We start from the raw sequence: 288,358 nt of genomic DNA on the forward strand, positions 1-288,358 counted from the left end.
CCGGGACAGAGATGCCATTCTGCGGGAGGCTCGGGTGAGTGGCAAACTGGCATATAACAACCACACCATTATGATTTTCCCGGATTACACCCGGGAGGTCCAGGAGCAACGCCGCTCATATACGGAGGTGAAGCAAAAGCTGCGCTCCCTGGGCCTTCAGTACCAGCTCCAGTTCCCGGCCCGCCTCCGACTTGTCTTTCAGGGTAAGACGCTGTTCTTCGACACCCCCAGGGCGGCCTGGACATGGCTTAACGAGGAGAGGCCCCTGCGACAGATGGACGGGGGGCAGTCCGTTGCGGGCCCCGGGTGCCCTGTGGTGGCTGGGTCCCAGCGGCCGCGGCGCGGGAAGCGCACACGCTCCCGGCAGCGGCGAGGCGCCGCGGTCGCCAAGGTCCGGTCAGCGAGCGCTTCTGGCAGACCCATGAGAGACTCTTCCGCCTCTTCCGAAGCCTCCTCCCGGGCGGCCGGGGGATCCCGACGCCGAGCATCGCCTGGGCCAGCCGGGTCTCCGACCCCCCTCATCACGCGCATTGACTCATCGGACCTTTCCCGTAGTCCCGCTATATGACTTTCCCCTTGTTTCTCGCAGCTGCGGGGAAGGTGACTGCCTTGCCCGAGGGCGGGGGTGGGGGGCTCCACCATATTATACCTCCCAGTACCAGCCCAGGTCAGAACAATGTCATCCGTACTTCAGGAGGGGTCCACTACGCTCTTTATACCCGAGCACCCGAGCTTGGGGTCTTGTGACTGTTAGTTTGGTTCGGGCGACAGATGCTTCTGGTTTCGAAGTGTAGGGTGGGGGGTGGGGGGTTGGGGTTTGGTGTTTGTTTGGGGTCTCTCTTTATGAGACTGTTTTGTTTAGGTTTGCATTGTTGTTCGCTGAGCCTCTCATACAGCGCTGCGCGGCGCCCGGCGTCGTATCCCTTCATCCCGCTCTTCCTGTGCACTCTACTGCCGCTCACCTTTAACCACCGTCCGACCACTTCCCCTGGTGGAGCCCAACGGCCCCTCCGGGGCGTGCGCGCCCCGCGCCCCATCCCGCTGGCGCCCGGGTCCCCGGGTGTCCCCCCGGCGCTCCCTGCCTGCCCCCTTCCCAGCGCGCTTCTTTCTCCCTGCTGCCATGGCTGAGTTAGCTCCCAAAGCCCAGGTGCGCATCCTGTCCTGGAATGTGAATGGCCTGCTGGACCGCCTTAAGCGCACTGTCGCTCTCCAATACGCCCAGCGCGTGGGCGCTGACGTGATCCTGCTTCAGGAAACCCACCTCCTTGGTGAGAACTGCCCCTTTCTGGCGCGCTTCGGAGACGACCGGGTGTGGCACTCCGGGTTCTCGCGCGGGTCGCGTGGGGTTGCGGTCCTCCTGCGCCGTTCCTTTCCCTTCGTGTTGGCCCGGGTGGTCCACGACTCCCAGGGGAGGGGGGTTGCGGTTACCGGCACGCTTGAAGGCCGACCTCTCAGCCTCTTGTCACTCTATGTGCCGCCCACGGGGCTGTCCTCGGCCTTGGCTCTGGCTGCGTCCTGGCTAGCGACTTTTCCGCCCGGCACTGTTGTCATTGGAGGGGATTTCAATGCCGTTTCGGCCCCACACCTCGACTCTTCGGGCCCGGTCTCGGACTCCCGCACGGCACGGGCGAGGCAGCTGGCCGGGTGGGCGGAAGCTCAGGGACTCTGCGACGCGTGGCGGCTCTGGCACCCACACGCGCGACAATACACACACACCTCAGCCGCCCACCACTCTCAGGCACGTATCGACGCGATCTTTGTCCCCCCGGCCGATTGCCCGGGTATCCAAGACGTCCGTATCCTTCCCCGGGGGATATCCGATCATTCTCCGCTTTTATTGGGCTTGGGCCCCCCGCCTCACGGGGCTCGCCAAATGTGGCGCTTTAATGCATGGTTCCTGCAGGACAAAACGCTCCGTAAGGAGGTGGGATCCGCGCTGGCCCTCTATTTTGGCGATAATGACGGATCGGTCTCCTCGGCGGGCACCCTCTGGGAGGCCTGTAAGGCCACGGTTCGGGGGGTTGCCAAGGCGCAGGTGGTGAAACATCGCCAGACACAGCTGCAGCGGCTCACGGCCTGCGAGGCTCAGGCACTGCGTCTGGAACAATCGGTTTCTGACTCCGGGGATCCGGCCGAGGCCCGGCAGCTGCGGCTCCTACGCGAGGAGATTCGTCAGCGGTCGCTTGACGCGGCTAAACTTCTCTGGCAATCCTCGGTGGCGCGGGTATATGGCTGGGGCGACAAAAATGGGGCGCTCCTGCACCGACTGGTCACTTATCCCAGGGCATCGCGCATCATCCCGGCGGTGACCGACTCGGGGGGCACGCTTCAGTCCTCGTCCGTGGCTATAGCAGACGCTTTCGCTCAGTACTATTTACAACTCTACCGGGCAAGAGCTTCGGATCTGCCTTTGGCGTCATTGCTCACCGCTGGTAATTTACGCCTTCCCCGGCTGCGGCCCAGTGATTGGGAGAGTCTGGAGGTTCCCATCTCTCCTGAAGAGATCGGAGATGCGATAGGGCGCACATCCGCCGGGAAAACCCCGGGTCCGGACGGGTTCCCACAGGAATTTTATGCCACTTACAAGGACCACTTGGTTCCGCGGCTGGGTGCCCTATATGCGGAGGCGATTGAAAGAGGTTCCTTCCCGCCGGAGGCCGACGTCGCCACGATTGTGGTCCTGCCTAAGTCCACTCCACCGCCCAGGGACAGGTCGGCCTACCGGCCGATCTCTCTGATCAATACCGATATCAAACTGTATGCGGCGGTTCTGGCCCAGCGCCTGCGGCCCCTCCTGTCGTGCCTGGTGCACCCGGATCAATGCGGCTTTATGCCGGATCGGGGCACCCGCCACTGCCTCCGCCGCCTCCACGTAGCTCTGGCACACCGCCATCGCATATCTCCCTACCTCACTCTCTTGCTCGCCGACTTCGAGAAAGCCTTCGATTCGGTGGGATGGCCCTACCTGTTCGACGTATTAGCCCATATGGGCTTCGGTCCCAAGTTTGTTGGGATGGTGCGGGTTCTGTACGCGCGCCCTCGCGCTAGAGTGTTGGTTAACGGGGCGCTGTCGAGAGCGTTCCCGATAGGTCGGGGCACGCGGCAGGGGTGCCCACTCTCACCCCTTCTTTTTGCGCTCGCAATGGAGCCCCTTGCTGCCCTAATCAGAGCGGACCCTCTCATTCGGGGATGGGAATGGCCGGGCCTTGAGGCGGACAAGATCGCCCTTTATGCGGACGACGTTCTGCTGTACCTTGGCGACCCAGCGCGTTCGGGCCCTCGAGCTCTCCATATCTTGGGCCGCTTCGCCCGCGCCTCTGGCCTCCGCCTCAATTCGCACAAGTCGGTCCTCGTACCCCTTCACCCCTCCCGGGAATGCTTCGACTGGCAGACCACGATTCCCCTCCGCCGGCTGTCCTTCAAGTATCTGGGCATCGGGGTCTCCCTCCTCCCGGAATTGAGCTGGGCGCTCAACGTGGCCCCTTTGGTCAAGAGAGCCAAGGCGGACCTTACTCGGTGGCATTCTCTCCCGCTGAACCCGCTGGGGAGAGTGGCGCTCTACAAAATGATGATCCTCCCCCGGTTTCTGTATATTTTGCAGAACACTCCGGTGTCCTTTCCGAGGTCGTGGTTTCGTGAGTTGGACGGGATGGCCACCAGGTTCCTCTGGGGTGGGAAGAGGCCACGGTTGGCCTTGCCGATCTGCCGCATCCCCACCTTTGATGGGGGGCTGGGCATGACCAACCTCTACCTTTACTATCTGGCCACCCGGCTTCTGGTCATTCATGACTGGTTTGGGGGGGGATGGTCCGATCCGGCCTACAGGGTGGAACTGGAGGCCTTGGGTCTCCCCAGTGTTCTGGACCGCATGTACGGCGCCCCGATTCCCACCTCCTGCCCCGATATCACCAAGGCGGTCTTCCTGGCTTGGCGGGCAGCACTCCGCCACACCGGATGGACCGGGAAGCTGACGCGCGCCACCCCTCTCTGGCATGGGACATGGTTACGGGAGGTTGCGGGGTTGGAGGGTTTTGACCCGTGGGACTTGCTCGGCATCTCCCAGTTGGGAGATGTATGGCGGGGGGCGCGCATGTGCTCGTACTCGGAACTGCAGGCGCGTTTTTCTCTCCACCCATCCCAATTCTATAGGTACCTTCAATTGAGACACGCCATAAGGGCCCACACCCCGCTTGACATCCGGCTGCCGGACCATAGCCCCCCGGAGGCGCAGGTCCTGATGGGTAACCTAGGAAGGGGAGGCATATCCAGAATATATCGTTCCCTTGTTAACAATACCCCTGTGCCCCAGGAGAATCTGAAGGAGCGCTGGGAGGAATGGGTGGGTCCTCTGGACGAGATCGATTGGCGGGAAGCCCTTATGGCTCCCAGGCTAGTGACGGCCTCCGCCAAACTTCGGCTCATTCAAATCTACTACCTGCACACGGCCTACCTTACACCAGCGCGCCTGCGCCGCGCGGGCCTCTCCACAGACGCAGCTTGCCCTCGCTGTAGCTTTGACCCGGCTGACTTCCTCCATATGGTATGGTCCTGCCCGGAACTGGAGGGGTATTGGCGTGGTATAGAGACTGACTTGACGGAGGTCCTGGGGTGGGAGGTACCGCACGACCCCAAACACATCCTACTGGGTATCACTGATGGCCTGGATGGCACACGCGCCGAAAAAGTGTTTCTCATGACAGCGTTAATGGTGGCAAAAAGGGACATTGCGGCAGCATGGAAACAGCCGCAGCCGCCTAGTCTGACCAGGTGGAGCGCGGGGGTGGACTGGTGTGCGGCGCAGGAGCGGACTCTTTACCAGGCTCGGGGCTGCCACAAAAAGTATCGCAGGGTTTGGGGGAAATGGTTAGGGAATGTATTGTGATTGGTAGGGTGGGGTGGGGCGAAAGGGGGGGGTGGTTCGGGGGTGGGGGGGCGGTGAAGGGGATTGATTCCCATATGGGATTAATGTATAAGGTTGATCTGAAAGGCTCACTGTTTTTTGTTGCACAAGAAAACAATAAAAACTTGTTTATCAAAAAAAAATAGCGAAATTTTAGGGAATCACTATTAAGGACTCGCAAAATGCCATGTAGGTAGGAATCGCAATATTTTTTGTGATTCCTTAATATTCCTTAATTGCAAATTGCGATTCGCAATCAAGGAATACCTTGTACTAAGTGGAGACATGTGAACCCACAGCAGCTATAATGAATAAAGCTCCCATTCACCTCTCTGCACCCAGAAAGGCCCCAAGGGAGGCCCTGTATGCTGAGATGTGCTGCAGCCATTGCCCTGTGAGGCGGGTCTGCAGTTCACCAATATTTGCCAGATAGCTGGAGAGCACTTAACTTGCAAGGCATGGTGGGCCAAAACCCTTTTAATTCTCTGTTGGACATACTGCATATTACTATACTCACCACCCATCAACTTTCCTACAGACTTGCTTCTGCCCTTCACCATATAAATGTTGCCTCATCCGTTGCACCTCACCTGCCTCAACCCCCTGGACCACCACTTTAGATGACATCGCCCACCTCACCAGTTGGCCCCAACTGTGTACACCAACCAAAAGCAAACGCTGGAAGTATAAGTGCCATCCTAACAAAGAGATCATGAAACACTGAAAGTTGCTCTATATGCAGCTCCATAATGCCAACCATATACTCTGTTGCCTTCCCAATGTAACAAACTATGTTAATCACTTTAGGCATTGTGTCTCATGGTTCTATTTTGAGAAGTGTGCATATTGTGCAAGGTGTTCTTTTTTCATAGGTCTTCTGCTCCCATTGTCACTTCTAGATCCTACCTCTCTATGGGCTTCTTTTTTTTTTAGGTTAGTGAGCACTACTTACTTCACTTGTCCCTTGGAGACACAATATTCTCTCTTGTATAAACACCCTCAAGACACCGATCACTAGCTGAGTCTTTCAGTACTCCCAAGAGGAAGGTGGTTGGAGGATCCTTTTGACCAAGTGCCTATCCTATACAATATATCTTTTGCATGAGTCAAATGTGACAGTTTCGACTAACTGGCAACTGCACAACATCTGTAAACTCTTCCTCATCTCCCACTCAGCCATGCACCTTTTAAAGCTCCAATCCTCAGCAAATTAGATAATCGCTACAGCCACCTTCTGGATCTTACAAATTGCTTCTTCCAACCCCGAGAAGAAACTCTTCAAATGTGTGCCTTCTCTGTCTCCACAAATCCACTACATTCCCCTGCTGAGAGACCAAGCAGTCTTTCTTGTGTGTAGAAGTTCCCCTACAAAAATGTTGCCCTTGCCTTTAAATTTTAAATGGATGCTGATTTGTGAGAGCAACCTTTTACCATCTGCCTTATGTTAACATTCTTCCAAGATTCAGGTCAAATTCTTTGAAGCTGTGTACCTGAACTTGATGCCTCCAACTGGACCAACATTTGCCTCCTAGTGTTTTCACATTTTCCGTATATTGGAGAAACCACAAACCGCCCTGTGATGCCCTATGGTGGCAAGATGGCTGCCTCAACTTCTGTACTCTCTTGCCAGACTCTGGTTTAAATCTTGGAACGCGGTTGGGCAGTGGGCGGAGACACTAAGCATACAAGGGGCTTGTAAGAGATCTGCGGGCAGAAAAAGTACGGTCTCTGGTTCAGAATAGATGGCAGATTGCAGCAGTAGGGAAGGGGCAGGGGCGTAACAAAGGCCCCCTACTTGGCCCACAGTGCGGTGGGGCCCGATGTCCTGGGGGCCCTTTCAGCACCGTACCATGGCCTGAGAGCTCTGGAGTAAGTCTGGAAGGGGGCCCCTCCATGCACTTTGCAGGGGGCCCCCCTCAAGTTTTATTACGCCACTGGGAAGGCGAGACAGAGAAAGATGTGGCTTCCACATCTTTCTGAGGCCCTTCTGCTTCCCCATGCACACCAAGCAGCCTCCGAACAAAGATGGCACGTGGAACAAATAGATGGTGATTCTTACTGAGCCGATTCCATACAGAGCAATATTGGAAACAAGTGCCAAGAAGTGCCCACACTCGCTTACCGGGCCACACCTTGCGTTCTGAGGGGATTGTAGGAACTAACCTTTGATCTATGTAGCTGTTGGTCAACTGAGAAGAAACATTGTTCCAATGTTTGAATACAACCTAAAGCTTCAGATGAGGAAACCGAAATGAAGCACAGAAATGTGTGGGCTGTTCGTTATTTGTGACTTACATTGGAAGCAAAAAAGGGACAGGACATAAACCTTATCTCATTCAAACTGCATATGCAATACAGAATAAATACAACAGGGTCATATAATGTCTGGTATGTCAAAACACAGAACAAGTTTGCCTCACCCTAGGCGTTCATTAAAATATTTCCAAGATTGATCCTACAGCACTAATCCAAACAGTCAGCTGTTGAATCATGAACCTTCTGGGGGATATGGGAAACTGACATTCAAAGAAACATTTTTGAGGGTAGGAAGGTCATATGGCTTTGGGGAGGAATGGCTTCTCCTAAAACCAGTTCAGGGTGCTTGCGATGCCTTTTTGGGGCACGAAGACGCATCAGAAAGAGGAATCAAAGTTCTCAAGTTTGTTTTTGAACTGAGCAAACATTTTGAAATTCTTACTAAGGCAGTAATTTAAGCATAATTATTGTACTCATACGCAAAAAGTTTGTTTTTCCCAGAACCGAACTATGAACCCGTTCAGAGAAAGGATGCTTTTTAGGAAGTTAGACATGTGCTCAGTGAATTATTTCTGTAAGACAGCCTGCTAAATTACAGCTTTTTGTAATGTGAAAGTACAGAGGGTTACCGAAATGGCAGACATGCAGGTTTATCTTGGCAAAACAAAACAAGCGTTGGCAATTGCAATCTCTTTGCTTTTGAGACATTCTTAAGCTTTAGCATGACATGCACAGGTCGGGAGAACCTCTATTCAAAATGGATTTTCACCATGTGGAAGGTCCATTGGCAGATGTTACTGATGTAGATGTTTCACAGCAGTAGGATTTTAGAAGTAGTGTTGGAGGTGCCACACTGTAGTTGTATTGTTGTAGTAATATACCTGTAATTCTGTTGTAGTCTTGTAATCGTAGAGTTGGAATTACAATGCAGCAGCCGTGGCCCGTACAGGTAAGAGCGATGGGGCCGGGTTGGGGGGGATTCGACAGACCACCTCGAGGGAAAATTCAATAAATAATCAATTTTCCCTCATCGTCCCCCACCGCTCTTACCTGCACGGGCAGTGGCTGCATTGTAGTGTGCTGTAGTGCTGTAATTGTATTCCTGTTGCAATTGGACTGTCATAGTTCTGTATCTGTCGTATTGTAGCTATACTTGTATTGTTCGACAGTAACATTGTCCTCTGGCAGTTTGGAAAATTCCGCTTCTTCAATGATATTGGCAGTTGCTTTAGTGTCCATCAGGATAGGGCATTGTGACCTTTAGTTGAATGTCCAGAGTTAGTTCTGTGATGATGTCATCTTCTTTCTCTCCTGAGAAGACATATCTGCTTCCCAGGTTGTCATGCCCTGGTGACCAGGACGTGCTTGATGGATATTCTTCTACTTCCAGGTTTCTGGGAAAAGCTTCGAGCTCTTGCAAGACGTAGATGTCCTAAAGTTCTCATTCATGGAAGGAACAGTAGAAAAGCAACACCTGTGTGCCGTCTTGTCCTTATCCGTGTTTGCAAACATTCTGAAACGTCGCAACAATAGCTTCCTCTGCTAGGTGGCTGTTTAGCTGCAGATATCTTTTTGACTCTGCCAATTGGATCACTAGCAAGTTCAATGTTTTCAATTTATCAACAATGACTTCTCGAATATTTGCTGTATATGCTACTTCCTGGACATCCTCCAGCTTTCTCAGCATTCTCAATGTTTGGCGTAAAAACAATGATTTACAACCTGCAAAGAGCTGCGACTTAAGTGTTTTTTCGCTGCTGCGTGAATCATATTTCCAATGTTTCATTTTCCGCCTTGAAGCACGGGACAAAGGTGTCAATGGATTCACCAGGGTGCTGGCTACTAGAATACAACTGTACCTTTCAAATTCCACAGTTTTCTGAAGCACAAAGAAGCAACACATACGGACCTTAAGGTTGTCGTACATAGCAGTCTCATCTTTGGCAAATTCAAATTTAAAGTAAAATTATTTGATCCACCTGTTCCACCTCAGGCTTCGATTCCTCGTTTCTAATGAATCAAAGTTTAGCAGACAGCCAATCACAGGGGCCTTAGTAGATGCTTTGTGATTCCTGGGCTGCCCCAGTGAGATTGTTTACTATTTTAGATGCATCAGCCCTTTCTGATCATTGTCTGTCAACGACATGTAGTATCTGAATTGGGCACTGTCCGCAATGTCACCCTCAAATTCTGTTAACATCTACTTTAGCATTCCAGAGTTGCCAATATAGACTAATTGATAAGACATTGGCTTGCACTGCCTTGGTATAGTACATAATTATTCATAATTATTCATGCAATTTCAGAAGTGTCAGGAATGAATAGGAGCTCCCACTGTTCTCATCATGCTCAAATGTGGGTTAGCCTTGGCCCTGTCTCTGTGCAGCATCTTGGTCCAAGCCACAGAAAGAACATTACATATGCTAAAAGCTGGAAGACCCTAATGCATACATACACCCAGTAACCATTACTGTGGACCCACTGATGCACTAGAATCTTTTAGTGGAAACTCCTAAGTCTCTAACAGCTCCTCAGAGCCCCTACCTGTTTGAAAACTCAGAACCTGCATATGATGATGTGTCCTATAAGGCCAGTGAGACACTGACAATCACACTAAAAGAAAATATGAGACCAATTGACCACAAACTGGTTATTGGAAGCTTGCTAGAGTGGATCTTGTTTTGGAGCCCTCGACATTGGAAATCACCCACAGCCAACATTCTGCATGCTAAGGACCAGAGAAAGAGACACAGGTCAGTGGAGTCGCACACAATCTGACCCCTGTTGGAAAATCCTGACAATGGAAAAACTTGCAAACAGTATACAATGCATTTCACATAAGTTTAAGGCTAACTGCTTATTAATTCTATGCAGCAGTAAGGGAGATTTATGACAAAGTAAAACATTTATATCTGGCAGGTAGTCGCTTGCAGACAAAGAAAGAGCCATTTTCAGCCATTAAAGACTCTGTGAAGCATAGTAGTAGGAGGAGTTTTGTGATGAGTAAAGGAGAGATGGATTAGGGAGATCATAGTAGTAAAATGAGGTGTTGGATGAGGAGGGATAGATGAAGGAAGAATTTAGAAATGGTCGTTTGGGGGATCTTCGTAGTAAAATGAGGTTTGGGGGCATGCAAGGAGGAATGGCAGAGGGAAGAGTCAAGAAAGGTTATTTTGGAGATAATAGTAGCAGAATGAGGTTTGGGTTTATCATCATAATGCATATTTTGTAAAGCACATGGCTACCTAAAGAAGGTTTCCCAGCGCTAAGTTCAATTGAGGTACTGGGTCACTCTAGAGCACAGTGTAGGAAGGGAGCCAAATTAAAAGGCATCCAGAGATAGAAACAACCAGGTTTTTAAAAGTTTCCGAAACCAAGGGAGTGAGTCACATCTCTCAGTGTTGCAGGCAGATCATTCCAGAGTCTAGGCCTGAGATTAGAGAATGCTCGACCTCCTTGGTAGAATTCCCTAACTCTGGGAATTATAGCCAGCCTAAAATGACTACAGCGTAACAGGCATGCGGGGAAATACGGAAACACCGATGATCTAGGATAAAGAGGTCCGGTATTTGATACAAATTCGTGCATATAGCACAATGCCTTAAATTGCAAATACCGCTCAGTGGGTGGCCAGTGAAGAGTTCTTAACAGACTTGCTGTAGAGGAAAACCTGTGGGGGAGGGGGGGGGGGTGAAGCTAGAGACATGCAACAGCATTTTGCACAATCAGGAGACGTTTGAGTAGTGATTTTGCCACCCCCAGGTAGAAGACATTTCCATAGTCCAGCCTAGAAATAACTAACGCCTGGATAACAGTTTTCTGGGCAGAGGTGGGAAGACAGTAAGGATCTTCCTGAGCCATTTCAGTATGCAGAAGCAAGTGGCTGCTACCTTTTTAATCTGCTGACTAATGGTGAGTTTGTAATCCAGCCAGATTTCCAAGTTCCTTACGACGGGCCCTGGATTAGAGGGATCACCCATAGTCACTGGTCTCAAGTGGGAGCCCCAAGGGGTAGGGGGTTACCCACCAACAAGACCTCCGTCTTGCCTCTGTTTAACTTTAGGGAGTTAGCACACATCTATGATGAAACTTGGGTGAGACAAGAATGCAAGTCCATCATATTCTCGTTGTCCTTGGATGCCAGAGATACCACAATTTGTGTATCGTCTTTTTATGAAAAGATTGTGAGGCTACAATTTTCCACTATATCTGTCAATGGTCTGACATATGAGTTAAACAGCAGGGGACTCAAGGTGGATCCCTGAGCCACACCAGAGGCTAAAAGATGAGGTTTTGACCTATGTCAGTGAGCCAGGATAATGCAATATCCTGTATTCCCATCCCCTCTAATCTTTATATGAGCGTGGTGTGATTAACAGTGTGAAATGCTGCTCTGAGATCTAGCAAAATCAGTGCAGCAGCTCCACGCTCGTCCAATTGATGCCTCAAGAATTCCATGAGACCAAGGAGTGCCGTTTCGGTGCTATGACCTGCTTGAATCCTAGATTATGAAGGGTAGAGTAAGTCATTGAGTTCTATGAGTCTTGTAAGTTGTTGATTTACATGTTTCTCTAGCACCTTGGCAAAAGAGGGCAGCAAAGATATAGGCCTATAGTTAGACCATATAAGAGGGTCCAAGTTAAATTTTTTTAGTAGAGGGGTGACCAAAGCAGTTTTCCAGATTTTTGGAACCACATCCTCCACCACTGATTTAATATTTGGGTAATCTGCTCCACAACAGAATGAGAAAGCTTCCCAAGTACAACCGGGGTACAGGGATCCAATAGGGATACTGATTTAATAGACGCAAGGATGGCCCTAAATGATGGTACATCCAAGAGGGTGAGCCCATCAAGCACACTGTACACCTTAGAGAAACTTGTTTAAGTACTAGCCTCATCTGTGTCGGAGAAGGTGGGCTGAATATCTGCTACTTTTTTAATAAAGAATTTGGCAATTTCCTCGCATTGTTTTTGAGAAATAGGGGTAACTGGTGCAATGTTGGTCGGGTCAGAAAGAGCTCTCATTACCTGAAATAGAGGCTTGGGGAAGTTTTGGGTTGCGGTAAGTTTGCTTGCATAAAACGTGGCTCTGGCATCATGACAGGTTTTTCTGTAAGATTTTAAGGCGTTTTTATAGTTTGCCTTATCTTCATAGATATAAGTTTTACGCCACACCCTCTCTAGATGTTTGCATGACTTTTTCCTTTCATATAAAGAGTCATTATACCATGGAGCCGGGGGAAGGGAACTATGGTGCTTTTTAGTGGTAATAGGTATTATAGTGTCCAATGAGGACCTAAGCCAATTATCAGTTGTAGATGTAGCTAGTACCACTGTTGCACAGCAAAGGAGGATTAGTCGCTAGAGTAGCATTCCACAAAGGAACATCCAATTTTGCCCAAATCCTACTAGAGGAGACAGGATACATTTGCCGACTCTGTAACTTTCTAGTCTATTAAAAGTGAGCAGGGAACTGTGAAATGGTTGGACCATATCAGAGGCAGAGGCAGGTATGGCTGTGGATTTCTCAAATTTGTGAATACCAGATCCAGCAGATGTCCAGCTTTGTGATTGGGGGAATTATTGATCAGCTGGATGTCCAAGGCCAGAAATTCATCTATCAATGACATAGCAGTACTACAAGTTTTGTCCTCCAGATGGATATTGAGGCCTCCGAGAATGGTGAAATTCTCATATTTAAGAATTACTGGAGCAAGACATTCAATAATACCAGTACACCAATTACCAACAGTACTAGGAGGATGACAAGTTAGAGCTCCAGACATAGTAAACTTTTTTGACAGAAATATGGATAAAAGCAGTGCCTCACAATCTGGGATGAGTCAGAGAGTGGAGGTAGAGGATATATTGAGAGAGGTATAGGGTGAACTATAGGGTGGTGCATTGAAGAGTCTCAAATGTGTTTTTCTGTTTTTTTATAGTAGGATTAAAGTAATACATATAAAGATATATAAGCATATGGAAGATATACATGTGTATAAGGAAGGTAAAAAATCAATATTTAATTTATATTTAATAAACTCAGACTTTCAAGTGTTGCTGTACTTTGAGCTAATTTATTTGTGTTTTTTTCTTTTCAATAATTCAATAGTGAAGCAATTGTAGGTAAATAGTTATGATAACATTTACATATTGTGATAGATAAATAAACAGACAACCATAAGCATCTAATCAAATAACTTATATGAAAACTATGCAGTAAACTATATACATCTTAAGCATAGATTAATAAAACCATAAGTAATATGTACGTTTGGTAAGCAGACCTAAAGAATATCTATATGTTTTTAAACATCATTATTATACACATATCTAGACACATACATATAACTAAATGAAATGCTTATACACATAGGGATATGCTGAACATTTGTGTTTGAGTATGGTGGTTATGTAGGGAAGAGCCAACTTTTGATTAATCTTCTGAAGATACAATAGTTATCCATGGATCTTATGTTTGTGGTAGTGAGTTCCAAGGTTTTGATGCTATAACAATGAAGGATGTGCCACCTATGTTTTTTTACTTGCATGGTAGGATTTTGCGGCAAGGTGCCAATTTGGAGTGGAGGTGTCTTAGTTGAATGTATTTGTTTTTTTTATTCCTGATGAAAAGTGACCTTGTTCCGTGTATTGCTTTGTGGGTGATATAAAGCAGCTTGAATGGGGATCTTCTGGCAACCGGTAACCAATGTAGGGCCCTCAAGGCAGGGGAGATGTGGGCTTGTGGCTTTACATATAGGAGTAGTCTGGCAATACCATTATGAATCTGTTGTAGTCTTTTCACAGTTGATAAAGATGATCCTTGGTTGAGGCCATTGGTGTAATCAAGTTTAGACAGTACAAGAGGGATAGTAGCCTGGACCTTGTGTGGAAATCTCAGGTGGGGGAAGATGCATTGAAGAGATTTCATAGTAATGAAACTGGATCTTGCTAATTTTTTCATGTGGGCATTCATTGATATCTTGTAGTCCACGATAATTCTAAGGTTTCTTACTTTCTTAGCTACTTTAGGAGGTGGTCCCAGATCCAGGGATGTAACACAGGCCCCCGCAGCCCCCGCATTGCGAGGGGGGGGGCCCGAGCTCCAAGGGCCCCCTCAGCACACAGTCCAGTAATTTACAGAGGGATCCACGCTCCGCTTCATGCTGAGACTTAATTTAAAAGTTATGCTCCAGTCCAGTCTCCTCAAATAAATGAGAGGGTGCATCATGCGCGGCACACGCACAGCTTTGTGCCCTTCAACCTCAGGGTGGGGGCGGGGCAGGGCTGGACTGGAATGTTCGTGCGCAGTGTAAACTGCACATGAGGCGGAAGACCGGTGGGTCCTGTGCACTGAGGCAGTGAGTGAGGCCTTATTTAAAATTGCGGTCCTAGTCCCTTTATGGGGATCGTTTCCTAAATGGCACAGCTGTAATGAGCATCAGACGTGAGTTGATAAAATGTCTCTTGTATTAATCTGTCACACCGGCTTTAAAGATCACTTGCTGTTTATCACTGCCGCTCTTCAGCACAGCGGTGCCGGTGACCCTGATCACTTCCTAGACCCTCTTAAACATTTAGCGCTACTCACTGCAATGTAGGGTATCAAAGCATCACATCACACACGTAATATACAGAAACAATGAATGCCAGAACTGTGGCAAATCACTTCCCTCATCCTCATTATCTTTGCATTAAGGAATGTAAAGGAGGTAATCTACTCACAATGGTATGCACTGAACAGGATAATTACGTATGTACATACATTAAACTGCAATTAAAATCAATGGCCTACACAAGCACTCACACCAGCAATCTCACCAAGAGGCATGCACTCACATACAAGCATACAGTCACACAGAGAGGCAGTGCTTAATTTGAGCCAGTGGTTTCCGGTGCTCAGGATCTTGTCAGCGCTGCCTCTACTGACAGTCTATCTAGACTCTTCCACGATTCTTATAGTCTCGGGGCACATATTACTCAGGAGGATAGCAGCACTGTGAACCCATACTTGCGCAGAGTGCGCAGATTGCTGCCCTGCAGGGAAATGTGGCGGTTCACAGGTGGGCTGGGGAAGAGTTGGAAACAAATAAAGTTGCCAATGGCTGTTAGCCCAGTATTCCCTTAATGTTCATTGTTGCACAACTTCAACGTTCCAAAAGACCAAAATGCACGTCGGGACAACTGTTTTTTTAGTTGCCAATTTGATCTGTGGCATCCTAGACCCCAAGAAGTACCACTGTGTGAATGAGTTGTGCATGTGGATCTGTGCTTAATGTTTCTTAGGCTAATTGGCTCTGCCAGTGCTGTGTTCAGTAAGGCACATTCCAAACACTCGTGCGTTTCACTTGTGCAATCAATGCTACCAGGGGAATATCAAAGGACAGAAGAGATATATACCCATTTGCCTCGCTGGCTCTATTGCCAGTGCTGTGCTCTCTACTAGTGTGAGTCCTGGGTGCCGCGTTCACCTGTGGTCTGAAGCCCAGCTGCCAGGAGATGGTAATTGTAGGCAGCATGGATCTAACCCCTCTGCTTGGAGGAGGTCTGCGCAGGAAGGAGGGAGAGTGAGAGAGATATGAGTAGCACCAAAACACGCATTTCAGGGCATAATTCACAATTAATGTAGCTTGATGGCCGGATGCTAACAAAACAATTTGTGTCCTACTGGATGCCACCTATGACTACATGAGCGCCGTTGTCAGTCTTTGATTACCAGAACTGTCGACGTCATGGAAATGAAAGACAGACAATGGCACTTATTTCAGAAACAGCGCAAATGGCGCCCTCCCAAACTTGGTCCCCGGTGCGGTGGCACCGGTCGCACTGCCCTAAAGCCAGCACTGTTGCTTATTGGGATATTGGTTCACGTTAATAACGTACTTCCTTCCGCAGTAGAAGATAAGCAAAACTGACGTATGCAACAGCGAATAGGCAACTAAGAATGCAAAATGACCAAATGTAAATTCTTCTCAATACAACGTTCTGGTTTGCTTTTAAAGTGTATTGGTTGTTGTCATTGGGCATTATAAGGCCTGAATTCAGAAAGTGCAGCTCACCAAATCTAACAAGACAGTAAAGGCTGGGAGTATTAGACTGTAGAGCGAGTCAACTGTTTTATCCTACATCAGAGACTGGGAGCTTAACCTCTGCGTTGTTGTATTTAGTGCGCTTAAAAAATATGTCCTCCTTATTATTCTTCTTCTTCCGTACTGGTGATTGTTTGTATTTTTTTGACATATCTCCCCTTAGCCTGCGTCTGACCCATTGTCCGGCGTGCTGTCGCCATTATGAGAGTTTGGGGACCAAAAGATTTCTGAGAGTTTTGATCCTCTGGCCGTGCTTTCATTTCCAATGGCGGATGGTGGCTCCATTCTCTCTCCTCGGCGCAGCAAAGCCTTATGTGCCATGCTTTATTGACAGCACTTTCATTGTGACTGCGGGCTTTACAGTAACCTATTATTATCAGTGCTTTAAATGGGCCCGTACTCACAGATACATAGTACCGGCACTTCTTATTTTTACCGATCAGAGTACCGGCACTTCTCCACTGCCAAGGAGAGTATCGGTACTCATTGAAGGTAAGCTCATTGGTGCTATTGCAGCTGAGCTCGAGGCAGTCAGAGTGGAGCAGATCTGTAGGGCACTCTGACAGCCAAGCGCCTCTCTAGTTCTTAGCTGAGCCACAGCTTTACCATTCAGCAGCGGCTCATCACGTTATGCAAGAGATACCCGTGTGTTGGAAATTTCAGGTCCCGCTCTGTTTGAGAGAGTAGGGCCCATTCACGCCCTACTCTGTCAATCCCTTTCACACTGTAGCTTGCTGTGCAGTCACGCAGGAACAATCCCAAATGAATCTTGTTTGGTGTGTTTTTGTCTGCTTGTGTGTATGCGTTTGCCTACTCTGTGTATGTTTGAGTGTGAGAGAGGAAGCGAGCTCAGCGAGGAAGAGAATCGGAACACTCTCAGGAGGTAGTTTTAAAGAAATGCGTGGAATGCTTTTGTGTGTACATGTCTGCTCGTTTCTGTGTATATGTAAATATTGTGCCAAAAGCAACCAACAGTATAACAGTAAGAAGCTGCAAATATTGCTAAACAAGGAAACCATACCATATTGTGTTAGGCCTTTATTTTGTGTAATGAGATAACACGTTTAATTTATATTGACACTTTTCTCACATCTTGTTTTGTCCTGCAACTGGCGTAGTACTCATTATCAATGCGGCTATTCCAAAGTCTCTTTTGTTCTGAGGCACACTGATTATTAGCCTGAATAGTGCTGTTGATGGCTTGACTGTATTCATTTAAAAGCTGTTAATCTGCATATATGGGAAGTACTAGCAGGGGAAATGCAAGGGCAAAATGAATACTCCATAGAAATGTCTTTGCATCATCATGTCTCGGCCACCTCTAACCTTGCCCACTAGCCACGTCCCAGCTAAAATTTAATTTACACTTATTTTTTTCCATTTAAAGGACTTATTATTATTGCTGTTCTCCAACTCGGATGACAGCATTTGGGTGGGGGAATACATTTTTTTGCCCCTGGTGTACTTTCTTGGGTATAAACAACAAATGTTAGAGATATGAAAATGGCTGACCCATTTAAAATGTTTGCTGCTCTAAAGCAGCGTCTTAATCACACACGGTGCTGTAGCCCGACTTGAGCCAGAAAACACATCACGTTTTTAATTTACACTCTAAAGCTTTTTAAAGACGTGACAACGGCCTCTGCAACTGGCCTGTATTTGTTACGATATACCAAGCTTTCGTAGGCAAGACCTTTTCTATGCAATAATTTTACATGCAGCCCAGTCTAGTCTGCATGCAGCCATGCGAGTGCATTGGATTGATTTATGTGTTTTTAATGGCGGGTCCAGTGACTCCGGTCACTGCAAAGGAGGGAGAGGGTAGGTGGCGTACCTATGGGGGTTGTGATGGCACTGCTGCTTTTTTTGGGGTTGCTTGCTGCTACTAGGTACATCGGAGTGGGCCCCCGCCTCAGTATGTCTAGGGGGCATCTTGCTAGGGCCTCCTTTGTTTTCCCCAGGTCACGATTGCTGCCTTTTATTAAGTTGCCATTACTGGATGGGAGATTGTTACAAACCAATAACGGGCCGATGCCAGAGACGTTTTAAGGCATGGGGAAAGTGGGCTCTAGCCCAGGGCCCCAGCATTTCAGGTGGCCCCCTAAAAGAACCAGCTCTGTTCTTTAGAGTCTTGCTTGCTTGATGGCTTTGAATGATTCTTAACCAGATTGTTTTAAATACCATTTTCCTTTGCTTTATATTCACTGTGGGTGAAATGTGTGTCTATTACATTTTGTAGAGAACTGTTGTGTTTATGTTTCATGCAACATCGATAAAACAGTTTCTTTTGGATCAAATAATGACCTCACATATGGGAAATGGGAGTGTGTCACAAAGAATATTTGCAATAATATTATCAAGCACCTGGCGTGTTACAATATTGAAAACACACATCACGGTACCTGAATATTACATGTAAACACATTTAGAATTTTGACAAGTGGGTCTTGGCTCTGTCAATGACTTGGCAAAAGAGGGTATGAAAGAGCTGAAATAGAATCATAAATTCAAAAATGTTCCTTACAGGTGCTCCCAAAATATGCTTGGCCCAGGGCCCCGAAAATCCGTAAGATGTCCCTGGTGCCTATGGAAAATACATTTTGTGTGCAAAGTTCAGCAAAAAAGCAAATTATAGCAAAGCTACAGAATGTTTAAATTTTGCATAAGTGTTTCTGAGGTTATATAAAATGCTACAGGCACTGTACATCAGTTCTCTTTGTAATACTAGTGTGCTCACATCACATTCCCTCAATGTGAATTATTACCGTAGGGAAAGAGCATCATGATGCAGAAACGAACCCTACATCTACAGATGTACTTCATCCACACATCTCTTAGTAAATAAATGTTGATGAATTCTGAATTGCCCAAAATTCACAGAATTCAGAGTTGGTTGAACCCACAAAGCCTTTTTCAAATACGAGCTTGAGGTTTGTGGGTGTGTGACACGGGAAGTAGGCAGTCTGGCATATATTTTTATATTTACTACACTACTCTAACATGTAAGAGTAATTGGTAGTATTCAGAAGTACCACACACTATTGATTGCACTAACTTCCTCTTTCATAGACTGCCTAATGTCAAAATAGCAAATATTCTTACTTCATGTCACCAAGAATGGTACAACCAGATGAGCTCCGTAACAAGGCCTAAATTATAATCAAATGCATGTTTTAAAAAAAAAGTATTTATCATTCACATGGGAGGTAATAATTTCTATCTCCTCTTATGTTGTGTACCAGAAAACGCACGAGAAATCAGTTTAATGAACTTGGGCACTCCTGCAGGGAGTAACAGAGCGTTAATAATGTTAGCCCAGCATAGTGTCTTAGTTTCCAGAGGTCAAGTGGGTGGTAATGATGGAACACAACCCTGCCTGGCTTTCATAAATTTGAAATACACTACAGGTATTTTTCTCAGCAGTTGGCATTAATGATGACAATCGTTTCCGTAGAGCTGCTGTGAAAGTTTCAAATTATTGTCCTTCAATTTAAATTCTAATTCAGACCCTCGATAGTTGTTCTTTGTTGTTCTGCAATAGGCAGTTCCTGAGACAACAGGACCGCTCCTTGGCATTGTTCTGATTGCTGTCTCAGTTAAATAATCTGCTCTTGACAATGTTACAAATGGCGTAGTTTTCTATGTTAAGAGTGTTTACCACTTTCTCATTAGAACTTTGAGCAAGACAATATAGAGGCATTTCATTAAATGTTGGAGGTTTCAAATCAAAATATACCAGATTTTTGGGCAGTGGGGCAAAGTGGTAGGTAGTGAGCCGGGCGGCCCCTCCTTGCACCTCGCAGGGGGCCCCCCTCAAGTTTCGTTACGCCATTGCCCAGATCGTCAGGCCAGGCTGCGAGTGGGTCATAATATTTCCAATCGCCACATGTGAGTATTTCCATTTTTAAATCATTCAATTTGAGATGGCTTCATGTCATCCACTGAGCAACGGCTCTGAGGCAACTGGAAATTTGGGAGTTTCTAATGTATTTAGGGCTTTCCAGTTTAAGGAGTATTTGTGTAGCATCTGCATAGTTATAGTGTGTGAGATGAAATTCATTGATCATTACCAGTAATGACTTCATGTAGATGTTGAAAAGCTTGGGTGAGATGATAGAGCCTTGAGGGATCCCTTCTTTTGTGAAGTACAGTTTGGATGAGAATGTTGGAGAATGGATGACATTTGTTCTGTTTTGAAGGTAGGATGTGATCCAGTCGAGAGTAATAATCCCCTCTATGTCAGCGTCGTAGAGTCTTTGTATTAGAGTGTCATGGTCAACTGTGTCAAAGGCAGCTGAGAGGTCCAAGAGAAGAAGTGCAGCCACCCAGTTCCAGTCTACTGTGTTTTTAACATCATCCCAGATGACAATGAGGTCAGATTATGTGCCTCTTCTTGGAAGTCAGAAAGTATGGAGTTATTTTGAGTGGATTGTGACATCTGGGTAAATGCTGCTTTTTCTATCAGTTTGCTCAGGAAAGGTCCATCCGTCATTGGTTTGTAGTTGTCGGAATCAAGTGGGTCCAAGTTATTTTTCTTTAATAATGGGTGTATGTATGTCTTTTTTATGTCTTCTGGAAAGATTCCTGTAGTTATTGATGATTCTTCTTACTGGTTTGGCAGAAGAGGTAGTTAGAAGAATGTTCTTGAATATTTGTGGTGGGCAAAGGTCAGAAGGGCTGGCGGTAGGTCTGCTTGCTTTGACCAGAAGAATACATTTGCTTTGTGATCATTTTTGGAAAGATTGGATAGGCTGGGTTATCCCACTCTTGGAAGGGATTTTGGGAAATGGGTGGCACTTGTGGGTTTCCTTTGTTTTAAAAGGGAATCCAACGTGTAATGATTTGGCAGTTGATCCATGAATTCTTAAGTAATGGAATGAGTTCCTTCTATGCATTTAGGTTTCTCGAAATTCTGTGAGAATTTTCTAAAATTCTTTATTTACACATTTTGCATTTTGAACTCTGATTATGACCTTTTTTTGCTTTTTTGATTGCTGACTTGTATAATCTGATAAGTTTCTGTAGGTGAAGTTTGTCTTGACTGCTGTTTGTTTTGAGCCAGATGAATTGCAGCTTTCTAATTTGCTGTTTTATCTCTTTTAGTTCTATATTTCACCAAGGTGCCTGTTTTCTTTTGTACTGTTTTGCTGTTCTGAGTGGTATTAGGATATCAAAAACTTCCTCTAGCCACTCATCTAGTTTTTGAACGGAATGTATTGTGTCTAGATCATTGTTGAATGTTAGTTGTGTTTCTAAGTATTAAAAATTGAGTTTGTTCCACAGTCGATATGTGGATGCATGTTAGGTGGTTTTAGGTGTGCTGATTTGTGGTGTTTTATGACGAAAAGCTAGCAAATGGTGGTCTGATCATGTGACTAGAGTAATCGTTTTAAAGGTAACTAGTTCTGGATTTGCAAAAATGACATCTAGGATGTGTCCAGGGATGTGTGTGGGTTTGTTGATGATTGATGTAGGTTCAGCGTGTCAAGGCCAGTGATGATGGTTTTTGGATAGGGCATTATGGGTTTGTGAAACAGAGGTCGGCACAGGATGGCACATGAAAAGCCTACTCTCACCTTTTTGACATGTTCTACAATGCCAGCCAGAATCAGGTCAAAGGAGATGACCATTGGTTGGCAAATGTGGTAAAGGAGAGCAAGAAGTGGAGGCGGTTCCAGTTGGCACTTTCAGGAATTACAATAGCAGGTCCTCAGTGTGTGTCATCACAATGGGTAGTCTAGTAAATGAAGAAGGACAATTAGTTTTGAAAGTACTGTAATCATATCAGGCAATGTATGCATGAGTTAGAGATTGAGATTTTACCCACTATAGTAGTAGTAGGTTCTCCAACTATCCTCCTGGCTACCTGAAGACCACTGGAGAACCAGACAGAAAAGAACAAAATCTTGGAATAAACTCATGTGAAATGGAAACAAAGTGACAGACATGACCGAAGGAGAGGCATTAATATGAAGTTGCAGTAGAGGGAGAGAAGAAAAACAAAGCTATTGTCATGAAAACCAGTCCAGGGCAAAAATAAAAACATACAATGGCGTAAACAAGTGCAAATGGAGTGTAGTGAAAATAATCCACCAACTGCTCTTGCCAAACAGTTATATCCTGAAGGCAGGACTTCATAACATGACTCATCTCCTTCTGCTCCAGAAGTGAACCTGTGTCTACTGTAATGTTCTTACGCTGCCCTAGCATTACCTCTGTCTGGGCTCCTGTGGCTCCACCTAATACCACAGACTAATGCGCACAACCTCTCTTCAGGCCATAACGTCCATTGATGCTTCATGGTTGGCCTCATTTCCCTTGGCTTCTGTATAAGACATTTTCCTAGTTTGACTAATGAGATACTTGACGGTGCTGAATTTTCCCCTCAAATTCTGATACTTTGTTATGAAGATCAAATTCTTGAGTGCATTTACTTTGTCTGGGGCCAATTCACAAACTGCATTTTGTAATATGCTTGGTATTACTACAATAGCACTATTCATGTTTTACAAAATGCTATTCACAACCCAATGTATGGATGTTTACTCCTCCGCTTCTCCTATCTTTACTCTGTGGACATCTCCACCCCGACTGGAGAGATCTCCGCACATGTACGCCTACACTTTAGTAGTAAATGTGGAAGGGACATCAGGAGTGGCTGGCAAATGAGGATACTTACTACTAAATGAGAGATTAATACAGTGGAGTTTAGGGATGGCTGAGGGGGAGGGGTATTAGGGAAGGATATGCACCCACCCACCAAAGTAGCCCATTCCTAGGCACAAAAGCAGTTTCTAAAGTTACAACAGCCAAAAAAGACCCCAGAAAGTCATAAATGTACTTGATATCAGACCCATAGCCACCAAGAGGTAATACAAAACTCTCTCATAGAAAAAAAGGAGCTATAGACTTAACCTAACACCCAATAGGAAAAAATGTAAAAATACTTTAATTTATTATGGCTTTTTGAAAATATAGCTACATTTAATTTAATGAAAAAAATGTGTATGAATAAAAATAATTTCCATTTTAATCTAAAATATTTTAATTATAATTTGTATTTGAAAATAAATGTAACAAATGTAACTTTTTAAAATTAAAATAAATTAAACTAATTCTACATGTAACTTTTTATAATGTTTAATACATATTAAATAAATATAAACATGTTATTTTAGATAGAATTTTTAAATAAATCTTTTTCAAAATAATTTATATTTAATATTTCATAATTAATAATCATAATTAACTCATTAAGGGCCTTATGTAGGTGGGCTGGAATTTACCACTTCATAAATACCGAATCATACCGATTCGGTATTTATGAAGTGGTAAATGCAATGTAGGTAATGAGTCGGTAAATATTACCGAATCGGAAAAATTCGGTAATTACCGATTCGGTATTTACCGATTCGGTAATGAGGCATACCTTCCCATTGATGGGAAGGTATGCCTCATTACCGAATCGGTAAATACCGATTCGGTAATGGGGGAGCACATGCAAGGGTGGCAGGGTGTCACATTGACACCCTGTTGAACCCCTGATTCGGCCGTGTGTGCACATGTGGCGCACATACATGCCCTAAGGGCATGTATGTCTGCCACATTGCACACTTAAACGTGCACGAAAATGCTTTTTTTCACCTATTCGTCATTTACCACCAACCTTTAGTTGGTGGTAAATAACGAATCCCCACACCCACCACACACTCCCCCTACATCTCATTTCATGATTCGGTATTTACCGAATCGGTAAATTTACCGAATCGGTAATATTACCGATTCAGTAATTTTACCGATTCGGTAAATACCGAATCATGAAATTCTCCCCCTACATCTCAAAAGCCAAAATACCGGTCGGTAACGGTATAATTACCGAAAATCGGCCGTTACCGACCGGTATTTGGCTTCCTACATGAGGCCCTAAATATTTAATCTAAATTAAATGAATAGTGATGTAGCAGCTTTTAATTTTGTTATACGTGTAAAATAAACACAAACAATTATCTTCAATGAATATTTAACATAGAAAATAACTTTATTTTTTTCTTTATTTTTACTTAGTAATCTTTACTTTAGTAGACTTTACCATATGGAGATCACCAATTTGATTTTAACGTTTTTTTCAATTCTATTCTTCTGGCAAAACTGCTCAAGTGCATTCAATGATCTCTGCAGCCCCACTCAAGTTTGGTCCAAAAGAATGGAGTCACCAGCAAATTTCAGCGCCTGAATTTTCTGACCGACCAATTTAGGTGGAAAAGTTGAGACTGAAGCCAGGGTGACCGGCAGGTCTGCTAGGTAAAGATTGAAGAATAGTGGCTCCAGGATTCAGCCTTGTTTCAAGCCTCTGTTAGTGGCAATCCTTTTTGAGGTTGCCCATGTTGGTAAAACTCTAACCCTCACCCACGTGTCAGTGTAAAGAGCAATCATCACCCTTAAGAAGTCTGGTGGGATGCCCAATTTTTGTAATTTATTTCACAGGACATTTCTAGCCACGCTGTCGAAGCCAGTGGCAAGGTTGATGAATGCTGCATACAGTCGCTTCTCTTTTTTTCCCACTGAATCTCGAATCAGTGTGGGGAGACAAAAGAGATTATCCTCAATGCTGCAGCCTTTTTGAAACCCCATCTGGAAAAATGGAACTAGTTGCTTCTCCCAGGCCCACCTTTCCAGTTGTCCATTGAGAATTTTAGCAAAACATTTCTCCTGTACATCCAAAAGTGCAATGACCCTCTCCAGCTATCTGGGATAATGTCACTGACGAGGCATTGATTGAATAAGGGAGTTAAAATCACTGCCCATTTGGTATGGTGTAATTTAAAAATCGCTGCTGGCAGGCTGTTAGGGTCAGGGACCCTGGACATTTTTATTGAAAGAATTACCTTTTCCACCCGTTCATTGGTCAGTGACGTTAAACAGTTTGAGGACCCACGGTTAGGATGCTCGCCAATAATTGGATCCCCACCATTGTTTGAGGCCTTGTCTACGTAAAAGCACTTTGCGTGCTTCCCCCATCCTGAAGGTGAAATATTACTTAGGGTAGGGCTTGACTTTCTAGTTAGGGACTCGTTGATTATGCACCAAAACCTGGCTGGGCCCTTCAATTTAATGGCCATGTGAATTTTTACCCATTTTTTCCTGTCATTGTACGACTTCTTTTCCCACAGTATGCATGTATTCGTATTGATATAGCATAAACCTATAGGAAGCAGTAGAGCACTGGATATTACATGGAGGAGTTGGGAGATCGTGTACATCAAGCGTGGAATACATTCCACTATTTTCATTTGAGGGAGATTAAGTGATTTGTCCACAACACCGAGCCTGGGATTCAGACATGAGACCCCAGGTTTTAAGGTCAGCAGCTCTAGCCACTAAGCCACGTCTACTCCCAATTTCCCTGCTGAAGATGTTTTTCGCTAGCTACATTCTGACATGCGACTGTCGCTGACATGCCACATCAACTGACAGAGCTTTTAATACTTTCAAGGATGTGCGGTTGAGATGGACTGCAAATACGATGACAGAGATGCAGGTAACTTTTGCCAGTATCTCCTGAGTCTGAACAGGCACCATGTGCTTAGGTATACTCTTTTTCAAATGACAAAAAAAACAGAAACAGCAATGACAGGTAACTAGATACCCCAAGCTCAAGCAAATTGCAAATGGCTCTGGTTAGGCTTTCAGCTGTGTTGAGTGAACATCCTATGAGGATGCAGATCGCAAGAGAGTATGTGTCCATTTCTCCCTAGAAAACACAGACCCAAACAAAAAAAGCAATATTTTCATGTGTTTAAGGAGTGGTGCAAAAGTTCCATTAAACGAAAATATTTCCAGCAGATTTTGCTAAATTATTTCACAGGTTTACTTATAAGTAATCTTTGATCACACCCAAAAAGGATGTATAAACTATTACACAGACATTTAAAGGGATTTTTAGTTCTTTTAACATGCTATATCTATGCATCATCATATTAATGGGTGCCCAATACCAGACTTGCATGGTTCTCCATTGCCTCATTTTCTACTATGCTTCTTCAATGCTTTTGCTCATTCATCTCCCATTTTAAGTGATGGGTTGATTGCTTAGTGCCCTTGATGATGTGGTGTCTCAACTTTACTTTTTGACACAGAATTTATTGATGGAATTGATGGAACATGGAGAGCTTCATATCTGGTTGGCAGTGTGTGATGGCATTGGAAATAACAGTGCTTCTAATGGATGCCTTAGTGAGGGCTGGGTGGCTTTTTTGTGGCTTTGGCTGTGGTGATGTGGTCTCTGTATGCAGAGATGAGAGGTTTATTTTGGACATGTTATCATGCACTTCTTTATTTGCCTGTGTGTTGCTTGATTTCTTTTTGTGACGCATCAGGTGCTGCAGTGGTTGGATGGTTTTGATTTTGGTGTCTGAAATTTCCAAAGCGATGTTGAGAAAAACAATAGTTCCCTTGGAGGAAGTTTAAGCCCAAACCTTTTCGGTAAAGTTATAGTTACAAAATAAATTGCGGCTATACAGTTATTTTTATTTTCTGTATGAAGAATGTATTAGTGTGCACAGAACACATTTTGTCAAATTGCATCACATTGCCGGTGCTCCAACATAACGGTGAAGTGGGATTGAATAGTGACACTTGTGAAACATTGTGCGCTGCTGCTCTACACAAAATATATACAACATAAACACAATACTAAGGGCTGATAAAAATATAGACTTTCAAGATGACTCAAGATAAGAGTACAATATGTACATCATAATGGTTCAAATCAGTCCCTTGGTCGGGACACTAAAACGAGGGGTCGACTGGAGAAAACAAGGAATTCCGCCAAAAACTGAATCCCAGCACTGTCGAGAGATCAGTGTGAGGGCCCTCAGACATAGGGCCTAATTATGAGTCTGGCAGTCTGAGGACTTCCAGACTCATGGTGGCGCGGCTGTGGCAGTCCAGCCACAGAGGCACCAGCGGTCCAACCGCCCAATTGTGACTTGGGCGGTCAGACTGCCATGGGACCACTGCCAGAGAACCGCCGTTCTCTGGCAGTGGCGCGGCGGTCCTGAGGCCGCAATATGCCACCAAGCATATTACGAGTTTCCTCTTCACCATGGTTTTCATGGCAGTTCCACCACAGAGAGGAAACAACGGGGGCCCTTCAGGCCCCCCTGGGGCCTCATGCCATGTGAATGCACACATGGGAGCACAACATGTCTTTGAAGTTCCCATTGCGGTGCCCATTTTTAGAGGCACTGCCGGGGGAATGCCAAAAAAAGCCCGCCAGACAGGAGGAAACTCCTAATCTGGCAGGTGGAGGGAGTGTGGCAGAGGCATAGCGCCCGCTCCCACTGTGCCATAAGTCATAATCAGGCCCATAGAGGCCTGCGTGGCAGAAGCTGACTGTGGTGAAAGCTGTCTTGCTTGCGCATGCGTGAGTGTTCTATAAATAGACTAGTGAACACTCATACATGCGCGGTCTACTTATGGAAAACTTGTGCATGCAAAGGCAAGACAGCTTTCATTTGCCACTAGGTTTGCCCAAAACCTTTGAGCTGAGGTTGTGCCTTCCCCAGACTCCTCTCCAAAGTAATCTTTAAATTCCATGTGAGTTTAAATGCAATGTTGTACACTTAGAAAACAAATATGTAAATGGAAAATAGTGTTCCCTACCGACCCCCACCCACCCACTGGGTACTTTCCTGCTCCTTAGGAACATATCTTTAAATCAAATCAGACCACTGCACTTTTGAAATCTATTATTTACCCATTGGTCCTAAACTTTCTCTAGCGAAAACTCCACCTAAAACCACTTTACATTTTTTACCAACGTGCTTTAAAATACAAAATCGTTGCTAACTATTCAGAAGTCTTTAACAAAAAACACCACTTCTTATCTTCAGCTACACAATACATTCTCTGTTCTCTCCCCTTGCCTGGAACCTGACTGTTTGACATTTCTGCCTTACTACAATGTCTTATAGCAGCCAGTATCATGTGAAAGGTGGCATGTAAAACACTTAAACAAATGGAAACATAGTACTTTAAGTAGTTTTTGACTCAGGCCCCACAAACAAAAAAGTCTTACTATCCTGGCCATCAACCAGACATTCTCTCCTTTTTCCTGTCCAGTTTCCCCTCGTTTCTAACATATATATTTACTTAATGTTTCGATTTTACTCATTTGAGGAATTGTTCACTTGGATAACCTCTATCTGGTATTGCGTGCTTCTTCTTCAAGGAGACCTTTCTTTTCAGCCAGATGCAAGTATGAAAACAAAGTGGGTTTGCTGAATTGAAGGAGCAGAACTACCCAACATATTCTAAAGGTGCTTGCTAGTGCTCAGTCAAAATGTACTAACTTGAATTAAAGATCATCTAATCCGAGCGATGTACGTTTCCGTAACCACACCCCATCAATCGCAATAGGAATATGTTGGTTAGCAGAAGTCCAGGGGAAAGGGGAATGGGATAAGAGAGAAAACAGAGACCCTGGATATCACAACTCTGACTCATCACTCTGCTGGGTACTGATCTCTTTTCCGCTGTTGCTGACAACTGCTGAGTAGCAGTGGATATCTAAAGAGATTGATATCTTAAGCACCTTAACTCTATGCAGAGCCTTCTAACACTTGCTAGAACATATTATATACTTCTGTGACTTGGACTCTCTGGGATATTGATTGAATTATACCATTCCTGGAACTGAAGCACAACTTACATCTATGTCATTGAGGCTAAGGTTTTATCATGGCCTCCCACCATTTTCTGATAAAGACAAGTACTTTATGTTTGTGAGCATAGGCTGTCTGGCTCGTTCAAAGTTATTGGGAAGGTAGACTGCAACATAAACATTATCGGGATTACACTGATACCAATAAATAACTTTCCTAAGCACAAACTGCTACTATAAATACAATATGTATATTTGTGGCTATATCTGCAGTCTTCTAGGGTAATGAGGATCCTTCATATTCTTCACATAGGTATGCATCCAAAGTACAAGTTGAATATAGTTTTTTACTCCTTCAAGGTGTATCTCTGAAAATGTGTTTTAAACTATTCAATCTAGTTTCCAAATCACGAATATATTTTTTAGAAGGCTTTTCTGAATTCAGCATTCAGTCTTGGCTTCAAATATGCTTCCCAACAAAAACAATCTCCATGGTTTTATAAGGTATGACAACAAGGCCACGACTGTCGCAACACAGCAACTTGACAACCTAGCAAGGATGCTCTTGACCACAATTAAACTTGCACTCAGGCTCTTCAAAATGGCCACCAACATTTCCAAACAGCGTAAGAGTAAGGGGAGAGGAGTTGGCCTAATGGCTAGGGCCGTCGACCTCGAATCTGGGGAACGAGGTTCGAGTCTCAGCAATGACACCGAACATCCTGTGATTCTGGTCAAATCACCTAATCTCCCGTGCCTAACAAAAAAATGAAAGTGTCCTCATGTAATGCAACTGGTGCTATATAAAGCGCTCTGATACGCGATTTGGGTCAAGTTTGTGCTATATAAAACTATATTAAAAAAAAGAGTTCTGTAGCTTCATGGGAAATGTAGTTTCAGGAGACATCTTTGCTTAGCACATCCTTCAAAGTCTTGATCCTTTACCATGCGGATCTAATGTTTCAAGTACAATGCCAACCTTTATGGCCCTGGAATAAATGTAGCACTAACAATTTTGAAGTATTGCCCTCGGTGGGTGTCTGAGCATGGAAAGGTGAGTGTGTGTCACAAATCATCACATGCTCACTTGAGGCTAAAATATGCAACTTCCACAAATGTAAAAATCTAAAACTAACCAAACATTGTTACAGGTCCATTTTTGTGGATTATTTCCACTTCTGACTTTATGTCCCCATTTTACCGTTTTCCTATTTCTCTTTTAAATTGTTACTGTCCTTCTTAAAACCCTTTAAAGTACAAGCATTCTATGAAGCAATAATGTCAAGTATACAAAAGGCAATTATAAAATTATCAGTACTAAACAGCCATATGTTAATACATATCGAAATTGGCATACACATTTACAAATGTTTGCCAATGCACCCCTTATTTTGTTGCTAAAACTGGAAGTGAATACCAAGCAACAGTAGATGACACCTACTTCTGCTGTTTCTTGCTCCCTTCATCAACGAGGCAATGTCTCCACAGTTTTCATGAATTCTACTATTCATTTAAAAACATTGTTGGTGGTACCCAAAACAAAATACATATCTATCTATCCTTCACTGTATTAAAATTCAAATCAGCTAGTCGCTCCCTCAGTTACTTATCACACATAATTTGTACCCCAGACCAGCTCATCAAAATTTGTCTCTACAGGCCCATGTCTAAGCTAACTTAATAACATAACCAGTGCTTATGTAAACAAATATGAGTGCAGAGGGGCATAGTTTTTCTTAGGAGCAAGTCACTGGCACTGCTGAATGTTGCCATTGGTGAATACCAAGCTTCTATAGTCTTGATGCCACTTTATGTCTCTTTCGTCCACTCCCATACACTTTCTAACTTCTTATCTCATTCTTTTAGGTTATTTTACATCCAGGATTTCTCCCTTTGTCAATATGTATATATCTTCCGCTTTCTCCTTCTTTCTCCCTTCTCTGGGGTTCTCTTGCTCAAGGCCAAAGTTTTGTTTCCCAAAATTGAGTACCTGCAGCTATCTGCACAAATTGACTACTGTGAACTCCCAATAAATAAGAAATAGATAATAGCTTAATAAAGCTTTCAATCAGAAATAATCTTCTATTTTCAAACCAGGGAGCTTGCTGCGCCATAGAGGCTCAAGTCTCAACTTACAGAGGCGACAGTGTTCCCCGTCAAGAGGCCGTGGCTTAGCAGCTAAAGAATGTAGGGGCATATTATCAAGAAAACTGCCGCTAAAGCGCCGATAATGGGCTTGATAATATGGCCTTGAGAATACCCATAGAAGCCCATGTTCTGGTGTCAACATGGGCTTCTATGGGAATTCTCTGCGGCATATTATCAAGCCCATTATCGCCGCTTTAGCGGCAGTTTTCTGCCGCTAAAGCGGCGATAATTTTAACGCCGTGCTTAATAATATGCCCCCTGCGGTGTCCTGCCGACATGGAATGGTGCATGCAGGCCGAAAGAGTGGTGTATGAGAGCAGAGGATGCCTGGGTAAATGGACTAAAATATGCGGCCCCTGGAACAAAAGTAGAGGTTTTCTGTGCACCCCTTTTGGTGAGGATTCCCCGTTCAATGTCGACACTGAGACACTCTAAAGATTTTTGGACTACCCTGTGATGTAATATACCATCAATGCTGTCCCTTATCCATCTGATTGACTCTATGTAATTTGTGTTTATACAATGTGACTTGTTCATCTTGACCACTGCTCTTTTCTATATGTATGTTTTCTTTTTGTATTGTTTTTTGTTGTCTCTTTCAATAAAAAAGATTTCCCCCCCCCAAAAAAAGAATGCACTGCGTCTTTGGGGATGCCCAGAAGTGATTTACAAATGGTTGGTTCTTTTCCATACAGGCACAAAGGAAATACAATGGAATGGAATGTACCCGAGTAATTATCAGTGGTTTTGACTTATTTAGATATTTGTATTTATTTTGCTGTAAAATTCATCTTAGAAGGTCATTATCAGTTTTTGCAGAAATCATCTTTGGTACAAACTACAGCATTCAATAAATAGACTCATAACTAATGCTTGAAAAGCTTGCTAAAAGGCTTGCTTTCATAGGCTCAATTCACACTGCTTTTTTTTATTGTGACTGTGCTTTACTCCAGTTGATTTGGGAGTAAGTCACACCTAAGCCAGGAGTACATCACAACTACCTTAAGAAAAAACATTATGAATATGTATGCCTATGAACAGCAGTGCCATTTGGAGATTTGCATAAATTGATCAGTAAATATTAAGAAAATGGGTATTGTATCGACGAGAGCTCCATTAAATACCATGGAGTGGTAATGGGCGAGAAGCACTGGCATAGGCCCACTGCCATCAACATTCTACCTGCCTTCTTCACAGTCTATGCATGTTGTCTTTTCTGCCTCAATTTAGGATCTGCCTTTAGAGGAAGGAATGAGAAATCTGTTTAGGCTTTCCATATACCTTTGTCCTGCCAAACTGCAGGAGCAATCCTGTTCAGTGGAGCACAGGTATATGTAGAGGCTGTGAATGCCACTGCCACTCTTCCAAACCACCTGTATCTCAAAGGACAATTTTCCCATTTAGGGCATTGAACATTCATAGGGTTGAAAGTTATTTTTTTGTGAAATATGTTAATACAGCCTGCCACATCAGGCTTACTGTACATTAAAGTGCTTCCATGTCACCGAGCTTTCTAGTCACCCAAATGACTCCACAGCAAATATGTTATGTTCAGTATGTCTAACCCACCATACGGTCTGCCCTAAACATGTTTTTGCAGGCATTACATGTGCCAATCATGTTATCACCTTCATTAAGGGTGGCCCCATCACATGGGTCAATTTTGAAACATGACAGGCTTGAAATGATGTATGTGACTGAACATCTGATTTTCTACATAATGTGTGAAGTGCTGCAACCATTAAATCACTCAGGTTTGTCTGCATTTCAGTGGGAATCATACTGAAGACTCCCACCCAGTTCTGGAGAAAAGATGACACTATTCCCACAGGGCCTTCGGAGTTTTAGAGTTCACGGCTGCAAAGCTTGGCACTGAACCGCTGTCTCTTTAAAAGGGAAAGTATAAGGGAGGTAGTGAGGAGTTTAAAAGATGCAGCCAACCCACCCAGAATGCACATGATAACAGAAGCACCTCATGATTTGTGCTTGGGACAGTGCTTAATTTGAGCCGGTGCTTTCCGGTGCTCCGCACCGGCACCTTATTGTCAACACCGAGGCTATACCAGTCTGCCACATGGTGGCGCTGTCTTGCTAATTTCGGTATGAACACAACAACAGCGGTTTATTGGTTCAATCTACATTAATAATGACTAATACCTGCCTCCCAAGCCATTCTTCTGGCTTTGGGGGCCTGGAATAGTCTGACTTGTCACACTTGTAGGGGTGTGAAGGTTGGTAGCTATACATGTACTGTCATAGGCAGCGCTGGTATGTCTTATGTAAGGTGCAAGGTGCAGTGGCCTCCCTACGAGAGCCCCGGCACTTATCCTTTTACAAATCAAGCACTGGCTTGGGACCGTGTTTGAATTTGAAACTGACTGCAAAGAAGTCTTCTAAGAAATGTAATTGTACTTTGGAAACAAACTTGAATAGTTTAAAGTACTTTTTTTATTTATTTTTTTAGAAATAAACCTTAAAATAGAAAAATCTATTTTTGTTGCACTTTAAATACTATGTAGCTACTTGAGGAAGAGCAAGGATCCTAATTTCCCTTAATGAATGCGGATATTTCACACAATGTAGATATTGTATTTATGACAGCAGTTTGCTTAGAAAAGAGATATATTGGTGTCAATATGATCCATATATCCTAATGAATGAGGCACATTTCATGTCTCCATAGCTAAAAGCTATGTGGCATGAATGTGGTGTAAGCTACAAGTTCACCACCCCTTTTAACCCCCAGACAAATGGTTAAGTTGAGAGATTCAAGAAAACCATGAAGGGCATGATGATGGCCGTCCCTGATAAACACAGACGGAGATGGGATGTCCTGTTACCTTGCCTCTTGTTTGCATGCAGAGAGGGGCCACAGAAGGCGGTTGGCTTTAGCCCCATTTAAACTTCTGTTTGACCGTCCTGTAAGGGGTCTTCTACGTTTAGTGAGGGAAGACTGGGAGAAAGCTCTCAAAGAGCCCAAACAAGACATAGTGGACTATGTGCTAGGCTTGTGTTCACGCATGACTGAGTACATGAAGAGGGCAAACAAGCATATGGAGGCCAGCCAGGAGCTTATCAAGCACTGTTATGACCAAAAGTCAGCACTGTTTGAGTATTAACCAGGTCAGTTGGTGTGGGTGTTGGAGCCTGACGCTGCCAGGGCCCTCCAGGACAAGTGGACTGGGCCTTATCCCATTTTGAAGAAGAAAGGGGAAGACACTTACTTAAGCACCCTAGAAGTCCTCACAGAGTTCTCCATGTAAATCGCCTAAATCCACACCAGGACAAATCTGACATGATCATGCTCATGGTCACTGATGGAGGCCAGGAGGAGGAAAGTGAAGCCCTCCCTGATCTACTGTCATATAATCCACAAGATGGTTTGGTAGAGGGGGTTGTTTTACTATACTCTCTTACTATGCAACAGTAATCTGACTGCAGGCAAGTCCTAGGCCAGTTTGTTGAGCTATTATTTTTTACCCCTGGTCAGACAACATGGTGTGCCCATGACGTGGACACTGGTGACAGCCTCCCTGTCAAAAACAATATTTATAGACTGTCTGATCAAGTCAAAGTCTGCATCAAGGCTGAGGTCAGCAAGATGCTAGAACTATGGGTGATTGAACCCTCTGACAGTTCCTGGGATAGCCCAGTGGTACTGATCCCAAATCTGACTCAAAGGGTGGAAAACCAGAGATGAAGTGTTGTGTGGATTGCAGGGGTTTAAATGCAGTCACTCAAATGGATGCACACCCCATACCAAGAACAGATGAGCTCATTGATAAGCTGGGTGCAGCCAAATCTTTTAGTACTTGTGATTTAAAATCAGGGTGCTGGCAGAGTGGACTCACCCAGGGCACAAAGTGGAGATCAGCATTTTCAACCCCTGAAGGCCACTTCCAATTTTAGGTGATGCCTTTTCGTCTGAAAAATGCACCTGCCATTTTCCGATAGTTGGTTATTCAAGTTCTTCCAGGTCTAAACAATTTTATTGCAGCATATCTGGATGATATAGCTGTTTATAGTTCCACGTGGGAGGATCACCTTGTCCACCTAAGGAAGGTTTTACAGGCCCTGCAGCAGGTAGACCTAACTATCAAGGTCAGTAAGTGCCAGATAGGGCAGAGTTCCTTTGAGTACTTGTGCCGCTGTGTAGGCAGAGGCCAAGTGCAACTTCTCCTATCCAAAATTCAGACCATTCAGGAGTGGGAGGCTCCCAAGATCCAGACCCAAGTCAGGGCTCTCCTCGGCCTGACTTGTTACTACAGGAGGTTTCTGAAGGTGTACTTAATCATTGTGGCCCCACTCACTGAACTCACCTCCAAAAAACAGCATAAGACGTTCATCTGGACCACAGCATGCCAAAAGGCCTTTGACACCATGAAAGAGGATATGTGCTCAGCACCTGCCCTGAAGGCACCAGACTATGGACAGGAGTTCATTGTCCAAACAGATGCTTCTGAACATGGGATTGGGGCAGCGTTGTCACAAAAAAATGATGAGGGCCAGGATCAACCTGTTGCCTATATCAGCAGGTGACTTCTCCCTAACGAGCAGCGTTTGAGTGTCTTTGAGAGGGAAGCTTTGACTGAGGTTTGGTTCCTGAAGAAGCTGAGACCATACTTGTTTGGGACTCAATTCAAGATTCAAACTGACCTCAGACCTCTGAGGTGACTGATACAGATGAGAGGCGAGATCCCGAAGTTGCTGAGGTGGTCCATTTTCCTGCAGGGTATGGACTTTTCATTGGAACCCAGGCCAGGGAATAACCATGCAGATGCCTTTCAAAGTTTTTCACTTAGATGATGAGAAGTACCAGTCGATAGGTTGGTTGCTCATCACCTTTCGTCTGGGGTGAGTCATGTAGGAAAGTGGCTTTTTTTGTATGGTCACCCTCCCATTTTGTGCCCCAATGCTGATAGATATGACTCTGAAAGTGCACTAGAGTCTGCTGCCCAGTTCTTATTGCCAGTGCTGTCTCCCAAAAACTGATAAAATTGGCAATTGGCAAGGACTTAAAGGGGTCACCACGGCCTACGGCACTGTTTGTGCCACCCTGAGGGACCCAAGTAAACAGATGACAGCAGTTCTGCCGTTGCATACTTCAGGAGCAGTGCAAACTGCTTGAACTCGACTTTGCCCTCACCATGTGTGGCAAGGTCAAAACACTATTTTATATATATGCCAGTCACCCCTAAGGAAGGCCTCCTACGTCCAGGAGGCAGGGTGCATTATATTAAAGGTGTGGACATATAAGTACAAGCCTATATGTCCCTACAGTAGCAACTTTCAATTAGGGGCTACTATAAGTGATCAGCAGTCCATAGGACTGGCACCCCTGAAGTTGCAAGCTCCACAATGGTACTGCTGAAATATGTCATGTTTGGTATCAAACAACTTGCCTCATCATCCCTGACATGATTCCTGTGTCAGAGTTGATATAGCATGCACCCAGGTGGCTACCCTAGAGGTTGCCCACCTGGGTACTCCAGCCTTTCCTGTCCTTTGACTGGCAGCCCACAGCAGCTTTCACCAAGATAAGATGATCCCCTGCCAGGAGATGTGAACTCTCTCAGGTGACAGAAACAAAGGCCTGGACAGGAAGGAGGTGACACCTCCCTCCCTGACAGAATGGTTAGTGAAGTGGCACATCGAGGCGGTGAACTTCAAACCTTACACTGGCTGTGAAATGCATCCAGGCTGCCTCCCAAAGGAGAAAACAGCCCTCCCGTACCCCCAAAACACATTTGGGGGCATGCGGGAAAATTATGTAGTCAGGAGGTGTACATCCCAGAAGGCCAGCCACACCCCTATGGTGGGGCCACCTGACTTGTAAAACTAAGGAGGTTTCTTCCATTTTAAAATTGGCAGGATAGAGGGTTCTTGGTAGTAAAGGTGATACCCCTCCCCCCACTGATGTGGTCACCTCAGGGGAGGGTAGCAGCTGGGAGTAGTAGCTCATTGGCTACAGGCACCCACACCCCTAACACCCTAAATCTAGGATTTTAGGGGCACCCCTGGCACCAGAAACTCAGGTCTGATCAAATCGCAAAAGAGTACAAAGAAGAGACTCGAGTCTGCGACAACAGGACCTGCACAAAACAAAGGTGTTATACTCTGAACCTGTGGCAACCATCCTAATTCTGCACAACTGCGACTTGTCCTGATCAAAGACCAGTTCCCCCAGACAGAGGGAGCCCTTTGAGAGCCAAAGGCAACTCCAGACTCCTGTGGACTAGTAGCACTAGTCCCCTGCAGTTCACAAGTAAAAACAACGCACCAGAACCAAAGAATCACTGGAAATCAGTGCCCGCCAAGGGATCGCCCAAAATGTGATGGACCAGTGCATTGTGGAAACGTAGTCCTAACCTCCCGCAAGTTTCAAGCGGCTACTGTTTTCCCCCCGGACCTCTGGACGTCAAAATAACTTCTCGCTGACCTTACCACTGCCAAGGCTTGTTGGTGGTCAGTCTGGCAACACCTACCTTTACTCGACACTGCAACATGAGGGAATTCTGCAGCACCTTTAACTGACCACAGCAGTGGCCCGCTGTTGAGTTTTTGCACGTTTCCTCACCAGCACCGCCTAAGTGGTGAAACTAGCTACCCCGGGGTTCCCGCTTCAGTATCAAGGACAGCCAGGTCAGCTCTGCACCTGGGGCCTCTCAAGCCAGATAAAATGGAACTGATTGTTCTGGCTTAGTCCTGGGACCTGACTCACCTTAACTCCCAGTGAGTTCCTCCAAAACTTGACCTGCAAGTGACCGATTGTCACTAGTGCTTTTTATCTTTGACCGCAATGCTAAAGTTTTTAAGTATTGATTTCCACTGATTTATTTTTCCTTCTAAAATCCATAACTCTAGTTATAATTATCCAATTTACTTTATTTTGGTGTCCAAATATAAAAAATATGCTTTATTTTTAAAATTGGCATCAGATTTCTTTCAAGTCGTGCCAATTACTTATTGTCCATGTTGGTACTCTGAAATGCTTAACACATGCTCCTCTAGTAAAGCCCGGCTGCTCTTTGCCTCACTACCGGGACTGAGCTAAGGATTTATTATTGTGGATCCAAGGACCATCTTTGGGATATTGTGAGAGAATTACATAATGAAGCCTCACCAGCCTTACTACATAATACTCCCCTTTCCTACAACTGCAATGCAACCTGTTAAAATAACCTTCTTTAACAGGTAAAACCTCCCTTTTAAATATTACAAAGTCACCCCTATGTTAGCCTTGTAGACCACATGGTACGGTGCATGATATTTAAAAGAGGGACATGTAGAAAATTAATGTTACCATGCCCCAAGTCCCTAAAAGCTATTTTCAATATGGCAGGCCTAGCTGTTCTGTGTAGAAACAAGAATACAGATTAAAAGATTAATACAGGAATGGGGCCGGCTAGAAAAATTAGTAAACCACTATTTTAATAGTTATATAAAATACAATTCAATGGTTGTAAGGAATGGGGTTCATTATATGGTGTGGTTCTGTGACTTCACTATGTAATAAACTCACAAACGTGTCTTGAGTCCAGCCAGGTTAGTTTGCAAGCCTTTAGCTCAACTGAAGTTAGCTATGGCATCAAGCAGTCATGCTTTCTCAAAGAAACAAGTGTGAAGCATGTAGAAGTACCAAAACAGTTAAATAAGAAAGAAACCCGACACAAAACAATCTGACACCAATCTTTAAATAGCGCCTACTTTTATGAAGGTTTAGACACCAAAACTAACAAAATCCACCAGAGGGTTCCAGAAATACAAATTATTAAGCAAATAATAAATCACTGTTTTTCATTCAAATTGCAAACAAGCATTAGAACCTACCTTGGTTAGTTGTTACTTTGAAAACTTTTGTAAAGTTGGTGTAGGATCCGAATTTCAGAATATGGTTAGCACAGTGTAGCTAAAAACTAACTAGTTTGACTCTGCCCTGTAATAAGGCCTTTGTGTGCATCCATTGGTTAGTACGGCGGAAAGGGCCGAGAACAGAACCGCGGCCATTTTGGTCCTCGGCTTTCTGTCGTTAAAAGGAGCTACAGTCACGTGATTCCCTGAACCCATATTTTCCCTTGTTCAGCAGACACTAGTTTTAGAAGACAGGCTGAATTGTATTTACGACCGAGAAGCAAGGTCACATCTGCTAAAAGGGAGTACCAGGCAAATTCATTCTGAACCTGGGACGAGAAGGGAGTCACCCGGTCGACCTTCTTCTCTTAAAGATAGTAGTCTTTTTGTATCATCGAAACTAGATATAGGATGAGCTCATTAGGAGCGCCTAGGCTGGCTGGTACTTTTCCACTTATAAGGCTTTGAAGGTTGCACTGTAATGTATAAAAGTGTGGTTTTGACGAGGAGCCAGCAGTCTTCCTCGGCGCACCTCTTGGGTGAGGATCGACGAGGCTCCTCTATGTAGAGTTTCCTGTTTGGCCAATAAACGCTTGAACCTTCTACGTTGCCAACTGCTCGTTATTTGACTTACATTGCGGGCCACTGGTAAGTGTGGCCCTTGAGACGACAACTTGGATACAACAGTTGGCGACCACGAAGGGACCCCGTGATAGGGTCCGGCCTTCCCCGTAATCGGGCGATAGGTCCGAGGGCGTTTCGGTCGGGTGAGCGGAGAACGAGCTCAAGGGTTCTGCTCCGCGCGCTCGGGCGGGAAGCCCTCTGCTGCTAGTCACCCTTCACCGGGGTCCTACGGGCTCAGCTCAGGAAATGGACCGGGTTGGTCGAGAGGAGTTGGCAGCGAAGAACGGACATTCGTACCAGGGTGCACCCGGTGAGTAGAATTTTGATTTGAAGCACTGGCTACATGCAGTGCCCGTTTTGATTTTGAAACATGCGAGGTGGAGCGTGTAGTGGTGTTTGAAGCACAGGCTCTAGGGCGGTGCATTGATTTTGAAGTAGGCACTGAGAAGCGGTGCCACTGTTGGTTTGAAGCCCGATTGATACGGCTGGGCATTTGATTTGAAAGTACATGTACATATGGTATGATTTGAAGGGCCCTTTTTTTCTGACTTGATGAACCGCGCGCGGAATATAGCCTGATTGCACCTGAGAGACTCACGACCCAAGCTGGGTAGCCGCGAGACATATCCTCGGTGAGGCCCAGACCTCCCCGGGACAGGCCTCAGTGGTGAACCGGAAAGGCAGTGAGAGGATCCATGGTGTAGTCAGAGATGTCTATTGTTGGAGATGCTACTGATTAGTGTGGGACTGGCTCACTGACTAGGTGGAAAACGTTGTAACCTCTTGGTTGTGGTTTATGTCATTTGTGTTTGTATTGGACTAAGTTACCATGCCCTGTTTCAGTAAGTTGAATTGTTTCAGCTGTTGCTGTCGGAAGGGTGACTCTCGGCTAGCTGAGAGTCAGCCCGCCCCGCCGGAAGGCAGTCCCAGCCACTATATGTATGTGATGCATGGAATTACCCCTTTGTTGTTTTGTACTCTGTGGCATAAATATACTAAAAGTAACTAAGAATTACAATGGCCAAAAACTGGCTCGTTTGACGAGAAAAAGATTGCTTTCTTGCAGGAGCAACTGTTCTCAAGGCGCAGCCGCCAGGCTATGTTCGATGCCCTGGGTTCGTGGCTGAAAGAATCCAAGCAGCGCCGGATAAGGGAGGAGAAGCGATCTAGGGCTAAGGCAGGACAGAATGTGACTCAGAAGGCCATAGCATATGATAGGTCTCGAGCGGAGAAGGGAATAGACTGTATGAACCGTGAATTTCGATTGAAGGTAGATAAGAGCTATGTGACTCGGCCAAATGCTGAAGATGAGATGGAGGACTTATTGGATATACGGCCACCGCCTCCTTATGTGCCGCAACGGCTGTATCCGGAGGTGGCTGGAATCTCGGCTCCAACCACGGCCGCACCCTTAGGAACCTCGGGAGCCTCAGCCCCTCCGGCTCCCCCCAGTCCCCCTCCTTCGACGGAGCTCTCCCGACTGTCTACATCTATGTCAGAGGTGATTACTATGTTACCAGCCCTGTTAAATGCTGCAGCAGCTGGGACAACACAGCTGCCACCCGAGTCAATGACATCCCCTTCTGCCTTGCCCTCCTCCTCCGCGAGTACTACGCCAGTAGCAGCTGTCACCACTCCGACACGTCCGGTTCCTCTGACTGAGGGTAAGAGGTTGTTTACTCGTTCAGCCTTGGGAACCGAAGAAAAGGACGCTATTGCTGTGCAGGCATCCCAATGGATGCGGCAACCCATTTATTTATTGTCAGATATTTGGAGCACCATGAGGGATTACGAGCCGGTAATGCAGCAGCATGCATTAGAACATATGGCAAACCACCTCATATCCTTGTGGGAGCAAGCACACACGGACGGAAGGGCCCCGGCCATATTATACGATATTGTCACACAAGCCCATAAATCCCACCTTACCCCCGAAGACGTGTATGGGAACGTGCAGACGCTGGTGGCGTATAGAACCCGCCTGCAGTCCACTAATCCTACGGGGCTATCCCAGTACCCTATGCGGGAAGTACACCCCATCTACCATCCCGAAATCACGGAAGTAGTGGATGCCCAGGGGGTAGTTACTCGTCCCAGAGTGGAGGCGCGTTTCCAGGAGCAATGGGTGTACACACCCTGGAAACGTAGTGAGGTGTTGTCACTGAAAAGTCAGTTACCTGATCCTAGGAAGAATCCCACCGCGTATTACAAAGAGCTTACTGAGGCAGCTTCCTCCGCAGTAATGACGTTGGCAGATATTGAGCTATTCTTCGCTCTACTAGTATCGGTGGACATTTGGCGCCAGGTGCATGATCAAGACCATGTAACCGAGTTTGGGGGGACCTGGGAACAGCTACGGGGATGGGATAGAGACCGTAAACCAGGGAATAAGCCCCGGGCGGAAATATTGGCCCTTCCGGATAGGATAATAAATTATATGCATTCGCTGATCCCTCCCCGGAAAGTGGACTGGGATAAGTTAACGGCCTGCAAGCAGAAGAAAGATGAGAGTGTATCCGATTTCTTTACGAGATTTGAGGGGGTTTTCATTGATTTCAGTGGACAGGACCTAGCCACTGAAGGGGGGGTACGGTTGTTCGTGAATCGATTCGTGACCAATCTATTGCCAGAGGTGTCGGCTCGATTACAGGCCGCTGAAAGCACCTGGACGACCACCACCCCGTCGACAATCTTGAGTATGGCTCAATATTATGAACATCGGGAGAATGAAAGTAGGGACAAGACAGAAAAGAAGTCGAAGGACTTGAAGACTCGGGTATTGTTACAGCAAGTAGAGAGAGGACGGGGAAGAGGTAGAGGGTCACAGAATTTTGCTTCGAGAGGGGCGGGTCCGCCGCAGACGATGGGACGGACAGATTTGGGCATAAATCAATGCGCCTTCTGTAAACAGGAGGGACATTGGCGAGCTCAGTGTCCGTTACTATATGAACAGAACAGTGCTCCGAGAGGACGGGGAAGGGGACGTTTCTCTGGGCAGCGAGGGGGATCTACGAGAGCAGAGCATTCGGCGACAGGTGAGATAGGTCAGAACTGTTTCGACCACGGTCAGGGAAGACAGTATTATAATGACGATTATGTGGCAGGCGAAGGATCAGGTTATTCTCAAGCATAGGACAGCCAAAGACAGAGTCAGGGGCAGGTGTCGATTCCAATTGATCAAGCTGGACCTTACGTTCATGCACGACTACTGAATGCATCAGGTAAGTTTCTAGTTGACACTGGGGCCATGAACAGTTCCGTTTCACGTGCCCTAGTCCCGGGGGCTGCTCTGTCTGGCCAGAATAATGTGTCTGTGGGGTTTTCTGGAACTCCGGTGGTAAGCCCCATCTCAGAACCGCTTCCCCTTACCCTGGGGCCGGTATCGATAGACTCACCTTTTCTTTTGACCTCCCAGTGTGGAGAGAACCTTTTAGGCATGGATCTATTAAAAAGATTACATGCTCACATCTATTGTTCCCCAGAAGGGGTCTACCTGACCATAAAAGACCCTTCTCCCCTCTCTGCACAATGCTTCTCTAAGACAGAACCTTTACCACCAGAACTGGCGAACATTCCGGAGACCCTCTGGGCGACCGGAGACACTGATGTGGGCCATTTACGAATAACCCCAGTATCGATTACCTTAAAACAGGACGCCCAGTTGCCAAAGATTCCCCAGTATAAAATTGCCCCTGCTGGGGAACGGGCCCTGCTGGCTATCATTCATGATTTGATAAAGACTGGAGTAGTGGAAGAAATGGCCTCTAATACATTTAATAGCCCTATTCTTCCGATTCTTAAACGAGCCCCGACACAACCGACTCCTGATTATGCTGATACCTATCGATTCGTGATTGACCTTCGAGAAATCAATAAGATCGTGGTACCCCAGTACCCTGTGGTACCTGATATTAACTCCGTCCTGACAATGATTCCTCCAACGGCACGATTTTTCTCAGTTATTGACTTGAAAAACGCTTTCTTTAGCATCCCTATACATCCAGACAGCCGCTATCTTTTCGGCTTCACATTGGGGGTCCGTAGCTTTAGATTCTGTCGCGCCCCCCAGGGGTTTACTGAAAGCCCCAGTATCTATAGTCAGGCATTGAAGAGGATACTGGACACCTTGAGTTTGCCGCCAGGTAATGTATTACTCCAGTATGTCGATGATCTCCTGGTGGCCTCTGACACTGAGGAGGGCTGCCGAACGGCAACAGTGGAATTGCTGCAACATTTGGCAAAACATGGTAATAAAGTATCATTGTCGAAATTCCAATATTGTCGACCGGAGGTGACCTATCTCGGTCATCTCCTGTCGAAGGAGGGAAGGCGATTGACCCCGGAACGTATTGCATCCATTACTAACATGTCTGTTCCTCGCACGCAACGTGATGTCCGTGCTTTGCTTGGCATAACCTCTTACTGTCGCCAATGGATTCCTAACTACTCTCTCATCACTAAACCTTTCTTGTATTTGATCACCAAAGACGTGCATGAACCCCTACCTTGGACTGATGAGTGTCAAATAGCTTTTCTTTCTCTGAAGGCTGCTTTATGTTCTGCTCCTGTGCTTGGCACCCCAGACTACCGGAAGCCTTTTGTGCTCTATGTGCATGAGGTGGACGGTTGTTCGCTTTCAATGTTAACACAGGACTTTGGAGGTAAGCAAAGACCCTGTGCATATTTCTCAGCAGTTTTGGACAACGTCGCCAGAGCACTTCCCAGCTGCCTGAGAGCCACGGCCGCAGTGGCGTTGGCGATCAGGCAATCGGAAGGGCTAGTCCTAAATACGGATCTCACAGTAATGGTACCACACGCTGTGGACGTATTGTTAAACAGAACTCAGACGCAGCACTTAACTAGTGCGCGTCTTACGGGGTACGAATTGACCCTGTTTGCACCTCACATAACCATTAAAAGATGCATGACTCTGAATCCTGCCACGTTGCTACCCCTCCCCAAAGGAGAAAGTGGCCAGGATGTACATGGTTGCATATTCCGGACTGAAGAAGAGACAAAGGGCCGGATAGATCTAACGGACACCCCCTTATCGGAACCCCAAGGAGAATTGTATGTTGATGGCTCATTCTTTAAATTGCCCAACGGTAATACGGTTGCGGCCTATGCAATTACCACCTTGCGAACCGTGGTAGAGGCGGCCAAGGTACCATATCTTTCCGCCCAAGCAGCTGAATTAATCGCACTACTTAGAGCATGTGAGTTGGGAAAGGGACTGAGGTTGAACGTCTACACCGATAGCCAATACGCTTTCGGTGTAGCCCATAGTTTTGGGAGATTATGGGCAGAACGAGGGTTTCTTTCGTCCCATGGTGAAAAGATAAAGAATGGACAATTGGTCGAACGATTGCTGGCCGCATTACCTTTGCCAGAAGCCCTCGCCATTGTGAAATGTAGTGCCCATAAGGCGGTAATTGATGATGTTGGGAGGGGTAACGCTTTTGCAGACAAGATTGCTAAGGAAACTGCCCAGTCAGATACCCCCTCCATGTTTGTAGTTAGTCAATGCAGAAGGATGGTAGAAGCAGACATTTTTCGAAACACTGTAGATAGTGTGAGAGAGTTGCAGAAAGAAGCCACCCCAGAGGAGCTACAGTATTGGCAGGAGCAGGTGGGGCGGTTAGACGAGAATGGGTGTTGGACGGATTTATCAGTAAAATGCAGATGGCTGCTACCGAATGCATTCGTGAATGCGGTAGTGGCCATGGCACATGGTCCCGCTCACGTCGGGGTTCGGGGCATGTGTGCAATGTTGGACCCTGTATGGACAATGTTAATATCCAGAAAACGGCTAGAAATCTGGTCCAGCATTGTATGATTTGCCTCCAGCATAACCCGGGGGGTAGTACCCCTGTGTTGACAGGGAGCTTTGCCCCACCTACCTTGCCTTTCGAGGTACTCCAAATGGACTATATACAACTGGAACGGGTTAACAACCTTAAATATGTTCTGGTGGTAATCTGTACCTTCAGTAAATGGGTGGAAGCATACCCCACTAGAGAAAACACAGCTATAGCAACCGCTAGAGCCCTAATAAAGGAGTTCTTTCCCCGATACGGGTTACCACGAGTAATCTGGAGTGATAATGGGACACATTTTAATGCCAACCTAGTTCAGCATGTATGTAAAGGTTTGGCAATTCGACAGAAGTTTCATGCTGCAAGGCACCCACAATCAGCAGGCCTAGTTGAGAAATATAATGGGATCCTGAAGTTAAAATTAGCTAAACTACAGGACACGACTGGCCTGAAATGGCCCGATCTTCTGCCCTTGGCTCTATTGTCTGTGAGAACCACCCCTCATTCTCGGAGTGGGATCTCCCCTTACGAGGTGGTTTTTGGGAGGCCAGCCAATGTATGGGGGGTGCCCAGGCCTAAGTCGTTTAGGGATATTGAGTATCCTATGCTGACCGATTATCTTTATGCTTTAACTAAAGATCTCCGTTCCATCCACCAACAGATTTCAGCAGTACTGCAGCCTCTGCCGGAGGGTCCCGGACACAGCATCGAACCAGGTCAGTGGGTCCTAATTCGGAACTTCCAGCGAAAGTCGAGCTTGGAACCCCGCTGGACCCAGCCACATCAAGTGCTTCTGGCCACGAGGACGGCGGTAAAGGTCGAAGGGAGGCAGCATTGGATTCATGTTTCCCATCTGAAGCGTGTCCCGCTTCCTTTGCCTGAGGATTGCCAGGTCCAAGAGGAGAACGAACGGCACAGAGGTGAGCACGACGCCGGAGAGCTGTCCTCCCCCGAAGCCCACGAAGAAAAAGAAGGGCAAGGGGAGAGGGCCACAAGTCCAGGGTCAGCTGGGTCAAGTAAGGCCCTGCCTGGGGATGAAACGCGTGACCAGGAGGGCCACACATCTCGTTCCTTCTCTGATCCCACTGTGCCCGTTTTGTTCATAAATCCTGAAACCCCTGGTCACACTCGATACCACCTGCGGCCCCGCAAACGGAATGAGATTCCCCGGCCGGCTTACCATAAAAGGTGAAGTCCGAGTTAAGGGACCTAGGGGATCACATGAACACTGGACTGAACTCGTTGAGGGCGAGGAACTATAAGTGATAGCCCTGTTCAGAAAGAAGTTAGAGACATTGATAGCAAGAGGGGCCCAGGTAATCCTCCTCTTCGACCAGAGTTGTGTCAAGTGCAGCTCCCATGCAAGAAGTTTTTTGCACCCTTGATTTTTACTCTTTTTCCTTTTTTTACTTCTACTGTTTTGGAATGCTAAGAGCCTGCCTGTGAAGCTCTAACTTGGACACAGGAAAGAAGCACCCTCCGGCAGAATGGACTGCGTATAGTTTCCCTTCTTGTTGTCATTGTTTCCCGAGTTTAGAATCGGACTTTTAGTGAGAATGTACCCCTTTGCTCGTTTAGCCATTGAAGAGGAACGTCCCATAGTTCCCCGCCCTAGATATGCACATTTACCAATGTTTTCCACATGGAGTTTGCGTGCTAAAATTGTGTTTATTTCTATAATAGCTGTGTCATTTCTGTTATGTTTAGGGTTGTTCATTTATTTAGAATTCCGCCACCCAGTCCATACCTTGGTGTTAACTACCCCCACTCCTCAAGAACACCATTTTCGGACTTTGGCCCCCCACAAAGAAAGGCATCGTCAGACTTATGTACATAACACCTTCATTGAAATGTTGCATCAGACTCACAGTTCCACGAATGTCACCGATTGCTGGGTATGTGGGCTCCTCCCTTCAGTAATGCATAAACATGATTTGTTTATATCAATGCCATTGTCACATCTAGGGAGCTGTGAGGCTTGGTTTAAATTGCTGTCTATGATATATGAGCATTATACTGTAGATGCACGTAGATTCTCGGAGAAAGATTATGAATTAATATTGGCCTACATAGAGAGGCATCAGGGATTCACTCCCAATGCAGAAGGCACTGATGGCACGTTAGATCCAACAGCCTGCATGAATGTGTACATGGACCATGAGAACGATACTTGGTTAAGGGATGAGGTATTAGATTTTGTATCCTTCAACTTCACCGAGTATTTTAGATATTTTCAGGAACGCAATGTCTCCGAAGACAAGATTATACCTGTCCCGGTATTAAATACGTCATCCTCTTTCTGTGTCCAGGGTTCCGGCCACTTGTTTGTAGGATCTAGTAGATGTAATTACACTTATCGATTACGAACTTTTAGTAGTCCTCCTATTCTGACTCCCCCGAACATATATTTTGTATGTGGAGAGAATGCTTACACCTGGCTTCCCAGGGGATGGTCAGGCAGGTGTTATCTGTCCTTCCTCTATCCTCCTGTTTATATTGCTCCCTCAGATTACCATAAATCTCATTCATTAAATAAAAGAAGCCTGCTATCCCTATCCATGGATAATGATGTCACTGATCAAACAGATACCCCGGCCCAACATTTTGTTGATATTATGAAAGCGGTCCTACCCATATGGGGCCCTATCCTCACTAGTAAGGAAATCAGAAGGTTGTCCAGGGTGGTGGAGGGAGTAGTCAATACCACGGCCGGAATATTGACTAATATCACTGTTGAGCTTCAGGCGACCCGGCTTGTGACCCTTCAAAATCGCCTTGTTTTGGACGTCATACTGGCTGACCGCGTAGGAGCATGCGGGGTGATCGGGAGCTCCTGTTGTGTATATTTCCCTGACTCCGCCCCTTCAGTTCATTTAGCCATTCAGAAGCTCCACCGACTGGCATCAGAAATCCATACCGAGACTGGTACTTGGTCCCTGTCAACTTGGTTTTGGGACCTTCTGACCACCTGGGGGTGGAAACTATTCATGGTTCTATTGGGTATTGTGGGTTTCCTCTTTACCTGCTGCATTTGTATCCAGTGCGGCCCTGCCTGTTGTTCCTATTGTGCCACCCAACTCCGCTCTACACTACCTAAACCCCCACCTACCCCAGCTCGTGCCTAAATGACCCAGAAGGAAATTCATGATCTAATGCAGATAGATGAGGGTATCTTTGAGGATTAGTCATACTTGTTTGTATCTTATTTTAGCTACACTATGCTAAAAGGGCCGTTCTGTAGGATCCGAATTTCAGAATATGGTTAGCACAGTGTAGCTAAAAACTAACTAGTTTGACTCGGCCCTGTAATAAGGCCTTTGTGTGCATCCATTGGTTAGTACGGCGGAAAGGGCCGAGAACAGAACCGCGGCCATTTTGGTCCTCGGCTTTCTGTCGTTAAAAGGAGCTACAGTCACGTGATTCCCTGAACCCATATTTTCCCTTGTTCAGCAGACACTAGTTTTAGAAGACAGGCTGAATTGTATTTACGACCGAGAAGCAAGGTCACATCTGCTAAAAGGGAGTACCAGGCAAATTCCTTCTGAACCTGGGACGAGAAGGGAGTCACCCGGTCGACCTTCTTCTCTTAAAGATAGTAGTCTTTTTGTATCATCGAAACTAGATATAGGATGAGCTCATTAGGAGCGCCTAGGCTGGCTGGTACTTTTCCACTTATAAGGCTTTGAATGTTGCACTGTAATGTATAAAAGTGTGGTTTTGACGAGGAGCCAGCAGTCTTCCTCGGCGCACCCCTTGGGTGAGGATCGACGAGGCTCCTCTATGTAGAGTTTCCTGTTTGGCCAATAAACGCTTGAACCTTCTACGTTGCCAACTGCTCGTTATTTGACTTACATTGCGGGCCACTGGTAAGTGTGGCCCTTGAGACGACAACTTGGATACAACAGTTGGTCACCCAAATCTGGCCAGATTTGGGTGACCAACTCTATCAGGGAGAGAGTCACAGTAGGCAATAAGGCATGGGAGGACAGTTACCTTGCAGTCCAAGCAATCTCCAGTCTAGTTTCAGGTTCTGTGGGTGATCCACCATAAACATCAATGGAGTGGTCCTGAGGGAAGTCATACAGGATGCTGAAGATGCTGAAGGATGCTGTTGATGCTGCTCTGGCTGTCGGATGTCTTCCTGGGGCCACCCCTCGATCCACGAACATGGTGGTTTGACTTTAAGCACAGAAGTCGATTTTCCATGAAGGCTGTTTGAAGTTCAGAAAAAACTAGATGCCACTGGTCCACTGATCTCTAGTTACAGCGAAACAAGCAATTCCTTTGAACTGAGCCTAGTATCTGTGTTGGACAACAAAACTATACTCCAACAACTCTCTCCTGTCCATCAGACTCAGATTCAACTTTTGAGTATCGAGACTCTATTTCCCAGGCTTCGCTTTGGTGGTCAGGGCATTGTGGCTACCAACTCACCAATGGAGGATTCTTCAGCTTTTGTGGCCCTGGAGCTGTTGCAGGAAGTCAGCCAATTGAATTTGGAGTTAATTTCTTCTTTCTGGGGCTCAGGATGACTTTACCTCAAGCAGGTCAGCACAGGCACAATCCTATCTTTGCTAGCCCAAGGATAAGTAGGCACAGCTTAGTCTTTGATGCAGCCTCTCTTTGCTGAGTCCAGGGAACAGCAGGGCAATCCTTCTTCATCCACTCTCCAGTGCAGACATGATCTGAGGCCTGGGTGCCACAGGTGCTACACTAATGCCCACAACTTACCTTTGGGGATGCAGTGATTACTAGCCAATGGATTCCCGCCAACCTGATGACAACTTAATTCCAAGTGTGGCATCTAGCTATCTCAGAGTGCAATATTATGCTCACCCCCAAGAGAGAAGAACCCCTTTCCCAGTGTGTGTGAAGCTTGGTAGCCCACCATAGAGGTGTAGCTAACTGAGGGCTACACTCCCATGGGGAATCTGGTTTGGCAACTGTTTCCACCTCTCTGTCCCCAATGCCAACCTGTCTACCAGAACAAAAGTGGAGCCCTTCTCACGTGTGTCCACCATTTGCCCTTCACAGGCGGATTCCCCTTTGAAACCTGGATTTTAGGCTGGCACCCTGTTTGGCCTTTTTGCCAAGGAGAGGTGATACCTCTTCCAACAATAGGTCCTTTAGTGTTCATTCTTGGGAGTCATTCACACATCTCCTCAGGAGACCAGAAGGCTGTCTCATGGCCAGCAACTGTAAACGGTCACTGGGAAATGTGGGCAACAGAGTGGCAACTTTCTAAAGTTCCTCAAAATAATCACAAAGAGAGAGCCTGCTACCTATATCCTGTAAAAAGCACGTGATCAGATGAAAAATGGACTCCTATCTAGTTTTTAGAAGAACCCTCACCCATTAACATCAGTTATTGGCATGCTTCATCATAAGGTTCCCACCTGAGATGCCTAGTGCATTTGGGTGTGCTTCAATGCCTGATTTACAGAGGAGCAGGTTATTGAAGTTCATGGATCTTCATAGTTAAAATTATCTTAGGGTTTCCCTATCCCAAAGGGGATTTGTTTAATACAGGGAACCGTAGGCAAGGTTAAAATCAAGTGTTAATGTGAGCCAGAGTGTTATGATCTCCCCCATCTATGGTCTTCATGTTTCAGCCAAAGTCTCTTTTGCCCATACATGTGATGTGACTTTCTTCAGAATCGAGTGATCCCTAATCTCATGAGCCTGCAAATGCGCACTACTACTCGTGAAGTTATGCTATATTCGTAACTTGCAATTTCCGCTTATACCTCATTACAGGGGAACAGCCTTTGCAACGCGGTTTTTACCATGCGCTGCCATTACATCGCATGCGTTACAATGCATGCGATGTTAAAACGCGTGGTAAAAACCACGCATACGATTACATCGCATGCGCTTTTACAACGCTTGCGATGTAATGTGTAATGGCGGCGGCTATCCAAGTCGTTGTGAGGAAACTGAGGCTGTTTCCTCACAACGACGTGCACCAAGCAGGTAGGAGGAGGCAGGAACCGGGAGCAGAGCCGGTGATGCCGAAGAGGAGAGATGTAAGGGGGTTTGTGCTTGGGGTGGGGGTTACTTTTGTAGGGTTTAGGGTAGTGTAAAAGCAGTGTTGTAATGTTTGTGTTGCCTGGTTTTTTTTATAATGTTTTAGTGTGTTTTTTGTAGTGTAGTGTAGTTTTGTAGTGTTTGTTTAGTGTAGTGTCTTAGGGTTTAGGGTAGTGTAGTAGTGTTTATGTAGTGTAGTGTTTTAGGGTTTAGGGTAGTGTTGTAGTTTTTGAGTAGTGTGGTATTTTAGGGGTTAGGGTAGTGTAGTGTTTTATGGTTTAGGGAAGTGTAGTAGTGTTTGTGTAGTGTAGTGATTTATGGTTTAGGGTAGTGTTGTAGAGTTTGTTTAGTGTAGTGTTTTAGGGTTTAGGGTAGTGTAGTAGTGTTTGTGTAGTGTAGTGTTTTAGGGTTTAGGGTAGTGTTGTAGTGTTTTTGTAGTGTAGTGTTTTAGGGGTTAGGGTAGTGTAGTGTTTTAGGGTTTAGGGTAGTGAAGTAGTGTTTGAGTAGTGTAGTGTTTTAGGGTTTAGGGTAGTGTTTGTGTAGTGTAGTGTTTTTGAGTTTAGGGTAGTGTAGTGTTTTAGGGTTTAGGGTAGTGTAGTAGTGTTTGTGTAGTGTAGTGTTTTAGGGTCTAGGGTAGTGTAGTAGTGTTTGTGTAGTGTAGTGTTTTAGGGTTTAGGGTAGTGTTGTAGTGTTTTAGGGTTTAGGGTACTGCTGCTGAGTTTGTGTAGTGTAGTGTTTTAGGGTTTAGGGTAGTGTTGTAGTGTTTGAGTATTGTAGTGCATTAGGGTTTAGGGTAGTGTTGTAGTGTGTAGTGTAGTGTTTTAGTGTAGTGTCGTGGGGTTGTGCAGGGTAGTGTAGTGTTATTGTAGGGAGAGGACTGGGGGTGGGGGAGGGTTGTGTAGGGGTAGGGTAGTCACTTACCTTGCAAACTTTCACCACGAGTATAGCTTTATCACGCATGCCTTTGCTTTGTAATGGCATGCGTGGTAAAGGCATAGTCGTGGTAAAAATTTGCACTGTAATGGCATGTCGTTGTCATTGACATCGCGTAGTAATACCCGCGTTGTAATGGCATGCGTGGTATTAGTATGCGATGTAATGACATACATCCCTCATTACAGGAAAGGCTCAATTGAAAGTATATCAGATAAGCAACAAAGTTGTGGAACAATCTTCCACCCAGTCTCAGAGCACTGGAAAATGAAATTTCCTTCTGGAAGAAACTTAAGACATGGCTGCTTCCCTGTTAATGTACCAGAGGCCCTACTCTCAGCACAGTATTCACCAGCGCGGGGAAGCCTTTGGGTAGCCATGTGCTTTCCAAAACATAAACATAAACAAATAAGCATGTCCTTAGCTTCATAGGCACTTAGAGGTAGGCGGACCCTGTAGTAACACATTCATCAAGGTGTCTCGCATACATTTCACCTAGTTGGCATCCTCTAATACCTGGAGATATTAGAGGAGGCACAACTTCACTAGTTTGGTATCTAGAAGCAGTGCAAAATTATTTTACACTAGCATAGGGCTCCCTGGCGACTTTTATGCCAAGGTGAAAGACCTAGTAAAATAGAATACCCATTATTTATTGGCCAATATATGGGCAATGCATGCTTCAGTTAGTATAACACTGTTCAAGACCTTCCTTAACTCTTTTTAATGCTGGTGTAAATCCTGTCAGTCTATTAAACATCTCATATAAGACTGTTTGAATCAGCTTGGAGGACTTCAGGATGTAAGCTCAGTTTCTTTTAACATATATACTACATGGTAAACTGTGTTGCTATTACATTACTACATAAGGACTGTGGCCATCTTGAGCGGGTAAATCCCACTATTACTATCTGGAGTTTTTTTCTGTTTACAGTTAATCTTACATATATTTCTAATGGATGTGTGACTTAACTCTGCATTCATTTTCCACGCATTTCTTTACAACGCAGTTTCTACCCCGACCGTGACGTTACCATGCGTTCCTTTACCACACAAGTCGTTACAACGACTTGCCTTAGGTGGGTCCTGGACTTTGGAATAGTATAATTTACTATTCCAATTCCAGTCCACACAAGAGTAGGGAAGGTGTGGGACTTAAAATCCAACACCAGCCCAACAACCCCACACCAAAGCAAGTTGTTGTAAATACTTGTGTGGTAAATTAACGTGCGGTAACGTCGCAGTTGGGGTAATGACTGCGTGGTAAAGGATATTTTCTATTTCTAATGGCTCACGACAATAACCAATTTTGCTTTTGTTTTCATATCACTATGTGTCCCAAAGTCCTCTTACATTGTACCCCAATTTGGTAGTATTTGTTCTATCTAAATATGATAGTTTGGAATGGATTAGTTATAACAAATAAATTAAAAGGTGTTTTTAATAATCACAAATATTAAGCAACAATGGGAATGGGGAATACATTACATGCACATGTATACGTCAGTGCTCCAAAGTTCTGTTAGATAAGAATATACTTTTTTCCCAGAGATGTCCACCAATTGTAGAAACAGTTCAAACAAGTAACAGTTAATGCTTTATTATTCTCATCTATAATTATAATAATGACATCACAAAACGGGAAAAAGGTAACAGAAAATGTTAGATAACTTTTATTCGTCTTTCACATGGAATGATAGAGCGCATGATTATATACAGCATTTGCTCATGAAGTTTTCATAATCATAAAAATTGCCACATTGTTTCATGTGTTCAAACGATCAGGGCTGGATGAGGTAAATTCATAGTAGTCCCTTTAAAAAAAAGTTGTACAAATTCATATGTCACTTATCTCTGCTCTTTCGGGATATAATGCTGATTTATGTAATCAAATTATATATCTAGCATATCAAGTGCATTGAAGTCATCCACTGTTGCTTTCGGTGATTTACTATTGCGGGGCTCCATGTTGTTCAGTTTCCTTTCAATATCACAGACTCCAGGGTTATTATGTAACATACCAATAACCATACATGTGATTCCATTCGTTGTATTGAATCTCAATGTAATGGTTTACCGAAAGAGAATTTGAGTTAATTGTATTATTCATTTTGTATTTCCTTTGTGGTCATTCAAATATAAGGGAGGTGTTAGCCTAGATGATGGTTTTACTATTGCAATTCATGAATGTCTCTTGCCAGTTTCCTTGCCTGATATTTAATCTCTATAGTATTAGCTGCTAGTTCGCACACTTATCATTGTCCACATTTATAATACCCTCTAATTTTAGGTAATCCTTAAAATCTGTTAATACATTTGATTCCTTAGGTTTGCTGGCTCTGACCAGGGAGTTTATGGGATTTTTTATCTTCTGAAAAGCAAATATTGATGTGATCCAGCGGAAAGGGGGCAAATTTACAGATCCTCCCTGCGTCACAGATCCGTCACCACTCTTATTCATTCACACACGCATTCATTGGTGGGGCCCATAACACCAACACTAACGCATTCGTATCTGCACAGAGGGGGATGAGGTATGCGCTGGACATGTGGGGGGGTACCTTATTACCTATAGGGAAAGAAATTTGTTACAAAATTTTACATATATACATCAACCCCTATAGAATCCCAAACCTTAACATCAAGGCACTCCACCACTTGGTCGAATAGACCAATTAGTTGGACTGGTTGATGGTGATTTAGAACCAGCTAAAACATATTTAAAGCTTCGGAATTCTTATTCTATGCTCTATTTAAAGAAACCACAAACTCATTCTCAGTTAATCAACAAATTTTCATGACATTTATATTTACCTATTCTTGCTATCAGGGTTATTTTCTAATCCAATTGGCTCTATATAACCCAAATTCTTTGCTCAATCGTCTCAATCAAAAGTCCGGGAAAAAATTATTTCCTCGACACGACACAGTCCCAATGATTTCCAACTGGCCATGTAATCGCGCATGCGAATCGATCACGGAACGCACTCTCCTCTGGATATGATCTGCGAGCCCCTCTCTATTCTACTACCCTTTTGTATAATACAATTCTGGGTAACATGAAAAATTTTTTAGACTACGAGAGCATCTGATTGGTCCATTTGACAAAATTTGTAATATGGTCCTGTTTTCCCATCGATTTGGGTTCTCAGATATTTTGCTGGTTCACTTCCTCGGTCTATGTCATACTCCTGGCAACATTGTTGATTCTTCATCATAGGTGACTATTGTTTGTCCGGGTGGTTTTACTGACTGAAATCTGGCAGTCCTCCATGTTCCTATCCTTGACAAGGAACACTGTGCTCTGAATTTGAGGATGCCTGGAGATCTTCTGAGCCATCCGAGTCTGCGCGGTAGACATCGCGCTCACAAGACGGTGGCCACTTCCGAACTCCATTTTGTATGTCATGGCTTGGTAGGCCCGAATGCCAACTTAAGCAAAACAAACACAAAAGAATAATTAATATGCGGAAATGAAGATTCTAATGTTAAACCCACACTAATCCCTTTATATATTAGTATTTTCCTAGCTTATAGCGACATTTAAAGCAATACTACTCACCATTCGGTCCTTACAGGAACGCAAAACGTCACAAAAGCAACATAAATCATGCAATTTTCCATTACCACATCTCCTATTGTTAATATGTGTACCATAATTAATCATTAAGTTATTCTGCCAGGCAAATAGCAATGAGTCCCGCGTAAAATTTGTGTTTACTAAAAATGCATGTTGTTGGTTAGTATCACACTGCACACAGTTAATTCAAATTAAAGTATAAATTGATTACATAATTAGTATTTTCATGCAAAATAGAAAAGGTATACAAAATGTTGCTTTACCTGCTCCATCAATCCCCCCTTTGGTGATTTTTAACATCACCACAAATTCCCTTAAATTTTGATAACATTTCTAATAGAAATTAATTCAGTTCTCTTAAGTTTTGTTAGGACACGATTGTTTCCCCTGTTTCATCCTCTCTTGTCTTTTTATATACATTCTCTTTCCATTCTTCTAATTCTTCTAATTCTAAATCTTCAATTTCTCTTTCCTTTCTTTCTTTCTCTCTTTTCTTAGCAGTTTCTCTTTTTATATTATTTTGTATTTTTCTTCTTTTGCAACATAAACATCCTAGTCTCAAAATTAATACTAAAAATATTACACATGTTACTGGAATTAGAGTTTTACCAATAAATGTACTACCTAATTTTAGTAAAAAGTTTTTAATAGTAGAAAACCATTTTCCAATCTTTTCCCAAACACCTTCAACCTCCATTGGAACAATTTCCTCATGCAAATCAGTTATATTCTTAATGTATGTCTTTAAATCCTGACTTTCGTCAGGAATATAAGTACAACAATGTTGAACCTGCAGCATTCCACAGACTCCTCCCTCTTTGGCCAAAATAATATCAAGGGCAAGTCGATTTTGCATAACCATGGCCCGCATGCCAACCATTTCAGTATTTACTAATAAAAATCCTCCAGCAGTGCTTGTTGATAAGCGATCCACTACTGTAGACAGTTTTCTCATTTTGTTTGCATTCAGAGATATTGCAACGGCTGGTATCAATGCTCCAAAAATATCCCCTACAAATTCTGACCAACTTTCTCTCCTTCTACGTGTTAGTTGTCTACCTATCTCATGTGTACCATCTTTTCCCCTTCCCACATGAAATATCTTTGGGAAGACCAGGCCTAGATAACATGTGCCATACCAATGGTCCGGTAATCGATAATATGCTTTGTTTCCACAGATAAAATATAATCCAGGGAATACCGGTTCATTTCCTCCTTTAAATCCCCATCCACCCATGATTCTATAAGTATCATGGCAGTCACTTGCACCTATGAAGTAATTATCATATACAGTTTAATTTCTTCTAATACACAATTTCCCTTTCTGAGGCCAATCTAAAGCCATAGCTGGACTAGTTTCTCCTTTCAGATGTTTCTCTCTTTCAACGTCCCAGACTGTCTTTTCTTCCTTTCCCTCAGGTATCTTCTTTTGCATTTTTATTCTCCTTTCTTTTACCATATCTAAAAAAGTATTTTCTTCTCTCTTCAGACTATAAGTGAGATTATTTCTAAATACTGATTCTAAAGTTAATTCTCTAGTTTCTAGAAAAAAATCACCTAAAACTTTACCAGGTTTAACTCTATTCAGTTCAGGAACTACAGGTACTTGTGAAAAAATGTTATCTACATCAGAAAAATAATATTATAGTTTCCCTGTTTTATAAAACAATCTTGCTAATACACTACATGTTATTCCATATGTTACTGGAAGGTGGTGATACGTCACTCCCTCAGACACTGATGCAGGTAACTGCATGCAGACATAGCAATCTCTCACATCCATTGTTTTTGCATATTCATACAACAATTTTGAAAAAACATTGTTAGAAAAATCAGTTATGGACCTATCGTTATGTAAGTAAGTTCTATCTATTTATTTAATTGGACAAGTATCATGAATCTGTTCTACATTAGACTTATTCCCATCTATGACCTTCTATCGTTTCAAACATTACTCTAAAGGAAACTATCAAAGCTAACGCACTCCACTGAAGCATTAGTCATCCGGTACAACAGCAACACACCTTGCACCATCTTCGAAGGAACACACATGTAGATTTTCTATTTTCTGTGTTTGCCATTTCGGAAAAATCAATGTCTTTTGACTTGTCTACACACAACTAGTTTTGTCTAAACCCAAGGCTCTATGCGCCTACTTGGTTCTTTTCCAATATGTTTCTTATTTTCTCTTCTGGAACACCTTGGTTCCCTCAATTTGGCATTTGATTGTCTTTTACTTTACTTTCACAGTCATGATTCAGAATTTCCAGAACATCCGTCTCTTCCCGATGTCGGACAAGATAACTCTCAGGATTTCCGAATCTTCGTCTTCTTCAACCACTTCTGGTATAGTCACACCTAGACTCCCTTGGCTGTCAGCTTCCTCTTGTTTTTCAGGAAGTGCCATGTATGTCCATTCTGGTGACTTATACTTCTGGTTGGGGTTCTTAGTCCGTTTCTCCTTCTTCAAGGATGTCTGATCAGTGTCTTTTGATTTCTCTTGGGTAGACACCTCATTCACTTGTTCAGCTCTAGGTGAATTTACTTGTGTCAATCGATATCTCAATCTCTTTATCTTGTTTGGCCAAACTTCCTCCTTTGCTGGTCTTTTCAACTTACTTCCCTTTTCACTTCGCTCAGTTCTCCATGCTCTTTTTCTCAGAACTCGACCTTCCTGTACTTCTTCGTCACTGTCCTCAGATTCAGTTCCACCTTGGCTCTTACTTTCAGTAGTTTTTCTTTCCGCAACTTTCTTTTTCTTATCTACTTCTGTCCCTCCTCATGTTTCTTCCACACAATATTCCTGCTGACTAACTGTCCCTTCATCTACCTGGATGTGTTGTTTCCCTACACCTCCTCGGGGTTCTTCCGCAACAATCTTTCCCTCTCTCTCTGTATCTAGTACCTCACCATCTACCTCTGTGTTTTCAGATGGAATTTTTCTTGCTTTTGCATGTGGAACTTCTTTATCAAGAATTTCTTTGACAGTCTTTTCACCGTTTTCTTCTACACTTTCAGATACTTGTACTTGTTCAGTGTCTGACTCTGAGCTAGTGTCAGAAATCTGTAATCTCCTTCTTAATAGTAGATTCTCTGGTGCTATAACTGGACTTGATTCTAACTCCCCCCTTTCAGGAGTTGTTCTTGTTCTTGTTCCTTCTGAATCTGACTCGGAACTGGTAACAGATCCTTCGAAATATTCCTCTTCCCTGTTATCCACTGGATTGGAATTCTCAAGGTATGACTAGCATGAATCCAATTCTTCACTCCTGCACATTTCACAGCTGTCGTCGTAGTCAAGCTTACCTGACGTGGTTTACCCCACCGTTGGACCAGACAATTTCTTCTTCTATGCACTTTAACTCTCACCCAGTCAACTGGACTTAGATCATGAGCTGGCTTCTTTTCAAGAGTGGTTGCATCCGATCCAACCTGATGAAATACAGAATGAACGGAATCAGCCAATCTCTTGCAATAATCCAACACCAAGTCATCAGATATAGGCAATAGTTTGTTGACAGGAATGAAAACATGTCTCATTGCCCTCCCCATTACTATTTCATGGGGACTCAATCCAGTATTCCTATCAGGGATAGATCTAAAAGTAATGAGCACTAGAGGCAAGACACCAGGCCATTTCAAACCTGTGGCCAAACACATTTTTCCCAATCTATTTTTAATGGTGCCATTTACTTGTTCCACCACACCATAAGTCTCTGGGCGATAAGCACAATGCAGTTTCTGTTGTACATTGAATGCTTCACAAATCAGTTTCATGATTTCATTATGAAAATGCTTTCCTCTATCTGATTTGATCGTGACTGGAAAACCAAATCTGGGAATGAACTCTCTCAATAGTAGTTTTGCTACAGTAATTCCATCACTCCTTCTTGTCGGGTATGCTTCCACCCATCGAGAAAATAGGCAAACTACCACTAGAACATTTATCAGTCTGTTGCAGGGGGGCATTTCAATGAAGTCAATCTGCATTCTTGTGGAAGGCCCTCCTTCTCATCCTATCGTTCCTAGACTCACCACTGTTTTTCTTCCAGGATTGTATTGCTGGCATATAAGGCATCTTTGACATAGGCTCTCAGCTACAAGTCTAAACTTGGCTTTATACCTTGTCTGTTTGAAAAGTCTGATCATAGCATCCCTTCCTACATGTGCTTGTCCATTATACATCCGTGCCATGGTAGAGACCATGCTATCAGGCATAATTAGTATTTTCATGCAAAATAGAGAAGGTATACAACATTTTGCTTTACCTGCTCCATCAGATGCTCACATGTTTTAAGGTCTCAGATAAATACGATTTTGTTTAATTACATTTTTGACCTTATTCGCAAATTAACAGTACGGTCCTCATTATGAGTGAGTCAGAAAATGGCCTGCATTTTTCCCTCTGTCGAAGGAAGTTATTGAAACCAGGGTTATGGGTAACTCTAAGGGTGGTGGAAATCTGGACCATAACAAGTGGTGCCCTCAGGGTCCCCTTAGGAATGAGGAATTACTGGGGTCCTCAGTAATTCCGGGTCTGATTCCCTAGTAATTCCTCATTTTCCCACTGGATTTTCTTTCAGAGATTTTGCCCACTTTCAGTAGCTCAAATATCTGTGTGACAATAAGAAGGTCTGTAGAAACACTGTGGATGTCATCATTGTGATGGGTTCGCCCCATCTGAATTAAGCAGCCACCCATAATGAGGGTCTAAGTTGTTACATATGTGGAACAGTTTCATTTTTAGGTCTCGCCTACGCAGCGCGCAGGCGTTGCTTTGGAGTGACTTCTTGAAATCGCTTCGGACTTTTGTGGAAACTCGTGCATGTTCTGCACTGTTTCCAATGGGCGCTCGTGCATGTGCAGTGTTGGCCTTGTGGGAGCGAGCAGCAGCGCCATCTGTTTGCAATTATCGTGCCCACCGCTGCTCGCTCCCGTAAGGTAAACGCTGTGCGTTGCTTTAACTTTTGCAGCCACGGGCCGTGCTTGTCTTTCAGCGCTTGTGTTTTTTTTTGTAGCTGCCCATACCACTAAAGCTTGTGTGCTGCTCTGTATTACTGAACCGGAGTAGCCAATCTCCTCAAATGCCCTTCAGTTTAAGTTCTCGGAAGGAACACCTGTAGTGGTTTTAAGGTGGACCTGGCGTGAGTGTGCGGATTTTCCCTCTCCTAATGCCATCTTTCCCTGCCTCTTTGTCCTCCCCTCTCCTCCGCCTCCCCCAGCCGCCGCCTACTGCGTGCCCAGACACCTGAAGGCGAGACATAATGATCAACAGAGCACCAGCCAGTCTGGAGCACGGCCAGTTATTTTCTTCTGAACAATCAAAGGTCCGGTGTGTCTCAGCTGACCTGTAACTGTCACTGAAAGTGCTCCCATAAACTATGAAGTGCGGCAGAGCAGGGCCGCCCGTGGCATGCGTGCTGCTTCTGCAGCCAGCTTGGGGCTCCCAGCGGCGTTAAGGCTGCTGCCAGGATCACACTCACTCAATTGCTACAATGTAGCACAATGCATTATTGCGATTCTCCGGGGCACGGCGTCCACAGCCGGTCAACCTCACGTCATCACCAATGACTGAATGTCATTGGACGGCCCCTCTGCCCAGGACTCACAGGAGTCAGGACAGCCTGGATTATCACTGGATGCAGGCTGGGCGGCAAACCCGAATTTCCATGGCTCACGGCCTGAGCCTGCCTGCTCCTGCCAGCCTTGCAGAGCAGAGTCGCTGCCTGCAATTATGGAGCTCCACCTGCCACAGCTTCGAATCCAGACTCGACTGACTGTCATCTGCGGCCATAGTAAGTACTGTGTGTGGTAATTGCAAATGCCGACACCTGTTGACTCTAGGCTCTGTGGTCACTAGTTTAATTCCTAAAGCAGATCTTATTTCTGCGCCAGCCCTCATACTACATGAAGGTAAATGAACTCAACACAGGTACCCAGCAGAACGGAAGCCTCTCCGAGATGCAGACGGCGATTGCAGCCCCTGCCTCATGACCAGAGCCCTCTAGTGCTTCTCTCGCTGGTCGCTGTCTATTTATGTAAAGGCCGGAGTTTTGGACTCCGGGAAGTCCTCACCCTTCGAGGCCACAGGCCCAGAGAGCCCATCGATGCCTGCTGCAGTGCCATCCCTGGGCCTCGGCTGGTCTCTGTTGGCGTCGAGGTGCTGGTAATTAGTGATAAAATCTCAGTGACCCGAAACTTCAGAGGTAGTGGGAGTGCCCAGCCTCTTAATCACGAAGGCCCCGGTGCCTACTTATTGCTGCAGCCAACCGAGTGGGTTAATAATAATTCAAAATAATTGTTTGCTTTTTAGCAGCAGCGCGATCATCTGCCTCAGTGGCGGTCGTGTTGCAGTAAACTGTAGGTCAGAGTTCTTCTGCCCAGGCATGGCTGCAGGCTCGAGGCTTCCGGCAGGCAGTTTGTGACCTAGAGTGTGCCTAAGGCTGCCGTGCCCAAAATGCCCAGGGTGCATGCTGCTGTCTGCCCCTGTTACTGGAAGAGCAGCTATAGGTGGGTTTCAGAAGAGTCCACATGAGGTTCAGCTCATAGGCGAGACCTAAATAGGGTAAAGGATGAGAAATCAACATCTGTGAAAAGAGGAGAGTAGGAGGCAGACCAATAAAACCTGTGCCGGTCAGTCCACCACACATGAGATTCCAGGGATGCTTTCTGTCAGAATAAGTAATGGAGTTGTGAATAGTGTGCACCGTTTCGGTAAAATGGTTTTGTTTTTGCTATTTTTTGTATTGCCATCAGGTCAGGCAACAAAGCCCCGCCTTTCCCGATCATCTCTAGTCTCGTCAATAATAATCCCATGATCACAACCTGTTGCTAAGAGACTGTAGACAAAGCTATGAAATGAAACTGACCTGGCTGTATTTTTGGTTTCCTCCTCTGATGCTTCTGTAAAATGAATCTGTGCATCCAGAGGGTGAAGAGGGAAGGCACGGTTTTACAGAACTATCAGAGCAGGAAACCGAACATACAGCCAGGTCAGTTACAGACCCTGGCTCAGCCCTACTGGCTGTGTGCAGGCGCACAACGCCCATTGGGATGAAAGGGCTTCAGCCCCCCCTCCCCAATCACCCACCCCGGTCGTGTGTGTCAGCCCAGGCTGAGACAGCTACCCGGGACACACATAGCTGCACCCGAGTACTTCCCAGGTCTTTAAAAGACCATTTGATTGATCACCCCTTCTTAGAACCCTGCATCACCACTCTGACTATCGCTAAAAGAATTAGCCCCACCTGAAATTTTTAGTAGCCCCCCCCAAAAAATGTGGCTCTAGTTGCACCTCTGGCTGTGTTGATGCATTACTGAGATCCACAAAGGTAGAACTCGACTGAAGCACTGGGTAGGTCTGCTGTTAACGGTCCTCTGTTAACTTTGGGGTGCCGAGGGCCATAAGCAGAAGAGGAATCGACGCTTGGAGTTAGCTATTAGGCCCCAGATGCTTAAAAACAGCATGGCTTTGGGGTCTTCCGAGACAGTAGGATAGTCAGGCTCGAGTCAAGGGTAGACGCGGTAACCCGCAGCTGTCTGCATGGTTTTATCCTACAGACAAGCTTCCCCTTGCACACTCTGTAGCCCACTCTGTAGCACTATTGATATTCGTTTCTGACTGGTACCATGTGATGCTGGTGCCCTGAACGGATGCCTCATTGGTATACGTATCTTAACTATCCATTTCAGGGATTTTGAGCAGTTCGAAGATATTTTAGTGCTTCCCATTGACAAAAGGCTGTAATGTCTAATAGTTATCTCTTTCCATCATTGCTTATTTTGCTCACAAGAAAGTGTCACTTATAGTCGTTGAATGGCACTCATATTTACACTGAAACATTGGAAATGTCACACATAAGCAACCTGAAACCTTGGCGCACGCAATGCGCTGCCAGCCTTTCTTCTTCCTTCTCGGATGCGTAGGGGTGATGGAAGTCTGCGCGATACGCAAGAAAGGCTCGAGACTGCCGTACCCCTCGCCGTGCGCTGTGCCTGCGATACGTGAGAAAAAGGCCTTCTCAGCGTCTTCACTCACCCAATGTACTCACGTCTAAGTCAGCAAAAAGGAACTGGGGGCTTGCTGTAAATTGTAAATGCGTAACTGTGTGTTACGGTCCTGAAATGCCTTCGATAGTTCTTGGGAGATAAGGGGGGGTGGGGGTGTGGGGGGGGAGCCAACATGAGACCAATTTATTGTGTGTGAAAAAGGCCGATTTATTGAAACAGGTGCATATCACAATTTCATCCCTTGGCCACTGCCTTACAAAACTAAAACCTCACTTTACAAGAATTTCCTGACCCCTTGTTCCTCCCCCCCACCCCTACGATCCCCCCATCAGATCCCCCACCCCACAAAATACAACATAACATTCCATAACCATAATATAACCCAATCCTAGACAATCTAGCCTTTCCAAATCCTAACCTCCCCTGACCGTGATCCCTACCTGCCTTTGTGCTACTGTAACTAACCAACCTCTAATCTAAACTTATCCTACCTGGTTACCCTTTCCCTGCTCCTGCTCACAAACTACCAACATATAACAACAAACTCCAGCCAATCCCGGCCAATTGTCAACCACCCTTCCACCCAGAAAAAGGCAGGAGTGTAGGCGGATACGCCGCCTCCCGCTTTTTCTGCCCCCCCAACAGTCCCCCTTTCCTAACATCGGTAGACACCTAACAACCGAGCCAACACCTCCCGCAATTCCAAAAGATACAGATCCATGCCGAGTCGAGACAAGTGGACCCCATCATCTCTGTAAAAATCCGGCGTGTCGTAACAAATCTCCCTATGGGTAAGCCTGCAAATCCCTGACTGCCGACAAAATCTCACCATCTCAGTGTTCATCTTCCGCCTAGCTTTGTCAACTGCCCCAGGATTGACCGCCCTTCTCCAAACCCTACAGGGGACAAACTCCGTCCATACAATGGAGCACCCTGCCCACCGAGCTTTTATCAGCAACAAGTCCCTTTTCATGGCCCGCATCAGCACCAAGCCCGTCTCCCTGACCATGTTGTTTTCTCCTAGGTGTACAACCAACACATCCGGGCACCTACCCGCCACCAAAAGCCCGTTAAGCACCGATAATAGCTCCTTCCACCGCATACCGCCCCTACCCCGCCAACCAACCGAGAATAAATCTTTATTAAACCCCAAACTTTCCCCAAAGTAGCTCGAGCGGGCCTGGACCTGCACCCGTTTCACAAAATAATGGCCCACAATCCAGATGGACATCTCCCTGGCGAGGGGACCCATAACCGAACCTGCAATGAGAAACAAGAATGAGCAAAAGGAAACACCAAACAAAATATCTATATATATTTTTTTAAACTATCACCCCCCCAGAGACGCTGCGCACATAACGCTGATAGCAATCCAAGGACCACCTGCCCAACCTCATAATGTCCCCTCGTTCCCAGCCCCTAGAGTGGGCCTCTGAAGCTGCCCCAATCCTAAACGAATGCGTCCCAAACTCCATCCAATCAATCCCCAGTCATCCCAGCGCTTTCCGCAGTACCGCCAAGAGCTGTGAAGCCTTCACGCACCGCCGATCCTCATGAGCAAAAACCAACCCTCCCAACACCCCTGAAAGTGACCTCCAGCGCAAACCCCACTGGAAAGGACAAACTGGCGACGTGCCCCCCTTTTTCAAAGATATCCATTTCCCTTTGCCCCTCTGATCCGTTTTCGCCTTCCGGAGCCAGATATGGACCTCCTCTGCACTGAAAGAAACCTCCCCCAAGACAAATCCCGCTCCCCCTTTGACCCCAACAACTCTGAGACCCTAAGTACAGCGGAAGAGGGGTGGGACCCTGCTTCATAATTTCGTCCTCTCATGCCGCATAAATAATTCTAGTAGCCCTGACCATAGTGTATATCATATTTAGCCATCTGGTACATACCATATGTAGTTTGCCGTGTCCCAATGAGGGCAAAAAACCTGTCCTACACTGCGCTCCCAGCCACCAGGTCACCAAACCTAAAATGGTGGCTGGGGAGGCGCGAAAAACCGTTAAGTACCCCTTGGGCTACATCCTGAATATTGGGCTACATTTGGGCTATTCCCAATGTAGCCCAAATCATACAAAATGGCCGCGAGCCGGCCACTCCCCCCCCCTTCCCAATCTGCCCGGGGGGGCAGACCGTGCCGTGCTCGGCTGCCCCCCAAGCCCCCATTGGGACACGGCAAACTACATATGGTATGTACCAGATGGCTAAATATGATATACACTATGGTCAGGGCTACTAGAATTATTTATGCGGCAGGAGAGGACAAAATTATGAAGCAGGGTCCCACCCATCTTCTGCTGTACTTTCGCCTGCAATTTTTCAGAGGGTATCTGCTGCGTTGTCCATCATAGCCCACGGAGAGCCGATCGCAAGCGGGTGGTCCACATGTGCCACGATCTGCTCGGAGGAGGCGCTGATTCTACTGCTCTCACCCTCTCCCCTTGAGTTGCGGCGGCTTGTGAGTTTCACCCACCCCGCGGCACGCCACTGTTTATATTGAAATGGTGAACAGTCAGTGAAAAACATTGGCAAAGCCAAAAGGCGAGACCTATTGGCATTGCCAATGCTTGTTCTTTTTGTTCTAACAGTGTTTCCCTCTGTGTAAACCAGGCTCTCCTGAGAGCTTTGCATGCTAATCGTTCTTTGTTTCTAACCGCACCTAACCAAAGCCAATTTTTAGTTATTGTTTCAGCACTGATCTTGGGGTGTTTATACGTTATTGCACATATACATGATGATAAATGGTTAATATGTCAAAAGGAGAAAAATACAGGCCAGTTGTTGTTGTTTTAAACGACTGCAAATGCCTGGAGGTGATACTAAATAGGAAACAAAATTGTATGTGTTCATTTGTAACATGACTTTTCTGCCTTTGTTTGCTTTAGTTATTAGTCATGGATCTTTACTGCAGCTCTAGAACACATTCAAATGTGCTTTCTATTTGTATTCTCTGTTTGAGCATGAACAGATAAAGCCTAAAAATACAGGTTTTATGTGACTTGGCCTATTTCTGCTCCAGCTGGGACATCAAAATACCGGTGGTGCAAGTGGAAAACCAGTCAGGTGTCAACAGTCTGTCAGCAGGAGAAGGGGAGGCAACACAAGGGCTGGCCGGCTTCAAGGGGAAAGACAACCCAAAATAAGCTCCTTGCAGCAATCCTAGACTGCCTGTTTTTCCCATCCGATACTTCCCCAATGGGCTAGCGACTTTAGTGGCTGGTTAGGTCTCGCGCCTAGCGTTGCAGTGCGCGACCCTGCTTGCGCAGCGAGAGACCTCTTGTAGGGGGTTTGAAAACTGACCTAGGAATCGCACACGCTTGTGCGTGTGCTTTTCCTTTTGGGCCACGCTATTGGCCTTGGCATGTGTCTTTTTATCAAAGACAGCACGCAATTGGCCAAAGGCGGGCGCATGGCTCCGTCCATGGCCTATTGGTGTCAGTTACCAGCACCGCCGCCATGTGGTTTCAATTATCGTGCCCAGACACGGGCGCGATAATTGAAACCACATGTCACACTGTGGCGCGCGCGCACCACTCGCGGGCTTGTTTGCTTGCGATCGCTTTCACTTTCGCGATCGAATTCAATGCCGCTTTTTTTTATTGCTTTGTTTACTGCATTTACGTAAGCCACTTTCACACAGCAAGCAGTGAATCTCAGGAAATGAGGAAGAATCCACTTATGATGAGAATGAACCCTTTCCCCAGCATTACTTCTGAACATCACGCCCACAAGGAAATGAATATTGTGTTTTTGAAACGTCCTGTGCTCAATTGTTTATTTTGTTTAACAAGCCTGTGACGTAGGGATTGGCTAGAGTGAGACGCCAGTTTACTAAACCCCTGAGAATGTAAAGAATATTTGGCTGCTGGGTGAGACTGATCTAAAATGAGTTGGATTCAACGTTCAGCAAATGCAAAAGTGACTCTTGCAGCAAACGGGTATATTATAGTGGCTGTACTCTAAAAGTAGCGAGTACGTCAGGCTTCAGGTGACGTCACTGTGTACAGTGGCGCGCCACCGGGACCAGCTGTCCTGTCAGCTGGCATCAGCTCTGCCTTCATGCACCCGTCACCGCGGCCTGACAGCCCACCACATTCAGTGCTGGGCTCTAAACGTTTCTAAACAATATGTCTTTGGCATACAGGATCAATTTAATACGAGCCCCAAACCACAGAGATCTCTGGAGCCTTCTGATGCCATCAGACGGAATCGGCCACCAGGGGTTCTCAGTGCACTCTTAATAAGGATGTTGATTTGCAGTTTTTAACAAGTATTATATACAAATACAAACAGAAAGCAAGCTCTTTCCCATCGACATTTGTTTTTAAAAACAGAAAAAGTTAGAAATTAGGTCTTCCTTTGCGAGTCTCTCCATACGTGTTCACAATGACGGTATAGAGTGTAATAAAATATGATTTACTAATGAAGTTTTATAGCTACAGATGCACCTGCAGTCCTAATATTTTCAAGTTGTTTTGGTGTTTTATTGATGATTCGTAGTGCACTACAGTCGCACAGACATCAAAGTGTGAGTGTACATCAATACAGCAAAGGGAATATGCCCGATGCAACTTCATTTTTTCTCCCCCACACCTTAAATATCGATAAATACCAAAAGGTGAGAAAATTACATATATAATTGAATACAAAGAGGAGTTAACTCTTGTTTTTCTGACACAGAGCTCGAGAAAACAGGGCAGAGCTTCTTTGTCAGAAAAGCATGCATTAACTGGGAGATATTTTGCGTTAGTGTATGCGCTGAAGACGCCTTCTGCGCGTACGCAGTGCAGAAACCAGCATCGCGATCCACCTGTAGTCCTTCATGAACCGAGCATGTATATTGAAGTGATAAGGGCTGATTTCCTGCTGTGCTGCTTGCCTGTAAATGTTTTTTCTCCAATTATGGTCGCAGAGCGACCTCTGACCCTGTTTACCAGGCAGGTTGCTCCCCTCACCGCCACGCAGCCCCCTGTGTGAACACTGACTGCTGCTGCATTGTGTCTACCTGCGTTAGAGAGACAGTGCCCTCCTTCTCTTCTGTACCCACGAGTGAGTGATTCTCCCCCACTGTACCTGTGTATTTTGCTGCCTTGATTGTCCCCCTCTCCTTTGGTGCCCAGATTGTGTCCCTTTTTTCTTCTGTCATTCCCCGCGTCTCCCCCTCGCGCCTGTTCCCCGCTGCCGCATCCCGTAGCTCCGCCCCCTCAGACCCTATTGGCCGCCGCGTCCCATACCTCCGCCCCCCTCGCACCCTATTGGCCGCCCACCTCCCAGCTGCTCCTCCCTCCCTCTCCCACTCATATGGAGGCCGCGCAGCGGTAGAGAGAGCGACCTCTGACCCTGTTTACCAGGCAGGTCGCTCCCCTCACCGCCACGCAGCCCCCTGTGTGACCACTGACCGCTGCTGCATTGTGTCTGCCTGCGTTAGAGTGACTGTGCCCTCCTTCTCTTCTGTACCCACGAGTGAGTGATTCTCCCCCACTGTACCTGTGTATTTTGCTGCCTTGATTGTCCCCCTCTCCTTTGGTGCCCAGATTGTGTCCCTTTTTTCTTCTGTCATTCCCTGCGTCTCCCCCTCGCTGCCCGTTTCCCGCCATCGCGTCCCGTAGCTCCGCCCCCCTCGCACCCAATTGGCCGCCGCGTCCCATAGCTCCACCCCCTCGCACCCTATTGGCCGCCCCGCTCCCACCTCCCAGCTGCTCCTCCGTCCCTCTCCCACTCATATGGAGGCCGCGCAGCAGACGCGCCCCTGGCGCGCCAAAGGCGCGCCTAAGGCAAGCCCGTCTGCACCCGTCCGCGCCTGGCACGGGCCCAGCGCCAGACCCCCTGGTCCCCGCAGATGCCAGCCCACCCGCAAGACCTACAACGCCGCCACTCTCATCGCACTCATCACCGTCCGGAGCCCCGGCTGCTGCAGAGCCACCCCAAGACGCACCCACGGACCCTTCACCTGCCAATCCTGCAAGTTCTCCTGCATCCGGACCCGTACCGCACCCGCCAAGCCAAGCACCAACAGCAACCACCTGAAGCACCTGAAGTGCATCCTGCTCAACACCCGCTCCGTCCACAGGCACGCAGTGGAACTCTGGAACCTGCTCGACGCCACATGCCCAGATGTCGCCTTCCTCACGGAAACCTGGATGAACGCCTCCTCGGCACCCGACATCGCCATCGCCATCCCGGACGGATACAAGATCACCCGGAGGGACCGCGCCAACCAGAATGGAGGAGGCATCGCCATCGTCCACAAGAACACCATCCGCATCACGACCAACTCCGAAGACACCCTCACAGCCGCCGAACACCTGCACTTCCAGATCCACACCGACCCCAAGACAACCCTCAGAGGCACCCTCATCTACAGACCCCCGGGACCTCGCACGCAATTCAGCGAAGACATCGCCGACTTCATCAGCCCGCTCGCCCTCCCATCCGCTGACTACATCCTCCTCGGGGACCTCAACTTCCACCTGGAGAACAACAACGACCGCAACACCACCACCCTGCTGGACAACCTCGCCAACCTCGGACTCAAGCAACTGGTGACCACCCCCACCCACTACGCCGGCCACACGCTCGACCCCGTCTTCTCCTCCAGCAAGGACATCACCTTCAGCCATGCCACCGGACTCCACTGGACAGACCACAGCTGCGTCCACTTCAGCTTCAGAAGGACCACGACTCACCACCACCCGCAACTGGTCCCCCGCAGAAGCTGGAACAAGATCACTGCCGACCAGCTCACCACATCCCTGAGCCAGAACCCCCCCACCAGATCAGCAAACCCCAACCAAGCCGCCAACAACCTCACGAAATGGATCAGCAACTGCGCAGACGACCTCGTTCCACTGAAGACCCCCCCCGCCAGACCCGGCACCAAGAAAGCATCTTGGTTTACCGACGAACTCAAGAGCTCCAAGAAGAACTGCCGGGCTCTCGAGAAAGCCTGGTGCAGAGACCCAACTACAGACAACATGACCACCCTCAAGCTCGCCACTCGAAGACATCACCAGCTGATCCACGCCACCAAGAAATCAGCATTCAAGGAACGACTGGACAACAACGCCCGCAACAGCAAAGAACTCTTCTACATCGTCAAAGAGCTCTCGAACCCCAGCGCCGGAAACAACGACATCACGCCCTCGCAAGACCTCTGCAACTCGCTCGCCTCGTTCTTCCACAGCAAGATCGCAGACATACACAACAGTTTCAGCACACAGCCAACGCACCCTACGACCGGAACAACGCCCCCCACCACCACCCTCCGCACCTGGACCCCAGTCAACACCGAAGACACCATCCGCACGATGAACTCCATCCACTCAGGATCTCCAACCGACCCCTACCCTCACCACGTCTTCAACAAGGCCGACTCCGTCATCGCACCCCACCTGCGGGACATCATCAACGCCTCCTTCGACACCGCCACCTTCCCAGAGAGCTGGAAGCACGCCGAACTCAGCGCCCTACTGAAGAAACCATCAGCGGACCCCACCGACCTCAAAAACTACCGCCCCATCTCGCTCCTTCCTTTTCCGGCCAAAGTCATCGAGAAAACCGTCAACAGACAACTGGCCGCCTTCCTCGAGACGAACGGATCCCTCGACCACTCGCAGTCTGGCTTCCGGGCCAACCACAGCACCGAGACCGCCCTCATCGCAGCCACCGACGACATCCGAGCTTTGCTCGACAACGGGGAAACAACGGCCCTCATCCTCCTGGACCTCTCCGCGGCGTTCGACACGGCCTGCCACCGCACCCTAGTGCAGCGCCTCAACAACATCGGTATCCAGGAGAAGGCACTGGAATGGATCATCTCCTTCCTCTCCGGAAGAACACAGAGAGTCCGCCTACCCCCGTTCAGATCCGAGGCCACCGAAGTCATCTGCGGCATACCACAAGGATCATCACTCAGCCCCACCCTCTTCAACGTCTACATGAGCCCCCTCGCAGCCATCGCATGCCAACACAACCTCAACATCATCTCCTACGCCGACGACACCCAGCTGATCCTCTCGCTCACCAACGACCCCGCCACCGCCAGAACCAACCTACACGAAGGGATGAAAGACGTAGCCGAGTGGATGACGAACAGCCGCCTGAAATTGAACTCAGATAAGACGGAAGTCCTCATCCTGGGATCATCACCCTCCGCCTGGGATGACTCCTGGTGGCCCCCTGCCATTGGCAGCGCACCCAAACCAACAGACCACGCACGCAACCTGGGCTTTGTCCTGGACTCCTCCCTCTCCATGACCAGACAAGTCAACGCCGTCTCCGCATCATGCTTCAACATCCTACGCATGCTACGTAAGATCTTCCGGTGGATCCCCACCGAAACCAGGAAGACGGTCACCCAGGCCCTCGTCACCAGCCGACTGGACTACGGCAACTCCCTCTACGCCGGAACCACAGCCATACTCCAGAAACGACTCCAGCGCATCCAGAACGCCTCAGCACGCCTCATCCTGGACATTCCCCGACATAGCCACATCTCCGTACACCTGAGAAACCTGCACTGGCTCCCCGTCAGCAAGAGAATCACGTTCCGACTCCTCACCCACGCACACAAAGCTCTCCACAACCAAGGCCCAAGATACCTCAACGACCGCTTGACCTTCTACACTCCCACCCGCCAGCTTCGATCAACCAGCCATGCCCTCGCCGCCGTCCCCCGCATCCGAAGAGCCACAACAGGAGGAAGATCCTTCTCCTACCTGGCTGCCAAGACGTGGAACTCCCTCCCCATCCACCTCCGCCTGACCCAAGACCACCTCTCCTTCAGGAAGCAACTCAAGACCTGGCTGTTCGAGCAGTAGCGGACCCCCCTCCCCCAAGCGCCTTGAGACCCTCCGGGTGAGTAGCGCGCTATACAAATGCTTGATTGATTGATTTATTGATTGATTGATTGATTGACTGGTCGTGTATGGTAACTGTTTTTTTTTTGATTATTGTAAACAGCATTCATTTATTCATTCATCCGCAGGCACAATCTAGCACCTTCTCTTAACTTTATGCTGTGCGCCACGATGGGAGCTACCACTGGACAACGGGGGGATGGGGTGAAAACAAGCACATCTGGTTACTCACAGTTCAAGTTTGTGTGAATGATATTAAAATATGCAGGCCCAGACCCCTGCAGTGCGGGTGCCGCCCCCTCCCCCTTATCGCAGGACAAGTTGCAGCATAAATGGGGGCGTGAGTGTCGCGACACAAGACAGGATTATTTTGTGCATGAATTCCGGCCCCGTTTGTGTATAACAGATGGTCCCATTAAAACCTCTTCACACCATGTGATGCATTGTTTCTTCTTCAGTGAATCCATTCAGTGCACTCCCAGGTTTCCGCCCTTTATGCAAATGAGACAAAGGTAGGAAACATCTGCTGCTCAGGATCACACAGAGTACTGAAGTGGGACTCTGAGAACTTGTATTGAGATGTCTGCACGTGGCAACTACATCACCGCAGCTGACTCAGGGCCGCGCCATCTTGAATTGTCACCATAGTGGTGAAATCACACTGGACACGCAGGGTTTGGGAATATGTGTTCTATTTTATTGTCTCGTTTACGACCTTCTCCTTAAAGGTAGACACTCTGGGACTGCTCACTCCTCAGGACTCATTTTGAGTTAGTAGCACCAGCGCTCATGTGATTTCTTGTGATCATGATTAAAGACCCGCAGCATTTTGCTGAAAGTTAGTGTATTGTATTGCAGCAATTATATAGCGCTTACTACATGTTTGTGGGGCACAGAAGCACTTGGCTACTTTGTCAGCAAGCCACGCTGTGTAAGGTTTGTGGTTGGAAGTGTGCTGTCATTGTTTTGTACTATGTGGGAGCAGTGGTGCTGGAACAATATTGAGAGGGGGGGGGTAAGGGGGACTGCAATCAATGTTCCTTCCCTAAAGTCATATGGATTGTGAAAAATCCAAGCACCGCACAAAGAACGAACATTACAGTTCGCAATCACATACATCGTCCACTACAATACATGCAACTATTTATATTTACATAAATTCACTTCACTGCAAACAACCATAGAGCTGACAAAATATTTACAATGCCAATAACTAAAACTCTAACAAATGCGAGACCTATTGCATTGCAAATGCTTGTTTTTAGGGTTGTTGGCGCCTCTGTCACTTTTTCTGGCTTCCCCAGGAAATTACATTAGACCCCAGAAGGTTCAGGAGGGAGAGACAGAGAGAGGAACGAGTATGAGGGAAGAGAGAAAGAAGTAGATAGAGATCACAGGAGTGTGCGGGCTGGTTAGAACATTTTAGGCAGGGCTGATTTTGGTTCCAGTCTGACCCTGCTTTGCAGTAGGATGTGACAAGAGGTGAAAATCTAACACAAGAAAAGGCTTTCCAATAAAAGGCAAAAGACTGATGGATTCAGATGTGTCTGCCACTTCGCCCTGGGTGATTCAATATTCCTGATTAGTGAGAGGTAAAGAGGGTGGGAAGAAGTCAAAATGTTCACAGCTGCCAGGGCGGGCTTTAGCGCTGGTGGCGCCCGGTGCGCCAATCATTTATGGCACCCTCATGACTTCCTCCTCGTATTTCCTCACTACTACCCCCAAAAGTGCCCCTCATCTCTCCATAGCGACTCCCTCACATATTTCATTTGTTTTACAGCACTATCCACATAAAATACAGACATGTTCTTTGCAGTAGGCATATTAACCCCCTACGCTACTTTATGGCGAGACCAAACTGCCTCTAGACAAAACTCCGATCTCTCTCTCTAGCAGGAACATTAATCACAAGAGTTATCTTGACATTTTTATTGTTGCCTAAAAACTCTGTACACAGATGATTAAAAATCTCAAGTTATTGATAAACACAGTGCTACTCCCCTCACCCCCCAGGTCAGTGCCCAGTGTGGCCAAACCGGTAGCATGGCCGTGACAGCTGCAGATGGGTAGGGAGCCAGCAGGGGCCCAGTATTTGTCTATCCAACTTGCAGAAATACTGATGGCCGGAGCCACAAATGGAATTCTTCTAACATTTGGAAGACACCACTCCTCTCCTGTTATGAAGTGTTTTCCACTGGTGCTGAATTGAAGTGTGCTGAGTGCCTGAATTTGAATCTGTGCTCACCCCTCCATCCGTAAGATTTTCAAAGCCGATGGACTCAAAGGTACAGCACCCTTATGTCCCATAAAGGACTTTTCTACTCTCTCTATGTCAAAACAGATGAGACAATCAATCAATCAATCAATGAAAACTTTATTCGGATCATTCACAATCCATAAAAGTACAGAAGAAAACAATTGTAAAATCATGCAGTAAGATAAAATACTGTTTACACATTGGAAATAAACTATCAAAGCTTTAAGACATTGTAGACCGGGCACGAACCACAGTTTTTAAAAAAGAGCTCACACGAAAGACAAGTTCATCATCGTCCAGGGACAAAATCATAGAAAATGCGAGTTCCAGGCTAATTGGTTTATATTTTTTAAAATACGGAGTTAAAAACCATTTGATGTACTTCATATAGAACTTGCAGAAGAATAAAAAATGTAGAGTTGTTTGTCTGCTTTTGGAATCACAGGGGCATGGCTCAGCACATTGGTCATTAAAATTCCATAAAGGGAAACTAAGTGCGTGTTTAATGGTGCCTGCCCTAAGGCGAAATATAAGGCCTCGCTCCCATTGACTCAACGGGAGGGTTAAATATCTGGGTGTGGGGTAATTTATAAAATTACAGGCTAGGTAACCAGAAACACTAGATTTCAAGGACTCCCTAGCTACACTTTCAGCATCAAAAGACGTATAAAGTACTTTTTTGAGTTCGCATTTAGTGGGGTGCTTGGTAGTAGAGGGTTATAGAAAAATGTCTTCAAAGTTCACGCTACGAAGGACGCTATGCACCCCTGACAGCCAGGGAATGGACATGCCCCTGTCCCAGCGGAGACAATCCTCAATAATGTCCCTAGTCAGTTTGGCGGCGGGATTTTTCCAAATCGACAGCCAAAAAAGGGCGGGACGGGCGCGAATAAAATCCCCTATAAAGTGCAAACCCAATTCCCTGTGGCATATAAAATGTGGGGAAGTAATGGGAACACAGAGAAGTTTCCTACAAAATCTATGTTCCTCGGTAGTTATATCCGAGCAACTGGCGGTACCCCAAACCTCGGCACCATAAGTAGCAACCGGGACGCATTGAGTTTTGTATATTTTTAGGATAGCAGGCAATGCCCCGGTCAGTTTTGGACGGGGGAGGCTCATAATTGAATTGATGGACTTTGAGAACTTACTCCTGGCGTGGGCAATATGCCCACTCCAGGAGTTGTTCGCAGCAAAGACCACTCCCAGATACGGGAAACTGCCAGTTGACCCCAGTCTTTCTGCCCCCACAACTATACTGCCAATATGATGCCTCTTCGGGCCACAGGACATTACAAAAGACTTTTTAAAATTGGTCTTCAAATCTAGGGAATCCATGTATGCAACAAAGCCATTCACCAATATGCGTAATGCGTTTGGGGTGCGTCCCATAAGGACCGCATCATCTGCATATAGTAGTGCGGGAAGATGGTTATCTTTTATGGTCGGGACATCGCCAGTTAAAGAGACCAGATGTTTATGTAGGCCGTTAATGTATATAATAAATAAAAGAGGGGCTAGGATGCACCCCTGTCTGACCCCTCTATTGACAATAACTGGCTCGGAAACCTCACCCCCAGTGCTAATCCTGATACAGGCCTTCAAATCCCTATGCAAATAAGCCAGGAAGTGAACCAGCGATTCATCCAAACCATAGTCCAATAGTGTCTTCCAAAGTAATGACCTATTAACCAGGTCAAAAGCAGTGGATAAATCCATGAAGGCCAGATAAATTGGGCAATAACGTGCTACGATGTATTTGCCCAGAATGAGGTTCAAATTAAGGCATTGCTCCGCGGTTCCCACCTTATTGCGGAAACCCAATTGACAACTGTCTAGGATTTGATTATCCTCGGCCCATAACAGGATTTTATTATACAGTACTCTCCCTAAGATCTTTAAAGTATTGTCAATAAGGGAGATAGGCCTATAGCATGATGGTTGGGAACGATCACCCTTCTTAAAAATAGGCACCATTATACTAGATGACCAGGTTGGGGGCGGTGAAGAGATAAAATGTAAATTCTTAAAAACATTCAATAAAAGAGGGGCCCATAAATCAGGGTGGGTCTTAATAATATCAATTGGGAGGCCGTCTGGGCCAGGGGCTTTATTCCCCGCGCACTGTGCGATGGCCTCCTCTACCTCAAATAGTGATATATCGGCCCGGGGGGGGCAATTAAATATTGGGGTGGCCGCCGCAGAAGGAGGGACCGCATAAATCTTAGAAAAGTGGTCCACCCATGCAGCTTCAGGGATAGTACAATCCATTGGGGTCGCAACCTGACCCGAACAACGCAGGTCTTTGACTGCGGCCCAAAAAATATCTCCCCTACCCCGGGCAGCAGTTTGTGCTAGCACCTCCCAGCGCTCCTCAAGAATCTCCTCCTTCCTTCTCCTAATGGCCAATTTATATCGTGACCTAGCGTTTTTTACATCAGTCAGATTCCTCGGGTTAACAGATGAAACTAATCGCAGCTCGCGGTTGGCCAGAGAGCACTCGTGATCAAACCATCCCTGGTCATCCGTTATAGTGCGTGAAGGAATCATGAGCTGTGCACGAAGGGCAGAACAGATCTTAACAAAATCATCTACTACCCCAGGATTAGGGCTTAAGTCAGACAAACATGAGAGGAAAAGAGGAAAATTATCACTGACCAGGATCTGTACAGTCGTCAACACATTAATGCCCCTCCATTTTAGTCTGAGATTGTTAGAGCTTATGGAAAGATCCCTAGCACCACATTCCTTATTATAGACCGGTCGATGAATTGTCTTTAAACTAATCTTTATAGGATTATGGTCCCCTTGGAACATTGGAATTACCCTGGCCTCACTAACACGATCTGTCAGGCCAGGGGATATAAAAATATAGTCAATTGTTGAAGAACAATCCCTACCTCTGAATGTGGGCACTAGGGAAACAGTGGGAAAACGGTCCATGACATTCTCCAAGTTATGTGTACTCAAAAGAGTAGTTAATTCCACACCTCTTTGGCACCCCAGACCCAAGTTACTATCCTTAAGGATTGTGCAATCTCCATTTAATTTGGCATTAAAATCTCCACCCAATACAAGGCCAGAGGTGTCATTGAAGTCGGCCCTAGCCTCTAGAGTGGTGATAAAGTTAAAAAGATTCCTAAAATGTGTGTTGGGTTGTGAGCTAAAATCATTATTATAAAAATTTACCAGAAAAAACTGGTTTTCTGTTTAAATAGTATAGCCTGGAAGTTTAAATTATTTGTCGGTATGACCCTGGAAGAACCTCCAGCAGAGATATTGATCCAGATGGATAAGCCTCCAGAAGGGCGGCCCATTCTAGATTTAGCGGCAAAAATATTATGGCACTGAAACCCATTAACATGCAAGTTAACCGTAGCCCACGTCTCCTGTAGCATGATTATATCTTGACTCTGAATGAAATTGATCCACCCAGGGTCAAGGAGCCTTTGTTGGAGGCCCGCTATATTCCAGCTTATGACATTTAAGTTGCCTGTCCTAGATGCTATACACTCTAGAGAGTTAGCAGAATTATCAGAGATAATTGGTGCGGGTACCAGCTGCAGGATTGGGTCCTCTATCAACGGTAGGGCAAGGGATCCATTACTCGGACTTGGTTGTCAGTCAGGGACATCTAAATCAGACAAGCCTGAGAAACGATTGGCCAGAGGAAGGGCCGTAGATGTGGGCACACAATTATTAGGGATGGGTTTATAGAAGTAGCCAAGGGAAAACATACATATGTTCGTCGTAAGCCCTGGCAATAACTCACGGGTACGCATCAAAGACTGAACCGTATGGGGTCTGCAAAAATTTATGACAATGCAATCCCCACTGATGTTTTTTGCCGATGTACCCACCCAACCCACTCTCCGCACCATTAAAATTTCGTGCAGTCTGGCTGGTTCGAAGCCCTTATGTTTCCTTAACCAGTCCACACATTTGTTGCGAAGGTCCACCCAAGATTCCTTCTTATTCTCGGGCAAACAGGGGACTCCGGCTAGAATTATAACATAAGGATATGATGCAGGGGGGAGGTTCAGAGTCACGGTGCTGGGCACAGTCTTCAATGGAATTGAAACAGTGGATCTTGGTCTAACATCAATGTCCGCTGGAAAAGGAGAGATCATTGCCGGTGGAGGTTGTGTTAGACCTTCGGATAAGCACCGAGTACTGTTATTGAAATTGGCTGATTCGTTATCCAAATTAACAGCGGCCCCCAACAGGCACGTCGAGATCGGTAGGGAAGTGCAATCATCGGCCGAAACAGCAGAGGCTGACTCCCGAGTTAACAGTTGTTCCATACGTTGGAGTTTCTCATTTAAGGGGGCAAAATGTGCGTCAAAGAGGGCCTTAGCATGGCTAATTATAGCTTTTAAACCCGACTCCAGAGCTGACATAATGTCAGCCTTACTATGAGAAGTGGAAGTGGGCACGTCGGTTTGGGTGCCCACCGACGCAGAATTAGGAACGGCAATTGTCTGTAGTACCGTTTTATTACTTTTGGCAGGGCGGCCAAGGGTATTAGGTTTATTATTGGCCCCCCTTTTCCGTTTGGCCGGGGGGCCGCTAGATTTGGTTACGCCAATTAATTTAGGGGCGTGAGATCTAGTGCGGGTTTGTTGGCCACTGAGACAATTGTCCGAAGATGTAACTGAAACGTGTGACGGGGACAGTTGCTGAGCGGGTGTCACGGGCATCGGGGGCAGAGTTGGTGACACAGAGAGACGGTGCAGATAGTATTCCCCTGTGCCGCGGCTTCAAGAGATGAGCGTCGCTGGGCCGCCATTGAGTCTAAAGATAGACGTCGCTCGGTTAGCTCAATCTCGTGTATCAATAGACTCTCAGCCCTAATCATATAAGCATCCAAAGTCCCTGCCGCGCCCTTGCGTTTACTCATGATAAGCCAATACAGTGCCCCTTCACACCACTATAGCACGTGTAATACGATGGCTTGTGCGATAATGAAAAACAATGTCACCTGGCACTCCGGTTGTTTGCAGATGACGAACCAAGGGGGGGGGTCCCGACCCGGCCTCTTCCGGCCCCGGACAGCCACAGACGGCACGCCCTTTGTCCGGGCTTCGTCCGGCGCGCCCGCTCGCATCCCGCGTAGCTGAGCGCACCACGTATGATATAGCGTTGTGGGCGGCGTCTCCAGGCAGCAGCAAGCAGGTCTGCAAGCCCCTCTGACCTCTGGGGGACTGAGCCCGATAGCCAAATCACCCACCGCGAAGCGGGAAGCGCTAGGTTCTTAAATGGGCAACGTGGGCGGCGTCTCCAGGCAGCAGCAAGCAGGTCAGCAAGCCCCTCTGACCTCTGGGGGACTGAGTCCGATAGCCAAATCAGATGAGACAAATGCCTATAGGTGCCTCTGCTCCAGGTACTTCCCATACAACACCCTCTAACCATGGTGTGACACCAAATCACTCATGTGTCATTGATATGCCCTTAACCAGACAGACAGTGTGATGCTGCAAGAGAACTTCTGTGTGCTGCTAACATGTTTTTATTCGCAATATCTTTATGAGGGCCAGGAGGACCAAGACACCTCAGACTCAGGGATTCGATGCAATGAGTCTAGGAACCCTTTAGGGAGATATTGAGGGAGATAATAAATCGTTGTCAGGGGCAACAAAGTAACGAGAGACTGCACGCCTGGTGAACCGGAAGAGTTTCTGCAAAACTGCAAACATTACAGCACAGTAGGTAGGGGGGTAGAGGGTTTGTGGTATTAAGGGTGTTTTTCATTTGAAGATTACAATGTCTCTTTTGCATGACTTTGCAGAGTGGAGTTTTTAGGGCAGGGTGTAGATTGGAACCTGTGATTCACCTGTTATCAATTGTTCCTATTTATACCCCGGATCGTCATTCGCTGAACTATGAGGAAAGCAAACACAGTATTTGGACTCTGCCCTCAATCGCTTCCAAACCATTACCTTGGAAAACAAATGTAGCTCAGAAATTTGAAGAGAGCCAACCAGAGTCAGACTGTGACAGATATTAGGCCCAGGCACAAAAAAGTGACCCCCATTTGTGAATTAGGCAGCTAGACATGTGTTTGCAGATTGGCGCGGTTTTGAACTTGTAAAGACACGCTGTCTAAGTGTTTTGAAAGGCATGGAAACCTGGGTGAATTTGAGCTTGCTGGCGGCAATGCTTGTTTTAATATCAGGGAAATCAGCAGCAAAAATCGGCCCAGCAGACCAAAAAACCGCCCTCACATTGACCTGTCAGACCAGACCCGCGGGCACTGCCTTATTTCCATATAGCAAACACAAGGCGATAATGGACGGAGCGCTGAAACTTTTCAGACACTCACCCCCAGTCACAGATCTGAGTTGAATCCATCATAGTTCTTTAGCACACCTGCGTATCTTGCAGACATGTCCACGATCTCTGGTGCATCTTGGCACACCCTCAGCCAGGAACACCATCAGACTGCAGACTAAGAAGTGCAAAAAGGAAACCAAGACGGCCGGCATTTTCCATGAATGCACCCAGGATAAGGAACAACATCCCTGTATCCATCGAGACAGCCCCAATGCTGCTCCAATTTAGGGAAGAGTTGAAGATTCACCTATTTAACCCCTTCAGCGCGGCGCGGATTGCCCAGAAGCCCGCGGCAGGCACTATTAGATGTTGGTGCGTCAAAAAGCAAGGCTGGTGTCTGTTCACCACAGGGTCTGTAATCCACTACCAGACACTACCTGCCCCATTATCTCCCTCTTGTGGATTTCCGCTTTCTCCCTCTGTGATGGTTTTAGCGTCTTTCTCTTCCTCCTTCTTTCCGCTTACTGTGTTTTTTCCTTTCTTGCTCTTGGGAAATGTCTGTTGAAGAAAAATAAATTCCTGTCCCCACAAATGAGTGCTGGTGGACCTAACTGACAACCATGGGCTCAAATAAGCACTGGTCTTGGCTAACCTTTGCAAGCAATGTTTTCTACTTAACTCAGTTTAGTCGTCGGCAGCTACAATGTCTTTACTTGTGGAGTCTGCCCAGTATCCCCAGAGTCACTCGACCTATGTATGCAGCAGGGGAGAGCCAATTTTATGCACGGTTGACTAAATAATACGTGAGGAAAGGCAAATTATCAAGCATAATGCAGCACATTTTGTGCTAATATTACGTCATTATTTTGGCATTTTTACAAATGGGAACTGTTAGACCTGACATCCTTGGCATGGACTCCCCCGGACGTTATGCCTTCACACCTCCTGTTTGCTGAATTATTTTTTATTGGCTTTAGGACTCTGCACATTATAACTTCTAACCTGTGTCAATGTCAACATCAAGTTTATTGTATGATTACTTAAAATCGTTACAATTTACATACAACACAAATATCACAGTGCGAAAGAACACAGCAATAAAAACTCATAAAATAACTTTCTAATATGAGAACATGTTTTAAAGCACGGTACGCTTAAAAAAACCTTTAAAAAGGTGCATTAAAACGTACACTTCTGCCCTGTGGTCCAATGGTGGGTTGCCGCAACTGGTCAATTTGGTGGGCTTTCGAGACTGGGATTATATTGGGATCTCTACCCTGGGAGACGAGATGCATGGTGCAGTCCTCAAGTCTTTCCAGGATCTCCAGAGTGAATTCCAGATGCCAAAAACGCAATTTTTCAAATACCTGCAGTTTAGGCACGCTGTCCTCCCTAGTGTTATGGATTTGGAGTCCCTCCCTGACTTTAGTCCCATCGAGGCTAAGTTGTTTATGGGCAATCTCCAAGACCATAACATTTCTAAGACCTACCATACCCTGGTGACGAACTGCCTCACTACACTGGATAAACTCAGGGTGACATGGGAGGAAGACCTTGGTCCTCTGGAAGGAGATGACTGGACGGAGGCGCTGGCTGCCCCTCGGGGTGCGGCAATAGCAATGCGCTTCCGGCTGATCCAATTCAATTATTTGCACCGGGTATATTATACTCGGGTCAGACTGTGGAGGGCGGGTCTGGTAGCATCCCTGCTCTGCCTGCGATCTGTTCAGGAGAATGGCACTTTGTTTCATACGGTCTGGCAGTGCACGGTGCTTACGAAGTTCTGGCGGGGTGTGCTGGCCTGCTTTGCTGAGGTTCTGGGGTGGGAGCTTCCCTCTTCACCTAAATTGGTGCCGCTACATATAATGGAGGGGGTGGGGGAAATATTCATATTGGGTCTCACGCTAGCCATACGAGACATTGCAAGGCAATGGAAGGCAGAGGCCCCCCCACCCCCCTCCATGTCGGCATGGAAAAATGGCCTGGATTTCAATATGGGCCTGGAGGCTCCCATTTTCAAAACTCGGGGGTGTCCGCAAAAGCACTTTAAGATCTGTAAGAGGTGGGCGGACTATAGAGGCCTCTACATTGAGTCAATTTCTACGGGATATGCTGCCATTTTGGGTTAATTGGGCAGGACAGTGGTTCAGGGATTTAGGGATTCAGCCGGATGTGTCATCAGGGCGGTGGGCGGGTACTTGTTGCTTCATGTGTGGTGCAAAGTCAATGCATTGGGGGAAGTTTTGTTTATGTATCTATTTCTTTTTGCACAGTACATATATTATAAGTCAAAGACATTTGTTTTTCTTATTGTATTATAAAATGTAGCAGTCAGCCTCTGGGTCACAGAGCTCTGCATGGTATATGTACTTTGACGCAATAAAAATTGTTTTAAAAAAACAATCTTACAATTCTGATCAAAACAGCTTCCCCTTTTTCCATAAAATCAGTAAAGGATAATAGTGCATGCTAATTACATATATGTGGCGGGTCATGATGGTACAGATGGTAGAAATTAATTCCGAAATGCCACAGGACCCGGATATTAATGTGTTAAGGATACTGAAGATAGTTTACAGCTAAAGTATAAAGCTAAAGAGCGAAATACCGAGCCTAAAGGTGAAGGGAAGATAACATAATGAAGAATCTTATGCAGAAACAGCAGCTGGTCTGTGTTTTATAAGGCACAGATGGCTCAGGGTCTTACTGGGCTTGACACAACCCAAATAGCTAATATGCAAAGTACAATGCCTGAAGTTTTAAGTGCAGAAAACATAATAAACAGTTATATACGGACACGACTCAGGGACTACAATTTTTGAGCCCTTATAAATAAGGTGCCGATGTGCCTAGAAGAGTACGACTCAAAGTTGTACTGGGCATGATGGCCATATAGCCAAAGTGCAAAGTGCTGTGCCTAAAAGGGTTCATTTTCTAAAGTGCAGATGGCATAATGAGGGGTCATTTACAGAGACTACATGTGCCTAGGAGAGTACGGCTCAAGATCATACTGGGCATGGTGACACAACCCATAGAGCAAAAGTGCAAAACGCAGTGCCGGAAAAGTTTTTTTTTAATAAAACGGCAATTAGGTGATGACAGGTTCTATACTGAAGCTACAACAGATCTACACGTTTTGGGCCGAGACAGTAGAATTGATCAAGATTTATTGCGACAACTGGCCTTATGGTTAAGGTGCTAAAGTGCCTAGGAGAGTGCGGCTTGTAAAGTGCAGCCAGCATCATAATAATTCTTGGGGGGGGGCATCACGAGATCAGGCTAGTCATGATGACTGATAAGGGACCACAGTGGATTAAGTGCCAGTTGTATATACCAAATTGAGGTCTATATCGTTCAGATACAAAGTTCCGCAGTTTGTGAAGAGTTTGTTACCTCAATGCAAAGCCCATTTCATGTTACCTACAGTGGGAGATGAATCGCATAGCTGTGAAGGCTGTAGATCACTCATGTCCTTTAACAAGATGCAGGTTTGCATTATGAATGTCCTGAATTGGTAAGGACCTGTAAAAGTTACAGGAGAATTTTGCCCTGCTGCCCGAGTATTGTCCTGCTGCTTGAAGGATTGACTTGCTGTGTGAGAAGGAAGATTGGACCTGCTTGTCTTCATCCCAGACTACCCAGAGAGACTCAAGTGAGTCAGTTGGCTGACCTCCTGTGTGAGCTACAGGGATACAGCAACCTTTAAAGACCTCCCAGCAACTTTCCAGGTGACCTGCTGCAACTGGAACTCCCTGGACGTGCCTGAGCCCTGCTGCTGGCCTCTGCTGGGGTGAATCCTGATTTCAAGAGGTGCCCCGAGGTCCTGGACTCTTGGTTGGCATCAGTGAGAAGGTGAGAATTTTGAAGTTTGTGCTCCTCGTGACCGCGAATGGGCCAGTTTGAGCCAAGAACCTGCTACCCATGACGACCGCCAACGCGAAGTTCCAGTGAAGCCTATTCTTCGTGTCAACAGTGACCGCCAATGAATACCAGCAATGTGAGACACGCACAATACATCACGCACGGAGCTGGGAAACTTGGCAAGTATGCCAATGAATACATAAGCGAGCATTCCTGTAGTCATAAATACTTTTGTATATTGGCCCAATATGTTTAGCTGATATGGCCTCTCCGATTTATCTTTACAATCTGAACGACTTTTTTTTCTATCATGTACAAAAAGATGCTACCATATATGTATTATGTACAGGGGCATAGCTTTAATTGGTGCAGCAGGTGCGGTAGCACCAGGAGCTCACAGACCTGAAAGGCCCACTGAACCCTGATTATTGCTGTATTTTATCATTCAAACATCAGCCTATTCTTTGCTTGCACTTTGACCTATGTCATGCTAGGCTGTTGATGATATAGGGGGTACTAACCATACAATGGTAGCCCGCCCCATTACGTACTGGTGCACAGCTCTGATCAGCTCTATCCCCATCATCCTTACCAGTTCGGATACCTGTGTCCATTCTGGTAGCCGTAGGTGCTATCCTCTTTATAAATCAGTCTGTTTTAATCAATGAAGCAACAGGGCTTGATCGGTTTCACTGCCTGGCTTGAGCCAGAGTGAAATCTCTGTCTTCAATGGAAAATAATCGCATAGTAACTGTCCCGGGCTGTGGGAGTGTCCGAGGGACCCGCAGGTCAGCCAGAGAAAATCCAGATTAGACGTTTTTCATCTGAAACCAATCTCGTCTGAAAGGGGCCTTTTCCTCCTTTTAGTGCCGCTGTATCAATATTTATCTACGCTTCCAAAAATACCTTTTCAAGGAGGTCCGCAAAGCGATTTTTTTCTGGCAAGCGTTTATAGAAATGATCTCATTAATGCGTAAAGGTCTCGGAAAGCTTTGTGAACCATGCAGAACTGTGAAGAGAGCCGCAGTGGACGTGGTTTCACTTAAAACAGGAATCTAAAGTAAACCGAGGTGTGGCCGAGCAGCTGGTGTCGGCAGTCTCACTCGAGGCCACATAGCTGCCAGGAAGGCCCTTCACTGGGTGACACCTTCAGCAAGCACTGGCTTCTGAGCCAACGGCATTGTGCGTGATGCCACATGTAGGCCCGAGCTTACAATGGGAAAGAGAAAAACTACAAGCTCCAGCATGCAATGTGCTGTTGGTCTAAAGAATAATGCCAATAACTGCCAGGTATTTTATTTTAAAAAATGTGTGTGTGTGTGTATTTTTATATATATTCCAAAAAGATATCTGCAAACAGCTGATGCTCAAAGAATGGCTTCTGAATGCCATTTATGAAAAATTATATAATTGCACTCTTGCAAATGCAGTAGTGTCACACTTTTGCTCCTTTTCTGCTCCCGGAGTAGTCGGGACTGGAAAAAAAAACAGTTTATCAGGTTGTGAACTACATAATGTTTTCGTGTCATTTTATGTGTGTAACACTTCTTTGTACAAATAAAAAAGTCGAACCATGTGCAACTTTTGTTTAAAAAATGAATCAATCTGATTTTCCTCTATAAATGTGTGCTGATTTAATTTTCGTATTAAGCAGCTGGGCAAACTGATTTTGTTTACATCTTCTTAATAGAAGGCAATGCAAAAACCTGGACTGAATAAGCTGGTCATGCACGGATCTGAGACACTCGAGAGCTTTGCAGGGGACATAACCACGTTCACACTCACAGCCCTGCCACGTGTGCTAGGTCCACGGGTGATGTGCTGATCCAGTCAGGTTTAAAAAAAAAAAAAATCTGGGGCTTCTGGTCTTGTTTACTCTATTATAACAAGCATTGGCATAGCCAATAGGTCTCGCCTTTGGGACCTTATAAGTGTTTAGCCATGCAACAGTGGATGTTGTTGTACCAAGGCTATTGTGCTGCATAACTAAATACTTACAAGGTCCCAAAAGCGAGACCTATTGGCTATGACAATGCTTGTTTCCATTTGTTACTGTTTTCACATCCTTCTCTTCTTCCGTCTTTTCCCCTTTTCTGTCGTTCTCTAGATTTCTCCAGGTCCTGGTCTAAAGTCACGGTCCCCAAAAAAAGGCATTGTTATTACAACGCCAATAACTTTAACTCGCACAAATTTAAGACCTATTGGCATGGCCAATGCTTGTTAAAACACATTGTTAATCTTTATGCAGGATTTCAAACGCGCTCATGTGTTTGGGGTAAATCGTCACGCAAACTATGGGACTAGTTACAGCTGACACCCGAGCACGTTAAAAATGGAAAGCAACGTGCAAGTAAATATAACGGGCCCTGATAATGCGCAGCTGCTGTCTGAAGTACCTCAACTCCACCCACGAGAAGGTATGCAATTAAGAGTCCCAGCGTTACTCACTGCAGCGTATGTCGTCATTGTCCTCTGGGATGTTACTCTTTCCTTGACCTCCTGTAAACCTCCGTTGAGTACGCGGCGGCCTGCAGGTCAGCCTGGGATGGTATGCGAACCCCAGGCGCGCACTCGGGCAGCACACGGAATGGCACTGTCTGGCAAAACCGGCGGCCGACAGGACACGTGAAACCAGTTCAACAACCCTCCCCCAAACACCCCACCCCCCCAAGAGAGGAACTCCAAAGCAGAAGGAAGCTACACAAAGCTTTGTTTACTACAAAGCGAAGGGGGGGCGCAGGACGAGGGAGGGGAAGGAAAGCCTGGCCAGCAAAGATTGAGATTCTAGACTCTCTCAGACAGAAGCCACGGGTGGATGCCCTGAAGGAGCTTCTAGCAATGGAATGCACATAGAATCATACAGTTTTTCCATTCTGCAAACCACAGAAAACACAAAAAAGCTAATCTATGAAGGTCTTCTAATGACCGTGTATTTTAGTTAATACGTAGTTCTGCCATTGCGGTCTCGCCCGTCACAGCAAAAAACAAGAAATGTTAATAAAGAAAGACAGCTTACCTTAGATGTTCGGAAATCGCTCTGTATATCCCAGCAAGAGACACGAATAAACACGAGAACGTCCCTGTAAAACAAAAAACAAAAAAACCACGCCCACCAGTGTAAAAGGGACGGGGCTTAAAAAAGAGAAAGAAGCGAAACCCCCCCCCCCCCGAATCCGAAAAAGACAGGGCTTGAATTGACAGACAAAGCTCTTCTCCAATGGCTGACCAGCATTTAAGAGGCCAGCCAATGGAGAAGAGGGGCAGGTTCAAGCCCCACTACTGGAAAACATAAAATCTCGCCAGCGAGACTGCGTAAGCGCAGCCTTCGCTAGCCGAGACCTAAAAAAAGACTACAAGCCCCAGAATTCAAAGAACAAAACCTTGAGTTGAGCAGCACATTACTCATGGATCTGGGAAACTTGCATTGTATTGGCATAGGGCACAGTTCTTGGATCTGAAAGGCCAGTAGAGTTTGATCTGAGTCAGTCACATGCAACAAACACCCTGATATGCAAGTGACCTTGTCAATGGACTTTCAGAGACCGAGGATTGTTGGCCATTGTCTAGATTTCTTAAGAGTTCCGTTCTTCTAAAGTGCTCTCAATAATATTTCCAATGTAGTAAATAGACTGAATGTTTTCTCAAAACAACACCATCGGCTCTATTTCAAAAGGGTATGCAGCCAACAGCAGTAAAATCCTGGCGACCTCCCCCTAAATAACGTGTAATGATTAGGGGCCATGTGTACTAGCACCTTCCCATAGACACAGAAAGGAAAAACACCCCTTGTTAGAGCAGGCCCTAAATCCACCCATTAGGTGCAGCCTCAATAGGGAGCGTAAACATAGAATGTTTCTTTAAAGTATGAAAGAAAAGCGATATCAATGGACACCAGAGAGAAACGGAGAGGAGAAGAGAAGGAGAGTCACAGAAAGCAAGAGAGATAGAAAGAGGGAAAGACAAAGAGAGGGAGAGCATGAGAATACCCAGCAGAGCACGAGAGAGAGAGAGAGAGAGAGAGAGACATTACTCATGTTTAATGTGATATATGGCACACACTTTTAAAATATTCTGGAAAATGTGCCAATATGCCATGCAGCAAAACATGCAGTAAAACATTAAGGAACCCACTATACTATCTAATCATGTTAACCCTTTATTATAAAAAAGCAACAGGTTCATTTGGTTGAAAAATGAGTAATGGGCCATGTGTGTAATTTCCTTACCTAGTTCGAAGGCTTTGTGATGATGTTTAGTAATACGCTTCCAGCCTTTAATACCCTATGCTGTAACATGACGAATTGTGTGTCTAAAGCAAACAACTTCAACTAAACAAGGGGGCAGATGCTATTGCCCCATTTAGAGATGTGGAACCGAAGTTTTCTAAAGGTGTAATCTCACCTAACTCTGCAGTCTGAAAACTCTGTTAGTGCAATCCATCTGGGCTTGCCACCACAATGAAGCTATACAAGATGGATGCTAGAGGCAGCTTGCTAGACTAGCAATGGGTAATGCTAGCATTCCTAAGGGTTCTGTGTAGGAGGATGGGGCCAGGGCCCCGTTTATTCGTGCAGAAGTCACCTTTCATTATGTCCTGCCTTTTGTTCCTCCCTGGAGCACTCTTATTAGTTTATTCCAAAATCCATCATCAGTCTTTATTCGATTTAAAAACAATCATAAAAGACACAAACATAGTACATAAAACATGAGTTTATTAGTTTATTAAATGGAGAGTCTGCGGAGTCTGGGGACATCAGTACCTTTACCAGGCGTGCTGCTCCCAAACTTTGTGCTTCTGCTGTGGGTGGGACTCCCATCATCACCTCCTGTTGTCGGCCATCACCAGTAGATAAAACGTTTGTCTATTCTGGAAGAAGGGGCATCACAATGTGAAATGATCACCCTGAACTATTTCCCAAATTATTATGAAATCTGTTTATTGGCATTTCGTTAGTATAGACATAGCACATGTTATAAATGAAATATCACACAGGCAATGAGTCAGTTACTCGGAGCAGTCCCCGCCAATTGTGAGTACAGCGAACAACAGGATCAAACGCCACCCCCATGTGCGAAGCAAGATAAAACTTATAGGTCTCAGGACCACCGCCCGTATTTAAACAGTTCCATAGAACAACAAAAAGAAAGAGGCAAAACAACAGAAGACCCAGCATAACAGCAGCAGCAGGTTCGGTCTTTAACCATATGATCCCCAAGGTACTTCTCCCAGTCCAGCCCCCCCCACCCGGTCCCCACCCCCCGGTACAAACAGTTCCATTAAAGGCAATTTTCAATGTCTGCACACCTTCCCGGTTCGATGAGGGCCTCCACACCAGTCCCCAAATTAGACCCCCTGGGCTCACCTCCGTTCCCCTCCTCCTCAGGGAGTGCCTCCGCAGTACTCGTCCCACAGAGTCCCAGGGCATCCCCATCCAGCTGCATCAGGGCCTGCAAGTGTACGTCCCACTGGTTCACTATAGGTGTGCGCCTAAGGCCCAACGTTTCTTCCCGCAAAAGGGCCGTACCCTCCGCCCCCGCCCACACCAGCAGGGAACTCCGCCACGCTTGCGCTCGGGGGGGCTCAGCTGCCTTCCAGCGCTTGGTGATTAACTGCTTCGCCACTACCAAACCCAGGTCGAGGAAGCGACAGGCAACCTTCGTGGGGGGAGTTCTACGAAACAAGTGTAGCAAGCAGGCCGGCCATTCCCGCGGCGCCAGCGGGCCGGCACATTTACTTAACGCTCCATGCACCGTCCGCCAATACGAGTCTAGTGCTGGACAACTCCATAACATGTGCACCAGTCCAGCATCCAGAGCCTTGCAGCGTGGGCAGTCTGCATCCGCGCGATGGAAATATCGGGTGATAGAGTCAGGAGTGAGATATGCTCTGTGTAGTATAAAGTACTGAATTTGGCGAAACCGCAAGTTCCTGGGAACCCGCGTTGGCCCCCGTAGTGCATCCCTCCATTCCTTGTCAGCCATGGGGCGATCCAAATCCGCTTCCCATTTACCGCGCAAAGGAGACAGGTCGGTCGCCACCTGTGTGCGCAGGGAGGCCGCGAACCAACGAATCATGTGACTGCCCCGTCCTATGACATGGAGGTACTGCATCATGAGGTGTTGTGCCGACTCCTCCTGAAGAGCTCCCCACCGGTTCGTCAATGTCGCGATCAGCGAGCAGTGACGGAGGAACTGACCGGCTGGTAACCCCGTCTCCTCCGCTAGTTGAGCGAACGGGATAAGCGCACCACCGCGGTAGAGGTCCCCCAGTGTGCAGATGTCCGCTGCGTGCCATTCCGTAAGCTCTGTCGAGCGCAGCATCCCCCGACCACTAGGCGAACCCTCAATCGGCATGGCGGGAGCGTAAGGGACATTCGACCGGGTCAAGTAAAGGGCACGCCAATAGCACGTGTAAGCCACTGCCACAAGGAGGGGACCCGGCTTGACCATTCTGGCCGTCGGGTGGAACGACGCTATGATATCCGCCAGGGGGAGCGGCGGCTCCGTGGACGCTGTGTCATCCCTCTCCCTATCGGCCAACCACCTGGCCACCCATTGCAGCTGCGCTGCTAGGTAATAGTTCGCAAAGCACGGCATCACGAGTCCCCCCTGACCCGTGGGGAGGTATAACTTAGAGAGTGCCACTCTGTGGCATGCGTTACCCCATACAAAATCCCGGAGGGAGCGCTCCAGGGTGGCGAAGAAGGACGCCGGGATGTAGATCGGCAAGTTAGCAAAATAGTAGCGGAGTCTGGGTAGAGCTACCATTTTGACCAAGGCAATGCGGCCTGTGACCGCGAGAGGGAGGGTGCCCCAGAAACACATCTGGGCCCTGATCGCCGTTACCGCCCTGCCCAAGTTGCCCTCCACCAGGTCAGCTGGCCGCCTATACACCTGGATGCCCAGGTAACGGAAGGTGTCCAGCTGCCACCTGACAGGCACACCCCCTAGATGAAACCGGGGATCCAGAGCATCAGCACAGAACGGGTAAAGGCACGATTTGGCCGCATTCACCCTCAACCCGGATAGCGCTGCAAATTTCGTGAGAACTCGCTCAAGGTCCCCTGAAATGTTTGCCACGTCCCTTACGAAGACCAGGAGGTCATCCGCATATAAGGAGACCTGGTGTGTTGCATCGCCCATGGGAATGCCGTCCGTCAACACCCTCCGCAGGGTGGCTGCTAAGGGCTCTATGGCAAGCGCATAAAGGAGAGGCGAAAGAGGGCACCCCTGCCTGGTACCTCGGCCGACCGAAATGGCCTCAGAGATGTATGGGCCAGTTCTCACCCCGACCACAGGATTCTTGTAGAGAAGCGCCGCCATTTGTAGGAACCCGAGGCCTAGTCCATAGTGCGACAATGCTGCCACTAGGTACCCCCATTCAAGGCAATCAAAGGCTTTTTCAAGGTCCAATACTAAACAGCCCGCTCGCGGCCAATGCTGTGCGCCATGCGCGGCAACGCGGAAGAACCGGCGGAGATTAAGCAAGGTGCTGCGCTTCGGTACAAACCCATTCTGGTCCCTGTGCACCAGCACAGGTACAGTGGGGGCCAGCCGCTCCGCCAGGACCTTGGCCAGGATTTTATAATCGGTGTTGAGGAGGGCGAGGGGGCGATAGGACCCCAGGTTAGTAGGGTCACGCCCTCGCTTGGGTAAAGAGATCCGGTAGGCCTCTTTCATGGAGGCGGGCAGGGTAGCTTCCTCAAGGGCCGCGAGATATAATGCGTGCAGTCTGGGCACCAGAGACTCCCGATATGCTTTGTAGTACTCCGCCGGGAGACCATCCGGCCCAGATGCCTTGCCAGAAGCCAGTGAGGCCACCGCTTCCCCTATCTCCTCCAGCGTGATGTGACCTTCTAATGTTTCCTGGTGGGCATCCGGAATCGTGGGTAGGCAGGCGGCCCCTAGAAACTGATCGAGATCCTGTGCCTGTCGGCGTCCCACGGAAGTGTACAGGGCCTTGTAATGCGCTGTGAGTATCTGATGGATCTCCCGTTGCGTGTGCACCAGTGTCCCGTCCGAACCACGGATGGAGGCCATTGGCGCGTAGCCCGATTCCTGCCTGATCAACCAGGCCAGCAACCGCCCCGCCCTATCAGATGTGGCGTGGATCCGAGCCGAATGGGCAGCGTAGTTATGGCAACGCAATCTCTCCAGCAGCTCAGCATGGCGTGCCCGGAGCTGCGCCAGCTGGGTCGAGTCTCGACCTCCTCCCTCACCATGGCGTTCTCACGACAATAGCCGCGATTCCAAAGCGGTGAGCAGTAACGTAAGCTGCTTACGAAAATTCCCGGTCGCCCCCAGGCAGTGTCCCCGCATGGTAGATTTGTGCGCGTCCCATTCCGTCAGCGTGCTCCCTGCCGTACCCTCATTGAGATCAAAGAACTGTTCGACCGCTGTGCCGAGCGAAGCTCGAAACTCCGCGTCCTCAAGAGCGGCCGGTTGCAGACGCCATGTGGGAATGGGGGGCCTCTCCAGGTCCCAGCAGAGACGCAGCCTAAGAGGATTGTGGTCCGAGTGGGTCCGGCCCAGGTAGTCCGCCTGGGCTATCAATGGGTCCAGCGAAGGGGAACCCACCACCCTGTCAAGGCGGACGTGAAGGTCATGTACCGCCGAGTAATATGAATAGAGTCGGTCAGTGGGGTGTAAGGTATGCCAGACGTCATGCAGAACCCATCGCGACAGCCAATCAGTAAGGTTCCTCGCGTTCGAGACTGCCTGTGTGCTACGGAGCAGCGGATAGGATCTATCAAGGCTCGTGTCCAACACCGCGTTAAAGTCCCCACCCAGTAACCAGGGAAGACCCACATACGGGGTTAAGGCCACCGAGAGTTGGTCTAGGAACGATGGTTGGTCAACGTTCGGGGCATAGATGGATCCCAGGAGCATAGAGTGCCCGTTAAGCCTCCCCCGAACCAACGTGCATCGGCCAGCAGGATCAATCACTATTTCGGAGCATGTGAAGGGTGTACCTGCCCGTACCCAAATCAACGTACCCCGAGCATGCGCAGAATATGTGGTCCCAAAAAGCTGCCCCCTCCACCGAGCACGTAATTTGTCCAATTCTGGCCGTGTCATGTGTGTCTCCTGGAGAAGGGCCACCGCTATCCTATGCCGCTGCAAGTAGGCAAAAACAGAGTATCGGCGGGCCGGTGTGTGCATGCCTCTAATGTTCAATGTGACTATTGCAGTGTCAGCCATCAGTGTTGAGTGTGGACAACGCGAGGCCCACAGGCCGAAGCGGGCCAGCCGGGGGGAGGAAGGGGACCAAGATCACTGTTGCCCAGACCGCCTGCTGCAAGAACATGATGTACAAGAAAGCTGCAGAACACTGCAGAGTGTAAATAGACAAAGGTAAAAGTAAGATTAACAAGAGGAATTCCATAACCGCAAGGGCAAACCCCAGAACGGGCATTCGTCTAAACATGTAAGACTCAATCGCCTGTGAACTACCAGGCCAAATATGTGCTAGTGGGGGCCAAAGGGCAATACTGCTGGTCCCGGTCTGCAAGAGCCCCATGTTACCCCCGTCAGAGCCTCGTGTGCCTATAGGGCCGCCAGTCGCTCAACCGCTCCCCAGAGGAATGTGTGTGGGCATCGCCGCCACCCCGCTCCCCTGCGACCAAGACATGCGTGGACTCCCAACCCCGTCCCACATGTAAGGGAACCCACACTGTCCCTCCAGCCCCTGTGACCCCCGCGGCACCCTAACCTGCCCAGTCGTGTAAGCATGAAGAGCCACAGAACCACAATCCAGGAGGCAACAGAGGCAGGAAACCCCCCTCCCCTCAAGAGTAGTCCGCAGCACTCAGCCCACCACCTCAGGGTACCTGCATTGAACACAGTGCAATCAGACAAGAGTTCACCCCAGAAGGTCGGCCGTCTGGGGAGTCACCACTGGCAACACCTGGTCTTCCGAAAGTATGATGGACGGGGAGGAGGACTGGTCAGTCTCAGTGTCACTGTGTGCGCGAGCCGCCACGTCCCCCTGGCTGCTCACAGATCCCAGGGTGGCCACCGCCTCAAGAGCCTCCAGCCGCTCCACGCGCATCCTCTCCGGACTCGGGGCCGCAGGAGGACTCGGCCCCGCTCCACCGCGTCGGTCCCTCTGTCTCCGTCGTCTCAGTCGTTTCTCCCGTCGCCCCACAGGGCCCGGGTCCGCGGGCCTGGGGCCACCATGTTGGCCCGTTTCCTCCAGCCAGTCCCAGACATCAGACGGGGCGTCGAAAAAACGTGTCCCATCCTTCGTGACCACCCTGAGGCGCGAGGGGAACAGCAGCGAATATTGGATTTGCAATTCACGGAGTCGGCGTTTCACCTCCAGATAGTTGCTCCTCCGCTTCTGAACGGTCGCAGTGTAGTCCGGGAACAGCATCACTGCGCCACCCCCTACCGCCAGGGCACCCATTTTCCTCGTTTCCCGGAGGATCACGTCCCGGTCACGGTAGTTGAGGAGCCGAAACAGGAAAGGACGCGGCCGGGCCCCAGGGACAGGTCTCCGCATCGGCACTCTGTGTGCCCGCTCCACCACAAACTGCGGGGAGAGCACCCCCGGGGGCAGGATGTCCCGCAACCAGCCTTCAACGAACTGCTCCGGTCGTCGACCTTCCTCACCTTCCACCAGACCCACGACTCGTATGTTCTGGCGCCGAGAGCGGCCCTCTGCATCCTCTGCACGGTCCTCTAGAGTGTTAACGCGGTCCATCAGGTCCTGCAAAGTGGCAGAGTGGTTGCGCACTATCGGCTGAACATCCTGTAGCGCCTGACTGTGACTGGCAATGGTGTCCGCCAGCTTGCGATGGTCGACGTGAAGCAAGGTGAAGTTAACCGTGACTGTCAATCCGGGATTCCAGGGAGGTTCGAGTTTGTTTCAGCGTGTTGCCCAGTCGGTCGACCGCTGCCAGCATGGCATCCATCTTGGCTTCCAGAGTCGACGCAGGCGGTGCCGCAGTCCCAGCAGAGCGTCCCGGCGCCGCGTCAGGACCTTCCGCCCTCAGCCTGGTCTCGGCGTGCTTGTTCCGAAGCCGCCCCATGGCCAGTTGCTGCGCCGACGGCTTTCGGAGAGTCCAGTGGTGTGCGAGATCGACCGGGACTCCAGGCAACTCCAGATGCCGGTAGCAAAGGGCCCAGTCCCACTACCACGAGTCGGGCCAACGCCAGGGGGTCAGGGCGCAGGGCAGCGTCACTGGCGGGGGAAGTGCGTCGCGGTCCGTGGGTCAACCGACAGCCGACGTCGGGATCATGGCCATCCCCCAGCCCGTGCAACGCCTAGTCCACAGTGGCCAGACCACAGCAACGCACCCAGCAGCAGGCAAGCGCCCAGTCCCCCAAGCTCCTCACGCTGGTCCTGTCCATCCGATCACTCCCACGGCGCTGTTCTCAGGGCCACATCACGCTCTCTAGGGTCGCCGCCGCCACCACAGCAGTCCCCCTCGCCCCCGAGGGCAGCAGCCAGGCGCTCACCAGGTTCCCGTCCACAAACTCGTGTCCAGAGGGGGGTCTCTCACCAGGTCACTCACCGGGCTCTCGGGCGCTGCAGGGTCCCATGTCTGCCACCATCGCCCCCGTCAGTAACGGCCACCGCCACCGACCACCACAGCATGCGCCTGCAGGCTCGGCGCTCTTAGTCAGGCAGGCCCACAGTGCAGCCGGTCATCAGCCCCTCCGGGTCCCCTCGTCGCATGGAAGCCCCTCGCGGGTCGCCAGTCAGCCAGCCGCCGATCCGCAACGCGCTGCGCAGCCCAGCCTCCTCGTGGCAAGCCGCGGTGTAGAGTGACTCTCGCGGCCGGGCGCCGCCTCCGGCTCGGCCCGCACCGCTAGCCAGGCAAGTCACCAAGGGGGCGGCACGTAGTCGGAGGCCGCCCCCGCTCTCAAGTCGGGCCCCACAGGGCCGCCGGGACCTCACGGGTAGAAGCAGGCAGCATCGGCAGCCCTGGGGCACATCCCGGGTAGGAGAAGCAAAGGATAATGGCTCTGCAGCTCGGGAGCCTCACTCGAACACGGCCATCTTGGCCGCACGCCCTCTAGCGCCCCCCTGAACTATTTCCCTAATAGCGTATGTGGAATACACAAACCATGTCTGAGAAAGGAGTATAAGATAAGGACTGAAATGCAAGTCAGTGGTCCAGGACTTGTCTCTGACTGGTGTAAGTGACACTCTTCAGGGTGTTGGTAGAGTTCTGAGATTCAGAGCTGGTGTCCTTGAGATCCGTCCTCCCAGAGGCGAGGGGACAGCAGCTGAAGAAGTGAGAAACTTCACTGGAAGAACCTGTGGGCTTGACTTGGTAAAGAGTCTGCCATGCCTGCTGAAAGAGGGGATGCATGAGTATCCATCCAGGATGAGTCTATCCAGAGGAAGAAGCCCAGCTGCAGCTGCCTGGCAGAGGAGTCACCCAGAAGAGCAAATGACTGCTGAAGACATTGCCAACTGACAGAAGAAATATGGCAGGCACTGCCTGGGGCTTTGACAAGCTCCTTGCCGCTGTACCGCATGTTCCCAGTTACCCTCATTGGACCTCGAGAAATTTGTCAGGCCCCTCCCTAGCCTGGGAGCAAGTGGAGTAGTGACCCTCGTGGACCGACTAAGGGACACTACAGGAGCCACAATCTTAGTGTGACTGGGATGCCATTTGTTTGTTTTTGCTGTTAGTTTGATGTCTAGTGTATTTTATCCAAAGAGAACTGTGTAAGGGGGTTGCATGTATGAGGTGAGTCACTCATTGGTGGATGTGGCATCAGGCTGACAGTTTTTAAGATGCTTTTACTTCAGTTGGATGCTTCTTTGAAGATGGTTTTGGTTAACCTCGTGAGCTCGCCTGTGAGGAAGAGGCACTTTTCAGGTTTTTTTTGTTTTGTTTACCGATGGGATATTTCCTGTCACCAAGGTCATCTATGAACCAGGAAGTGGAAGATTTTGGGATTGACAAGTGTGGTTTCAGGCTGGCTTACATTTTGATGTTGGTCTTGAAAGTGATGTTGAGTACACCCATGAATGAGCCAGCATTACCTGTGCCACCAGTTGAGGGTGCTCCTGTTTGGAGATCTTCACTGAGAGTTTTCAAGAGGTACAGCTTGGGAGAACAGTATTGTTGTTTTGTTGGTTTACATTGTCCAGTGCTTGTGTCTGCAGCGTGGTGGATAATGAGTACAATTGCAGCATGGTCAAACCGTTCAGTAGGGAAGTTGGCATATGGTTAATTCTTACCATCAAGACAGAGATGAAGAGGTTGCATTTGGAACAGTGGGTAGTTTTAGTGAGTAATTACTTGATATTTGTGTTATCAGTGCTGCCTTTAGTGGATTCATTGAGGCTTCTCCTTGAATATTTGTGGTGAAACTGGAAGACATTGTAAAGTGATTGATGGGTAAAGTTGCAAAGAGGTTTGACATTTCTTCACTTTAGGTTTTGCTGGTACTTGTCTATGTGTAGATTACATAGTTTTTTTTGTTTGTGTCTTTGCCACTGCAAAGCATTTCAACAGATCTAAAACAACTAATTTCAATTCTTTAAGAGGGATCAGAGAAAGCCTTTATCTCTTCAAAAAATAATGGTCAAGGGCCAGCTTTACTAAACACTGGTCACAAAATATGGATCGCCTTTGTAAGATGTCTTGCTCGTGTCCTTCCAGTTGGCAAGGACCATTTTCACTGCAGATGTTAGTAACAGGTCGAGTAGATCTTTATCAGAGTCCGTTTTCAAGTCTGTGCGCATAAATGCCATGGGCAGGGTGGAGAATTCTTTGGTTAGAGTACATCAAAACAAACCATTTATAAAGTCAAAGATTTTCCCCGTAAATGTTTTTAGTAGTGAGCATTGAAAGATAAGATGGGCTAAGTCCCCCGTTTCTTTGTTACAGTTCCAACATGTTGTGTCATCTCGGTGGCCTAATGAAAATAATCGGGCAGGGGTCCAAAATGCCTTGTGTAGTAGCCAGTTTTTGGTTTGTGAGAGGACCGGGGAGATCTTATTACGCGAGACTGAACTCCATAGTGTGGACCATTCCTGTTCATTATGTGTGGCTGTCGACTGCTGCTCCCAAAAGGCAACTGTCTTAACGTTAAGTTTAGAGGTTTTGGGAGTTTGTAGATCTGCGAGACCTCGTGACACAATTTGTTAATCTTTGTCACAAACAGGGAGATTGATGGTTGTATGGCGGATAATTTGGCTTTTGAGAGGGCCGTTCTGATTTTCAAGAAGTTGTAGAATTCAATGTCGGCTAGGTTATATCTTGACTTGAGGTCTGAGAATGTAATGGGATATGCGGCGTTTTGTAGTTGGTAAGGGTAGAGGATACCTTTTACAATCCATGTGTCAAAGGCTAGCCTTTTGCCTTTATACAATATCTTGACATCTTACAAAGACTGGATCAACTGGATCACCCATCTCAGAGGAGTGGACAACATAGCACTACAGAACTCTCCCTGGAAACCTTCATCCAGAAGGATGTGGAACTCTCTCGACACATACCTAGACTCTTACGAACCTCGATGAAAAATATGATATACCGTTGTTACTTAGCCAGGTACCCTCTACGGACGTACCACCTGAACAATTGTACTTAACTGATTTAACCCTTGTTGCCTTCACTAGGCTGCTGCGGTGGGTGAGGTCTATCAATACCGGTCTGCTCTTGTGCCAACATCTACATAGAATGTCAGAAGTAAATGATGAGAACCGTCATTCTTTCTTCCCTTCTCTTATCTTTCCTTCCCCACTTTCCCTTCTTCTGCCTGACTTTCTTTCTTTTTCTCTTATTATTGATCATGTGGGTTAGCTATATAAGCAGAACACACTGTCTTAGGACTCCTATGCATAAACCTTGCCGTGGATAACTTATGCTAACCCTGTTACAAACTTTCTGTTAGCCCTTGCTAAAAAAAAAATCAATAAAGTATTTTGAAATAAAAAAAAAGAAAATGGGATGCCCCAAGAGGATCAACCTTGTTTTTCTGAAGAGAACTGATGCTGAAAATAAGGAAGAATAATAAAAGATTTAAAAGCAAAAAAAAAATAATATATATATATATATATTCACTGAAAAAACCATGGGTTTCACACACGTTATAGTTAGGAATTAGCATTTAAAAAACCTTAGAAATTCAATGAAAAAACCAAAGGTTTCACACATGTTATAGTTAGCTGGACATTTCACTCGTAAAAAACCAATGAAATTCCCCCGTTATAGTTAGTTCACCTAACTATAACTCGCACGCCCGCAATGCACTACTGATGACGTCACATATTACATCACTCATGACATGGTCACTGACATCACTCATGACATCACTGATGACATCTCAAATGACATCACTGATGACATCACTGATGACATCATCCAGTGAATGTGTGTTTTTCTGAAAATTAAATATGTTTTATATTTATGTATATCTCAAGGTCGATGGAAGAATAAATGGGTATATAAGTGTCTAAATGGATGATTTGTTTTTGAAAAATTGATTGTGTAACTGACTGATTAAGTATATTATAGTGAATACATGGCTTAGTGAGTAATGTTTAAATATGTAAATATCTGTATCAGTCTCTCACTTTGTGTATATGTGGCTGCATGGGTTGGTGAGTAGCTACATGGGTGTCTATATAGGTTAATAGTTGTTTTTTTGAGTATCAGTCTGAGTGTCTGCATGATTCGGTGGGGGGTATTACGTGGTGCATAGGTGCATGAATGAGTGACTCACTGTTTGTATGTGTTAAAGACAGCATGTGTGCAGGACTGTATGGGTGGATGACTGTGTGTATGGGTGTGTTAGTGAGTGAATGACTGTTTCAATAGTGTCTTTATGAGTAACTACATATGTTTTAAACTAGTATATGTGACTATTGGTGTATATAAGTGAGTATATGTGAGAGTGAGAGATTGAAAGAGTTCCTGTATGAATAAATATGTGTTTCTATAAGTGATTGTTTAAAAGACTAAGTATGTGTACGTTTCCGTAGAAGTAAGTGTGGTCGTGTGTTTATAACTGTATATGCAAGTAAATGGATGTTTGATTCTTTATTAGCATGAGTGACTATGTGTGTGAGTAACTCTATGGATGAGTGGCATTGTGTATCAGGATGTATAGGTGTATGAGTACATATGATGAGTGAGTACATGTACGAGTGACTGTATAGGACTGTTGGTGAATGAGTGGAAGTGTATGTGGATCTTAGAATTACTGAATAGGTTGTTGTACCTGGTACTGGTATGTCCATTGTTTTGAAAATTTTAGTCTCTATTATTGAATGTGTGTATCAAAGGTTATATTAGGGTGAGAGGAGGTCTGCCACTCTATCACAAGGATGATGTCATCAGTGATGTCATCAGTGATGTCATTTGAGATGTCATCAGTGATGTCATGAGTGATGTCAGTGACCATGTCATGAGTGATGTAATATGTGACGTCATCAGTAGTGCATTGCGGGCGTGCGAGTTATAGTTAGGTGAACTAACTATAACGGGGGAATTTCATTGGTTTTTTACGAGTGAAATGTCCAGCTAACTATAACATGTGTGAAACCTTTGGTTTTTTCATTGAATTTCTAAGGTTTTTAAATGCTAATTCCTAACTATAACGTGTGTGAAACCCATGGTTTTTTCAGTGAATTTGCAAGGTTTTTTAAATGCTAATTCCTAACTATAACGTGAGTGAAACCCATGGTTTTTTCAGTGAATTTGCAAGGTTTTTTAAATGCTATTTTTTTTTTTTTCTTTCTTTTTTTTTACATATTTTTATTTTAATTTTCTATCCTTTTTTAAAAAACTATGGTTAAAATTTTAAAATTCTACAATATGTTTTTATTTTACATTTTTTTAAAAATAAACAGGTAAAATTTATTAGCAATATTTTTTTTTTTTTTTTTTTTTTTTTTACCGTGCGCGTACCGTAAGAGCACGTCGCGACGTAATTACGCTATTTCCCTACGCTGTTTGCGTTAATTTACGCAATTTGCGCAGTCATACGTCACGCGCGCATAGCGCGTAACGCGTACGCTGCACGCGCACGTTCCGCGGAAGTGGAGGGGCGTGCCTGTTGTGCGCATGGGCGCGTGAGCGTGTCTTTTTTACGCACATGCGTACTTTTGCCGTAAGCGTACTGTAAGCGTACCGTAAGCGTACGGTAGGTCATGTGATCATGAAACACAACTTTTGATTGGTTGAAACTACTTTCAGTTCTAGAACTCTCCTACACCACACCCATTGCCCTCATTTCTGCTTGTGATCCCTTAGGAGAAGGAGCTGGGTTGTCTTTGTGATACGATGGCAGAACAGCAGAGCCCTTCTGAGAGTGAGGCTAGCAGCACTACCTTGAGGCAGAGAGCGAGGAAACAAAAGACCTCTTATGTATGGGATTATTTTACTTTTCCTGAAGGCCATCAAAAGGTAAATGCACCCTTAGTAACTTGTAAGCTGTGTAAGCGTGTACTTTCAAGAGGTAATCCTGACAGGAAGTATTCCTTTGGGAATCATACCATGATGAGACACCTCAAGGATGTACACAGAAGGACACATGCTCGACTTACTGGAGGTAACCCTTCAGTAAGTCAACCAAGCACATCCACAGTAGCTCAGCCTGGACCATCATCTGCAGGGCCGAGTCCTTCTTCTGCAGGTCAGGTGAGCCCTTCATCTGTGGGGGGAGCATCTCCTTTTTCTGGCCCTCTGGAAATTAACCCTCGGTTTCTGAGGGTTGATATACGGTGCGCCAGTTGTCATGATCTAATTTGTCATAGGGAGACCAGTGTTTCCCTAGTGAACAACAAAATAGATCAGCACACTTGTCGCAGAGACTAATATTCCCAATCTTTCTTTCCTCGGTCCCTGCATGAACACAACGGCTCTTTTAAGAGCCAACCTTATCTTTCATCTTTTTTTTATATATGTTTTTAAAAACTTTTTTTTTTTTTTTTTTACCGTACGCGTACGGTGCGCGTAATTTTTGTTTTTTTTAAAAAACACTAAAAATCAATTATCCCATTAGAAGGTCCTTGAGAGACTACAATTAAAAACTGAAAATGTGATTGAAGAGAAGTAGAAAAAAAGGAACCATGATATTATTGACTTACCATACCCACTCAAAAAAATATTTATTCATTTGTTTTTTTTTTAAATTGCTTTAAAAATGGTTCTAGGTTTAGTCACAAAACGAAATTTCTTTGCCAATTTGAAAGCACACTTACTGCTCTTTTTTTTGACAAGTGACAATCACTTTTACAGACTGACACATTATGAATCCACTTTTCAGATTTTTTTAAAAGCCCATGTCCAGACTGCTTTTTCAGACCACCACCATGTGTAACCTGGGTGACTGCCTACATACCAGCAAGGGCAACCAGCCTTAGTGATGCTGAATGTATTTGCATTACAGACTGAAACCTCAAACCCCACTCGCTTGTAAATACTGTGCATGATTCCACATGGAAAGCAGCTGGGTGTGTGCTAAGAGTCTGCTTCTGCACCAAAAAATGGCTCCCCCTTTTTCCTACTAATGCAACTGTGAAATCACTAGAGCAAAACGCAATAAATCTCTGCCTGTAATTCCTATATGCACACAGAGTCATGTTTTCACATTAGTCACAAAACGAAATTTCTTTGCCAATTTGAAAGCACACTTACTGCTCTTTTTTTTTGGCAAGTGATAATCACTTTTACAGACTGACACATTATGAATCCACTTTTCAGATTCTTAAAAAAGCACATGTCCAGACTGCTTTTTCAGACCACCACCATGTGTATCCTGGGTGACTGCCTACATACCAGCAAGGGCAACCAGCCTTAGTGATGCTGAATGTATTTGCATTACAGACTGAAACCTCAAACCCCACTCGCTTGTAAATACTGTGCATGATTCCACATGGAAAGCAGCTGGGTGTGTGCTAAGAGTCTGCTTCTGCACCAAAAAATGGCTCCCCCTTTTTCCTACTAATGCAACTGTGAAATCACCAGAGCAAAACGCAATAAATCTCTGCCTGTAATTCCTATATGCACACAGAGTCATGTTTTCACATTAGTCACAAAACGAAATTTCTTTGCCAATTTGAAAGCACACTTACTGCTCTTTTTTTTGGCAAGTGATAATCACTTTTACAGACTGACACATTATGAATCCACTTTTCAGATTTTTTTAAAAGCCCATGTCCAGACTGCTTTTTCAGACCACCACCATGTGTAACCTGGGTGACTGCCTACATACCAGCAAGGGCAACCAGCCTTAGTGATGCTGAATGTATTTGCATTACAGACTGAAACCTCACACCCCACTCGCTTGTAAATACTGTGCATGATTATACATGGAAAGCAGCTGGGTGTGTGCTAAGAGTCTGCTTCTGCACCAAAAAATGGCACTCCCTTTTTCCTACTAATGCAACTGTGAAATCACCAGAGCAAAACACAATAAATCTCTACCTGTAATTCCTATATGCACACAGAGTCATGTTTTCACATTCGTCACAAAACGAAATTTCTTTGCCAATTTGAAAGCACACTTGCTGCTCTTTTTTTTTGGCAAGTGATAATCACTTTTACAGACTGACACATTATGAATCCACTTTTCAGATTCTTAAAAAAGCACATGTCCAGACTGCTTTTTCAGACCACCACCATGTGTATCCTGGGTGACTGCCTACATACCAGCAAGGGCAACCAGCCTTAGTGATGCTGAATGTATTTGCATTACAGACTGAAACCTCAAACCCCACTCGCTTGTAAATACTGTGCATGATTCCACATGGAAAGCAGCTGGGTGTGTGCTAAGAGTCTGCTTCTGCACCAAAAAATCGCTCCCCCTTTTTCCTACTAATGCAAATATAAAATTACCAGAGTTGTACACAATAAATCTCTGCCTATATTTCCCAACATGTGTAACCTGGGTGACTGCCTACATTCCAGCAAGGGCAACCAGCCTTAGTGATGCTGAATGTATTTGCATTACTGAGTCCAACCTCAAACCCTTAAACTATTCTTTTTTTATACCAATACACCTTAATTTATCGTGAAAACATAGTCCACATTATTTTACATGTTCCTCACATTTAAATTTCTCCCAAAACAGAAAATAATAAACACAACTTCAACAAAAAGAATTACATTTCTATTATTCATTTCTTAATTTACCATATACATCTCCTCTCAAACTCTAAACTCACCTTTAAAATTAGTTAGTTGTGAAAGAAATGTGTCACTCAAACAGCAGATTATCAGAGCCAGGATCCCTGTTCTCTACACCTCTCTCCTCTCAGCAGAACCAGATAATGGCAAAGATTCCCTCTATTTTTCCACACATATACATGTAAGTTTCAAATCTCAGTGCTTCCCCCTTTTTTTCAAATGTAATCACACATTTCTATTGGTTGAAAACCAACCCTTTTCCAAAAGTACCCTTCCCCCAACTTGACTTCTGCCTAGTACCCTTCCCCCAACTTGACTTCTGCCTGCTACCATAGCAACAGCTCATGGAACACTGCTGTGTGGAGTTAGGTCAGAAGTTCGCCAAACAATGTTTCAATTCCACAGAGCAAGAGTGCTTGACTTTTCAAACCTAACAGCAAATCCATAGTACTGTTCTTTGGTAACACATTTTTCTGTACCAATACAAAACATGCTTCTATAAATTTACACATACAGCCTAGTTTTTAGTGTAGAATGGTATGAAACAGCCAATCAGTTCTTTTTTTTTATAAAAAAAATATGTATGCCTCCATTTCCAAACTGTGTTTCATTTCTTTTTACCATTCTACTGAAATACACCTCCTGAGTGCATCCAGATCTCCTTGGAAAATGTTCACAGTGTGGATTGTAGGACACAGCTATGTCTTCTGGAGTGAAAAGTTTGCAGAGAAAACAGGTATGGTGAGAGACCTTGCTTTGCTAAATGTAGACATTAAATGGATTGGTCAGAGAGGGTTAAAGTGGCACCAATTGATGCCATTGGTGAAATCCTTCATGCAAATCCAACACCCTGACCTCATAATAGTGCACTGCGGTGGCAATGACCTAGGCACTTTGACTGGGGTAGGTCTGGAAATGCTTATGAAGGACACCTTTGCACAACTGTTTTCACTTTTCCCTAAAACTGCCTTTGTGTTTTCTAACATATGCCAAAGGCAAAAATGGAACTGGTCCAATCATTTCTGTCCGCAGATTGACAAAGCAAGAAAGCACGTCAACAAATCTGTTTCTGCTTTCCTCCGTGACTATGGTATGGGTTCCATTTACCACAACAACTTGCGTTACGACATGCAAGACATTTATAGAGGAGATGGTGTGCACTTCAATGATGAAGGGAACAGAGTCTTCCTCTTGAACCTTAGACTCTGCATCGGTACTTACTTGTAGGTACCACTAAAAAATCACTTCATAAACACAACGGCTCTTTTTAGAGCCCCCTAATATCTAAACACTTAAATCTGAATTTCATTTATTTTATTTTTTTTTTGTTACCGTACGCTTACCGTACGCGTACCCCGTGATTTTTTTTAAAATCCATAAATGTTTTCTTTGTACTTTTCTGTCCTTCTTTGACCCCCTCACAAATGTTAGGGGGTCTGTAACTCTCCTCCTTGCCCCCTTTTCAAGATATCACTCTTTTTTTTCTGAGTGAAACACACGAAATGGCGGCCGCCGCTTCCTGGTTTCGACCGATTCGAATGTTTACTAAGATCTAAGAGCCAATCAGAATCGCGCTCGCGCACACCACCGTACGCGTACGGTAAGCGTACCGTAAGCGTACCGTAAGCTGGCTCAGATATATATATTGATTTAAAGGCTATTTTCTCAGAATCTACTGAACAGATTTACACCAAACCTACAAAAGGCACTTCCTTGACCTGGGGACTACCTCTCTGCCAAATTTCTAGTAATTCTGTTCAGCCGTTCGGGCTGTAGCCCTGTCTAAAGGTCCTATGGAAAAATGCATGGGAAAAACGCGTTTTGGGACCCCCCTTTTATCTCAGCCCCCGCTTGACGAATCCCCCCGAGACTTTCAGGGAAGGAGCGGAGCATAGCGCCCCACCTATTTTGAAAACTTTGCGAGGATTCGTCGACCGGCGCCAAAGTTATTCCAAATAGAATGTTGCGGATTTCCTATGGAAACGTGGTCCTAACTATAACTACCTACTGGCGACCGCCAGTAGGTAATATATATATATATATATATATATATGGATCGCAATTTCTGAAATGCAATTTGTTTTTGATACATACGAAAAGGTCGTTTTGCAGTTGCAAGCGCTTTGGTTTTGCCAATCGCCTCATATGACTGCAAAAAGCCTTAGGGCCTGATTATGACTTTGGCGGTCTCGCAGCGGGCTGCCACTCCAGCAACCATGCTGCGAGACCGCCAAAGTCATCCGCACACCCCCTGCCTCATTAGGACTTTAATCCTGGTTTGGCGGGCGGTGCTTATGAGGTCCCACGACGGTGCCTTTCTAAGGCTCATATCTGAGCCTTGGAAAAAAGGCACCACAATGGTAGTGCCAAAGCACGTTCCTGCACGGCATGGACTACAAGTCTATGCCGTGGAGGAACAGGGGGGCACATCAAGTGTCCCCCTGCATGCAACCCATGGCCCAGAGGCAACAGGGGGCCATGTAGGGCCCCCTTAGTTTCCTCACCACCACACTTTTCATGATGGGCTCCTCACCATGGAAACTGTGGCAGTGAGGACACTCGTAATATGCTTGGTGGTGCCGTAGTGGCACCGTCAGCATATTGTGGCCTCAGACCGCTGCAAAACCGCAGATGGATCAAAGATCCCTGGTTGTAGCAGCGGTCCTACGATGGTCCAACTGCCAAACTCATAATACAGCGGTCGGACAGCTAGTTTAGTCCTTAGTTACTTTGATTTATTCACATTCCCGGGCAGCATAAGTTTTGGGGGCGGCGGCCAGCACCCCTCCCCCTGCTCTTACAGGCCTTTGCCTCCGCCACTAGCTAGACTGAATGTTTTATTGATAGGAAAAAGGGTTATTTTGTGGGATAGAGTCTCTTTACTGTTTTCGCCACCTTTGAAACTGGTGAAGCAAGCAGAGAGGCAACACTTTCAGATGGTGTTCAAGTGTATGCTCGAATACTTAAATGAAAATGTTAGGGCTAAATTTGATAATAAGTATGAACTTGTGCTACTGTAGAAGTAGGTAGGATAAAATTGTTTTATTATTAACCTAAAATCATGAAAACATTATGAAAATATAGACATTAAAAGTAAACAGTGTAATAATTAAGTACCAACAAACGAATAACACAACAGAACCTTGCAATTGATAGGATGCGTGACAATAGTTTAATCTTGTTTGTGTTTAGTTAAAAAAAAAATCATGAAACCGCTTTTGTCAGTCAGTCAGTCAGAAAAACGTTATTTCGGCTACAAGCCATAAAAGTCATAAAATATCATGGTATAATATTTACAAGTTTAAAACATGATTCATGAGAACAATACAATACAACGATTCACAAATTAAAACAGATTAATAGCAAAAATTGGTGCCAATGTACTTGACTTAGTGAGGTAGTAGTTGTCTTCTGGTTAGCCACATAGAAAAGAGAAATTTAGCTATCACAGTGACGTATAGGGGGGAAGGATCATATTTCAACAACCTGAAGAGATCTCTATGGTTCGTAACCCCTATATTCTTAGCAAGTTGAATTATCCATTTCCTACGGGATATTTTATATGCCGAACATAAGATTACAACATGAACCTCAGTTTCATCAGTAGCACCACACCCAGGACAAGATTGCCTGATTGAGCCAGCCCATTTATTTGTTCTCGAAAAAAGGGGGAGAGACCCATGCCTAAATTGTAGGTATAATTTTTTAGCCAATACCGGTTGGATCAAGTCGATTGCAGGCTCGAAGCTATAGCTAATTTTAGCTTCGAGAAAAGCCGAAGCTTTTGTGTTACTATGAAGAACAAATTTGAATACTAAATTAAGAGGTATAAAAATGAATCTGAGGAGTGCAACTATTAATAAAAAAGGAGAGTCTTTTAGAGGCATCTCTTCTTGCCAGTGAAGGGCTGAATCTTCACTCTAGATCCCCACATAGGGCCCGTTTACGATGTCGGACGGACCTGAATCTGTCCGACATCATTTGGGAACTGAGACCAAACGACCTCCTAGCATCGGTCCCAACCCAGGAATTAGGATGTGACCGAACACTGTTCGTCGCATTCCTATTCTTTACAATGGGAGCATGCATTCCGACTGGAATGCATGCTCTCATTGTGAAGAGCTGTGGTGCAGTTCATCCCTGGACCCGTGGCAAGCACCTCATGGTGCCTGCCACCGGGTGCAGGGATCAACGGGGGGGGGGGAAACAGCGTTTACAACGCTGCTGTTACCACGCAGGTAGGTAACAACTCGGTTGTTATAACGACCGTGTTGTTACCACTCTTGGCTTTACATCTCAAGTCGTTTCAATGACTTGCGCTAGCTGGCGTGCAACACCAGGAAGTGTGTTGGATTTTAAATCCAACACCTTCCCTGCTATTGCGCTAAGTGGAGTATGAATAGTAATTTATTCTCTTCCTAAGTCCATCGTGCCATCTAGCGCAAGTCGTAAAAACGACTTGCGATGTAACGCTACGCGTGGTAACAACGCGGTCGTTGTAACGACCATGTTGTAACCTACTGCGTGGTATTAGCACGCATTGTAAAGTGCTATATTCACAGGGGGCCACCATAGGCGCCCCCTAGGCCGCTATCCAGAGGTCTTGCACCCATGAGGGCCCTGCTGGGGGCCCCCAAAGCCAACTTCCCACAGCCTTTCTGTGTCGGAAAGGCCGACACAGAAAGGCTGTTGGAATGTGCCATCGTAATCCCTCGGGCCGCTCTTTCCACCCGGGGGATTACTGGAGGCTTTTCAAATGGCAGGCGGGCTCTCCGAGTCCGTCGGAGGCCTTCTGAAATCCGGTTCGGATTCCTTTCCGACCATCATCATAGTGGGTCAGTCAGAAAGGAATCCGAACAGCCAATTACGATGCCGTAGGAACGGCTTCGACCAAAGTTCGGAGCCATTTCCTCTGGCATCATAATCAGGCTCATAGAATTGAAAAGCCTCCCTTGATGCTCTGCAAGACGTCAACATTAACTTTAGAATTTAGATGGTTTCTTGTCTGTTGTTCATTGCTCTTGTGGTGTGGTAGGTATTTTTTTTTATTATAAAATTAATTTTATTGCTGCACGAGGAGCCCTCCATACATATGCATTATACCTTAGGCTGTGAGCAGCTGTTGTCAAGGTTACTCACCAGGAACCTGCAAGACTTCGTCTTTGGGCTAGAGTGTTTACCTGCTCTCTTGGCATGTGAGGTGCCATTATGGCGAGATGTGGACAAAAGAGCAGGCAGACACCAATGGCATGGAAGATTCCATTGTGAGCCCACCACTACAGAGAGGATGATGCCAGGAGTATGCTTGGTGCCTGGCTCCAAAATGGAGGCTGCGCAAATTGTTATCATCACTTATTACTAAGGGCAGTTCCTACAGCATCGTAATTGGCCATTCGGATTCCTTTCCGACCTACCCATTTTGATGGGGTCAGACGGAAAGGAATCCAAACCGGATTTCCGAATGGCTTCCGACGGGCTCGGAGAGCCCATCTGCCATTTGGAAAGCCCCCAATAATCCCTCGAGTGACTCTTTCCTCCCGAGGGATTACGATGGCAGATTCCAATAGCCTTTCTGTGCCAGCCTTTCCGACACAGAAAGGTTGTGGGAATCTGACTTTGGTGGCCCCCAGCAGAGCTCCCATTGGTGCAAGGCCTCTGGATGGCAGCCTAGGGGGCACCTATGGTGCCCCCCTGTTGATTGCTTCACCTGGTGGCAGGCAACCTTGCGGTGCCTAGGGATGAACTACACCTCAGCTCTTTACAATGAGAGCATGCATTCTGGTCAGAATGCATGCTCCCTTTGTAAAGAATAGGAATGCGACTGAACAGTGTTCGGTCACATCCTAATTGCTGTGTTGAGACCGACAGCAGGAGGTCGCTCGGTCCCAGTTCCCAAACGATGTCGAACGGACTCAGGTCCGTCTGACATTGTAATCGGGCCCTCTGTATAGTGCAATGACTCACAACAGTAGGAATATCTCGGTGCTTCGCTAACACACGGACCAGCATCGAACTAAAACAACCAGATCTTCAAGAGTTTTTTTTACTTTGCAAAGTCTGGATATATTTGAATTATTAGCTAAACCACTACACCTTGCTGTCTGGAGTCAATCAGTGAATACCTTGCTAATTTCTGGATCTCTCACCTATTCTAGTTTTTGAACCAGTCATCGCTGTTCATCCATAGAGTTATGTCACGGCCATAAACCATGGTAACAAATCTTATTTCTCATTTATCTTCAAAATCATCCTTTCATTGCTATTAAAAGTCATTCCACAGTCAATGTGTTCTTCACAATTAATTCTGATGTCACAGTGATATTTCACCCATCCCCAATACATTTGGGGCAAAATGAATTTATTATCGTTCAAAAATTGTAACAAGAGAGTGACCCATGAGTCAACATGGTTGTGAACTGGAGAGCACAAACTAGGAAAGCTTGGAGGAGCTTATGATTGGTACTGAACTGGTAAACCAGTCCTAGGTTACTTAAGTAATATTACAAATGAGAATACTAACTAAACATGGGATTATTTTCAGAACCTGCATGAAATGTCGAATAAGCGAACACAATACAGCTACGTACAGCATTTTACCCACTGCCCGATTACAATGAGAATGCCTGGCTAAGTGTCACTCAAAAAGGAACACTACTGGGAACACACTCCTTACTAACTGGTAAAGTCTGGGGTTGGGTTCAGCATACAAGAAATGAGTACGAAGTTCCTCAGTGGGTCACAGAACACAGTAAGAAAGTTTATGTGATATCACGTTGATAGGTTGTCCTTGAAGGAGGAGGGAATTCCTCCTTTCAGAACTAGGGACCTTATACAGCCAGCAAGCTAGGTGTCATGCTTCATCATATGGGTCTGCTCCTCGTCAGGTCGGCGCTGCAATACCCGACGGGCACCCATAAAGGGGCTCTTTACCGGAGATCTTTTGTTCCTTGCCGTTTAGGTGCTGTGGGTGTGAGGGGCCTAGTACATGTAGATGTAATGGTGGATGTGCAAGATAAAACAGGGGAGGGCATCCTCTAAATAAACTTTATTCTGGAAGGATCCCAGCCTGGTTAAAATAAGGATTAGGAGAGGCGACTATCTGGCTATAATGTGTCAAGAAAGCGCTCCACTCCTAGATGCTAGACATGTTTCTCGCCTAGTAGTCAAGAATGATCTGTGGTGATTCCTCAGGACCAAATGGAAAGAAAACTATCTACACATAATGGTGAGGGCAAAAACTACCTACCACTCAGTGGTCCTACGGGGACTGTTTGCTGGGTGTGTGAGGGCCCTAGTTCCGAAAGGAGGAATTCCCTCCTCTTTCGAGGACAACCTATCAACGTGATTTCACATAAACTCTCTTACTGTGTTCTGTGACCCACTGAGGAACTTCGTACTCATTTCTTGTAGTATATCAGGACACGGATGTTGGACCTTTCCAAAAGCCCACTGTCCCTAATCATTGATTGGTTGGGTTCAGCATGACATCTCCATACTTGCACATCCTACTGATTTGGACAGTGGGATTTTGAGGTTGTCTTTGTGCCTACTGGTTAATCCCACAGTTCTTATTGCTTTTACAGCAGAGGCACGTTCTGGTAATCAGTGACCACAAGATATGTGCGATAAAATAAAAGCAAGGCGAAGCACTGGCGTAACGAAACTTGAGGGTTCTCCCCTGCAAGGTCTCCCTCAGGACTCAATCAGGAGCTCTCCAGCGAGAGTATTATGCTGAGGGGACCCCCTGGAGCTGCGGGGGCCTGTGTTCCGACACTGAGGCCGAGGAAGTTTATAAGAGGCTGCCTCCGATCGAGGGGAGTCTTACAGCCACTAAACTGGCCTGCAGGTGTTTACAATTTAGGTGCCACGCCTAAGGGTGGCCCACTTATGCCCTATGAGTGGCAACAGGATCCTTCTATAATTATAGGAGGAAGCTGAGTCTTCTAGACGACAGGCAGCCTGCCTGGAACATAGAAGAGTCAGCTGTGCTGACAGAAAGTGTTTTTCTACTTGAAACTCCAATTGTATCCAGAGGTCGAAGTGGGCGGGATCGATGGGGAACTGCATGCCAATACTTTTTTAATTAATCAAAAACAGGATCCCTACTTTTTGTTGAAAAGCAACTGTGCGGGGGCGGTAGTGTATAATCAAGTACTGGGATGAGGAACGATAATCGAAGTGATTAGTGCTGGAAAGTAATGAGCAGGTGTGGTAAATAAATACCTTAATTTCGATACCCCTTGATCACAGTTTAGCTCTAAATAACTGCCCAGTCCCCATGCTTACTACTGCCTCCCTCAACGCCTACTGCTTAATACAAATGAAAAGTGTGTATTAAAGTTTGGTAGGTCTGTGTGATCCCCTGCAGCCTGAGACACGATCCATATTCTTTCTGTGAAGTATTTTCCAGATGCTTTGGGTTTGGGAAGCTCTGACACAATAAATTCACAGCTCATTACATATCTTCAGCTGGTGTGCTCGTGCACTGGAGTGACGCAGCGCTGCTCCCAGTGGAGAGGGCTGCGCACTTCCTGTTACTCTATGACTCATCGATATATCCTGCTCCGTTCCCGATGGAGGTCACTGCGCTAATGCGAGTCCGTGACTCAGTGGCCTGCCACAGGCCTGAGGGAGAGACTTTCACTTGTTGGCTTCCACTTGAAGCCCATTTATGGTTGACTTCTGGACACATCCTGCCACGAATTGTAACTTCCCCGAGGGCACTTAACACGTTGCTTGCTGCCTATCCCTATTTATTGACCCAGACAGACATCACTACTGTGGAAACCAGGGGTGTTTTAAGGCATGGGCAAAGGGGACAATTGCCGAGGGCTCCAACCTTCCAAGGCCCAAAAACAGCCACAAAAAAAGGAAATGACCCACACACTGACCTGTCAGAGCAACCCTTCTGGTACTTCCAGATTACCCTATAGGCCAGTCCTTTCGATATATAAAAGTCTTCTCTTTGGTTAAATATAACGTTCTTGCTATACCACCTAGACTACTAACAATCGAAGGTATCCGAAGAGAATTTAAATCTCCCTTACCAGTAACAACATCCCATGCTCATGATCCTATCGACCCCCACTCTCCATGGCATTAAAAGCGCAGCGTGGCGTGATGGCCCACCTCTGCAGGGCACTAAAGGGTCTCTTTTCATCTTTGCACATACCAATGCTTTTAATGGGCAGGTATCACCTGGTACTGAGCAGTGTTCAGGTGATTAATGGTACTTTTATATTCTCGTTTCAGGCACTGCCTTTTCCTTTCAAAGAAGCCTTTATGTTCCTGCCCCTGCCTGTCAATTAATACATAATTTTCCCAACAAATCCTTGGCATGTTGCCACCAAACACTAACCGGATATTGTTAAAACTTCCATAAGCCACTTCACTTTTCTGGATTTCTAAAACAACTATTCTTTCTTTTTCTAATCAAGGAACAATTAACATTTGTCTCTCAGTTCAAGCAAAGAAAGTTATGGGGGCCTATTCACAAATTACTTTTGAAGTACATAAAATATTTCTCCTGTACTACTCATTTACCTTTCTTACATGCCTTTACAAAGTGGTCTCAAAATATCTAAAAAGAAGACAAAAATGATCATTTTCAGGGAATTTTCAAATACAGTTAGTACGGATAGAAGGACTATGCTCTCTTTGAACTTTTACTAATGGTCAGTTGAAGGTTTTGGGGCTGATTCACAGAGGCATGTGGAAGTAAATAAAAGGGTTTTTCTTTAATACTACTTCCCGTGCTCATAAATGATTTCATAAATCAGCCTTTATATGTTTTCTTAGGAGATGTGTTAATGCTGAAAAGTATTTTAGCAATACAACTGAAAAGCAGACCCTCCGTGAAAGCATAATTGGGCTGAGGAGCTTTTGTCACAAAGCATGTGAATCAAACACAACAAGATGCTGGACAGAGGGCTGACACCTTTCAACCACTCACCCCCAGTCAAGAGCTCTGGGTTTAATCCATGTTCTTGTGCTCAATATGCCACCCCAGTTTGAACCCAGCAATATGCAAATCAGTCTTAACCCTGCTCCTCATGGGAACAGTCCAGCACGAACTGCCAAGCCAGGCCTTCCGTGGACCGGAAACAAGCATCCTAGGACCGGTTTCAGGGTAGCTTGAATCCAGTGGCAAAGTGAGCAAGGGACCCACATCCGAGCATACCCTGCCAACTTAGGGAGAAGAAAGCAAACACAAGGAGATGATGGCCGGAGCACTGAAACTTTTCAGACACTCACCCCCAGTCACAGATCTGGGTTGAATCCATCATAATTTTTTAGCTCAATTCGCCACCTCAGTTCAGACCCAGCTATATACAAATCAGTGTTCACTCTGTGCCTCATGGGAACAGTCCAGCTCGAACTGCCAAGCCAGGTCCTCCCTGGACTGGAAAGAAGCTTCTTGGTACCAGTTTCTGGGCATCATGTCATGGCATGTCTGCCCCGCTGCCTCTTCCTGTCGTCCTCCTCCTCTCAGAGCTCTAATTTATTTCAAAGCACATTCAAGGCAGCTTCCCAGTGACTGCGAGCCATTTTCTATTATATAATGTGAACTCAAGAGACCTAAAGGTGTTGGAGCACTTTACATGAGCACTAGATACATTACACAAGTAGCGCTTTACAAAACTGCCAGTTACATTACACAAGGACAGGTTAATTTTTTTGTTTTCAAGTGCATGGAGAATATGTGATGCAGACGCATCTCTGTTTATTCATTTTTTCCCTCTACCTGATAAATGGGAGCATTTTGTTTTTGTTGCTATGTCCAGTGCTCCTATACTCAGGAGGCTGGGACACAGTCTGGTGCTGGGGGCTTGCTGGTAAATAGATGGTGCGAGCAGTGTTTTCAATTGAAAACTCTGGAGAAGGGTGCGTGGTGAATAGAGGCCTGGGGGAGGAGGGACGTGATGTCTCCGCCACTGGAAAGTACTTCACTGCTTTATTTCATAGGTTGTTCAATACTCCAGTGATGCAGTCACACAAAGAATGTGATAGTGCTGTTGACATGCATCGAGACACTTGTCTTTCTGTCTGTGCATTAAAAAGCCTTGGAATGTGTCCATAAATGTTTCCTGAGGCAAGCATGTATTCCTCAGTCACACTGCATGACCCAGTGTGGATAGAAATTGTATAGCTCTTCAATCCCTGGCAGCACAGCACCCAGGATAATGTGCTGCATGGCTAAACACTTACAAGGTCCCAGAGGCGAGACCTATTGGCTATGCTAATGCTTGTTTACTTTATACTCTTATTGCGTGTTTGATTTTATATTTAGCAAATAATAATCTTCAGTGGTAGATCCAAAGTTATTTACAGTACAGGCCATGGTGTTCTATCAAACCAGGTGCCACATGTTTTGGAGAAGGGCAACTGTTACATTTTTAGGGTTCTGCAGATGGAAAGGGCATCTGTGCTTTCTGCACATAGACTAATAAAGACTTCCACAGATTTGTGGTCTAAACCAAGGAAGATAAACGTCCCGGACAGGATTTGCTCAGTAAAGGGATCTTTATCCTTACTTTTTTCTTTGACATCTATACAGCTTCTGAAGCATGAACAATTACCGAGTTTGCTGGGCAACTGTCAGCTATTGGAACATTTGTGAGACTGGAGAGCACTGGGCCCATGATCAGAGATGTGAACGGAGAGTTGCAGCTGTGTGCTTAAGAATCTTGGATTTGCAAAGAACGAGTTCTGGCACCATGGTACAGCCCATTAACATATTTCAGATAATCAGATACAACGTCTTCCATGACTTAGAGCAGGAAGCCCAGAAAAGGTTCTATCTCTTAGAGAAGTATCGGAGGTGATGAAAAAAAGTGATTACTTAATTTGTTGTACCGAATTGTGATCTGGAGTTGGAATAGTTGGAAGACCGGTATGTGTAGGCTATCAAAGGGTCAATAGGAATACTGATAGATTTCAGGCTTTCAGTCTTACTGTCATCTACTTTCTTGGTGATTCTGTTGTCAACTGTGAGAAGGGAAGTACCAAGCTAGCTTGCATCCAATTATTAGGAGGAGCATGGTGATGGTGACATAGTTGTATGTGTTAAGACCAAAAGGCTGGATCAAGACGAGAGAAGGGCTAAAGTTTATATTGAACAGTAACGCCACAAATGTAGATCCTTGAGTTACCAGAAAAAGAAGGGGGCCAGGGGATGATTTAAAATAAACAAGAGCAGTGGTGTGGAATCTGGCAGAGCTCTTTCATTCCCTATACCCATCCCGGAGAGCCAGTGAAGGTGTCTGAGATCCTATTGTATTGAATACTGCAGGTAGGTCAAGCAGGCAAAGTGCTACTGTACCATTGAAGTTTAGTGGATTGAGATCAAAATGAGAATGAGAGATTACTTTGCCACAGCAAGAAAAAACAACTGACTTGAAAATTGGCAAGAAGGTTGCTGGTATTGATGATTTCATTCAGCTGGAGGTAGGTCATTCCTTCAATTTAAAAACCCTTCATAATAAGTCTGGAATTGCTGGGATTGTTGATGAGGAGTGTGTTTCTTCATCAGAGGGTTTAGTTAACAATCTCTGAGGACCTTGGGAAAAATTCTTGATTCTAACGATGAGTTGGGAAAGGCTTTGGGTAATCCAGCACATCTGCTCAAGAGACAACATTGTGCATCAGCTCTGTTCAAGAGAACACTTTTTAGAACACACTTGCTTATAAGAGAGCCTCTTGCAACAGATGTACTCCTGACATCATGTCTTCCCTCAGCCCCATCCAAACCGGCACCCCTTTGTTTTGTTACTGAGTATGTCATCTGCAGGTTTTGGCCATTGGTGTAGCATTTCTGGCTCTCTCGATGGAGCATTCCTTGATTGTTGGTTCCTGAAAACCGGAGTGTTATGAGTGGGTTGTTGTCACAGTTTTCCAGTGTCATAGTGTTTTTGCTACTGTGTGCCATCTTTGACTGAGTGTGCTCTGGGTTCCTGCAAACCATTTACCCAGTGCCTCCGTTATTTCCCCAAACTGTACCTTTGTTTCCATAATTGGCACACAAGAATGTCCCTTCTTAAAGGTACCAGTGGTACCAAGGGCCTTGTGATCAGAGAGGGTCTCTAAAGGCGACAGCATGTATTGTGCCATGCTAAGAGACCCCTCATCAAACACATGCACACTGCTAATGCCGCCTGCGTGTTTTGGTGCAAATAAAAGTAAAGATTCAACCTGGCAGACATACCTATGTGCTAGGCCTACCAGCACTGCAAGAGGTACAGGCAAGATGCCTCTACAGCAGGCCTTACAGCCCTAAGGCAGGGTGCACTGTACCTCTTGTCAGGGCATAACTGCATGAGCAAATATGCCCCTATAGTGTCTAAGTCCATTCTTAGACATTATAAGTGCAAAGTGAAGCTATGCTGAGTGCATGAGCTGAGAGCTTGTCAATACGAGTTCCACAGCTCCATGATGGCTTCACCAAATTTCCAGATGTCTAGTACCAAACATCTCAGATTAATGAACCCACACTGAAGCCAGTGCTGGATTAATTAATAAATGCACTCAGAGGGCACCTCAGAGGTGCCCCCTGAAAACCTACTGACCTACTAGTGTGTGCCTGACTGGTCTGAACAAGTCTGCCACTTCTAGACATGTTTCTGCCCCCCTGAGTGTGAGCCTTTTCCTCCTGTGGGTCAAAAACAAAGCCAGCTCTGGGTGGATGTGCTCACAGTTACCCCAAGCATGAACAGCATTGAAGGGTGACAAGCCTCAAAGGCATCCCAACCTTTGTTATGCTGACATGAGCCTCTCCAGCTAGAGGAGATGCCCACCCTCCTGACTAAGCCCCCCTTTTGGCTGCAAATTAGAGAGCAGGAGGGGTGTGCCCCTCTCAGCCAGGACCACAACTAAGATCTCCTGAGCTGAAGTTACCCCCTTCTTTGAAAATCTTTTATATTGCTTTGGAGGATTTTAGCCATTAGGATTAGGGGTATGCCCCCTACCCAAATGGATTGGACATACAAAGGGTGTAGACACCCTAAAGGTAAGTAGTCCATTGGCTACTACCTTCCAGCCACTGTAACACCCCTAAATAGAGTATTTAGAGGCACCCCTGAACCTCAATCCTTAGTTCCTGATGACCTACACCCCAGCTCTACTGGCCTGTCTGCAGCCCTCGAAGATCCTGCAAAAACAGATGACTCGTCCTCCACCCCATCAACCTCAGAAACCTCTGAAAGGACTGCTGCCTTCAATAATGACCAGAACAGCAGCCCTGTTCAACAAGAGACTCCAAGAAAGGCCTCTGAGACCTGCGGAACCGCAAAACTCTGTTAATGGATCCACCACTGCACACAGCACCTGTGGCCCGAGTCCAAGTGGCCCACTGGGGCCAGCGAGGTTCTCCAGTGATCTATCACCTGAGCTCATCATTGGCTCACCCCTCCTGGACTCCACAACGGCACCTGCAGCCTCAACTCGAAGGTCCCCTAACCGCAACTGGGTCTGGTAAGGCTTTTTCGACGTCAAAGGACACCCCTGCACCCGCAGCCCCCAGGCTTGGGGAGCCCAACCAACGGTGCCCAGGTGACCCGCAGCATCCAAACTTACCTGCCCAGCCACTTGTTTCCTTTGTCCAACTTCCTGGTTTGAGCCTGCAGCCTTTGTTGAAAACAATCGTCCTCCATTGATTTGCATTGAGCACCCGACGCTGTGTTGGCACCTTGCACACACCGCCGCCGTGCCTCTGTATGTTTGGTGCTGCCTAGTGGCTTTTCTAACCTCCAGAGGTTGACCTCCCATTCCGTTTTACTTACCTGTAATCTCCATTGGATAACATTGGGCACTGACTCCGAATTGGACCTCTGCACCTGTGCCGCTGCCGGTAGTGCAGTCTTGGTGCTCACTTGAACCTTGCTCTGTGTTGACTTAAGTCAAGGTTTGTGAGTAAAGTACTTACCTGTGAAATTCCATTTTGTTTGCCTCCCATAGGATATCATTGCCCATTTGACATATTGCACTAAGTGTATATTTTTCTTGATCTGCAAAGTATTGCTAGTTCTAAAAACTGTATCTATCTTGCTGAACTGAAGACATGCACTAAATATTCATATACTGCATTAAAACGTATTGCCAGAAAACTGCACTTACCTGCAACTAAGTTTCTTTGGTTCTAGTAATAAAAGTAGACAGTAATATTTTTACAAACAATTGCTCTTGGCTTTAGTCATTGAGTGTGTGTAATCATTTCTTGCCTGTGTGTCTACAACAAATGCTTAACAAGCCCTCTGATAAGCCTAACTGCTCGCCCACAATATCACAAAAGAGAGAATTAGTATTATCTACTTTAGCCTCTGTAAATCCTCTGGGGATCCACCGGACTCTGGGAACACCATACCTTACTTTGGTATAGTATATACAAAGCCAGCATCCTACAGGAGAGAATGAACACCACGGAGCAGAAGTGCTCACTGGTTGGTGCTCCACTGCACCCCGTGAAATGATTCGAAATCTTTTTTTGTGTGAGGTCAGAGTGTGAGCATGTGCCGGCTGGGCAAGGGCTAATCCTCGCCCACGAGGCACAAGGGAGGAGAGTGACATCAGACCGATGGGAGTGGCAGGACAAAGCAGCTGTAAATACATTTCTAATGGGGCGCTTATGAAGTGGCCCAGGACGCGGTCAGCAGAGCGTCATTCACGTAAATGGGAAGGGGCAGGGCTGTCCCATAGCAACACAGTGCAGTGGGTTGCAACAATTGCAGCACTCCTTTCACCTCCGCACTATTAGGCTTCTTAATTGTATAATGCAAGCTGGGGGAGTGGGCTATGGATGAGTTTGGCAGCTCATATTTCTGGGAATATCAGCACGCAGCATGTGTGCTGTAGCGCGCGTGTTGGCTGTTTATTGAGCAGGATGAACACCACTGAGCTGCTCCTAAAGTGATGTTGGAAAAAGAAAGGCGCCTGCAGCCGCGGTAACAAAAGAGAGCGCACAGCAGGTTTGATTTTTCAAGTTACCAAATGCTAAATTGAGGGACGAGTCTGCCATTAAATACAGCAAACATGCTGAGACTTCCTGCCTGCCATATTTATAGAGGCACAGCCTGTCTGTGAAAAAGACACCTTGAAAATTGCCTTTTAAACCAATGTGTTTAGTGTTTTCATCAATTTCTTTGTAAAAGATGGAGATAGAATTGGCTAATGATTTAGAATTGAACATGTGAATCCATCCTACTTCGTTCACAGAGAGTGCAATGAACTTTCCACCTTTGTAATAGAGCTCCTTTAGCGCCTGTGTCAAATCAATCTAATTGTCATTTCACAGATAGTCACTGAACACGCACACAAACGTTTGAGCAAACACGTTCTTGCAAACTCACGCTGTGACCCACTTGCTAAAATGTACGCATTCATTCACACGCAGTTACAAGCGCTTATATTTGTGCAACAGTACTGTTCACACACTTGCATACACACACTGCCATGCACACACGCGTCTGATCATATGTACATGCACTTGTTTGTGCACATAGGCTTGCACACAAAGGCGTTTCCTGAACGACAATACACATATACATAAACACAAAACTCCCCACTTTTTTTGCAAACGCTTGCACACCCACTCTTGAAAATGCACACATACTCAAACATATATAGTCCTGAATATTGCACCAAAATAGAGCATTTTTTAAATGTTCTTGAGGGAAACCTCTCCCAAACCTCCCTCAGAACAGTTGGGTTTGCTTGCATGCAAAAAATTATTAATTGGTCTTACGCCTCACCACTTTCAAATTCCACCAGCCGCCACTGGTACAAGTTCCAGTTTTACCAATACACATGTTTTCCCCTTTCCCCATCATTCTTTATATATGAAGTGTCTGTGTCTCCTTGTTTCAATTATGTGTGTCCCACTGACAACATCTTCTCATCCTAATGTCTGTGTCTCCGTGTCAACAGGTGTGATCACAAGACCAACGCATATTTAGAAATGTGTTCATGGTGCTTGCATTGCATAGCTTTGAGAAGACCTACAGACCTACATGGTTCACCAGAAATACTTGTACGCGTACTTTTACACCTGCGTGTTGACTTGCAAGTTTTAGAAATTCACCAACATTCATGAGAAAGATGCATTCGTTGCAGTGATCCAGACAAACTATTGGGGATGCGATGTGACATTGACTATTTCCCCAATGAGGAGTTGCCTGCTAAGCACAATTCAGCATTGGGACATGCAGCCCGCTGTATAATTGTACATTTTTTCATCTCCCACCCCTCCACTACACCACCCCGAAGTGTGGGGTGTTCAAAACCTCTTCCTACAGTAGAACGTGAAGTATTTCCGCCCTTTGCTCTTAAATTTACATGGGGCAAATAGTTGAAGAGAAGTTTAAAAATGTGCACAAACTTATTAGTTTGTGGGTGTTCATAAACTCTCAAGACAAGTTACACCTTAATTGACCCAATCTGCACCCCTTGCAAGGGTATTTAGACAGAATATCAGAAACCGAAATATCGAGGACAAAAATCTTTTGAAGGTAAATTTCTATAGTAAGTAAACTTTTACTATATATCACCCTAGATAAATGTACCTTGACGATATATACGGTGTGTAGTTGTGGAGTTAAAGAAAAGTAAATTTATACTTACCTATTTACACTTACCTTCTTGATATTTTGTTCCTCGATATTTTTGACACGATGTCCTGTCCACACAATATTTGTGTTTTCAATATTCTGTCAGTGATCCCTAGCCCGGCCTTACTACTGCGTAATTGTAAGCCATGCTGGGATACAATAACGGAGTAATCAAACAGTTTACGCCTGCAAGCTATCCTTTTTTGAATCCATGACTGTGTCAATGTGGCTGTTTTTGACCATAAACTTACATTTACTCCCATAAATTGCTTTGTGAATTGGATCCAGAATTTATCATCACAGTCCAGAGGCAACTTGCTTGACGAAGTGCACATTTGGGTGACTGTGGGGAAAGTTAAACTCATCGGATGGAGCATGTTAAACATCTGCATGCAACTTTTTCTGTAAGTTCTTTCGAACACCTCGAAAGGCTTGACATAAATGCATATTTGTGAAGCTCACGTTCACCCAATGGTATCTTGGTGCTGATAAACAGATGTTTATTGTTAGCCGACTCAATGGTACTCATTTTATCGACTTCAGAAGGATGAAAGGCGGAGATTTTAATCTATGACCATGCTATCAAACACGTGCCCTATAGTAGACGCATTAGACCACTAAGCCACCAGACTCTTGAATCTTGATACTGTCTGGTTTAACCATGTCTTTGTGGACTACTGAGAAGAATGTAGGGTGAAATAAGAAAGAAAATGAAATGTAAGAGCAATCTTGTTTTGTTGATGCTGCCAAAGCAGTCTGTTCCACGAGACTGTACCTCTCTGGTATTGTACATTTGTATAGCGCATACCACACAATATCATCTTGGTGCTTCATTGATGGATTTTATTGTCATCCTAAGCAATGAGGCTCATTTTTAGGGCCTCGGAAAGCCTCCTGATCTTCAAATGTGTGCCCTGCAACAGGCACTGAACACACCGAGCTAGCTATTTTGCATTTGAAATGTTCTTTCACCAAAGAACTCCCAGTGAAATGTTGTTTTTGTTGGCTAACATCCCAAAATATAAATTCAAAACTCTCGGGCTGGGAGCAATTGATACACACAAACTTCTGTCATTGCAAATATATTGTTTTGTGGTTTATTCTGACCAAGTGCTAAAATCTTTCCAGGTGTTACAGATGTTGTGGTTTTTATTACACCGTAAAATGGGACCCAAATCTGTCCGTCGTGTGATATGCATTTTTAAGCTCCATGAAAATGTAATACAGTTTGTTTGATCTTCAGCGCTCACACTGTAATGTATTCTGGGCAGGTCTCCTCCAACATTTCTGGCTTTCGACACGCTACTAATTTATGCCTGAGACTTGGCATGTCTGCCTGTGTGGTCTTCTTGCGGCTGCCTGCACCCTGCGCCATGAACCCACGAGTGGGCGGGGCCCTCGCGGCCCTCCTTCACGTCTCTCAAGTGGAGTCCAGGGATGAGTGTTCAGCATGGGAACTAGTGAACAAAACTGTGAGGTCAGTCTTCATCTTTTGGAAGTGGGGGATGGGCTAATTGGCTAAATTAATTAATTAATAAAAGTCCACCCGCAATGGCGCCTAGAGGCAGTGCTGGATTAAACCCTGTGAAGACCCTTAGGCAGTCGAAATTTCGTAAATGATCTCCTAATAAGTTTTTAAATTTACCAACCAACAATTTTTAATAAGCCGGTTTTATCACACAAAACTAAACATTAACAATTATTAATGTTATTAAACAAAATTTGATTGGAAACTATTTTAGAAAGCTTGACTGTAATTTTCTTTCAAGATCAAATCAATATTATTTTGATCCATTGCCAGGGGCCCCTAAAAGGAGTGGAGCCCATAGGCCGGTGCCGACTTTGCCTATTTGGTAATCCAGAACTGCCTAGAGAGGGGCGAGCCACTGCATACTCATGCCAGAGTCGAGTAAAATGCCTGGCCGTGGCTCAGCTCAAGCTTTTAGTCGACCCCCGAATCCAAAACGAGCTGAGCCTTCACATGGCTTCTGTCTGCTACACAGTCTAACCTCATGCACGAAGAAATTAGGCCAAAGCATTAACCTTTGATATAAAGTGATAGAAAAGGATACCCATTTAGTGGCTTCGTTGAACAATGTGAAAGCAGAAAACCTGGGCTCAATCCTAGTTTTCCAAATTAACTGATCCTAAGCAAATATTTCATTTCACCAAGCCTCCTTTCTCCTCATTGTCACATACGAGAGAACTTTCAAGTACATGAGTACAGACGTTGTCGTAGAAAACTACCTTGTATTTAATTTCATAAATTTAAATGTCGATTTATATGTAATCTAGGGTACACATGACAACCTCTCAGTTCACTAATAGCATTGTCATCCAGGTGGGTGGGTGATGTTTCTAAGTTAATGTTAAAAAACTCGTTAAAAAAATACCTCACCATGTAATGATACAACCTGGTGTATTAAAGTGAAACGCTTCTACACATTTTAAAAACTGCACTTTCTTGTATCTTGAAGAGATTATTATGTTTTACATAATATGCTTGCATGTTTTACATGCCAAATATTTCCATGGCTTGGTTTGTGCATGGGCTCTAAGCCAGACCCTTGGCTCGGCTCTCCCTGAATACATTTTTGGATCGCCCACCTCAAATGATGACTCTGACAAACCCACTATACCCCACATAACCCATCAGGAAGCAAAAGCACATGACTGGTTACGGAACCATATGCAGCCCTGGCAAAAATGTTCAAATCGTCCTTTTTTATTAATCCCTTCGATCTCTCTGTCCCTCGTTCCATCCATTCATTCTGTCTCCCTTCTTCTTTCTCTTTTCTCTCTCTCTCTCTCTCTCTCTCTCTCTCTGTCTCTCCCCTACACTCCCGACTATCCCTCTTGCGATTAATCTTGGAGAGATGGAGAAAGTGACAGTGGTGAAAGGAGGGACCCTGAGCCTTCAACAACTGGCCTAAAGTAGCTCTAAGACCCTCCTCCCTCAGGGTATAGCAAGATTTGACTTGACTGGGATAAATGGCAGTCAAGTCCTGGATACAAAACGGGCTCCTCTCTGTAGTGCTTAATTTGTGAAGGCGGTTGTAAGTTGGTCACCATCCTGTCTCTTTTGGACTGATGCTGCTGGTTTTGAGAATCTGTGCACTGATTCTCAGATAACCAGACCCCATTGCATGAGATCTGAACAATGAAACATGTAAAAATTGGTTATACACCTAGTTGGCATATTTGCTTACCTTGTCAGGCATTGAACCTGCCGCGCCTACGTAGCAGGCGGAAACGTCCGCACAACATTTCCCAGAAGGCCTTCTGGGTAGGACCAGACTTATTTAATCACGCACAACGCAAGGAGCGTTGTACGTGATTCTAGCGGAGAATTTGTTTCCTGGTGTGAGAGCGGCTGCTCTGAACCACGTATCTCGAAGCAGCCGTGTGGATTTGACCGCGTCCTCCGTTGAGGCACGGAGAAGCAGCCTTGTGGATTTGACCGCGTCCTCTGTTGAGGCACGGAGAAGCAGCCTTGTGAATTTTTGAGTCCGGGCTCGTTTGGAGCCGCAGTACGTGTTACGCTAGGCTGAGCGTGAACGCATTCAGGGTGGCGTTCCATTTCCCGCTAGCGGCTGCAGTGGGATTACTCGGGGCATCCGCCCCTCATCTACCGCCATCCTTCTGTCTCCCTTGGTCCGGCGGCAACGGGATGAAGAGATCATCCGGCCAGAGGAGACGCGCTGGAAATCTCGGAAGGATCCTGCTCGCTGCTCGAACTCAGTGCTTTGATAGACAGAGTCCGGTAAGCTTCCTGGGCTTCTGGAGCGGAGGCCTTTCTTACCCCTGTTATATTGCTTTTCCCAGAATGACAAAACTATTTAGCTGGGGCAGCTGATCATTTCCTGGAACCTTTTTTTTTGCCTTTATATAGACTTTGAGTGTTTTTTTTTTTTGCATTGCTCATGGAACAGAGACCTCCAGCATTTCCTTTTCCTCTTTGAGTGTCTTGTGCATTCTGTCCTGGTGCTGGAGTTGGCCTTATCATTTGGATTATAGGGTGTGTGACAGAGGGTATGTATGGAGAACAATAGCGCTTACTTACAGGTAGGATTTGATGTTGGCAGTGTGTGTGATATCTCATCGTGCTTGCGTTATAGATGTATATGACTTCCCTACGGAAAGAGAACTGTCTTACCGGAGAGAGAGGAAGGGTCCACCTCAGGGGACAGTCCTGTTTATGGTATGTCTATTACGCTAGTGAGACTTGTATGAGAGTAGCCAGAGAGTTATGCGGTATTAATCCTGTGCTTATGTTGTAACAGGTCTCCCTTTTCCACTGCTGTTCCTACCCTAAACCCATCCCTCGCTTGATTGCCTTAATACTCTGTATATTTATGTAGCCAGAGTGTGGGGACGTCAGGAGGTGGACCCCCCTGAGCATCGTTCTGATCCTGAGGAGCTCGGTAGTCGTGACAGAATCACGTACCCACGAAGATCTTCTCCTCCCGGTCAGGGGCATGCTCAGAGATGGCAACTTTAGATGACGTGTTGCAGGCTCTGGTTCTAGTGCAGCAGGAGTTGGCTACTTCCCGGGCGGAAACAGTGGCCCTGAAAGAGAGGGTGGATAGACACTTCAGGAATCCCTTTGATGTTCCTGCAGGTACCCCTCAGATACAGGTGACCGTTCCGCTGCCCATACCGTTGGCAAGTCCAGAAAGGTACTCAGGGGATCCTCATAAAATCCAAACCTTTCTTACGCAGATCACCCTTCATTTATCATGCAAACCTGCTTCCTTTCCATCTAACCTCTCAAGAGCAGCTTTTGCCATCTCGTATTTAATGGGGGACGCAGCCAATTGGGCGGTTCCCCTGGTTAGGAATGATGACCCGCTACTCACAGATTGGGCGGACTACCGGAAAGAATTCGAGAGAGATTTTGACCGCCGCGCTACCACCCTTAGTGCTGATAGGGAATTGCTTGAGTTACCTCAGGGCAGGAGAAACCTGGTTACCTACATGACAGCCTTTAATAGGTTAGTTGTCGAAACAGCCTGGCCAGAAGAAAAACGAATGTCCTTATATTACCAGGGTCTGAGGGATGATATGAAGGACATATTGGCTCAAATAGATCCACAACCCACAACCTGTACGGACTTAATAAACCTTACACTACGATTAGACCATAGACTGGCGGAGAGAGGAGGTGATCACAAGAGAAGTGAGAGGACTCTGATGGGAACGGAACATGACAGCCATTCCTCTCCCTCGTCTAAAGAGTCAGGTCCAGAACCCATGGAAGTAGGAGCTATCAGACCCCCTTTATCCAAAACAGAGAGGGAGAACAGTCGGGCTTTAGGTCTCTGCATGGACTGTGGGAAAAAAGGACATTATGTGAGGGATTGTACTATGAAACCCAAGAAAAGGAACTCCTATTATTCCAGCAAACAGGTAGCTACCCTCGCTGTAGAGGATCCAGAGAAAAGAGAACCTGTTACCCTGGAATATAGCAGAACAGACTCAGTAGAGAAGGAGTGGAAATTACCGTCCTTGGCGGTTACCAAAATAAAAAACACTGAGACACACATCGTGCTGTCTATGATATTAAGGACAGGACAACAGCAGCATCAGGTGTGGACTATGATTGATTCAGGTGCCACAGGCAATTTCATTGACTACGGTTTGGTACGGCGACTGGGGTTGGTAAGGGTGCCTAGCATCAAGCCTGAGAAAGTGTTAGCTGTAGATGGTACTCCTCTGAAATCAGGCCCTATTACTGAACACACGAGGAGGTAGAGCTGGTGCTTAAGGGACATCCTCAGGATCATGTGGAGGAGCTTACCCTGAACATCATCGAAGCTCCTCAGTACGAGGTTATCTTGGGCATGCCATGGTTATGGCAACATACCCCTACCATGGATTGGAAGCTTAAAACCATTAGCTTTCACTCCCCGGAATGCCTGTCGTCCTGCATGAAAAACAACGAGTCACAAACGCTGGCTTTAGCTCAGATATATCAGGTTGCTACTGCAGCTGAGAAGGAAACTGAACTTCCGTCCATATATGAAGCATATCGGGGGGTGTTCTGTGAAGCCCGGGCTGAGGTTCTACCTCTGCATCGCGACTATGACTGTCGCATTGATTCGGTGGACGGCGCCGTCATTCCCTCATGCAGAGTATATGCGCTGTCTGAACCCGAAACCAAGCATCTAAGGGAATAACCGGACCAGTTCAGGGCCATAGGCTTCATTCGTCCTTCTCGTTCCCCAGCCGCTTCTCCCCTTTTCTTTATGGCGAAAGCCAACGGCGAGCTGAGAACGTGCATCGATTACCGCCTATTGAATAAAAACACGGTGAGGAATCAATACACTCTTCCGCTCATCCCTTTACTGCTGGATCAGGTGAGGGAGGCCAAAATCTACACCCGGCTGGATCTGAGGGGGGCATATCACCTGGTACGGATCCATGAGGGGGATGAGTGGAAAACAGCGTTCAAAACTCGGTATGGGTTGTTTAAATATTTGGTTATGCCGTTCGGGTTGTGTAACGCCCCGGCGGCTTTCCAGTATTTTCTCAACGATGTTTTGAGAGACTATATAGACCAGTTTGTAATTGTATACATCGATGACATCCTGGTCTTTTCTGTCTCTCACGCACAACATGTGAGCCACGTCATCCTGATCCTTAAAAGACTACTAGACAATAGCTTGTTTTGCAAGCTAAACAAGTGCAAATTTAGCGTTACAGAAGTAGAATTCCTGGGGGTCATGTTAAGTCCACAGGGTTTCAGGATGGCTGAGAGGAAAGTAGAGGCGGTTCAGGACTGGCCTGTTCCCAAGAGTGTGAGAGAGGTACAATGCTTTTTGGTTTTCTCCAATTACTATAGGAGATTCATCTCACATTTCTCGCAGTTGGCCTCTCCAGTAACCAGGTTGTTGAAGAAAGGAGCGCCTTTTCTCTGGACCTCCCAAGCCATGGAGGTCTTTGTTCAACTAAAGAAGTCGTTCTGTACCGCTCCCATCTTGAGACATCCCCAACCTGATATACCATTTGTTGTGGTAGCCGATGCTTCAGATGTGGCTATTGGGCCTGTGTTGTCACAGAGAGACAAGAACACAGGACAACTACACCCAGTGGCTTTTCTTTCCAAGAAACTGAACTCGGCAGAAATCAATTACACGGTGGCAGAAAAGGAACTCTTGGCGATAAAAAAGGCTTTCCAGGAGTGGAAACACTATCTTTGGGGGGCTCAGTATCCTACAACGGTGTACTCAGATCACCGAAACCTCCAATTCATGAAGACCGCTCGGCATCTGTCGCAAAGACAGATGCGGTGGATGGCGTTTTTTGCAGAGTATGATTTTCTGATTAACTTCCGCCCAGGTGCAGACAATAGGAAAGCGGACTCTTTGTCTAGACAAGGTGAGGAAGTAACCTCTCGACAGGAAGTCCAGAAAGCTATCATAGGCCCTGAAAAGATCATATTCTCCGTAACCTAGGATCAATTCCTTGAACAGGTCACCAGCAACCGGTCTCCCGCCCAGTGGCAGTCATGGGCGGAACGAAATGCTCACCGAACCCTCAAACATGGGGTTCCTCTGCATGAGAACAAACTGTACTTGCCCACTCACGATCTTCGTCTAAAGGCTTTCAACTGGTGCCATGACGCGGTGCTAGCAGGCCATCCTGGAACCAAGAAAACATTGCATCTGGTGCAGCACCAGTTCTGGTGGAAAGGTATGTCTAAGGATGTTGAACTATGGGTGGGACAATGTGAGACCTGTGCCCGTGCGAAGGGGGAACAGAATAAAAGTAAAGGGAGGCTTATGCCACTGCCCACACCGTCTCAGCCGTGGCAAACGATCAGTCTGGATTTCATACTTGGCCTCCTGATGGATCAGGGATACAACGCTATCTTAGTGGTCGTCGACAGCTTGACGAAAATGGGCCATTTTATCCCTTGTAAAAATCTGCCTACGGCGAGTCAGACCGCTCAATTACTATTAGCTCACGTGGTTCGTTTGCATGGGATACCCAGAGTCATTGTTTCAGACAGAGATCCTCAATTTGTTGCCCGATTCTGGCACCTGTGGTGCAAGGCGCTGCACGTGGAATATGCTCTGTTAACCAGTTTTCATCGACAAACGGATGGACAAACCGAATGGTTGAATCAGACTTTAACGAAATATTTGCGTTGCTATTCTTAGGAAGCGGCAAACTCCTGGGTGTCCCTGTTATGGTTAGCCGAACTATTATATGATAACGCTTGGCATAGCTCGATAGGTGACACACCTTTCCGGGCCAACGCCGGATTCCATGCAAACACCTTGCCTTTGGTCATCCCTAGTGAAGTGCATAACCATCCCACGGTTTTGGCTCAAGTTATGTTATGTTATGTTATGTTATGTTAATAGTATTTATAAGGCGCACAGCTGCCCCAGCCAAGGGGCGTCCCGGCGCCTGATCAGGTACCACAACACAACAAATCGATACTGGTAAGGGAAAAGGAGGGAATCAGTCAGCGATTGGAAACAGAAAAGTTTTTATGGCGCGCCTAAAGGAAGTAAGACTGTTCAGGGCTCGTATATGGACAGGAAGAGAATTCCATAATCCTGCTGCTAATACTCGAAAGGAGCGCCCTCCCATCCTACTCAGTCTAAACCGTGTATTGACCGCCAGATGGAGAGATTCCGATCTAAGAGACCGCGTAGGAACATAGGAGGAAACAAGCTTAGCGAGGGCTGGAGGAGAGGAAAGATTCAAGATTTTAAATGTCAGGCAGAGAGCCTTAAATTAAATTCTCTGTCTGACCGGCAGCCAGTGAAGGGAGGTCAAAACTGCAGAGACAGAACACTGTCTAGGGAGGCCAACAATGGCACGCGCCGCGGCATTCTGCACCCTTTGCAATCTAGTAGCCTCCGCCTGATTCACTCCGAGCAGCAGCGCACTCCCATAGTCCAACCGAGAAAGAATGGAGGCTTGGACCACCAGTTGCCGAGTAGGGGGGTCGAAGAATTTGAGGACCGGTCTCAGTCCTCGCAGAATACCATAACAGGTAGCTGCAACCTTCTTCGTGTGGCTGGTAAAAGAGAGTGTAGGATCCAGCCAAACCCCCAAGTTCTTAACTTCGGCAGCTGGGATGGGAGTCACCCCCAATTCTGGAGGCCACCACTGGTCTCCCCAAAGCTCCGCCTGCTTACCTAAGATCAGGACCTCGTTTTTTTGGGCATTTAACTGCAAACAGTTGGTTCGCATCCAATTTGCCACGGCTATGAGTCCTGCACGAAATCTGGGAGCGTTCACCTCGGGGGCACCGCTGAGTGTCACCGCCAGCTGCGTGTCGTCAGCATACGATGTCATGGTTAGGCCACATTGTCTGACGACAGCAGCCAGCGGCATCACATATAGGTTGAATAAAGTGGGGCTCAATGCAGAGCCCTGCGGAACCCCCAGCCCCAGTGGATGGAAAGAGGACTGACAAGGTGGAATAGCCACTTTAAAAAACCGGTCCGAAAGGAAAGAGCGAAACCATTGGAGAGCAGTCCCCTCAATTCCCACTCCCTCCAAACGCCGGATCAGAATGTCGTGAGACACCGTGTCAAAAGTGAAGGCTCTCCTCAAAATCCACCGGCGAATACGAGCGAATCTGGAAAAAGCCAAGGACTCTTACAAGAGACGGACCGACCGCCATCGCCAAGAGGGACCTAGGTACCAAGTGGGCAACAGGGTCTGGCTTTCAAAAAAGAATATACGCTTCCGATATCGCAGTATCTTTCATCCCCGATTCATCGATCCGTATACCGTTCTTCGCAGCGTAAACCCTGTGGCATACAAACTAAAGTTACCCGCTTCACTGAGGATTCATCCTGTGTTTCATTGTGGCTTGTTGAAACCTGCCAAATGTGCAAGACGAAAGGCAGCGCCACCTGTGATGAGGGATGGGCAATTGGAATACCAGGTGCGCCGTATCTGGGATTCCAGATACCGTAAGGGTCACCTATGGTTCCTGGTTTCATGGAAGGGGTATCAGTCAGAGGACGATTCATGGGAGGCGTGCTCCGGTGTCCACGCCCCTCGTGCGGTGCGTTTGTTCTATTCCCGTAATCCGGGTAAACCTGGTGATTGGAGGCGCTTGGGAGAAGGGCATACTGTCAGGCATTGAACCTGCAGCGCCTACGTAGCAGGCGGAAACGTCCGCACTACATTTCCCAGAAGGCCTTCTGGGTAGGACCAGACTTATTTAATCACGCACAATGCAATGAGCGTTGTACGTGATTCTAGCGGAGTGTTTGTTTCCGGGTGTCAGAGTGGCTGCTCTGAACCGCGTATCTCGAAGCAGCCTTGTGCATTTGACCACGTCCTCTGTTGAGGCGCGGAGAAGCAGCCTTGTGGATTTGACCGGTCCTCCGTTGAGGCGTGGAGAAGCAGCCTTGTGGATTTTTGAGTCCGGGCTCGTTTGGAGCCGCAGTACGCTTTACGCTCGGCTGAGCGTGAACGCATTCAGGGTGGCGTTCCATTTCCCGCTAGAGGCTGCAGTGGGATTACTCGGGGCATCCGCCCCTCATCTACCGCCATCCTTCTGTCTCCCTTGGTCCGGTGGCAAAGGGATGAAGAGATCATCCGGCCAGAGGAGACACGCTGCAAATCTTTGAAGGATCCTGCTCGCTGCTCGAACTCAGTGCTTTGACAGACAGAGTCCGGTAAGCTTCCTGGGCTTCTGGAGCGGAGGCCTTTCTTACCCCTGTTATATTGCTTTTCCTGGGATGACAAAACTATTTAGCTGTGGCAGCTGATAATTTCCTGGAACCTATTTTTTGCCTTTATATAAACTTTGAGTGTTTTTTTTTTGCATTGCTCATGGAACAGAGACCTCCAGCGTTTCCTTTTCCTCTTTGAGTGTCTTGTGCATTCTGTCCTGGTGCTGGAGTTGGCCTTATCATTTGGATTATAGGGTGTGTGACAGAGGGTATGTATGGAGAACAATAGCGCTTACTTGATATCTCATTGTGCTTGCGCTATAGATGAATATGACTTCCCTACGAAAAGAGAACTATCTTACCGGAGACAGGGGAAAAGTCCACCTCAGGGGACAGTCCTCTTTATGGTATGTCTATTACGCTAGTGAGACTTATATGAGTGTAGCCAGAGAATTATGCGGTATTAATCCTGTGCTTACGTTGTTACAGGTCTCCCTTTTCCACCGCTGTTCCTACCCTAAAACCATCCCTCGCTTGATTGGCTTCATACTCTGTATATTTATGTAGCCAGAGTGTGGGGGCGTCAGGAGGTGGACCCCCCTAAGAATCGTTCTGATCCTGAGGAGCTCGGTAGTCGTGACATACCTATAGGTCCCTAGTATATGGTACAAAGTGTACCCACGTCCTGTAAGTTAAATGTCGTTAGTGGACTGCAGCACCTACTGTGCCATTCACTACAGTGTCAGTGTAAACATGGCCCACCATTGTATCCTGACTAAACTCTACCCAACTTGTCAAAATAAACCCTTTTGATATGACTAAACCTACCTTTTGAACATTAAGAAATCACCCCTAAGAAGGCCATATAGCCCGTATGACAAGGTGCATGTTATTAAAAGTACCATGTAGAATGTTATTATTAACATATCCTTACAGTGACTGTCACCTAAAAGCTATATTATCTGTAGCAAGTTTGTCTGTTCCATGGACCAGCACTGGGATGCCAGTCAGTCAAAAAGCTTTATTTCGATAAAAATGATCATAAAAGCATATACAAAAAGATCATTGTGAAAATAGAAGTTCATTAGGGAACGAATTTTACAGGAGATCGTAATAATAGCTTAATGGCCGAAATTTAAAAAAGCGTTATAAAAATATGATTTTATAATACAGTTAAAAAGCAGTTTAAAATGACATATATAAGACAATACAATGGCTCAACTTGTGCAACTGTTAAGTTTATTTCTAATGGTCCAGGACCAGGCTAAAAATTTGGCTACTGCACAGACTAGCACCAAACTTGTGTCGGTACGAAGAATACGTAGAGCGACACGGTAGTTTGAAATGCCCAGAAGACGGCAAGCAGGAGCGAGCCATCTTTTTCTCGGATTACTGTGCGCTGGGCATTCGAACATAATATGGGCTATGCTTTCTACTTTAGCGGGACATGTCAGACAAGTGGCAAGGGTCTGATAGGGAGGCTTCCATTTACTGGTAAATTCACGGGTGGGAAGGATCTCAAGTCTGAATTGAAAATACAGTGATCTGTCTCTGGGTTTTTGGATAAACTCGAGAAACGGCTCAAAATTAACTGTCTGCTTAAAACTGAAAAAATCTTCGGTTAATCTTCCATATCTTGAGCTACCAAGATCCCGATTGTCAATCCAGTCCCAGTATACTTTTTTGAGATCCATCTTACTGATTGAAGCTCCATGCTCCCAAAGATCGGTTAGACCAAGATGGCTAAAGGATTTTTTGATGTTACGAAGCCAACTTATTTTATGGGAGCCGGCTGTGTTCATAATTTCTCTCAAGCCCTCAGTGAATTTAGCTAGCTCCGGGGTGCGCCAGAGGCGAACCCAGAATAGCAGGGGACGTAATCTAACAATATCTTTAAATGAGCGCCTGCCCAAGTCGCTAAAGAGGGGTTTTAAGGGAGTACCTCTTGGCATTGAAACTAATTCTCTTAAAAATTTGTTCTCGGATTGGGTGAGCTCTTCTGTGTTTTCGAAACCCCAGAGTTCGGCACCGTAGGTGGCCGAACCTACTGCTTTAGCCTGATAAATCATAAGTGCGGGGGTAATTGGCTTGCTCGTCGAGGAGCTGTGTTCTTTGGCTATTACCCCCGTGACTCGTTTGTGGTTAAGCAGCATTTTTTGGATGTGGGGCTTCCAAGTCAAAGTGCCGGAGATCCTAATACCTAGGTAGTCAAATAGTTTGACGTATTCTAGGGGAACACCGTCAGACATGATGGGTACACTAGGTGATTTCCGAGATTTGAAGGAGAGGAGCTTGGTTTTTGAAGTATTGATAACCAGTCCTCTCGTTGAGCAGAACAGGTGGAATCTATCTATCAGCTTCTGAAGCCCTGCTGGTGTTTTAGAAATCAGCAGAGTATCGTCCGCAAATAAAAGAGTAGGAACTTTTTCCCCCGCCAAAACAGGGGCGTCCGCCGGTACCTCTAACAAAAATGTTACCACTCCATTAACAAAAAGGGAAAAAAGAGTGGGCGCAAGTACGCAGCCCTGGCGGACTCCTCTGTTGACTGGGATCTTGTCAGTTCTCTGGGCCTGACTGCCCCATCTCACCCTGGCAAAGTTCCCCTCATGGAGGCGTACCAATAGATCAAGGATGTAGGGCGGAAGACCTAGATCATGGAGGACAGACCATAAGCGATCACGAGGGACCAGGTCAAAGGCTGATTTTAGATCGATGAAGGCTAGATGAAGATTGCCCTTACCAATCAATACGGTTTTCCAATGAAGCAATAGAAGCCTAAAGACCTGGTCGATCGTGCTCGTGAATGGCCTGAACCCAGCTTGATAATGTGACAGAATATCATTGTCAGTGACCCAAAGTAGAATACGCTCTAACAGAACCCTGCCAACCACCTTCTGACTAACGTCAATAAGGCTTATGGGTCGGTAGTTAGCAGGGTCCTCCCTATGGCCCTTCTTGAATATTGGTATAACCTCCGCCCCCCTCCATGACTCGGGAATAGGAAGCCCTTTAAGGAAGGCATTGAGTAAGATGGTAAAATACTCTGCCCAGGGTTTGGGGTCATAGCGGAACAGGTCTCCCGGTAGGCCGCCTGGGCCTGCAGCCTTAGCAGGGATCAATCTATTAATAGCTGCTATAACTTCCGTTTCAGTAAAGGGATCAGTGTTAGGCGAGGTGGGATCTATGGAGATGAGAGGAGAAGGAGCACTAGTGCATTGCGTGCTATCATCCGAGTAAAGTTTCGAGAAATGGCTAAACCATTCATGGTTGGTAATATGATTGGGAATTATATCAGGATCTTGACCTTGGGAGTATCTACAAAGGTTCCAAAATGTAGTCCCGTCCCTTGCTAGGCTAGCGGTTTTTAAGGCCAACCAATGGGATTCTTCCCATGTACGTTTGGCGTTAGCTACAGCTCTATTGTAGGCAGACCTAGCGTTTTTGATTAAAGTGCAATCCTTAGATTTAATAGCGGTTGCAAGCATTTTCCTGCTGGACCTGCACTCAGAATTAAACCAGGAACCAGGTGTTTTCTGTTTATGGGGGTTAGTAGCAGGGAAGGATATAAAGAAAGACCCAATTGACTCAACGGTGTCTGCGTGAATAGACACGGCCCTTGGGTTCGCATTAACATCTGCACATGCTTGCCTAAGTTCACCAGTTTTTATTAGCAGTATTTCTTTGATGGAGGACAGTTTTTGTTCGTCTACTGCAATTTTAGGCCATTTGAGATGTCTTTTGCAGTTAGATGGAATGACATCCCTTGTAAGCATTGTCGGGCGATAGTCAGGAGTGGGTTGGTCTGAGGTCCAGATGCTCTTTGTAGTCAGGCACAAGGGGTTGTGATCACTATCGAGAGTTGGAAGAATAACCATATCCTCAGCATAATGCCAGAGTCTACGGTCAATTAGAATATAGTCGATACGTGATGGGCTAGAGATTCTGTTAAAGGTGGATGCTGCGTTGAGGTCAGAGGGAAGTCGACCATTGGCAGCTCGTAGCCCAAATTCCATGACCAGAGCATTAAGTTGGATTATCACTGGAGACCACCTTATTACTGGGGAGACAGTGAGAGATGGTATACCCCATCTATTATCTTCATCTGCAACTTCCAGGATGTCATCAGAAGCAAGGGGTTCGAAGGTGCAATTCAGATCTCCGGCGACCAAGATGGGTGAGTTTGGGGGACAGGAGGAAAGTTCCTCTTCTAGGATGGTAACTGTGGGGGACTTAGAACCTCCTTGGGTACCCCTAACATAGACATTAAAAAGTTCGAGAGTAGGTCCCCTATTTAACCCGCTCAAGGTTAAATGCAGCACGTCCGGAGATGGACTTCGTACATGTCTAACTTTACAGGGAAGGGCGACATTGATCCATATTATAAGGCCCCCCGAGGGGCGGCCGCGGCCAGTAGTGACTGCGGGGATACAATGGCATGTGAAACCAGATTTGAATAAGGGTGTAGTGCTCCAGGTCTCTTGGAATATACAAAGATCGAAGGTTGCAATAAAATTATTCCAATCTGGGAGTGGAAGTTTAGATTTCAGACCCACAATGTTCCATTAAATAATTTTGTGAGTCGTGTTTGGTATTGAGGTGGAGGGAGTAACTGGATCCAGGATATCTGACAACGGGGCAACCCGTAGCGGAACACCATCCCCCCTAGCCCCATGAGAGGTAATGGAGGGCGATGCTTGAGGAGTCAGTGTGCCGTTCGAGAAAAGAGCGGCTTGGGTTCCATCGGAAAAAATTGATGATATGTAAGGGACTGATGTTAGTCAGTCAATGGGATGCATTATTACATTTGTTAATGTTATCTTTGGCTAGTAAACAACAACAAATTGAATTCTTGTACTCTTTGTAATATTTATTAAAAGTCCAATTAACTGGCGAAGCTGTATTTATAATAAATGTTAAGGAAAATTTACTTTTAAACAGTTACCTTTCCCATTGCCTAAAGCCTCTGGAGACTGATTTTCATTAGCCTCCAGCTGCAGCCCTCTGAGTGATCAAGCCCTGAATGAGTTGTGAAAACGAACGCCAAAGTGGAGCCAAAGGTCTGGGTGTGGGTGTGGGTCTGTGTTTTTTTTCTCTGACTGTATGACCATTTGGACAGCGTCCAGGAATTTGGTTAACCTCAAAGAGACTGCCTCTGTAACAGGCAAATCTTAGCTGACACCTGGGAAGGCCCCTTTCTTTTTTGCCCCACTCAGGCCGTTTCCAATCCCAGCTGCCTTCATAACTGGTCTGAAGAGACCACAGAGGAGGGGTTGCTAATTTGCATGGTTATGACTCTGGGTGGGGCACACTGGCTCTGCACAAGTGGAGAATAATTTCGCCTTTTTGGACGAGGGCAGAGAGGGGCATCCAGGATATCGCGCATATGTGATTTGATTTGTAATTTTATATGTCACTCAAATGCCCTGGGGCATCATGGCGCTGCTTCTGGCACAAATCTAGTCTCTTGTCATACAACATGGATAGCTAGTTATTGAAGAGCCACACTTTTACTGACTGGACTGTCAGACTGTCTCTAAGTTTGAGGGGGAGATAGTTCCAAAGTCTGGCTGTTCCTGCAATTAATCTTTTTCCGCCCCACTGAGCAGTCTTTATTCTAGGGATAATCAAACGTTTTGCATTAGATGATGTTAGGTGTCTGGATGGGAGGTACCAAGTAAAGTTAATTTTCAGAAAATCAGGACCAGTATTGTGCATAGTCTTAATTGCTATTCATGGGGAATTAAACGTAATCCTATTGCAGGTTGAGAGCCAATGGAGATCAACCAGTTCTTGTGAGACTGCTTGATTTGGGGATGCCTAAAAGTAGTAGTGCCGCTGCATTTTGGAGCATCTGTAGTTTCTGTAATTGTTTTTTTAATATTAAGAAACAAGGCATTCCCATAGTCCAATTTGGACAGGGCTAATGCTGGGACCTCTGTCTTCTGAAGGTCTGGAGGAATAAAAGGACATATCTTCCTGATCATTTTTAGGAGGAAGAATACTGAAGATAGCACAGTGTTAACGTGATCTTTGAAAGTCAGCCTATCATCAAAGATGACCCCTAGATTCCTCAACTTTTTCACAGGGAGAGGAAGAGTGCTCAGATTAGTTGGCCAACAATTAGGTGACCAGGATGAGGTGTTGTTGCCCTGGAGAAGAATCTTAGTCTTCCCAGAATTAATTCATAAGCAGTTGGCCTTAATCCATTTATCATTCGGGACCAGGCAGCTGTTAAAGCGCTCTGCTGTTTCGCTTGGGTTACTGGATATCGAAACAATTAGCTTGGTGTCATCAGTGTCACATGTAGATTAAAATAGGGTGGGGCTTAAGGACGAGCCCTGCGGTACCCCACATGGCAACCTAAATTGGTCAGAGGAGAAGGATCCCATTGTTAAATGTCGTAATCTGTCTGACAAGAAAGATTTAAGTATTTTCAGTGCTGTACCCTTTACTCCAAGCTCTTGAAGTCAATTGATTAAGATGTTGTGATTGACCGTATCGAATACTGCCGACAGATCAAATAAAATCAGGACAGCCTTCCCTCCTTCATCCAGTATCAGTCATAGCTCTTCAGAGGCTGCAACTAAATCAGTCTCTGTGCTATGTGCAGCTCGGAAACCAAACTGAGTTGGATCCAAAATATTGTTGTTGTTTATAAAAGATGTTAGTTCTGTGTTTAGTGCTCTTTCTAGTCCTTTTATGAGAAAAGGTAACCTGGCAATGTGTCTATAGCTGTTTGGTTCTTGGGGGACCTTGAAAGCAGTTGCGAGAGGAGGCAGGGGAGGAAGGACATACCTTGGGACCCGCTAGCAGCGCTTATTGCCATCCACGCTGTCAGCCTTGCTGCCGCCGTCCTGCCATACACGGCATCGCCGGACTACATTCCCCAGCCTCCTAAGCGCCACTGGGGCACTTCCGCCCGCCGTCGCGCCAGGAGGCGCTGAAAAGCGCGAGCCTCCCTCGGTGGAGTGGGGGACCTTGAAAGCAGTTGCGAGAGGAGGCGGAGGAGGAAGGACATACCTTGGGACCCGCTAGCAGCGCTTATTGCCATCCACGCTGTCAGCCTTGCTGCCGCCATCCTGCCATACACGGCATCGCCGGACTACATTCCCCAGCCTCCTAAGCGCCACTGGGGCACTTCCGCCCGCCGTCGCGCCAGGAGGTGCTGAAAAGCGCGAGCCTCCCTCGGTGGAGCGGGGGGCCTTGAAAGCAGTTGCGAGAGGAGGCGGAGGAGGAAGGACATACCTTGGGACCCGCTAGCAGCGCTTATTGCCATCCACGCTGTCAGCCTTGCTGCCGCCGTCCTGCCATACACGCCATCGCCGGACTACATTCCCCAGCCTCCTAAGCGCCACTGGGGCACTTCCGCCCACCGTCGCGCCAAGAGGCGCTGAAAAGCGCGAGCCTCCCTCGGTGGAGCGGGGGGCCTTGAAAGGAGTTGCGAGAGGAGGCGGAGGTGGAAGGACATACCTTGGGACCCGCTAGCAGCGCTTATTGCCATCCACGCTGTCAGCCTTGCTGCCGCCGTCCTGCCATACACGGCATCGCCGGACTACATTCCCCAGCCTCCTAAGCACCACTGAGGCACTTCCGCCCGCCGTCGCGCCAGGAGGCGCTGAAAAGCGCGAGCCTCCCTCGGTGGAGCGGGGGGCCTTGAAAGCAGTTGCGAGAGGAGGCGGAGGAGGAAAGACATACCTTGGGACCCGCTAGCAGCGCTTATTGCCATCCACGCCGTCAGCCTTGCTGCCGCCGTCCTGCCATACATGGCATCGCCGGACTACATTCCCCAGCCTCCTAAGCGCCACTGGGGCACTTCCGCCCGCCGTCGCGCCAGGAGGCGCTGAAAAGCGCGAGCCTCCTTCCGCGTCGCGGGACGCGCGCGGGCGGCGCCGGGAGAAGCCCGGGACAAGGGCGGGACCGTCTGTGGCCGTCAGGGGCCGACAGAGGCCGGGCAGGGCCCCATCTCTTGGTACAAGTCACCCCAAATTTATTATTACATTGTCTATGTACTGGATTGTGTGCATTGTAAACGTTATCTGTGTAGACGTAGTATTTTTGTCATATATTGTACAAGGTGTCAACTAAGTTTGCTACTGTCGCACCGTGTTTGATTACGGTCATGGGGAAGCGCAAGGACCCACATGCCCATATCGACACGAGGCAAAACAACACATCACTGCCAACCTTGACTGCTATTGATCGTATGCTCCAAAAAACAATTGGGGCGGTCGCATCGGCTATTGAGAGCACTGAAAGGCGTCTTTCGCTTCCCGCTGGCCTGCCCCCCCCTCTACCTGTAATTAATGCATCGATCTATACTACTATGTCACAGGACTCTCTAATAGTACCATCATTCATCGACCTTCCATTATCGAGAGCACGGCAAGAATCAGGGAATTTAGCAACTTCTCAACAGCAGTCAACTGAAGACTTGCTGCCTATTCATTCTAGGCTCTCCTTGTCCCCGGCTATTTTTTCCATTCATGAATCGCCTGAGATTTCATCTATGCACGACGGCCCTTCAGTACAGACGGGTTTAGAACCATCCTTAAGCCCAACCTCTACTATCGGCTCAGAGCAAAGTATTTCTATTGATATGCCGCAAATGACAACCAGAGGCCAGAAGGCGAGGAATAAGCTAAAACATTGCAACAAGGAAGGGCCGCAGTCAATAAATGCTAAACAAAAGAGAACTACCAAACCCTGTAAATCTGTTATTAAAACCAACGTGGAACAAGGACAAAAGGAAAAGAACACATCCTCTGTTGCCCTTCCTAACAACTGTATGAGTGATCTGTCCACAGGAGAGAACTTTTGGAAAAATGGAGGATGTGTTGACTATTTTGATTGCACCCATTTTGACAAAATTAGTAAGTATCGAAGATAGGGTCAATAACATGGAAACTCATGTGGTGGGGGTTTCAAAAGTCTCAAAGGTAAACGTACCTTCTACTTCACAGTCTGTTGCACCCCAATTATCCTTATCTGATGCACATATTAATCTTGCGAAAACTTCAGAGATGACTGGTGGACGTCAGCAGAAGGAGTCTATTGGTATCAGCGTTATTGGTTCAGATGGAATTAATAGCCAAGGACCCTCTAATCCAGTTTCTAATATAGTTTTATCTACTGTTAGATCTGTTGCAGATACCAGGGAAAAAATTACTACATCCACTTTACCCACGTTGAACTTACCTCCCGAGGCTCGACCCTATACTGTGGTGCTAGCAAATGTCCCACCTCTTGCCCCAGACACTCTTGAACATTGGTCAACTCTGAGGAACAAAGCCCTCCACTATTTATCTATTAAATTTGGGTCGAATACTGCTCTCTTTTCTAACTTTAAGATGGTCAGAAGAGTTCATTGGCTTGGTTCCTCAACAAAATCGCTGAGAGGGGACTGTGTGATCGTATCGTTCCGGTCCCCTTTGTTGGTTAACCACATTCTAGAAAAATGTTATACTGGCCATTTAGCCGCTGACTATGTTAATATCGTTCCCCTTGATTTCTTTTATCCCTTTGTACGTCAAGAAAGGTTGTGGGCCCGTGGCTCCCAACTTTATAATCCGGGATTTTCTGAAGGACAAAGATATAACATACCAACTTTTAATCACTTTGATATTTTGAGTGGCTTAGATAATAATGACTGACAGCAAACTTATCCTTCTCAAACTACCCCTACTACTACCACAGAGCTTAGGTGTGACCCCAAGAATAATATTTTGTTTGAATCGGAGGTAGTCCATTGCCTACTAGAGTCTGACGATAATGTAGGATGCTCAGCTGCTCTGGAAATGGGATTAGTGGAAAGGTATGAGAGTGGACCTATATCCCCTGTGGTAGATTCCACCATGGCTCCGACTGTTTGTCCCCCACCTGGATCTCTACCCTGTAGCATTTGTTCTTGGAACATTGCTGGTATTAGATCTAAAATTGGTAATCCATTTTGGCAGGACTTTATTAAATCACAAGATCTTATTTGTCTGCAAGAAACACGGAGCATAGACCCGGTACATCTAAATGGGTTCAAAACGTTCCATACTTCAGCTGTGGATACCCTTCATGGTAGAGCCAAGGGGGGTCTGACGATTTTTTTTTTTTTTTTTATTCTTTATTTCGGTCACACGGACCATAAAAGGGTTACAACATAAAACAACTCATGAAGGCAAAATACATTTGTAATTTACAATCAATTGACCAGAATATAAAACAATCATTCGTTTGATGATGACTTAATGCATTGATTACGGCTGTGCCACATTGATGTTAAGAATTTTGCAACTGCAAATACAATTGGGGCCGACAAATCTCTTTTCAGAATCCTATAAGCAGGAAGATAGCGCCTGAAACCCAGATTTTTAAGTATTGGAACAAGCCAGTAGTTTCTTGCTCTTCTGTATGCTGGACAGAAGAATATTATGTGCAAGTCACACTCCCTCGAGTAGGCGCAGGCTGGACATTGTAGTGAAGTCTCAGAATTTGTCCAGCGAGCAGTGTGCACTTTGAGAGGAAGGGTGCCATACCGTCATTGCATAAAAAGCTTCCTAGTAAGCGGGGGCCAATGTTATCATATACAAGCTCCTGGAGATATGAGTCTTTTGTCCCCAAGAATTTACCCGTTAGGGACCTCTCCTCTGTGTTATTGATGTGAGTGCACAGATAGTATTCATAATAGGATTTTGATAGGGACTGTCGTGAAGTTCTAGGGCAGGTATTTTCTGGATCAGACCATAGATTCTGTCTACCTATTGCCTCACATGTTAGTTTAATATGTCTGAGCCAAGGGAACCGTGCAGGATTACATAGTCGCATGATTTCCTGAAGCTCAGATCTGTAATTAGACAATTCTGGTACCGACCATAGTTTCCGCCAATACAATAGGGGTTTAAGGCCCAATTCTTCTGTGATTGGTCTAAGGCCTAAATCCAGTCTCAGTGGTAAAAGTGGGGTACTAGGCGGAAGGCCCGTTAGTTGCCTGATAAAATTATTCTCAGTGACCTGCATGGTCTGGGTGGCAGAATGCCCCCAAAGTTCAGCTCCATAGGTCACTGCCCCTTTTGCCTGCATTCTATAAATTTGTAAACGAGGGGAAAACGGCTGGTAAGACAGTCCACGGGACATCCTTGCCAATCCTCCTGTCATTTGAGTTAATTTAAGTCTCGCCCTGGTGCGATGCGAATCCTAGGTCATAGACTCATTTAATGTTATCCCTAAGTACTCAAATGTAAAGACCCTCTCCAGCCTAGAGGGCCCAAGAGTAGGATTTGCGCGTGTTTTCGGGGGGGGGGGGTTGAAGATCATGTACTTGGTTTTAGAAGCATTGATCTCCAGCCCCCGAATCGCACAGAAATTTGCGAATCCGTCGAGGATCCGTTGGATGCCCATAGGGGACTTGGAGAGCAACAGGGTGTCATCTGCAAAAAGAATAGCAGGTACCCCCGTGCCTCCAAGCCTAGGAGCATCAATATTTTCCAGTGCATTCAAATGGCTGATCACCCCGTTGACAAAAAGGCAGAAAAGAGTCGGTGCCAGCACACAACCCTGTCTAACCCCTCTGTCAACGGGGAAACGATCAGTAAGGGTGCCCCCCCTTCCGAACCTCACCCTTGCGAAATTACCCAGGTGCAATCTTCTTAAAATGCCTAATATATCATTTGGGACACCAAGATCGTCCAAGACGACCCACAATTTATCCCTGGGCACTAAATCAAACGCGGCGCGTAAATCAACAAAAATCGTATATAGAGTGCCGCCCTCTATTAAAACGGTCTTCCAGTGAATGCAATTTAAACGAAAAATCTGGTCAATGGTAGAGACTTTTTTTCTAAAACCAGCCTGGTATGTGCTCATAATGTTCGATTCCTCGATCCAGTCTTGTAGGTGATTGAGGATGAGTCTGCCAAATAATTTTTGGGAGACATCAATAAGACTGATTGGTCTGTAATTGGCTGGGAGCAGAGGCGAACCCTTTTTAAAAATTGGGACAATCTCTGCGCCCAGCCAAGTGTCGGGCAGCTCCATGCCCTTTAAAATAGAATTAAATAAAAGCAAAAAATAGGGTGCCCAGACTTCGGGTTCCTGTTTGAATAGGTCTCCCGGCAGGCCATCCAAACCCGGTGCCTTTCCTGACGCCAGACCCATGATAGCTATTTTGACTTCTTTGAGTGAAAAAGAGAGAGACAAAGCCGATGGTATGTCTGTTTCTACCTGGAGAGGATCCGCTCCAGTCCCCTCAGGTGACACATATAGGGACTGAAAATGGTCCTGCCAGGTCTTGGCTGAGATGTTAGGTTCGACTGCAGAGACCAACTCCTCTGAACCTGTGTTTACACAACGCCAGAATTTTCGTGAGTCTCTGCATGCCAAGAATTTCGTTAGTTTCTACCATTTTTCATGTTCCCATTCCAGTTTTGCATTCTTGATTAGGGATTTGTATGCCAGTCTTCGTTCGCTAATTTCTATCCGGCCTTGTCCTGTCTTAATTGTAGAGAGAAGATCGCTTTTAGCCTTCCTACATGCAGAATTATACCAGGAGGGACCGGGAGTAAACCTACAGGCCTTTTTGGATTTACTGGTTAAAATTCCTGATATAGATGTAATAAGATCTGCATGCAGCTGGCCCAACTTAGTAAATAATCCCAGCATGTTAGGTTGGGTGTTTAGGACTTGGGCCTTCTCTAGCATGGGAGTAAGTAGGGCGTATAGCTTAGGTAACAGCCCTTGTTTGGCTACTAAGTTCTCCCATTTTATTCTGCGTCTATTATTTGAGAGAGATAGCCCCACAACAGGAGGCTCCCTATTCTTTTCTCTAGGTTCCAGACCGGAGCAGTGTAGCTCGAGCTCCAAAGCATGATGGTCACTATCTTCTCTTGGCAGAATGCGAAAATCACTTAATTGTGACCACAGGGCCAGTGGGACCAAAATATAATCAAGACTTGATGTTTTGCCCTCTCTATGGAAGGTGCATTTTGGAGGAATATCTGATGGTAGCCTTCCATTACAGGCCCTGAGTCCGTGTTTAAGAGTAAGAGATGTGATTTGCACCGCCAGAGGAGACCACACTCTTGGGGCCGGTAGCTGGGACGGTGGTATAGACCAGGCAAGATCCTCCTCCTTGGTCAAATCATCCAATGGACCCATGAGTGGCTCGAAATGACAATTCAGATCTCCACCTATTATATAAGGGGTGCCCTCAGGAATTGTATTAAGGGCAAGATCGAGCTCATCGATAGTACAAGATTCTTTCGAGATACTAACTGGCCTCGAATAGACATTTATTACCAAGAGGCGATGCGAATCTGGCCACTCCAGTAATACAGCCAAAATATCCTCTGAATTTACTAGCAAAGGGGCAGCCCTACAACCTAATTCTGTGGCTATCCAGATTGCAAGACCACCAGAAGGGCGGCCTTTGCCACTCCATTTAGCATTCTTAGAGAAAACGGCAAAGCCAGTGCGGGTAAGATCTTCCCTCATCCAGGTTTCTTGGAACAGACATATATTCTTGTTCTCTATGAAAATGTTCCAAGCCGGGCAGTTTAATTTATTGGACAAGCCCGCCACATTCCAAGATAGAATATTTAGAAGGGGGGCTAAGGTCCTCACAGGGTTAGGAGATGTCTGTACAGTGGCCATAGGATGGACCTTCAAATTAGCAGACGGTTCATCCTGTGCTAGGCTCCCCAATACTGCACCATTAGATAGAATGGGAGCCACCACACAGGATTCCAAGTCGGTTTGTGTCTGCTGGGGTCCGTTGTTCTGTATAGAAGTATCTAACTGTGCATCATATAATGAGGGCCTTTTACGATCCAAAGCCTCACCTGGGCTTTGCCTACCCAGTCAGTCCACCCTATCTAGGTGACTAAACCTGTTATATGTGGGAAAATAATTATCCTCCATGATTCTAGGGTTAGAGTAAATTTTATTTACATTGGATCTCCACCTCCGATCCCTACTGCTAGTAGGCACGAGTTCCCATCCCCCTCCCTCCCCCTCGTGCCCCACCAAGGGGTAGAAAAAAGACAGGGGGAGAGTTTGGATGGGCGACCCGTGCATATTCCGAGGCCAACTACAGATGTACTTGACAGTTGCAGGGTCCCTGAAGTTGATCACAACACAGTCACCCTGGATAGACTTCCTAGTGGTGCCTACCCAGGGGACTCTTCTTACCATAAGGACCTCGCTATGTGTGCCCTCGGGCAGGGGTCTATTGATGGACAGCCAATGAATAATCTTGTTTTTTAGTGCACCCACTGGTTCTCTGGCTGGGGGGATTAATTCAGGAATACCTGCCAGAATCACCACATAAGGGATGGCCTGGGGTGGAAGGTTAATTATCTTGTGCTGAGGATCCATCATTGGCGCCTCTGCAGGAGGTGCGACCGAGGCTTCTTGGCGAGTTATGTTTACACAGGTTGGATTAGGTAATGGTGGATTCTCTAATGCACTTACAGGGGATTCTTGTATTAAAATGGGCTGAGGTGGAAATGGGCCTTTTTTTTGGGGGGGCTCAGATTTATTCTCCCTCTCCTTGCTAGTCTTGGCACTAGATATCTCCTTCCCCTCCGCTGTGCATAGAAGACCCGTGTGAATTTTCAATAGAAGTGATTCTATCTTGGAGATGCGATCCTTCAAGGGATTAAGAATTTCCCTTAGGAGGACTCGAATGTCCAAGAGAGAGGGTGGCTCATTCCCTGCTGGACAATTAAGGCTGGGGGATAGCTCAGACGTAGTTAGAGTGGGTGATAACCTATTTTTCCCGGATTGGCTCGGTGTCTTGGTTTTGGAAGTCTTGTGAATCAACTCATTCTTAGAATTACGTTTGAGAGCATTCACCTTGCGTCCTCCAATTGAGCCAACTTTTTTTTGCAATTTTCCTTTTGGGAATTGCTCCTTCCCTCGTCCTCTGTGATGAGTCTAAATTAGAAATGGGGCACTCGATAATTGTATCACCAATAGGGAGGGTTTGAGTAGCATTCGAGGGAAGTGATGGTGGCCTGGTACAGGGGAGAGGCAGAATGCTTAGCTCCGTGATAGCGGACATCTCGCAATCAGTAGTATTTGAAGTAGGACTGCACAGGTCGGCTAATTCAGGAGTAACATTTGTCCCCCCAGAATCTACCGTTTTAGGGGCACCAGTTTGTTCAGGCGTGGTAGCAAGTGCAAGGGGACCCAGTGAAGATCTTCTAACCCAGTCAATCTCTTGGGATATTCGCCTTTCAAGAATGGATATTTCATCAATTATTAGTGAGCCGGCTTTGGCAAAGTAAGTGTCTAGAGTACCTTTAGCCGCTCCTACAGCCCGGGTGGATCTGCTTCTAGTTTCTCTGGCCGACATTCTCATATAAGTCTTCCGATACTAAGTACTGGAATTTGTGGATCGATAAGGCCTTGGCCGTGCCTCGGCCGTCCTCGAACGTCCTCAAACGGCCCGCTCTTTGCCCGGTCTTCGCCCCGCTCTTCGTTCCGCGCGCGTTCCGCTGGCGCGAATGTTGCTGCGATATACGTAAGCCAAGGTAGCTAAGGGGAGTGGCTGGGAAGAGGACCCAGCTGCGCCGATGGTGCTCCGGGCGCTGGGGAAGCTGGTCCTCGCAGTCCCGCCCTCCTCAGTATGAAGGTCCCAAACAGGCGTGGAGCGAAGCAAACAGGAATCAAAGCACACAAGAGCCAAATGTCAGCAGCAATTTATGACAACAAGCGGCTCCCGCGAAGCGGGGGCCGCGAGTCGCTGCTTTGCTGTGCTGGTCAAGGGGAGTGGCTGGGAAGAGGACCCAGCTGCGCCGATGGTGCTCCGGGCGCTGGGGAAGCTGGTCTTCGCAGTCCCGCCCTCCTCAGTATGCAGGTCCCAAACAGGCGTGGAGCAAAGCAAACAGGAATCAAAGCACACAAGCCAAATGTCAGCAGCAATTTATGACAACGAGCGGCTCCCGCGAAGCGGGGGCCGCGAGTCGCTGCTTTGCTGCGCTGGTCAAGGGAAGTGGCTGGGAAGAGGACCCAGCTGCGCCGATGGTGCTCCGGGCGCTGGGGAAGCTGGTCCTCGCAGTCCCGCCCTCCTCAGTATGCAGGTCCCAAACAGGCGTGGAGCGAAGCAAACAGGAATCAAAGCACACAAGAGCCAAATGTCAGCAGCAATTTATGACAACGAGCGGCTCCCGCGAAGCGGGGGCCGCGAGTCGCTGCTTTGCTGCGCTGGTCAAGGGGAGTGGCTGGGAAGAGGACCCAGCTGCGCCGATGGTGCTCCGGGCGCTGGGGAAGCTGGTCCTCGCAGTCCCGCCCTCCTCAGTATGCAGGTCCCAAACAGGCGTGGAGCGAAGCAAACAGGAATCAAAGCACACAAGAGCCAAATGTCAGCAGCAATTTCTGACAACGAGCGGCCGCCGCGAAGCGGGGGCCGCGAGTCGCTGCTTTGCTGCGCTGGTCAAGGGGAGTGGCTGGGAAGAGGACCCAGCTGCGCCGATGGTGCTCCGGGCGCTGGGGAAGCTGGTCCTCGCAGTCCCGCCCTCCTCAGTATGCAGGTCCCAAACAGGCGTGGAGCGAAGCAAACAGGAATCAAAGCACACAAGAGCCAAATGTCAGCAGCAATTTATGACAACGAGCGGCGCCCGCGAAGCGGGGGCCGCGAGTCGCTGCTTTGCTGCGCTGGTCAAGGGGAGTGGCTGGGAAGAGGACCCAGCTGCGCCGATGGTGCTCCGGGCGCTGGGGAAGCTGGTCCTCGCAATCCCGCCCTCCTCAGTATGCAGGTCCCAAACAGGCGTGGAGCGAAGCAAACAGGAATCAAAGCACTTCCCCAGGAATAATATTATTATAAAAGTTAATTAAAACAATGGGAGTGGCGGAGTCCAAAATCATTGTTAAAACCTGGAAGTGGGGATCTTTAACTGGCTCCGTTATCTTGGTTAGATACAATTTATCTGACGATTTATATATCAAATAAATTGTATCTAACCAAGATAACGGAGCCAGTTAAAGATCCCCACTTCCAGGTTTTAACAATGATTTTGGACTCCGCCACTCCCATTGTTTTAATTAACTTTTATAATAATATTATTCCTGGGGAAGTTTCTAATGTTTGTAAGAAAATGGCTAGAGTAATTCCCTCACAGGAAAAAATCTTTGGATTTAATATGCTTATATTCCTTGTGGGAGATTTTAATTGCTCTTTATGTAATATGACGGCAGATAATAGATGTAGTATTGGTAGAGATGACGGTTTGATTCTGTCTCATTTTAACCATTCTATTCTGGGTGAACAATTGAATGAACTTATTGGTCAATTTGATTTGGGCTTTATAAATGAGGTTTGCCCAATACCATTTCATCTTCCCCCAACTTATAATGGACGAGGCTGTACCTCTACGATTGACTTTGCACTTATTACAAATAGGCATGCTTGTGGCATTGCTACTTTTATCGTATCTGATATTGCATTAAGCAATCATTTTCCACTTTGTATTTCCATCTTGATTCCAAAAAGGTCTGCCCCAGAAAAAGGTTCAGACAAAGACATACTTTGGAAAAATCTTGCCATTGGTTCTTGCAATGGCTTTACGCTTACATGGGACAAGGTGGATCAAACTAATACGCTTAAAAGGGTATTTACTAATTGCGCCCCTGATTTCTTAGCATGCTTAACTGTGGATGCTACTCCAGACAATATATTAGCATCCTTTTTGTCAATTTGTAAAGAGATCAGATTCTCACTAACAAGACAATGTAGACACAATAAAGTTCAGAAGGACGGTTGGTTTAATTCTAGATGCACTAAGGCGTACTCTCTTTTAAAGAAGGCATTGCATAAACAACCTAGGTGTTTAGAAGATGTACGCAAACTTAGGATACAGTACAAACTTGCTATCAAAGATAGGAAAGAGGAGATAAGGAGGGAATCTTGGGAGGCATTGCATGAGGCTTCGACATGCAATGATAGTGCTAGTTTTTGGAAGATCATCAGGAATCCCTTATTCACTGAAGAGTCCTGCCCCTCCCTTGAAATAGCTATCTCTGAGGACGAGTGGATCGATCACTTCTCAAAAGTCTATGAGGGGGATAGAACGTTTTCTTCCTCCTGTAATCCTTCCAACTATCCATCTTTGAGAAGTATGCAGTTCACCCTACCTGAGGTTGAAAAAGCGATCTATGCAAGTAAGGGTGGGAAGGCCCCTGGCCCTGACGGTGTACCCATAGATATATTTAAGGCAGATATGCCTTTGTGGGCTCCCCTTCTGGTGCAGGTGTTAAATGCCTGTTGCGCTTCAAAATTCTTGCCCACTTGGGTGGAGTCCATAATTGTCCCTATTTTTAAAAAAGGGGATCGACATGATCCGGCCTCTTATAGACCGATTTCCCTTTTAGATTCTTTCACAAAAGTAGCTGGACGAATAATTCTGGACCGCCTACTTCTATGGGCTGAGGATAGTTCAATTTTATCTGACCTACAATATGGTTTTCGTACTGGCCTAGGAACAGTGGAACAGGGTTTAAATTTTCTGATGCTGACCGGGAAATACACCAGGGCAAGGAGGGAGAACTTGATTGTGGCTTTTGTTGATCTCTCAGCCGCTTTTGATTGTGTGATTCATTCCAAACTGTGGATATTACTGGAACAAATTGGGGTTGAAGACAATATTATTTATTTTCTTAAATGTTTTTATAGTGAAGCTTCAGCGTCTGTACGCTATGGACAAAACGGGGAATGCACAGGTAAAATACCAATCAGGAGCGGGGTAAGGCAAGGATGTGTCTTGGCCCCCTTCCTTTTTAATTTGTATATAAATGGTTTGGAGAAAGCTTTGTGCAAAAACAATTTTGATCCCCCGCGCATCGCTGGCCGTCCGATTCCGCTATTAATGTACGCGGACGACTCTGTATTGATGTCCCGTACTCAATTGGGACTACAGCGCGTGGTTGCAAGTTTTGCCCTTTTTATGACAGAATTGGGCCTTAAAGTAAACATTGCAAAAACATTTATCATGCACTGTGGTAGAAATGTAAAATCAAAGAAGCCTATATTTATTGAAGGTCAACGGTTGGTTTTCACACAACAATTTTCTTACCTTGGTATTTTATTTACTCAAAAGGACTCTTGGGGCGAGGCATTGGCTGCAAAAAAACAAGCGATGATTCGCTCGACTGCTGCCCTTAGGTCCTTTGCAGGGAAACTAGGTACTGAAGGACTGGGTTATTCTAAGACCCAGCGGTGCCAGGGGACAACACCTGAAACCTTCGTGGGTTACCTGTTCTGGCGTACAAAACACAGAGACACGGGACACTTCCAGCGACGTCAGAGATCAGCGTTTATTTACTGCAGGGATACAGAAATCACAAGAAGTACACAACGTGTAGGTTCTCGGAGACTGCTTCAAATTGCAAAAGTGGATCGCTCCTTTTATACACATTTTTGCCATTGCACAGCATGGCAAACAAAGGTTACAACTCAGTTCCCACAATAAACTTCAAAAGAGTCGTGTTCATGTTTCAGGAGGCCGGAATATAACTACAGCAGCATTGCCGGTTCCCAACTGTAAAAACATATCTTCCCCACAATAAAACACATTCCATTCTGACCGTAAACACATTAAGAGAGGGGACAAAAACAGATGCAAAGAAAGAACAAGGATGCACAACAGTTTAGAAAAGAGTGTTGGGAGTAATAACGGAAACTTGATAACAGGATCAAAGACCTCGTGTCCAATGCATGCATGACTGAAACAATAGACTAGCACGGCAAGATGAGCCTCGAGCGGGGCCATCTGCCTTCGCCGTGTCATTTCCCCTATCGTAAAAGTCACCCTCAAAGAAACACGTGTCCCTCGTGTAAGCTTGAGAGAACCAGGGTCACAGAGCGGACAAAGTCCGTTCGCTGGCTACTTGAGGGCAAGAAACAAAATGGATGCCGTATCTAAAATGGAACCCGAGGGTTCGGATGGACAAACCCAAAAATGAGACGAACCATACGTGGTTGCGTAGCGAAACTGCGTACACCCACTATACTCGTCATTTGCGGTTCGTAGACACCTAACTCATCCATATTCGACACCACTCAAAAAGTGTCGTTCCGTCTCACACGGAACCTCAGACGCTCCTTTTGCCCTCATGTAGGCAAGCACTAGTCAAGCACTAATCAAGATCGGAATCGATTTCAATATTCATCAGATCGTTCAGCTGCTGCTGGAACATCATTCTATTCATCAACGTCTCCTTGGTAACAGATGGCCGTCTTATACAGGTTGTAGCACAAAGGCCACATAAGGCAGGACGACACTGTACACAAAGACAACACGTGAATAGAAATGTTACAACAACCCCTACGATCATCAGAATCTTCCAACCCCAAGTTGACATCAAACCCCAAAACCATCCTAGAAGTGTCCAATTACCTTCGTCCACGTGTATGGACTCAGAAATCTTGTGCAACTTTGAGATGGCTTGGTAGACAGTTGGAGCATTGTCAGGAATGAAAATGCAACAACTCGAATGGATAACTTTACACACACCACCTCTATCTGCGAGAACAACATCTAGAACCATCCGGTTCTGCAACGTCATGAGTCTATCCGCCTGAAGTTCAGCTGTTAAATTACCAAGGGCACTCGCAGTAATATTAGCAGTCGACTCAACTACACGGGTCAACTGTCTTAGGTTCCTACTATTAACCATAGGTCCCCAAAACGGCAAGAAACCCTTAAAGAAATCTCCTGCTTCTTGACCGGCAGTCTCCTCTTTGCTAATAACGCCTCTCACAACTCTAGTCTTGTGATAGTCTGAGGCAACTGTGAAAGTCGGTGGTAAAAGATTCGCAATATAACAGGTACCCGAAAAATCACGGGGTAACCATGTATATGCGCGTTCATAACATACGAAATAAGTGCCCTTAGCAGTCAGAAAAACAGAGGAAGAGAGCATCGGTAGGACATACGTGTCAGTACAAGCACTGTTCCCAAGTTGTGCTCTCGGATTTCGACCCAAACCTTTCAAGCAGAAATTACCGAGGTGTGGTACAATCCATATTGGGGACGAGCTCTTAAGCTGTCTATCACCCTCTGACGTACTATACTCAGCCTCACTCAGATCCTTATAGGCTTGCACCTCTTCATCTGGGATAAGCGATGCATCAAAAACATCTCTATCTAAATCCGCTATCGCCAAAGGCTTGTGGTACGGACCAGGACCAAAATTGACAGAGCGTGGCTCTCGACTGGGGTAGGAATCTAGTGCACTACGAAACATAGTTTGGAATGCTCGAGCTGAACCCTGGGAGCTGTAAGGAAGGACCAAATACGGAATACCCCTATCCATGGTATGTGGCATTAACCCACACACCCAACAGTTGGTAGTATTCATCACCAACTGATGCTGATGTAGGAGTTGAACGAAGGAGTTATTCATAAATTCCGCACGTCTAACCTGTTCGTGTTGAGGCAAGGGATGAAAATAATGTGGGGAAACAGTGGTGATGGAGCTTAGTTTAGGAGAAAGAGTAGGTGAAACAGAAGGTAATAACAACTGTATTCCAAAATACACTCCGCCCACCAATAGCATAGACACAGTCAGAAACAGTAGGAATACCTGAAACAGAAAACATTTTGTTCGTACAACCTTATGCAATTCTGATCTCTGCGCCGACATCCTTTCTACTTCCAACAGCTTAGAGAATGCCATCCTCTACAAACCGTCCGTGACGTACTTGACGCACTTCGTTCTGAGTAGCGATTATCAAGTCCCAGGAGTTCCCAGGAATCGACAAAAGTAACCGACCTAGTGTCAGAAACCTGCTAAACAGAAAGGAGTACCCGCACGGCCCTACGGTAACCCGGATGGTAGGTTTCCTCAAAACGTTCAGTTTTAATACAAATCTCTTAACCGTGAAAAGCACATAAAAACTCAAAAAGAAAGGATGTAATTGTCCATAATGTTCATAGCACCAGAAAAGGGGAATACAAATATAAGACTAATTTTTATTAGTCCTTGAGCGAAGAAAGTATCGACTTCTTCCAGGTCGAGTCTGCTCTACAAACAATTGTTCAGCTGGCGCAACAGTGTTCGATGAAGTGAACGACGATTCAGACCTTGGGTTCTCTGCTACTGATGACTCCACAAGTGGGTTTGACAGCGACAAATCGTCTCTTACAGGTTGAGCATCACTAAACGGCACAAAGTTTAAAGGGGTCTCAGTTTCCGTTGCCGCAATCCCAGTTCTCACCCAACCGTCTGTTGGTGAGGGGATCGGTACCTTTTTCATGTGGCCGGCGTGAACCCAGTTCTTCCTGCCTTCCAATCGAACCGCAGTCCTCGTTGTTAACAAGACTTGAAAGGGTCCCACGAATCTTGGCTCCAAGTTACGTTTTCGACCAAAATTTCGGGTAACGACCCAATCGCCTGGCCGGAGCTGATGTCCAGGACCCTCTGTCTGCGCCGGTAGAGCTTCAAAGACCTGTTGGTGGATTAACCGTAGTTTAGTGGTCAAATCATGAAGGTAATCAATTAGCATTGGATACTCGAGACTATCAAAGGCCTTAGGTCTCGGGACTCCCCAAATGTTCGCAGGGCGGCCGAACACAATCTCATATGGGCTAAGCCCTACTCGAGAGTGTACAGTCGCCCTGGTTGATAGGAGAGCCAGAGGCAAGGCATCAGGCCATGATAGACCAGTCGTAACTTGTATCTTTGCAAGTTTCAGTTTCAGGGTACCATTGTACCCTTCAACTAAACCCGCTGCCTGAGGATGATTAGCGCTATGGAATTTCTGACGAATTCCAAGGCCCTTACACACACTCTGCATCACACTTCCCACAAACTCACTTCCATTATCCGACCACACAATCCGTGGCATTCCATACCGAGGAAAGTATTCCTTCAGTAGGATTTTCGCTGTGGACAGGGCAGTGTTATCCTTAAGAGGATAAGCCTCAATCCATCTGGAGAACGCGCAAACCACAACCAAAACATACTTCAGGTTATTGCATCTCTCCATATGGATAAAGTCCAGTTGGATAACCTCGAAGGGACAAACAGGGGGAGCAAAATGACCAGGTGGAGTGGGGGTGCCCTTGCCAGGATTGTGCATCAAACACACCATGCAATTCTTAACCACTCTCTCAGCACACTTAGTAATACCCTCATTCTTCCATACAGGGGACAAGAACTTGCATATCCCTTTTGCACTAATATGTGACAACCCATGAGCCATCGTCACGACAGCTAATACGTACGCATCTGGTAACATCCACCTCTGACGTTCCGTCAAGTCGACCCAACATCCATGCATATCCAACTTTCCCGTACTTTCTTTCCACTTGGTCTTTTCAGCTTCTGTGGCCTCGTTCTGAATTGCTTTCACACTCTCAACAGTGTTTTCACACATACCAGTTTCCGTCGGCCATCTCGCTGAACTTGTCACATACATTCGGGTTGTAAGATTCTTAGCCGTTTCCTTAGCAATCTCATCCGCAAATGCATTACCACGACCAACATCATCCGTCACTTTCCGATGTGCACTACATTTAACAATCGCCACCTGTTTAGGCAATGTAAGTGCATCCAAAATATCATTCATGAGCTGCCCGTGTTGGATCTTCGTACCATGCGATGTCATAAATCCTCTTTCTCTCCACAGTCTTCCAAAACTGTGCGCAACGCCAAATGCGTACTGACTGTCGGTAAACACATTCACTCGCTTTCCCTTAGACAAAACACATGCCCTTGTCAATGCAATCAACTCTGCCGCTTGTGCTGAATTCTGATTCAATCTCGCAGTTTCCACAACTGTGCTCAACGTCACTACAGCATACGCAGTCGTCACATCGCCATTCGGCAACTTAAAACAAGAACCATCAACATACAACGTACCATCGGGATCTGTCAATGGAGTGTTTTTCAGGTCCACGCGACCCTTTGTTTCTTCCTCAGTTCGTAAATAACAATCATGTGGTGGTACATCATCTGATTCCATATTAATCGGCAACAATGTCGCCGGATTCAGTACATTACAACGCTTGATCTGTATATGACTTGCCAAAAGGGTCAGCTCATACCCAGACAACATTGCACTCGTCAGATGTTGAGTTTTTGTCCGATTCAAGAGAGTATCAACTGCATGCGGAACCATCACTATGAGCATATTATCCATGACAAGACCTGCGGATTGCCGAATAGACGCCGCAGCTGCCGCCGTCGCCCTCAAGCAACTCGGCAACGCTCTAGCTACCGGGTCTAAGGTCGAGGAAAAATATGCACACGGGCGCTGCTTGCCACCAAATTGTTGCGTTAAAACACTCAACGCACAACCTTCCCTCTCGTGGACGTATAGTGTAAATGGCTTGCTGTAAACAGGAGTACCTAACACAGGAGCCGAACACAACGCATCACGAAGGTCAGAAAAACTTTTCTGACATTCCTCCGTCCATGGCAAAGGAGTCGAAACATCCTTGCACGTGAGAGCTATCAATGGCTTCACTAACAGTGAAAAATTTGGAATCCACTGTCTGCAGTATGACGTGATACCTAAAAAGGCACGCACATCTCTCTGAGTCGTCGGCACAGTCATTCGAGCAATTGCTGCGATTCTTTCAGGGGTCAACCTTCTTCCCGCCTTTGACAATAAGTGACCTAAGTAGGTAACTTCTTGACAACAATATTGTAGCTTAGAAGGTGACACTTTGTGATGTAAGTCGCATAGATGCTGTAACAGTGACACAGTAGCAGTCTTGCAAATTTGTTCAGTGTCTGCAGCTACCAACAGATCGTCAACGTACTGAATCAAGGCCGCACCAGTTGGCAGCACAAATGCATCAAGTTGGCTCTTAAGAGCTTGGCTGTAGATCGATGGGCTCTCACAGTAGCCCTGAGGTGCACGTTTGAACCGGAAGCTACGACCACCTAATGAAAAACCGAACAAATCTCGACTTTCCTCAGCAATCGGAATGCTAAAGAACGCATTCTTCAGATCGATTACCGAGAACCATGATGCAGAGGCTGGAATCAGAGTCAGTAAAGCTGTAATGTCGGGCACCACAGGAAACTGCGGGACAACAATTTTATTTACCTCCCGTAAGTCAATAACTAGACGGTACACAGGAGGCTTGGAGGGATCAGTTCGCTTCAAAATAGGCAACACAGGACTATTACACACGTTACCTCGTGTCTCCTCAATAACATCTTTATCGATCAAATCGTAAATGATCGCTAATAGTGCCCGTTCACCATCAAGGGAGATACGATACTGGGGTATGCGCGGTAATCGCGCATTGAATTTCAATTGAACAACATAAGATGGTATATCCAGCAGGCCCACATCATTGGGACCTGTCGCCCACAAAGAAGCCGGAAGAGAACTCAATTCCGGTGGGAGCTTATCGATCGACAGATACATAGGGGAAATCACTTTCTGACCCAATGTAAGCTCCACTCCCGTAGGAGAGCAGTACAAGGTCGCATGTAACCGTTTCAACAAGTCCAAGCCCAAAAGATTCTCACCACAACCAGTAGTCAAAATCAAAGGAGCTTCTAACTCATGAGACCCAATCGTAAGGGGCAAGGGGCTAGAAACTGGATTGCTAATGGGGGCGCCAGAGAATCCAACGGAACATTCGTTAAGCCAGACAAAGGCGCGCCAGGGAGTTTCGAATGCATGATGGAACTTTTTGCTGCACCAGTGTCCAACAGAAAAGGCTCAACGACGCCCAATGTGGCAACTGCGACATAAGGCCCTCTCTGATCAACCGGAACTGATACTTCTCCCTTCCTCTGTCTACGGCTGTCCTAGTAGATACCGTCTGTATCAACATCATGCTCGACATAATAGTCGTCCACATGATACTGTGCAGATCTACCAGACGAGAGATCGCGTCGATCGAAACAATTCTGCGAGTCTGAGGAAGTGGCAAGACGCTCGGCCTGATTCTGAGTAACGCCGCGACCTCTACCACGTGAAGCTTGTTGAGGACCACTACGACCTCCTCGAGCCGACACACCATTGTTCCTGTCACGTAGAACTGGACAATTAAATTTCAAATGGCCCTCCCCTCGACAATATGCACATTGATTATACCCCAACACAAAGCGAGGTGCGGGAGAGTCATTACGCACTTGTGATCTAGAAAACTGCGATTGTGATCGACTTGGCTGTTGCGAGTCATTGTAATTCGAGCGCGGAGTTTACGCTTGCTGCAATAAGACCTTAGTTTTAAGATCCTTCGTTTTCTTATCTGCACGCTCGCTTTCTTCCTTTTCTCTGTTTTCATAGTATTGGCCCGTAGCCAATATTTGAGCAGTGGTAGAAACAGCCCACGAACTCTCAGAATTCTTCAACTTGTTGCTGAGTTCGGGCAACAAGTTCGATACATATTTATCAACGAACAACCGCTGACCACCCTCCGAACTCATGTCCTGACCACTATGATCAACAAACGCCTCCTCAAATCTCGTAAAGAAGTCGGAAACACTCTCATCCCTCTTTTGCTTGCACGCGGACAATTTGTCCCAATTGACGCGTATCGCTGGCATAAGTGTTTTCATAAGAGTAATTATCCTCTGGGGCAAATCCACAATAAGCTGTTCGGGTTTAGCCCCACCAACTTGCTGGGCGTCTGCCGCCGTAAGGGCAGCCCAGTCACCGCCTAACTCAGCCGCGTGATTCTCGTGACGAATTTTCGCCCAAATTGGCTGAGGCACTACATTGCCAAACAACATGTCAATATCAGCAAGATTCATAACAGTAGCATCCACTAGTTGGGACAACTCCTTATAATAACCTGCAAGATTTTTACGGGGATCGGGCAAAGTTTGCTTCACCTGCAAAACTTCCGATCGCTTCCAAGGGAGGTGTATCCAAACTCTCTGAAAACGTCCTGGGACAGCAGAATTAGCATTAGGATCACCTGGCATCCACACTGGGGGAACTTCCCGCATAGGATACTGACCAGGTTTTGCCATCCACTCTTCAGTTTCGTCTTTAAACAATGCTCGAGGTTGCACTGTACATCGAAAGGATAACAGGCGTTCTAGAGCACCTCGAACCTTATCACCTACAATCACACCAGTTGTAAATTGATGCTGGAGCTCAGAAACCTCAGTCGGTACATTACCGACCACATCATGATCCCACTCTTCCCTCAACGATTTACACATTTCCTCAAACACGAATCGTTGCGTGGGCGCATTAAACTGGGAAAATGTTTCAAACACTATACGCGAAGTGTACTTAACAGGATTACGAATCCATTTACGTGCCATTTTTACCAACGACTCACGTTCCCTACCATCAGGAAGCTGACTGCGCCTCTGGGCAACATCAGAAAGAGTCGATCCAAGTATTGGCCCAAAAAGCGGAGAATAAAGAGTAGCAACAGCATTCAGGAGACGGCTACGAACAGAAGGAGAAGAAGAAGGAGGTACAGAAGCAGCAACAGTAGGAGTGGAGACAGTAGAAGTGGACGCGGCACCAGGAGTAGCGGGAACGACAGACTGAGGAGGGACTGGGAAAGGCGCAGTAGGAAGAAAAGCCAGTAAAGGAGGATGAACAATTTGCGGCACAAGAGGATTCGGGAGAGCGGGAGGAACGACGGGCTGACCAGCAGCCGCCAGAACAGCAGGTTGAGGAATAGGAAGAATCATAGGACCCACAGTATCTGGAGCATAGGGAGGTGGTGATTTCAACAGATAAGACAATAGCGAATCTTCTATCACTTCTTCTCCCGTCTTATCGGCATTAGACGGTAACACCGGATAACACTTATCCACCGCCATATGATGAAGTCGAGCACTAACTTCCTGCTCTTTCTCATCTTTGTCTCGCTGATACTGTTCTGCATTTCGCATCACCGTAATGACACCTTCTCTCTTATTTTTCTTACTCTGTTTGATTTCTTTCTGCTTGGCCTCTTTACGCCATAACCGGAAGGAATCAAACATGGCTGGCCTAGCCTTCTTTTTAAACAGTTTAGCTTCCAGATTATCTAAGACGGCAGTTTCGAAACTACCATGTGATGGCCAACTAAGAACACCATCATTTTTAGTGTAACGAACCCAATATTCGTTATATACGATAGGACCCACGCCATGGCGACTATAGAGCTCGTAAATTGGAGTTACAACCGGAGGTATCGGGCATGAATCCTCCAGCCGGGAATCCGTTCTGCAACATTTAAGAAAACCAAACAAAGTACTACGGCCAGGCATCGTGCACACTAACCGAGTTTACAAACTTCAAGGGCTATCGAATTATGATGTCCTCGCACAAAAAATGCAAGACCCTCGGTTTTTGGCAATTGCAATCGTCAAATAAAACCCAACAACTAAGAACCACAAATGCAATGGAACCATGCAAATAACAAAGGAACACTGGGAGCGACCCACAAATACTTAACTGAAAGAGCAATGGCGTCACCAGGAAGGCCCGTCTATCGTCTCGCCGTACAAAGGACTACGCCAGGCGCCAAAACAGGTCGACAGTCAGGGCATCAGTCCGTCGCAGCCGTCAGGAGGCGGGGATCTTCGCGGGAAAAGACGTCGGGCCACTTATTTCGACAACTGGATCGATGAAGCGGGGTGCACCTTCCCTCGGAGATTTCACACGAAGTTCTTCACAATCGTCGGGCTTTGGACCGGTACCGCTGATGTCGCCCCACGTTGGGTGCCAACTGAAGGACTGGGTTATTCTAAGACCCAGCGGTGCCAGGGGACAACACCTGAAACCTTCGTGGGTTACCTGTTCTGGCGTACAAAACACAGAGACACGGGACACTTCCAGCGACGTCAGAGATCAGCGTTTATTTACTGCAGGGATACAGAAATCACAAGAAGTACACAACGTGTAGGTTCTCGGAGACTGCTTCAAATTGCAAAAGTGGATCGCTCCTTTTATACACATTTTTGCCATTGCACAGCATGGCAAACAAAGGTTACAACTCAGTTCCCACAATAAACTTCAAAAGAGTCGTGCTCATGTTTCAGGAGGCCGGAACATAATTACAGCAGCATTGCCGGTTCCCAACTGTAAAAACATATCTTCCCCACAATAAAACACATTCCATTCTGACCGTAAACACATTAAGAGAGGGGACAAAAACAGATGCAAAGAAAGAACAAGGATGCACATCAGTTTAGAAAAGAGTGTTGGGAGTAATAACGGAAACTTGATAACAGGATCAAAGACCTCGTGTCCAATGCATGCATGACTGAAACAATAGACTAGCACGGCAAGATGAGCCTCGAGCGGGGCCATCTGCCTTCGCCGTGTCATTTCCCCTATCGTAAAAGTCACCCTCAAAGAAACATGTGTCCCTCGTGTAAGCTTGAGAGAACCAGGGTCACAGAGCGGACAAAGTCCGTTCGCTGGCTACTTGAGGGCAAGAAACAAAATGGATGCCGTATCTAAAATGGAACCCGAGGGTTCGGATGGACAAACCCAAAAATGAGACGAACCATACGTGGTTGCGTAGCGAAACTGCGTACACCCACTATACTCGTCATTTGCGGTTCGTAGACACCTAACTCATCCATATTCGACACCACTCAAAAAGTGTTGTTCCGTCTCACACGGAACCTCAGTACCCGACCCCCCGCAGAGTTACTTAAAATTTATAAAGCTAAATGCGTATCCGGCGCTATGTATGGCAGTGGGATATGGGGTTTTGTGGATCCTATTCAGCTCCAGGTAGTTGAGAACACTTTCCTGAGGTTTATCCTTGCGGTCCCTAAGAGTTCCTCTAATTTTAACTGTCACACAGAATTGGGGCTCTCTTTTATATCAGATCTCATTAAGCTAGAACCCATATTACTGTGGCACAGGATATGGTCTAAAGAAGAACCTAAGCTTAATCGAGATATTCTCTTAGATGTTTTAAAATTAGATGGCCATATGAGGATACCATGGCTGAGTTACGTTCGAAATTTTTTATCTGATATAGGTAAATTGGACTATTTTGTAAATCCTCTTACTATCTCAGCAATCTCACGGAAGGACCTCAAAAAAGAGGGTTTGTCATTTCTAGAATCAAGAAGATGCGCTGTGGAGGTCTTAAAACCCACTGTTTCTCAACATGAGTTAATTTTAACTTCTTTTAACATTCAACCCTATTTGACATATGTTCCAGGTAATTATGATAGATTTTTACTGTGTCGTTTTAGATTTGGTGTTTTCCACAGATTGGTCAGTTTCCCCGCGATCAATGATTGGTCCCATGATCTGTCTCCCTGCCCTTGTGATGAAATTTCCCCCCAAAGCACTATGCACGTTATATTATTTTGTAAATTTTATAATCATGATAGGCGAATTATATTACTGCCGCTCCTAAGGATGATTGGCCATCGCCAATGCCGCCGTGCATTTTACGAGATTCAACGTCTGGACAATCACCTTTGTGTTGCCACGCTTAATTTGAATTTGAAAAAAGTGATTTTTATTAGGAAAAGGATGATATTATAATGTATTTTTCTGTAAATGCTTCGGAATCATGTATTTTATGCATAGTTTTATGTAATAATGAATGTATTAATTATTTTTATGCACACTTTTATGATTGTTTGACTTCAATAGAATAAAGTTTTTCTGGATCTGAATCAGTTTGGTTCTGCTGGATCCAGGTTGGATTTTTTTATTAAAGGAGAAATTGAAACCATTTTCCAATCATCTGGGAAAAGTCTTGTCATTGTAATTCCATTAAGAATATTAGTGAGTAAATCACTTATCATTTCTGATGCAAGATTAATTATTCGTGGAGGACAGTGGTCAGATGGCGAGACAGACTTAGTTAATTTTATTAGCTTTAAAACTTGTTCTTTGTCCAGCAGAGAGAAGGACTCTGGTGTTTTTGATGAGCGTGAAGTGTCATTGGTTGCATCAACCAATCCGCTATGCGAATGTTTGGTTGTTAAAGTGTTAAAGTTTTCTTCAACTTTACTCTGGAAGAATTTGCCCAGGGAGTTGCAAAGGTCCTGGCTGCAATAATTGTTACTGGGATCTGGTAATTTGTCTTGACTTTTTACTGTGCAGAAGAGTTCTTTGCACAAGTTTTTTTAATGTAAAGTTTTTGTGGAAAAATATTTACTTTTTTCCTCCATGATAAATTTTTTGTAATCAGATGTGGATTGAGCATATATATTTTATCCTGTGGATCTTAATTAGACCTCCATTGTCTTTCTTTCCTATCGCAAAGCTGCTTTTGCAACTTACGTTTTTCCGTAAACCAAGGTTATGACGGTGTTTTTTGCTAACTGGAATAAGTTTTTAGAGGTGCTGATAATTCCACTGCAGCATTGATCCATGAGGAATGGTCCCTCACTGACGGCATGTTATGCAGTTTTTGTATAGCACGGAGTTCGCCAATTCCTCAGCCTCTTTGCACTTTTGAATCTTGGAGATAGGTTGCAGCCTCTGATTTGTGGGTTTTCTCAGTACTTGACCTCTTTGGGGGCCCTCTGTTAATCCAGCCTCATATACCCAACAAATAAGTGTGTGCGGTGTTGTCAGTAAAGTGAGTTTTTTGCTTCTGTGGGATGGCTTGAGGTGGGGGAAGGGGTAGGTCATGCAACTTTCAGCCTAACCCTTGTGAGTGTATACAGTGCCATGGGTTTTACATGAGGGGATTTTCGAGAGGGAACAGTCAGGTTTTGTGGTCCTCCACATAACACTACAGCTTTAAAAACAGTGTTGAGTGTGGTTATGGAAGTCACAGCAGGCAACTTTCTTCAAGAGTTTGCTGCTCGCACTTTCGAATGCAGGGTTGCCGATTACCAAGAATAATGTCCCTATATTTGCAACTCCCTGGCCTGCATTTATCTAGTGCTTACTACCCCTGACGAGGCGTTGAAGTGCTTTATCGGCGAGTAGCACGCTACTCCGGAAACCCTTTAGTGGTGAATTAGTATAGTGAAATATGAAAGTAATTTGAGTGGTGGAAATATTAGTCAGTTATTTGGATTGAGAAGGATAGTGGGAGAATAGAAGAGGAAAAAAGGTTTGCATTTATATAGCTCTTACTACCCCTGATAAGGTGTTGAAGCGCTTTTTTTGGCGAGGAGCATGCTACTGTCAGTTTTAGTATTGCTGATGTCTCAGCATGCCTTGAGCGCTGTTTAACTGACAGCATACTTTTTGATGTATGCTCCTTACGAAATGAACTGGGCTCAAGCTCTCACAAGCTCATCGATCATTTGAACTGTCTCTTTCAATATTCCCCATCAGAGATCAACACTTCTCGGGATTTAGGCCCATGTTGTTTACAAAATGAACATTGACAGTAACAGTGGAGATGTTGGGCCAAGTTCACAAAGGTATTTTCGGCTGCATGAATACTTTTATGGCCAAAAATGAATTCCCTTAGGGCTGTCAAGAACTCACAAATGTATTAGTGACAGGCGTAAATAGCTTTGTTGCTGTGGATTTTTCTTCCAGGAGTACAGAAAACTCTAATCTGCAGTAGTAAATCCCACAAAAGGGGTTGGGGGACTGAAGAAGAAGACACGGTTATCCTTGTAAGTGAACGCCCACTAAAATGTAAGTTGGTGGCCATACATGAACTGAAATCTGACCCCGGAAATGGTCATAGATTTACTACATCGAAAGGTTGAAGGAACTCCTCTTCCACCATACGAAAAGGAACAGATCTCGATGAAGATTGGTGGGTGTGTATGAGTAAAGCTTTCTTCAGTGGGGAAATGTTTTTACTTTGAAGAATAGAAAAGAAAATGTTTTTTTTTTTTAATTGGGCAGCCCTTCCGAATGTTCAGAAATGTACTCTATGCACAACTGCATACAGTAGGACTAGACAACCTAAAAAAAATCATATGCAACAAGTAACCCTGGAAACCGGCACCCACCGTGGCTTTCTGTTCGTACTATTATGCTGTTTTATGAATTGTATGGAAATACGTTCAGACATAGAAGTTCTCCCGTACTTGGCAGTTTGTTCGTGAACCAGGCCCACTCTGATCAGTTTCATTAGGTTTCTACACCAGAGAGTTGGAGGCCTGTCTCGATAGACCTAATAACAATATGCGTCCAGGGGTGAAACTGACTCAGTGAAATTTTCGTCATGATCTCGTGCTCGCCCCCTCCCACATCTGAGGCATTCCGTATTCGTGCGTTTCCACGTATCCACGGCTGGTAGGCGTCCAGCGCACCAGCGCACAGTGACCTCGGGTTCCCAGAAGCTATTCTCACACGCCAGTGGGAAATGACAGCTAATTTCACCGAGAAATAGGACTGGGGATTCTTTGTTCAAACGCAGAACCTCCGTAGCACCCCCGCACGATGACCCAGACAACGCTGTCCATCCGGTCAGGGCAACATGAAAGCGGCCCAGAGATGAAACTGACTCGTAAGAAACTAGACAACAAAAGACATTTTCTGGTTTGGGGGAAGCGGTTCACATGAAGGAGAAACGACGAGAAGTCATGTTTAGGCACTGGCCGGGATGATAAAGAGGTTTCATTTCCAGTGGCGGCTGGTGACTTTTGAAAGTAGTGAGGCGCAAAAGTTGGGGTGAGTGTTGTGCCGCGAGTGAGCCTGACTGTCATAAGGGAAGTTTGGAGGGTTTCTCACCCCAGGAAAAATTTGAAAAAACAGTGGGCAAATCGTGCATTTTAAAGCTAATTTATGAAAGGAAGAAGATTCATAAAGCAATTGTGAAAGTGCAGACTTGAAATATTCAAACACAAAAAATGCTCCATATTTTACAGAATTAAAATTGTTCAGGAGTTACTGTAGTGTGCAAATTGTACAGGTGAACAAGCAAGGTTTTCAATCTTCTGACCTGCACATAGGGCTGTCTCACTCTCCTCACTGCTTTTGGTTGCTAATGCTGAAAATCTTCATGAAAAATCACTATGAGGTTAGTGTACCACGTTATTTTTTTACCCTCGGATTCTGACTTGTGAGACGGAAGTATGCAGGGCTGGCTGCTAGCCAAGTGGGGGGCCCACAGCCAGGCCCTGGAGCTTGTAGTCCGCTGCTAATGTAGCCCACCGAGTAAGCCATGTCCCATAGAAGTAAGAAAGGTGCCTCGCCTGCTATGGGGACACAAAACCAGCACAACACCAAGAGGCCCTTTGACTCCTTGGAGCACACTGCCTGCGCAGCCCCTTTGAAAGCACTACTGTTAAGCAGAGCAGGTGCAATGTGCACCAGCCCTGTCCACACACCTTCGAACCACTTGAAGGATTACAGCTAAAGGAACACCTATTGCCATATATTAAAATATAGACAATGCTGAAACCCCTCACAGTTCAGGAGGCACAGAGAAAGGGCAGAGTGATTGTTCAAGGGGTGTCTGTGCCGTCAGAAATGAGATTTAAGAAACAGCAAGCTGCCAAAGTCACTGACTGATCCAACCAATACCCTGCACTGCCTCATACACATGCCAGGGACCCCAAACAACTACTACTGCACCTTTAGTCGCCTAAACATTTGCCACGTGTGCTTTCCGTTTAACCGACGACAACCACTCCATCGGCAGAGGAGCACAGAGCCAAGGCCCGAGAGCTCTGTTGATCTCGGGCTCATGATAAAGCAAACCACTGGCCAGGCGAACTCAGCCCCAGCCACAGGCCAAGCCCACCCCGGCCAAAGGTATGCATGGCAGACCTTCAGGCGTGCCAAAAAGAAAGCATCCCTTCCTGTAAAAAAAAAAAATGATTAAGTCTGACACACTGTGTGCAGACGTTCCACGGGCCCCAGAAAACGGACCGGCCCAAGAAGTACCAACAACGCACCAGGCCAAGGCCAACAAGCCCACATAGTAACTCAGGAACAGGCCAGACCGGGACAGAACAGGAAACTACCAACTATTGACACGAAAGGATCGACCTGACAACACCGTGCCCTCAGTGGTGGAACACGAACCCTTAATCCGATGACTGCTTAGATTGGGCGCCAAGCACCTGACGCCCTTCATGCCAGCAGCACCCACACGCAGACAAAGAGATTAGCTCGAAATCACCTCGGCGCTAAACGGCTTCAGGTGACATGAGCATTTTCCTTGATTAGTTCCTATTTGCATTCCTCATTCGTATGCCGTCCACTGAGCTCGCTGTTTTCTGTGGCTCTCTTTTTAATACTGCAGAAGAGCAGATAACTGACGGGTGATTGAATGGCTCACTGGCAACAAATACACACCCTACATTTAAATGCATGTATTTCTCGGCGGGTCGGTGCCGGTGAGTTAGAAGACACCTGACCTCCGTTTAAAGTTTCCTGCTATCAATATGTTCAGTGCAGACAATGCCTTAATGAATCTTAGAGTACAGGATATTTAAAAGATAGCCTTGTTAAATCAGACCTTGGGATGCAGTTTAGAAAAATATGCAGTCGCGGCCGGCATTAATGATTACGGGCGGGTGGGGGGGGGGGGGGGGGTGGAAATGGGGTCATCACAGGAGGTATAGGGGGAGGTGGGAGGGGTTTAATCAAATAAAAATATGAAATAAAACTTACTGAGCTTCTTGATAGGTCCGACCGTCTGACGACTCCCGACTTCCGCCGTCCGTTGCTGCGCCAATTCCTTCAACTCCTCGTCATCAGGAAAGGCAGGCAGCCTCCCTCCCCTCCCTCCGCCAATCACAACGTGATTGGTGAGGCGCAGGGGAGAGCGCCCCAGCCGCGCCATTTTCTCCTGCATAGAGAAAAGGGGAGAGTGGGCGGTCGTGCTCGAGGGCAGGGGGGAGTGGCTTACCCACTGTTGTGGGTACTGACTGATTGGTCGGCTCCAGGGGCCGACCAGACAGTCAGTACCCACAACAGTGGGTAAGCCACTCCCCCCCTCCCCTCGAGCACGGCCGCCCACCGTCCCGCCCCCAACCAGGCACTTCTGCTTTCTCGCAGTGCGAGAAGCAGAAACATAAAATGGTAGTTTTTACCATTTTATGTTTCTGCTTCTCGCACTGCGAGAAAGCAGTGGGGCGACGCCCAAACACCCCTATGGAGGAGCCGCCACTGTTCATTTCCAGTGCTTAATTTGCAAAATAATAAGTGCAGGGGCTCTCGTCGGGAGGGCACTGCAGCTTGCACCGCGCATTGCCCCTGCCAGCTGCCAATGAGGGTACAAACACCACTACTAACCATCACACTCTTACAAGTGTGACAATTCATATAGATCCCCAGAGCTATAAGAATGGCTTGGGAGGCAGGCTTTAGTCATTGTAAATTGAACTAATAAACAGATGGTGTTGTGCTCATACCTCAATTAGCCAGACAGCACCACCATGTGGCAGACTGTTATAAGCCCCGGTGCTGGCAAATAGGTGCAGGTGCAGAGCACCAGAAACCACCCATTCAAATTAAGCACTGAAAAACACATAGGCTAATTCAATGAAAACTGAAGTGTTGGAAGTTACCTTCCTTTATAGAACTGGCATGTGAGACATTTGTGTTCCGAGTTTCTCTCTAGGTATATGAAATCTTTGCTGTTTAAGAATGTCATCAAAAGCAATTCAAAGCAATGCCTGAACTTTACAATTCTCATTTGGGTGACAAAACCACAAGGCGGAGGAAGCCAAGGGCATCAACTGAAATAAAATATCTTTGGTTCTATTAGTGCTTGGAAGGGACCAAGGACAAGACCCCTTAACCCTCACATTTCAGGTAAGTTATCACAATATCTCTGTTTCCATGCTTCACTGCATATGGATGATATGCAGCCTTAATCACTGAACAGTGGCTCACTCCCAAAATTCACCCGGCAATGCCTTGTCTCTACAGGCTACTGTACACCGATTGCATGCGCAAAATTGATGGTGTGCTTCAGGACCTACACCCTGCTTTAAGACATTTTGGCCTTTCAGCCTCCTGGAAACCATCAAGCTGAAATCCTTGGAATAGCCAACCAACAGCTTCACAGAAGTAACCTTTCCCTGAATCGATAAGACCTCCAAGTGTCGAAAACATTCATCAAAGAAATTATAGACCTCATCACCATATCATGCATCAACCTCTCCCAATAGTGGCTGCTGCCCAAAAGGGGTGGTGGGGCAGAGGGACCTAGGGAGGAATGTATGACGTTACAACGCATACATTTACAACGCATGGCTTTACAATGCAGTTTTTACATCGCAACATCCTTTACAATGCATTCTTTTACATCGCATGCCATTACATCGCATTTTCAGGAACTACCTTTACAACGCATTCCATTACCTCGCATTATACCTTTACAATGCATACCATTACAATGCATACCATTACATCGCATTTAAGGTAAGTGTTGGATAGTATAGGGGTAATAATTACTATTCTGACTCCAGTGAGTGCAACAGTAGGGTAAGTGTTGGATAGTGTAGGGGTAAAAATTACTATTCTAACTCCAGTGAGTGCAACACTAGGGTAAGTGTTGGATAGTGTGAGGGTACTATGCGTTGTAATGGTATGCATTGTAATGACTTGCGATGTAATGCCTGCGTTGTAATGACATGCGATGTAAAGGATGTTGCGATGTAATGACTGCTATGTAAAGGTAGTGCGATGTAATGACTGCATTGTAAAGGTTGTTTTCCCCTAGGGAGAGGAGGAAATAAAAATAATATGTTAAAAAACAACTCACCTTCATACCGCCGACCACCACCTCTCCTCCATCCTCTTTGGAGCAGCCTGGCACCAGGAAGCGAAGCACAGAGCCTCCCAGAATCCCCCGGCGAATCACAATGCTGCTTTATAAGTGTTGAGATTGGTCTGAGCGCCGTGGTTCAGTGCTCAGACAGGGGCTGGCAGACTGGGCATGTGCTCCACCCAGGGTGTAGTGCAGCCTGGGTGGGGAACATGCACAGTGCGCATGACGCTTTGGCCAGCCCCAGATGGCTGGCCAAAGCATCATGCGCACTTTTGGTGCTGCCACCACTCATCCTCCCTGTGAGGCGTCAGAAGCCCAGTCCCACCTGGCCCCTTCAACTGCAAGCTGAATACCAAAAGCAAAATGATAATAACTGAACGTTATTATCATTTTGTTTTTGGTATTCAGCTTGCAGCTGAAGCAGTGTGCGACGCTCCTCCGCCTTAGTGGAGGAGCCGCCACAGACCACTCCAATCAGTCACTTCAAACTCCCAGCAAATTCTTTCACCAAGACCATAACGAAAGCTTGTTTCAATCTCCTTTACATTGCAACGATCAAGCAGCATGTCACAATACCAAATCTCTCCAAATAGTATTGGCTTAATATTCTTACTACCTTACAGGCCACATGCCAGCACCAGATTGTTTTCTGTGTCCACCATTTGCCAGCCACCCACCACAGGCAGTTTAAACTCACTTAAAAAAGGAGTATTATTCCTTCAAGACTACCCCATTGAAGTTGTGAAAAGGAATCTCTGGACCTAAGCATCAAAAGTAAAGCCCAAAATCATAGTGGACGTTGTCGCCCTCCTGAAAAGCACTCAACACCATGGACACACATGCCCACAGGAAATTCCACTCATCACAACCAAACCTCTGCATCCCCTGATATGTTACAAACAGAAACCAAACAACACATAAGTATGAAAAGAAGAGCATGACAACTTCTCTAACCTGAAACCTCTCTTCTCGCATACAAAACCTACATCACCACAGCCAAAGCAACAGACAACCACCCAGCCCTCACAAAGACATACTTTTATTTTCAATGACATCAATGACATCAAGCACTGCCAACCAAATATAGGGCTCTCTAAGAAGCATTGTCAACAGACTACTGCAATGCCATCAATCAATCCTTTGTTGAAGAAATAGACATGATGAGGCCCCACATCATGGGCACCAAACAAAGAACCAACATTCCTCTCATCCATGTTCGAGAATGGTAGAAGAATGAGAAGAAGCATGAAAGAAGCAAAAATAAAAATTAGGGAATTCAAACTCATGCATATGTGACATTGATTACCACTAAGATGATGAAGCACATTTACAAACCATTAAAAGAACCTGAAATTCATCTGGAGGTGTACTTAAAGACCAGTAGAGGCAAGCCAGGGAAATTATTGGGCAAATCTTTGGCAAAATATATTCTGAGCATGGATTGTTTGCATCACGTCTTCGGTAGCCTAAAACTTCCTAAGCACATTTGTTGGGGCCTGTGCTGGCCAGGGAGAAACTGGCACATATTCTTAATAGATCTGCATCCTCATGGGTTGTCCACTTAGCAGCGCTGATAGTTAAACTGGAGCCCTTTGGTGTCTGTCTGCGTCCAGGGGATCTGTTATCTGCCACTGCTGTTTCACTGCGTGAAGATTAAAGCAGTGCCCAGGAAGATTGACGTTTTCTTTTCTTTCTCTTGCTACACAGTTAGGGTGTTTTTGCAGTGCTTCATTTGAGCAGTGGTTTCCAGGGCTGGGTGCCGGCACCTAATTGGTTTCCGGTGCTCGGCACTTGCACTAGATTGTCATCATTACAGTTATGACACTCTACCACATGGTGGCGCTGCTCGTCTAATTTAGAGATGAGCAGAACAACGGTTGTTTAGCCACCGACAAGACTCAAACCTAGTTCCTAAGCTCTTTCGGCAGCTCTCCCAGCCTGTAGAGCATGAGTACTCACAAACATTTTCCTGGGGGCCGCAAAGTTTGGTCCATAGTGTGACCGAGGGCCGCACTGATGCCAGCGGGGGGTATAAAGTGGGTTTAGGCGAAGCAAAGCCTGTATATCTAGTGGCTGTCTTTAAAAATGAAGGTGTTCCTTAAGTTAAGGGCTTAGTTACTTCCTTTCCCTAACTGCAATTAACCTTTAAATAAGTGCTTGCTGTATATTTAGCTTTTTATTTCATGTTCGTGCTGAGTCGAGTAAATGGCAGCCCAGTGCTGCTGCTGCCCAGGGGGCCGCATGTAAAGGTCAGGAGGGCCGCATGCGCCCCCCAGGCCGTACTTTGAGTATCACTGCTGTAGGGTTTCATGGTTAGTAGTTGGTTCTGTGTTAGGCGGCGCTAACAGGAGAAATGGGCTGGTGTAAGCTGTCTCCTGAGGAGAATTCCGGCACTTCATCTTTTTACAAATTAACCACTGTGTTGTGGTATCGTCATTGAAAGTGATGACGGAGCAATAGGTGGTGCAAGCTGCAGTGGCCTCCTGGTCAGGGTCCTGGAACTTATAATTTTACAAATTAAGCAGTGGTGTTTTGTAATGTGAACGGAACAATGAGGCCATTTTGCTAATTTTCAAAGGAAAGGCTTTGGGGTATTAGTTTTGAATGAACACAAAATTTGAACTATAGAAATATTTGAAGGTGTACAAGCAGTTAGGCAAGCACAACTTAAGCACTTTGGGGCAGATTTACAAGCCCCTTGCGTCATTTTTGCCCTACCATTGCGTCAATTTTTGTGACGCAACGGCAGTGTAAAAATGCGCCCCATTTACAACGTGACGCATCTAGGGAGACGTCACGTTGTAAAGCCCTGCATCACATTATACCTGTGTCAGGTATAATGTATGCAGGGTGGGAGTTCCCACGCAGGAAAGCCTCGTAAAAGTGACACAGTGAAATCTACAAGATTTCACTTCGCCACTTCTAGGACGCCACTGCGTCAAAACCTTACGCCTGCTTGAAGTAGGCGTAAGGAGTGATGCAGCACAATGAGGATAGGCCTCAACATGTAATTCTGTAGTTGCATCGTGCTTGCGACACGACTCCAGCAATGCGTGACTTTTGCACAGACATATGCTTCAGAATTCCTGATGCATCTGTCAATCCTTGCGCCATGGTGCGCCGTATGGTAAATACAGCGCATCCATGGTGGTGCAAGAGTTTCTCAGGGTGGCGCAGGGAAAGTGACGCATCTCTACAGATGCGTCACCTTCTTGTAAATCTGCCCCTCTCTTTCTAATTCTGAAGTGTGAGGGGAACACATATTTTAATAGGAACAAAATGCACCAATACACTTTACTGGCTGATGCCTAAATGACAAATATTCACTAAAACCCGAGCTCCACACATTAACATTTGTGCACTGTTAAGTGTTATTAGTAAAACTAGGTTTGTGCAAATGTAGTGGCCATTTCAATGTAGTTTAATATAAATGACAGTGCACTACCACACCATGCTTTAGTAATATATTTGAGACTTCATTGATGTAGCCGTGATGCAGCTCCCCCACTCTGAAAATTGCTCCTGATCCACGACATGCCCGTTTGTGATGGCCTGTGCAGGTCATTAATGGGCCTAGCAGACTGGACCAGCAGCTGTTGTCCATGTGACATGTTCCACTTAAGAGTATAATTAGGGCTCCCGGTTTTATGGTATTTATTTTTTTAACATTTCCGTCTGTATTTAGCCATATTTATTTTTGGGCCATTTTATTGGTATTTATTCATATTTATTTTATGTTTTCAGAAGAAATGGAGTCATATGTATGTATTTTTCCACATTTATTTAACTGATAAAAAGGCACTCATACTTTGAGGCCTGTCACGTTTTAGTAAATTAAGCAGCCATATATAATAAAACACTACACCGACTATATATTGGCATTTATATATGAACATATGTTAACAAATGCCTGTATTTAAAGGAATCCTGATTTTAAATCACTGTGGTGCCTATCTGCTTAGCGGTTGATCTGGAATCCATGAGGGGCAACAAGGAGAGTCACTTACAAGAAGTACAATTGTCTGTATCTTTCAGCTTTTAAAAATAAATACAGACAAGAAATAGACCGTTTTCTGTCTGTATTTATCTGTAAAAACAGAAAAATGGAAGCCTTAATTATAATTCAACCTAATCTGGCCTGACACGAAATGTTGTGTCAGGCAAAACCATTAGATGTATTTTGTTATTTAAAAAAAGGGGGCAAGATTCAAGACACTGAAGAAATAATGATTCTAAAGCTCATCCTATCTTGCAGGAGCTGACACCTGAGATCTGGTGTTATTCTGCAAACCATCCCATCACAGATCTTGAGTAAAGTAGTCACAGCTGCTCTAGCGGAAGTGATGTAAGTCCCTCGCGGCTGATTCGATTGATGAAAACAACATGAAATTCGATAAAGATCATTTTTTTTTGTAAGCTGGCAGAGAACTGTAAGAGAGAAAATGCCAGGAATGATGAACTGTTTCCTAAGTATGAATGCTGCCAGGCCCAGAAGAAATGCCAATAAAAACTAAGAAAATCAAGTTAAAGCCAGAGCAGGATGGAGGATCTTTGGAGGAATGAGTAACACGAATTCAAATTAAAAACCTACTGTTGCTTCTTTCACACATGAGCAATAAAATAAATGAATGGAATGCGGAAAGCGGAAATGATTACACGCTTGCATCTTACATGCAGAAAAAATGATAGGGGGAATGCTTGGTCTAATTTTAGCCACTAGTAACTATTCATCAATTGTTTAGTACCAGCAGTTGGGGCTGGACTGTTCCTATTGGAGCAGAAAAAGGGCTGATTTCAATTTGGTTAGTCCTTGTCTGAACTGGCATAATGGGCATAAAAATAATGGACTAGAATACATCCTTAGTAATTACCAGGGGCTGAAATTAATCCAGCGAGTGAACCCATTATTTTTTGTTTTTCTAAGAATTTTATACGCAGAGTATCTGCACTCAATCAATTTTATCTTAACGAAGTTTCACAATTCACAGAAACATTCAGCCATGCATGTATCAGACAGAACTCATCGCTCAAACTAGGTCAACTACTCAATGGCAGCCAATCAGAAGACTTCAATGAAGGCTACGGCGAAGGGATGTTGGCCTAATGGGTAATGGGTGGGATCACAGGGACTCTGAATGATGCACTACCGGGGCGTAGTAAAAACCAGTGTAGACACAGGAAGACTTCCAGGGTGGGAGGAGAGTTTTTAGGGTAAGTTGGTATAAGAAGCCTTGACTCCAAAACATCCTTGCTTTGCAATAGCAGTTGGTGGGTTGCTTTTACTATGCTTAGTTTGCACCTGTTTGTGTCCTTTACATGTTTTTGTTTTTGCCATGGGACAGTTTTGCAGTTAGAAATTTGTTTTTCTTCTCTCCCTCTCCTAGTCCTGAAGAGGGGAAAAGGTTTGCATTTATATAGCGCTTTCTTCCCCTGATGAGGTGCTGACGTGCTTTTTCAGTGAGTAGCACGCTACTGTGGAACCCATAAAGGATTAGTGGTGAATTAGTATAGTGAACTATGAAATTAATTTGAGTGGTGGACATGTTAGTCTGTTATTTGGATTGAAAAGGATAGTGGAGGGATGTGTTGGAGCTCATAGCAGTAGAAGGAGGCTTGGGATGTGTAAAAGAAAGGTGGAGGGGGAAGAGTCAGAGGGAAGGGTTTAGAAAGGCTTGTTTTGGGGGATCAGAATAGTAAAAGAGGTCTGAGATGATGCATGGAGGGGTAGGGAAGGAAAGAGTTTAGAAAGGGTTATTTTGGCGATCATAGTAGTAATATGGGGTTTAGGATGAATGAGAGAGTAGAGGTAGAGGATATATTGATAGAGGTATAGGGTGAGAAATAAGGCTGTGCATTTATCCTTCATTGACTAACCTACTTCCATTTTAACCTGCCAATATGTGTGTTTCTTCCATCTCACTGGAAGATAGGGAGTATACAATGCTGATCATCAAACCTAAAGCAAGCCAGTCCTGCAGGAGAAGTTGCTTAGAAACCTGGCCTCAGTTGTGTCTCAGGTATAAATAGTTAATGATTTATCTTCATGCAGGTGGTGACGTACAAACAGTGCACCCTCAAATAGTCAAAGTGATGTGACAGGATAGTCAAAAACACAACTCCAGCACTAGTGAAGTCTGATCAACAATATTGCACCCGCCTCTGAAGGCCAGACCTCCATGGGGAATACTCGTTGGACTAAATAGTGCATGGTCGACAGGAAAAGTCAAATGAAGAGACACAAATAAATTCAATCATGTACGTACTAAAGAAAAGGGATGCTGGAGGATGCATACACAATTAATATCCCTTAAGTTTCTAAACACATTTCAGGAGGTAAGCATTTTTTTGGATAGGACCAGTCCTCGATAAGCATGAGATCTGAAGGGGAGACTCAGTAGAAACATTAGAACTTGGGGAATTTGGGGAGAGGATGTAGCCTTTTGGCTAGAGCGGTCGACGTCAAAGCTGGGGAACCGGGTTCGAGTCTCGGCAACAGCACTCAACATCCTGTGATTCTGAGCAAATCACTCAATCTCCCCGTGCCTAACAAAAATGAATGTGTCCTCATGTAATGAAACTGGTGCTATGTAAAGCGCTCTGATACCCGATATATTCGGGTCTAGTTTGCGCTATATAAAACACATTTTCCATTGTATGGCAGTGTAGGTGAATGTATGAGCCATCTTCCAACAGAAATGGGAGAGGAGATACAGGAATTCCATATAGTCTACCTTGATGCAAGGGAATGCTAAAACAGGCTAAGTAAGAGTAAACATAGAGTCCATGATAAATTTGTTTTTCAAGACTAGGCTAGATTGTGTCTAGTTATAGCATTTCATAGTATATTTTTGAATTATTGTAACATATGTACCTGACTCTCCCCACACTAACAGGTCTTCCAGAGTGAAGCCTGACATGAAATAAATTGCATTGCTTTTAACCACAAATTTCTTTAGATGTTCCAGATTGTGTTACGGATAACTTGTAAAAGGAAGTTGACTCATGTTAAAAGGCGGAAAAAGTGACGAATTTGATGATTCTTTTTTTTGGCTCTAGACTGTTCCTTCCTTTTCTCTGTGTCCTTGTGTGGGAGGTGTAAAACAGCAGTTTATTTCAATAAAGTAATATCAAACCAGGCCTCCCTGACTGGAATTTCTCTGTATAAGTTACTTTTGCTCGTGAAGACAGATAAGAATATATGTTGTGCACACATCTGTTCGAAGCTTCTTTCACATTCAACCCAATAAAGTGACCTTTGAATATAAACACTTGTATGTGAAAGGTGTTGTTTCCAAAATACAGTATCTATTCATCGTTACCTATATCGGTGGCAGTTCCTCTGCTAACGCGGAGGAGTATCGCCCACTGCTTTTCAGCAGTGTAAATGAAGGAAAAATAAAATGATAATAACTTGATGTTATTACCATTTGTTTTCCTGTTGCTGCAGCTTTGTGAGGCAGGGCTGCTCTGCTCGCAGAGCAAGGGGAGAAGTGGTGCGCATGAATGTTTGGCCGGCCAACTTGAGCCGGACAAACAGTCATGCGCACTTTGCATGTTCCGCACCTCAGCTGTATTACAGCCTGGATGGAGAACATGCCACGGCTCCCAGTCCCTGTCTGAGCATCAAACCAAGGTGTTCAGACCAATCCCAGCGCTGCATTGCTGTGTTGTGATTGGCTTAGGGGAGCCAGGGTGCTCCTGTTCCGGCTGGACGCGGAGATACGACAGAAGAGACGCGGCCGGGAGGTACGTTTATTTTTCTTTTTCTTTGCCCCCTCCAACCCTCTGACCTGCCACCCCCGATCTGTGCCAACTGCCACTATACATAATTGCCATTTATGAGTCTAGAGTAAATAGTATGTTTGCATAGTAGGTAGGCCTGGCAATCGTTATCTATTGCAAGTCCCAGAATTCAGACTGCTTGTGATCAAATGGATACAACTGTCTAAATGTACCAATACATGGCATGGGGCTACCTGGCACCTGTGCTTTCTCTCTGTGCCTTCTAGCTGTGCTAGGTGTATCTGACCTTGAACCTCCATCATCATCAGCTTTAAACCTAATTAATGCCTCCAAGTGCACACCAATAAACCTGTAGCCCCCCAACACTGTCTCGTTGCATCAGGCAAGGAGAAGAAAGTACTACTTTGCAGGGTGAAACACCAACCACTGTAGCATACAACCTGTGAACAGGGCCGGACTGGGAATGACAACCAGCCCTGGCAGGTTGCTGCTCGACTGGCCCTGGGTGTGGGGAGGGTGGGTGCTAGCAATAAGCACTGCTCCCGCTTTTGTGACAGGGGGCCGATATTGCAGAATTACTGCAAAATGGACCCCAGTGACAAAACCGGCCCCTGCGGCCACAAAACCGGCCCCCACCCCTCCAGCCCACCGGGGAAATGCCCGGTGCCCGCTACAGCCTGTCCGAACCTGCCTGTGAATGAAGACCCCAACATTTGACCTTATAACAAATGAATTACTGAAAAGCAAAGGTCCACGCTTGGACTCTGGCATTAGAGAACCTAAAATGAAATGACTCAGCTGTTTAAAATCTTTGCGGGAATGTTGACCTTTCGGGGAGCCAAGTATGAGATCACTTCCTTCCAAGACTTTTGTAAGTCTTAGGCAGTCTTTTTGAGCCAAGAATTCAAAACAAATTGCACAGAAAACATGACCATTTACTCCCTGTGGTGAAGAGGCTTTGAGACACTAGTTATTGTACAGCTGAGAAAATTAGAAAAAAACTTAGATGTATCTGGGGCCGGCCTTCCTCATCATTCAAGGATGCCTGCCAGACCTCACTGTAAGTCTGAAAATGGCAAGTCCAGTTAATAATGTATTTACGATGGTTAATAAATTGCTTTGGTAGAGAACCATAACATTTCACCTCATGAAGGGTGCTGGTATGAAAGAGAAAAGATGCTGTCCTAGGCTGTATCACTTCCCTCCCCCACAGTGCTATGATTCTAATCTGTTCTGCATTTGTACAGACTTGTCCTCACTTGTCTTTCTCAATGTACCTGTACATCTATGTAAAAGCACATGGTGGCTACTATGTCTTTTGAGACAAGGTCCATGCTACATAAAGACCCCAATGAATTAAAGAATGCAAATGAAAAAAAAAGATATCATGCAAACATTGAATATCCTTCAATCTATAGGCATATTAAAAGTTTACTGTATGTATGGACACTATTTTATTTAATCTGTGGAATCCTTTTTTGGACAGTGTAGTGATCACCTCCCTCTAGGCTATCAAGGACACTTTTTCCGGTCCTGGTCTTTTGGGTAATAGCGTAATGCATTCTGGGACTGAGTTGTGCTTCCATTGGTCTAATCAGACTAACGCAGCTGATATTAATGATTTATATGTGAAAATTTCAGAACTGAAGACAGTGGGCCCGAATCACAAAGGTAAACGTACACTTTTGTGGAAGTTTACTACTTTTCAGTATTCACAAAGGTAAACTTAGACTGAAAGTCTAACTTTACTACTTTTCGGTATTCAAGAAGTTAACTTAGAGCAAAAGTCTAACTTTACTACTTTTCGATATTCACAAAAGTAAGTTACTAATAGTAAAGTTAGACTTTTGGTCTAAGTTTATCATTGTGAATACCAAAAAGTTGTAAAGTTTGACTTTTTGTCAAAGTTTACCTTTGTGAATACCGAAAAGTAGTAAACTTACAAAAAAGTGTAAGTTTACCTTTGTGAATCGAGCACCGTGTCTGTTATACCCTGAAGTAAGGGGGTCACCCTACTGCAGAGTATGAAGCATCTGCCAATCAAACTTTTGGTCTAATAGCAGCACAAAGGCAACCATTATGGTTATGTGTTAGCAGCGGCGTTCCATTGGTGATAGTGCTCAGCCAATAATCATCTTGCATAATCTATCAGGGAAATTTCCCATTCTTGCCCTTTATTGTATGTAATTAGGGAGTTGTGCACAATATGACAAATGCAAGCTTTGCCCCTTCACAGTGAGGAACATTCCTTCTTTCTCTAAGATTTACATCTATGCAAAGGAGAAATGTAAAAATACACTTTAGAAATGTGTGAATTATTGTTTCATTATTTGTATTAAGTTTCTCTAGTGGTGGAGTAGCCTGTTCGCCAAACTGACTGTCCACCTGCTCTATTTAGAGGCTGGTGAACCATCATGTTTCAGATTTTGGTGCCCCACTGTCTCGGCCAGTGGAGGCCTACACAGAAGGCCCAACAAAGTTGGTGCTGTCAGTGTAAGTACATCAGACCATCCTCCTCATTGAGAGTGCACTGTCTGAAGTATTCTGAATAAAAAAAAATTACCTTCACACCCTTAACCTCCAGGGTGTCAAAGTTATTAGTATTTTCTTTTTCAAAAACAAACTCTGCCTTTGGGGAAGGCATAAAGCTCACAGCAGGGCCTGTGGAGATCTCTAAATATGGAGGGCAGTATTCCGACTAAGGTGGTGGGGTTAATGATCTCTGCCACCCTGAAGAGCCAACAGCCATCTGATAAACTCAGGCCAATAGTGAAAGCTACTGACTGTAACCATGAGGCATCTGCTGCTGACAGTGATCTTAAAATGACACTAAGAGAACAAAAACATAAGGCTGATACATGAAGTGAGTTAACAGGTGAATTCTGAAAGAGAATAGTGTTAACATCTTGCAGTACCTAGCTGGTGAGCAACCGGATATTCAGAATTTACAAAGGGTCTTTAAAAGAAAAAACATCAAGGTCATGGCCTCTCATCTTCCGCAAATCAGGTATAGAAGTTAACCTTTTACTTTATACTAATAATAAATATAATTGTTGGACTTGGCTTTTTTTGCAGGGTTATCCCTGAACTTTTTGCCTTCCTCCTGTATTTTTTCGGACCTGTTGTTGGTGGTTTTATGACTCTGGGCACTTACTACTGCTGATCAGTGCTAAAGTGCATATGCTCTCTATTGTAAACTGTTGTAATGGATTAGTAAATCCATGATTGGCTTATTTGATTTACTTGTCAGACCCTAGTACAGTGCACCATGTGTGCCCAGGGCCTGTAAATAAAATGCTGCTGGTGGGCTTGCAGCACTGGTTGTGCCACCCACAGAAGCAGCTTGTAAAATGTGGCTCAGGGCTGCTATTGCAGAGCCTGGGTGAAGCCTGGGGCTGACATGTCGACTTGGCAAGTGCACCCACTTACCAGTCCCTAAACCTTCCCTTTTCTACCTGTTAGTCACCCCTAAGGTAGGCCCAAGGGCAGGGTGCATTGTATGTAAAAGGTAGAACATGCCCTGATGTGTGTGGCATGTTCTGATAGTGAATTACAGCCAATTTCGTTTTTCACTATTGCAAAGCTTTCTGTTCCCATAGGCCAGAATGGGCAGTTTGATTATAACATCTCATAATCATAACTAACCCTAGGAACACAATAGGAAAATAAAGTTTAGTATGCCTAAACTCAGAATGTTAAAATACATCTTTTAGTGTGGGTGATTTTTACATTCTGTGTTGAAAATACCACTTTTAGAAAGTAGGTATTTTCTTCCCTAACCATCCAGCCTCCTCTGCTAGGTTTGTGTATTCCATGTCTGGTTTGTGACTGACAGGGGGCGGGAGAGGGCTTTGGCTCCAGCAGTCTGATGGGTCAGGGCTGGGCTGAATAGGACCTGCATTGAATAGAGAGTGGGGGCGGAGATTTCCTTTCACTGACCTGAGCCCTCATAGAATAGAGAGTAGGGGGGGGGATTTCCTTTCAGCTACCTGGGCCAGGTCTGCTTTCAACAATGCTGTCTCCACCTCCTGCCAGGAAGCTGCCCAGAACTGGTTTTGGCTGGGCACAGGCACCCTCTGCCTTCAGAAGACAAATGATTTTGCAGTATAAATATTGGGGCCCAGACCCCAGAACTTTAGATCACTTCTGGGAATCAAGACAAACCTTTGCCAAGGAGAAGAACCAAGGAAGCTGAAGGAGGAGACTGCCCCTGTGCTGTTTTGCTATTTCTCGGGTTGGCCTGCAGTGGTTACTTTATTGCCAAGGAAAGGAGAAAAATAACTTTGTGTGTACTTTTACTATCGTGAGGAAGATCACCAAGGGCTTGAAGGAGAGCTTGCCTCCTGTTCTGAAGTCTCAGGGACACAAAGACTTCACCACCAGCTCCCCCTGAATTTCCTTGCTGGGAATTCTACCTGCAGAGAGGTGCCTACTGTTGTTTGGGCCCTCTGAGAAGACTGCATGCCACTGGGAGCTAGAAGTGCGATGCAACGTGGAGAAGCGTGTCGCCGCCGTAGCAGTTGCTGTTGCATCGCCGAAGAAGTGTGCCTCCGCCGCAGCTGTTCGCCATTGCATCATCGACGAAGCGTGTTGCATCCCCGGAGAAGCGTGTCGCCGCTGCAGAGGTCGCCGTCGCATCACCGGAGAAGCGTGTTGCAGGGCCTGTCGCCATTCAGAAGTTACTGAGTTTGCCGCACGGCCGTCGGGCGTGCACGCATGGCATCCAACGTTGTCACATCGCATCAAGGATGCCATTTTGTCGCATCGCACCGGATCGTCGCATCGCATCGAGGCAGCATCTTGTCCCATCGCCACCGGGCCGCAGTAAGTAACAACGCATCAACTCCCCACACAGTAAGGAAGCGAGACTCAACTTCCCTGCGCAGCAGTAAGGAACTGACGCATCCACTCCCCTGAGTGTAAGGAACGGCGCATCAACTTCCCTGCGACCCTTTTGTTTGTTTTGCGTGACGCATCTAAGGTACTTTGAGAGTAAGGTGTCACATTTACCATCTACATTGAACTAAGCTATTTCTACCATTTTAAAAGTCTATTTGTGATTACAGTAGTATGGATTTTTGTCGTTTGGTCTTGTATTAAGTCTAGTAAAGATTACTTATTTTTCTAAACTGGTGTGGTGTCCATTTGTAGTATTTTCACAGTATTACTGTATGTGTTTACAAATGCTTTACACACTGCCTCTGAGATAAGCTCGTGCCAAGCTACCAAGGGGGTGAGCAGGGGTTATTTTAGAAGTGTAGCCCCTTACCCTGACTAGAAGCAAGGGTCCCTATTTGGTCAAAGGTACCTACTTTTGCCAACTAGAGACCCCTAGTTCTAACAATAATTAACCATTTTTACTTTACACTAGTGATTAATCGATTAAGAATTAAAATGTTTGCTACTGAAAACAGTGTAAATCCTTCACAAAACAGCCTCTAGGATGAGGGGTGGCACAGCATATTCAAAATATTTTCCCTCGGAATCACACAAATTTACATAATTCATTATACATAATATAACACTAACTTCCTATTAGCCTGTGCCTTTCTGCCCAACAAACGAACAATGACACATTCAGAATGAATGATTATTGCCCAAAAAACTAACACATTTAAACTCAGGAGCATATTAACAGATTTTGAATAAACCATGCTGCATGGCTGAAACCTACATCTCAAATTCAAGGTTGTCTTTGAATTTTATCTAAGCAATTTGACAGAAAATTAAAGAATAATATCCTGGCTAGACTATGTCACTTACAGTAAATGACATGAAATAAAGACTCGTCTTGGGGGTGGCGGTGCTGGGGCTGGAGATGCTGAAGTAGACAGTAGAGTAATAGGTCCATGTGAATTCTGTAATGTGGCTGTATTTGACGTGGCTGCTGAAGATGAAAATTGGGTCCAGCCTGTGTCCTGCGGTATGTGTAGGGTTGTGGACAATCTGGGTCAATCCGAGGCTGCTCATACTGTCGAGAAGGTGTGCAGTGTTGTTGTCGTTGTGTTCCTCGATGTGGAAATTTAAGTCCCTGAGGAAGATGTAGTCCTTGGAGTCTAAGACTAGAAGCACAATAAAGTCTGTGATGGTGTTGTAGAAGTTTTTGTGCGGGCCTGGGGTCAGTATGCAAGGGGGCCTCTGATGGTTGTCTTGTCGTCCATGTGGAGCTTGAAATTGAGATGTTCCATGGTGGTGTTGGTGGTGGTGATGATCTGTCTGAACTGCCTGAAATTCCACTAACTGTCTAGAAGATTATGCTCCCCTTCCTTTCTCTTACCCATGCTCCTTGCATCTAACAAGTAGAAGTGGAGGACGCTCCTTCTCCCACATTGCAGCAAGCACCTAAAACAGCCACCCCGCGCAACTCCAGATCATCACCTCACATTTGAACAGGTGATTAGCTGCACTTTATACATTTTGATTGATTGATTGTGTGTCCTGCTAATATGGGCCAAAGACTTGTGCAAGTGGACTGGGAGAAAGGAAATATAGATGCCATCTATTTATAAGGGCATAAAGCATTTGGGCATTGGTCCTGCTGGCCACACACTGGACAGTGTGTTACACACTGAAAAACACACTGGGAATTATTGACCCCCAGGGTATGTGCCTTACTAAGAAGGACTGTAACAATAACAAGGTGATGGATGGAATGCTTTAATTAATCTCAATCACTGGCAATCGCCCAGGCCGCAACCCAATCCACAGTTTTTTGCCCACCGTGCAACCTCAGTTTGGACCCAGCCATTTGCTAATCAATCTTGATCCTGCTCCATTGGGAGCTGTCCAGCCCGAAATGCCAGACCAGGTCTTCCTTGAACAGGAACACAAGCAACCCAGGTCCTGTTTTGCTCCGATTATAGCTCATCATCCGGGTTTCGCTTAGTTCAAGTGGTACAATGAGCACCCGGCCCACGTCTAGGCATACCTATCACACTTAGGGCATTAGCTGTAACAACAACAAGGTGATGGATGGAATGCTTTAATTGATCTCAGCCACTGGCAATCGCTCAGGCCGCAACCCAATCCACAATTTTGTGCCCACCATGCAGCCTCAGTTTTGACCCAGCCATGTGCAAATCAATCTAGACTCTGCTCTAGTGGGAGCAGTCCAGCACAAACAACCAAACCAGGTCCTCCCTGAATCGAACACAAGCAACCCAGGACTGGTTTCACCCTGACTGGGGCTCATCAGGCAGTATAGCTTTGTTCCAGTGGCACGGTTACACACATCATACTTGGGATGTCAACTGCAACAACAACAAGATGATGGATGGAATGGCAGAATTAATCGCAGCCACTAGCAATCACTCAGCGATGCATCCCAATTCATTGTTTTTCGGCCACCATGCCACCTGAGTTTGGACGGAGTCATATGCAAATCAGTCTTTTCCCTCCTCCAAACGGAGCAGTCCAAGCCTAACTATCCGGCCAGGTCCCCCCTGACCCGGAGCACAAGCAATCCACTACCGGTTTCGCCCTCATTAGGGCTCATTAGCCAAATATTGCTTGGTTCCAGTAGCACAGTGAGCACGGGACCCATATCTGGGCATACCCTTCTCACTTAGGGCGGCAACTGGGACAACTACAGGGTGACGGATAGAATGCTTGAATTAATCTCAGCCACTTGCAGTCACTAGGCTGCATCCCAATCCATTGTTTTTCACCCACCATGCCACCTCAGTGTGTACCTAGTCATGTGCAAATCAGTCTCGCCCCTGCTCCAATGGCAGCAGCCCAGTCTAAATGGCCAGGCCAGATCCTTCATGAACTGGAACACAAGCAACCCAGTACTGGTTTCACCCTGATTAGGGTTCACCAGCCAGTTATAGCTTGGTTCCAGAGGAACAGTGAGCATGAGCATTAAGGGAATTATTGTTTTTAAGGCTCACTAACTTCTATGAAAGATTGATAGAGAATCAGTCAAGTAAAGTTAAGTTAAGTTGCTTAGTAAAAAACTTAAGGGATATATAGGGAAAGGAACAGCACTGTGAGGATTAGGTAAGAAATTGTTATAACTCCATTTATAAAGCCATTTATAGTTTGAAAAAATGCGTGATTGCAGATGATGCAAGTGGATTAGGTGTGGGTGCCATTTACTACAGAGTATTATGAAGACGAATGGATATAGCATATGGTTCACGTGAATTTTGACTGTTCTAAAAAAAAATAGCTGAAGCTTTACGCCTACAAATGGATTGTGGAGTATTTTAGGATGCATTTATGAGGATGAAATTTCTAATTAGAACAGACTATAAACGCTTGGTAAATGAGGACTTTGTTTCAGACTGGTATTCAGTTTGTATCTGGAAAGATGCAAGATTTTTTAAATCTAGTGGAATAAAACAGTCACGTGCACTACTTAATAATCCCAAAACAAATAGTGAGATGATGGGGCATATGTATCAAATACTGTATTTGCGATTCTCAAATAGCGATTTTTAGGGAATCGCTATTTGAGAATCGTAAACAGGATGTAACAAATAATTCACAAATGTTTTGCGATTTCTTGGAATTCCTTAATTGCGATTAGCAAATTGCTAATCGCAATTAAGGAATACCTTTCCATTCATTCCTATGGGCTAGGAGGCCCATAGGAATGAATGGAAGACATTCTCAATTTGCGATTCGCAATTTGAGAATCGCAAAATGAGAATGCAATTTTAAGGGTGCCAGGGTGTCAAAAGGACACCCTGTTGCACCCCTGAAATATGTATGTGTGCACATGTGGCGCACATACATGCCCTAAGGGCATGTCTGTGCGTCACATGGCACTTTGCAAAATACCAAAAAGTGAATTTTTCAAAGAAATCGCAAATTACCACCAACTTGAAGTTGGTGGTAATTTGCGATTCCTTACGGACAAATTGCACTTTTTCTGTGCTTCATACATTGCATTTTAGGAATCGCAATTTGCGATTCCATTAAATGCAATCGCAAAATAGAGAATCGCAAATTTTGCGATTCTCTAATTTGCGATGCCCTTTTGGGATGATACATCCCAAAAGGCCTTTTCCCGTTCGCAAAGGAGCCGATTCTGAGAATCGGCCTATTTGCGAACGGGAAAAGGGTTTGATACATATGCCCCCAAATGATTTGTAAAAGCTATCAAGGAATCAATACAAGTGGCCTTAAAGAAGCCTAGTATATAGTTGGTCCTGTGAAGGTTACTCTGGCAGCAAGAAAAGAACCATGAGCACAAGGATGATTCTAAAATGAAGGAAAAGGTGAAAATATAGGAAAAGCAGATGAGGAAATGCATGAACAAGAGGACAGGCGGCCAGAGTTTAAAGTTGACTAGTTGTTAAAAGTTAAGAAGCCTAGGGTAGTTGGTAAAAAGTGCATGTGTTGGTTGGAGCCACAGGTAGTAGTACAAGCTATGAGGTCAGTTGTCAGGGTAGGGGAAGGTAGAGTGGTATGGAGTTGAGAAGAGGGGTGATTCTGAGCATAGTAATGTGCTTGAGGCATAAGTGATCAAGAGTGTTGGTGGGTTTGGATATTCAGAAATTGTCCCTAGTCTTAGTGCCTCAGAAGGAAGTAAACCAGTGTCCAGAGCGTGCTAAATGCCTTGGGGCGATTATTGTTGTGCACCTGAGGTGTGTGTGGCATGACCATGGTGTGTTTGGGTTGGTGTTTTAGATGATGCTATGTTGTGTAAGCTTGAGAATGTGAAATGTGATACAGGGAATGTGTGTGCGCGTGTGTGTGTGCGTGTGCCTGTGTATGTGCGTGAGTGATTGAAGTGGAGAGAACCATTGATGGCTTGTGATGGAACTCATCTGAAGCTGTCTGTGCCACTCCTTCACAAGTTTAAACCTCAAATAAGATTCTTCATCATCGCAACATATCTGGTATGTTTGTCGTTTGAATAACTCAACAACTTCCAGCAGCAGTAACTGGCTGTTACTGGATACCTCCCACAACAAAGATCAGCTCATGCAGCACACACAAAACATATGCACACAGGCCCATCACAGCCCACAGCCTCTCATTGACAAAAAGATCAACATGCCAACACTGACTGCAGCTTCACCCGAGTTCCATTAAGTAACCGGAGCTTTTACATTTTATATTCATGACAAATGTGAGGGGCTTCTGTTGCTGAAACAGGAGCTGTTGCATTGAATATATTTCATGTGGTAAGTGAGCATTGAGGGAGTAACGGAGATGTGAAACCAGCTGTTTCAAAAAGAATGGGAGGGGAACTAGGGTTTATTTATGGCTTCATATATTTTAATGGTCCTAATATATTTTAAAGAGACCTCTCCCTCTGTCCAGCATGCTCTTGGCACATGTGCTTTCTCAGACTCTCAATCCTCTCTGTCGTGTAATATCTCTTTCAATTTTTTTTAAAGTAACAGGGACATTTTGGTATGTAGAAGGTTTGGTAATTATGCATTTAAATGCAATTGAGCATGTTTTTGGGGAAGTGTAAGAAGATATTTGCAAGCAGATTTCATATTCAAAATAAACAGGGCATTCTACTGTAGGTAATGATATCCTCCAAATGAGTTGGTATTTGCGATTTTTTTTATTTTTTTTATTCCTCCCCTTCCTTTTGTGAGCAGTTACCCCTCCATGTATGCATGTGCACTGGCTACGAAATATTGGTATGAACTACACACAAGATGACTGAAAACACTTTAAATATATAAATCAAACAAGTGGAAAGGTATATTTTCAGGGACTCCTTTATTTCAGGATCTTGTGGCAGCAGAGGTTAGAAGCAATTTCATTTTCATGTTTTAGCCTTCCACAAAAAACAGCGACTTACTCTGAAGCTGTCATACTCTAGAGAATCGAAGCTTCAAGTGTGGGAGGGGTCCCTTTCACTGACTGGGGTTCCAAAGCTCTGGGAGCGTGTGGGCTGTGAGCATGGACGGACTGGGAACAGCAAGCAGCCCTGGCAGATTGCTGCTCAACCGGCCCTGGGAGCGAGGGGGGGGGGTGGGTGCTAGCAAGAAGCACCGCTCCCGCTTTTGTTACAGGGGACCGATATTGCAGCATTACTGCAAAACTGGCCCCCGTGACAAAACTGGCCCCCAAAGGTACAAAACCAGACCCCACCCCTCCGACTCACCAGGGAAATGCCCGTTGGCCGCTACAACCAGTCCGGCCCTGGCTATGAGGAAGGGAAGGCGGAGTGAGTTGCTTTCAGGGCTGGAAAGGCAGACCCTTCCTGAAAGCAGCCTCCCAGCTACAATTCGAACGGGGTAACCCATTACAATCTACTGGCTCAGCTCCAGGGCTGGACTGGCCGTAGCGGGAATCAGGCATTTTCCCAGTGGGCCGGAAGGGCTGGTGGCTGGTTTTGGACAGGTGTGGGCAGTTCCTGGTACAGGGAGCCAGTTTTGCAGCAGTGCTGCTATATTAGCCCCCTGTACCAAAAGCGGAAGCAGTGTTTCCTACTAGCACCACACGCTCCCTGCAGCCGACCCGACTCATTTGCCAGGGCTGGTTTGTGTTCCCAGTAGGGCCCTGCTCTGCCCCTCTGTACATGTTCACACCATGTGACACATGATTGGGGGAGCGAGCTAAAAACTTGGAGCTGCATTAAATTTTGGAAAACACATGTACTAACTTGGCCTAATAGTTACGTTCAGTGTTATTTCTGTGTTGGTACCTAATTGGATATATAGTTGACCATTTTAGATTCTCGCGCTCTGAGAATGGCCGCAAGTTGCATGTGGAGGCGATAACTATAAAAGACCACATAACACAAAACATAACATATCATCACATAACTGCTCAAGAAAGTATGCTGCGGAATGGTCGAGGCAGGGTTAAAAGGAACTCTCATGTTGAAGAGCTGAGCTCCCTCGCTTCAGCGGCGGCATTGCTTTGTTGGAATGCAACCAACCTTGGTTTTGAACCAACATGGCGCTTTATGTGAACGCTCACAGATGGATGCAGCATGGCATGTCCAGCATTGCCCCTATTGTGCCAGGGATTATCTGCAGCGATGAGAATGCGAGGCATGGAATGCCAACCCTCCGCCAAGCCTTCGGGGTTCCCTCTGGAATGGCCAGTGTTATTTCTGCGTCTGGGCTTAACCAAGTGTCTTTTTGATGAAAGGCAAGCCAGCTTTGATGAAAAGAAAGCCACATCTTGCTCTCAGCTTGCTCTAATACTGCCAACGGGGCACAAAACCATCAGGCAATTTCCATGTCATTTATGCAACGCTTAAGAGCTGCGTTTATCTCTTTGCTTGCCTCATCATCTTGTTTCCGTGACACATTCCTTACATCATGAGATAAAATCTCAGACTCAAAAAGGCTCTTTGTTTGCCCAAAGCCATAAATGTGCAATGTTTTCACTTTATTTAAAAGGCGTCTCTCTGCAATGTTTAAGGAAGGGAATCAAACTTCTTTGCTCCTGTTTTGTCTGTCATGAGACACCCCTTTAATGCTTCCGGAAGTCAGGTGCTTTGAAGCTGATGATGATGAATGGCCTGGGTCATGTGTGCAGGTGGCATGTTGCAGCTCACACTGTTGGTGTGAGAGAATTTTCTGTGGGCCCCTGCCTCTTGCAGGCCTTTTTGTCAGAGCTGTCTTTGTGGATTAACACACAAACTTGGCTTATCACCGGAAATGAATGCTACCGTGCTTCTACTGGGCCCAGGAAATGAGCCATACCCGTGTGCTTTCAGCTGTTAAATAATTATTTTAAAACCTTTTTAGATAGAAGTGAAGCATGTCTGCTGAGTCACGTGGTGTACAGTGGTGGATCCCCCGCCAAGGCGGAGGGGCGTCGCCCCACTGAACAAAAGGAAAAATACAATGATAATAACGTATAATACAATGAAAATAACGTATAGTTATTATCATTTAAGCTTTCCTACTGTAGTCAGTAGCTCCCAGGGTGGGGCGGGGCTGGCCAGAGCAGGGGAGGAGTGGTTTATGCTCCCTAAGTGCGCAGGTCTGCGTGGCCGGCACTCTTGGGCCAGCCATACAGTCCTGCGCACTTTGCATCTTCCTCACCAGGCTGCATTACACAGCCTGGTGGAGAACATGCCCAGCCTCCCACTCCTCGTCTGAGCTCCGAACCACGCACTCAGACCACTCACAACACTGCATTGCAGCGTTGTGATTGGCTATGGGGAGCCTGGGAGACCGCGTCCTTCCTGCTGCCGGCCGGGACTGCCGGAAGAAGGAAGATGACGGAGGAGAGGCGGTGGCCGGCCGGCCATTAAAGGTAAGTGGCCATCGCATGAATCCCCCCCCCCCCCCCGTCCCCGCACCCAGGACCGATAACAGCCGCTACTGGTGGTGCAGACCAATTCCTCTCGAGATTCTATTGTAAACTGAGTTCCATAGTGTCTTGTATGTTGGTATCTTTCTGGTCCTGTCTTCTTGCCCCAGCCTGGAGTGTGGTCAGGTTAATATTACATTGCCTCTGTGCGTGTTTTCATGGTTTCAGCTAGGGTACGTGTTTACGTTTGGTACAAGTAGAGTTTGCAAGTGGGGAGGGAAGTGCCTGTACCTTCTGTTGCTTATATCAAGCTTGCTGTTATTTCCTGGATGTTTGTGCTGTTGGTTGGTACAACTTTGCTGTGCGTCGTTGATGATGCCTATGAAGAGGTGACTCTGTATGTTATTGTTATGTTATGTTATGTTATTTTTATTTGTGCCGCGCACAGCTGCCCCAGCAAAGGGGCGTCCTGGCGCTTTGAGAAGGTGAACACAACACAGCACTAAAAGCGGACAAAAGGACACGAGACACAACAGATAAGCTAAACAAATAAAAAGGTCTTGATAGCCCGTCTAAACTGAAGGAGCTCATCGATGGCCCGGATTTGTGGAGGAAGAGGATTCCACCAAGTCGCTGCCAGGACTCGAAAGGAGCGGCCACCAATTCTGCTCAACTTAAAACGCGGGACCACTGCTAGGTTCTGGCCTAGCATTCTAAGAGTGCGAGAGGGGACATAGGGGATCAGCAATTTCTCCAAGATTTGTGGGGGAGTACCCTTTAGGATTTTAAATGCAAAGCAGAGAACCTTAAATCTAATCCTCTTCTGCACAGGGAGCCAGTGGAGAGAGCGCAGAGTATTGGACACCGAGCATCGCCTAGGCAGACCTGTCACCAGTCGGGCCGCAGCGTTTTGAACCCGCTGGAGCCGTAGAGATTCTGACTGGTTTATCCCCGCCAGTAGGGAGCTGGCATAGTCCAGCCTGGACAGCACTGATGCTTGGACCACCAGCTGTCTTGTGGGTGCATCAAAGAATTTGAGGATGGGTCGAAGTCCTCTGATGATGCCATAGCAAGAAGCCGCCACCTTCTTGGTATGACAGATGAAACTCAGAGAAGGATCAAGCCACACCCCCAAGTTTTTTATCTCTGCCGCTGGGAGGGGAGTCACACCCAACTCCGAAGGCCACCATTTGTCATCCCACAAAGCCACCTGTTTACCAACCACCATAATCTCCGTCTTCTTGGTGTTTAACTGGAGATAGTTGGAATTCATCCAGTTAGCCACTTCCCGCAGACCATCACAGAACCTGGGAGCATCCAGGTCTGAATCCCCACTCAGTGTGACTGCCAGCTGCGTGTCATCTGCGTAAGAGACCATGATCAGGCCCCACCGCTTGACGACCGCAGCCAATGGTCTCACATACAGATTGAAAAGGGTGGGACTCAGTGAAGACCCCTGTGGGACTCCCTGGTCTAGCGGGTAGGATGACGACTTACCGGGCGGGATCGCCACCTGGAATGACCTATCCGTAAGGAAGGAACGAAACCAGTGCAAGGCGGAGCCAGAAACGCCCACCTCCTCAAGACGCCGAATCAGAATCCCGTGCGAGACCGTGTCGAAGGCGGCACTAAGATCTAATAACAGTAGTGCCGCCGTCCGACCGGAATCCAGCACGGAACGCAGATGCTCGACCATCGAGAGAAGGGCCGTCTCCGTGCTGTGACCCGCACGGAACCCGTTCTGGGTAGGGTCGAGAATGTTAAGCCTACCAAGATGGTCTGTAAGAGTGGCATTCACATGGGCCTCAGCTATTTTCGTGGCCCAAGGGAGAAGGGAGATAGGGCGGTAGCTTTCAGGTTTAAGGGGGTTAAGGGTCACCTTCTTCAGAATTGGCGTGACTACTGCCTGCTTCCATCTAACGGGAACCACTCCAGAAGAGTGAGACAGGTTGATCAAGGACAGCACCGGGGTACAGCAAACCGGTGCCAGGGTCTTAAGTTGGGCCGGTTTCAGCGGGACTACCGGAGATCCAGACTTGATTTTGGCGCTGAGAAAGTCAAACACCTCCAGAGATAAGGGGGGTAAGATGGAAAGACATTCCCCCTCACCTAAGGTGCGACCAACCTGCTCTAGCATCAGGGAACCCGTTGGGAAAGTGCAATAGATGGCTTGCACTTTTTCATGGAAGAAAGAGGCCAAACCCTCACAATGTGAGTCCGAGCATATTTCCACTGCAGTTGCTCTCTTCGCCATCAAGTCCTTTAATACTTTAAAAATAAGTTTCGATGGATTGGCAGAGTTCTGAAACTGTTGAGCATAAAAGGAAGCGCGAGTTTGACACACTGCCCTGTGATAAATCTTGACCTTGGCCAGATAACATATTTTCAGATCTGGGTCGTACGACTTCCTCCATAATCTTTCGGCCTGTCTACAGGCCCTCTTAAGAGATGCCAAGGAAGTGTCATACCAAGGGCTCGGCTCCTTCCGGTGACACTTGGACCAACACATAGGAATCAGAGAATCGAGGGCACCAGATATCCACTCACAGAAGGAGTCGTATCCACAATCGACCTCGGTGAGCGGACCTAAAGTAACCTTCTCGAGCTGATGGTAAAAGTCCTCCAGTCTTAATTTGTTCCAGTGTCGTTTAAGAACAAGTCTATCCTGAGATAGAAAAGGAGAGTCAGACAAAGAGCATGCCGTTTTCACCAGCATGTGGTCTGTCCAGACCAACTGGGAGGAACCAAGAACTCTGAGTCCTTCTAGATTTGTGAAGAATGGGTCAAGAATATGACCACCTTTATGTGTGGGGAAAGTAATCATCTGCGAAAGCTGTAAAGCCTCAAGATCCGCCAGAAAGCTCCTAATAGAGGGTAAAGAAGGGCAGTCCAAATGGAGATTAAGATCTCCCACAACATTAAAATTTGCGCATCCTAGTGCCTCTATGCTAATATACTCAGGAAGAGCAGCCCTAAAACCAGAGTCACAGCCCGGAGGCCGATAAATTAATAGCCCAGAGAAGGTAAACTGGTGACTAAACGCTATTTTAAATAGGGCACCCTCACACCCCAAAAGTTCAGCGGCTTTCCACTCGCAGGGATAACACCGTTTGGTGGCCATCGCAATACCTCCACCTCTAGTCGTCCGATTTAAAGTGAAAATAGCATACTCTGGGGGAAAGGCTAGGTTAATTATCGAGGAGTCAGAGTCCTGGAGCCACGTTTCCGTCAGAAAAAGCACATCCGGCGAACCATCAATAAGAAGGTTGTAAACCTCCTGATGGTGCTTTACCACAGATCTGACGTTCAAGCTCCAGATACTTAGGTCCCGTTGACCTATCCTCTTTATAACAGGCCCCAAGGAGCGTATAAGAGAGGGGTGTTCCAATGACCAAGCACCACACCCACAATGATATGGGCCACACAGCGGGACTACAGGTGAAAACTCGCAGCGTGTACATCGGTCCCGAAGGGCCAGTAGATCGGCCCTACTATAAGTTCTCAAAAGTATAGTCATGATAGCCAGGTCCAGAGTTCTGCCGCGAGCCACGCACGGGCGCAGATGGGCAGGACTCTGGCACGACTCAGGCACAGCGAAGGCACGCCCACTGCGCGTAACCGCTGCGCGTTGGAGGGAGCTTTAAATAGGCGTCCCTCCACTCAGCTGGAGCGCTAGACCGCTCATCAGCAACACCCACCCAGAGTGACCACCACTCCAAGATGGCGCCCAAAGTGACCACCACTCCAAGATGGCGCCCAAAGTGACCACCACTCCAAGATGGCGCCCAAAGCCAATCCCACCCCAGAGACCGGACCCGCCAAACAGCGGTAAAGGAACCGATTAGAGTGCAGGTGAGGGGGTTACAATAAATCCTATTAAAATCAGGGCAAAATACAACTAAGAAAAACACAAATAGTTATAAGGGTAGCTTTAAAAAGGATAGCGCGGTATTGAGGCGCATAGCGCGATGCAAAGCGCGAGTACCTTCTCAGGGGAGTCCACAGGGCAGGTCGCCTTAAATAGGCGTCCCTCCACTCAGCCGGAGCGCTAGACCGCTCATCAGCAACACCCACCCAGAGTGACCACCACTCCAAGATGGCGCCCAAAGTGACCACCACTCCAAGATGGCGCCCAAAGCCAATCCCACCCCAGAGACCGGACCCGCCAAAACAGCGGTGAAGGAACCGATTAGAGTGCAGGTGAGGGGGTTACAATAAATCCTATTAAAATCAGGGCAAAATACAACTAAGAAAAACACAAATAGTTATAAGGGTAGCTTTAAAAAAGATAGCGCGGTATTGAGGCGCATAGCGCGATGCAAAGCGCGAGTACCTGATGATTGGCACCTTCCAGTAGATGTTAAATTGTTTTGTCTGTAAGGGGCGAGTGTACAGTGCAGTGTGCTTTAGCACAGTGTTTTAAAGGAGTCATTTAATACCGGCTTGCTCTAAAAACAAAATCTCATTTTACCCTTTATGATTTCAGAGTATTTTCTTTGCCAAATGAGAGAAGCAGTATTGATGTCACAGGAGGAAGTGAAAACAGACAGTTCTTGGCTGATGTGAGCACCGCACCTTGGCCAAATGGCTGGCTGCTGTTGAGTTGTTGCGGCCAGAATCTGCAGCATGAACGAAAGGCTCATCTCGTGAAGGATATTTATCTGAATCCACCTTCTTGGCGACTAGTCCCGCACACCCAGGGAAACAAAAGAAACTGTGGGGCATATTCACAAAAATATGCTGGAGCGTTGTGAAATGCAAAATTTGGCAACACCTCGATCAGTTATTTTTAAAATTCAGGGATGCGCTGCATTTACAAAAATTTGGCACACCCCTGTGTTATCCCTAGCCCTGGCACAAAAAAAGCTGCCCAACCCTGCCACCATGTAGCAAGGGTGCCTGCACTGCATGTGCAATTGGTTTTTTTGGATGGAAGGAACACTTTCCTGCACATGAACAATATATATTGGCAATTTGCTCTTTCTATATGTGCTACCGGAAGCAGCACACAGAGAAACAGCAAAACAAACAATGAGAAATTAAAAATTTCTCCTAGTAACGCCATTCGTTTTACCTGGCCTTACTTTTGGGAGATGCCCCAGCCTTGTAAATCTGGGGCAGCATCAGAAAGCAATGGTTGTTGCGGTGGAACGCACACAGCAACACCCATTGCCAGCCCCTTGGCCATAGCGGACTGCGTCGGAAAAGTGCAAATTAACAAGGTTAGTGCCACCTTGTAAATATGGGGTATGGTGCAAGGCCACCGGAGAGTCAACAAAAAGTGATGCTCCGGCAGCGAAAGGGGCTTGTAAATATGCCCCTGTGTATCGCATTGTAAAATATGGCACTCACTTAGAGCCACTAGTGTGCATACCAAATTCTAAATATATTATTTACTACTATGATGTGCCAGCAGTGGCTAACAAAAGTTGTTACCTGTTGTCACTGAGTCACAAAGGAAGGCTGGGCTGGTCTAGCAGGACTCTCAGTGAGTCTATTAGAGCAGTGCTGGCTCTGTCCTTGTAAAGAAACAGATGACACCATTTTGAGAGGTGACGGGGGGACATAGCACAAAGGGTGGTAGGCTGGCTACCCGAAAGCAAGTTATTAAATGTTTACATTTGGGACAGGGAGGAGAAGTCATGTTACGTATAGTTCCCCCGTTAATACTCTTCCCCTGCATAGCAGTAGAAAGCAGGGGAAGAAGAGTTTGGAGATCACACTTAACACAAAATTGCACACCTTTGTAAAACGGGAAACGGAAACACCTAGACCATTGCATCTTATGAGACTAATTAACCCCTTCCCTGCTCATGATGGAACCACTCCGTCATGAGCCACGGGTGCCGTGTGCTCATGACGGAGTGGTTCCGTCATGCTGCGGCTGTTGGCGGCCGCTCCGCCCACGCGGCGCTAATTCCCCGCCTGTGCGGGCGATTAGCGCCGTGGGCGGAGTCATGACGGAACCACTCCGTCATGAGCACAGCTCAACCGTGACTCATGACGGAGTGGTTCCGTCATGAGTACGGCGCCACCGCAGGGCCCCCAAACCCCCCCCCAGCGCCGTGGCGGAATTCCCGCCGCGGCGAAGGGGTTGAGGAGCTGCAGCCACCGGCACATGGTTCGCTTGAATGTATGGACGTCTTTTGGCAGTGGGGGGGTAACTGCTGTAACTATGATCCACGTATTTAAGATCTCCTTACTCCTCTTGCCCAATTGGTTAATGACTAAATACCCTCTCTGTCTTCAGTTTTTTCTCCCTGTTCACATGAGATACCGTTGGGATCTCTTTGGGGGTTCCCAACCTATACCTTCTCTAAACCTCGCTTATATGATTGGTGGCTTGGTAGATGATTTGTCCACCATAAGGTTGATGTCTGTCATCTCAAATGAAGTTTCCTAAATCTCTGCAGGTGGCGCTATGATGTCAACAATTATTGTCTTCCCTGTCAACCACAAGTCTGTCCAGTTGTGCAGATCCGAGGTTGTAGATGTGGATGTCGCTTCTCCTCCTCCTACTTAGCAGCAAAGACATGGAACAAGCTACTTTTTCTTCTTCGGACCTCTCCATCTCTTCCTGAGTTCTAAAAGTCCCTGAAGACCAGGCTATTCAGCTAATCAACTGGACCCTGCCAGCACCTAGATACCCTCAAGGGTGACAAGAAGAACTCTACAAGTATATTGATTGATAGACTTCTGACGATGACATAGAATTGCTCTTCATAAATACACCAGCTCTCACAAAGATGTTGTCAGCATGACACCAGCACTCAACGAAAACCCAAAGCACAGGTTTGGGAGGGGGATGTAGGAAAGGCCAAGAGTGTCATGGCTGACAGTGGTATTTATTTGCATTTAGGTAGGGGAACGTACTGTGGAAAGAGGCAGGGTATCAGACTTTTTTTGAATTTAGACAGTCGGAAGCATATGGCACTGCTGACTGGCAAGACACCTAAGGGCTTTTTACAAGCCCTTTGTGCTGTTGGTATGCCACTTTTCCCATATTAAAAGTGACACACCTCCAGCACAAGGGGCTTGTAAATAAGCCCCCAAGTATTTTTGTTTGCATTTGGGTGTGGGGAGGGTACTCACAGGATTGTATCGCAACAAACCAGGTATTATTTTGGTTTTTGAAGAGTGAGTACTGTTGAGGGTGTAAATGTGAGTGACTGGAAAACAGGCAAATGTAATTTTTAATGTTCAGCATTGGTGAGGGGACAGGCAGAGGTGAGGCCATATTGGTCATATCCCCATATGACCTTATTATCTCTATGCAGATGATTGCATAAACAGATAGGCAAGGGAAGATAGTTTGAGGGACATATGATTTGATAAGAAGAATAAAACCACAACCACAGCTATCAAAACCAACCTTGAAGGGAGGAGCCTAGCGCGCAACCAAGATGGCCGCGTAGGTGCGAGGCTCCCGAGGACCTCCGCAACCTCCCACGACTATCCTGAATTTATCCTGTCTCGGATGAGGGGAATGTGTTGGTGAGCCTGAGCTGAGGTGGCACCCGTTTCCCGTTGTCAAATCGGACCTCGGACACCGGAGTGAGCACCGATTGAAGTCTGCGGCCTTCTCCTCGCTAGACCCCGGATTTGCGCTGAGGGGTGACCCAGTGACAAAGTGAACAACAGCGACGGGCCGGGCCTGGCGAGTCGCGCACTCCGCGCTTTCGCTTTCGCACCCCCTTGCAATCACTGCAGGGTTGGGTCGAGGGGCTCTTTGCGTTGGTGTGGTCTCGCTGGGAGACTTGGCCTGCCCGCCGGCTGTGACCCACCCCGCCGATCGGGGGTGGCCCCCCCCGGAGCTTGTGGCCCTGATTGCCTGCCCTTCACGACGTGACTGGTGCGACCGGGAGACTAGTGGCCATGGCCACCAAACAAGATGGAGACCGGGCAAAGACCAAGCCGACCCGGCGTGGCACCACCCATCAGGCCAACAGTATGGACCGCTATACCCTCCAGAAGGGATCTCCCGGCGGCCCGCACAAATCCCCTGAGGACCCTCCTGATGCCCTGGACCTGCCCACGGATCTGACTCTGCGGGATGTCATGGGCGCCATTGCCGAGATGAAGGCCTCGGTAGGCCAGCGGTTCGACACACTGGCACAGAAGATCGACTTGGTCCTCGTGGATGTTGGCCTGGTGAGGGCCGATCTTTCCAAGACCAACGACCGAGTTGATTCTTTGGCCCACACCGCATCGGGCCTTACTACTGATGTGGCGGCGCTACAAACAGAGGTGCGCCGGCTTAGTCAGGCGAGCGTGCTTATGGATCGGCGCCTGGAGGACTCCGAGAGTCGGGCCCGGAGAAATAACATCCGCATCATCGGAGTACCCGAGGGACGGGAGGAAGCGGCGGCGGACCTATTTGTGGAGGACCTGATCGCTACCCATCTCCAGCCACGGGGGCTGAGTAAATTCTTCGCGGTGGAGCGGGCCCACAGGGTTCCCGGGGGAAGGCCGAAGGTCGTGGCCCCTCCGCGGCCCCTCATTGCCCGGATTTTCAACTTTCGGGACAGAGACGCTATCCTGCAAGCCTCCAGACTTTTGGGGCCGGTTAAGCTTGACAACATGGAGGTGAACTTTTATCCGGATTTCACCCCAGCGGTCCAGAAGCAGAGACTGAGCTTCCAAGGCGTCAAGCGCCGTCTTCGGGACTTGAACCTTAAATACGCAATGCTCTTCCCAGCCAAGCTGCGAGTGGAGGTAGAGGGTCGCACGCACTTTTTTGATCGCCCCGAAGCGGCCGGAGACTGGCTGGACACTCTGTCTGGGGATCGTGATCTGGGGGGCGGGGGGGGCGGCGGGGGGGGACGGCACACTGGATCGGGACTGAGGGGGTGATGTTGGGCTTCACTCTGGACAAAAATGTTGCCACTCTCGATTAAGCATCTGTCTGTATAATTTCCCCTCCTATGGAGGTTGTATGGGGTCTCTTGGGGGTTCTCCCTCCTCCTCTAGGGGGCTTAGCTAGTTTTTATTATATATATGGGGCGACAGGCACACTGCACGTTGGGGGGGCTGTTCGGGCTCATGCAGGGGTGCAGGGAGGGGGGAGTTTTGTTGGGGTGGGTGGGTAGGGATGGGGGGGTGTTGTTTGTTTTCACCACAAGGCAAAAGTATCATTGTGCTAGCTCTATAGTGCTCTCGGGGGGACGAATGGTGGCTCTTGTCTATGATGGGGGGTAGGGAACTAACTCTGTTGTCCTGGAACGTGAATGGACTGGGGGACAGGATTAAACGTGGGGTGGTCCTGCAGTTCTTGAAGCGCATCTCGCCCGATGTAGTTTTTTTGCAGGAGACACACCTCATTGGCAACTCCTTCTGCGCCATGAATCGGCGTGGCTATCGCCTAGTGGCCCATTCGGGCTTTACGTCTGGCTCAAGGGGTGTGGGCATCATGGTTAAGAACTCGCTTCCGCTGGAGATTGATGAGGTGCTCCATGACGACAGAGGACGTTATGCGGTCTTGGTGGGAAGGATGGAGGGCAAAGTGGTGGTTTTTGTGTCAGTATACGTCCCACCGGGGCTGCAGTCGACTACCTTTGCGGACCTGGGGCGCCTCCTCCTTGGCCTTCCGGGGGGGATTCTGGTGGTGGGGGGGGATTTCAATGCGGTGGTTTCCGGGACTGTGGATCGTCACCCCCCTAGGGACCTCCCCCGGGCCCAAGCGTGGCTCTCTGGTCTATTGGACACTTTGGGATTGGTGGATTGCTGGCGTTTAAAACATCCCACGCAGTTACAGTATACCTTCCATTCGGGGGCCCATGGTAGTCTCTCACGACTAGATTATGTCCTGGTCCCGGCGGCCTATGTTGGGAGAGTGGGAGAGGTGCGCCATTTGGCACGGGGTATCTCGGACCATTCCCCGCTCCTGTTACACCTGGACCTTTTTCCGAGGGGTGAGGGTAGGGTGGTCCCGATCAATCCCTGGTACTTGCGCGACCCCACTATTCGCGCTGAATTGATTAAATCCCTCCAGCGCTACTTTGACGAGAATGTGGGGTCCGTGCCTTCGGCTGTCTCACTGTGGGAGGCATTCAAGACAGTACTACGAGGAGAGGCCCTGTCCCTCATTTCCCACACCCGGAGGCGCGAGCGGGAGGAGGTGACCCGGGTGGAAGCTGAGATAGCCGAGTTGGAGGGTAATCTAGAAAGTGGGGTGACGGATGCCGTATTAGATGTCCTCCAACTCAAGCAAGCGGCCTATAGGGCCCTCGTCACGGAGGCAGCCAGGGGCCTCAGTAGAGAGCAACAGGGGAGATTGTATGATGTGGGTGATAAGGCTGGTAAATTGATTGTGTGGCTGGACAAAAAGGAGAGAGCGAGTCGTGTAGTCCCGCTGATTGAGAAAACAGACGGTGTGTGTGTTACTGAGCCGAAAGAAATTGTCTCCTGCTTCGCGGACTATTTCCGTGGGGTGTATTCCCCGGTGTCTTCCTGCTCTGAAGAGGATTCCCGTACCCTGCTCAGGGATATCGCACTGCCTTCCCTTTCGGAGGAGGACAGAGTGTCGTTGGACGCCGCTCCAACCTCCGACGAAATTGCCCTCGCCATACGTTCGGTCGCTTCCGGCAAGGCCATGGGTCCTAATGGTCTCCCCATCGAGTTGTACAAATTGAGACCGGATACGCTGGCACCACATCTCCGATCGATGTTCCTGGAGGCCCATTCGGTGGGCTCCCTCCCGCTGGACCAGCGTCTGGCTACAATCGTGGTTATCCACAAGGAGGGGAGACCTCAGGACCGGGTTACCTCCTATCGGCCCATTTCGCTACTGAACGCGGAGCCTAAAATTCTCGCCAAGGTCCTGGCCAATCGGCTGGTCGGCGTGGTGGGCGAACTGGTTCACCAGGATCAGTCCGGCTTTATTCCCCATCGTAACACAGCTCTTAACTTGCGGCGTTTGCATGGGGTGCTTGCACGTGTTCAGTACATACGGGAGCCGGCCATTTTGGCATCCCTGGACGCCACCATGGCGTTTGATACGCTTGAATGGCCATACATCTGGGCAATGCTTGCGAAGTTTGGCTTTGGCGCAGGGTTCATCAGTTGGGTCAAATTGCTGTATTCGGGCCCATTGGCGCAGGTGGTGGTGAACGGCAGAGTATCGGCTCCGTTCGAGCTGGGCCGGGGCATGCGGCAGGGCTGCCCCTTATCGCCGCTCCTGTTTGCGCTTGCCTTGGAGCCCCTGGCAGAGTGGCTGCGGTGGGAGCCTTCCATCCGTGGTCTCCGTTGGACCCCCGAGCATGAGGACCGCGTAGCCCTATACGCTGATGACATCCTCTTGTACCTAGCTTCCCCACGTAACTCACTTATAGTACTGGTTGATGTTTTGCATTCATTTGGTCGTAACTCCGGCCTTGTCATCAACTGGGCTAAATCGTGCGTGTATGTTCTCTCTGGGGAGGCGCCCATTCTCCCACGGGGCTGTCCGATCCAGATCGCCCCGCAGGGATTTTGGTACCTGGGTGTCTTCATTACTCTGGACCCGGAGGCCCGGTATGATCGGAACTTGCTTCCCCCCCTCCAGCGCCTGAAGGAAGATGTCACGCGCTGGCGGCGCTTGCCGCTCTCGCCGCTCGGCCGGGCGGCATTGTTTAAGATGATGTCTCTGCCGCGCTTCCTCTACGCTTTGCAGAATACTATGGACCCCGTCCCAGCGCGCTACTTCCGTGAGGTGGAGAGTTTACAGCGCCGCCTGTTCTGGGACGGGAGGTCGCGTATCGCCCTGGCGAAGCTGACGCTCCCATGGTATGACGGCGGGATTGCCCTCCCGGATATCAAACGATACTATTGGGCCTCCCAGCTGGCTGCGATTAATCACGGCCTGTATGGGCCCGCTTTAAACCCGGCATTCGAAATGGATAAGATGCTACTCCCGGGTGGGGACCATAATCGAGCGCTCTACTCCAGCACGCCCGACGCTCGGCTGACCGGCCCCACGCGTGTCATGGTGCGAGTGTGGCACGCGGCTAATGTGGCGATGGGGTGGAAGGATCGTCTGACCCGGGCGTCACCACTATACGCGTCCGAGCAGTTGGGCTGCCTGTGGACCTCGAAGGGCTTCGAGAAGTGGGACATGATAGGCATTAGCAAGGTGGGGGATCTCTGGACGAGGGGAGGATTTAAAATGTTCGAGATGTTGCAGACGGAGTTCCACTTGCATGGCAGGGAGTACTTTCGGTATTTGCAGATCCGTCATGCACTGGGCTCCGTCTTCCCGGACGTTGCAGCCATCCCGGAGTGTTCCCCCCTTGAGGATAGAGTGCTGGATGGACACGTTCCGGACAGCACGATCTCACTGATCTACAAAAAACTGATCAATGACCGCACGGGATTGCTGACTGCCCTTCGTGAGGCTTGGGTTGCCGATGGACTGGAGCTGGACGACGAGGACTGGACCCTTGCGGTGGCCTCCCCGAAAGAGGTGGCCATACCGGCCCGCCTTCGCTTCGTCCAGCTCAAGATACTCCACAGAGTCTACATGACGGGGCCGAGGCTTCTGCGTATGGGCTATGCCGTGGACGGGTTGTGTAAGCGTGGGTGTGGCGCTTTGGGGACCTTTCTGCATATATTGTGGGAATGCCCGGAGGTGGAGCGATTCTGGCGTGGTGTGCATGAGGTCCTGCGTGTGGTTACGCATGTGGTGCTGCTACCCAAAGCGAGGAGATGCCTGTTGAATGTGTGGGAACCTACCGACTACTCGGCGCCACAGACGTGGTGGGTGACTCTGGGATATATGGTGGCCAAGCGTGATATTGCTCAACTGTGGGGATCTCAGAGGTCCCCGACTGTCTCGGCCTGGAAGGAGCATATGGATTGGTGCATGTTTCGGGAAAAGGTGGTGTATGTTGCGAGAGGTAAGCCTGGGACATGGGTGAAAGTCTGGGGCCCCTGGAACGCCTACCGCGGGGGAATCTGTACTCCACCGTTATTGCCCGATCCGTCGCCTGCCCCATCCCCGTAGCCGACCCATCTTCCCTGTTCCGGGCATTGAGTTTTACCCAGCCCTAATCCTGATCTCTTCCCCTTCTTGATACTCCTATGGATTGGTAGGGTCCCCCTCTCAGGGGAGCACATGCTGCTATTTCTGATTGTAGATTGCCTTGTGGTTTTTGTTTTTTTCTGGTTGTTATTTCAGTTTAAAATGAAACCGTACAGTGGGGTCCGGAAGGTGTGGCTATCAACGCTGCTAACTTCTGTGCATCTTCCTCAGCCGCAACGCGCGCTCTACAATGTGTATCATATGCTCCTTTTGTTTACTAGCAGCCGGCCGGAAGGTTGTAGGCCCATCTTTGTATATTTTTTGAGTTTTGTAATAAACGGTTTAAAAAAAAAAAAAAAAAAAAAAAACAACCTTGAAGCCTTCAACCTACAACAAATCATTTCTGGCCCAACCCACTGCGCAGACACATGCTAGATGTCATATGTGTACCCTAAGGATAACCCACAGTTACAGACAACTCCCCCATAGGCTGGGGTGACCACAATATCATCACTTTAAGGATCTACACACCTATCAATAACAACACTTCGAAGACAAGAAAAACCAACAACAACAAACGCTCATATAGACACCAGAATAAAGCTAGACATCCAGCAACTCAACACAAACCTTGAAAGAATCCCAATAAACATGTGGCAGAAAGACATACATCTTCTACAACTGGATCCCCACTGCACAGGATAGATATTAACAAAAACCACATCCAGGTCCCAGGGTACAACCTTATAATTTCATCCTACGCGGACGATACTCTTCTATACAGCCGCGATCCAGCCCAGAATTTGTCCCCGGTACTATGGGAAGTGGTGAAATTTGTAGAATTCTCAGGACTGAAAATGATTTGGGCGAAATCCATTATATTCCCTCTTACCCCTGCAACACTCCCGGAGGACCTAGACTTTCCATTGAAGTGGTCCATGGACCCAGTTCGGTACCTAGGAATCCGGATACATACTAGTTCCGAGTTGGTGTTTAGGGAGAACTATGGCTGAGCCATTGCGAAACTAGAGGACGATGTCAATGGATGGATTCGCCTACCGGCACATTTCTTCAAACAACTTAAAACTTTGCTACTCAAACTGTCCTGGGCTGATAAACAACCTCACGCCTGCTGGGATCTTCTTACTCTCCCATACACAATGAGAGGCCTGGGTGCCCCAGATCTAGATCTTTACTATCGGGCCGCCCAGGCTTCTCACGCCCACTATTGGCTGCACCAGGAGACCTCCCCCTCACCTCCATATAGAGCGTATTGCGACGTCCCCAACCCACTTGGCAACAGCATTGTTTCGGGCTGCGCGCCACAGTACCGGGATTGTAGACTCGATCAATGCAACTACGCATGCTTGGCAAAACCTTCTCAACCACCAAGCACTCTCAATACTCTATTCCCCCCTCACCCCCATTGCCTTGTGCACGTGGCTCCCAGTTCTCACCTCACCTGAAATGGTGGAAGCACTGCATACGCTAGGCATAGATACTATCGGCTCCTTTTTCTGTGATGGGCAGGGGAAGGATTGGAGTGACCTGGTGCCGAACGACTCATCGGCTACCCCCTTAACGTTCTTCCACTACTTTAGAGCTAGAAGCGCATTACGTGTTCTACTAGGGGATGACCTGCTAGAACCTCCAGAGGTACTTCCCTTCTCTACCGTGCTTCGCACCGACTCCCCAACTAGATTAGTTTCACATATTTATTAGAAGACTCAGGAATTACAACGCAATCACTATGTTAAATCTAGATTACAATAGCAGGCCGACTTGGAGCTTACTAAAGACGACGACATGTGGCAATATTGTTGCGAATCGACTAAATGTATTTACCTGCACGGCAGGCACCACCTCATACAATTTAAATTCCTCAACAGCATATACCATACACCCATCAGGCTACATAGATTTGGATTACGTGATACAAAGAACTACGATAGGTGCGGGACAAGTGCGGCAGACTTTATACATTTGGCTTGGCTTTGTCCCTCTGTCGCTAATTTCTGGTCACAAGTCTTTGGTAAATTAAGTGATATCACGAAAAAAGCGATAACTCCTGACCCGCTATTAGCCTTACTGGGCTATTCCAAACAATTGAGAAAGAACCTCAGACGTCTGGTAGATATGGGGCTTTTGGTAGCAAAACGAATTGTAGCGATGCATTGGTCACATGGACCCTCACCCACACTTTCCCAATGGTCTAGAGACATGATATTCTGTAATACACAAACTGAAACATACAGTGAACTGCTCCCCCCTAAAAGCCGGCCGAAAAACTTCTGGAGTCTGTATAATACCTACATTGAAGCTCAGAATTAGAGCTGGTCACCCCAACTGACCATACACACAGGACAATGCAGACAAGCCTGCTATTGCTAGCCTCTGACTGGGATGGAGTGCCGCAGCCTCATATATGTGATACTGTATATGATATCTAATAATCACTGTGATCATAAATAATCCTTATTTCGTTTTGTTAGGATTAATTTGAAATTAGTTTTTATGTTTGATTTTGAGTTCTGAATATTGCAGAAACTCCTAAAAATCTGCTGCATTATGATGTATAATTTATGTTATTTATATTCGTATTGGTTTGTGTCATTGTTTGTATATCCTCATTTAAGCAAAATAAAATAATAATAAAAAAAAACACATCCAGGATTGACCACAAAAAGAACACCACATGGATGAATGACCACATCAATAGAATGAAAACGCAACTCAGCATACTACAACACAAATGGAGAAAATCAGATGAATTAGGCAAAAGCACACTATAGCACAATAACAGAGTCTACATCAGAGCCATCAGAACCAGAAAAAGACACACCTACACCATGCGCCTAACTGAAGCCCTTCTAAAGAACTCCATAAAGTCTAACAGAATTCCACAATCCAGAGTGCCTAAGCACAGAAACACTATGATCACAGACTTTTGTGGCAAAATCTCCAATGAATTGATCTAAAAAATTTAACATATTGAAAATTACCCTAAGAAGAATATCGGAAGTGCCACAACAAACCACACAATTAGGGTAGTCAGATGCCTACTTAACAAATGCCTGTAACCAGTGCCGGCCGCCATAAAAGAAGGGTGGTGGGGTGGGTGGGGTCGCACGGGAGGCATTGCACAGGTATAACACAATAGAAAAAAAATAAAACTTACCTTTTGCCGCCTACCGCTCCAGCGTTGCAACTCGTCAAGTTGCCTCTCCACTTCCTGCCTGCTGGTCCCAGCAGCCCCTGGGACAGACTCCCTGTCCAATCCTCACACTGCAAAGTAGGCAGGAAAGACACCCTGCTCAGACCAGGGAGTCTGTGGGGTTTCTCCAGCCCGGCTGCTCAATGATGCTGGGCTGGAGAAAACCTAAGTGCGCACGTGTGTTTTGGTCGGCCTGAGATGTCCGACTAAACACACATGAGCACTTAAGAAGTGGAGTGCACTAGCACTCCTCCTCCCCCCTCCCATGCCTCGGCCTCACCCCTCCCAACACCACTGGCTAAGAGCTGGCAAATGTAAATTAAAACAATGCAAGAACATCGTTTTATTTTACATTTGCTGGCTCTGAGCCAGGCAGTGGGGCGATGCTTCTTTGCCATTGCGGAGGAGCCGCCACTGTCTGAAACTAGGTTCATTCTCACCTGAGCTGAAAACCTCTTAGATTAAAACTCCCTTCAAAAAGCAAAACCTCGTCCCACATAGCCTTGTGAACTACAGACCCATATTAAAGAGACCATTCTTAGGATAAGATGTTGAGACTCTCAAAAACTCAGCTCTCCAATTTAACTCAACTTTCTAATTTTAGCATACATTATGCCTTACTGTCTGACTAACAGTTCTGTTACCGACCAGGCGGAGGCACAGAGCCAGCCATCATATCTATCTAGGATGACCTAAACAGTGGACAAAAACTGAGTAGATACTTCTTGATTGATCACCTGTATTTGACGCTGTCCACCACCACACTCTTCTGCCAAGACTCCACAACCTCGGAATCCATGTAAATGCTATAAAATGGATTGCTTCTTATCTCACAGACAGACAAAGTTTAGTCGACCTGCATTCTTAATAATGAAAACAATATGTCACATCTTCCCATACCTTGCACACCAACATAAACTGCAAGCCATTCTCACACCTGTAATCTCCAAGCCTGACTTGGCCAACAGCCTATCCCTGGGCACACCCTCATTCATAATGCAACTCATCCAAATTGCTGCTGCAGGGCTTCTTCTCCACCTTCACCCAAGAGAACTCATTACACCAATCCCACAATTGCTCCATTGGCTACCTGTAGCTAGAAGGGCAATGTTCATGCACCCTGCATTGTTCACCGAGATTTCCAAGAAAAAGGACCGTCACACCTATAATTTAAATTCAAGCAATATAAACCTAACAGAGCACTGTGTTCCAGGCTTGTAAAAGTTATCCTGGTACCACCTTATGATAAAAAATCTGTAAGAGGCACAACTTTCTCAATACAAGCTGCTGAGCTTTGGATCTCACTACCTGACAACATCAGAAGTACCCATAGGCATATACACTTCATACGGCAGTTGTAAACTTGGCTATTTCCGAGATAACTGCACCACCCACATCCTGGCAACAGAGCCCAGAAAACAGTCTCACCCTCAAGTGTAATCATCATATTACAACCCACGAACTACAAACAACTCCACCGGCGAACTGCTTTCGATAAGCAGGTAGGATAAGAAGGGCTGACCCAAGGGTCACCATGGCATTACATACTTACGTACTTGCATATATAACATTTATGGCCCGCAATAATACTAAAACCATATTATATAGCAGTCAGCAACAAATTATAACTTATACCTATTAAATGCAAGTAAGACATATCTGCTATGAGGGTTGTCCATCACCAGCACAGTACAACCAAAAAAACAGCCATCACCAAATGAACCGGCATGAAATAACTGAAGATATCGGTCATACATTGGTGAATAATTCAAAGAACATTAATAAAGTTCACCACTACAGGTCCTAAATACTTATAGAATTTGACAGCTTATTTACATCTCTCAAAGACACTAAGATATGGGATGATAAACAAAATGCCCATCCTAGCAGATCTCTTCACTTCTCTCTTCGTCCAGCCATGCCTGTTCTGGACAAAAACTATTCACAAAATCTCAGCTCGGACAACCTGTTGCAGTAAACAGCTAAGCAAACTACATCTAATGAAATACCATAAATGGCCCTGCAGAGCTATTCAAAGCTACTGGCATACTACAAACCATAATACTGCATGTCTTTCTCATTCTTCATCATCCAACACCCTGCTACGCTCTGCGTCCCATAACACAATAACCGCACCTCGGTGGTCATCATGCATGACATGGAAACACTTCCCACACATGTTCAAAACAAAGATAATATTCTTTCAACCACACACTACACCAGTGATTCTCAGAGTAGAGCCCGGGGGGGACTTGCGGTCCTCCTGACCATTTCATATTGCCTCCTGGTCAACAGCAGTATTGAGGCTGCTGTTTACTTGACTAAGCACTAACATTGAGAAAGACATTAAATAAACTTCAAGCATTTATTTACAGCTTAACTGAAGTTAAAGAAAGGAAGTAACTAAGATGTCCTGCACCACTTTAGGAGCACTTTCTTTTTAAAAGACATCTTGCAACAAAGGTGTAAATATATGATGAAGTCTATTCAAAATTTTAAAAAGGGTATTTCATTAACATGTAAAAGCTTTACACCTTAGCACATCAGATCATATCACTGCATTGAAAGTGAAAAAAAAAGTGGAATTTAGAAACATTCATGCTTCCACCCACACTAACAACATTGCCAATAGTGAGCTAAGAGGTAAGTCAGTTGTCACATGCACACTCTGGGTGGCCTGGGTTGCTATTACACATAGGCAACATTATAGCATATAAAATCAAGTACAAGAGAAAGATTTGTACAGCGCACAACCTGAACTCATATATTTCACGGTCCTCTTATATGTGATAATAGAGGGAAAGGAGGCATGGTGAATAAAACGATTGTCTAGGATCACACGATTTGTCAAGTGGGGAAGCTAGGATTGACCCCAAGTTTTCTGCCTTTTCAGTGTGAAATTCAGCCACTAGAAGTATATGCTTTGCTTTCCCTATGTCCACTTTATACACCCCCTCACCTCACAGCCTCCCTTCTCTCTACCACAACCCTGCTGGTATCAGTGCTGCTTTTGGTGACACCACAGATCATACTGTGTGGACCCTGAAAAAACGTTTGAGAGAATTGTGTAGTGCGCTACTCATGTACGCAACAACCTTTGTGCCCCACATTGGGGTAGTACGCGCTATATAAATACTGCAATACAATGCAATACAATCCAACACACGATTCTTATGAGCACTGGTCATTGATGTAGAGTTTTCCAAATTGGGCTTACATGTGTCATCATAAGTAACTTGAGATGCCCTCTCGTTACCCATGGTATGTCACTGTCAGTTTCACCCCTAGGAGAAAAACGACTTATTGACGGCTATACATTCATAATAGTAGCTTCTTGATTGGTCATCAGCTACTGAAGAGAAACATTTTATGTGTATAAACCATTCACGTTATGTCTGTCCTGGGTAGTTTTTTTTATTTCATTTGTGATTGGCGAGTATTTATCACTGCAATTCTCCATTGTTGTTTTTTTTAAACGGGTGGTAAAAAAAATATTGGGTGAAGTCTGAGATATGCCCAGAGCCTTTCATGAACCTTTTTGCAATCCTTAAGTTCCCATCATCAGAAAGAAATACTACTTTTCGGACTAGTGCTTAGCAAATTTGTAGCCATTCTGCCTGTGCGCTATTTCTAGGTTTAAGAAACAGCTGTCAGTGTTGCTTTGTGTTAGACCTGTCATCCTTGGAGTGGTCTTTCCTGAGGCTTATTGCCTTTTACCTCCTGTTTTGCTGAGTCTCTTTTTGTTGGCCTAGGATTCTGAGCACTTTAACACTGCTAACCAGTGCTAAAGTGCATATGCTTCTTCCCTAAACATGTTTGTGATTGGTGTATACCTTATTGGTATATTTATTCTACTTGTAAGTCCCTCTTAACATGGTACCCCCATACCAAGGCCTGTAAGCTAAATGTTACTAAAGGGCTGCAGCGGTGATTGCGCCACTCACAGAAGTAGCCTATCAAACCTATATTAGGCCTGCAACTGCAGAGCCTGTTTCTGCAATTTGCTGCCACTTCAGCTTCACATTTAAAACTAATTGCCAAGCCTTAAACTCCCCTTTTATTCCATATAAGTCACTCCTAAGGTAGGCACGAAGTATCCACAAGGACAGGGTGCTAAGTAAGTAAAAGGTAGGACATGTACTTTTATTCTTTACATGTCTTGGTAGTGGCAAACAGCCTAGTTTGTTTTTCACTACTGTGAGTCCTTCTCCTCTCATTGGTTAGCATTGGAAATTCCCATATACCTTATTAAATGGTAATTCCTGATAAGAAAGGAGTAGCTTTTTCATGTGTCATAAGTTTGGAATGTTACTGATAAATCCTACTTACTGGTGAGATTGGATTTACCTTTACTATTTTAGAACTGCCACTTTTAAACAGTGGACATTTCTCTGCACTTATTGCTCTGTGTGCCTGACAGCCTATCTCCAATACACATCTGGGATGGTCTGGGTGACACGTACATTTGTGCATACCCTCTAGACAGCCACAACACGTCACTCAACCGCATCTCCATTCATCTGCATTCTGTTGGGTCTTCCTGGCCTGGGAGGGGCTCAAACTCCACTTCAATAGGTTGTGTCCTGCCGACAAACAAAATACTGATAACTCCCCATTGATAGCCTGGTGTGGTATCTTGTGTGTCATGGTGGCATTGTAACCATAGTAATAATGGTCGCACTCCAGTGTGTAGTCGTGGTAACCATATTTCTCAATTAATAAACCACTTCGGGTGCTGTGGGAAACCGCCTCCTGATCAGAGAGGTGTAAGTAATACTGGATGTCCAAAGTCCTTTGCCACTGGAAGGAACATCCCAGAGCACTCCAATACGAAACAAGTTCGTCTTCAAATAAAAGTAATCAAAATTTTGATGTTCATAGATGACTATTTATTCCAATATTAAACAATTCCGTAAGTAGATTAATTAAATCAAATTTTCAGCATTCGTATTTAGACTTGTTCATGAAGTACGCTCATAGGATCACAGGAGAATTAATCCCCAATGCATTTCGGGACTAGCCCTTCTTCAGGGGGTTCTCCCTGTGTTTCCTGTTAATCTTTAAGACGCGTACCGAATTTCATTCTGGAAATGAAATGCTGAAAATTTGATTTAATGAATCTACTTACGGAATTGTTTAATATTGAAATAAATAGTCATCTATGAACATGAAAATGTTGATTACTTTTATTTGAAGACAAACTTGTTTCGTATTGGAGTGCTCTGGGATGTTCCTTCCAGTGGCGAAGGCATTGTAACCATGACACCTGGACCATGGTGACGTTACTATGACCATGGGAATGTTCTATGCTGTGTTACCTAGGTGTTAGAATGTCATTATTTGAATAGCCTGTACCCTGACTGAGACTGGCGGTGACGGTTACCTTACTGGCTGTGGCTTGGATGGGTCCTGTATCTCTTCTGGAATAAACCTGCTTCACCTTTACACATTCCTGTCTCAAGCGTTGTTCTTCGAGCTGAATGATAATCCTACACTGTCATAGTCGGCAGCTGGAGAAAAGCAGGACCCAACAACCTCAACATTCAAGTTCACTTATCCTAAGCATAAGTACGGGGAATAGTTCAAGGTACTGTACTTTTCAATTTGATTAAAGACCGGGAGCTTTTGCCGTGTGTGTGCACACTTTGGGACTTGTGTTTAAAATTCGACCTTTTAACCTTGTGCATATTCTGCGGCAAAGTGCGGTCTTTTACTCGAACTGCATGCGCGGTTACATTGAGTTTTGAAAGGTGCACTCCTGCACTCAGTTTTTTTTATGTCTGTGAAAGTGCTTTTGTTGTGAGTTACACTTTCATAAGCTTTACGCTGTTTGCGCTAAGGGTTACACTTTGCACGGAGTGACTTTAAAGCTACCATTTATTACAAGAAACTGTGGAGCTGAGCGGAGCGAAAACAATAAATAAATCCAAAGTGGGATGTTGGAAATTTCAAATAAGTTCAGTTGCCTGATTTATAACAGTTTTCTTTCACTCGAGCTCAATGCGAAGGTTGAGGTCTTCTTCATTCCTTCGACTGTAGCGGGTCTTCTGTTCCTTGTTCCCTGCTCTACGTCACTGGTTTGACGCTGCATTTCAATTTAGTCACCTACTTCACGCCAGCTTCCGCCATCCTAGTGCGCTGCGTTCCACGTTATTCTGCTTTATTGCAACCTAAGAATTGCACGTAAATGTCACTATTTTTTTTTAATAGACTTTAACATCGTTTTTTCTTCAGCGTGCCTCAGCTGTGACATGCACGCATCATCTGTTGATACATCATTTTTTTTTGAGTGAAGATTTATAACGGAGTGGTGATAGGCACACCATTCTTCATACATAGATACTTACAGGTTGTTTAAGTTTCGCGTTTGGTTCCAAGATATTTCTTGCCTGCACCTCGGTGACAGGCACACCTTTCTTCACGTATTGTGCCAAAGACCTTATCTTTACTATTATTTCCTACATTTCTTTAGCATGGAACAACATCTTTGATGCACTGGATAGTTTAAATTGTGATTGGAAGTAAAACTTTTTTTACAACTTCTTTTTCCTACAATTGTTTTTTCTCTTTTTCTTTTCTTTTCTTTTTTCTTTCTTTTATTGATTTCTTCATTTTCAGGAAGGTTTTTCTCATATACTGCTGTCATACAAAATGTTACAGCTCCTCCTTTCTTTTTATCAGAACCTGGTGAACCTGCAATAAAATGGAAAAAGGTTTTTGAGCGGTATGCTAAAGTGTGTGGGGTAAGCCTTAGTGCTGAGAGAAGAACTTCTCTCCTTTTACATTGCCTTGGGTTGGAAGGGCATGATGTTTTCGATCACTTGCCTGAGCTTGCTGATGCAGAGACCTCAATGAATTTGAGATCTGTATAAAAAAAATAGATAAGCATTATCTACCAAAGGTAAGCACAATACTTGAAAGGTACCAATTTGTTAAGAGACTTCAGAATGATGGTGAATCAGTGGAGATGTATGTCACCCATCTCAGAAAACTCGCCTCTTCTTGTAAATTTGATCAGCTCCTTGATGAAAGAATTAGGGATCATCATCATCATCATAGTCTTTATTCGAATTAAAAATAATTCATACAAGACACAAACATATACATAAGACAACAATATAAAATCCAATTCGCTAAAGCTATACAAAGTTTTAACAATAAATAATTAAAAACAGTTTTAAATTGAGAATTAAACATATCAATTGACTACAGATGAAGCGAGATATTTAAAAAGAAGTGAAAGGAAATAAAACAACTGGACAATACAGCGTCCCGGGATAGAACCCTATGAAGGTGGTGCCTCTGTTCCCCGAATAACGTTACATCTTAGGGACCATGCCCATCCCAGATATTTAGCTAAGGCGATTGAGTGGACTGGAAAAGTGCTTGTGCTTAGAATCCTAACAGCGACAGCAGAACTCCTTGTGCCCAATAGTTTGCACAAAGGAGTGAGCCACCGTCGTCTGGGATTCACATAAACAGGGCAAACAAATAGAAAGTGGGCAATAGATTCTTTTGTGTCACCACAACCGGGACAAGTGTCTTTGTCTGTACCAAACCACCCACTAGTTAGAGACCTGAGTGGTAAGGAACCTGCTCTAAGTTGGAAATAAAGCTTCCTGTCCCTAGGTGAGGTGATCAAATCCCAATAGGGTTCAAAAAGTGGAGTGGCCTTTGCCTCCAAAAAACAACCAGTCATCGAAGAGGAGGCAGAGTCACTCCACACCCTATGGTCTACCTTCTCCCAATAAAGCTTTTTCAAAAGCTTCCTAGCGGGAAAGGCAGCAATAGCGGGGTCGCTCCATAAATCTGTCAGTCCCAAATCTGCCAAACTTTCTCGGAGATTCCTGAGCCACCCTATCTTATGAAACTTGTCGGCCTGCATTACATCCATGATGCCCATTGCATATGGCCGAAGCTCAGGCGTAGTCCACAGTCTCCTCCAGTATAAGACTGGACGGAGTTTGGCCAAATCCTTGAGGGCCTTTCTTCCTAAGTCGTAGCGCAGTGGGACCAAAGGTGTGCTTTGTGGGAGACCTGTTATACAGCGAAACAATTTGTTTTCAACAACTGTAAGAATCGATAATACGTCAAAACCCCAGAGCTCTGCCCCATACAACACTGCACTAAGGGCCTTTGCCTCATAAACCTGGAGCACGGGCTTGACCGGCTTGGTGGATGATTTTTTATGCTCTTTGGTCAGTGTTCCCGTGATCTGAGAGAGCTTCAGCGCAGAAATCTCCAGGTGTCTATTCCACTTATTGTTATCTGACACGTGGATGCCCAAATAGGCAAAGTTATTTACCTCCTCGAGGACTTGGCTATTCATTGTGAGTTTGCCTGTTCTCTAGCTTGGGTGCGGGTTGAATGTCATAAGCTTGGTCTTGGTCACGTTGACCTCCAGTCCATGTTTGTTACAAAAATCTTCAAAGACTTTCAAAGCCCTTTGCATGCCACTTGGAGTTTTTGAAACTATAAGGGTGTCGTCGGCAAACATTAGTATTGGGATAGGGACTCCAGCCAACTTTGGAGCATCGGTACTGGTTTGAAGCATAAAGTCAACTATGCCATTAATGTATAAAGAGAAGAGTGTAGGCGCCATGGCACACCCTTGGCGCACGCCACGCTCTACTGGAAACTCGGGGGTTGTGTCCCCCAGGCCTCCCCACTGTATTTTGGCAAAATTAGGTTCATGGAGCCTCCTGATTAGAGTCAGGAGTTCCATAGGAAGGCCACGTTTTGCTAGTACCCTCCAAAGTTGTTCACGTGGGACAAGGTCAAAGGCAGCTCTTAGATCTACGAAAGTAACATAGAGACTGCCTTTGCCTAACGTGACTGTCTTCCAAAGCAGTTGTTCAAAGCGGAACACCTGGTCCACGGTGCTGGTAAATTTTCTGAAACCTGCTTGGAGATTAGAAAGGATCTGGTTATCCTCTATCCAGACCAGTAGCTCATTGAGTACCATCCTCCCGATAACCTTTTGAATAGTATCAATAAGGCTAATAGGCCTATAGTTTCCTGGGAGGGTTTTATCACCCTTTTTGTGAATAGGAATTATGATAGCACCCCCCCACGATTTGGGTACCGGGGCACCTTCAGCCACAGCATTGGGGAATTAGGGATCAGTTTATGCTGGGGTGCAGCATTGAAAAAGTTCGGGCAGAACATTGGCTCAGGGATGAACCATCATTAGATGAAGTGTTACAAGTGGCCAAAAGGACTGAACATTCTTTAAAGTGCGTAGATACATTAAAACAAAGATGTACAAGCCTCAGTACAAGTTGTCAAAGATGGAAATAAAACTGTATGCAAAGGAGATAGCACTGTTAAACCTAAAACTAAACTGTTTGTTCCTAAATGTTTTAAGTGTGACAAACTTGGTCATTTTGCAAATGATAAAAAGTGTCCTGCTTTGAAGGTAATTTGTGCCAAATGCAAGAAAAAGGGTGACCTTTCTGTTGTGTGTAAGACTACATTTTCTGGGTCTAATGTTAAGTCTATTGAAACTGATATTCAAGAGGAAGACTTTGTGTGTGGACAAATTGTCGTTCAGATTGATTCCAATGTACAACAAAATGTTTCTCATGAACAAAAAACTTGTCCTCTAGACACAATACAGGTAGAAGGTGAATATACTAAAGTACTTTTCGATTCAGGGGCCAAAATCACTATTGTGTCCAAAACATTCTACCAAACGAAACTTGTAGGGAAGGTTACTCTTCTCAAGCCGGACATACGCCCTCTAGCTTATGGAGGTGAGCCTATACCACTTTGTGGGTACTTTCTGGGACTAATTGAATACGGTGGGCGATATGTATCTGGAAAAGTGTATGTTTCTCAAAAGGGTGACAGCATCATCAGCTGGTTCCACCAGGGTGACTTGGGTGTCTTGTTAGACCCAAGTAGTTCTTCTCCCATCATCCTTAAATAAAATGTTCATTCTGTTCATCTTGAATCTGATGGTGATGTTGTAAAGCACATTAGAACGAAATTTCCTAAAGTTCTCATTTGCAACCTTCTACTTGCAAAGTCAGAAGTGTACCCTTGGCTGTGAGAGAGGAGATGAAGAAAGAGTTAGAGAAACTTAAAGAAGGAGGAATAATTGAGAAGGTCACCAGCACTGATTGGCTTGCTCCGGTGGTCGCTGCACGCAAGGCTAATGGGTCTTTACGCTTGTGTGTGGACTTGAGGCAACTTAACAAGTGTGTGGTAGTGGATAGATATCCACTACCTAACATCTCTGAATTACTAGCATTGTTAGGAGGCGCCAAGGTCTTTAGTACAATTGTTCTGACTTCGGCTTACCACCAGATTGAACTGGCAGAATCTTCAAGAGATCTTACTTCCTTCATTACACCGTTTGGGACCTTCAGGTTTATCAGGATGCCGTTTGGCCTGGTGTCAGCGGCATCTGTTTTTCAACAAGCAATGGAGAGGATGCTCAAGGGATGTAATGGCGTTTGTGTCTATCAAGATGACATTCTGGTATTTGGTAAGGATCATGAAGAACATGGAAACTTCCTCTATGATGTTTTGGGTAAGCTTGAAGCTGCTAATCTTACTATAAGATTGGAGAAGTGTTGGTTTGCAACTTCTTCCATTCATTACTTGGGGCACACAATTTCTGGAGGAGGCATTGCTCCCAAATCAGATCTAGTCGACACTATATCTCACTTGCCAGCTCCACCATGTAGAGAGGAACTTATGAAGTTCTTCGGCATGGTCGAATACTATAATAAATTTGTTGAGGGTTTTGCTGAGCACTGTACCAACATGAGGGGGCTCTTAAAAAAAGGTGTTGAGTTTAAGTGGACTGAAGATTGCAATCGTGAATTTGTCTCTCTTAAAAAGAAACTCAGTGATGCTCCCAATCTTAAGAGTTTTGGGTCCATATGTAGGTAACATACCATTTACCGATTCATAAATACCGAATTTTACCGATTCGGTATTTATGAATCGGTAAATAGTATGTAGGTAAATAATCGGTAATTATTACCGAATCGGTAAATATCGGTATTTATGAATCGGTATTTACCGAATCGGTAATAATGCATCCCTTCCCATTCATTCCTATGGGCCTGGAGGCCCATAGGAATGAATGGGAAGCCAGTTACTATTACCGATTCGGTAAATACCGAATCGGTAATAGGGGAGGCATTATCATGGGTGGCAGGGTGTCACATTGACACCCTGTTGCACCCCTGATTCGTGCATGTGTGCACATGTGGCGCACATACATGCCCTAAGGGCATGTATGTCTGCCACATGGCACATTACAAATAGCACAAAAATGCTTTTTGTAAGGTATTCGTCATTTACCATCAACTTGTAGTTGGTGGTAAATAACGAATCCAGACACCAATAATGCACTCACTTGAGTGCCCCCTACATTGCATTTCTGGATTCGGTATTTACCGAATCGGTATTTTACCGATTTCTTAAAATTCCGATTCGGTAAATACCGAATCCAGAAATCAGCCACCTACATCTCAAGTGCCTCAATACCGGTCGGTAACGGGATATTTACCGATTTTCGGCCGTTACCGACCGGTATTGAGGTACCTACATGAGGCCCTTAATCCCTCTAAAACATCTGTTGTTACCCCTGAGGCCAGTGTAAAGGGGTTGGGTGCGGTACTTCAACAAGAGGGTGAGAACAGCTTGGAAACCATCACGTTCATCTCTCGAGGACTTAAGGATCCTGAATCACGGTATTCTGTGATTGAGCGTGAGGCTCTTGCGGTATTTTGGGTGATCAAAAAACAAAAGAAATTTTTGTGGGGAACTAAATTCTTAGTTAAGACTGATCACAAGCCCTTGTGTGAAATTTTTTCTAAAAAAGGAATTGACCACGTCTCTGGTAGGATCAGTAAATGGGTCATAGCTCTCCAAGAATAGGACTTTGAAAACAGGTACATCCATGGTGTGGATAACAGTGTGGCTGATACACTTTCTAGACTAGTAGTAGATGGCTCTAGTGATGATATTGATGATGATGATTGGAGTGAGAATGATGTTCATGTGTGTGTGAGGAGTGAAGGAATCATTGATGAGGGTCAGTGGAGGATTAAGTTATCATTGGATCCAGTGTTGTCGGAGGTAATGCGTCTCATTCGCAGTGGTTGGAATATAAAAACAAAATGCATCTGTAGATGCCTCCAAGTTTTGGGGGGTCAAAGATGAATTGACAGTGTGTGATGGGATACTGGTACGTGGCACACGGTTGATACCGCCTTTGGAATTTCGGAAAGTTTTGGTGTATTTGGCCCATGAGTTGCATTCTGGTATGTCTAGGACAAAAGAGAGGCTCCATTCCTCTTATTGGTGGCCTGGAATGGACATACAGGTGGAAAGGATCATTAGGGATTGCATGGTGTGTGCTACAAGTGAGAAATCCATAGTGGTCAGAGTTCAACCCATGGTTATCAGGGACCTTCCTCGTGGGCCTTGGAAGGAAGTGGCTTTAGACATTGTGGGTCCTTTTCTTTCCAATGGGCAGTAGACTTTCATTTTGGTTCTCTTGGATTTGTTTTCAAGGTGGCCAGAGATTCATTTTACCTCAAGTATTGAAACTGTCCAAGTAATTAAATTTCTAGAAACCCTCATGGCTAGAGAAGGGTACCCTGAATCTATTTTAACGGACAATGGAGTACAGCTAGTATCAAAAGAAATGGAAACCTTTTTGAATTTTCGAGGCATAAAACATAAAAAATGTTCCCTTTACCATCCAGAAACCAACGGGATGGTGGAAAGGTTTAATAGGGTGATCAGTTGTCAAGCAGCGACGGGAGAGCGTCTTGGGAGGATTCCCCTTATTACTAGTGTTAGCTGGTGGAATCCTGCTTCTTCTGTTCCTGCTGTGCAATGGCTGCTCATCTTGTAGTACTGCACAGGGGATGCGCACACCAGGAATAATCTTGCCTGTTTTGTTTACTGTGGGAGCAATCGAATCCAGAGCCATCATTTGCACCATCTGCAGGTCGGGGAAGCGAGCCTGAATCAGCGACCCGGGGAGAGCGGTTGGGCGTCCTGGGATAAACCACAACTCCCAGCAGCCCTGCTCATACCCGGCGCACGCCCATGACATCATTTCAAACCGACCGAGGGGCTTAAGAACGAGGAGCGCTCTCCGCACCGCGGGACGCGCACACCAGGAATAATCTTGCCTGTTTTGTTTACTGTGGGAGCAATCGAATCCAGAGCCATCATTTGCACCATCTGCAGGTCGGGGAAGCGAGCCTGAATCGGCGACCCGGGGAGAGCGGTTGGGCGTCCTGGGATAAACCACAACTCCCAGCAGCCCTGCTCATACCCGGCGCACGCCCATGACATCATTTCAAACCGACCGAGGGGCTTAAGAACGAGGAGCGCTCTCCGCACCGCCCGTCTGTGCCCGTGTGAGACCGGACCGGGCACTCCCTCGTGGCCCTGTGACTCTCCTCCCATTAGACTTATCGACCTCCAGGACGGACTTGAGGAACCTTGAAGGTAACGCTTGTCATCGGGATTATTAGCTTCGGGGCGTAAGATTTACGACTTCTATTATTGTAACCTGCTTGAAAGAAGCCACATAAGCAGATACCCTTTATAGTCCCCACTAAATAATAAGCTCTTTCTAATATGGGCAAAAGGAAAGCATTGAGCAGCGACCCACTTGAGGGGAAGGACCTCAAAAAGCCCAAAAAACAAACACTCCTAACATATTTGACTGGGGCTATGGGGGCAATAGAGAAACAAATCTCCTCAGTGGAACAATCTTTAGTGGCTGGGTCACTGATGACTGGAGAAGTTGTTGAGCAAGTCATCCCTATCCAAGAAACTGTAACAAATGTGGATCATGTCATCGGATCTGCAGCAAATGGTTGTATCCAACAGACTGTATCTGATATTATAGTGCACAGCATTCGGGAAGACACCACTCCTCCACAAACAAATAGGAAAAAAAAGACAGTAAGAAAACAGACTGGCAAGTCTGGAAGGGGTATGAGAGATTCGGGCAATCCAACAGTACATAGAGATAGGGATACCACGGCAAGGAAAAACAGTCATAACAACCATTCTAGCCCACTTTCACATCACTCCCCCATATCAACTGTCACAACAGCTAACACGATAAAACATCCTAATAAGGGGGTTGATTTAGAGAGTATACTTTTATCAATAAAAAACTTAGATTCCTACGTGAGAGGAGCAGTCGAGAGCATCGGCGAAAGATTACATCGAGTAGAGTCTTTCCTGGCAAAACTCCCAATCAATAACGACAGCATGGTCAATCTATTTCCAAACTCCAAGCCTTCCAACATCGTTATGAATGACACCAGCAAAATAGGAAGACCTCAGCTTCAATCTGATAGGCCTGGAGTTACTTTAAGCAATCGAACCAATAATCATTCCAGTATATCTAAGGTACAACAAAATTATATCTCTACCTGTAATCCAACCGCTGATAAATCAATTTCACATGTCACTAAACCATTATATATAAAGTCATCGCCTCCCTCACACCTGGATCTTCCCCCAGCCTGTACTCCTTACACAGTCATCTTGGCAAATGTACCACAACTAGGGCAGCATGACCAGGAGACGTGCGAATCCTTAAGAAACAAAGCATTACATTGGTTGGGGAATAGAGTGGGAGATACTAGAACCCTGTTTGAAGAGTTCAAGATGGCACGTAGGGTGGGATGGATCGGAAGAACCAGGAAACCCTTTATAGGTGATTGCCTGGTTCTGACCTTCCGCTCACCCTGGCTAGCTGAAAAGATTCTGGGGAAAGCGGGTAGAAAAACGCTTGAAATAGGGATTAACATTCTACCCCTAGGCTTCTTCTATCGACCTCCATTTGATTCAGTGAAAGTAGATGACCTTCAGAGTATGCCTAGTTCAAATTATAGTATTTTAGTACACAATCGCTTTAGCGCACTCGCATCATTAGAGGATTTGGACTTACTACCCCAAAAGTCAATAAGTGAATTGGAGGTTACACCAGGAACTCTAGGCATTGGCCCCCTTAGTCTATCCCAAAGGGCGACACCTGAGTTAGAGACCCTATTAGAAGGTCGAGACAATAGTCTGTATAGACAGGTGCAGAATAAACCAATGCACGCTGAAGCTCCCGATACTACATCAAATAGAGAGGAACCTAAGAATTTTATTTTATCTGACACAGAATTATCGGGATTAGATTCCCAGCTATTACCACCATCCTGGAAAAAGGAAGGGCAGATTAACATCACTTTTTGGAATATAGCGGGTCTATATCCCAAACTTCATAACGACTTTTTTCTTGATTTCATCAGGAAAACGGATATTCTTTGTCTCCAAGAGACTTGGACCCAAAACGAAATTCATTTTGACGGTTTTAAAACCTTCCACACCCCAGCCTGTCCTTCCAGCCATGGAAGACCTAAGGGAGGCTTATGTATATATGTTTCCAATTTGGTGGTTGCGAAAAAAAATTCGCTTGAATTATCTGATCCCTACTACCAAATTCTTACCCTTTTAATGGATAATAAAGATTCTTTGACGCTTGTGAACTTCTATAACAATATCCCCAAAGAAAAAAGAGACAGAAGTAATGGTTTGATTCAGACAAATTATGTATAACATCCAGTCTCTTAGCTCAGGGAATGCTCAGATCGTCTGGGGAGGAGATTTCAACGTAAATTTATGCTCCAATAATAACAACCAGCTATGTGACTTGAGAGACGAGGAAAATCGTAATTTAACTCATTTCTCTCATAACATCTTTGGTAGCGCTCTGAATGAGAATGTTTTTATGCTGGACCTGACCTTTGCAAACGAATTAGTAACACCTCCTATCCCTTTTTTTCCAACATATAATGGGATAGGTGCAGGTTCGGTAATAGATTTTATCCTGGTCTCAAGTCATCTTGCTAGCAGGGTAAAGCAATTTATAAAGCATAAGATAGCTATAAGTGATCATTTCCCTCAAACAGTAATAATTATAGGTAAAAATGATAACTTCCATAATAAAAATAAACTGGAAAAATATCATTATATCTGTGCTAACTTGGCTATTGACAGCACAAATGGTTACTCATTGAAATGGGAACTTACAGATCCTGACAAAATTACATCTTCTGTAGTGGTTAAGGCACTGGATCAAATTGTGATGTGTTTAAGTGAAAATTCCCCTCCTTCGTTGGTATTAGAAAGTTTCAAACATATTACGGCAACAATAAAAAACTGTTTGTTCATAGAGAAAAAAAGGGGGGAACAAAAGAAAATCAGATGGTTTGATACTAATTGCACGAAAGCCCACCGTGCACTAAAAAAAGCTATCCACAATAAGGAAAAGGACAAAAACGCCATTCGGCAAGCAAGAAAATCATACAATCAGGCAATTATGTCAAGAAAAAGGGCACTAAAAAATTCCTTATGGGAAGACTTGCACAGGGCTAGTATCCAAAAAGATAGTAAGGCGTTCTGGAAAGTAATCAGATCTCCATTTTTTTCATCTGAAAATTTCCCGTCTGTGGATGTAACGATAGATGAATTCCAATGGGTGAGCCATTTTACAAAAAAATGTTTGGCCTTCCCGAGGCTATCACAACTAAGAATACTCCAACAACACTTCCTTTCAAACACACTGTGGTCCACCCAATTGAGGTATCCTTCTCACTAAAAGAAGTGCTATCAGCATTAAATGAAAGCAAAGGCTCTAAGGCCCCAGGACCTGATGGGGTCCCTGTCGACATTTACAAACATAACACAGACCTCTGGGCTCTGTTATTAACATGCGTTCTTAACGCAACCTCTACGCAGGGCCTAATTAAAAGTTGGACCGAATCTATCATGGTTCCGATATACAAGAAAGGTAATAGACAGGATCCTTCCTGCTACAGACCAATTTCACTTTTAGACTCATTGGGGAAAGTAGCAGGAAGGATACTCCTTACGAGGTTACAAACATGGGCTATAGAAAACAATATATTATCAGACCTACAGTTTGGCTTTAGGGAAGGCCGGAGCACAATCGATCAGGGCCTTAACCTGGCCATCCTGATGGGTAAATATACGAAAGCAAGGAGAGGAAAACTACATTTGGCGTTTGTAGACCTCTCCTCGGCTTTCGATTGTGTGTCACACAAGAAATTATGGACCATTCTGAAAGAAATGCAGGTAGAAGAACCCCTAATTAATTTCTTGAAAGCTCTCTATAGCAATGCCTCAGCACGTGTTCGATTTGGTCCAACAGGTGAATGTACCTCGCCATTTAGGGTGTACAGAGGGGTAAGACAGGGGTGCGTCCTGGCTCCCTTCCTTTTCACCCTTTATACAAATGGCCTTGAGAAGGCCTTATTGGAAGGCAGCCTGGACGTTCCCCAAGTGCGACAAAACTCGGCCATCAGACGCATACCAGCATTGCTCTATGCGGATGATGCCGTCATTTTAGCCAGGACCCCATTGGCTCTTCAGCGGGCATTGGAGTCCTATAATATTTTTATGCAAGACATTGATTTGAAGATAAATGTCACAAAAACCTATGTGATGAATTGTGGCAAAGGCAATAAGAAAGGAAAGGATATATACCTAAATGGGAGCAAACTGGCCATTACATCTACCTACTCGTATCTGGGGATACTTATAGACGACAAGGGCTCTTGGGGCCAAGCAATTATTTCAAGAAAACTACTTTTTATGAGAGCCACTTCTGCCCTCGTCAAATTCTCACAAAAACTAGGAAAAATAACTCCCTCAGAATTACTTAATATATATAAAGCAAAGTGCATGAGCATTGCAACCTACGGGGCAGGGATTTGGGGCCACTGTAACGTTTCTGAATTACAGAAAGTGGAAAACGCATTTTTTAGATACTTATTGGCTGTGCCGGGCTCTACATCTACATATGTCTGCCATGCTGAGATAGGAGTCCCCTATTTAACAGATATCATAAAAATCCAACCCGCGATCCTGTGGCATCGTATATGGAAGTCAGAGACCAATCATCTTAATCAGTCAGTGCTTCAGGATGCACTTAAGCTGGATTATTTCCTTGATATAGAATGGATTAGATATGTGAGGGACTTCATGACAGACATTGGAAAACCTGAATATTTTAATAACCCATTTTCCATGTTAGTCGTCTCAGGGAAAGAATTTAATACATTTTGTTTGCACCATATGGAGAGGCTGAGATTTACAAGTGAAGTCACAAAATCGTCTGTCAACTCTAACCTTATGATAACATCCTCCTTTGGTATGCAATTGTATTTACAAAATACTGAAAAGGGTTATGATAGATTTGTTCTTACCCGATTACGATTGAACACCTTTCATAGGTTGGTCACCTTTCCATCTGTTAATAATTGGTCTAAAAACTTACCAAACTGCCCATGTGACGCCATTTCTGAGCAATCAACAATTCATGCTATTTTGTTTTGTAAATTTTATAAAGACCTGAGAAGAAAATGGATAATTCCAATCTTGAAAATTTGGGGCATTCGCCAATGTCGTCCCGCTTTCATGGCTCACCAATGTCTTGATAATGATTGCATAATTTTAAATGTCATTTTCTTTTTAAAAAATCTTATCAAACGTCGTAATAGCATAGCTTTAGACTCTCTTAACAATAGCGATAGTGTTTAAATATCATTGAACATACAGTAATTAACTACGCATAGATGTTAAGCTGGAGTACTGTAATCATAAGATACGAAACGTTGTTTTGGATATATCCCCCAAAGCATCCTAATATTGCAATTGGGGGTTATCTCTTTTTTTTCTCCCGCTTTAAAGAGTCATAAACTTGTTCAACTTTGATCTCGCAATACATTACGACACTATCTGACCTTTTTCTATGTTTGAGGTTTTGCATGTACATTTCATTGCTTTGTATATTTTGTTTTATATTACTTCGTAATCTATTTTTATATCATACAGAACTAAATTCTTGATTGTAGATTTGTACATACTGAGAGCTAAACTTATGAACATTTAATCAGAAACGCTATTTGACCTTTCTCGCTCCAAAGATTGCTATTTTTCACATATCCTAACTGTATTGCCTTTATGAGATCCTTTTTAAATCGTCTATTAACTTTTTTTTTAACCTATATGTTTTGTATTGTATTAATGTCGAAATGTAATACTGTATACGCTTTTATGGTTTGAAATTAGCTTACCGAATAAAGCTCATTTGATTTGATTTGATTTGATTAATAGGGTGATTAAAGAAACCATTTTCTGGGCTAAAAATGCTGGGTATAACTGAAAGGAACAAGTTTTAAAGAAAATTGAAGACTATGGGGTCACTCCTCACAGTTCTACCGGGCAGTCTCCTTTTGTGCCCTTCAAAGGTAGGGCCCCATGTACTCTAGTTGAACCTTCGTGGGTAAGACGTCTAGAGGAGACTGTTTATAGCTCTACACCTTTAAAGAGTACAGTTGAGTGGAGGAAGAGAGAAGAAGATAAATGCCTAGCAAGGAAATTAAACTTTGATGCCAGGAAATCTACTAAAGATACTCTTCTAAAGAGAATCTTGTGTGTCATGGCGGCATTGTAACTATGACACCTGGACCATGGTGACGTTACTATGACATGGGAATGTTCTATGCTGTGTTACCTAGGTGTTAGAATGTCATTATTTGAATAGGTTGTACCCTGACTGAGACTGGCAGTGGCGGTTACCTTGCTGGCTGTGGCTTGGATGGGTCCTGTATCTCTTGTGGAATAAACCTGCTTCACCTTTACACATTCCTGTCTCAAGCGTTGTTCTTCGAGCTGAATGATAAACCTACACCGGGCAGACAGGACTGGGTTGAAAGGGATCCATGTGCACTTCAGAGAACTCCTTTGAAGTCACCCCCTATATCAAAGGCATTTTTGAGTATGAGTACTGGGCTCTTGCACCACCGAATCAGACACATTCGTACCTGTACCCAGACATTGCTGGCTCTACATCCACACATTGCCAGAAGCACTGCTGTGCTACCAAGAGGGACTGCCTCTTTGCTAACTGTCTGCTGTGTTGGCCTGCGCCTCGTGGAGCTGCAGTAGGGACTGCCACTTTGCTGCCTGTCTTTATGTGCTGGCCTGCTGCCTGCTACCTCTGCAATTGAGAATATCTGTATTTTCCAAGGGCTTGTTGGCTTGTCCACGGTTCCAAGTCTCAGGGCCATCAAAGACTTCATCTTCTAGCCCCTATGGAACTTCACAATCTGTGCATCTGGCAGTGGGCTCTTGCAACAACCTGATCGAGTGCTATGTGATTCCCTGATCATGGTCTGCATCGAGCAAGCGCTGCACCCTGCCGCCAATCAGAAGAGATCGATCGCTTTGTGTTTTCCCTTTTCTTTTAAATCCCCTACTCTGGAAAGCAGCTTGCCATGTGAGGTCCTGCTTGCATTGGGGACCACCACCGAACGCTGCAGTCTATGCCTGCCTGAGTGCCCTGCTCCGACAACAGATGCCGCAGCGCTCCCAGCGGACATTCCAGGGCGCTTCACAGCCCGCGTTGCCCTGACAACTTCAGGGTGTGCCTGCTTCCTGGATCTGAGCCTGCCTGATGGTGTTGTGTCCCACCTTTGGCCGTGAAGGGAGCCACAGCACAATTCACTTTATGCCCACTTTTCTTGACGAAAAAGGTACTGTGATCACCTGTGAGGTCTCTCCAGCCAGCATAAGCAACATTGCAGGCAGCAGAGGGTGAATTATCTGCATTCCGGACTCCTTGTCAATTCGTGTAGAGGCTTTCTCTACAAGAATTGACTGGGAGTGCAACGTTACTGCTCCTAACACAGATAACAACCCAATGCCTTCCTTGCTAGTGTTTCTGTAACGTAGCTCGAAGGATGCACACATCCTGAAAAGTATTGATCACATTTGAATGGTTTTGCTCTTGTTTTCTTAACAATACAAATAACTATTTTAATAAACCTGTGTGGAATCTTTTTGTGGTATATTCATTGTGTTACTGTGTGTGAGTGATGCACCAATACTTTACACATTGCCTCTGTTGATAAGCCTGCCATCTCCATGCCAAGCTACCAGATGGTGAGTACAGGTTGTGTATGTAGCTTACCCTGATTAGAGTGGTGGGTTTTACCTGGCTTGGGGGTACACCAAAGACAACCAGAAGCCCCACTTCTAACACCTTCTTTACATGGATTGATTACATCGACCTTAGAAGAGTGAAGGGCGAGTTAGGCCCTGGGAGCATGCAAACTTATGATTTGCATATTATAAACATATCTGTGTAGCATGGTAGACCCCTGAGCATCTAACACGGACTGTAATTTGTCACATGCAAGTCTCTTGATCTGTTTAAGCCACATTGCCACTGGTTTTCAGGATACACTTGTTCTTGCAATAGGCACATTGAGAAATGGAATTGTATTTTTGTGATGGAGACATACCACTTATAGAAACAAACAAACCCACACACACACACACACACACACACACACACACTCACAGAGAGCTATTTCTGTAGCTGGCAAACTAACCACTGAGGTACCATACTAGGATTGAAAATGATCACTGTCAATTTGCATTGCACAAAAACTATCTGCCTCACAGGCATAGCCAGAGGTTCATATCCCACTAGGATAGGAACGTGAAACCCACAGGTCACACATACACATATATATCACCACTAATCTCCTTATAACCAACCCCTTTAACTATCAAACGGGGGTTGAAATCTATAAAATTAGAGTTACACAGTTTTCAGTTGCATGTGCTTAACTCCCTGATGCATATATTAAATACCACATTTTCCTTCAACTCTTTTATATGATATACAGAGAAATAGATCTTTGCATCATTTTATATAGCATTTTTCCAGTTTTGACCACATTCTAAATTGGCTCATGTAAGTGCTTTGCCTACAGGTTTGAAATATACTGCATTTATGAAGCACATTGTAGGAGAATTGCTAAGTGGCAGGTTTTACAATTGGTACTATGAGGTTCCTAGTTTATGAGCTTCGGACAGATGAAAAGCAGAGTTGGCCCCTTCGGAATTTAAAAGAGAGACTATGGAGGGTGAGCAAATCTCTGGTGCTGAGGTTTTAACTACATCATGGCACAAAGATGAGCTTGCATCAGCTCGCGCTTGGAATGTGATGTATAAAATACATTTTAAGTGTAGAGTCTCATTCCTGTAATGAGATCCCAGCACACACTGCAAGTCAGAAGAGAGCGAGAGCTGTTTGAGAGTTCCAACCCAGATGAATAGGAGACCAGGACTCAAATCAGGACAGAAGTGCAGAGTGTTATTACTATTTCAGTTCTCGGATGCTAGGTTGAACTGACAGTTAGGTTAAAGGTGCCCTGCGGATGGCTGGAGACTGTTTTACAAATTAATACTGCAGGTCTGGATAGAGATGATTTGTATGAACTCTGAATGTCTTGGCTTGTGAGGAGCTGTGTGTAGCCAGGTCTGGTGGCTCAGTGGACTAATAACCCACTGCAGGGGCTTCTGTTCGACGTCACGGTCACAGGTTTGAATCCCGGTGGGTCCACTCAGCCTTTCATCCATTTGAGGTCGATTAAATGAGTACCATTGAGTTGGGAAACTATAAATATCTGCTATTCAGCACCAAGATACCTACAAGTGAAAGTACGCTTTACAAACACACGTTATGTTATGCAGCAGCAGGCATCCATTCCATAGCAAATGTGACTACTAACATCTTGCTGGATTGCTCTAAACTAACAATGGTGGCAACTTTGAATTATAAACAGCGGGCAGGCTTTTTTCCTTGGTGAAAGCAATATGGGCCTTTTGCTTACGGGTCTCTCCTCTTAAAATTGAGTGTTTAGTCTTACATAATATCCCAGACATGTGTGTAGCACAGAACATGCATAGTAGAATGTACCAGGAGGAGCGCTTATGTCATTGGTGGCTCTAGGCATAGCACAATGCATTTTGGGATATCCACTGTAGCGATGATGCACAAATTGGAGGTTGGATGTAGCCTGCCAGAGGAGTGATGTGCACATCTGGAGCTTTTGCTCTGAGTCAGACCCTTATTACCTGAGAGGGCTGGAAACTGCGGTCTCTTTAGAATTAAAGGCTTAGGGGCATATCCTCAAGGACTCATCGCCGATTTAGCTGCACTTTTCCACCAGGAAAGTGGCTATAGATTTATCGCCCTATTCACAAGCCTGCGCTGCCACCCGACATCCTCAGTTTACCTGCGATAGCTGCCGCTAAAAACATCGCCAAGGCTGACAGCGACAACTCATATGGAGAGTAGGCCTTCCCGTCCAAAAACTCACGATAACACCACTTCGTGATATTCTCAACGACCAGCCAGATCGGCGATGTGGTCCAAAAACAGGTGATAAGGCACGTTAGTAGCAGGGACTTATGACCTGCTTTTTTCTGGTCTTAAGTAGGACGAAAACCTGCAGTAGAAAGGGAGCCCAGCCCAGAGCCACATCTGAAGACCAACAGATGCCATGGAGCTACTAATCATGCAGCTTGGAGACCCAAGAGGGCCACAAAACCCACCGTCACCACCCCCAGGACCACCCCTCCCGGACTACAACCGAGGCAGCGCAGAACAAGACCTTCCGAAAACGCACCAGCCTCAGAGACATAGGGCCATATGTAGATAACTTATATTTACCGATTCATAAATACCGAATTTTACCGATTCGGTATTTATGAATCGGTAAATAGTATGTAGGTAAACAACCGGTAATTATTACCGATTCGGTAAATATCGGTATTTATGAATAGGTATTTACCGAATCGGTAATAATGCATCCCTTCCCATTCATTCCTATGGGCCTGGAGGCCCATAGGAATGAATGGGAAGCCATTTACTATTACCGATTCGGTAAATACCGAATCGGTAATAGGGGAGGCATAATCATGGGTGGCAGGGTGTCACATTGACACCCTGTTGCACCCCTGATTCGTGCATGTGTGCACATGTGGCGCACATACATGCCCTAAGGGCATGTATGTCTGCCACATGGCACTTTTAAAGCAGCCAAATTTAGCTTTTTGAAAGGTATTCGTTATTTAACATCAACCTGTAGTTGGTGTTAAATACCGAATCCTTACTACTGAAATTCACTCACTTGAGTGCTCCCTACATATGATTTAAGGATTCGGTAATTTACCGAATCTGTATTTTACCGATTCGGTATTTTACCGATCCCTTACCGATTCGGTAAATTACCGAATCCATAAATCATGCCTCCTACATCTCAAATGCCTAAATACCGGTCGGTAACGGGTTATTTACCGAATTTTGGCCGTTACCGACCGGTATTTAGCTACCTACATGAGGCCCTTAATGCCAGAGGATGTCATTGCACACTACAGGCTCAAAAGGGCAACCATCCTCCGCATCCTGACCCACATTGCCCACAGGCTGACAGTACCAACACAGCGGACAACCAACATCCCTCCGCAGACAAAGCTGCTGGCTGTGCTGCACTTGTTGGCCTCTAGTACCTTCCAACCAACAACTGCCAGAGTTGGAGGAGTCTCACAGCTAGCCCTATCAAAGTTCTTCACACCTGTCTTGGATGCCATCATCAGCTTGATACCCCAGCACCTTCACTTCCCCCACACTGCGCAGGAACAGCTGGAGACCAAGCAAGGCTTCTACGCCATAGCTGGCTTCCCGCTCGTGTTGGGGGCAATTGACTGCACACATATCCTACTTGTTCTCCCTGCCGACACTGCACACATTTACCGCAACAGAAAGCACACGCATTCCATCAATGTGCAGGCAATAGTGGACCACGGGAACTGTTCAGCAATGTCGTCGCCAACTTCCCAGGCAGTGTACATGATTCCTACATCTTCCGACAGTCCATCATCAACCAGCGCTTTCAGGATGGCACCTAAAGAAATGGACTGCTCGTTGGTAAGTACCAATAGAACACACCACACACCTTAACTCCACAATCACACAACTCACAACTGTGGGAATGCACATGTAATGAAATCACATACAACATGCCAAACAATATGCCCACCTACCAGACACGACAACACAAGTAACTGTGGTAACAGGTACCAGACATGTAGACAAACCATCCAGAAAGGCATAGCCCCTCTGCCACACAAATGCAGAATGTAGGGAGAGGTGGGAACCAAGAATGTGCAAAGGAGGCAAGTGACCCATGAATAAGAATGTACACAATGCCAAGTGTGGCGGTGATGTGCTGGACAGTCTTGAGTATGCAGAACACAGACATGTCCATGTGGACATATACTGCTGGTGTTTGTAGTGTTGTGGTCAGTGGAGGCAACCATGTTACCTCAGGCAGTGGGGAAGACCTTGGACATGTAGCTATGTTTCCCCCCCTGTAAGCGTAAGCGTAGTGGGCTGGGCCGGCGTACGCCAGTCCAGCGTAGGAGTGTGAATAAATAGCCCAGGGCTCTGGGCGTGGTTCACTTCCGGGATGCCCACCAAAGTAACTACTGCATGTGTCTCTGTGTCCACCATATCCTGACCATAGGCCTACACACACGTGGCCGACCACCTTCAACGGACAAATCTACACCGGCGACCGTGGAGTTCTGTGTGTGCTGACTGCTCCATTCGGCCAACACTGCGGTCCAGCAGGTCTCACACAAATCAAATCCAGTCCTGACCTCCAGGCCTACTGCATCATCGCAGGCTGCACACCTGCTCAGCTCTTCAGGTGAAAAGAACAATTGATGGACAGAATGCAGAACAATTTCATACATCTACCCAAGTACAGAGATCTGGGCCTACATCCATCGTTTTTTTTGCTCACCATGCCATTCCAGTTCGGACCCAGCCATATGCAAATCAGTCTTGACTCTGCGCCCAATGGAAAAAGTGCAGCCCGAACTGCCAGGCCAGGTCCTGCCTGGACTGGAAGCAAGCATCCTAGGACCGGTTTCGGGCTTACAGCCCTCATCAGTGAGGATAGCTTGACTCCAGTGGCATGGAGAGCACGGGTCCCACGTCTGGGCATACCCGTCCCACTCGGGGTGACAAAGGCAAAAAGAACAATTGATGGACAGAATGCAGAACAATGTCATACATTCACCCCAGTACAGAGATCTGGGCCTAAATCCATCGTTTTTTTGCTCACCATGCCATTCCAGTTTGGATAGGATAGCTTGACTCCAGTGGCATGGAGAGCACGGGACCCACATCTGGGCATACCCGTCCCACTCAGGGTGACAAAGGCAAAAAGAACAATTGATGGACAGAATGCATTTAGGAGCCACTCGCTCTTGAGGCTTGAGCCGAGAGCAGGATAGCGCTTTTCTACCTTTTTTAAACGTACTGAATTACTGTACTGTATGCTATGTGGTGACTGACTGCTTACATGTAGTTTTAAATTGTTTTACCGTTTGCTACGCGTATTTTGCACATCTGCCGTTTTTTGCACAAAGTATTTGAAGAGTGTCATTTTAATCGCTGGATCAGTCACATATATTTCAGTCTCCTACTAACCTGCCTCACAACCATCCCAGTCCCGAGCAGGCGCTTTCCTGTAGATCGGGCGTTCGGGGTTACGGCGGACATCTTTGGTGGGAGGTTAGGTGGGCGGTCCATCGGGGCTAAAAGACTATTTCTATGGCACTGAAGCGGTCGCGCAGCGGACGCGCGCAGCGGACGCGCGCCGCTGGCGCGCCGAAGGCGTGCCTAAGGCAAGCCCGTCTGCGCCCGTCCGCGCTCGACCCGTGCTCAGTGCCAGTCATGCTGCTCGTCAGCCCTCCCAATCGAAGAGGCACTGGACTCGCAACCAGCTACTCGCCTTGTCAATGCCTCAATGTTCCGCGCCTATACGCTGCGATCTAGACACCGTATCATTTGCAGGCAGAGGACAGGTAGAGTTTCGTTGTCAGTCTTGCAATTTTAAGTTTGAGAGAGGTGTCAGGAGGGAGGTCAGGACTCGTGAGAGGGATATGGGGCCATCTCGTGCTGTCTTGTCTCATAATCGGAAGGACGATCAGCAGATTAGGGCCGGTCTGATCAACTGCAGATCGCTCCCCAAGCATACTGCTGACGTCTGGCTTTTATTGAAGACCCATGATTGGGACATACTGTTTGTGACAGAAACGTGGCTACGAGAATGCTCCAACCCTGATATTAGCCTAGCGGTCCCTGGGGGCTATAAGCTGTGTAACGTAAATAGGAGAGACAATAGGTTGGGAGGAGGGCTCGCTATAATTCTAAGGGAAGAGTGGGATATAAACTACATGGGAACTGAAGGCCTGGGACCTATTGAAGCCATGACCTTTCACATCAAATTCTCAAACAATTCCTCAATGGCGGGATTATTGGTCTACAGACCCCCTAATACATTGGCCAGCTATTGGCAAATGTTATTTGACTGCATTGCCAACCTATCTTTACGTTATGCCAATTTCACCGTTCTTGGTGATTTTAATGTCCATATGGACAATGTCAGCTGCCCTCTAGCCAACCAACTAGAAGAATCCCTAAGTAGTCTTAACTTAGCGCAAAAAATATCCTCTCCTACCCATGCTGCCGGTCATACCTTAGACCTTCTCTTCACCAACGATCCCCTTCTCACAGTCGAAGAGCTGCTTCCGGTTACATGGTCTGACCACATGGTAGTCATGTTTAGGATGAGTTATAAGTGTGCTAACATTCCTACTAAACCTATGATAGAAAACAGGAGGAACTGGAAGAAAGTGACGATGCAATCCATGAGAGAAGAACTCGATAAGACTTCCCCAACTTTGTCAGGGATCCCGGACCTGGACACTTCTCTGGTCAGTACATGGGTCAAGGAAGCTTTAGACATACTGGCCCCGATTAAACCTTGTAAGGTGGTGAGGAATAAACCATCTTCACCCTGGTTTAATACAGAGCTTCGTTGCGAAAAGAGTCGTTGTAAGAGACTTGAGCGGAGTTGGAGAACACACTACGACTCCACGGCTAAAGAAGTTTATAAGATAGCCCTAAAAAAATTCCATACTCTAAAACGTAAGGTTATGAGAGAGTACATGGCTAAACAAATTATGAACACTGATAATCCTTCAAGAGAGATTTTTAGGATAGTGGAGGGCTTTCTGAAACCTACAGCCATCAAGAGAACTATCACACCTTCCCTGGACCTATGTGAGCAACTAGCCACTTTCTTTCAGGACAAAATTTTGACGATCTATTCCACCTTTCCTTCAACAGGTATTCGCGAGCCACCTCTGACCAGTATGGCAGCCAATTGGTCATCTTTTTGTAGATTTGAGAAGGCAGCCTCTTTGAAGGATCTTCAGGAAATTAAGTCTGGCTCCCCTCTGGACCCCTGCCCGGCCAGAGTGTTTAAACTCCTAGCTCCTCTTCTTAACGATTCCTTGAATTCTCTGTGGAACTCTTCCTTGGAGACGGGTATCGTTCCTTCGGAATGGAAAAAGGCACTGGTTCGACCAATTCTTAAGAAAGAAGGTGCTGACCCTTCGGAGCTTAAACATTTCAGGCCCATCTCACTATTGCCAGCTCCTGCTAAAATCCTTGAAAAAGAAGTCCAGAGACAACTCTCGGACTTCCTTGAATCTAATAATCACCTTCATGATTCACAATCAGGGTTTAGGGCAGGTTATAGCACAGAAACCGCCCTACTGGAAGTCACCGAGTCGATCCGTGAAACCTTGGATCAAGGCAGAAGTTCTATGCTGGTTTTGTTGGACCTATCTGCTGCGTTCGACACGGTTTCCCATGAGATTCTCCTACATAGATTACACCGAATTGGAGTGACGGGGACCGTGTTGAATTGGTTTCAGTCTTTCTTGGAGGGGAGGTCACAACAGGTTGCTATGCACCCTCATGTTTCCAGCCCTAGATCTTTGGCGCAGGGGGTGCCACAGGGCTCGGCATTGAGTCCAACGCTCTTCAATGTCTATCTCGCACCCCTTGCGGCCACTATTGAGAAATGGGGGGTGCGAGTTGTCTCGTATGCAGACGACACGCAGTTGATCTTCTCCTTTAAGGAAAATAGTGATACTGCCTTTATCAACTTTAAGCAATGCCTTTCTAACATCTCTTCCTGGATGACGGAAAATTGTCTTAAGCTAAATGCTGATAAGACGGAGGTGCTATTCTTCAACCAATCCGCTCCTCCCCGGGCGGAGCTGTGGTGGCCTGAAGAACTGAATCCGCCCCCAACACCGGTAACGGCGGCGAGGAATCTAGGGGTCAGGTTTGACTCGCAACTGTCTGGCAAGGCTCAAGTCATGCATATCTCCTCTCAATGCTTTTGGAGATTGAAGACACTTAGAAGATTCCTGCGCTTCCTTCCTATGAACTGTAGGAAGGCAGTGGTGCATGCCCTTATCACGTCCCAACTCGACTACGCCAACAGTTTGTATATTGGCCTTCCGGATTACCTGATGGGTAGGCTGCAACGTATTCAAAACGCAGCAGCCAGGCTGTTGAGGAATGTGCCGTTACGGTACCATATCTCGCCTCATCTGCACAGCCTGCACTGGCTGCCGGTAAGGAAAAGAGTGCAGTTTAAGGCCCTTGTCTTGGCTCATAAAGCAACGAGAGGGGTTGGCCCCCACTATCTGAGACAGAGACTTCAGAAATATCTTCCTGCAAGAACCCTCAGATCCTGCAACCAAAATCTTTTAATCATTCCAAGGTTTAGGAAGGCTAGGACCGGTGGGCGTGCCTTCACAGTGAAAACCACAATGTTATGGAACACCCTACCCAATGACATCAGACAGCTGGACAAGGAACTGCCATTCAGAAAGGCACTTAAGACCTGGTTGTTCAGAATGCCCTAGAGACCGTCGCTATCCTCTCCCTGCTCTATCCCTTGCACCTGTAGGACGCTAGCGCCGGGACACTTCCGTTGGAAGTAGCTGTCGCGCTCTATAAATACTTAAATAAATAAATAAATAAATAGCTTGACTCCAGTGGCATGGAGATACTGATTTGCATATGGCTAGTTCTAAACTGGGGTGGCATGGTGAGCAAAAGAATGATGGATTTAACCCAGATCTCTTGACTGGGGGTGAATGTTTTGATTTGTTCTGCATTCCGTCCATCAATTGTGTGTCTTTTGCTTTCTCGCCCTAAGTGTGCCAGGTATGCCTAGACTTGGTCCTGGGCTCACTGTGCCACTGGAATCAAGCTATCCTGGCTGAAGAGGGGTGAAACCCCAAAACCGGTCCTAGGATGCTTGTTTCCGGTCCAGGGAGGACCTGGCGTGGCAGTTCGGGCTGGACTGTTCCCATGAGGCACAGGGTCAAGACTGATTTGCATATGGCCAGGTCTAAACTGGGGTGGCATGGTGAGCAAAAGAATGATGGATTTACCCAGATCTCTTGACTGGTAGTGAATGTTTTTTTTTTTTTTTTAAAAACCTTTATTTCTTCAAGAATCTGGACACAGCTATTCAGCCGACAACCCGGAGGTTCGGCAGCTTCATTAGGAGAGTATAGAGAATCGTCCACAGTACATTGAAGGAGCAGTGAGAAGGTTCCATTTTTAATAATTACAAACACACAACAAACCCCAGCAAGGCAACAACACTGAATGCCCACGGTGGTAGCCCCTCAGGGGGAGCCGGACCCCAATCGTCTAACGGTCACAGTACTATGATAAGAGGAACAAGCATTTACAATGCAATGGTCTCGGCATTGGTAAAGTTAGAGCTATTGGCATTGCTCATGACATTTTTTTTGTTTATGTTTTTGTTTTTAACCCCTTCGATGCGGCGCGGATTCCCCCGCGGTGCTGACCGTTTCTTGCGCGGGCGTGGTCATGACGGAACGGTTCCGTCATGAGCACAGCTCAACCGACGCTCATGACGGAACCGTTCCGTCATGAGCACCGAAGGGGTTAAAACATTTAAAGAAACAGCATTGTCATGAGCAATGCCAATAGCTCTAACTTTAACAATGCCGAGACCGTCGCTTTCCCTGTGTCACCCGGCCTGAGCCTCCTCTGCGGTTACCTGGGGTGAGGTGTCGCTCCCCAACGAAAGGCAGAGGTGGTGGTGCTCCTTGGGTCTGTTCGTCGCCGTGGGACATCAGTCCGCACCGCTGCGGGGAATGTCCCCCAGGGGACCCAGGCAGCGGAGCGCACCTCCTGCGCTTAGGGGACTGGGACTGCGGGCTAAGCAGGGCCTCGAACTCCATGGGCCGCTTCAGAGTGGCACCGCACGCCATGTCCGCCGCCGCTTACACCGAGCCCCTGGGCAACGAGAGGACGGAGAGACGCCCGGACACAGTCAAGGGAGCGGAAGGAGATAAATCCCCACGCAGCCTACCGCCACCCTGAGCAGCACTTTCACTTTGACGAAGAAACAGCAATGGCGTCTCTCTCCCGGCAGCCTGCCAACCGTCTTCGATTGGGACTTCACCTAAACGTCACACAGGGTACGCCTACAACAGTAAAGCAGGGGGCTCCCCAGGGTCACACGCCCGTGTTTCCTATGGGACCGGCTTTTCTCCGGCCAAGACACTGATACTTTTGGCAGAGGCTTATCTTCCGTTGCCAGTAATAGGTCATGGGGCTCACTCCTCCACTTTTTTTTTTTTTACATGGATGACGCCGTCGTTACAGTTGTATCGGCAATAGGCGAGACTTGTGATCCGTAGCGGCCATATTTAAACGACCAGGAACCTTTTCAGTGTCATACTGCCTGAATTTTTTTTAAGGTGTGCATTGCATACAAACAAACCAGTGGCCTGCTAATCTGTCCTCCCGTGTGTTTGTTCCGCCGGCCGGTGCCTACTCACCTAACCTTGCAGCTTCGTTGGCACTGGCAAGCAAAGACTGCTGTCTGGCGCCACATAAATTAAGTTCCCAGCTGGTCGTGTGTGCAGTTTAAACCGCGCATGACACAACACATCCACCCTGCCCACCCTGAAGGTCACGCATCAGCGCGCACCAAAGCAAGGACACAAACAGCTGAATCCGAATAAAGAGATCAGGTGAGGGAGCAACGCCGGGACACCACCGCCTTTCTCCGAGGCACAGCAGAAAATGCCTCGGAGGAAGGGAGTGTCCTTTTCGGATTGGTGGGCGTGTTTTGCTGTTGTCTCCTCCCTGAGACTTCTCGCAAAAAACACGCCCACCGATCCGAAAAGGACGGGGCAGGATTAGAGTGACGGGACCTCTTCTCCAATGGCTGGCCAGCATTTACTAGGCCAGCCAATGGAGAACAGGGAAGAAGAGGGGCGGGTTCAAGCCCCTCTTCACCCAAGTCATTATGTCTCGCGAGCGAGACTGCGCAAGCGCAGCCATCGCTAGCCGAGACCTAAAAACGTGCAAGGAACACAGACTGGGTTTATTTTTGTAACAAAAACATATGACAAGTCAGGTCATAAAAAAACATTTTCATTCTTAGGATAAAAGGTTTAAATACATCACATTAAAGAAGACAAAAATGAAAGTTGCTGAATTAAAGGGCCCTTACACTGATGACAAAGCGGAGAAACGTAACACTTCGCACACCTAATCACAGTGAGCTTTGGATCCCAAAATTGAAGCGTAATACACAGATCGTAAACATCAGGGCATGAATATATAGAGATAATTATCAGTAGTCAATCTGAAATTACAATTCTTAGAAGTATATGAGATGAAAAAAAATATTCACCACTACCTTTTTGTCATAATTAGGACGACAGACCTAATACAAAGCAATGCAGAACCGCACACAACAATCTGCATGCCAGAAAAACACATGCACTGTACATACATAAACATAATACCAACAATAGTATTTTTTCAATGTAATAAACCGGTTTCAGGAGCTGAAGTGTGTGCATTTTTAAAGGGGACTAAACAGTAACAGTATTTCCTTTGGACAACAGAAGACATGCCCAAAATGGTTGTGTACATAAAGGATCAACCATGAATTATGCAACAATAGAGGCCTATGTTTACATAAATTTGTCTTAAGAGACAATCACGCCGATAGCATAGTAGAGACCACGTCAGAAAGTAAAGGGTCTAACCGGCAATAACGAATTTAGAAAATCATGTCTAATTCATGAACACATTTTTTATTGAGGGTTGAAGATTAAATTTAGAAAGTCATGTCTAACTAATGAAGAGATTTTTTTACTGAGGGCTCAAGATTAAATCAATAAAATATCTTCAACAGCTATTTTCATTCCTAGAAAGAGGATCTGACTCATGTACATATGAACGACAGTTTTGGCCATGTATGTCTGCCCCACCACCTTCATCATCCCTATTTGGATAATGATGATTGAGGTGTCAAAAACACCGCCTCTACGCAGGAAGCAAAACTAGTAGTATAATAATAATACAGATAGTAAAGAGCTGATACAGAATTTAAAAGAGGAGTCGTTGATGCCGGACGCCTAAACCCTGGCTTTATAAACAATACAAATAAAATGACTTATAACATGAAAAAACATTGGTTACCTCCATAACCACCAGTCAAGAAAATCTCCTTATCATAAAACAATCCCACACCAAACTGCGGATCACAGAAGTCAATATTAGAAGTCAAAGCACAAAAAGTACTATTAATATTATACTCTTTGGTGAGATGAGAAATATATCATAAATGGCCCTCTATATTCAAGTACAGTCCTGTCAATCATGACTGACCAACACTATAAATGAATACCAGGGATAGAAGGTGAACGTTTGAGGGTTACAGTGAAGTAATCGGCACATAACTGTCCAAGTTAGGACAGCCAGAGATTAGCCATCAATTACATATTAATTCCCACCTGGGATATACTGCACTCCAAATATACGTACATCTCCAAACAGCAGATTGAGACTGGCCACGTGCAGAAAAGGTTTACACCTCAGTCAATACACAAAATAAGCACGATGGGCAACCCATACTCCTCCCTGTCGCCCCGGTTGCTTCTGTATAAACTCAGCATGCATACATTTTAAACGCAAACAGAATGTTTTTATTACCCCGATTACTTTCTGACACAAATACCCATGTACCTAAATTGATGTGCCTCGTTCTTCCATGTCACATGATTTAACGTAACATGTGTTCTAGGGTAATGCAATCCGCTTTCCATTTTACTGCCCCAGATTAACTATCTGAAGGACTTAATTTCACACACACATGTTTTTTATCAAAATCGTTCACCTCTGGACCAGGTCCTTACTGAGCATACACCTGCAATCAATATGTAAACACTTGACTCCACTAGCCTTGCTCCCCTTATCCTCACCTGTGCCCTCCCCGCCTATCACAGCACACGAAGCTCTCCTTCTGCAAAATGTACCCTGCTCCACGTTCTTATCTATCCCAAAAGTTGCAAGAATTTTCTGCTCCAGACACTACGCCATCAGTCTAAATCAATATCGAGACGAGTTATTCTTGCTTTTTATGCCAGAGTAGTCCAGGCCTGCACCGGAAGCCATCTTTGCCCTAGAACATCCCACAATAAGAAGCCATCTACATAAACATCTCTACTTGGACAGGTATGCACATGACCCCTAACCTACCGTTCAGTGGCCCCTTCCGACAGAAACCCACTCCTTTTTCTCAGTCACCCATATGTTTACTCTCTGCAGAACACAAGATCGCCCCGGCCCACGTCCTATTTGGCAGCTTGTCCCTGGATTTATTCCAGCCCCCTAGTCTAAAGTTCTTCGTGTTCACATCAGCAATACACTCGTGTTTCTTTATGCCGTCCGTTAGCCATCTAACCAATTCCATTAACACTTCCACGTCACATCATAGCCCGCTGAAGGATATCCCCACAACCACATCAAGTATCTACTGTCAGTTAATTCCGTCCCGTTCTTTATGCTTGGAAGCCCCCAACCAGGCCATTTTCCCATCAATCCACCCTAGCCTCCTTTCACCACCTGTGGCCATCCTAACTGCTGACCCCTATACCATATCATGACCTTTCCCTCCCTATGCCAACACCCAGCTCCTACCTCCGCATTATGCCCCCAACCCCTTTTCTCTCTTTACCCACCACCCTCCTTCATAATTTCCAGAGGAGTGCTCACCCCCCGCTGCTTGCAGGTTCGGCCGCTGGGGGGTGCAGTGTGTTTTATTCCCGCTCGCTCTGTGGCCCCCAAGGTCGGGGCCGGCCTCTCATGCTGTGTTATTATGGCTCTAGTGGGGGCGGGGAGCACCCGTCTCTCTTTACTGCCTCTTCCGCTCTCCGTTTAGAGCTCTCTGGATCCAAGATGGCGGCTGAGCTCTCTCTCTCTGCCTTTCTCTCTCTCACTGACGGTGACACGCCCCTTCCTCAAAGCACACGTGTTCGAGAATTTTATTGGTGGATAAACAAGTCAATCAAATAAGGAGACGGCTGAAACCATTGGACAATGATAGCAAGATCTTCCCCTCAAGCCCTTCTCCTGCACCACATAGGTGAAACAGTACCCGCCGTAGACACGATTGGAAACGAGCCGTGCATATGTCACCAGCCCCTCGGAGCCCTCCGTTGTGCGCCTTCGAGTTCAGCACAATGCAATCCTCCCTCCAGGTCACAGTGAAAACAAGCGCAGCCTTCGGTAGCCGAGACGTAAAAAAACAGAGAACGTCCTTGTAAAAAAAACAATGAGATCAGGTGAGAGAGCAACGCCGGGACACCACCGCCTTTCTCCGAGGCACAGCAGAAAATGCCTCGGAGAAAGGGAGTGTCCTTTTCGGATTGGGGGGCGTGTTTTGCTGTTGTCTCCTCCCTGAGACTTCTCGCAAAAAACACGCCCCCCGATCCGAAAAGGACGGGGCTTCAATGGAGTGACTGGACCTCTTCTCCAGTGGCTGGCCAGCATTTAAGAGGCCAGCCAATGGAGAACAGGAGAGAAGAGGGGCGGGTGCAAGCCCCTCTTCTCAAAGTCACTCCAACTCATTAAATCTCGGAGCGAGACTGCGCAAGCGCAGCCTTTCGCAGCCGAGACCTAAAAAGGGGGAAAAGCAGAGGCCCAAGAAGTCAATCAACCATCACATCTACATACGGAGCTGGAAAGAAGGTCAAGAAGAAAGCTGTTCCTCGGGGGGATCCAGATCAGGGGCAAGACATATTCCCCCCCTGTATTGGTTCCACCGCCCCCAGATGGCATGCCACCTCCGAGGGCGGCCTCTGGCGCAATATACTGTCTTCTCCCTGAGCATACTCCAGTCCATATTTTCTTTCCACGCAGTTAACGTGGGGGGCCCCCCGGAACCCCACAAGCGCGAGATGTCCCTCTTAGCAACCATGTTACCCAGGGTCACCCACTGGGTCTGTGCCTCATCATGGTCAGTGGGCCCCCAGACATTCAGGAGACAACACCGCGCCTCCGGCTGCATAGCAATGCCCGTCACCTCCCCCATCACTGCATGAACTCGCCTCCAAAATTCCGTGATGACACCACATTCCCAGATGATATGTAGGAAAGTACCCACCATACCGCATCCCCTCCTACATAGGCCTTCCTCAGAGAATCCCATATGAACCAGTCGCGGCCCCGTCACATACACTCAATGCAGGATCTTAAGCTGCACCAGCCTCAGACGCGACGGGATCGCAACCTCCTTAGGAGAGGAAACAGCAGACTGCCAGTCCTCATCGTCCAACTCGAGTCCGTCCCTAGTCCACTGGTCCCGCAGCCCCAGTAGCACATCAGCCCGAACATTTATCAGTTTCTTGTAGATGAGCGAGATCGTGCTCTCCGGCATATGGCCATCAAGGATCCGGTCCTCCAAAGGAGAGGACTCAGGCACCTTCTCACCCTCCACAAGGACTGACCGCAGGGCATGACGCACCTGAACATATCGGAAAAACTCAGACGCCCCCAACTCATACTCCTTCTGCAACTCTTCAAAGGACTTCACCCTACCCTTAATCAGCATATCTCCAACCCTGGAAATGCCGATCAAATCCCATTTATCAAACCCTTTCGTATGCCAAAGCCTACCCAACCTTTCAGATTCAAACAACGGGGCAGCTAAGGTGAGCCTATCCTTCCAGCCCAGAGAGTCAGTCGCCATCTTCCATACACGCACCGCCACCCCAGTGGGCCCCGTGAGGGATGAGTCGAGGGACCGCGAGTACAACGCCCTAAGATAGTTCCCACCGCGCAACAACCATCTGTCCATGGCATAACCAGGGCTGAGGGCCGGGCCATAGAAACCGTGGTTAATCGCGGACAACTGGGTGGCCCAGTAATAGCGTCGGATGTCTGGAAGCGCGATACCCCCGTCATACCATGGAAGCGTGAATTTAGCAATCGCTATCCGCGGCCTCCCATCCCACAACAGCGTCCGTTGGAGGCTTTCGACCTCCCGAAAGTACTTGGCCGGCACCCAATCTAGAGTGTTTTGCAATGCGTAGAGGAACCGAGGAAGGGACATCATTTTGAACAAGGCAGCGCGCCCGACGAGGGAGAGCGGCAGCCTCCGCCAGCCCTCAACATCCCGCCGCAGGCGCGCCGGGGGGGGAGCAGGTTTCTCTCATACCGCAAAGCGGGGTCCATGGAGATAAAGATCCCCAGATACACGAAGCCCTGCTGAGCAATCTGGATCGAGCAAGTTCGCGGGACCGGCGGAACCTCACCACTCAGGACGTATGAATACGATTTACTCCAGTTGATGACGAGACCCGAATTCCTACCGAAGGATGTAAGAACGTCACAGACCACTATGAGTGAGTTCTTGGGCGAGGCAAGATACAACAAGATGTTATCAGCGTATAGCGAAATGCGGTCCTCGTGTTCGGGCGACCACCGAAGGCCACGTATATCCGGGTGCCAGCGTATCCACGCCACCAGAGGTTCAAGAGCAAGGGCGAACAACAGAGGCGACAGGGGCAGCCCTGCCGAGTCCCCCTCCCAAGCCGGAACGGAGTCGATGCCCGGCCATTTACCACCACGCTCGCAAGGGGTCCCTCGTACAGCAACCTCACCCAGCTCACAAAACCAGGGCCAAAGCCGAACTTGGCTAGCACAGCCCACAAATACTCCCATTCCACCGTATCGAAGGCCATCGTGGCATCAAGAGACGCCACAATAGCCGGTTCTCGCAGCGTGCCAGCCCTGGCGATCACCCCATGAAGGCGCCGAAGGTTCAACGCGGTGTTGCGATGCGGAATAAAACCGGATTGATCCGGGTGAATCAAGTCTCCAAGTACCCTGACCAATCTGCCCGCCAGGATTTTAGCCAGGATCTTCGGCTCGGCGTTGAGGAGTGATATGGGCCTATATGAGGCACACTTATCTCGGGGTTTACCATCTTTATGTATCACAACAATTGCCGCCAGCCTCTGGTCCAACGGGAGGGTCCCACTCCCCCGCGCCTCCACAAACATGGCGCGCAGGTGAGGGGCTACCCTATCCGGGAACAATTTATACAGGTCAATCGGCAAGCCATTCGGGCCCGAGGCCTTGCCCGAGTTCAGCGCGCGAATAGCTCCCGCCACCTCATCGACCGTTAAGTCTCCATCAAGATCATCTCTATCTACATCAGAAAGACAGGGCAGAGCGATATCCCGCAAGAGGTCACGCGAGTCCCCGGGCGGCCTATCCGACACTGAGGCATAAACCTTACGGAAATAGTCCGAGAAACACTGGACAATCCCCTCAGGTTCCACAATCAACTCTCCCCCCTCTCCCGTCAGCTCCGGCACTACTCTATTAACCCGTTCTTTTTTATCCAGCCAAGCTAGGAGCTTCCCGGCCTTGTCACCAACATCATACAGGCGGCCCTGCTGCTCCCTACTGAGGGTCTCAGCGGCATTTGTCACAAGGTCCTTATACTCGGCTTGCTTCAAGCTCAGCTCATGCAGTGAGGCCGCTGTTACCTCCTCCTCTAGCGCTCCCTCCAAAGCCATGATCTCCTCCTCCACCTGCACAACCTCGCCATCTCTCCGCCGCTTGGCCGCCACTACAAGTGAGAGGGCCTCCCCTCGCAGAACGGTCTTAAATGCTTCCCAGAGCGACACTGCCGAGTCCACGGACCCCTGATTATCCTTGAAAAAATTATCAACTGTCTTCACCAGTGCGCTGCGCATCTTGGAATCTCGAAAGTACCAGGGGTTAATAGGAGCCACCCTGCCCCCTCCCTCTCGGCCGACATCTAACCTGACCCACACTGGCGAATGGTCCGATATGCCACGCGCCATGTGCCTGGCCTCAGAAACCAAAGGGGCGTGCACAGCCAAAGTGAGCAGATAGTCAATCCTAGAAAGGCTACCATGCGCCCCGGAGTGGAAGGTGTATTGACGCTGTGTGGGGTGTCGGAGCCTCCAGCAGTCTATCAGGCCAAGTGTGTCTAGGAAGTCTGGAAGCCACTTCTGAGCCCCCCCTGTGTCTCTGGGCGGGTGCCTATCCAGCAGCCCAGAGCCGACAGCATTGAAGTCCCCCCCTACCACTAACATACCCCCCGGGAGATCCAGCAAGGCCCTACCCAGATCCACAAACGTGGAGGCCTGCAGGGCTGGAGGGACATAAACCGAAACTAAAACCAAAGTTCTACCTTCCCACCTCCCCGCCACCGCCACAAACCTCCCCCTATCGTCAACAACGGTGGAGTCCACCTCAAATGGCAGCGAGGCCCTGACAAGGATGCCCACACCCCTAGACCCGGAGGAGAATCCCGAATGAGCTATGAATTTATAACCCTTCCTATTAAGAGCATAGCACGTGTTACCTATAAGGTGTGTCTCCTGCAGTAGGGCAACATCTGGCATTGACCGTTTCAAGTGTTGCAAAACTATCCCGCGCTTAATGCGATCCCCCAAACCATTAACATTCCAGCTAATAACACTTAAACCTCTACCCCCCATCCCCAAACACAAAGAGGCACACCCCCCCCCCCCGAAGAGCCACCATGGGACAATACCGAAGATGATCACTACGCCTTGCAGAAACAGACCCCCCAACAACAACCCCAAAATCCCAACCATCCCCCCCACCCTGCACCCCTGCTGCAGCTTACAAAGCCCCCCCAACTTGCAGTGTGCCTGTCGCCCTACAAAACCCAACATCTACAAAAAGCACCCTAAGGGAGGAAAGAGCTCCCCTCGTCCTCCCGCAACCCTCCGCATTTACTGCACTCTAATCAAGTCATCAAATAAAGTCAAATCGAGTCAGACCGGCTCCGAGAAATCAGCCTTGCCCATCCCGGCCACTGTCCCCATCCGCGGCAGTCTCCTCTCCCGTCCGCCGCCGGGGCAAAGCGTCCAGCCATTCATCGGCCATAACAGGAGACTCAAAGAAGAATGTCCGATCTTCGTACACCACACGTAGTCTGGCAGGGAAGAGCATGGCATACTTCAGATCCCTCTCCCGAAGTCGCCTCTTCACCCCCAGAAAGCCCTGTCTCTGCCTCTGCACCTGCTGGGTGAAGTCCGGATAGAAATTCACCGACGCGTTCTGGAAGGGGACCGGGCCCGTCACCCTCGATGCTTGCAGGATAGCGTCCCGATCTCGAAAATGAAAGAGCCGGGCGACAATCGGCCTCGGTGGGGCTCCCACCTTGGGCCTCCCACCCGGCACTCTATGGGCCCTTTCAACCGCAAAGAACTTCCCAAGACCCTTAGGCTGCAGATGGTTAAGCACCAAGTCCTCGACGAGCAGGTCAACCGAAGCCTCATCCGAGGACTCCGGGACCCCGATAACGCGCACGTTGTTGCGCCTGGCCCGGCTCTCAAAGTCCTCCAGCCTGCGGGCGGCGAGATCACTCTCGGTCCTCAGCTTACGAACCTCGGTCTGCAGTTCCGCGACATCATCGGCGAGGCCCGTGGTCTTGAGGTCCAGGGTTTTAACCCGTTCATTCGTTTTGCCCAAGTCCGCACGAATCAGGTTGACATCCACCAAGATGGCATCCACCTTATGCGCCAGGGCATCAAACTGCCTCCCAATCGAAGTCTGCATCCCTTCAAGCGCGCCCATGACATCCTGCAGCGAGAGCTCCGGGGCCAAGGGCGAGGCCTCCTTCTGGGTATCTGGCGACTGGCTCGACCCACTCGGTGATCCCGTCTGCAGAGCATAGCGGTCCATATTATTGACCTGAGTATAGGCACCCCGCCTGGTAGATTTAGGCTTCAGCCGATCCACCTCTGCTTTGCCCGACATGGTTGGTACCAAGCAGGTCGGTTCAGATAAGACGGCCCTCCCTCAACGAGAGGAATCAGGAGTGATCAGTTCTGCAATGGGCCGCCAGAGTAGCATGTAGAGCGTCCAAAGGATAATGAAGCCACCAAGAGCTCTCCAGGGACAGGGCAGACAAAGGGAGAGAAAGCGAAAGTGAAAGGACGGGGACCTCCATCCGACAGTTCACACCTCGCCTGGCCGCTGTTGTTCAACTAGAAGTCGGGCGTCCTGCCAACTCTAGCCCCTGGCATTCCTCGGTGATAGGCCGCAATCTTCCGCCATGCATAACTCCGGTTCCCGGTGGGCGATCCGACCGCGGGTAGCATCAATCGCCTCCCTGGCAGGTCATCTACACGATTCCATGCATACAGACAGGATTAGAGACAGGATAGTCGACGGAGGGCGCGAGGGTCTCGGGAGCTCAGAGCTCACGCGGCCATCTTGGTCAAGCGCTAGGCTCCTCCCCTGGTAGTGAATGTTTTGATTTGTTCTGCATTCCGTCCATCAATTGTGTGTCTTCAGCTCGTCAAGTGTGCCTGCCTTAGTGCACCGTAAGTTTTTGCCACGTGGCAGTAGGTCCGTTCCGGATGCAGTGGCTCAGGTGCCACTACCTCTGTGCACCACAAGTCATCGTCCAGCCTCCAGGCCTACTGCATCATCGCAGGCTGCACACCCGCTCAGCTGTTCAGGTGGGTCTACCTCGGTGCACCGCAAGTCATTGCCACATGGCGGTAAGCCCGTGCCAGACGTAGTGCCTCAGGTGCCACTACCTCTGTGCACCACAAGTCATCGTCCTGTGGGGATACCCCACAAGTCCACCTCCAGCAGCCAACAGCATGTCCTCGGTAATGCCACTGGAGCCCTTCACAGTCACGAGGCCACCCCTGTCCCAGGCAGGCCGCTGGAAAGCCTGGGTGGAATGTCTGGAGACTCCGAAGCGCACGACATCCCAGCGCCGCGACGGGGGCCCACGTGCAGATGTGTGAGGAGTGTGAACAAATGGCCGGGGTGCTCTGGGCGTGGTTCAGTTCTGGCTCAGGGCGTGGTTCAGTTCCGGGCTGGCCACAAATGTAACTATGGCGTGTGTCTCTGTTGTAGTGTCGGCGCCACCTGGCCCTTAATTGACAATGTTGCAATGTAGCATGCACCCGGAGGGCGGGCTCACACGAATGGATAAATAAAAGAGCGCAAGACCACTCAGGGTCTTGGCTCATACATGCCAACTGTTGTGTGTGTGTCTTCATTGCCGCAGCATAAGCCAAAGGCCTAGCCTCAATCACAGCGCGAGTTCAGCCAGGCCTGAACTCTACATCTGTGTCCGTCCTATCCTTACCATAGGCCTACACACACGTGGCCGCCCAACTTCAACGGCCAACATTACAGTTTGTTGTCAGGCTTGCAGACATACGCAGACAGGCATGACAATGGTGTGTCGTAGGAGTGCAAGTGATGCAACCGCGCAGTGCACACAAGTAAATAGGCTAGAGGAGGGAGGAGCAGCTGTGAGGATACGTAATACACACTGATCCCACACATTTGCCAGAAGCAATACATGGCATACATGAATCCCAAAGTCGCACAAATAACACGCTACAAAACTTGTAAGTCTGCCAACACAGCATGTAGAACCACCAATTTACACTAATCTCACTTACCTCTCACAGGTGATCAAGGATATGCACTCTGCCCGTGGATGATGACACTCCTCCGAGCCCCGAACATCCCGGCCCAGAGGCAGTACAATGTGGCCCACAAATGCACCAGAGGCATTGTTGAGAGCACATTTTGCATGTTAAAGTCAGGTTTCAGATGCCTGGACATCACAGGTGGAAGACTCCTGTACAGCCCAGAAATACTGTGCAAGATGATCATTGCATGTTGTGTATTGCACAACATATGTGTACGCACCAATGCCCCATGGATCCAAGTGCCAGATGCACCGGACGATGATGAGGAAGATAAGGCAGGTGGACCACACCCCACTGCAGCTGCAGCAGGAATAGCCCGAAGGAACACAATCATTAACAATTTCTTTGCATAGGCACGTCACATTGTGACTGTCCTTGGCAATCATGGAACAATACAAAATGACCACATGAACAGCATGTGCAAATAAATGAATTGCAACACACATTCCCTGTGTGCATGTCAGTCCTCTGCATTAACACATCACTCTGACAAGTGTAAGTGCAACATTAAGTGCTAACAATCTCACGAATAGCAAATAGATGGTGGGTATGTCACCTCTGTACAGAGAGGCTGTTTAGGGTATCACGTATTTAAAATGCCATTTCAGGATGCCAAATGTAGTACATAATCCCACTCATCAGCGTATCACATGTGTACAAAAACATGACATGAAGGCTGTCATTGGGGGTCTAATATGAAATGTTGGCTGTCATTTGGGGTGAGATATGAAATTTCTGGTGTCATTTGGGGTCAAATATGAACCACCCTGATGCAGAGATACACCCTGTTACTCAAGTCCCACAACATGAGCAACATGGACGTAAGGGGGATGACGTCAGGGGTTGTTTGTGCACGTGGATGTGTCAGAGTGTGACCTGCTCCTTTACAGATGTTGTCCACGCTCAGTCACCTCAGTGTCGTGGCGTGCACCATGCCATGATAATTGGACTGCAGCCATGCTAATCGTCATGCAGTGTCACTTGCATTGTCAGTGTGGCTCATGGACCCGCAGCTTTGCTGGGTTCAGCACATGTGCATGGGTTTGTTGTGGGATTAGTGATGTGTGGGAAGGGCCCCCTCTGGGCACATTGTCGATGGGGGCTTACTTGCTGTTTCTATGTGTGCTGCAGTATGCCAAGGAGATCAGGGACATGATCCAGGGTCATTGTGAGTGTGCACTCTGCTATACTTAATTGTGCATGTGTGCCATTGTGCCCATCTCTCCCCGTATCCCCAGTCCCTGGTCATTACTCACCCTGTTGCTGTTGGGTCAGGTCATGTTGAGCAGTGTTCGGTCCCCCAACTCCTGCCACTGTCTCCCCACTGATGACTGTGGACCCCATGTCCTCCATCTCATCCAGCTCCTGCTGTGGCGCTGGACTCCCACCTCCAGTCTGCCTTCCAGTTGTTAGCGAGTTTCAGCTTGCTTTTGCGCTTCACATCATTCCAGCACTTCTTGGCACTTCACTCCGACTGCATTCACCTTGGCCAAGATGGACTGCCATATTGCATTTTTAGTTGCCAAGAACACAGTGTAGGTGATTAACAGTTGTTGATGGTGTTTTATCACCCCCGTAATCAGGATCTTGTTTTCCTGCAGACTGAATCGCGGGTTCCTCTTCTTCTTCACCTTGCCCTTCTCCTTCCCTGAGGTCCCTCGCTGGTCTTCCGGGGGGTTTGTGGGGATCTGGTTGGCCTCTGTTGTTGCTCCAGCTTCCTCCATGGTGCTTCTCAGTTGTTTGGGTTTTGTTTTTATTTATTTTTATCTTTTGCAGCTTTTATGGTGATTTTTCCTGCCTGACGTGGGAATAGCAAGCCTGGCGCTGCTTTTCGCTAATATTTTTATCGCTGTTAGGCACATCGCCACTTTTTTCACATTTGGTTTCCTTTTTTTATCGGCGTCCCGGTACTTTTAACGCAGACATTTTACGCGTTATCGGGAAACTATCGCCTGTTGCCAGCGTGTTGAGAATACGCTGTTAACACAGCGTTAGTTTCCCGCTATAGAGGGCGTTATGTAAAATTGTGTTAACCTAGGTTGGCGATGATTATCGCCCGTTCTTGAGAATATCCTCCTTAGTCTTTTCCGTTGTCCTGTCCTTATGTTTCTGAAGAGGTGCTGATCCCAGAATGCTGACAAATGTAAAGTGTGAAGGCTTCCCTCCTTTTGTGTCAGAATTTTGGGTGTCTCTGAGTAGGAGATTCGCAGCTCTCCTTCCAGTTGACAAGAGAAGGCAAATACTGTATCCATAGATTTCACAAACCCTGTTTGCAAAAAGGTTGTTAGAAAGGGACAGTCAGTGTTACTTGACTTCTCGCTGACTGACTAGGTGCCACCCGCAGGTGCTGGGGAACTTTCTTAGATCCATAGCTGGTGTTGCTGACAGCCAGCTTCTCAGTCAGGAGAGGGGCATCACCTGGGAAGTTGTCAAAAGTCTGCTGGAGGAGCTGATCGTCTGCCTTGGATAAGAATCTTGCCTTTCTGCTGAGAAAGGGGCACCGAAGAGGGACCTGCAGGAAGAGACTGGCAAGGAGAGAACCCAGAAGTAGCTAAGTGGTGTTGGAGCTGCCCACAGTAGAGGACTTATCAAGAACCCATGTTCAGCTTTGAACCTGTGGTGCCCGGGGGAGATCCTTGCTATAAAACATTTGGATGATCTCCTGTTCCCTGCTCATGGCGTACGTGTCCACGGCTTCCCCTAGTCGGTCCTTGATGGCTCCTTGGCCCACCTCCCTGGCCTGTGAGAGCCAGCTGGGCTGCAAGTGTGGACCATATTTACCTGACATCCTCTGCATGGAACCCTGCTGCTGAAAGTCCCCTATGTTTTCCTTAGGGTCTTCCATTGCTCTCCCCAGCTTTGTGCTCTGCTTTTAACTGAACCATTACTGTCGGGTCCCTTGCTCTGTGCTACAACTGTGCCAGTGGTTCCAATTGTGCTTTGTAATCTCTGACCCTGTTGCAGTAACTGTGACCCCCAAGAATCCTGGGTTGTGGGCGCCAGGAACTTCTACAGACATCCATCGTCCTCCTCTATCACAGGTTGTGAAGTCTGTTGGGGTTTCCATTCCTTGTGGATGCAAGTTTCTTTGGGCCTGTGACCACTATTAGAAGTGCTGCAACCTCTCTCAGGTCTGTAGAAAATGAGTTCAACTCATTTAATTCCCCTGATTGTTTTTGTTTGGATTACCCACTTTTGGACTATTAATTTGGGTGAGCCTCAACAACTGAATCTCACTCGCAGTAAATTTTGTGGGAATGGACTGAGAGAGTTAATTGCCCATGTCTTTCTTTTTAAGATAAGGCCTGCTCGCTGCATGTAAACAGGAAAGACCCCAGGCCCCAATGGAGCCGCATTTAAACAGGAAGGACTCCAGGCCCCAATGAAGCGGCATTTAAACAGGAAGGACCCCAGGCCCCAATGAAGCTGCATTTTAACAGGAAAGACCCCATGCCCCAATGGATTCTGGGTGGAATTTTTTTAATCCTTCATGAACAAACTGGGAAAGCACTTTGGAAAGGTGCTAGAGTAGGGACCTACTGTAATGACACTGCCTCTGGACTTCCGCAAAGCAGGGACTGTGGTAATCCCTAAACCAGGCTGACCCCCCGGAACACTTCAACTCCTATTGCCCTATTTCTCTTCTCAACACTGAAGTGAAGATTATTGCCAAAGACCTGGCTCATCGCCTGTTGGCATTAGTCCCCACATTGATACACCCAGATGAGGCCCACCTCATGCCAAGCTGTGCCACTAGATACAACATTGGAAGATTGCATAATGCCCTGCCAATGGCAGAGAGACTAGGTAGGCTGGATGTTGTCCTCCTGGCAGACATCTTTCGACTCTGTGAGGTGGGAATACATGTTTGCTGTCCTTCAACACCTTAACTTTGGGTCCAAATTCGCTATATATGAAACATCAAAACCCATCCCGATCCACAGGGGGATAAGACAGGGATGCCCGTTCTTATTGCTTCTCTTTGCCATAGCCATAAAGCCTCTGGTGGAGTGGCTTCATATTGTATGGGAAGTCCATACCTTGGATAGAGCGGCTCCATGTGAAGATGATGTACTGATTTTTCTGACAGACCCTGAGTCATCGGGTCACAACCTCTCCCGATCTAAAAGGTATTCGAGGAAACGTCAGGTCTATATGTCATTAAAACTAAATGACTGATTCTCCCAGTTTATTTCTACTGAAGGTGGCATCACAACCACAGATTTAGAGTCCTACTGTAGAGAACCCCAACTGGTGGTTGTTAATGAATGGTGGTATGATACCAAGGAGATCCCGCCTAAGCTGCTGAAAAATGGGCATTCCAGGGTTGCTACAGTTCAGCATCTACTATACAGAGGTGGAGTGAATTTGCAGCTCCCACCTGAGACCTGGTAATCCTAACATGAAGGTGCCCCTGATAAGTATGGGATGGCTGCATACCTTGACAGAACAAACCCTGCTGGAGGGTTATCAGGGGTGGGATCTCATCCGTATTGCTACAATTTAGGCAGGCTTTGACGCCATACATCTTGAACCTTAACAACTTACCAGAGTTTAGCCCCTTAAGAGACACAATTGATGGGCTGGCCGAGCACCCTAAGGTCCACATCCAAGGGTCCAGGACTTGGGTGGTGCCACTTGCCAGGGCAGGACTCACAGATGGCAGAGTCCAGGTGCTGGAGCCTTCTGCCCTGGCTCTATTCAGTAGGCCAGTCACTGAGCCCTTGAAATCTCTTTGGAGTCCTGAGTTCAACAGATACAGGTCCAGTCCTTCTCACACAGGCAAGAGGGTAGCAAGCAGAAGAACAACACAGCAAGGCAGCAGCCCAGCAAGGTGGTAGTCCAGCAGGGCAGCAGGGCAACAGTCAAGCAGAGTGGCAGTCCTTTCAGCAGCATGAAAGTCCTTTTTCCTAGCAGTTTATCCACAGTTCCAGAAGTGTACTTAAGAGGTGCTGTCTGAGGGTGAATATTTATACATAGTTACCTCCCTCTGGAACGTTGGAGAAGCTTTAAGAAATTCTCTTTGAAGTGCCTTCCTGCCTTCCCTGCCTTGGCTCCAGACCAACTACAGGGGGTATGCAGCCCTAAGTGTGGAGGCAGGACACTGCCTATTCGAGTGTAGTTAGCTGTGCTCAGCTCCACCCTCCCATCCTTCCAATGATTGCCCATCCAGGCACACCTAAGCTCTCTGTTGTGTGTGGCTGTCTAGGAAGAGTACACAAAGCCCAACTGTCAGCTACTTCCAGCCATGTGACCCAGAGACAGCTACAGGCACTAACTGACTAAGGCAGGAAAATAACAACTTTCTAAAAGTGGCACTTTTAAAATTGCAATTTAAAATCCGACTCCACAATGATAGAGGAATTTTCATTACAATTCCAAAGACACCAACCATGAATTAAATACTTGCTCTCATTTGGAAATTATCACCTATTAGATGTAATACGGTAACTCAAATATTCATATATGGGAGAGGTAGGCCTTGCAGTAGTGAAAAACTAATGTGGGAGTTTTTTTACTACCAGGACACATGAACCTGAACAATACATGTCCTACTTTTAAATTACACTGCACCCTGCCCTCTGGGCTGTCCCAGGCATACATTAGGAGTGTCTTATATGCATCAGAAAGGAAGGTTCGGATCTGGCAAAAGGTTTATTTTGCCAAGTCGAAATGGCTGTGTAAAACTGCACACACAGGCTGCGATGACAGACCTGAGACATGTTTGAAGGGAAAATTAAGTGGGTGGCACAATCCGTACTGCAGACCCATACGTAACATTTAATTTACAGGCCCTGGGTACATGAAGTACCACTGTACGAGGGGCTTACAAGTAAATTAAATATGACAACTGGGGATATATAACCATGTGTTAAGGAGTGAGCACATGCATTTTAGCATTGGTAAGCAGTGGTAAAGTGCGCAGAGTTCTAAGGCCAGCAAAAACGAGATCAGTAAAATAAGAGGAGGAAGGCAAAACTTTTGAGGGAAAGATTACCCCTAGGCTGACAGGTCTAACAGAAATATGTGACAAAGTACAGTTTTGCCCTCCTTGGGCCTAGAGATATAGATCAGGCACCAATTTTAGGGTAAAAATGCACTTCGAGTGCAGATCCAAAGTCAGTTTTCTGCTATGTGTACTCCTTATGGCACTTGGAAAATTGTCATATTTCCCTCTCCCAGCTGATAGTAAGATTCCAGATCTTTGCCCTCCTACTGAGCCAAAGTAATTACTCTGCTGACCAGCATGAGGCTCAAAGGCCCCTCTACACAATTGTGCCATTTGACAGTGGTTTGACTTGTTCCTGGGAAAGGAAAGTGGTAGTGACAGAATCTGTATGTGTCATTAACTTCCACACTGCAAAAAAAGGCCAGCCAGATCTCTGCTACCAATTACAGGGGCGGGGCTCCTCTTGAAAGTTTTGGAGGGAAGGGATCCGGCAGCTGTAGCATTTGGGGCCAGGGCTGAGACTCTCAGAGAAGGTCTTTCAAAAGACCACTTCAAGCTACCATGTTGAAATGCCCCAGAACGCTGTGCAGGAGGGTTGGGGCTGAGAAGAAGTGATGATGTGCCACCCTAGGATTAGGCAGAGGTGCACATCTTCTAGAACATTCCAGCCCCTGTTAAATACCTTTGCACACAAGAGAGAATGTTGAGATTTTACTGAATCTATGAGCGACAATACAGGAGGAATGTCTAACTGGATGGAGAAACCACCTGACTCCACTGCAATGATGGACATAAAGACTTTTGGACTTTTAGGGTGAAAGGTAACTCAAGACAGTAGTTCTACAGTATTTTTACAGTTCTGTACTCTGGAAGACGTGTGTCCTTCCTACACAAGCTCTGCTTGAAAGATTTGGCGGTTCGGTGCAAAGGCTGTGTGTGGACACTCACCTGCCCTAAGTTGTGAAAAACACCGTGTATTCGAGGCCTCCTCCATCAACCCATTGGGAATAGGCGAGTTCCTCAGAGATGCCTCATCCCCCCTCACTGTGGCTGTCACATTCGCCTGGCACCAAGTCTTGCCTGATCTTGGGGTGTCTTTGGCCTCAAAGTCCTAGCCTGGTGGTTGAGGCCTGCTTTTGTGTTAGTCTTCCTTAAAGGGCCTACCATGCTTAAACCCAGCAGAGCCACTTACCTCGGCTTGACCGCCTCTAGCAAACAATCACCCCTATCCATACCACGATCTACACTGTTGCAAAAAAGACAGGAAAATTAATAGGAATACCTGGGAGCCATTCTTCTTGTATGAATTCTCTCAAGAAGTTGAGTGTGTTAGAGGATTCCGTCCATTAGGTTGTAAAATGAAATATGGAATTAGTACAAGGGCACGCAACAAGTTGGGAGGTTTTCAACAGAGCACAACAACATTTAAAATGCTTCTTATATGCTAACAAAATTGAAATGAACATTGAGCGCAGCCTAGAACTTAAAACTACTCCAAAATGTTGTGTTCTACCACAATATCAAGTTTTTTTTTTTTACAATGAGCAGCACTTACATGGATTCCACAATATTGATTGCCAACTTAATGCCAATGGAAATAGATGTGGAGCTAAGAACAACAAATCTGTACTTCCCTATGTTTGCTTATCTTGATGATATATTGGTAGCCAATATTCTGGAGTCAATACAAGTGCAGACTCATATTACTGACTTTGATTTTGTGACATACAATCCAAGCCTTCCCTATCCACTCGCATATTGTTATCTCCCAGCACAGAACTAATCTTCCCCATTAGTAGCCATATTGACTGTTTTAATTTTAATTATGTATGAGCATGTCGCCACTTTATATATACTTAAATTACAGTACCTCTCCTCAAACCAAGCTCTTTTCCACAATTAGGCCTCTGATAAGATGTCGGTTCTTCAACCAGATCCCTGCAGGGGCTGCTCCTCCGTTATGGGGGAGGAGCATTGCCCCCCACCTCCCCCCCCCACCCCACCACCAGATTATGCAAAACTTGTAAAATAAAATTATAATAATACAGGTTTATTATAATTTTATTTTTCTCTATAGGGCCGAGTTTAGGGGGCGGACCATCGTGATGGCGGGCGTAGGGGTAATGGTGGGCACTGCTGCTAATAGCGCATGTGGGTTTGGGCGGATGTCTTAGGACGGCCAGACTGGCATGCTTCCTGAGATGTCTCCAACCCGAGCTGAGTTGCTAGGTTGGAGACAGCAGGCTCAGGCTCTCTAGGAGCGCAAATCCAGGGCGCTCAGGCCAATACCGGCGCTTGTCTCATGCTGGGTCTGGTGGCTCAGTGGACTAAAGCAGCCACTGCAGGGGCCTGTGTTCAACCTCATGGTCACAGGTTCAAATCCTGGCTGGTACACTCAGCCTTTCATCCATCTGAGGTCGATAAAATGAGTACCATTGAGTTGGGTAACAATAAACATCTGTTATTCAGCGCCAGGACACCTACGGGTAATCGTGCGCTTTACAAATACACCTGTTATGTTATGAGAGCAGCGCCTGGATTGGCCGTAGGGGCAGTCTGGGAGCCTCAGTCTGTGCTGCAGGAGAGCCAGAAGAGCAGAAGAGCGGCGATGGGGTGGGTGGCAGGTAAGTCCTTTTTTTGTGTGTGTGTTGTTATTGTCATCCCTCCTGCCCTGGCTCCTCCCCCCCTCCCGCATTTCCCTGCCACCTTCTCCTGCCACCAGCCGCTCCTGGATCACTGTAGATAGAGCCGGCCTTTGCCAGGATAGTGCCCTGGGCGGAAATAAATTTGGCACCCTTGCTGCTGCTAGTGAATAAAATTAGGCAGCAGGTGCCCTCTTTTGTGTTCACTGGTCAGTCCCTGGCTGCACAATGACTGGCCTCTAAACCCAAATACCTCCCCCACTCACCTGAATCACCCACAGCTTAGCTCCGTAACGTTGGTGAGAGCGAGAAGGAAAGGAGCTAACGGGGTGTTAAAAACATCTCCTACGGTTGGTTAATAAAGAAATAACACCACTTTAGACAGTCTCACTGGACCCTGTGAGAGAAGCACTGCGATTCGCATAACTTCAGGGCACACAGCACCTTGCTCCCCTCTGAAGATTGATGGTTTGGGCCTAGACACAGCTCACCGTATCAAAAGCCGACCCTGACTGAATATCTCTTAACAGATTACCAATCAGCAGAATCATGGGCAGCCTCAAGTAAGAGGCCAACGACTTTGTATGGGCTCAGAAACGAACTCCTTTCTTTCTAGAGAGGCAGGTCCTTGGCACGGCGGCAGCACGAGGACACGCGCGTGCACGCTCTACGCATTCTGCGGTTAAACTCAGGCCTTTGCTTTCCAGCCGGCTCCTTCCACAGCCAGCCTCACAAAAAAGAAAACAAAAGAACCATTGACGACGCCCCTGAACGCTGAACGGAAAAGGTATTTGCACAGTATTAAAAAAACACAGGGTAAATAGTCCTTGTCAGGCAGCAGTGCCATGGCAGTTGCTGGGACTTGGCTGCAGGGGCACCTTATAATGTTATGGTTTCAGCTGGCCACCCTCTAGCCCCCTCTAACTTGGTGGATGAGAATAAGGTCCTGAACATGAACAATGCAATTGAAAGAAGGAGACAACGTTAGAGCTAAAAGAAGAGTGTGACATATAAAATCCCGAAAACTACTATTGGTAAAGTATCAGACACCAATCAAAACCACCTGTGTGTCTCCACCTGTTCTGTGTGGAGGGCCACGTGAGAGGCATCACTGGACTCAGTACAGTGTGCCCACAGCTTACTACCCGTGGTGAGTTAACAGCTGTTGCCAGAGCTGGGACTGGCTGTCAAGAAAGGGGGGGGGGGGGGGAGACTTTTCTTCGAAAATTGATCATTTTCTGCCCTTTGTCATTTCTGGTGCGTCACACAAATAGCATCACCAAACTTTCAATTAGCAAATTCTATTTTTTAAGAGTGAAACTGACTTACCAATTCAAACTGTGTAGAACAAGTGAAATTGACCACAGAAGCTGTAACTGAAGCAAATCAACACTTGCAGACATAAAACTGCCCAAATCGTTGACAGGTAGCTGGAACGGTACCAAAGCGTTGTGTCTCACAAGGACATGAACCAAACACAGAGATGCATCTGCCACTAGACTTAAATGCTGGCAAAAACCATCAAAATAAAATACTAGCCCGCAGCTGGAAGTGGTTTACTACACACCAAATGCATACCTGGAGCAGAACCAAAGTATTGATGACCTATTACTCACTGGTAATCTTTGTTACTCCTGGTTCTGTTGTCCTCTTCCCATTCATCACAAGTAAGATTGTCTATCTCACCAGACAGAAAAAACAAAAGAACAGGTTTATACTTCCCCACTCCCTCCCAGTGGGGGATATTTAAGCAGTACTTACCCAGCATTCCTCCTGAACTACCAAGCGCCCGCCATATGTAGGCCGGCCGTCCGAGAAGGAGGGAGGCGCGTGATCAGGGCGGTCCGTTAGCATGAGCGAACTGGGCCCAGGGCGTCAATTTTCTGAGGGGCGAATGAAGCTGTGTGCATTAAGGTTATGCCAACAGCAGCATCCTTCTCATCTTACTCCAACCTTGTCCTGGTCCCTGCCTGTTTGTTTCTATCTGATTTGCCTGTTTAAAGTGCTTTAGTCCTTCATTATCATACGGCAGGCAATGTTTTTAACACCCCTTTAGCCCCCTTTCTTGCCCTCCCTTCACCCTCTCACACTCCTACTGCTACACATCAAGAAAACCATCATCAGGATGAGGCAGCTAAGCTATCAGTGATTTAGGTGAGTTGGGGGGGGGGGGGTCTTAGGATGTTTGCGTTCAGGGGCCAGCCCCTGCTCATCCAAGTACTGACCAGTGAACACAGAAGGGACCCCTGCTGTCTCATTTGATTCACTACCATTAGCAATTGCGCCAAATGTATTTCTCCCGCGCCCAGGGCGCTGTCTTAGCAAAGGCCGGATCTTAACGTGATGAATGGGACGAGGACAACAGGACCAAGAGTAATGAAGATTACCGGTAAGTAATAGGACATTACCCGCAGGTCCCCCTTGTTCTCATCTCAGTCATAATAAGTGAGAAAAAACAAACCAAGCAACCCAGCATTCATAGGAAAAAAAAGAAATCACACAAGGATACCAACACAACTATTGCAGCACCCCATAGAGATTTATTCACACAGGTAATAGAACAATTTACGAAATAACAGAATGCAAAACACCCAAACCAAAATAGTTTTCATCACATAAAACATTCTGCAACCTGTAATGCTTCACAAAGGTATTGGAGGATGCCCATGTAGCTCCTCTGCAAATCTCAGAGATGGACATTCCTCTCAATTCTGTCCAGGTGGTAGCGACCCTTAGGGTGGACTTCCCCGAACCCCTGGAGGAGGAGGACACCCCAACAAAGAGTAAGCAAGAGAAATCAACTGCTTGGATAAAGAGGAAGCCTTGTCACCCGCGAAGAAGCACCAAAGAAAACAAACAAACGAGTCTGTCTTTTTAAAAGACTTCGTCTTTTCCAGATAGACAAACAACACTTTCTTGACGTCCCACAAATACCATTGGTCCACCGTGGAGGAACCCAATTCAGCACACAAAGCGGAAAGGATCACTTCTTGTTTCATATGAAATTGGGATGCCAGATTAGGCACAAAGGAGGAATCCAAACGAAGAATGACACCATTCTCCGAAAAGGATACAAATAGTTCTCAAGCCACCAAGGCTTTCAATTCCTCAGTGCGCCTGGCAAAGGTAATGGCCACCAGAAAAACAAGCTTGAAAAACATGAACTTGATACCTACCATTTCCAAAGGTTCGAAGGGAGCAGAAACCAAAACTTTCAAAACTAAAGGCAAGTTCCACAAAGGAAACAAAGGCTTAACCAAAGGGCGAGAAAGAGAATAACTTTGCAACAACTGAGTCACCAAATCCTCCACATCAGCCAAATTCCCCAAATGGGACTGAAAAGCCTTAAGAGTTGCCCATTGGGCATGCAGAGATGAAACAACTAAATGCTTCTCAAACCCTTCCCACAAAAAATGCAGAACCTCATTCGGATTACAGTCAAGGGGGGCAGTTGAAGAGGTTTACACCAATGCTGAAAACTACCCCAGTGCCTCTCGTAAGATTTCAAGGCTAAACAAAGGCTTGCGGGACTGCTAGATATCAACAGTTAAATGCCTGGAAAGTCCCTTCCTCTGCCATCCCCTCCTCTCAACTTCCACACCGAGAGACACAGCCTCTTTGGGGAGAGTAAGGGAGATGACCTGAGAGGAGAGGGAGAACACGGCATCATAAGTGGACCCTGAATCACCAGAAATTTGAGTCTAGGGACCACAAGTGCCGGGGTCAAAACTGAGCCACCAACACCAGAACTCTCACCTTGGGAATGAGTGGAATAGGGTGGAACGCATATAGCAGCTCATCTGGCCATGGAAGGGTCAATTCATCCATCCCCTCCAGGCCCCCTCTTGTGAACTGAGGGAATAAAATCTGGGCACTTGCACATTGAGCCAGGAAGCAATAAGGTCGAGGAAAGGCACACCAAACATCTCGCACAGCTGAAGAAAAACAACCCTGAACAGAGACATCTCTTGGGAAGGAAGAAAGAACTGGCTGAGAGAATCTGCCACCCCATTTTTTACACCTCTGATGTGGACGGCCACCACAGACTGTAAATGTACCTCTCGCCATTCAAAAAGCAGGGTAGTCATAGCATTCAGGGAACTCGATTGGGGCCCCCCGATGGTTCAGATAGGCCCCTTTAACCTGGATTTCTGATCTGACCACCAGATTGTGATACACAAGAAGGAGTCTGAACCCAATTACAGCTCGGTAAACAGTCATCAGTTCGCACTAACTGAAAGAGTGCTTGCCCTCCAGCACAGACCAGCATGCCTGTGGTGACCTGCCCCCAGAGTGGCTCCCCAATCAAAGGAACTGGCATCCATTGTGAGACCAATTGAGGATTTGGCTGCCACGCCATGCCTTTGGAGAGAGATTCCTGCCGAGTCCACCAACTCAGACCCTTGATGACCTCTGCAGTCGCTGGTGTCCACAGTCGAAGTTCCTTGACTTTTGGTCTCAAAATGAATGCAGATGAACCCATAGGGTTCGAAGACAGAAACGGGCCCAAGGAACTGTAAACACAGTCACCGCCATGTGCCCCAGCCGTCCTAAACATTGACGGACCATAATGGAGTGGCAACCTATTGTCCTCAAGGCTAGAGACCTCAAGAGCTCAGCCCTGGGAGCAGGAAGGAAAGCCCTGTTCAGATCGATACGGAATCTGGCCCATACAAAAGTCAGATCCCTGGACGGAACCAACTGACATTTCTCTTGATTGAGCAGAAAACCAATAGCCTGGATCATCGGGTGAACCAGTGAACATTTCGACAGGTACAAGAAACATTGTCAAACACCTGTAACTGAACCAAAATGCAAACACACCTGAAGCAGAGGACCCGCGGATCACCCTTGGCGTATAGTATCCCTTATCCAATCCATCTAAAATGTGTGTTCTTAAACATTGAAGAGCCAGGGTTTGCTCCTGAGTATTTAAGGTAGTTTGGCCTGAGTTCGAGGAAAATTTGTGTAGATGCAGTGCCTAACCGACATTCTAAGCGTACAATAAGAAATAAAGAACATAAAAGTCGACATGGGGATTAATAAATACTAAAATGTCATTAAAAAACATGTTAGCAAAAATTAAGGAAAGAGAATAAACATTCACTGTTAAAACAAAATGTGTCACAATAATGGAAAACCAAAAATAATGAAAAACATTGCCAGCAAAAAAATTGCGAACGTGTTGAAACAAAGAGCATGAGAAGAGTGGCAAAGAATGGCAAAGAAATTATAATGAAAATAGAAATGGAACAGATCAAGAGCAAGAAAACGATAGAAAAAGTTAGAAATAGGACTGAATCTGACCATGTGTAATTTAATCTGGTGCTCATGTAAAGTATTCCAATGCCCATGGGCTGCGTTTCCACTATAAAAAATGCAACAACAAAAAAGCTCCAATGGGACAGATGTAGGTAATACGGCTCCCGTCTGTTGATATGCCTTCACATGGTCATTCAGCATTTCAGCTGCAATTTCAGTAGAAGGAACACATTTTGCACATGATATATTCCCTTGTATGGCATGCATGCAAGCTGTCCTTCATCTAATAGGACGCTTTTTTTCCCTTTGAAAAGTGCATAGCAGAAGTGAGGAAGTGGGTCCCAAGATGCTGCCCTCTACTGTCAAATGAGTTGAAAGTCCTATAAGACAACTGAGAGCCAGTGTTTTGCTGAAGCACCACAAAATAAATGTAAATGTATTCCCTGGTTGGTAGTTAGGTCCAGGGACATTTAGTTGGGTGTGAACTACAGAAGAGAGATCTTCCACATGTTTAAACTATGCTTTTCATCCTATTGGCCCTTAGAGAAGGTGCTTTTCACATTCATTTTTCGATGGCTTCCTGAAGGCTCATTTACTTGCAATGCCAAAATGTATTTGCTTCATGATAATCAATCAATCAATCAATCAATCAATCAATCAGTAAGCGAGCTACTCACCCGCGAGGGTCTCAAGGCACTGGGTGGGGGAGGGGGGATAGCAGTTCCGTTCCGATGATAAGGGGTCAGCAGGCAGACACAAATTGTGACCTCATGATCAGTAGCTCTTCTGCTGGTCGGAAGAGGTAAGGAAGGTGTAGTGGGGGTGCATATCAAAGTTATACAAACGGGGCCGGCTATAGCGCTGGTGGCGCCCAGTGCAAGCATAATTTTTGGCACCCCCCACACCCCATGACCGCCTCCTCGGATTCTCTCCCTACCACCGGACAACAGTGCCCATCATCTCTCCAATCATGTTATTACTAAACATAGCAGCCACCCCCTGAAGTCTGCGCTCCCTCCACAGGTCAGCGCCCAGTGCGGCCTCACCGGTCGCTCTGCCCTAAGGCCGGGCTGTATACAGCTGCCCTGCTTGCATTGTTATAGCACTAAGTAGGGGTTGTGCTTATAGTCTTCCATTTGTCTGTTCATACTTCCCAGCTGTCCCTCTTTAACAAGACAGCATTCACTTTAAATTTTATTTTTGCATAATGTGTACCTATTTTTGTTATTGTGTTATTTTCATAAAATCCATTCTGTCCAACGTTGCTGTGCGGCTTTGTCTATGGTTGGAGAATGAAATGGCAGAACTGGGTACATCTTATTTGTTCAAAGACTCCAATGTCCCACCTCTCAGCCCAACAGTTTTATAATATTATCATATCTAAGTGCGCTCATTTTAATCTTGAAACTGCACACCCGGTGTCTAAATCCTGATTTCGGCGTGGCATTAAAATCATGGATTCTGTGCAAATAACGGTATCTCACTGTACCTCCAACTGTAAATATCTGTGATATAAAAAACATTATTCTAGCCAACAGGGCGCTGTCTAATGTCTCTGTTACATTTGCTAACCCTCACCTCAACACCACATTCTAGTTTTTGTGCTCCAGTTGCAATCACACTTTCACTGTATAGTTTCATTTTAGGTACTTTACACTTGAGCTGCTCCTGCTGGAATTCAAATACTTTTACCAAATTTACTGCAGCCCCTTGAAGTTAGGTTCATCATATATTAAATACTTTATAATCAAATAAGATCGCCTCTGTGGTAAGTGCACTATCCCAAGAAGCTATTGTGCTGGCGCTGGAACCTGTGGCCTGTCCAGGGACCTCAATGCGTGGATAGTTTGGAAGGGCTGCAAGATAGATGTTCATGCCTCAGATGGTCATCCTCCCTTACAAGAGCATCCTTAACATCTCTCAGCTCTCTACCCTTCCATGTTACACAGTGAGTATGCACTACCAGGAATTGAGGGCCTCATTTATGAGGTTTTGCCATAGGGCAGAGCCGCAGGCTTTCCTGCTGCGCTGCCCTACGGCAATAGAAAAGAGCAGGAATGGATCAGATATGGCACATTCCTGTCCTTTTCTCCTTCACCGGCGCACAATGGGCTGCCGTGATCGATGGTGCAAGGGTGCCTGCGTTACAGGGAGGATTATTTTTGTGCACAAAAATAAGCACAAGAGGCATTTTCCTCTTTCTGTGTGTGCTGTAGAATGGCTTATAAATATGCCTTGGCACATTCCGCCACTGGAATGTCAAACAAGCATTGGCATAGCCAATAGGTCTCGCCTTTGGGACCTTATAAGTGTTTAGCCATGCAACAGTTGCATAACTAAACACTTATAAGGTCCCAAAAGCGAGACCTATTGGCTATGCCAATGCTTGTTTTAACTGCTGCAATCTATTGAAGCCTCACGGAGAACATCAAAGCGGCCGCGAAAGTGATCGCGATCAAACATCAAAGCGGCCGGAAAAGTGAAAGTAATCGCGGTAAAGCGTGACGCGCGCGCCCGCGCACATGCACTGTAGCTCTAGGATTGTAGCACTTTTTGGAGCCCTCTCAAAATGTCTTGCCAGACCAGTGCATGCGCTGGGTCAGGCGAGACCTAAAGAGGGACGTTCTGGTGGCGCAAAAGTGCTGATAGCTGAATGCCCTGAGCCACCTCATTGAGAATGCAGCCAGTGTCCTGTAGGTATCTCCGTAGCATTGGCATGAGCTGCCCTCACTGATCTGTTGCAAGATTTTATAAAAACATGCAGAGACCTCGATATTTTGATTAAAAATGCGATTTACATGTTTGATTATCATTCTCCCTCCAGCCTTCACCTTCACACCTCCACAATCTCTTACTATCTCAATGGCCTAAACCTTTCTAGCCAAACTGGCCGTTCTACCTGGGTACCATTTTCCCTGTAGGCTGCTGGCTAGAGTGTTTCAGAGCTAGATGGGCTGCTGTGACCTCATCCTAGTAGTGTAGTGACCTTCTGTAGTGTAGGCCTAGATTTAGTATCGGACAACGCCGCCCTCCACGCCCAACACTTCAACACAACCAATCTGCCACAGCGAGGGTTGCCACCTATCTTAGATCAAAAAAAATACAGGCCTTTTGTTTACATTTTGCAATTCTGGAACAGCCAAGAGCTGGTAGGTATAACAAGAATTTGATTACATTTATCAGGCTTCTATAATAATTCTGAAAGGATTTAGAAAGCTCTCCAATACTTAACGGATTTAGGCAGGGTCTGGAGTCTTAGTTGACTAATGCGCCCCCTGTAGGGTCCTGTGTTACACATTATAGTCACATGTTCAAATCCCGGGGGCCACTCAACCTTTCATCCTTCCGAGGTCGATAAATTGAGTACTATTGAGCTGATTAACAATAAACATCTGTTATTCAGCACCAAGAGGCATCTGGTGAATGTGTGCTTTACAAATACACCTTATGTGTTTGGTTTCAGGAGAAAAATTACAGATTTCTCTGATTGGCCCAATATTTTTACTGGCCTCGGCTGAATAATACAGTCCAGTAAAAGAGGGCTATGTGGCAGCCCTCGCCCTAGCTGCCTATGAAATAACATCATTAAGATATGCTTTCCTCGTTGCACCTGCTTTGTAAAAAAAATGTGATTGTGCGTTGTAAAAACAGCGATGTAATGTACCACGATCTAAATGATCGCGTTGTAACATCATACATGGAAAACCCTTAACAACGCGGTCAAAACACCGCAATACATTTACATCGCTGCTTTTACAATGCAAGTCGTTACAACGACTTGCGCTGGATGGCGCTTTAGACTAAGGAATAGTGTGATTTACTATTCCAACACCTTCCCTACTGTACGTAGGCTGGAGTTGGAATAGTAAATCCTACTATTCCTAAATCCAGCGCCCTCCAGCGCAAGTTGTTGTAACGAATTGCGTTGTAAAAACAGCGCTGTAATGTACCAGGATCTAAATGATCGCGTTGTAACATCATACATCCGCATTGTTTGTTTGCACGAGGGCTCTAATTAGGATAACAAGGCCAACCCACGTCCTTCCTCACGAACCGGATACAGGCTTCTTGTGCTACCGCCAGCAAGCGCCCGCGTGCCCTGTGTGACATCTTTTTCAGTTTTTGACTTTTAAACAAACAATTCTTTAGGAATGTGAAAAGCGAAACTTCAAGTCCCAGCATGCCAGGTGTTGACTAAAAGGCCTCAACTGGCTAGACATGCCACAGGGTCGGAGGCCCCTTGCCAGCCTTGCAGCGAACACAAAAGGGTTGGCGCGAGGCCCGCTGCCTCGGCTCTCCTCCCCCACACAAAGAGCGCGGCACGGGCCTTCTATCGCGTTCACGCTCAGCTTCCCCCATATAATGGCGCCCCAGGGATAATAATGAGACGGGGCACATCACGCTCGGGTGGGGGAGTGAACAGAGGGATAATAAACTGCGCCATCTCCAGCTGTGTCGGTGTTCCGCCCTCCGAGCTTGAATGCAGAGCGGCTCCCCCTCTTCAGGGTAAGCCGGGCGTGTTTTACTTGACCTTGACAACAGGACAGAGGGCGGCAGCAGCATCCCTGTGCGCGAGGGGGCGCCTCTGTGTTCCGCCTTCCTAGCTTGAATGCAGAAAACCTCCCTCTCTTCAGGGTGAGCCGGGCGTGTTTTACTTGACCTTGACAACAGGACAGAGGGCGGCAGCAGCATCCTTGTGCGCGAGGGGGCGCTTCTGATTGGTCATCAATGCCCTTAATCCTGCTGCTGATAAAGACGTTAATCTCGCAGAAATTGATACAATTACCACCATTCCTTCGAAAAGAGCGGAGCTACTTCAAAATCCACACCTACTTCACATACAGGGAATACTACTATAACGACACAATCATTTTGTTTTCGGTTTTACCTTATCGGTACTGGTCAATGTAATAATACTTTTCTAAATGGATCTATGTAGGGAACTAAAAAGTCAAGAAAATAAATACCTGGACATCCTGCTCTCGAGTTAGGTCACGTGCAAGGCAGAGATCACCGACTATCATTGTCATTGGTAGAAATCCACACTAATGAGTGACAAAATGCAGTGCTTAATTTGTAAAACAAAGAGTGCCGGTGCGGAAGCGCTGCACAGATGCCTGCGGCCTATGTAATTTAACGTCAGCGCTCTGAATGCCAAGGGTGGTAGTCTTAAACCACCTCGTGCCTTTTTAATATACTACCATACATTCCCTGCTTTTATCTCACTCTTGCAGTTTCCTGTTTTCTCCCTTTGTGACTGTGATTCCCACTTTCTCTCCCTCCTTGTTTCCGATTGGTGTGTTATCCCTCTCTTGCTCTCACTAAATATCTCATGTGGAAAAATAGGTGATAGTCCTCCAAAATAAGTGCTGCCCCCACAGAGAACCACCAGCTCAAATTAAGCACTGTACTCCTGTCAAAATGTTGGGATCGAAATTTTGACTACGATCATAGTGTGGAAGTAAGTATATATATGCTTAACTCCACATCTGTGCACATTTACGGTATGTATTGTCAAGGTACATCATATATGTGGAGTTAAGTGTAGTAAATCTATATTCACTTGTATATATTTATTTTCACTATAGTTTGGTATTGGATGCATGGCCGACTTTAGGACAGTGCATCGGGTACAGCCGCACTGGGCGCTGAAGGGGGGGGGCACTGACCTCAGGGGGGGGGCACAATGTTTAGCAATCACTTAAGATTTAAATGCACCTGCTGCAGAGTTCCTTGTGCATCCAGCATTCAAGCAGCAATGAAAGTGACAAGATAACACTTGTGATTAATGCACCTGCTAGAGAGAGAGGGATCAGAGTTTTATCCAGTGGCAGTTTAGAGTCGCCATAAAGTAGTGCAGAGGGTTAATATACCTGCTGCAAAGAACAGCTCTGTATTTTATGTTGATAGATGAGTGGATTAGTGAAGTCTGCTTTAAAACAAATGAAAACGTGTGTGAGAGAGGTGCTATGGAGAGATAAGGGGCACTTTGACAGGTGATAGTGAGAGAATCCAGGGGGTGGTCGGAAGGGGGGGGGGGCGTCTAGGAGATGCCAAAGAAGATTGTTGCACCAGGCGCCACCAATGCTAAAGCCGGCCCTGATTGTTGTTTTAGTCACGATATTCGTGTAGCACAATATTTCCTATTTAGTATTGTGGGAGAATTTTTTTTCTATAGAAGACATCAGAGGGAAAGAGACATTTTTTTATGCAGTGTTATTAGGATTCACTGTCTCTCAAAATTCAAAATATGCATATAGATATAAGTAACTGTTTGTTTTTCACAATCTCATATTTACTCCTACATGTTTCTTGCAATACAAAAATAGTGATATTGATTAAGTACATGGCTGGCAGTTGAAAACAAACTGTCTTGTAACACTGTAATAATATAATTTAATTGTGACACATTTCTAATGTGCTCACTTTATTAACTATAGAAGGATGACCTCCCATGCTAAGTGTTGACTTTATTAACTGCATGCAAGTAACACAACAGGATCTGAAGCCACCAGAGATCTTATTGTCTTTATATGCCAACCATAATTTCACAACTCTGTTTATAAATCTCTAATGCTTAATTTGTGAAAAACAAGGGCAAGGGGCCACAATTCTTATTAGAACATTGGAATGTTGAGCCCTCCATTGTAGACAATGGAGTGCTCCGGACTTGCTCCGGGCTTCTACTGGCCGATAGAAGCCCGGAGAGCAACATTTCAATGTTGTTTTCATTTCACAGCTGCTGCTGTGAACCAAGGGCTCACAGAGCCCAAGGGGATTTAACCCCCCTTGGGCTCTGAGAAGCCTTTGTTTTTACTATTTAGAACATTCTGCCCTCTAGGGGCGGAATGTTCTAATAGCCTTAGAGCCCTCCTAGCGGGCTCTACTGGCCATTGAAGGCCCGCTCCCTTGTTGAAGGCCCTCGCCTTCAACTTAGGCCTTTAACGCTGGAGCGGGCCTTTAATGGTCGGTAGAGCCCGCTAGGTCAGGCTCTAAGGCTATATTATGAGCCTAACATTAGCAAAGCAAAATGTTGTTGCACTCGAATTTCAAGGCTGCCTATTCATTCCATCCTCATGGCTCTTTCTTCCACCGCCCTATACTTCAGATCTCAATCTAGTAAGTTGTTTGTCTTCCCACACTTTCACGTTGTTATTGTTTCCATTTATTTCTCCTTCATTCTCCTTTTTCTGCCCTTCAGTCTGTTGTTTGTGCCGCTCGTAGGCTTGGACATTGCTTTTAACTTCTGACACTCTGTAATCGTTCCGGAGCAGCAGACCGGCCATTACTGAGGAACAAGTGTTTTTAAAGGAAATTCCATCGTTGGGACTGCGAGGACCAGTGCGCTTCGCGCATCCAACAGTGACTGCACCTGGGGCCCTCTTCCCGACTCCTCCTTCTGACTATTTTAGGCACGCCCAGTCTCGCGTGAGTGGGACGCGAGCGGGGCGCAGACCGGGGCGAAGCCCGGGCAAAGGGTGGGCCCGTTTAAGCCCGTTCAAGCACGGACAAGACCGGACCGGGCCCCCCCCCCCTGGCCCCTGCTGAGTATATAGGTAGAGGAACGAGGTAATGACACCAAGGGTTATGCGGAAGAAAACCACGCCGTTATCTCCCATGGTCCCAGGTACTTTGGATAGTTTTCTCATTAGGGCTAACTCCGTAGTTAATAATGAGTTAAACATCTTAGAATGACGCCTCTCAGAGGGGATCGAAAGCACCAGAAGATCCTCCTTGGGCTTACTTGCATCTGCTAGATCCCCAGATGATTTGGACGATTCACATACTGCCCTAATGGATAGCATTGACCAAACCATCGAATCGGTCTTGCAGGAGCTGAGGACTAGCATATCCTCACGGCGAGACTCCCTCCAGCCTATTCCTGAGTGTGCATCTGCCCCCACATCGGAAGTTGTTTCAGATGTGGGGAGTGAATCTAAGTCGGTATGCGCACGAGGCCCACGGGAGGGAGCCGTTCCTAAAAGAAAATGTGTGAGGAAGTTCAAGGGGGGAAAAAAGGCTAAAATAGATTGCCCTCTTGATGCTTTAGCGGTAATCCCACCAGTAGTGGATACCCGGACAATTGAAATTCCTAATGTAATACCTATCTCAATTCCTGTACAAACCCTCTCCCAATTGCAGCCTCCTTTTTCTATTTCTGGAATGGGGTCTGGAGGAGCGGGGGATTGCTTAATAAATACCCTTACAAATATTCTGAAGGGATTTTTTGACCCCTTGATGGCCAGATTTGACATTATTAATGCTAGATTAAAAGATATAGAAATGGTTACCGGGGCTATAGATAATTGTATCAGGAATAATGGTATGACCCAAAGTGCGGCACAAATGAATATGGCCGAACCTCTGCCGTCTACTGCTACTAATTCTGCTCCCCTGTTAAAATCTGTAACAGCAACCCAAACGATCTCAATAGGCGTACCCCCACTCACCTCAAATCTTCCACCTCCCACTACCGTCATGTCGCCACTTCTACAGAATCAATCATCTTTTTCTGTAAGGTCTTCCAATCTGTCACCTAAATTAAACTTATCTAAATTAGGGAAAACCTCCAACGAGAATGGCGGTATCAGTAACCAAGATTTGGGTAGTTCAAGATGGAAAAATGTTGTGAATCTCCCCCCTGAGGCATCTCCCTACGTAGTAGTCCTAAATGGAGCCCCAGAGCTTCCTAATCCGGACTTAGAAACCTATGATTCCTTAAAAAATAAAGTGACCAGTTGGCTGAATACCCACAGGCCTCTCCCTCTGAATATGAGAGCTGATGTCCTGATGGTTAGGAGGGTTAGCTGGCTGGGAAATACCTTGAAGAAAACTAAGGGTGACTGCATTCTGGTGAATTTTAGAAATACACAGATTGTGTCACATATTTGTAATTGGATGGGGAATATAGGAGGCTCATCTATTCAACCCCTCCCATTGTCCTTTTTCTATCCACCACGAAATACCTATACCCACTCAGGGAATGCTGAAGAATGAAAAAGGGTGGGATCCACATCCCAAAGCAGAAGGCATAGGCACACTCGGTACAATGCGCCCATTTTGGATGATTATTCTTGCTATAACAGGTTTAGCTGCCTCGAGGAGGTTGACTGACTGGAACGGGAAAATGGCATTAGGGGGGTCGAAGGAGGGCCTCACTGGGTATACCCGCAGCCGGTGGTTACTGCCCCTGATAGTGGGCAGTCTAGACAAATCCCGAATCCAACTAATGAAGTCTCTTGTAAAAACTCCCCTGTTACTTTTAACGTTCCATCCCTACTAGAAATTCTTTCCTGGAACATAGCTGGTCTCCCTAATAAGCTTATTTGTCCTGAATGGGGCTCATTTATAGACCTTCAAGATATATGCTGCTTCCAGGAAACATGGGTCAGGGAAGAGCAATTCCGTTCCGGGTTTGCCTCATTTTCAGTTCCTGTCAGTTGGGGAGGAAGGGGCTGCCCGTCACGGGGTTTAACAATCTGGGTCGCTATCCATTTGGGTTGCAGTGCCAGTGTTCTAGATACAGGGTCTGACGATGTGCATTGTGTGCTCTTGGACTGGCAGACTGGCTCACGATTAGCCGTGATTAATGTCTACTCAAGACCTATGAGTCTCTCCGCCGAGTCAAGGGTTATTGAAGAGCTATCTACTGTGCTGGCCAAGATTCCTGATGGTACTACGTTAGTGGTGGGTGGAGATTTTAATTCTCACTTTGAACCACTTGACGGGTTGCTGGATGCCATAAATCAGGAGGAGGATGATTTATGGAAAATCCCACTGGTGGTAGGCCCAACAGTAAGATCTTGGGCACCTTTGGCTGTCCAAATCACATCCCTGGCATTGGCTCATTCGATTAGGGCATGCAATGGACGAGCAAAATCTGATAACCCCTCTAGGCCTACCTTTAACAAGCCAGGGAGGGAGGCTCGACTTGATTATATTTTTGTCCAATGTAAGGAGTGGAACCGAGTCCAAGATATTAGGGTGGTCCCCAGGGGAGAGAGTCACCACAATCCCCTGATCCTGGATTATTCATTACCAGGTTTGTGTAAGGGTGAACCTTCATTGCAATCTGATAAATCCAATAGGGTTGTCCTGTCCAATAATAGACATAGGGTAAGATGGGACAAATTGGCTAGCAACCCAGATGAACTATCTAAAGTATACGTTAGGGTTAGTCCAGTATTGGAAGACATGGCTGCTCTAATTGGGCATCAACCTTTGTCTGATTTTTACGAAAAACTGGCCGAAGTTAATCAGGCATTATTCCTTAGCCTAACAGATATTTTAAATCCCCCAGCCCCTTGTGGGAGAAGGGTGTGGTACTGTAAAAATCGGAACCGTGTAGGTGGCATGGTCCCACCATGCCAAGTTTGGTATTAGCGAACCGCAAATAAGCAACGCGGTATGTACGAGTGTTTTCATCATGTTCCACTGATGAATTCACCGTGTATATGATACTACATATTGTATCCATGGGTTCCATTTTACAGTAGTAGCCATTTTGTGGTTGCCCTCACATAGGCTGCGCACTAAGGCCATGCCTAGGCTTAAAGGACACGTACACCTTCTGTGACTTCTCTCTGACCTGTGCAAGCCGACTCCGCTGCCCGAGGTCAATCCTGTCCGGCCGGTTCCTTTCTCACGGCCTAATGTGATTAGCATCAGGGCTCGACCCATCATAAAGCCCCTGTTCGCACACGATCTCTGACTAAGCTGTTTTCACACCTGACTCTGTTTCCTACTTTATGGCTTGTTTTACGAGCAGGAGGTGCCCGTTTTATTGGGGTCTGCTGTTATCTGATGAGGGTTCTGAGCCTTGCTGGGTACAATAACTGCATGCTTAATGAACTGAAATGTGGGATTGTCGTTATGACTCTGCTGTTCCTTTGAAACTAAAATATGTGAATGACCACTTGTAAAACAGGGGCGGTGTTGCCCCCAAAGCGTAATTTTGTGTATATAAGTAAAGACTGGTTTTTGGTTCGGGAGCAGTCTCCTGAGAACATACATCGTGTTGTACTTCTCGGATATCTGTGATTGGTCTGCAGCCAATAAAGACGTTCTTTGAATTCACCTAGAAGACTCTGTGTTTCTGTGGGTCTGAAACAGGAAGAATCCGAAGTCTTAGGGTGTGTTCCCCTGCACCGCTGGGTTCTAAAAACCCGGTACTTCAGTTGGCGCCCAACTCGGGGCGATTTCAGTGGTACCGGTCCAAGCCAGAGGTTCGTGAGGAGCTTCGTGTGGAAATTCTGGAGGAAGGCCGCCACTTCATCGACCCCTGCATGTCGACGTGGTCCGAAAGTCTTTTCTGCAAGGTTCTCCGCGTCCCGACATCTACTAAGGACTGCTGCCCTGATTAATCGCCCTGTTTTGGACCCTTGACGATTTGGTAGAGCGAAACAATTGAGAGAGTCTTCTGATGAAGTCATCGATACCTCAGTTAAGTATAAGTGGAGCGTCTCCCAGTTTGTTTGGTATCCTTCGGGATTTTGGTATCCTTCGGGATCGCTTTGATTTGGGTCTTGCAAGTGCCAAAGCCAGAGGACTCGTGTATTCACGAGACTATCGTATTCGATAATCCTTTGAAGTTTGAAACTAGACTAGTGAGCAAAGATGCCTGGTTCTAGTATATTTGGAAATTTGTTTTGTTTTGGTTGTAAAAGGGACTCCCGATTGGAGGATTCGTGTCCAGTTCCTCCAATTGGAACTCCAACTTATGAGCTTTATGTAAAACATGGCGTGGGCCCCATTAGGTATAATGAAGTATGGGTCCGATACACCAGAAAGGATGGTGTTTTAAAATGGCCCCAAAATGGTAGTTTTGACACAGAGATCTTAGATAATTTAGAAGTTAAATTGTTCAAGAAGAAAGCCCGGCCGGCGATGTTTGATTCCTTCCGCCTATGGCGAAAGGAAGCCAAACAAAAAGAAATTAAATTAGCAAAGAAACATAAAAGAGAGAGAGGTATGTCGATCATGCAAGCAGCTTTGCAGTTCAAGGATAATGAAGAGGACCGAATGGATGAGCAGTTGCATAGGCAACGCAAACTAGTCATTGATAAATGCTACCCAGTTTTGCCACCCCTTCAACAAGATGAGTCAAAAGAGAAAGAGAAAGATTTCCTAATGTCCCATATACTAAGTTCGCCACCCCCTTATGCGCAAAATGCTACAGCGCCTCCACAGCCCGTAAATGTGCAGCCTCCAGCTAATGCGCAGCAAGCTTTCCCGCAGCCGCCAGCTCCTCCTCAGCCGGCTCCTGTCCCGGTAGCACAGCCTTCCCAAGGGCCGCCGATTTTGCTACCTACCACTTCTGCGCCCCTTGCGACTTTTCCTAGCACATTAGCTGCCTCTCTTGGTGCCCTACCTACTGCTACCCCTGTATCTGTACCTACACCCGTTTTCCTTCCCTCTGTTTTTCCCCTGGCTCTTGCCTCGACTTCTCCTTCTGCACGACAGCGAATAGCTAGTGCAGTCACTAGTCTTATATCACCCCTCTTTGGGTCGTCTACTACGACCCCTGGTCCACAGCGTAAGCAGTTACGTAGTCAAATACCTGGTTCTAGAGAGAAAGAAGAACTGGACCGCATGGCACGTAGATGGATTGTTTATCCTTCTAGATATGATGTAGAATCTGTTGTTAATGTTTTTCATCAGTGGGAAGCGCCACAACAGCGGTACATTTTTGAGAAAATGTGTGAAATTCTATGCGAGGAATTGGAAGATAATGATGTAGACTCCAGTCCGCAAGAGTTGTGTCAAGTGCAATTTGAATTTGGAAAAGGTACGATTGTGGGTTCTGATGTTGGGAAGGCAGTTGCGACACTGCTGTCTTTCAGGAATGGGGATTGTCAGCAATCGTTGTTTGGACAGGAATTCCCTGAAGGGAAACAAGTAAAAGCGCGACAATATCCGATGCGTGAGGTTCCTCCAGTTTGGAGACCTGGTGATGCGAATGCTAATCCACCTGTTCTGGCACATTTTCAGCGTGTTTGGGTACATGTTCCCTGGAAACGATCTGAAGTTTTAGCCCTTAAGCAGACATTGCCTGACCCCCGTAAGAATCCTGCAGGATATTATAAGGAGTTATTGCAGACTGCAGAATCATGTGTCATGAACCTGGCAGACATAGATATGTTGTTCGGGAATGTTGTTCCACAGCCTTTGTGGGGATTGATTCGCAATGCAGATCATGCTGCAGACCTAGGTGACACATGGGCTAATATCATTAATGCAGACAATAGACAGGTTGGTGGTGCCAAGCCTGATCCCGTGGTAGCAGAACTCCCTGGTAGAATAATTAATTACATGAAAACTTTAATGCCCGCAATACGTGTAAATTGGGATAAATTATCCGCGTGCAAACAGAAGAAAGATGAAACAGTGTCCGACTTCTTCACTAGGTTTGAAGAAACATTTTTCGACCACAGTGGTCAGGACATGAGTACAGAAGGTGGCCAACGGTTATTTGTTGATAAATTTGTGCATAATTTGCTTCCAGAGTTGTGTAAGAAATTAAAAGATTCGGAGAGTTCTTGGGCCGTTTCCTCTTCAGCACAAATACTGGCTACTGCACAGTATTATGAAAATAGGGATAAAGATGAGAAGGATAGAACAGACAAGAAAACAAAAGAGTTGAAAACGAACGTTCTTTTACAGCAGGCTTATCCGCCACGTGCAGGTCAGAATAATTATAGGCAAACCCAGGGTATCTATCAGCAACCCCAACAGTTTCAGAATAATCAGCAAATGTATGGGTATTATCAACCGCGTGTCCCTATCGGTCCCAATCAATGTTCGTATTGCAAGGAGGAGGGTCACTTTAAAAATAATTGTCTCAGATTGTTGCAACGCACAAATAATGCTTATGGCGCAAGAGGTAGAGGTGGCCAGCAAGCCCCACGAGGTAGAGGGCGTGGGAATGTTCCCCAGAACGCGCGTCCTCTTCCGCCTCAAAATACGATGAATAGTTTTGATCAGCAAGCCAATGCGACCGGCAAGACAGCGCAGTACTATTATAATGACTACTATGCAGAAGATGATGATACGGAAGGGAATGATTACTAGGACAGCCGTAGACAGAGAGAGGGAGTTGTTTAAGTGCCAGTGGACCAGAGCGGGCCGTATGTTAAGGTGACTACAGCGGGTATAACAGAGCCCTTTCTGCTGGACACTGGTGCTGCAAAGAGTTCTATTATGCGCTCCAAACTCCCTGGCGCGCCTTTGTCTGGCGAAGTGAATGTTTCTGTAGGTTTTTCTGGCGCCCCGGTTAGGAACCCGATCTCAAGTCCTATGGCCCTTTCTGTTGGACCTTGTGAGCTGAAAGCACCCCTCATCCTAACCACAGGATGTAACGAAAACTTGTTAGGATTAGACCTGTTGAAGAGATTACATGCGACATTATATTGTTCTCCCTTGGGAGTACAACTTACGCTGGGTAAGGAAGTGATTTCTCCCATGTATTTGTCAAAGACTGAACTACCAGCTGAATTGTCGTCTCTTCCTGATGCTCTTTGGGCCACTGGCCCTAATGATGTGGGCCTTTTGGAAATACCGCCTTATGTTGTCACTTTAAAAGCCAATGTTAAATTGCCCCGCATTCCCCAGTACAAGATCTCTAAGGAAGGTGAAAAAGCGTTGTTAGCAATTATCTATGATTTAATTGAGAAGGATGTAATTGAAGAGACGAGAGGCACCGTTTGCAATAGTCCGGTTCTGCCTGTTTTGAAACGTACTGACCCTTCGCAGCAACCTGTTTACAGATTTGTGATCGATCTTAGAGAGGTCAATAAGGTTGTTGTGCCACAGCTTCCAGTGGTCCCTGATATAACCGCCTTGTTGACTATGATCCCAGCTTCCGCTACTTGGTTCTCAGTAATTGATTTAAAGAATGCTTTCTTTAGTATCCCGATTGCAGAGGAGAGCAGAGATATTTTTGGCTTTTGTTTAGGAGGTCGAAGCTTCCGTTTTAAACGTGCTCCACAGGGCTACTGTGAAAGCCCATCAATATACAGTCAGGCTTTAAAAGCACAGCTTGATGCCCTTGTTTTACCTAAAGGTGCTACCCTTATCCAGTATGTTGACGATTTGCTAATCGCCGCAGATACTGAGGAAATTTGTAAACGAGCTACATCATCATTGTTGCGTCATTTGTCTACCTTCCATCACAAAGTGTCTCTCTCTAAGCTGCAATATTGTCGACAAGAGGTGACCTATTTAGGTCATCTCTTCTCAAAGGAGGGAAGGAAGCTGACCCCAGAAAGAATCCAAGCCATTGCACAATTAAGCGTGCCAAAGACAAAGAGAGAAGTGCGTGCTTTCCTGGGCATCACTTCATATTGTAGGCACTGGATCCCGAGTTTTTCTTTATTGGCAAAACCATTGCTAGCATTAACATATAAAGATATACCAAATCCTGTCCCGTGGTCTGAAGAGGGTCAGAAAAGTTTTGTGGAACTACGTGAGGCATTATGTTCAGCTCCTGTGTTGGGTACCCCCGACTATAGTAAGCCTTTTACCCTGTATGTTTATGAAAGGGACGGTTGTGCATTGTCAGTACTGACACAGCCTTTTGGAGACAGACCGCGCCCATGCGCGTATTTTTCATCGACTTTGGACCCTGTAGCGAGGGCATTGCCAAGTTGTTTAAGAGCTACAGCGGCAGCGGCTGCGTCTATTCGACAGTCTGCTGGACTAGTGATGAATAACACATTGATTGTAATGGTTCCTCATGCAGTGGACACATTGTTAAATAGGACCAAGACACAGCATTTAACTAATGCTCGATTGTCAAGTTACGAGTTGACACTGCTAGCAAGTCATGTACACATAAAGAGGTGCAATACGTTGAATCCAGCCACATTACTGCCAATTTCAGCAGACACAGATGAGGTTGAACAGCATGATTGTCTGTTCAGAACAGAAGAAGAAACAAAAGGGAAAGTGGATCTTAAAGATACTCCCCTGGTTGAATGTGATGGTACCTTATGGGTGGATGGTTCATGCTTCAAGCTTCCGAATGGTGATACGACTGCTGCGTATGCTGTCACGACTCTGCACACGATTGTTAAAACTGCACGCATCCCACATAATTCGGCTCAGGCAGCAGAATTAATTGCACTCACAAGAGCATGCGTGTTGTCGAAAGAAATGAAAGTGAACATATATACTGACAGTCAGTACGCTTTTGGTGTGGCCCATAGTTTTGGGTGTTTGTGGAAAGAACGTGGGTTCCTGACTTCGCATGGAGCTAAGATTCAGAATGGTGAGTTAGTGAATGATCTCCTTGAGTCACTGACCTTGCCATTACAAGTTGCGATTGAGAAATGCAGCGCACAAAAGAAAGTTACCGATGATGTTGGGCGTGGTAATGCATTTGCTGACGAGACCGTGAAAGAAACAGCAAAAGATGTGACAACCCGAATGTATGTTGCAGGCCCCGCAAGATGGGTTGGTGATGTTGGAATGTGTGAAGACACGATAGAGAGTGTGAAGTCCCTTCAAGCTGAAGCCACAGAGAAAGAATTAAGTATGTGGAAGGAGAGTAAGGGTAAATTAGATGAAAACGGTTGTTGGATTGATTTGTCAGAACACCGGCGATGGTTGTTACCTGATGCGTATGTGCTTCCAGTGTTTACGATGGCGCATGGAATGGCACATATCAGTGTGAAAGGGATTTGTAAGTTGTTGGCTCCAGTATGGCAGAATGCTGGAATCCCTAAATGTGCAGAGAATGTAGTCAAAAATTGCATGGTATGTCTGAAATACAATCCTGGTAGGGGAACCCCAACTCCACCTGGTCATTTTGCGCCTCCATCATATCCTTTTGAAGTTCTGCAACTAGACTTCATCCACATGGAAATATGCAACAATTTGAAATATGTACTGGTTGTTGTTTGTGCCTTTTCAAAATGGATAGAAGCATATCCCCTAAAAGACAATACTGCCTTATCCACGGCTAAAGCCCTAGTTAAAGAATTTTTTCCTAGGTTCGGAATGCCAAGGATGGTATGGAGTGATAACGGGAGTGAATTTGTAGGCCGAGTGATGAAGAATGTCTGTGAGGGACTAGGCATTAAGCAAAAGTTTTACGCTGCAAATCACCCCCAATCAGCTGGACTAGTAGAGTGCTACAATGGCACCTTGAAGCTTAAGTTGGCCAAAATTCAGGCGAGCTCCGGTCTTAAATGGCCTGACGCTCTGCCCTTAGCACTCCTGTCAACGAGAATGACTGTACATTCGCGAGTGGGACTTAGTCCATATGAGATAGTGTTTGGCCGTCCGGCCAATGTGTGGGGAGTGCCAAGGCCGACAAAGTTCAGTGAAATCGAATATCCAGTACTGCTTGATTACCTGTATGAATTGACGGCTAAATTGCGTGTCTTACACCAACAGGTTCACGGTACTCTGCCCCAGGCCTCTGAAGCTCCGGGACACCCTATTAATCCTGGAACGTGGGTGCTAGTTAAAAATTTTCAACGTGCAAAGAATGATGAGCCCCGTTGGATCGGCCCCTACCTAGTACTGCTATCGACAAGATCAGCAGTTCGAGTGAAAGGGAAAAAGAATTGGATTCACGGCATACGCTGTAAGAGGATCCCTTTACCCCTACCGTATGACCGGTGGGTCAAGGAGGGGATCGCTGACTCCGAGGCTGAGACTGTGCCTCGTTTTGTGCCTTTTAGCGATGCACGTGTGAAGGGGACAAATACAGAGCGAGAAAGTGACGACATTCTGCAGGAAGCTATATCGCCATCAATTCGATTGGATACCACAGAGCCTGAACTCTTGTTTCAAGACCAGACAGTGCCTGGCGTAAATAGGTATAATTTGAGGCCAAGAACTATGGACAAATAAAAATTCTTTTCCTTTGATATTTTCAAAAGTGCAGCTCTCTCATCTGAGAAACTTTTTGACTTTTTGTTTTTCGAACCACCATCCGGGTTCAGCTGCAGGGTCGCGGTGCCAAGACTTTGCGGTACAAGCCGAAGACGTTAGGTCAACGGTTCTGGTTGGTCTAGGGCGTTCCCTGAACTGACAGGTGTACTCCTTAGCAGAAGATACTCATCCGCCGCGAGCAGCACGATTAGAGGATGGAGTTTTTCAGGATGAAGAAGCCCACCGAGGAAATTAATTTCAAGAGCAGAATATGTAAAATAATGAATAGCAAATGTTGTGTAGTATTATGTCTGTTTGTACTCTCCAAGCAAGACAAGCTTGGGTTTTGACTCAAAGGCAGCAGGGCCAAGTCAAAAGTAATAAATAGAACAAAAGGGATGCCGATGCTGCACTAGATTTAAGGAGAAATTTTGTCAAATGAATAGATTAAATCAAATCCATTTTAACCATTTAATGGCTGTTTTTAATCAGAAAATATATTTATGCAAATTTTTTAATTTTTTGCACGGTAGTATTTAGAACATTTAAACAATATCAGTGAAAATTAAGACAAACATTAAGAAACATTTCAAATATTTACAAAACATTACATAGACACATCCATAACATCACACCACTAACATACCTCAGACATTCAGACAATGAAACAACATAAATTTGATACTTCTATATACACAATAAGTCCATAAATGAGAATCATTTGCAATCTTTCTAAAGCGTATATTTTTAGATCTGTTTTGGCAGTTTTTTTAAGCTGAAGGCGAAGACAAGTCAACGTGGGTCAACGCGTTTCGAATCCCTTCACCGGGGATTCTCATCAGGACCAATACTATCTAGGAGAAAGAAGAAGAACACTAAGTAGGACCAATAACCCTTTAGTCATAACCAATTCAAGGACGCTAAATTCCAATGGTGAACCTTACCTAAAATTTGACGAGGCAATTTTCAACAGAATTACCAACCAAACTACCAACAACCCTCTTTTTTAGGACGGGGCCGACAGAGACAACGAGGCAGAGCAAGATTTACCAACCAGCCGTGGGAAATGTCCACGAGGCGCCAGAACTACAAGAATTAAATACACAAATGGCCTCGCCTCTACGGGAACCTCAGACACAGACCACCTCACCGATTTTCAATCTTTCAGACAAAATATTGTCACAGGATGAACTGGGAGTATTGGAAAAAGGTCTATCATTCGTGCCGTCTAAACCAACAAATTTTGTTCTATTAAAGACGGAATTTATTGAATTTTGCCGCAAGATACGCCTAATCACGTTTTTTTCAGACAATCCTACAGAACAGAGCAGTGAAACAACGGGCTTGAAGAAAAAATCCACCTTCTGCCCCCCCTCTGCTAAAACACCTAAAGAAGTGTTACTCTTTGAGAAAGTGGTGCTTTCAGCTATTGCTGAAACAGAAAACAAAAGGAAGAGATTCGTCAGACCTAATATTACAAAAGCACAGAAAGAAGCGCTGGTCTCACTTAAGAACGACCCGTCGATAGTAATTAAACAGGCCGACAAAGGCGGCTCAATCGTTATCTGGGCCACCGAGCGATACACAACAGAAGTCATGAGACAACTCTCCAACGTGCAATGCTATCGCAAATTAAGTAAAGATCCCACTACTGAACTGCAAGGAAAACTCTTCAACATCTTACAAAAAGGTTTCGACCAAGGCTTCCTTGGCAAAAAGGAGTATGAGTTTCTAAGGAATAAAAATCCTCGGATCCCAATTTTTTATGTCCTCCCAAAAGTGCATAAAGATCAAAGGAGTCCTCCGGGTCGCCCGATAGTCTCGGGCTGCGAGTCTTTGAACGAGTCAATATCTAAGTTCGTCGATTTTTTCCTTAAACCTTTTATGAAGGATGTTAAGTCGTACATACAAGATACAACAGACTTCCTGACCAAATTAAACCTAATGGAATTCGATGAAAATGTACACATCCTTGCAACTTTGGATGTCACCTCGCTCTATACTGAGATTCCTCAAGACGAGGGTTTGGCAGTCTTGGAGTCATTTTTGAACAGTAGACCAAAACCAGAAAAAGTTCCGACGAATTTTATCATGGAGCTAGCCACATTTGCCCTCAAGAACAATTATTTTTGTTTCAAGGAAGATTTTTTTCTGCAAACCAAAGGAGTTGCGATGGGGTGTCCTTTTGCCCCAGAGTTGGCAGTGCTCTTCATGTCCAAATATGAGGACCAATTTGTCTATAACAACAACCCGTTTACAGTCTATATCACAAATTGGGTCCGATACATCGATGATGTGTTCCTAACGTGGACAGGGGATGAAAGACAACTCCAAGAGTTTGTAAATTGGCTTAATAACAGAACACCAGACATAAAATTCAGTCTGAATTTTTCTAAATGTAAGATTTCCTTTCTAGACGTGGAGATCTACCCCAACAACGGCTGTTTGGTCACGACACTGTACAAGAAAAAAACTGACAGGAACAAGGCCCTGCACTATTCGAGTAACCATCCAAGAAGTCTAAGAGACAACCTGCCATACGGCCAATTTTTACGAATTCGTCGAAATTGCACCTTTAAAGACGAATACTTACATCATGCTAACAATTTGAAAAATAACCTACTATCCAGAGGGTATCCAAAAAAACTATTAAAGAAAGCAATCAAACAAGCATGGTGGACCCCACGAGATGTATTGTTGGAAAGAAAGGATAAATCAAAAACCAACAGGATTGTATGTGTATCGACCTATAGTCCCACCGCAAATTGGCTCAAGAAGACCATATCTCAAAATTGGCATCTCATTAAAAACCTTGATGCCTCACTTAAAGAGATCCCGCTATTTGCGTTTAAAAAGGACAAAAGTATTGCCAACCAGCTAGTCCGAGCTGCATTACCCAAAACAAAGAGTCCGGACATAAGAAGCCTTTTGAACTTACCCCCGATACAGGGGCATCACAAATGTGGGACATGTGTCTGTTGTGACTCCACAATCGAAGGAAATCATTTCACTCATAGGGATGTACATTGGAAACATGATTGTTTTTCAAATTGTAAAACAAAATTTGTTGTATATGGGATACTCTGTCCTTGCGACAAACTTTACATCGGGAAAACAAATCAAGAAGTACGGACAAGAATTCAGCAACATAAATCGAGGATACGCAAGAAGGTGATTAACGCTCCATTGGTGAATCATTGGCATCTCAATAACCATACAGAAAGAGATGTGAGATGGACTGTGATCTCGAAAGTCACACAGGATGACCGAGGAGGCGACCTCGATGCTAAACTTGTGAAGAGAGAGGCGATGCTCATCATCAAGTTTAACACATCAGTTGTAGGATTAAATGAGCTGTCCGAGATTTTCAATTTGTAAATATTCCTCCACACATTCTGATTGTGGTAGTCCAAAACGCTGCATTTTACACATGAGGGTATGTGTTGACGTACCCACTTACGTATGGAATACGGGTCCCATTGGGCAACAAGCACGACCCACCCCTGGCTGAACACTGCAAATGTTCGAGGAGTCCACCCTAAGAGTAATGCTCATTCGAATCTGGACCATCACTAAGCTGTACGTATCCATCGTCTTAAGAATACGGGCCCCATTGGAATAAGAATATAATTCATCCCTGGCTAGACGCTGTCTAAAGACTGCAAACGTGCGTACAAATTATCTCAAAAGGAACACTCATGTGAATTTGTAACATCACGAAGTTGAGCGCACTCTAGTGCAATAAAGTTTTATTGACGGATAAAAAAACCAACATTTTTGTGTCTAAAAGCCAGTAACATAGCTGAACACGGCGCCGTTTACACTACGAGCACCGTCTTCATAATTGGTCCCGATTTCCAGAAGTATGATATATCCGGGGTCTCGTACCTTCACGGGATATTTTTTTGAGAATAGACTACACGTCCCAGAATTCCCTCCAGTACCGCCCCTGTGTAGTCAGTCTCGCGGTGTGGTTAAAATGGCCGCAACCTCCGATTTTAATCACCTATCCAGGTGCACGGTTCACGTCGGCTCCAAGGACGCGGGTCTAATACGAATTACCAGGTATTTTGGCAATTAGATACTTTACAGACAACACGATCATGCGTGTGAGAATATCGAATAGAGCCAGGCACTTCAAATGTTTAACGCCGACTCTCTATTTACATTTAGATTTCGGCCGTCGATTGTTCCTTGACCCTTAACTTCGTACTCAAGCGCCTCCACATTACCCTGATCAATTTAAGGGGCCCAAGACGTGTTTAGATGACTATACACACATCTGACAGTAAGTACATCACAGTGTCTAGTGACCATACACAGGGACAGTAGTGCTTTTGCTTTGTTCCACTCTGCTTTCAAAATCTTTGTCTAAAACTGCTTTGTCACTTTAATGGTTTCAGATCCTGGTTGTAAAGTCCTTCCACCATCCAATTAGAGCTTTTTCTTCGTCAAATTTTAGGTAAGGTTCACCATTGGAATTTAGCGTCCTTGAATTGGTTATGACTAAAGGGTTATTGGTCCTACTTAGTGTTCTTCTTCTTTCTCCTAGATAGTATTGGTCCTGATGAGAATCCCCGGTGAAGGGATTCGAAACGCGTTGACCCACGTTGACTTGTCTTCGCCTTCAGCTTAAAAAAACTGCCAAAACAGATCTAAAAATATACGCTTTAGAAAGATTGCAAATGATTCTCATTTATGGACTTATTGTGTATATAGAAGTATCAAATTTATGTTGTTTCATTGTCTGAATGTCTGAGGTATGTTAGTGGTGTGATGTTATGGATGTGTCTATGTAATGTTTTGTAAATATTTGAAATGTTTCTTAATGTTTGTCTTAATTTTCACTGATATTGTTTAAATGTTCTAAATACTACCGTGCAAAAAATTTAAAAATTTGCATAAATATATTTTCTGATTAAAAACAGCCATTAAATGGTTAAAATGGATTTGATTTAATCTATTCATTTGACAAAATTTCTCCTTAAATCTAGTGCAGCATCGGCATCCCTTTTGTTCTATTTGTTTGTACTCTCCAGCATAATGATTTTTTCTGTAGGTTGCGTATTATTATCTTTCCAAGTGTCATTTGCACCCACTGTACAGCCCACACCTCTTCCTACTGTTTCCCAACACTCTTTCCACCCTCTGCCAGAACACGAACAAGCTAGACGTGCTGAATTTGTAAACAATTCGTTCATTCAACTCCTGCACCAGCACCAACTAGTTATGAATACAACGAACTGCTGGGTGTGTGGTTTGATGCCGCACACCATTAATAAGGGCATCCCATATCTAGTACTGCCGTTCAGCTATAATGGTTCATCATGGGCATTCCAGACCATGTTTCTTTTTGCGCTTGAAACCTACTCCCAGCGACCACCGCGTTCCATTAGATCTAACTCGAATAATAAAGCCTTGATGAAAGGAGTTGCAGATATGAGTAGAGATATCGATGCATATACATCTATTCCCAAGGATGAGTTGCGAGCTTATGTAGGTTGGAACGCGACTGGGTATAGCATCAGTTTGGGTGAAAAACAGCGCAAAAGTTCATCTCCGATTTGGGTCGTACCCCACATAGGTCGGTTCTGTCTACAAGGTAATGGTCAGAATCCAAGAGCTCAACTAGGGAAGAGTAACTGTACTGAAACATACACTTTTCCATCACAGTTTTCCCCTGCGTTTTTGGCTGCCAAGGGTACATACTTTGTCTGCAATGATCGAGCATATAC

Source organism: Triturus cristatus, chromosome 9, assembly GCF_964204655.1.
Source record: "Triturus cristatus chromosome 9, aTriCri1.1, whole genome shotgun sequence".
NCBI classification, from domain to species: Eukaryota; Metazoa; Chordata; class Amphibia; order Caudata; family Salamandridae; genus Triturus; species Triturus cristatus.